General features: G+C 45.5%; 2 protein-coding genes across 3 annotated transcripts; one reads left to right on the top strand and one right to left on the bottom strand.

Annotated features, from left to right (window-relative positions):
* Positions 1 to 52431: 52431 nt before the first annotated feature.
* LOC147904377 (uncharacterized) lies at positions 52432 to 182954 on the bottom strand. Of its 2 annotated transcripts, none has more exons than XM_087394158.1 (9): positions 182508 to 182954; positions 179990 to 180266; positions 179640 to 179726; positions 179426 to 179553; positions 143851 to 143947; positions 105086 to 105163; positions 104575 to 104800; positions 59261 to 59484; positions 52432 to 52530 (listed from the first exon to the last, which is right to left on the bottom strand). In XM_087394158.1, exons 1-9 carry the CDS (start codon positions 182735 to 182737, stop codon positions 52498 to 52500), a joined length of 1380 nt encoding a protein of 459 aa, XP_087250284.1. In that variant the 5' UTR covers positions 182738 to 182954; the 3' UTR covers positions 52432 to 52497. The 2 variants fall into 2 exon arrangements, with proteins under 2 accessions (XP_087250284.1, XP_087250291.1); XM_087394165.1 differs by lacking the exon at positions 182508 to 182954 and adding an exon at positions 181310 to 181392.
* Positions 182955 to 215016: 32062 nt separating this feature from the next.
* Positions 215017 to 215499, top strand: LOC147904376 (GDSL esterase/lipase At5g03980-like). Its single transcript, XM_087391314.1, has one exon. The coding sequence runs from the start codon at positions 215017 to 215019 to the stop codon at positions 215497 to 215499; it is 483 nt and encodes a 160-aa protein (XP_087247440.1).
* Positions 215500 to 235210: the final 19711 nt, after the last annotated feature.

Below are 235210 nucleotides of genomic sequence, written 5' to 3'. Positions count from 1 at the left end.
CCTTGAAAATCTTGGAAACATTGTGCTTGTGGAAGAGCGCTTAATGCTTTGGAAAAAGGGTAGGGGGATCTTGCCACATGTAAAGGAGAATTTTGGATAGGAAATTGTGCCACAAGGAGATGTATTGTCATCTCTATCTTCTTCCTCCTCTATTGCTACTAGACATCCATGATGACATATGTTAATATACACTTGTGATGCCCCATGACTTTGTTGTTGCTGGCTTTGTGTGGGCTTGTTCTGTAGACTATAGTGCAAGCAAGCTCTTGGCTTGGCTTTTCAATAGGCTTTGATTGTCATGCGCTTTGTGATTGCTATATGTAGCCATAGTTAGACCTTAAGTTCTACCAATAAGTACCCAGGGACTTGGTAGTACTTAAGGACTTTGTAGTTTCCTTAGGATGGGAGCTTGGAAATCTATGGTTGCACATTTGAAGCAACCCTTCAGAGCTTTAAATTTCCAATTGCGAGAACCTTGACTAGCTTGGGTACTCCGTGTTGGTGGTGATTGGAACTTGCAACTGCAAGAATGTTGAATAGCTAGGGTACTGCCTGTTGGTGGTGGTTGAAGATCAAGGAGCTTTGACATCTTTGATTATACAAGTACTTGGGAGTTGGAGGCTTTGTGAGAGGTCGTCATTAGCCTATGGGAATTGCACATATTGGAAGGGGTATCTTTGGGCCTCTTGGTTGTTTTATGGCCTTGAGCAAGCATTGGCATGTACTCTATTGAATTTGCGCTATCTTTTTCCCAAAGATACGGTTGCACTTATGTAGTATGTAGTCCTCGAGAGTTGATCTTGCTTGAAGGAGCCTCAAAAGTTTAAATATCATAGTAGTCTACTTGCACAAGTTTTGAATGCAATCTTTGCTAGTAAAAGTTCTCCATGTACAGTTGTATCAAAGTACACACCATTCTTACTCTATCGCCAAAAGTTGCAACCAAATCCTCTTCTGGCCATACACTAGCCTTGGGTGTGAGTGCCCGTTTTTAGTGGCCCCACTCCTTAGTCTCATAGACCCTTTGGTCTTCCGAAGACTTTTAATAAACTTTTTATCTCAGATTGTTCGGTATTTCTTTCTATCTGATAGACTATTCGGTCTTCGAAGATCGTTAATAACCTCTCTCTCTCTCTCTCTCTCTCTCTCTCTCTCTCTCTCAAAACTCACTAAGGCTCTCACACCGCAACTTGAAACTCTTGGATTTCAAATGAAGATAACTTGAGCTCTCGAACTTGGAATCTGGCGTGAATGACAAGTGCATGCCTCACTTCAAAGAGGGCTTGTGCCTTGCATTGCAAGGTCTTTCTTGTGCTTAAACTCATATAGTCTCTCACACCACAACTTGAAACTCTTAGATTTCAAATGATGATAACTTGAGCTCTCTCAAACTTGGAATCCGGAGTGAAATAACAAGTGGATGCCTTGAAGTCTCACTTCAAGGAGGGCTTGTGCCTTGGCATTGCAAGGGCTTTCTTGTGCTTTAGTACCATGTTAGAAGAGAGAGAGAGAGAGAGAGAGAGAGAGAGAGAGAGAGAGAGAATAAACACATGTTGAGTCTATTTGTACGCTACGCAATTGATGAAGAGAAATAGATATTTACATATTGGCATTGCATGGGCTTTTGTGGTCTAGTACCATGCTTCCTACATATCACATAAAAGTGCAGATCTGTGTCTCACGTAGGATGCCCTCTGCCCGCGCCTTGACTGAACTTGTAACTTGTGTGAAGATACCTAGAATTAACCAATCAAGATTCTCATTGTATGCAGGAGATAAATCAGGGTGTATCTTGGTGGTTCTGTAAACCTCTCTAAAATTTGTGAGTGGTGATCTTTATAGTTGAGTTTAATCGAAACTTATTAGGTGCTAACCAAGTCCTATACGTGTGGAGTTGCAAGAGATTCTCTCTAATGATTTGGCTCACCTCCGGACAGGCGAGCAAAATCGGTGGCGCCTCAACTGTATGAACTTGTAACTTGTGTGAATATACCCGGAATTAACCAATCAAGATTCTCATTGCATGCAGGAGATGAATCAGGGTGTATCTCGGTGGTTCGGTAGACCCCTCTAAAATCTGTGAGTGGTGATCTTTGTAGAAGTCGAGTTTAATCGAAAACTTATTAGGTGCTAACCAAGTCCTTTACGTGTGGAGTTGCAAGAGATTCTCTCTAATGATTTGGTTCACCTCCTGACAAGCAAGCAGAATCGGTGGAGCCTCAAGGCTATAGTAAAACGGTGGCAATCTGTCCCTCTTAGTCCTAAGCCTACAAACCACCTGCATGTCTGAGCATACTAGCTCCTCTAATGCCCCTCAGCCAATGCCATAGATGAAGTTAGGGCCATCCATGGTAGTCCTCGTCATTCTGAGGCCATGGTACCAAAGTCGCTTCCCTTATGTAGATAGATGACCACTCCGAAGGCTACATGAAGCTATAGAGGGAAAGCGCCAAACTCTACTAGTATGATCTAATATGGGACCAATGGCTTGCTCTGTGGATCATCCAAGTGAGAAGAAAGGGTCTCCAATTTGACTTCGATAGGTCTATCCCCCAGAAGGGACTATCGCACATCCTGACTAGGCAGACCAAAGAGTCAAAGAGGAAGAGACTTGGAATCCTAAAAAAGTGATTGCAAGCATTGATGGTCAAGTTTGGCTAGTGCAAGAAATCCCTTGCTCAAACGACCTGCATAGTTGGTCGCATTGTAAATATTGGACCTAAAAAGAGAACCCAAGGTATATATAGGATGCAACGATCTCTACCAGAGCCCCATCAAAGATTAACAACTCTTTCTATGTGGCCACTCGGGATGTGTTGACATCATGGCCTCAGTTTACCCAAGTTGACCTTTAAATCATGTGAATCGTAGAAAGACTAGAGCATGTCCAAATGTCAATGGAGACCCTCATACGAGAAGAAGACTACTACCACATCATTTGCATATAGTAGAATCAGGATCAACGAGCAAGCTGAAGGAGAATGTACACCTCCTAGAGTCATGATGGACTTAAGCTCGTTGATGTATAAGCAAAACAAGGTTAGTGATAACCGGAAACCTTGTTTGAATGCAAGGGTGCTCATGACGTCCTCTATTCATCCCATCAAAATCCTAAATTTTCCTTATATCCGCTCCTATAATGTTTGAATTGTGTAGACAATGTGCCGACTTGGGGTTCCCTTTTTACGACAATGTCGGTCGTCCATCACATTCTGAAGATCGCTGCCAATTTTCTAGGGGTGTGAGGACATTTTGTCGTAGGGTCTCTATCTATCTCTACTACTCGTCAATCCCTCTCCCCCTCATGTGGTGCTCCAGTGTGAGAAGTTGCTGTAACTACTGCAAGATGCCGTGATGAACCATGAACTATTGTGTGGGGTAGGCATACAACATAGAGGCAGAGGGCATCGTATGGGCTGGGGAGAAATTAATCGTGTTTTGGTATGGTATGGGTATATAGGGGGTAGGGTGTGGCTTGAGATAAGTGTGTGTGTGTGTGTGTGTGAGAGAGAGAGAGAGAGAGAGAGAGAGAGAGAGAGAGAGAGAGAGTCAATTAGAGTCTACAGGAGGCCAAAAGGTCTATAAGAGTCTTTAATTTTCGATTTGAAGTTCTTGATGAGCGACTTTTCTTCACAATAGATAGCCCACTTACCCTCCATTCTACTTGACCTTACCTTTGCTAACATAGTGCTTTTTGCTTAAGTCGATGTCTAGTAAGCTCCTCTGGGATGTGTCAATTTTACGAGCAAAAAACTATGAGCAGCTTTATCCGAGCGTGTTTTTCAAGAGATTTTAAAAATTGTATTCCTTTAGGAAACATGGTTTTTACACTTTAATTTTCACTAAAACTAGATCCCTTTATCATAAAAATATAAAGAATTGTCACTCATTTAATTTTACATAACATAAATTTTCTTATTGATAGGAATTTTTTGTACCCTTGTTATTACCTAATAAAAGTGTTGAAAATAATTCCTTTAAGAAACATCCCTCATAATCACTCTCAATGTAAAAATATTATACATATATTATTACTTATTAAACACATTTATTTCAATATGACAAGAGCTTTCTAGTGCTTTAATAGCATAGATAACAAGATATTTATGGATATGTTTCTAAAAAAGTTTAAATTACTATAAATATTTATTAACTTGGGCTTATATATCACTCTCATACAATACATGTAATATTTGATACTACATATGCAAGATTTTTCAAAATATAACTGCACAAATGTACTCAAATGGGGTTTTTTGATCAATTTGACTGGCTGAATGACTATATTTGAACATTGGATGTGAAAGTTATGCCACTTTTAAAAGTGCTGTCCATGGTAGTTTCGCTAGCGAAACTATCTTAGAAGACCTACTTCAAAGGGTTTTCATTGGCGAAACTACCTTAATGGCTTGCTTCAATGAGGTTGCTTTGGAGAAACTCTTTCATGAGGCTAGCTTGAGGGAGGGTTTTCAATGTCACCCCCTATTAAGTAAAAGTTGTAAGTAGGATCATAAAGGAATTTTCATAGAGAAGTCTACTCTACATGTGGGTTTCTTCAAAAGCCATCCCATTATGTTACTCACCATTCCCAAAGATTCATGTAAAGATTTATATATAAAATAGGCATTGCTATAATACTTTGCATATTTCTAAGTGAAACTATGTTTTGTTCCGATCTATTTTTGCCATATTTTTACATAGTTAGAAGCTCTTTTCTTTCCTTTGCTCGGATGCTCGGAAGATTTCGCTTGGAAAATGCTCATCCATCCCCAGCCCCTCTGCTATCCAAACTTTCGTAGCTTTCTTTCTTTTTGCAATTTGAGAATCTGTTGGATAATATGAGAATATGAACTCTACTAGCTCTTTTTGCAAGAGTGAATATTGCTCTGGCCACTCAATGTCCCTTTGAGTTGATTTTAATCAATCCTACTTGGTGATGTTGTCTTTATCTGTTCAAATTTTTTTAAGGAAGTCAATTTATGCCAACCCTCAAGTAGTCCACCTATCATGATTTTCAATGCATTAGCTTCTCTTTCTTTGTCCTATGTGATAGCTAAATTGACCTGTTTCATTAGCTTGGGCTTGGTTTCAACCTCATGATAGATTAGAGAGTCAAGCTTCACCATAACATTTGGAGGGGGCTACTTCTGCATTTATGTATCATTTTTTGATGATTGAATGAGAATTGAGCTGCTTGTTGACTTGATTCTCTAGAATGGATGTTTTGTAAAACAGGTGATCATAGCATCCAATACCATTGGGACTATGTACTAGGCTATTGTCACATGTAGGTGTTATGTGACAATTAATTGTAATCACCTCCTTGCATGTGAGACACTTGGAGGGAGAGTGCTTTGTGTAAGACAAGTGGACTCTTTTCCTTGCCTAATTAAAGTCTTGTTCTTCAGTGTATGAAACATCCTAGTGAGTTGTATTCTCTTTGTGATAAATACAAACTTTGTGTTGCTTTTTGACATCTTGTCTCTCATTTTCATTCCATTTTAGCTCGACTCTCTAAATTTTATCATGGTATTAGAGCTATGGTAGCTCTTTTTCTTGTCTTGCCATTTGCATCTCTTGTTGCTCATGATTAGTCGTTTGAAGGTGTAGTGCCCCTTTGAGAGGAGGTAGTTCATATTTGTTGAAATGGGTTCCCAAATTTTAATTTATGCAGCTTAGAGTCACGATTGCTTTTGGAGAAGACTACTATGAAGCTTCTATCAAAGGAGTTTGAAGGTTTCGAGGGAGGTTAATCCTTATTCATGGTTGCCAATAGAAGAGACATTATCAAAGTGGTTGGAAACTTACTTTTTGCTACTGTCATTACATTGGAGTTTGTTTCAATAAAAATAGCAGCAAATATTATTTTGTCACAGCTTAGAGCAAGAAAGCAATGCTACTCGTGACACTTCTTTAAAAGGATTCTATTTACCAAGGTTTCAATTCAGTTTCAAGTGACCAAATACACATCAAAGGCATTCCCAAGATTCATGTGAAGAATAGGTCAAAGAAACTTGATCTATTTGAGAATCTGCTAATCCAAGCACAAGAAAGTAAAGTGCCTTCATGTCCATTGTCACCCAGGTTGCCATATCTTCAAGTCAACGAGTAGAAGGCTTCTTTTCATCAGCTCTGGATACTATCCCCTATATGTCTCTCTTTTTTAATCCCATCTTCATCTTGACAACTAAGTTCCATCAAATCAATCCTTTTTGTCGAAGTATTTTCCTTCGAGATCCATGGACATTGCTCCCAGTTATCACCAAGATGGTGATTGTTGCAAGTAGAGGAAAACACCAAGTGATGATTCCCATAGGAAAAATTTTGCCAATATCATAGGGCCGAAAAAATAGCTAAAATAAGCAACCAACAGCGTGGTTGACCACCAAAGGAGTTCCAAAAACCCAAAACAGTGTGGTTGACCAATAAAGGAGTTCCAAAAACCATATATGAAGAAGCTTTGTGGCTTGCCCAAGGGGGGGTAGGCTATTGTGACCGGTGCCTATTTTTTGAAAGGGAAACTTTAGGCTTTTGTTTTTTACAAAAATATATTTTAATGATTGGGATAAGTTGCGCTTTTTATTTGTATCCCTTGAAATCCTCCATCTTGCTAATTGTATCCCTTGGAATCCTCCATCTTTTTCTCTTCCCCCCCCCTCTCTCTCTCTCTCTCTCTCTCTCTACTTCATCTTCTTCTTCTCTTTCTCTCTCTTAGCTTTCAATTCACCCCCTTTTCTACGCACCATCTGGGGCAAGGCCACACGAACGAAATCCATGTGACCCTTGTTGGTGATAAGGACAAAAAATAAGGTAAGCCATGTGTTAATAAAGTAGAAGAAGCACGGCTCTATTCACATTGCTGTCAGCTTCAGCGATGGTCCTTTAAAGCTTTCTTGAGCTATTGTTATTTCAAGCTAGTCGTGGCTTTCTATAGCCATTATGCACATCTATGGTCAAGCTCTTCTCTTCTTGGAGGCTTCTTCTCTTTGCAGGCTTCTTTGCTTTCAAGCTTCTTCTTCTGTAAATGCTTCCTTTGGGTTGTTTCTTCGAAAGAACATATATCGCATCAAAATGAATGAAGGAGTGAAATTGGCCCAGCATATTGGAAACATCCATGCCTTGGTGGATTAATGTAATAGTGCTGGGGGGACTATAAGTGACAAAGAAGATGTGTTTGTCCTTGTAGATAGCATGGCTATTACTTATGAAGCATGTGTATCTGATCTTGGAAATCAATCTATCTTTACTCTTAGTGATGTTTCTGCCACCCTTATCTTGGAGGAGACATGAATCGTCGCTTCAAGATAGGAGAATGGCAAGCAAAAAGAGAATGATGCAACCTCTTCAAAAGATAAAGAAACTATACGTTTGGGTGATCAAGCTCTCTTTGTCAACAAGCCACGCATCTGCTACTATTGTACATGATCTAGACAACAAGATCTAGACATGTCATTAGGGATTGCCACAAGAAGTAGCGAGATGAGAAGCTTAGTCATAAAGATGCTACATCCCAACCCTAAAGCCAATCTTGAGAGTGCCGAAAGTATAATGTAGACTATGTGGTTTTACACTTCTTTATGATCAAATAGATTGAGCCCTTTGTGGTGGTTCCTAGGTGAAATCATACCCTATTCGGTATGGATGCTAGATCAAGGGAGCGTGTTGAAAAACAGATGATCATAGCATCCAATACTGTTAACCACCACAATGCTTAAGAGTTCATGTACTTCAATAGCAAGTAGAGAGGTAGGAGAGAGCATGAGGATTATCATGTGCCATTTGCCTTGGAGAGCCGTATGGGCTCAAGTGGTTGTAATATGAGAATGAGAGAGGTACATGGGAGTACAAGGGTTAACCCTCCTTTCAAAAGGTGGATTGTATTTAAGGCCAAAATTTTGACTTTGGTCTTCATTGTGTACTTGCAAGTTTTGGGAATAGAAGCTCTCTTTTTCTCTACATTCTCTTGCATTGATTCTTCTTGCTTCCTCTTGCTAAGTTGTCTTGTGATTGCCACTATCTCCCTCCCCCATTCTCTCCTTCCTCTTGCTCTCATTCTCCTCCTTCCCTCTCCCTTCCTCTTCCCCCCTCTCTCCTTTCTCCCTCATGGAATCACTTGCACACAATCTGGTAGAGGCTTGGGTGACACAAGCATGAGGCTTATGCATACGAAGCTCCCACAAGGAGTTTCTCAGGAGTAGAGGATTTGATGACATTCTTCCAAGATTCCCATGACACGTGAGTCACCCGTTGGACTACACATTTTTAGCACCATTGCCGGGGAGTTCGAGGTGTGCAAGCTCTCTATCGTTACCCACCCATTACAAAATGCTAGGATTGGAGGAGAAAAGTGTGAGTTTGTAGTAGGAAAAGTAGAAACTGTCATTTCTTCCCAGAGGGTGTTTTTCAAGCATTTGAGCTTATTTTTTAGTCTTTTTTGCTATCACATTGTAAGCATAGCTAGTTTCAGTGATTTCTAAAGTGTGTGTGGTGTCAAATCTCACTCAAAAACACTTGAAAATGAGTTTGGATCAAATTGAGTTGAGGTATGGGTGAGTTCTCAGCCACCACCCCCTTCAAAAATCTCCTGTTTACTGCTTTCAAGAAGTTGTTTTTTGCAATTTCTTCATTTGAGTAGGTAGAATAGGTAGATACTATCCCATTATGCTCACAAACCCTGCACAAAAACTAAAAAATCCTTAGAGAGCACCAAAAACTAGTTGGTGATATATCCAGACTATGAGTCATTGCTTTAAGGATAATGTAGCAACTTAGCCAATCGTGCTTTATAACGCAGCAATTGACACATGGACAAACAGTTGGCCACTCACTCTACCCACCTCACCTAACACCACGTGGCATTTAATGAACTCACAACTGTCACCTCAAAGGTCAACCCCCTTTAAAGTTAACGCAATGACATACAACTCGATGCGTTAGGAATCATTGTTATATTTGACCTGCTACGTTAACTAGTCCTCGTTCCTTTAATCAATTGCCCACTTTAATCACCCACTGAGTTATCAATCACACTACTATATTCACCCATCCTGTTAAGAGTCATTGCTATATTGCTAACACAACGACTACTGCTATATTGCTAATGCAGCGACTCTATTATATTGCTAATGGAATGACTATTGCTACTATATTGCTAACGTAGCGATAATTGACAATGCAAAGACTCAGTGAGTCACTGCTTTAAGGCTAACATAGTGTGACTATTGTTGCTTTAAGGATCCAGACTATGAGTCATTACTTTAAGGATAATGTAGCGACTTAGCCAATCGTGCTTTATAATGCGACGATTGACACATGGACAAATAGTTGTCCACTCACTCTACCCACCTCACCTAACACCATGTGGCATTTAATGAACTCACAACTGTCACCTCAAAGGTCAACCCGCTTTAAAGTTAATGCAGCGACACACCACTCGATGCATTAGGAATCATTGCTATATTTGACCTGCTACGTTAACCAGTCCTCATTGCTTTAATTAGTTGCCCACTTTAATCACCCATTGAGTTATCAGTCACACTGCTATATTCACCTGTCATAGTAAGAATCATTGCTATATTGCTAACACAATGACTACTGCTATATTGCTAATGCAGTAACTCTGTTATATTGCTAATGCAACGACTATTGCTGCTATATTGCTAACATAGTGGCAACTGACAACGCAAAGACTCAGTGAGTCGCTACTTTAAGGCTAACATAGTGACTACTGCTGCTTTAAGGGACAGAAAGACACAGTGACTGATTCTCACTAGGTAGCCAGGTTGAGTGGGCGACACATGCACCTGAGTTCTGGGATAGGTATTGAACCCAAGCCAGAGGATAGTGCTTCAAAAAATGTCCTAATTGGTCCATCGATTGCCACACTATCAATTCATGCAAGATCTCAACATTAAGTTGACATTCTGTATGCACCCCCACATACATAGAGTCCTCGAGTTCGGATGATGCCATGAGCTTTGACGCTGAAATGGGAGAAAACTTGAACCCAAATCCTAGGACCTCCATGGCTCCCAATTCTAGCTCTATAAGGACACAATCCCCCATCGCTTCCACTATAGCCTCGCATCTGAGGGATTCGTTCTCCAATTTCATGGGACGGTTTGGTTTGTCTGAACTGGACCTAGTCAATCCCTTCATTAAGCAAACTAGAGTGGCTAAAGAGCAGCAAGAACCTCCTTTAACTTTTGTATCAGGTAATGCTCAAAGAAATCCCTTGCTCGTCTTAGGTGAGCATGGCTGTTCACTTCTATGAGGGTGAAGCATCCTTCATGAGGACTTCTGAGCCATGGGTACCTAGGTTCTGGCCACCAAGTCAGGAACGATAGGGGAATGATCAAATAGGATTTGGTAGAACACCTTACCATATTCAATGGCCCCTCATCCTAATTTGTATACAACTTGGGGAGGATCTCTAGAGGGTACTCCCTTCCCCATGGCCACATCTTATAAACTAGGGCCTAACGTAAACGTACCTATGCCAAGGCCCATATTGGTGAGGCTAGTAAACTCGAGCATCACATGTCTTGAATTCCCAATGGGGAACCAACAATAGAAGTGGAAGATGATCTTCCAGATGCCCCATTATTCTTGATTGGTCTAATTTTGGAATGGGTACAGGAGATTGGACATTTCTTAGCTAATTTATATGCCACTGTGTTTGAGAAGATGAATTCATGGAGGTTCTGGATAAATCTCATTCAAGCATTATAGGTGGTCACTTTGTGGGAGAGCTTACGGCTCGTAAGGTATTGCAAGTTGGATTATGGTGGCCAAGACTCTTTGCAGATGCAACCAAATTTGTTAAGCACTATGAACCCTACCAATGAGTCTCTATACCTTATAACCAAGATTATATGCCTTTAACCGGAGTTCTCATGGACCAACCCTTTGAAAAGTGGGAAATAGACTCTGTAGGTCCAATTAATCCAGCTGCAAAAGGAACCTAGGTCCGTTACATTATAGTGGCCACAAACTATTTGACTAGGTGGGCAGAGGCCAAGGCCACAAGGAAGGCGGATGTAAGAATAACCACTAAGTTCCTATATGAGAATGTAATCTCCCACTTTGGCCTTCTGCTTGAAATCGTGATGACGGAGGGACACTTTGTAAATGACACAATTCGTATATTGATGAGTGAGTTCCTCATTGTCCATCAAAAGTACACACCTTATTACCCTTGAGTAAATGGTCAAGCCAAAATCTCAAATAAGATCTTGTGCCACACAATGACATGCATGGTTGAGGCCAGTCGCTATGATGATTGGGAGCATAAACTCACTGCAACAATATGGGCATATCGAATGGCATACAAGTTCGCTACAAAGTGTAAACCCTTTAGCCTAGAGTTTGGGTTGGAGGTAGTTATGCCGATGCATTTTATTGTTCCAAGACTTAGAGTCACAATTAGTGATTGGATATCATATGAGGCAATCCTTAAAAGGTTAGTCAAGCTTGAAAAGCTTCATGAAATGAGATTAAGGGCGGCTTATTGCATAAAAATTGAGAAGCTATGCCGCAAGAAATGGTTCGAATGCAACCTTCAAAACAAGGACCTGAAGGAAGGTGATCTTGCACTGTATATAGCATAAGAAACACCAAGCATAAGCTAAAATATTGAGGGATGGGTCTGTATCAGGTTGTAGAAATCACACCTCAAGGATCATGTAGAATTGCAACCCTTGATGGTATTGAAATGGATGGTTATATTAATGGTAGCAAGCTTAAGTGCTACTACGGCCCATTAACATTTCAAACATAACAAGCCCTCCATTGAGAAAAAGAACTTATAAAATAAGTCACTCAAATGAAGCAGCAAGCAATAGAAGAAGAGAGGGTATGTCACACCAAAGCAAAAAACTTAGGGCTCATAACAATTTGTAAATCATCCATGGAAGCGTTAAACCCCATGGAAGATCTTACCATTGCCCCCGCAAGGGTGTAGATGGATTTTCAGTTGTGCAAGGAGACCATATTCTCAGCCAAATCCTTTGTCGATCTTGGTGCCAGCCACAACTTGATTTCATAGGAGATGTGCACCCAACTCTTGGCATTCAAGCTAACTCTTGAACCTCCGCCTGTCATGATATGTGCAATAAATGGAAAAAATCTCGCTTGCTATAGGTTGTATAAAAAATCCTTTATTAATGAATAACCATTGTGTGGCTACTAGATTCTATGTTATGCCATTAGGTGCTATGGATGAACAAGTTATTCTTGGAAGGACATGGTGTTGGGCATTAAAGACCAAATTGATTGGCGGGAATGCACAACAACTCTAACCAATGATGGTCACACCTCGGTCATAACAATCGATGTTGGAACCTCTAGTCCAACATTCCCTATCATAGAAAAGGCCAACAGACAACCCATGACTCCAACAGTCCCACCAAAAGCTTCCTCATCCACTATAGTCACACTATTCCAAAAGTAACTGCAGTGATAGCTGTAAAGGGCAATGGATCTACTGCAGTTGCACTGAGTACACACAAGGGCAAGAACCCCTTTCGGCTCCCAAATGAAACAACCCCGGCTTAAACTTCTAAGGACATGCAAGGCCATAGTAAGTATGTAGCTTTGCCTACCCACTCTATCCTACCCTCACAAAGGCTCAATCTGCACGAGCGTGGAAAGTCAATTCTCAAAGATGCAAGCCAACAAAAGGTCAATGGAAGCACCATCCAGGTGGGATTCCCAAGAAATTGTGGAGGCTCAAGGATTTTACCAAGGCCACAACCTCCTATGGGTGCCTAAGGCTCGCAAGTCTCCTGTGGGTACCCCTCAATATCGTCTATGGCAAAGGACACAGTAGCACCACAAGAACCTACCTCTAAAAATGGGGTAGACACACAAGAACCTGCTGTTAAATCCTCACAAAAAAATACGGCTAAAATACAGCCACATGAAACTGCCTTGTACCCTCGTCTGATCATGCTACAAGAATTAGCTACATGAGCAACCATGGCAATTACACAAGAACGTATTCCTAAACATGGGATAGCAACACAAGAACCTATTCCTAAATATGGAACAATAACACAAGAACTTGCTACACGCAAAGGGAAAAGGTGAGGCTCGCTGGGTTCCGAAGTACCTCCCATCAAATGTAGCCTCAACTTTGGTCTCAATATCAACAATGAACATGGTAGATCTACAAGAACCTATTCCTAAAAAGGGGACAAACCCACACGAACCTCTCTTCCTTTTTATGCCACAAATAGGGAAAGAGAGCACCAATCCCCTTGCAAGAACCTCAGGGACTTGATGGATTCTGCAAGTTTATGCTAAGCCTAAAGCAATTCTATAGTCAGTTCAGGAAGGTGTTCAATCAAAGCAATTTGATGCCACCAAACTTGCGACACCATTTATGCATGCTTCAAGGATGTAGCTCTTCGCACTCTTTACAGTTCGTTGAGCAAGTACACGACCTGGAGAGATGCCAAGTACTTTGAAAACTTAAAGTTTCTAGTCCATCGTCCATGCATTTGGTTTATGTGAGAATAGGAAAGGTCAAGTCCACTTCATTTTTTGGTGAAAGGGAGTCCACACTATCCTTTGGAAAGTCCTCCACTCCACAAAGGTTTAGTCCATCCCAACTAGGTGGTTAGGGTCCACGTGTCCACTTGTATTCCGTTCACCAAGTCACTCACTCAACACCACCAGACTTACATCATAACACTTTTAATTTTCAATGATGCATCATCCACATCACTCCACATGCACTTACACCCACTTAGGTGAAGTCTAGGGTAGTCACTCAATCAATTAGATTCTAAAAAAGGGCCCACAAAATCAAGTCAATGCTATAAGGATAACGCAATGAGCGGCTGATAGTGCGATGACTGACCCACTCAATGCTATGCGGATAACACAATGACTGACTTAATGCTGGTTGCTACTACTATATTAATGCCACCCATTGCTATAACACTAACACCTCGACTCCTAATGTAGTGACATGCTATCATGCTAACGCCAACCACCGCTCCTATTATAACACGAACCCTGGGCTTTATTTTAATGCCGAGTCGTTGCTTTAATCCACTGCTAATGCTAGTCATTGCTTTAATAATGCTAGTCACTGTGCTAATGCTGAAGCTGACCCACTACTTTACCAGGTCCCCTATATGAATAGCCAACCTCATCTTGGACATTATGGGTAGCAAGAAGGTGAAGTCATTTGATCAAGTAGTGGCTTCCCCCTCATTGACTCATACTAGAATAAACGCACAGGTTCTATGTCTTCAATAGCAGATCAAGGACCTCAAAGAGGAAAACCAACAACTCTAGAAACTCACGATAGAGCTACAAAAACATCTGTCCTGATAAAATTTAGAGAGTCAAGCTAAAATGGAAAGAAGATGAGAGACAATATGTCATAAAGAAACACAAAGTTTGTATTGAGAATACAACTCACTAAGGCGTTTCACACTCTCATTTATAAGACTTTAAATAGGCAAGGGAAAGACTCTACTTTAAATAAGATGTTTCTCACATTCATGTACAAGACTTTAAGTAAGCACCCCACCTGTAGTGTCTTACATGCAAGGAGGTGATCACAATTAACTACCACATAGTACCCACATGTGTGACTACCCTAGCAGGTAACTAAAACCTTTGACAACCCACTCCACTTAGGTACACATAGACCCAATGGTATTTTTGTAGTTTGGCAATGACTCATTTGCCGTGGGGATCTTGGCTATCAAAGCTACTACTCCCAAGAAACTCCTTGTAGGAGCTTCGTATGCACAAGATTCATGCTTGTGTCAGCCACACATCTATCAGATTGTGTGCAAGTGATTCCACGAGGGAGAAAGGAGAGAGGGGAAAAGAGGAAGGGAGAGGAAGAAGAGAATGAGAGCAAGAGGAAGGAGAGAATGGGGGAGGGGGATAGTGGCAATCACAAGACAACTTAGCAAGAGGAATTAAGAAGACTCAATGTAAGAGAATGTAGAGAAAGAGAGAGCTTCTATTCCCAAAAGTTGCAAGTACACAATGAAGACCAAAGTCGACTTTTGGCCTTATTGTTGGGAAGGCCATGGCTTTATGAAGCTTTGGTACTCCATGATTGGGGCACTAATCGGATCACAATCCAAAACAAGGAAACCACTGTCAAGATCAATTCCAGAAAGGGAAAATCAAACCCACTATTCCCAAAAATATTGAGGACATTTCTTCCACTACAGCCACGAGTCATGCATCCCCTTTACCTTCAAATGTACAAAAACCCATAGAAGGGGATATGCAAATTGACATCAACAATTGAATATAGGCATAAATAGATAACTCTAAAACAACACATGCAATGTTGCTAGATGTGGATGCACAAATGATCTAACTAGAAGCACCAATCTGTGATGACAAATTAGATGACGTGGAAGTGCCATTCTTCATGGCAAGTGTTGAGTGGGGCAGTGATCCTGAAGAGGCCATAATAGAAGGTTATGGTGCAGACTTTGATTGGGACCTAGAAATAGAAGCTGATAATGCCACTTTGGAAGGTCAAGTATTTTAAAATGACTTAGCAATCCTATAGGCACTCATGGCCATAAAATACCCGAAGATAGACCCTCTGACACTAGCAAATAGCAATCGGTCAAGGAAAAATAGGGAGGGTGTGCAATGCCAAAAGGCCAAGATAGAGCACTTTAATGAATTTGAAAGGATGCAGACCAAAGTGGGGGAATTGTATTTGACAAAGCCCACAAAAGTTCTTGAGTCTCCAAATTTTGAATGGGATCCTAAACGGCTTGAAGGTGCATGTATGGCTGAAGAACCACTCCTTGGGAGTCAGACTCCTATTGAAAATCCATCACTAGTCTCACAAAGCAAAAAACTTTGCAAGTTTAAACCCAATGTGAGAATGAAGAGTGAAATGGTGAAGACTCACAAAAAAGAAGAGCAAGGAGACACATGTGAATTGGACCAAACATCTCCACAACATCCAATAGTGCTAGCAGCCAAGCAAGCACCTCAAACTTCCATGATGGCCTAAGGTTTCCTGATTACTTCAAAAACTACACCATGGGAGAAGCAACAGTAGCAATGTCCAAGCCAGTCAGGAAATCAGAGCTCATGGAAAAAGAGAATACTGAGGATACCCCAGTGTATGAAGGACCAGCCAAGACAAGAAAATTGAATCTTGCCTTGGATAGAGAAGAAGAAAAGCCTATATACATTGGCAAAGAGTGCACTCTAGAAGATGAAAAAGGATTAAAAGCATTGCTGATGGAATATAGAGACTGCATGGCTTGGTCCTACAAGGAAATGAAAGGGATTTCCCTTAAAGTTGTAGTACATAGCATACGGAAGGATCCAAACCTAAGGTATGTGGACCCTATAGGGACAAATCCCAAGTATGGCACCCATGTCTATGAAGAACTAGAAAAAATCTTGGATATTGGTTTCATTTATGAGATCGAGCATACCAATTGGGTGTCACCAATTGTGATTGTTCCTAAGAAAAACAAGAAGCTCAGAGTATACATGAATCTCAAGAATGTCAATGCAACAACAATCAGAGATCATTACACCCTACCATTGATTGAAACAAATTTAGAAAGGTAGCTAGGTCTAAAGCCAGTGTATAGCTTCTTGGATGGGTTTAGCGGGTACAATCAAGTCCAGATCACTCCTGCAGATCAAGAAAAGACAAAATTTACCATTGAATGGGGAATTTTTGCATATAGAGTTGTGCCATTTGGATTATGCAATGACTCAACAACTTTTCGAGCATTTTTGAACAAATTCCTACAAGTCTCCCTCAATGACTTGTGCATACATTCAAGAAATGAGGATCACTTGAAATGCCTTGAAGATGTACTAAAAAAAATGTAGGGAGTATGGAATCTCTTTGAATCCTCTCAAGTGCCAATTCCCAATCACACATGGAGTAGTCTTGGAACGCATAGTCTCTCGACATGGGATTGCAGCAGCTGACATGGACAAAATAAAGATCATTATGGAGGTTCCCCCCCCACTAAATGCAAATTCGACCGTGGCCACCATATCCCTATCTCGCTGATCAAACTCTATTGACCCATTGCCTTAGCCCTATCCCCATGACTTGACACATGTCAGTACCTAACCCACCCCCCTAATTAATTACTGTCAGTCAACTATCCCGCTGATCAAACATGCATTGACCCGATGCCATAAGGCTATCCCATCGATTGTTGCCTTAGCTCTATCCCCACGGGTCATCACCATAGCTCTATCCCACTGGCCAAATAGGTGTTGACTCGTTGCCATAGTCTTTTCCCCACGGTCATCGCCATAACTCTATCCCATCGGGCAAACATGCATTGACCCGGTGCTATAAGGCTATCCCACTAGTTTTTGCCTTATCTCTATCCCCACGGGTCATCACCATAACTCTATCCCACTGGCCGTTGCTTTAACTCTATCTCGTCGACTTTCTATCCCCACGGGTCATCACCATAGCTCTATCCCCATGGGTCATCGCCATAGCCGTATCCCCACCACGGCCATAGGGATAGCTCTGGGAACACAAAAATCAAGAAAAAGCACATGAAAATTGGGACCTCGAGCATCAAGAAATAATGAAATTTGCATGCAAAATTGCATTGAAATAAACCCCATTTTGCAAAAAAAATCACTAGGGCACTGCTTTCGCACCCCGTCGGGACGTTGTCCCTGGACCCTTCTCTACTGTGGCTAGAGTTGGGGCCTCAAATGTGCCAATGAACACATGATCTTGAGATCAAGAAGAGTCCTACAAGCTCACCCTGAGCCTAAAGACGTTGCCTCAAATAGCATCTTGTCGACCTCCATACCCAGCTTGGCATCCTCAGGGTCAGCACACTCAAAAGTCGATTCTCACCATTGCAAGAACCACCACCATGTGAATAATCCAGCTCGAAAGAGTCCATGAGTCAGGACGAAGACATGGGTGAACCCTCTAATGTTAAAGCCTTAGTGGCTCTAAACTCCATTCCCACCGATCTCCACTCTCCTACCCCATCTGCAGCAGTAGCTACATTAAGGGAAATCTTTTCCAATGTCATGGGAAGATTTGGATTGATAGACTCGGTAGAGTGGCTAGACCCATTTGCTGGACAACTAGGGCAATGTCAGAGGCTCAAATGTCAGCCCAACCACTGATGTCAGAAGCAATACTCAGGGAGCCAAGTCCCATGATACCTAATGGCAATCAACCCCCGTCGTACCAATTCTTTGATGATAGACAATCCTATGGGGATGGATTTGGACCAGATTCTCACAAGGGCCCCAAATGCTAGAGCAAAAGGGGCAGAGGAGTAACCTTGAAGGCGCACAATTAAGACCCCCCATCTCAGAAGCCCCTATGATGCCTCCTTGGCAACAAAACATGGGAGATATTCCCTACCCAATGAGTATCCCTTATAAGCCTATGCCTACAAAGGACATACCACTCCCTAGAGGACATCTAGTCCAACCTGACCCAAGTCACAATGCCAATGCCTAGTGGGCCTAGATCCTCCCATCCCAACCTTGTGCCATCTAATCCTTTGGACCCTTCATTAGGACCACCAATGTGTGGGACATGGCCCACGATTCCACAACCTCCTCCTATATCTCAAACGGTCCTTACAGACAAAGCTATGAGAATCCTAGTGCAAGCACTAGGAAGGGGGGCCACCTCTCCACCACCAATGTTTCTAGGAAGGGATAACAACCCCTCAAGGTGTTAGCCTGCCACAATATCCAAGCTAATCACCAAGTTTGTAGGAGAAGACCTAGTCTCCCATGTTGAGAGATTTGAACAAATCTGTGAGACCTTTGGTGATATCGGGGATCTAGAAAAATTCAATGCTTTTAGCTTGGGTCTTGATGGTAAGGCTGGACAATGGTTTAGAGCCTCGAACCCTGAGGTGAAAATACGTTGGGACACATTGCATAAATCTTTCATTGTGGGGTTTGCCCCCAGTGGTCCCAAGTGGAGCCCGCTTAACCAGCTTTATGAGGTGAAGCAGAAGGACACTAAGTCCTTAAGAGAATATATCACTAGGATTAAGCATCTGAACTCGCGATGTGAAACCCACGAGAGGATGAGTGATGTGCAACTTCTGCCATGCTTCCTCATAGGGCTACGAGATGCTAAGCTGAATGATCATTTGTTTGCTATGAATCCCACATTGTTTGAGCTATGCAGCAAGATGATGATACACCTAGGGGATAACATGAGGTAGAAGCCCCAAGAGGATAAATCCTTAGGTTCTGCTGATATGTCCCAAACGATAAAGGATTCAACCTTAGAAGTAGCTAGGGATGCAAACATGATGCCCAAAGTGCTCAACATGGAAGAGTTGGCCACAGATCTCTATTAAACAAGTTGAGCCAATAATGGAATATAGAAGCACCAAAAGATGCTCCTAGCAACCCTCATCTCTTTCCACAAAGAGAGAACATATGGTGTGGGGTATGCACTAGAAATCATCCCACTAAGGAATGCCCTTGTCTTAGAGCCAGGCCAACACTCTACTGTGCCCATTGTGTTTGTTGGGGAAATCATGACACATCCCAATGTCATTATCCTAGGGTGATTCCTCAACCCATGTATCAAAAAAGGCCGCATCTACCATTGCTTGCACTGCCCAATCCATTGAATCAGGAACAATTGGTAATACAAGGAGCCACATCAGCCAATCAAGGACAATTTAGGGCTCAAAATATTCCACACCCCCACCAATACTGGGACCTCAACCACCACCTCCACGAAATACTCCCCTAAATCAAGTATTGGTGGAAGAGCTACCTAGTGATTGGGGACACCCCAGAACTACCTTCAATGGACACAACTATCCCCAAAATTGTGACAATGCAAATTGGTCTAGCATTATAAGTCACTACATTATACAAGGTGACCAATACATTTCGTTCTACCAGATGGCACCGATTCCTTAAAAAATGGGATATATAACTTGACCAAGACACAATCGATTCAATGCCATATGTGTCAAAGGCCACACCCAACCAATGAGTGTCCATATAAGGGACAGTCTAAGTAGCCAATGACATGTGCACCAGCGTCTAATACACCACTGCCATTGTGTGTGGTGTGGACCATCTTTTTAAGGATTGCTCGATGAGAAGGCCATCTAAGTCCACAAGCCTTAACTTGTTAAACATTGCGAGAGGCCAAGTTTCATCAGTATCCTTAAATGTAATCACGAGGTTACAAGCTAAAGCCCTTAATAAAGAGCTTTGCAAACAAGCCAAAAGGGATAAAGCTAGCACGTCACAGCCTAGAGAGGCAACTGAATCAGCACGAGTAAGCACCAAGGGTGCAACAAAGATTGGGAAGGGAAAAAATAAGGTCATCATCCAAGATGGGTCGGCGGATGAAGATACAGCCTCCCTAGCAACATCATCTTCCTTTGGTGAAACTCTCTCAAAAGGTACTAGCAACAACCACTCACACGAGGCAAATGAGGTAATGTTAATAGCTTCAACCCATGGCCAAGCCACAACACCTAAGGGTCACAGTGAATATCCCAACCCATGGGTGGGGAAACAAAGTCTCACTAAGGTGCATAAATTGGAATGCAAGTGCCAAGAGGAATGTGAGCAAAGGCTCAAGGCAAGCAAGAGTACTAATACAATTCATCCAAGACATGAGATAAACACTCAACCCTCAAAAGCCTTGCAAATACCTAAAAGGGTAGACGAAGAACGTGTGTCATGCCCTTCAACAAAGGGATCCACCCTAATGCAATGGGGATGTTTGAAGAAGAGCCCACCTTGCAACAACTAAAGGAGGAGGACAACATGTCTGTATATGGTTTAGAAGAGTCTAAATCAATAGGCACGGAATCTATCACTAGTCCTTGACACATTGCAGGATTAGCCTCGTTCCTGTCCACTGAGATCAAGATGCCCATCGCGACACTATTATGGGGTAGTCCTGCTCTATGGAGAGACCTCTCGGATTGGATGAATGGGCAAATAGTGACACAAAAAACTCACAAATCTTGATAATGCTGAATCTCCCAATCATGCTCAAGACCTTCCAAGGGTGTCGATCAACAAATTGGGCCAATATTTTGAGAGTGATGACACGAATTTAGTGTTACCCATCTCCTTCTGTGATAAGAAAGCTATGACAATATTAGAAGGAGGAGCAGGTGTTAGCATCATCACAAAAAAATGCTGGGAAAAGTGGGGAAGTCCCGACCGAGAGAGTACTTCCTTGGTAGTGAAATTAGCTAATGGAGGCACGGCTCATCCCATAGGAGTACTCAAGGACATTAAAATCAAAACCTTTGGTCTCACATATCGGGTGCCCTTGTTGTAATGGACTTTCAAAACAACCCTAGGTATGAGGCTATTCTAGAGAGACCTTTCTTGCATATGGAAGGATTGATCCATGATTGGCACTCCAACAACATTTATCTAAGGAAAGATCAGCAAGTCGTGAGGGTTGATCTCCAAACATGGAAGGCTCACACTAAGTTCAAAAATCTATTTGCAGATGAATCGGATACCACCGATAAGTCTGTGTGGTAAAGCTGGTTTAAAAATATGAGAAAGAGGATAGGGAGAAGAGTCTTGACGAACCTTGGTGTGCCCCTTTACCAAAACTAGAAGACTCACTTGATTGGATGTATACACTAGTGGTAATAGATCTAACAACTACTGAGGGCACTCAGATGATGCACCTTGATGATGAACAACTTAAGTCCATTACACCTTTTTACACCGTAAGAGCGGTACTACCAAATCAAATTGAATTAGGAATTGATAATTCCCTTGATCCTAATGAGATAGATATACTTCATCTCAACTTTGGGTAGAGCTGACATCAGTAGGTGCAACATGCTAAATATAGGCCTTGGTAGATGGGCGAGCAGGCCACAACCTCATCTCTTGGGAGACATTAAAGAATCTTGGCCAAGTACGCCTTCAAGTATGTGATTTTGAAATTCAATCCATAGAGGGTACCTCGATTAAGGTTAGTGGTTCTTTAATGTTGAATGCTTCCTTGGACAATTACATTGTGCCTTGCAAGTTTTTTGTAGCTCCTACAAATACCTTAACGGAAGTCGCCATTCTTGGTAAAAGCTGGATCCAAGACACAAAGGGGTTTTTGGTGATGAATCATCCCATCAAGATGCACCTATTTCTAGCCAAGGATCAACATCAGCAACTACTTCCACCTCCCCACCTTGACAAGGACACCACTAAGGAAGAAGACGAAGACAAAAGGCAACCAAGAAAATATGGGTCCAAAAGGATCTATTGAAGGCTCAAGGATACTTTGAGGGTGAATCATATTTTTGGATTCCAAAGAAACCTCAACATATAAAGCCACCCCCTCCTCTAAACATCAAGCCTCACCATCTCTAGCCACCCCCTCATGTAAACAACAAACCTCAACATCAAAGAAGAAGAGGACGCCAACCAACAAGGAAGGTACATTACCAATGGGTTCCCACAAGACTACTCGAGGCCCAGGGATATTACCGTGGCAACTCATATATATGGGTACCCAAGCCTAACTAGAGCAATCAACAGCCCATCCATGCATTCCCTAAGCCTAAATGTACACCATCTCCATCGCAAAAGCAAGAGTGGAGCCCCAAATCTATCAATACAAAAGCATCAATGAGTGTAGATGCACTAGTAGTAGTCACACAAGAACCTACTCCACAAAGATGCCATAAAAAATGAGAACCTGAATTCAAGGATAAGGGAAAAGCACCAATGCAGGAGGATCATATGCAAATGAATTCATCTACCTCCTCTTGAGTAGTTACATAAGAACATGTCTCAAAAAAAGAGATAGTAACACAAGAACCTACTCGATCACAAGTCTATCAAAAGGGATGTCAATTTATTGCATCATCTTCAAGGCAACAGGCAGTAACATAAGAACCTATCTTGAAAAAAAGCCACAGTAACACAAGAACCTGCCAAGACAAAAGCTGAATCCATGTTGGGAGCCTCACAAGAACCTTCCTTACTGAGAAATTTGGCATCTATCATCAGGGTAGCTATGCAAGAATCGGCCACACAAGTAATGCCCATCACAACTGAAGTCCCACAAGAACCTTCCAATGTGAACAACAGAATATCTTCATCCCTGACAACTTTCTCAGCTGAAACTTGGGCTCAACAAAAGCAAAAGATCTCTGAGACATTGCAATCCTACTCACATTTGATACATAGAACATATATAACTTTATTACGATGAGTATCATAGAAGTGGTACATGTGGAAGATCGCAATGCTTAATGATGTAGCACCGACAATAAGAAACATGCCAACAGTAGATCCGCAAGAACCTGCTCCTAAAAATGGAGTATCTCCATAAGAACCTACTTTTGCAATCAAGGATCTTGAAGAACTTCAAGCAACATTGCTGCCAATGGGATGACAACAGTGCGCCAACAAAGATCTCCAGTAATGTCTTAGTGACTCTCCTTCAAAGTGATTATCAGAATTACATGAGGTCCTGAATAGCTATACGATTCATATTCCTCTGGTGGTCTACAAAATGATGTTCCTGCTAGGTCTGGGTCACAATTGGTCAATATGTCACTGCACTCATCTTCCAATGTACTCATAGGTTCTAAGGCCATTTAAGTGAATAGGAACTCAGTTCCAAGTGCTAGGTCTAGGTGTGTCCATAAGAGCAATAAAGTTCTAACTCTCTGCTCACATGTGGAAGTCCTAGGTGAAAGTAGGACTAGGTAAAAATAGGTGGTCAGTCCTCTTCAAATTCTCAGCACAGAACACTGAGCAAATCACAAGTATATTGTATGAAATTATACATTTCTTCTTATCATCAAGTTGAAAGAATACTTTTAAGGACTGGGATTTTGTGTTCTACTCTTTGTAATGGTTGTGTAAAGGCAGTGGGCTTTGTATTCAAATCCATAGCAGTTTAGAATTGAATTCAAGCCAGCGTTGCCTTGAATCTAGTCTTCCAATGTTTAAGGAGATTAAGTTCGAACTATAATTGACAGTCACTATTAATGTCTTTTAAGCATAAATTTAGGTGATTTAGAAATCTTATCCATACTGAACGTGGGTATATTTTGTTTTTTGAGTTGTGAAAATTGGAGGGGAAAAGCATTTCTAATAAAATTTATTTTTTTGGTAGAGGCTGCAAAGTTTGGATGACATAGGTAAATTTTAGAATTTCTTTGTCGGAACCTCTGAACATGGTAACACACGATATAGTTCTCACTTTATACACAATAGTGTTTCCAACAAAGTGAGGGTTATGAACACCTTATCCCATGGAGGAAGGAGGGGTTGGGGGGGAATCCATACTGTGATGGTGAAATCTTTTAAGAGCTTGATGTTGATGATAGTTTTTGTTCACTATTTGATGGAGGGGTTTTCTACCAATTTATCTTTAATACCTTGAAATATGCCGAATTGAAGATTTATTAACATTTTGTGAACGATGAATTATCTCTGTATCACATTAACAATCAATAAGAAACAAGTAGGCAAGAGTTTTAGAATGTTTAGCTATATTCCCATTCAATATAAGTTCAAAAGCTCAAATTTGTTTCTATGTAATAGGAAACAAAATTGGTGAGAGTAAAATTCCAAATTTAGTAGTTTGGTTGCTGTTCAATAGGAGACTTATTCTTAGAGTGGTGGAGTAGGGGTTGTGCACATGCACCCTTTGAAATCATGTTGTGGCTATGAGGTTAACTGGGAAGTATGCAGTGATGATGTGGCACTGTGCTTAGCAAGAGGTGTGCCAGTGAAGCTCTATGCTGAGGTGGCAGGAGTGTGCACATGCAGTGTGTGCACAGTGTGCCTGGCAAGGGACTGTGTCTGCAGAGGGTCAGTGCTGACTGGACTGCTGAGGTGGCAGTGCTGAGGTGGCACTGATGATGTCAGCAGGGTGACGTGGCAATGCTGACGTGGCACAGGTGACGTGGCACTGATGACATGGCACAGGTGATGTGGCACTGATGACGTGGCATTGATGACGTGGCAGTCGGTGATGATGTGGTAGTCGGTGATGACGTGGCACAGATGACGTGGTAGTCGGTGATGACGTGGCTTGCTGACGTGTCCTGCTGACGTGGCAGATAGGATTGCCACGTGTCACTTGGCTGACCACACCTCAAGGTGGTGAGGTTGAGGATAAGATATCCTCCCTCACTGCCACGTGGCACTAGGAGAGCGACCAGAATCTTCTGAGATTCTGACGGAATCTAGGAAGATTCCGTCCACCGCGGATTTCCGTCGATGAGGTCGTTGGAGAGCGCGGCTTGTTGAGGTCTTTGCGCATGTTACTCCCTCTGTGCGCGGAAGAACCCCTGAGGACGCGCACTAACCTCCTTCAGAACAAACCTACCGCCTTTCTTGATTGACAGAGTTGCACAAGAGGCGATAGGAGGCGGGAAACTGCGACTCGCTTTCGATGCGCCGGCCTCATCTGCTACCAGTTTCGGTGCCGTGTCTGCTTGCTGCAGTTTACAAGAATCCGTGGGTACATTTACGACCCTGGTGGCATAAGCCCAAGCATTATTCACAGCGGGGTCAGCAAGGTGATCGGAGAGATTTTCGATGGGTCCTTTACCCGTCACGATAGCTTGGACAAAGAAACCGAACATCGAGAACATGGCGAGCCTTCCGTTCTTCAATTCCTGTTGTAGGTGTCGCTAATCAAGGCATCATCAGCCCGGCAACGCGGAAATTCAAGGCTTGGTGGTATATGCTGGAGCCGTTGCAGCCCGTGGCTGTTGGAGATGAAGAGGAGCGCTAAGGCATCTAAGTGCTTGGAGGAGAGGCTCGTAAGGAGCTACGATGGCGTTGGCGTAGGAGCGGCTGGTGGTTGTGGAGGCTGGCGTGCTCTGTGTGGAGTGTCGCTGGAGGCAGCCGTGGGAGCTATGAGTCGTCGTGGCTTGGAGAGGTAAGCTAGAAGCCGTTGATGGGCTGGAGATACACAGCAGCCAAAGCTGTGTGGACGGAGTTGGTTGCCTCTCTCTCTCAAAGCCTTAGTAAGAAACTGGTCTCTCTTCAACTCAAAGAATTCACCATCTCTTGCTCTAAGAAGAAGAAGAACAAATCCTCACAGATCTATCTCACAAAATGAATTGAAATCCTCACAAGGAAACTCAAGAAATGAACGGAAATCTCTTAAGGAATGACGAAAATTTTCTCTCAAATGGACAGATGAAGATCTCTCATCGAAAGTGGACTCTCACGGAGAACACTCAAGAGAACTCTCAATCTCACAATCTCTCTCACACTCTCAAGAATTACAATGTCTCAGCGGAAGACAAGGAAGCTCTAATACCATGACAAAATATGAAGAGGGGAGAGGAGAAGAGTGGAGATGAGGAGAGAGGGCACAGCTAGAGAGCACACCACAAATGACTAACTGTACACTAGAATTAGTTGAAAAAATAGAATATATACAAACCCTTTTAGGGTTAGGGTTAGGGGATCTAACCCTTTCCTTTATAGCACTCTATAAGGTTAGTGCTATGCACATATGATCACGTGATGGTGCTATGCACACATGATCACATGATGTTGAGCGTGAACTCTCAACAGAATATTTCTCTTTTGGCATGTTTAATCTTTTCATATCTTCAATGGGAAAACATTAAAGAATTATTTTGGAAAGATTTGCTAAGAGTTAGTATGCATATTAACAATGAATATTTTCCTTTGATATCCAACCTATGTGTATAGTTTCGTATAGTTTAATCTAGAATAAAAATAGTAATCTTATCATGGAATAACAAAATGTTTGATGATGATGCATATAAAAACTGAAAAATCTCTTTGTGGAGTCTTAGTTTTTTTATTTTATAGCATAATGGGGTTGCATAATACTCTATTTACAAATACTTTGGGGTAAGTGTAGGGAATCTTCTTCATTGTTCATACTCTTATTATTTAGGAAACATTGAATTGTCTTTTGATTCATCCATTGTCTTTTGATACAACAGATGGCAACAAGAAACATTGGATTCATGTCTGTGCTTTAAAACTCCACTTTTTTTGTGCTTTTCTTTTAAATATACAATATTTCTTCAAATTCCTTGAATACATTCCATCCATCAAATCTTTGATTTAAAAACTAACCCATTTGTTCTTGAAAAAAATCAAAAGTACTCTATTCCTGAATAGAGCTTTATACTTGAATGAGCGTTTGTAGACTTAGGTAAAGGTCGTTAAGATAGCACATCTAACTAAGTTATGCTACTTGGACTAACTATGCTAGGTTTGAAATGGTTAGTCCAAGTAATCTTGTGTGTGTGTGTGTGTGTGTGTGTGTGTGTGTGTGTGTGTGTAGATAGATAGTTAGATAGATAGATAAATAGATATAGATAGAGAGAGAGAGAGAGAGAGAGAGAGAGAGAGAGAGAGGTTATGTTAGCTATGGTTAATTTAACCTTACTTGTGCTGTTGCCATGGCAATATGATGTGACTTGAGTGGAAAGTATCCTCTATCTATTGCACATGTGGTAGATGTTTGAAGCATGATAATGTGGCATAAGAAGTACACACACTATCCCTTTCACCACCATGTGTGGTAGCCTTTGCAAACTAGGATGATGAATTTGATAGGATTTCACATCATAAGACTTCCATGTCGAGGTGAAGTGTGGGAGGTGAAATCAAGAAAGAGGATGGTGGCTATTGCCCACGTCTTTAGTGCAAGTTGTGGAAGCCCAAAGCAAGAATAGGATGCGATAGGAGCATAAGATTACACTTCAACGATCTTTGATGCTCCTCAAGGCTTGGCACAAGTTTAGAGTCTCACAAAGGATTTGTTTATTTAAGCATGTGCTAAGTACTTAGACCGTGTTGTACAGATGATGGGGAGTCTGAGGTGACTTTAGACACCATGGTGCCTGGATTTTGGAGTTTGATGTGACAAGTTCTATCACTAAGGAAATGAGCCTTAGAAACCTGACTTTCCAAAGGGGTATCAACAATCACCCTTCAAAGCTATGCAGGATGGTATGCAATATGCATACATCATCAAATAGTTAAGGAGATTTAGAGCTCTAAAGCCTTAAAAACTAATTTCTTGGTCACATGTGCAAGGAATAACACTATGTCCTTTTATTACCAAAAAAGGCTCACCGATAGCTTCTCGAAGCCAAGGTCTTAAGGTTGCCTAGTTCGATGTAGGCTGTTAATGATGAAATGGAAGGCCATGAGCTCCTCGAATGCAATATAAGGCAATTCAAGAACATGTAAATCTTCAGTACATTGAAAGAGTTGTGTCACATGAGAGCTTATTCGGGGAGTCATCAAACAAATTAGTAGACCAAGTGCCACCCATAGTGTCTTCATCAAATATTGCATCATGATTGATGGTTACCTTTTGGAGAGGAGATCATAAAACATATGACCTTTAACACCATTAGGATATCCAATGAAAATAACTTTCTTACCAAGGAGATCAATTATGTTCCTTGTTTCTTTGGGAACATGAATATAAGCAATACAAAAAGAAATGTGGAGATGAGAAATTGAAGGTGTAGTACCTGTCCAAGCTATGACTAGAAGATTGCCAGTAGGATCACTTGTAGGTAGATAATTTTGAACGTAAATGGTTGCAAGTACCACATCAGCCTAGAACATTTTTAAACGACCATTAAAAAAATGAATAATGTGTATTGGGTTGGAATGGAATAAAAAAAGGAATAATGTGTATTTGGGTTGGAATAGCAAGATTCTTGAGCCAAAAATATTCTTTACCACTTCCTCTACAGCATGGGAATGAGAAGTGCATGTTTGGAGCACTTCCTCATTGGAAGCTAATGTAAAAAAGAGGGTGAAGACATGACTACAAGCACAAGCTCAGCTCAATCTAACATTGTATACAAGCATCGTGCTTGTTGGAACGCTATGATACCATGTTGAACTAGAGAATGAGAGCGAGCAAGAGAGAGAGAGAGAGAGAGAGAGAGAGAGAGAGAGAGAGAGAGAGAGAGAGAGAGAGAGAGAGAGAGAGAGAGAGAGAGAGAGAGAGAGAGAGAGAGAGAGAGAGAGAGAGAGAGAGAAAGAAAGAAAGAAAGAAATTTTATTAAAGGTCCACGGAAGGCCATACATGGCCTATGGGACACAAAATCATCCGAAAGGAAAATACATCATGAACGATGCGCCAACTAGGTGGCCTCATCGTAATACAGCTAAGATGCCAAAAATGGCTACAAAAATCCTAGATACAAAATGAAATGAAATAGAGTACCAAAAATGCCTAGATACAAAAAGTAAAATATGAAATATGAGGAACATCGTCTTCCCTAAGGGGTCTGTGATCCAAAGAAATGATGGAAGTCATGGCCATCGACCATGCCTCCTGCCATGAGTGTGAAGATCTGGGCAAGTGTCAAGTGGGCTGCTGGCGGTGCCAAGTCTCCATGGAGCAATCTCCTCCGAAAATCTGCCATCATCCTCCGTCGTCTAGAAATAAAGCGACGGGTACGGCCTCTGTGTAAGATCATCCTGCAGTGCTACCGGATCATGTCATATGTACATCCTCGGGGTGGAACCATCGGTGCTCTCTGGCAAGATGGGCTATCTCTGTGTTCATGGTCCTGCACCTCGTCCTGCTCCTCATGAATAACCAGGTCTCTGGCAAGGATGCGACGGTGCTCTCTGAGGAATCTCTCTCTGTATCTGGTGATCTCCCTGATGAACAACGAACGCTAAGCAATACTGATCCTCATACTCCATAATCCGAGAGAGAGGTCCAAATCCGTGCCCAAATAAATAGTGAAATCTGCCACGGATCTCATAATATAAAGGGCATCTGCAAACAAAGTGCTCCTCAGTCTCCACCTCCCCCATAGTGCAACAAGGGCATATCCTAGTCTCTCGCCTGGGTCTATGTCCGGTAGCTGTACGACGCATCCTGCCGGCCTCAACATCTAATCTGTGGGAAGATACCCTGAGCTGGCCCAAGGCAATCCTGAGTGAGTGCGACATATGAACGCCGATATATCCTGGGGATATGATGAAGCCATCCTCTGAAATCCTGAGAAAATGGTCACGATATGTGGCCATCTTCGTAGGAAGCTCCGTGGGATGAACCCAAGTGCGAAACGTGTGTAGCTGCAACAAATCTGCCGTGATAACCTGACTGAGCTCATGTCGAGTGAGAGGGAGGCGAGGGGCATCTATGCTATATCGAAATGGTGGCAGCCTATCCAAATCCAAGCCCAACGAGGTGAGCCATGTGGAGAGTGTGTGGTACCAACAAAAAGTATGACCTCTCTCCACTAACATCTGCGAGGATGTCAGTGCTAGCCACAGTAATCGTGCTCTGCCTGCTGCTGAGTCTCCGAGCGCCCTGATCCTATGCAAGTATGTAACTGACTGAAATGCTGCATCTAGCGCTAGGGGTGTAGCTCCGAACTCTACGAGCATAATCTGATGCGGTACCGTGGGCTTCGCTCTGATCAATCTGGAGAACATGATGATCTGTAACCTCTCTACTCATCTCTAATCTGCAACACTGAGATCTACTGCCCAAAAGGGGCTAGCATACATGGCTGCAGGTCTCAGCAGCATATCAAAAAGTAAGGACTTCGTGTCGGGATGCTGAAAATGTGACTGTGCACATTGCCTTTTGAGAAGAGCCAAGGCGGCATATCCTCTACTGATCCTATCTCGTGCTGCATGCGTCATGGTGAAGACTAGACCTCTAAATGTGGCACCCAAATATGTATACTCCCTGACTAGCTCCACCTCCTACCCATCAAATGTGAAAGAGAACTCGCCTCTCCTATAAACCTGGTATGACGTGTTGAAGACCATGACTTTGGTCTTCCCAAGGTTTACAAATAACCCTCTGTCCTGACAAAATCTATGGAGTGCATGGAGATGTGCCTGTAAACCCTGCTGGGAGGAAGAAATAAGAACCACGTCATCTGCATAGAGGAGAATCGGTATCGTGGATCCTGCCAGTAAAGAACCTGTACCACCCATCGTCTGTATGTACATCTCTAACTCATCGATATAGAGACCAAAGGGTGTCGGAGACAAAGGACACCCCTGCTTCACCCCTATCGTACTGCGTACTTCCCCCGACAGCCCCGTCCGTGTCCTGACTCTACCTGTGACTCTCTCATACAAGGCCATGATCACCCATTGAATCTCCCCACTGAATCCCAAGTCACAAAGTCGCTGGAAGAGTCTGAAACGCGGCACAGTGTCAAATGCCTTTCTGAAGTCCACGAAGCAACAATAGAGCCGCTGCTTACGTGACTTCGCCTCCTCAATCAAAGCCCTGAGAGTGAAGATATGATCTAGAGTCGAGTGCTCTGCACGAAATCCTACCTGCCCTCTAGCTCTTATACCTGTCGCCTCGGCATGGTCATTTATATGTCCTTCTAGAATGGTCGCATAAATCTTGGCCATGACATGGCCAATCATAATGGTCCTGTAGTTCGACGCCTCCAAAGGATCCCCCGACTTGTGTATGGGTACTATAGTATTTTCTAGCCAACTAGGTGGAAGACCTGTACAAATGGACTCGTTAAAAAGACGGGAGAGGACTGTAGCTAAGGCATCAATCCCATGGATTACATACTCCGCTTGCAATCCATCATGGTCCTTAGCTCTCCCAGTCTTCAAACGATGAACTGCTGCTCGGACACTACTGGATGAGAATAAGGCAGAGGAGGTGGGTCTAGGCACATGGGATAAGTCAACAATCTGTGGCTGGTCTGGAATACCATATAAAGTGGAAGTATAGGCAAGCCAAACATGTGGGTCTGTAAGAGGAGTTTGAGAGTTCAAGCGAAGGAATTTCTTCGAGAATTCCTTGGAATCACAGCTGAAAAGTAAACTTCTCAGCTCCTCCTCATTCCGGGCTAGAAATTGGTGCTTTTTGCGTCGCACCAAACGCTTGTAACTCTTCTTGGTCTCAATGAGGAGGGAAGACTTCTCCTGTGTCTCAAGGCGAAGCTTCCTACGGAGTTCTTTACACTCCTCATCATACCATCCATTACAAGGCACAAGACCGACTGGTGGAGGACCGGATGTGTGGCAAGTGACGGGGAAGGACTTGTGGGCTGCCGAGATGATGGAGGTATGTACAAGGTCCCACCGATCCTGTGTGGAGGGTAGGGCATCGAGAAGGTGCGGACGGAGAAGACTACTCAGGTGCTGGCTATAAATGTCATCGAACTGGTGGTCAAAATGAACCTCATAGTATGGCTGACGCTCATGATGTCTAGAAGGGGGGGCATGAGGAATCTGGGTAAGAATAAAGTGCAGACGTGCATGATCGGCTGAAGGCATAAGAGGGTCGACTGTGAGGTTATGTACAAAAGGGATTAAAGTCGGGGGACCCAAGACGTAATCAATGACGCTCGTACCACCATTCGCGAAGGGAAAACATGTGGCTGTGGATGAATGCGGCCACTGTCGAAGTCCATTATAAATGACGATGCCATGCAATGAGAGAAGCTCCAATAGGCGATGTCCCTGATCTGTCATCTCTACCCCTCTGTCTGAAGATAAGCGTGGAAAACTCTCATCTGGGGCAGCTGGAACTAAGACTGGATCCTCAGCAAAGTACAAAATCTCTGCCTGTCTGTCTGATGTCCTCGCGTTGAAGTCTCCTAAAAGGATGACCTCTCCGCGGCGTGAGTACTCCAATACATCGGCTGACAAATCCTCAAAAGGTGACTGTCCTGGTCCATCTGAGGCATAACGAGACTGTCTCGGGGGAAAGTAGCATACTGCAATAAACAAGTCTCTCAGGGGGGGTCTCCTGATCCGTACCCAAAGATATCTGGTCCGATGGTCTCTCCTCACGACTGTGAATATCGATCTGAGATGCTCTCTATAAAGAACTGCCACACCGCCAGATCCTCTGACTCCTCCTGATCGTCTAGTCTGCTGTCGAAAGACAGACTCCCAGGCATACCCTGTCACCTGCGGCAAGCCTCTCTCTAGGCTCTCATGGGTCTCTGTAAAGAAGACGATGTCGTGATCAAAAAAGGCCTCTCGTAAGTTGCCAGGCTGAGCTGTGAGGGAACCATTACAGTTCCAAACTGCGAAACTCAAGCTATCTGGCAGGCCTCGTGTCGTCAACTGTGGGCTCCAGCCGGTCTAGATCGCATAGCTCCTATCAAAAGTCTGCCCTCTCTGATCACGGCCCACTTGCCCTCACGACGGGCAACATCCCTCTATGCAATGAGACGTCTATGCTCCTCCCACTAAAAAGCTGTAAGGTCCTCATCCATGTGAATCTGTGGATGGTCCCTCAATCTGGATCTCCTCCATAATACTGCGAGACGGGCCTCAACATCTCTGAATCTGATGATAAGTGGCTAGTGCCGTGCTGGATCCCGGCCCACTCGTGCAATGCCATGATCCTGAACTCCGAGTGTCCCAGATATGAAATCTGTCGCCTGATCCATGGCTGATCTCGTATCTGATCGCTCAACTCCACGGATGCGGATGTTGAGGGCCTTTTGAGCTCGCCGCTGACTCTCGGCAATAGTCTCAGAGACTGTGGTCTGCTGGGCTTGTGGGGCTCTACGCACAACGTCCACCCACTCTAAGGTCTTCTGTACCTCTGTCTGCAGTGTGGCCAGCCTCTCCTCAGCTGCTGCACTAGCTGGAGGAGCTACATGCAGCTGCTGGAGGCGATCATCGCATGCCACAACATGCTCCTGAATGCGTGCCTCCAGCTGCACTATGCGCTCAGCATGTGTTTGTAACTGGATGTCCCGATCAATATCTCTGGTATGAAGCTGGCGAATATGGGGAGAGAGAGAGAGAGAGAGAGAGAGAGAGAGAGAGAGAGAGAGAGAGAGAGAGAGAGAGAGAGAGAGAGAGAGAGAGAAAGAGAAGTGCAATTATAAATGGACTAACTTTACATTATATTCCAAACAAAAGGAAATGGAATTTGTATATAAGTGAGTGGACACGGGTTGCTCCCTTGAGAAAATAGTCCTCTTAGGCTAACTATATAGTCCGACTTACCAAATGCTCTAACAAAGAGTTGGAGAATAACTTCACAATATTTTCCATAAGATTAAAGAGGGCACAAAAGGCTTCTATGACCAATTCATAGTTTATATATTTGCAACTCAAGAAATTTGACTTCAAAAATCAACTCATTCCAAGTTAGCAAACCCAAGTTTAAAAAGTATTTTACAGTTCTTATAGGCATTTCCCTTACCTTTTCTTTGAGAGAGTGTGAGCCTAAGCTTGGTTGAACATACTAATAGCCAAGCATTCACACTTGGCTTCTTTGATTATTGCTTTTGCAATCATGATTACATTTATAATCATAGTACATATCCTACATCTAGGGAGTACTACTAGAGATGCAAGCACCACATTCAAAAGGCAAGCTGTATTAGTCAAAAGTTAAAAAAGAGAGGATGTATCCAAAAAATTCACGTGCAATATGAAACTATGCTACCATCCCAATTAAGACAATAAAATGTCAAATTCCACTAGTCTTCTAAGACTTTTTTATTTTTTGAATGTGTTTCTTAATAGTGGAATATATTGGCATACATCTGAACTACATATTTGAAATAGAAAGAATGCCCTTATATGCTAGAAGAGATCCCCCAACGAATGATATATGAAGGTACAACATGACCATAATAACTTGAGTGATATACAAAGGTACAACATCACTGATTTTGTTCAAATTCATAGGATCACTAAAATAATATAGGATCTGTATACTCAAAGTTTTTAGACTCTTGGGAAGGGTAAACACAACGTGTATTCCATCTCCAATATCTATGAGATGAGTAATCATTGAGTAAATTTGGAATCATAATTGAATTTTTTTAGTGTTCTTTTTGTAATTATTTTATGCTAAAACAATGAAAATAATTATATTTGCAAAACAGTTGCTACTTATTGAAAAAGGGAAAATAAACTTTATGTGAGTTTTTTAAAATAAGAAAGTGATATATTCCATTCAAAACGAATCATACAACAGGTGGGAGAGAAAGTACTCTATCCCTAGCCTCAACAATGTGGCAAAAAAGCCATGGTGGTGGTCTAAAATGCCACGACATCCCAAAAGGGGTCAAATGAAAAAATAATGAGCAGTCCCATGTCCTCATGAAGGATAAAAGTCTCCCACGAGCTGCCAAAGAGGTGCCTGTACACCGCTCCCACTGAATCCTGAGATTGAAGATAATCTCCGCCCAAATGGAAGCAAGAATGTCAGCCTCCGTGCATAAATGATGTGAGTTTTTTTTACACCTATGATATTTTTCAAACTTCACAAGCAAGACAAAAAAGATGGATGTCCACATGCAAAATATACAAGAAAGTAAACCCTTGTACTTGATGGCCATGTACCTATGTTTTTTGGTTTATTTTCTTAGTTCCCTTCTATATAAATGAAAACCTTAATGTGATTCTATTTAGACACAAATGAAATGTTGGGCGCATATGGATTTATTTTTTACCCTTTAGGAAGATGCGGATGCGATCAACCTTGAGCCAAGACTAATGATAACGAGAGATCATAACAGGGAAAATGTTGAGCATATCTGTCTAGAAGATTGAAAGAGATGGGATAAGTCCAACTTTGATGTATTCCCCATATTTGTAATTAGCATGCAACTACATACCATATTTTTGTTATGCTTAATTAAATCCTGAGTCTTTATCCCAAGCCTGGAAGATGGACATACAAGTGTATGGAGTTTGTGCAAGCTATGGTTGGTCTAGCTGCTGCCTAGCCTCATAGACTGATAAATGTGGACACCCCCAATTGTATCATGAGACAGGAGATCTCATCTACTTATGTGACAGATGAGGTGGTGTGTTTAGTAGTACGCATACGTTATGTCTTTGGTGCTGCTCTATAGGATTTGCTCGATAACATTGCTTTGTGCTTGCCCTCTTGATAGACAAAGGTATCGAGCTCTTGTGTGGGGTTTGGTCTTCTAAAGCTACGTGACCTTAATAATGAGGAATTTCATTATAGAACTATGCTTTATCTTTTAACTGACAGGCCTTTCCCATCTTATATCACCCATTTTGCAGACTTTTTGTGCATCTAGAATCTTGATTATAACTGAACATGAAGTGGAGAGCCTTTTACAAAACCAGGCTTAGTTCCCTTAAGCTTCTAGGCTTGCCATACATTCTTGTTTCTTGATTAGCTTAATTTTACTAAGTAAATCTCATTGAGGTTAGAATTCTAGCTAAAGCTGTAGCCCTGCTTGAGTTTCCACATGCTCATACATTCAGTGATGTTAATCCTTGTTTCTTACCTTCTGCCTATCGAATTTATTTATTTTTTTCAAGAAAGAGACTTCTATTAAGTAAGAGAAAAAGCCAGTGAGAGCAAGCTCAAAGCGGAATACATCATGAAACCATGAGGATAAATAAACCCCCTCAAAATGAGGTGGAAAACAACCAAGGCTGAGGCTGAAAGTGCCACCTCAACCCTGTAAGAGTCTCAGACAAAAAAGGAGAATCCTTCCATTCCCTGAAGAAAGAAGCCCTCCTAGCTGCACGGGAGTCTCCCTGCATGCTCGTCCATACGGCCATCAAAGTATATATGGTGTTTGGCCACTGTATGCGAGGGATGAACCTGAGTTCCCTCTAATGCCTCTGTGCATCTAGCTCTCCAGATATGCCAGGCTGCTATGCTCATCACATTATCTCCCAAGAGGTATCCACAGAGGCATGTACAGCTGCAAAAGGAAGGTGTGGTACCATATCCAAAGAACAGAACTCAACCTGATGACGTTGAATTGAAATGGCCCGAGAAGAGTCAGGTCTCTCATAAAAGACCTAAGGCCCAGTAAGAGAAAGCCAAGCCACCGAGCCCTATGTCATAAAGAATGGGGAGTGCACAAAGTGACTGAAAATCCTGGCTACCCCCATCCAAATCATCCTTGCCTATCTACAATCCCATAAGCAATGCTGAATCGTCTCCAAAGTAGAGAGGCAACGACGGCAAGTAGACTCCGAATCTGGATCTCCAAAGGTTCACTGCAATCCCACCATGGATAGAAAGCCAAAGGAAAAGAGTGATCTTTCTATTCCTGTGGGATTTCCAAAGTCTCCTCCAGAAGCACCTCTACAAATCTGCAGTGATATCAAATGCCTCCCAATGAGGAACTCTGGAAGGTCTCCAACCTCTACTATTGAGCTGGAATCTCCTGGCATTATTGACCATGTAGCGAAAGAAGGGGATGCTCTTCTCTGGATGCCTTGCATCAATCCACTCCCACTCTCCAAGGTCCCACTGCAAATACCTAATGGGAACTCCCCCGTAGAGCCAAAGTCTCCAAGATCCAGTGAAGAGAAGCAAGGGTCTGGGTCAAGGAACCACTTTGAATCTAATCCCTGTACCAAAAGACCTACAACCCTAATAGGCTGAAAGGAAGACGACTCAAGCAAGATGTCCTCTGTGGACCTGAACAAACTAGCACCATCATGCACATCAAAAACCAAGGCATCCCCAAGTGCATCTCGAGACCTGAAGAGGAGCACTTCCTCTCGTAAAAGCACCTCCCCAAGTGGAGCAAGTGAGAGGCATATCATCTGTGTCTACCCAATCCACTGGAAGGGCTGCCTCAATCTGCAAGATCCTCCTTGCACTCCCTCATAGATGTCCTGTCAACTGAGATTTAGTCTCCTTTGGAAGCCTCCGGAAAGCTTTCCATGACCCCAGAGATGAGGCAGGTCCCCTCTCCCATGTAGATCACTGCATATAGAGTGAAGCACCAAGTGGTTTGCCAAGATCATCCAATATATTGTCATTCCACATGACCGGTTGCCTATCAATCTCTTCACGAGAGGAAAGGGGAATCCTCCGAAGAGTGCTCCTAAAGCTCGCCCATGCTTTCAGGATGGCAACAATGAGAGGGGACGAAGAACTTGAGGTGTGCTGTGGTGAAGATCCATCTAATACTGCCCATCCAATCTCCTCCTGAAGAAGGTGTGCACGTCTGTATGTTACGAATAAAAAAATCCTTCCACGGCTCCTGCCCTGACATGAGTCACCGCACCACCATCTTGCAGAGTAAAGCTCTACATTGTAAATTTGGATCAATAATATTGAGACCCCCTTCCTGTGTAGAGAGGATGAGGGTCTCCCAAGCCACCCTGGCTAAAACATCTGCTGTGCCATCAAGCCCACTCCAAAGAAAATTTCTGATCGGTCTCCTAAGCTGAATGATGCAATCCCTAGAATGGCACCAGCAAGAACAAACAAACCAGGCCGTCGCCAAGAGGACCTGGTTGACCACCACAACTCTAGAGGCAAGGTCCCGCTTGGCTGAGCCCCAAAAAAGAAGCTTCTTCCTAATGCTCTCCAACACGGGAGCAAACTGTTGCGTGGAGGAAATATCCAAGCCGACCTGGTAGCTCAAATATCTGATTGGCACACCCCTCTAAACCCAAGTGAAACCTATGTCAAGCCCCCAATCTAGAGTGTCCTCATCACTAATCCAAAAGCCATTGGATTTATGCCAATTTATCTGCGCCCCCGCTGCCAAGCAAAATAAATCCAATGCTGTCCTGAAAGAAGTGAGCATCTGTGGTGTGGCATCCAAGTAAACTGCCATGTCATCTACCAACTCACTGTCAAGTAGCTCCTCTTCTCGTCTGATGGGAAGTCTCAACCCAAAGATGTCAGCTTGAGATCTAATATAAATACTCATAGCTTCATCCACGAACAAAAAAAGAAAAGGAGGAAGGGGGCATCTCTGACGGACTGATCTGGAAATCTGAAATCTCTCATCCCTTACCCCACCAATAAGTACCTGGCTGTGGGCTGATCTGTACAAAGAGGAAACACCTCTGATCCAAGCATCTGTAAAGCCAAAGCGTATGAGGGTTTGGCAAATAACCCAGTTTATCATGCTAGAACAAAGCACATTGAGGTGCATTATCATTATGTGCAGGAGAATATTCTAGTAGGTTTTATTGATCTAGTTTATGTCAGCACAGAGGATCAGGTAGCTGACATATTCACGAAGGCATAGGGTGCAGAGAAGCTGCGCAAGTTCAAAGACCTGCTTGGTGTGCAGGAATTGGGATTGAGCTCGAGGGGGAGTGTTGAGATATCGAACTCCACTCGTGATATGCCAGGGTGACCATTGTGCATTTATGTCACCGACTTGTTAGCTGTAGATGCGGTTGGTACACCGCCCATGAATAATAGCTGGATGATAGCTATCTTTATGTACTCTAATTAGTGGCTCAGTTAGTATGCCACCTAGGTTAGCTGAGTTTGGTTTGAGACCCACATATAGGGTTCACCTATTCCTTGGGTTGGTAAGTCAGTTTATGCAGGCTCCAAGGAAACCGCATTTGGATGCGGCTAGACGCAAACTGAGGTATGTGAAGTCCACATTGCAGTATGGACTATTTTATGAGACTCGGGTTTAGATATAGTTGCATGGATACACTGATGCTGATTGGGCTAGTAGTATTTTTGATAGATGATCTACTAGTGGATATGTGTTCTCTTTTGGGAGTGCTGCAATCACTTGGAGCAGCAAGAAACAGCCTACAGTTGCCTTGTCGAGCATAGAGGCTGAGTACAGGGGTGCAGCAATGGCTACATGTGAGGCAGCTTGGTTGCATAAGCTACTTTATGATATGCATCAGATGGGCAAGTTGTCACTTATTGTGACAACATGAGTAGTATACACTACCCCAATCTACTCTGTCATAAGCTTTCTCAAAATCCAAGAGTAAAATGGCTAGATTCAAGCCCCTCTGCATGGCCCACTCTGAAGCTTCCCAAAAGGAGAAAATGTTATCAAAAATTCTTCTGCCATGCACAAATCCCATCTGAGTGTCATGAATAAGATCTGGGAGAAGGGGCTGCAATCGGAGGCTGATTGCCTTGGCCAGAATTTTGTAACATGCCCCCAAAAGTGTGATAGGCCTCCATTGGGACACTAAATTTCTGTGACCCCCTTTCGGGATAAGGTGGATGAGGCCCTCTGTGAGCGACCCAGGCATCTCGCCAAAGTCCCAAATGCCTTGCAGGGCTGATGTGATATAGTCTCCAATCATATCCCAAAATGCAATGAAGAAAGAAAGGGTGAGGCCATCCCAACCTAGGCACTTGCCCTTGTGAAGGGCTGAAAGTGCAGTCCTGAACTCTGTGTTGGTGAAAGGTGCATCAAGCAAAACATGCATACCGTTTCACCAACATAGGGATGCTCTGCCAAATTACCTGTCTACCATCATCTCTATCATGTGTGTCAGGATCTGTAGTAAGAAGGGCGGCATAGAAATCTGAAGCTATGCCCATGACGTCATCTGGATCTCTGTCTGTAAAACCCCGTGTGAGTCAATAAGCTGGGATACACTCTCTCTACTATGTCTAGGGCCAAGAGTAGAGAAAAAGTGTTTATTGACTCTACCACCCATCTGAATCCAGAAGGACTCCCGTGCATGAAAGGCAAACTCTGCTCTCTGATCAAGCAATGTCTACTGATGAGCCCTTGCTGTAGCAAGGCGATACTGAATCCAAGCATCTGAAGGCCGTTTCTGCTCTTCGCTCTGCAAAGCTGCCAACTGTTGGCCAATACCAATCTCACGTCTGAGAATCTGTCAATGCGTACATGAATAGGCATTTGCTGCCTCTTGTTCGACCAAGAGAACAGGAGGGACTGTGGCTGAATAAGAAAGGCATCGTCCAACCAAGTATCTCTACCACAGTATTGAAAAAGGAAGGCATCCCAAGCTGCTCTCTCCAAAGAGTGAAGTCCTCCTTCTCTACCCCCTCTTTTATCTGACGGTAACTCAACCATGTTGAAGTCACCTCCAATCACCCAAGAATCTGCAATGGGAGCCTAGGAGAGAAAATCCTTCCACATAATGACACATTCCCCTCTAATGTAGGAGGCATACAGGTTAAGGAGACCAACCTTATGCCCTCCAATAAAGAGAATAATCCACTGAGCCCTAGAGGGGATAATGACTCCGTGTCCAACAACTAAGGAGAGGACCGACTGTGAAACTGAAATAGAAGTGCCTCCCCTAGTGTCCAAGGCAGGCGACCAAAACGTATGGCCAGAAAGCAACTTGCCTGACTTGGCACAATCCCTAGAATCCAGTTTGTGCTCCTAATAAATAAGACATCAATGGAACCCCCCGTAACACCTGGATGAAGGGGATCCCGAATCAACTGTCTACGGCGGCGATGTGGGACGCCACCTAGGCCCTGTATGTTCCAGCTAACAATCCTCATCAATGGGACAATGTAGAATAGAACACCTTACCCGACCTAGTGGCGGAAACAAACCCCTCAATAGGGGAAGACCTCTTGCTCGAGGAGCGAGGAATGGAACCAAGTGGTGGAAAATCAACACGGGAAAAAACTTTGCCACCTGACAAAGAAGCCCTGTCAACAGGAAACCCAATCACTAGCTCACCAAAAGTAGAGGGCACAAACTCCTCCTCTGGGAAATCTGAAGCATCTGCCAGAGCTGAAAATGAGTTCCTGTGAATCAGGCCAAACACTGGAGTGCGAAGAATCCCTTCTGAGGGAAGAGGATCAATAGTGTAAACCATGCCCTATCCAAGGGAGGAAGTGAGGACTACTCAAGACGACCCTATGTCTAAACGGCTGCGGAGACCTCTCCTGCCTCGAGGAGAGGGTCTGGCACCGAATCAGATAAAGGTGGACTTGTTGGGTCTAGGGGAGAAGCTGCAACCGGGGAGGAGGTCGAAGCTGGAAGCGTCTCGGACTGTGTGAGGTAAGACTAGAGGGACAGCCCGAGCTGAAGCAGAGTCAACTAATGCATCCTCGTGAACTGAAGGTGGAATCTGCACATGAACTGGAACCCAGAACTGGAACCCAATGAGGTGCAGCAGATGCCCCTGAAGGTCGTGAGGCACCGGAGGCAATAGGCAGCGGTACCAAAGGAGCGCTCTGTCGCGATGAGGAGCACTCTGGTGTGTAGGAGCTGTACCACCACCCTGAGGAGGACCACCCTGTCAAGGCCGAGGAGCAGGTGCTAGACCTGTACCACCCCCCTGTCGAGGGCCGGGGGGGGGAGGGGGGTGCTATACTAAAAGACTTCTTGGGCCTTTTCTTCTTCCTGGGGCAATCCCTGGCGAAGTGTCCAATGGTCCTGCATATCCTGCACTGGTCCTGCCTGCTTGCAATCTCTACTCTCTGGCGAAAGAAAGAACCATCCAGGCGCTGAAGCATAACATGGTCCATCATGAGGTTAGGATCCTTACGGAGGACCCTAACTCTAGGTACCCCATCAACCCTGGTTGCCTCTGCTGCAGTCAACGACAACCTAGGGAGGGAGGGGATCTCAGCAACCATGCCAAAATGCTCCCCAATAACAAGAAGAAGTCGATGGTAAACCCGAGGAAGCCCGCGAAATCTGATGAAGAGCAAAAAATTTTCCTTGTCTGCTTCCACTCGGTCGAAACCAACATTGAAGGCGTCAAAGAAAATCTTCGTGTGTCCCAAGTGTAAAATCTCAGCTTTGAGCAAGGTGCTCGCAGCCTCTAGAGTGTCAAAGACAACCTTGAAAAAACCTCATCCTAGAAGATGAACATCTAAAAGTCGTGGAGTAAGGTCTGGGGGAAGAGCCGCAAGCATCCAGTCTCTGGCTTGGGATTTGGAAGGGTGAGACCCGAACATGTTGGATAAATTGATGTTTAGGGGACATACTTATGGACATGGTCATGTGGTGTGTGTGTGCCAGTGTGCTAGTGAGCACCATGGTAGGTGTGTCAGGTGACTCATCAGTTAGGTGTCACCCATCTAGGTGTGATTGAGATAAGTTAGGGACTTGGTGGCCAGTTTAATGGAGGACTTGGGGGTGTTACTGATGGAGACAATCAGGGAGATAATCATGGATCTAGAGCCACCTACTCAGGGGCATTCCACTATATGTAACTCTACTCATGAATGAAATCATACTTGCTATTGCTCATTGCTCCTATTTGCTCACTTGCTCTTGCTCATGCTTCCTTTCTAACATGGTATCCGAGCCTTTAGCCACGCCTACCTAGCCTATGCCACGTGTCCTCTTTCTTCCCCATTGCAAACATGAGCGTCCTCTTTCTTTCCTCCTCCATGGCGACCTTGCAGGATCTAATTCATCAAATCTAACCGATGGATTCCAGAATGCTTTGAGCTCAAGGTTTCTCTCCTTAGGGCGCACCTTCCAAGTAGAGGGATTGACTAAAAACCTTGCGGATCTCCTGTGCCGACACTTTCTGAGCTGAGCGAAAATTTGCAAAATTCTGAAGTTGTGGTTGCAATCGGGTTCCAAGCTCTTATCAGAGGTTTAGCAATGCCTCAAGCTTCCTACTGATGGGGGGGGGGGGGGGGGGGGCTGCTATACTAAAAGACTTCTTGGGCCTTTTCTTCTTCCTGGGGCAATCCCTGGCAAAGTGTCCAATGGTCCTGCATATCCTGCACCGGTCCTGCCTGCTTGCAATCTCTACTCTCTGGCGAAAGAAAGAACCATCCGGGCGCTGAAGCATAACATGGTCCATCATGAGGTTAGGATCCTTACGGAGGACCCTAACTCTAGGTACCCCATCAGCCCTGGTTGCCTCTGCTGCAGTCAACGGCAACCTCTAGGGAGGGAGGGGATCTCAGCAACCATGCCAAAATGCTCCCCAATAACAAGAAGAAGTCGATGGTAAACCCGAGGAAGCCCGCGAAATCTGATGAAGAGCAAAAAATTTTCCTTGTCTGCTTCCACTGGGTCGAAACCAACATTGAAGGCGTCAAAGAAAATCTTCGTGTGTCCCAAGTGTAAAATCTCAGTGCTCGCAGCCTCTAGAGTGTCAAAGACAACCTTGAAAAAACCTCGTCCTAGAAGACGAACATCTAAAAGTCCTGGAGTAAGGTCTGGGGGAAGAGCCGCAAGCATCCAGTCTCTGGCTTGGGATTTGGAAGGGTGAGACCCGAACATGTTGGATAAATTGATGTTTAGGGGACACACTTATGGACATGGTCATGTGGTGTGTGTGTGCCAGTGTGCTAGTGAGCACCATGGTAGGTGTGTCAGGTGACTCATCAGTTAGGTGTCACCCATCTAGGTGTGATTGAGATAAGTTAGGGACTTGGTGGCCAGTTTAATGGAGGACTTGGGGGTGTTACTGATGGAGACAATCAGGGAGATAATCATGGATCTAGAGCCACCTACTCAGGGGCATTCCACTATATGTAACTCTACTCATGAATGAAATCATACTTGCTATTGCTCATTGCTCCTATTTGCTCACTTGCTCTTGCTCATGCTTCCTTTCTAACATGGTATCCGAGCCTTTAGCCATGCCTACCTAGCCTATGCCACGTGTCCTCTTTCTTCCCCATTGCAAACATGAGCGTCCTCTTTCTTTCCTCCTCCATGGCGACCTTGCAGGATCTAATTCATCAAATCTAACCGATGGATTCCAGAATGCTTTGAGCTCAAGGTTTCTCTCCTTAGGGCGCACCTTCCAAGTAGAGGGATTGACTAAAAACCTCGCGGATCTCCTGTGCCGACACTTTCTGAGCTGAGCGAAAATTTGCAAAATTCTGAAGTTGTGGTTGCAATCGGGTTCCAAGCTCTTATCAGAGGTTTAGCAATGCCTCAAGCTTCCTACTGATGGGGGGGGGGGGGGGGGGGGTTGCTATACTAAAAGACTTCTTGGGCCTTTTCTTCTTCCTAGGGCAATCCCTGGCGAAGTGTCCAATGGTCCTGCATATCCTGCACTGGTCCTGCTTGCTTGCAATCTCTACTCTCTGGCGAAAGAAAGAACCATCCGGGCGCTGAAGCATAACATGGTCCATCATGAGGTTAGGATCCTTACGGAGGACCCTAACTCTAGGTACCCCATCAACCCTGGTTGCCTCTGCTGCAGTCAACGACAACCTAGGGAGGGAGGGGATCTCAGCAACCATGCCAAAATGCTCCCCAATAACAAGAAGAAGTCGATGGTAAACCCGAGGAAGCCCGCGAAATCTGATGAAGAGCAAAAAATTTTCCTTGTCTGCTTCCACTCGGTCGAAACCAACATTGAAGGCGTCAAAGAAAATCTTCGTGTGTCCCAAGTGTAAACTCTCAGCTTTGAGCAAGGTGCTCGCAGCCTCTAGAGTGTCAAAGACAACCTTGAAAAAACCTCATCCTAGAAGATGAACATCTAAAAGTCGTGGAGTAAGGTCTGGGGGAAGAGCCGCAAGCATCCAGTCTCTGGCTTGGGATTTGGAAGGGTGAGACCCGAAGATGTTGGATAAATTGATGTTTAGGGGACATACTTATGGACATGGTCATGTGGTGTGTGTGTGCCAGTGTGCTAGTGAGCACCATGGTAGGTGTGTCAGGTGACTCATCAGTTAGGTGTCACCCATCTAGGTGTGATTGAGATAAGTTAGGGACTTGGTGGCCAGTTTAATGGAGGACTTGGGGGTGTTACCGATGGAGACAATCAGGGAGATAATCATGGATCTAGAGCCACCTACTCAGGGGCATTCCACTATATGTAACTCTACTCATGAATGAAATCATACTTGCTATTGCTCATTGCTCCTATTTGCTCACTTGCTCTTGCTCATGCTTCCTTTCTAACATGGTATCCGAGCCTTTAGCCACGCCTACCTAGCCTATGCCACGTGTCCTCTTTCTTCCCCATTGCAAACATGAGCGTCCTCTTTCTTTCCTCCTCCATGGCGACCTTGTAGGATCTAATTCATCAAATCTAACCGATGGATTCCAGAATGCTTTGAGCTCAAGGTTTCTCTCCTTAGGGCGCACCTTCCAAGTAGAGGGATTGACTAAAAACCTTGCGGATCTCCTGTGCTGACACTTTCTGAGCTGAGCGAAAATTTGCAAAATTCTGAAGTTGTGGTTGCAATCGGGTTCCAAGCTCTTATCAGAGGTTTAGCAATGCCTCAAGCTTCCTACTGATGGGGGGGGGGGGGGGGGGGCTGCTATACTAAAAGACTTCTTGGGCCTTTTCTTCTTCCTGGGGCAATCCCTGGCAAAGTGTCCAATGGTCCTGCATATCCTGCACCGGTCCTGCCTGCTTGCAATCTCTACTCTCTGGCGAAAGAAAGAACCATCCGGGCGCTGAAGCATAACATGGTCCATCATGAGGTTAGGATCCTTACGGAGGACCCTAACTCTAGGTACCCCATCAGCCCTGGTTGCCTCTGCTGCAGTCAACGGCAACCTCTAGGGAGGGAGGGGATCTCAGCAACCATGCCAAAATGCTCCCCAATAACAAGAAGAAGTCGATGGTAAACCCGAGGAAGCCCGCGAAATCTGATGAAGAGCAAAAAATTTTCCTTGTCTGCTTCCACTGGGTCGAAACCAACATTGAAGGCGTCAAAGAAAATCTTCGTGTGTCCCAAGTGTAAAATCTCAGTGCTCGCAGCCTCTAGAGTGTCAAAGACAACCTTGAAAAAACCTCGTCCTAGAAGACGAACATCTAAAAGTCCTGGAGTAAGGTCTGGGGGAAGAGCCGCAAGCATCCAGTCTCTGGCTTGGGATTTGGAAGGGTGAGACCCGAACATGTTGGATAAATTGATGTTTAGGGGACACACTTATGGACATGGTCATGTGGTGTGTGTGTGCCAGTGTGCTAGTGAGCACCATGGTAGGTGTGTCAGGTGACTCATCAGTTAGGTGTCACCCATCTAGGTGTGATTGAGATAAGTTAGGGACTTGGTGGCCAGTTTAATGGAGGACTTGGGGGTGTTACTGATGGAGACAATCAGGGAGATAATCATGGATCTAGAGCCACCTACTCAGGGGCATTCCACTATATGTAACTCTACTCATGAATGAAATCATACTTGCTATTGCTCATTGCTCCTATTTGCTCACTTGCTCTTGCTCATGCTTCCTTTCTAACATGGTATCCGAGCCTTTAGCCACGCCTACCTAGCCTATGCCACGTGTCCTCTTTCTTCCCCATTGCAAACATGAGCGTCCTCTTTCTTTCCTCCTCCATGGCGACCTTGCAGGATCTAATTCATCAAATCTAACCGATGGATTCCAGAATGCTTTGAGCTCAAGGTTTCTCTCCTTAGGGCGCACCTTCCAAGTAGAGGGATTGACTAAAAACCTCGCGGATCTCCTGTGCCGACACTTTCTGAGCTGAGCGAAAATTTGCAAAATTCTGAAGTTGTGGTTGCAATCGGGTTCCAAGCTCTTATCAGAGGTTTAGCAATGCCTCAAGCTTCCTACTGATGGGGGGGGGGGGTGCTATACTAAAAGACTTCTTGGGCCTTTTCTTCTTCCTAGGGCAATCCCTGGCGAAGTGTCCAATGGTCCTGCATATCCTGCACTGGTCCTGCCTGCTTGCAATCTCTACTCTCTGGCGAAAGAAAGAACCATCCGGGCGCTGAAGCATAACATGGTCCATCATGAGGTTAGGATCCTTACGGAGGACCCTAACTCTAGGTACCCCATCAGCCCTGGTTGCCTCTGCTGCAGTCAATGGCAACCTAGGGAGGGAGGGGATCTCAGCAACCATGCCAAAATGCTCCCCAATAACAAGAAGAAGTCGATGGTAAACCCGAGGAAGCCCGCGAAATCTGATGAAGAGCAAAAAATTTTCCTTGTCTGCTTCCACTGGGTCGAAAACCAACATTGAAGGCGTCAAAGAAAATCTTCGTGTGTCCCAGATGTAAAATCTCAGCTTTGAGCAAGGTGCTCGTAGCCTCTAGAGTGTCAAAGACAACCTTGAAAAAACCTCGTCCTAGAAGACGAACATCTAAAAGTCGTGGAGTAAGGTCTGGGGGAAGAGCCGCAAGCATCCAGTCTCTGGCTTGGGATTTGGAAGGGTGAGACCCGAACATGTTGGATAAATTGATGTTTAGGGGACACACTTATGGACATGGTCATGTGGTGTGTGTGTGGCAGTGTGCTAGTGAGCACCATGGTAGGTGTGTCAGGTGACTCATCAGTTAGGTGTCACCCATCTAGGTGTGATTGAGATAAGTTAGGGACTTGGCGGCCAGTTTAATGGAGGACTTGGGGGTGTTACTGATGGAGACAATCAGGGAGATAATCATGGATCTAGAGCCACCTACTCAGGGGCATTCCACTATATGTAACTCTACTCATGAATGAAATCATACTTGCTATTGCTCATTGCTCCTATTTGCTCACTTGCTCTTGCTCATGCTTCCTTTCTAACATGGTATCCGAGCCTTTAGCCACGCCTACCTAGCCTATGCCATGTGTCCTCTTTCTTCCCCATTGCAAACATGAGCGTCCTCTTTCTTTCCTCCTCCATGGCGACCTTGCAGGATCTAATTCATCAAATCTAACCGATGGATTCCAGAATGCTTTGAGCTCAAGGTTTCTCTCCTTAGGGCGCACCTTCCAAGTAGAGGGATTGACTAAAAACCTTGCGGATCTCCTGTGCCGACACTTTCTGAGCTGAGCGAAAATTTGCAAAATTCTGAAGTTGTGGTTGCAATCGGGTTCCAAGCTCTTATCAGAGGTTTAGCAATGCCTCAAGCTTCCTACTGATGAATTTTGGTTGACATTGGTCTAGAGATTCAGCCACAATCATCATTTCAAATTTCGATTTTGTCAGTGTAATGCCAAGCGACATGGCGCGATTCTGAGCGAATGCTTTTTGCTGCTGATGGGTGACTACAAGGGCAATCCTTTCCACTCAAAAGCCCTCTGAATAATGCACCATAGCTCTCCAATTTCGGCCTCCACTCTCTGATTTCTCAGTTTGGGGAAATTTGGGGGGTAATGGTCAAAGTTTGACTATTTCCTACAATTGACCATCCAAAAGTTTGCTCATATATGTGTTTTAGTTCCCTGAACTCTGATTTCCAGAAATGCATTGAGTATCTACCTCACATTTGATGTTATGATTATTTTGGTTTGATTCTCCAAACTCCTCAAAAAGATAATCAAATCTTGTAAGAGTTTAGACACTGCTTTCTATTGAAAGGAAGACCTACTCATTATGGATTCCTCAAAGGTGAAGGAGGAAAAGCCCAAGTACAAGGTCATCAAGAAGTCACCACTGAAGCGGCTTTGGGAGAAACCCACTGGTTATTATTATGCTAAGCAATTAGGCTTCTCTGAATTTATGGCAAGCAATCTACACATGTATGGAGAAGGAGATTTCTTTTGCCCTAAAGAAGAGCAAGAAGATGTCATGAAGGACAAGGCCTTAAGGGAAAAGGATCCAAGCAACAAGAAGTATGAAGTCTACTGTGATGATATGATTGTCATCAATAAGGGAAATTTTATCGAGGGGGGCATTGACCCTATCACCTAGTTCTATGTTGTGTGATTGAGTCAATAAGGTGCTCTGCCATGGATAGTCCATTCTAAAATAATATGTTATTTCCATTTTAGTTAGTCATGTTTGCCTGCTTTCAGTCATATGTCCTATGGTGATACCCAAAGACACATATTCCAGGTGGACTCTCTTATTGTAAACCGAGGTAACCTGATTTGGAGTGAGATCATGGTGGAGCTAGGGTGTCCACATGAGTCTACTACCAATGCAACTGGAGTGAGAACAAGGTCGGGAGCATGAAAACCATGTAGTATCCCATTATCTACTGCCAGGGTAGAAGGTCATCAATTTAAGGGGGGTTATGTTGGATAAATTGATGTTTAGGCGACACACTTATGGACATGGTCATGTGGTGTGTGTGTGCCAATGTCCTAGTGAGCACCATGGTGGGTGTGTCAAGTGACTCATCAGTTAGGTGCCACCCATCTAGGTGTGATTGAGATAAGTTAGGGACATGGTGGCCAGTTTGATGGAGGACTTGGGGGTGTTACTGATGGAGACAATTAGGGAGATAATCATGGATCTAGAGCCACCTACTCAAGGGCATTCCACTATATGTAACTCTACTCATGAATGAAATCATACTTGCTATTGCTGCTATTTGCTCACTTGCTCTTGCTCATGCTTCCTTTCTAACAGAAGATGCGTGCGATCAACGTGGTAGAGCATTCAATCTCTACGTTGTTCTTGAGCTGCTGCAACTCGTCTTCAAAAAATGTAATAGTTTTTGCGTCTGGTGGAGGTGGAATAGGATTGGCTGACGGAATATCCATCACCAATCGAGGTGAGGAGGCCGATTCGAACACTTTTGAGGCTCTGTCCGTTCCAAAAAGCGTTGCGGGAGAATGAAAGAGGGGGGAGATAGGAAGCAAAAGAGGGGAGAGATAGGATGGGTAGAGGAGGGGGTAGAAGAGAGGGCTGAGGCGGGGGGATAGGGAGTGGGGGAGAGGAGAGGGGGGTAGATGAGAGGGCTGAGGAGGAGGGTAGGGAGCAGGAGAGAGGAGAGGGGAGAGAGCTGAGGCGGGGGGTAGGGAGAGGGGTAGAGGAGAGGGGGGTAGAGGCAGGGGGTAGGGGCGGGGTAGAGGGAGGGCTGAGGCGGAGGGTAGGGAACGGGGGGAGGAGCAGGCTGAGGCGGGGGATAGGGAGCGGGGGAGAGGAGGGGGAGAGGGCTGAGAGGCAGGGAAGGGGGAGCGGGCTGAGAGGGAGAGGAGGAGGAGGGAGGGAGGGGCTGAGGGAGGGGGCGGGGGACAGGGTGAGGGCGAGGGAGGGGGAGGGGGAGGGAGGGAGGGGCTGAGGGAGAGGGGGCAGCAAGGGTCGGGGAGGAGCAGCAGCTCTGCAGGAATCAAGCCTGGTTTGTCACCATAGAGAGAAAAAATTCCAAAGAAAATCCAAGTGCGTCCTGAGGGATTTCCAAAGTCTCCTCCAAAAGACTCTCTGCAACCTATCCAATTTACAACTCCTCAAACCGTGATATTATTTCAATTGGTTTTCTATCTTCCCCTATTTCAATGATTTGTCTAAATTTTGTTACTTGTCTTTGACTCCTCGAGCAGACTTTCTAGATTGCTTTTCCTATCAAGTAACAAAATGAAATAAATTTCTCTGTGACTCAGACTTAATACACTCCAGTTGTTGGCTGCTTCTCTCCTCGGACTGCACTCCAGGTTGATCTCTCCATAAAATACATCTGTAGACCTTTTAGAATTTGAAGAAGCTGGATGCCACAGAGCCGAGCTCTGATACAGATTGTATGGGCTATAGAGAGCTAGTCTAATCTAATGAATTGCTATCAAGTAGCAATATTCATAGCATGCACTACTAACTACTAGTATATGCACGACTAAGTAAAAAGATGCATGCCTAGCTTGAGATACTCACCAAGGAAATGGAGAGAAAACATAACGATTAATATGGCAATTGAAAGAGACTAGAGTACACAAATTAGAATCTTGCTGTCTCTGAGTAGCTGGTTCAATAGTTGCATCTGCCAAAGGGACATGGAATGGATCCCAGGAATCAGATAGCTGAACTGCTGCTGCTACCATACTTATGGAACCCTTCTGCTTGTGTTTGTCAACTGTCACCATATTAAGACAGAAGTGGCACATCCTCCTTTTTAGTAACCCAAAATTGAGAGGATCAAATCAAGAAGACCCCTCCCAGTAGGCCGAAATCCAGCAGCAATTGGAAAAAAGAACTAGAAGAGGAATTCCTTTTGTTTCTGTCTACTCCTGTTTGTTAACTGATATGCTAAGACAGAAGTAGCATGCCCTCCTTTTTCTAGAAGCCCAACCTTGAGAGGAGAAAATAAAGAAAGCCCCTCCCATAGGCCAAAATCCAGAGAAATACAATAGAAAAAGTGCATTGAGACAAACCTGGTCCATTCATCTTTAATGAATGGTCATGCTTGCTTGAGGTGTTTGCTCATAGACTATCAATAGTTCTATCAAAATGAGCTCTGGAAGCAAAAGTAAAAATCAAATATGGCCATTCATATCTTGCAATTCAAGGGGGTTTCAAGAGCTTCAGGTAGCATGAACGCAGCAGTAGATGACATGATGATGGCAAGCTGAGTATGGTCGGAAACAGTCCTGTGGTCGCCATTCGGACGTGTTGTAGCCTTGCAGACAAGGTTTTATTCCTCCACAAGGGGCAGATAGCATGTGTATCTCTCTATTTCCGGCCCCTACCTTATCTGTCATAGTAGGTGTTTTCACAGCCAGAAAGATGATTTGGGATGGTAAGAGCTTCAACGATGGTAGCTTGTTGGGGGGTGGAGAGAGAGAGAGAGAGAGAGAGAGAGAGAGAGAGAGAGAGAGAGACATATATATATATATATATATATAGAGAGAGAGAGAGAGAGAGAGAAGTTAAATAACTCTATTTATGTCCACTGGAGACCCGACTGGATCGGTGTGACAGCCTAAAAAGACCTGTTAAACCTCAATTAGAACTCCAGCTCTGTGATAGCTGCTCCAGATCACATTGAAATTACGGCGATAATTGCATCTAGGATCTAGACAAAGATGGAAGAGTGGGAGGCCAGGGAGGGGGGCAGGGGGGTCTGAGTGAGGGGAGGGGCAACATCCTAATGCTCTCAAATATGCAGAAAACTCCTAGATCTTTCCTGTACTCATGAAATCTCAAATTCGAGCTCTCTCTCAACCAAGATATGCAATTAATTTTAGCCCTCTATTAAAAGGAAGATTCTTACAATAGCGTTGTCAGTGATGACATCAAATGAAGGAGACTCTGTTAAAATAAAAGATCCGGTCGAAGCACAACATGCTGCAGACACCATATATCAAAATGTCAGTAATGTTGGACACAGAAAGCATACCTTCATAAGCATTTGTCCTGCATTTCACTCTCTTTTACAAGCATGAAGGAGTTATAGTTTTCTTTTTCCATTGGCTATCTTGTTTCCTCTACAATTGTTGCATCCACTCATAGTCTTCATGAGAATGTTAAGAGCTCCCAAACAAGAGTTGGATTCCATGATGTTTACTTTATGTTAGTCCTTAGAAAATGGAGGAGGATGAGTAAAGGAAAGTTTTTCCCAATATACACATCTTGAAGCAATGTAAACCCGATGAAAATAACAAATTAAAAGCATCAAGTAGGATAGCCAAAACACTGGGTCCTGGTATGACAAGCAGAGCCAAGGTGGTGGGGCAAAGTGCCACATCTTTGACTGCCTGAGAGCTACCAAAAAACAATCAAGCCAAATCCTCAACGTGTGCATACTAGCTTGTTAGGGTCTTGCACTCTCATCTCATCAGGTACCATCACGTCCGACCATCTTCCTATTGTCCTCCTCATCATGGACTTGGTAAGGACAACATCTTTAAGATTTAGGTTATTGGACTGCATGTACTTGGATGACAATCTTTCAGAGTAGATTATGGATATCTGGAGCAGCCATGACTTGACTTCCGGAAATAGTTCCTTAGGCTCCGCTAAGTGCTTCAGCTTACTAGCAACTTTATCATCGAGTAGCTGACACAGAGGAGAAAGGCGTTCCTTCTTCTTCAGGAGAAGGCAGTGAACATAGACTGGCTGCATCTTCTTGAACAAAGATTAGACACCAATACCATGCTCGGGGGGCCTTTCCGACCTAGACATAGGGAAGCTGATTGTTAGATGACTCCTAGCATCTTCTCCCCTTCATAGGGAAGCCTTGGAACGATTTGCTCATTTAGCATCTTCTCCCTCTCGGCAATGGCCATCAGAGCCGGGTGACAAATCAGACCAGCCCTTTCACGATTCTTCCTCAGACTTAAGATAAGAGGGATAGGCAGTCCATCATGCAGAGTGAGTTTCTTGTTGATGACAGAGGACGCCCATTGGGCTAGTTGGGAATACATGTAGTGGTCCAGGGACCAGCCTACATTGTGGGCACTTGGACAGTTTTGAGGGAGCTGCCCCCATCGAGTGTCACATAATCACTCAAGACTTGTGAGGCACTTACAGGCACACCTTGCAGGTTGACACAACCATATCCATTGACTGGGTTCGGGAAGCAGACCATTGAGGGTATAAAGAGTCTATGGCTGTATGTCTTCTCAGGCACAAGTGTTCACTTACAAGTTAACTGCATCCTTTGGGATGAGGGAGGAGAGCCAGTTCTCTAAGATGTTGGAGAGGGTTGGAGATTAGTCAGACTGATAGAGCAGGGGATGATTCAGAATGTAATTCTCCACATGATGAGAATAGTTGGCTTCAGCAATAGTCAATGGTACATAGATCCTCACCTTGTCTTGCATTGGGTAGTGTCTTTGGCTTTATGGTGGATGTCCACTCCAGCACCTACCATGGGATCTCGGAAATGGATTGATGGAGCAACCCCCTATAGGACACTTTCACTCTTCAAGAGAATGCCATTTAGAGCCTATAGTGGGTATCCACCCGGAGAGCATAATGGAAGATCTCAGTCATCACTCAACCCGTGCATGGAGATGACTTTGGATATCCTATTTGAAGAGACAAATGTCCATGTTTTTCTAGCATGGTGGACCCTCGATGAGAATCCCCAATGCCCGTGATGCCTTATAGCTTTATTGTTTGTTCAACATTGCACTTGGGATTACAAAGATGCCTAGAGGAACTGGTAGAACATTGCACACTCGTTTGGTAAGATGAGGAGAGGATGAGGAGAGTGGCCTATCTCACACTATCAAGTTCTCAGATTTTTATGAGGAAGCATTCCATCCTCATCATAGGAGTCCTTTGGCTTATCACTCTAGATGCAATGCCTATTTCTTTGCACAGACCTTAGTCTCCTTCTATAGAACCTACTTGGGAGATCATTTCCAGTGTTACTACAAGGTAAATTTGGAGATCTAGATGCACAGAGGCCTTACATAGGACTCAAAACTTGTGCTTCACTATCACTTTCAATGATCTAGTAGGGTATTGTACACATCCTCTCATGGCCACTTGGAATAGCGGCCCTTCATGTGCTGAATGGCCAGGAGATCTTCTTTATGAGAGTGGGACCATGGTTCACATTCGCCACATATACAGCCAGAGGGGCGTCATGGCACTTTCACTCTCTGGATTGGTTATGACAGCCTTGTTTCTTTTCTGCATCATTTTGTGTAAGGCTTTTACAAGATTTTATCATATTTTGAATGGACTCTGCCATACCCTTTGATTGGCTTTAGGGAGCTGATCGGATGTAGGGCCCACAACATTCTTTAGAATCAGAGAGGAGAGACAGTTCTGTGTGAGGCTGCAGAGGGTTGGAGTCTAGTCATAACTATGAGAGCAAGAGCCAATTGAGGATGCTGTTCTTTACACAATCAGAGTGGTTGGAATCAATGATGGTCAATGGTAGACGCACACATGTCGCTTGTTATGGGTCATCTAGCACCTCGAGCTCTCTGGTGTGGAGGCCAACTCCAGCACCTTCCTTGGGACCTCGGAGAGTGGGAGTGGACTGATTCAGAAGCTCCTTATACGACACTCTCCTTTACTACAGAGTCAAGAATTCCAGTCGGTGTGGATAAACCCAGAGCAAACCTGGGATTCCTACCAGGCATCACTTTACCCATGCATACCTCTCTTTCAAGGCAACTATTCCTGCCTAGCCTCCTCCTTCCCTGTACGCCTTTTTCTTGCCGCTTCTACTTACCCGCCCCCTTCTGTCACTATCCTCTCCTTCCCCAGCCAGCTGTAGGTCTGGCTGCAGCTTCTTTGGGCTTGTCACCCCTTCCCCACCAACTAATGGGCTGGTAGCCATCCTGTACTTCCTCGTAAATGATGGCGTACTGCTCATGCTGCTGCAAAATGATAAGGCTGCATGGTGAATCTGTAAACATGCTTGCTTAATTCTGAGTCGGTGACAAGGAGGGCAACCTTTGAGGCATGTCTGGCTATTCATCATTGAGATTGGAGCGTGCTCCTCCTTTAGCCAACATAGCTCCTATATCAGCATCTGCTCACTCTTGCCCCAAAGAAATGAATCATCCAAACTCCTCTGAGCAGCAACCATGATGTGACTTCAACAACATAGCAATGAGAAGGCAAAACAGCTTGGAGCTCCTTCCAAATCAGAAACTGTGATCTGCAAGTTCTAGAGAAGATTGCATACACTCTATTTAGGCTCTGATACCATGTTGAAAGTCAAGGAGGCTCAAGGAGGGTAAAGGAAAACATGGCTTTTGGGGAGGAAGAAATAATGAACAAAATGTTTCATCTAAAATCGTCTCCCATATACCACGAACCAAGTACATGCTTATAGCCCACCATTGGACTCACCTTCTTGACATCATTGCTCAGATCATTGTGACACACGTCACCTACCACATCACTCAATCTCATATATCCTAGTCACTCACAATCTCCCTTACCCAATTACCTCATGCATGCCTCATGCCACTCATAAAGCACTCTACCCTCTCACAAAACTCTCACACACTTGCACACGCATGGTGCACTACAGTAGCACTTGCTTCTATTGGAGCCTATTCCTTCTAGGCCTCATTCCCCTCCCCTTCACTTTGACCCCCATACTGCACTCTCATGTTCCCCCATCGCTCACTCAACCTCCCCCCTCCGTGTCAAAGCCCATTCTAGGCCTCACTGGGATCTCGCCTAGCCTGACATCTTCCTAGATTTGGCTCCTCTCTTTCAGCTTCCAAGACGCAAACCTCGCCAACACCATCCATTGCCACAAGGGTTCTAGTGCCTAGGGCCCTCGAACTACAAAAAGGTACTAGAGGAGTACCCTCTTGCCTTAGAGATCTCGATTCTAATTCTCTAGCCTTTGATGAGGGGAAAAATTGTAGTAGTGGGAAGCTCCACCCATACGTTTTGGGCCTTCACCTTTGTTGCAGCCATACGAGAGGAGCAATGAGACTCCAGTTATCTTCAACCATACTTGAAGGTCCAAATGATGGAGATGATGGAGGAGTGGTGGGGACATATGGGTCAGGAACTGTCGCTAGCACATGGACACACTGCCACCTTTCAGATTGCTGCCCCTAGAGAAAGTGTGGTTGTGGGTGTGCAGTGGTAGTGATTGGTTTAGAGAGGAGCGAGAAGCTCATCCAGGTGATCCATTTGCCTTTGAACCACTATGCAATTAAGCTAGGAGTCTCAACCCTTCACTTTCTTGATGTCTTTGGGCTTGGAGCCAGTGATGCCTCTTTCAGGATGCCGCATGGATTTGGATTGCTTCCACTAGCAAAGTCCAGTTGTTTAGAAGTTCACACATAACAACACCTGATTTAACGATAGGATCTGTAAAGAGACCTTGTTAGGTTCAGAGCACATGTTTTCAGTCTTACATAAGCACAGAAGATACCTTCTTCTAGCATGGGACCTAGATATCTAGTTCCTGATAGTGGGATGGACCAGAAGAGTTTATGTCTCAATGGGGCAAGCCCTGGCCCCATATGTGTTTGGGTAGGGTGGTCTCATAGACGAACGAGCAGTGTGGATCACTTTGTGCATGGTGGATAACATGCCATTTTAGTAGAGAATGCCCTTTTGCACTAGTTTACAAGAAATCTACCAAAGATGCATTTTTCTATTATTAGAGGTGACTTCAGCAATCTGGAGTTCACAAAGGACACATTCGGGAGGGATTCGATACCTTCCTCGGAGTGGGGCACATGGAGTAGTTTATGTTCATCGTCAAGGGCCGGAATCCATAAACATGCCCAAATTCAAATTCATATTTTGAAAGTATAACACAGTGTAGTTTCAATCTCATGACAATCACTCACAAAGTGCAAGACCATAAACTCCATTATCAATAGCAAGAACTAGCTACTATGACATCCCCCCACTGACATCATTAGCAAATGATCGGGGTACACCATAGTATAAACATATGCACTCATACATACATTTCCATGTACTCACACATACTTGAATATTCATCTGTACAAAGGTTTTTGTACAGAGTTTCTATTATCACTCTATAGGTGAAGGGCACACTCGATTGTAACAAAGACTAGCACTAAAGGGGAAGGCTAATAACAAAGTAGTCCACATTCTCTCATTCAAGCTACAACTTCTTGTGAAGATTATATGAGCACTTGATACATATTTTGCAATAGAATGCATAGCACTTGGACCTATTTTGGTTGCGATTTTGTGCCAATTTAGGCTCACATTAAGTAAAAACTCCGCTATTTTGTAACTTTTCTTGGCAAGTTTGCTTCATAGAGCAATTTTGTATTTGAGGATTTCAGCACATTGTATGTGCATTGCAGAGGTATTGTTGAGTTTCAATAGCAAACTACGATGAAGGTGTCTCACAAAGATGCGCTTCTGATTTGGATCCATATAAATCTGGCATGTGCATCACACCGCTCTAGGGAGTCCATCCAAGTGAGAGATGCATGGTACAGAATTACGATGCTGCCTAATCCCCACACCCCTCTTGTATCTCGAGTCTCATCATGATAGGCTGACTCCCACCATTTGTCGCCTTGGGCTCTGATGAATCTTTGTGCATAAGACATTTTCTCATCCTATGTATGGCTTTGAGAAGTTTGCTGGCTTTAACCCTAAGAAGTATTATATTGCATTCAAAACAAGACATTACAACAGAGGTGGGAGAGAAGTATCCATCCCAAGCCTTTTAAAAAACCCAAAACTAGAGGTGGTGAGATAACTTGATCCAAAACCTCTCATAATCATTCTCATGAGGTGGGAGTCAATCCCAAACCTCGACTATAGATCACCGAAAAAAGGAAAAAACCGAAATCCAAAAACCGCTCAAGCCTGTGAAGGGGAACCCATTTTTTCCTAGCAAGATGCACCTACTTTCTCCAGTGAGAAAAAACCACACACCCATCTTTTCCTCATATATTGCTACAAGAAAGGTAAAAGAGGTGGCTGGGGATGATCTCTTGCATCTAGCTATAAGACATGGGGGCAGGATTCGGACCAATTATCTTCACCTTGTTTCTAGCTCACTCAGCTATGGCAAAAACCTCATGGTTAGGCAAGTAGGGATAAAGGAGGTGGTTTATCTCTGCAAAGTGTATTGGTGTGCCACTCTATGCCAAGAAGATCTCTTTTGGAATGCAAAAACAAGACCTCATGCCATGACCTTCTTTTCGAAGAGAGAGGTGTCTTGTCACACACCATGCCCATCATACTTTTCAAGCAAGGCCATAGAATCTCTTTTTGCCGCTAGAAATGCATTTGTGGGGACTTTGGTACATACATATGCAAATTTAAATTTAAAATTGAAATAAGAACACACACACACACATGCATGTGCACATGTTTCTATATGTGCATTGAGAGACACAGAACAGGAAAGAGAGAGAGAATAGAGATTATCTCAATGTACATTCAGCTGTTGGTTGTTTGTACAAACTGTCATGGGTATGAATCAAAGTGGGACACAAATTTTCATTACTCTCTTTGTTAATTCCCACATTATAACGTGTTGGCCTCTAACATAACACATGTGCATAGACTCTATATGTGAGGCACATGCATACTGAGAGAGAGAGAGAGAGAGAGAGAGAGAGAGAGAGAGAGAATACACCTTAATTTGTGTTCGATTGTAAGTGTATGTTGTATGTACAAGCTTGTCACTGGATTGAATCACAGCAGGATATGAATACTCATTATTTTCTTTGTCTTCTAGTGTCAAAACGTCATGCCAAGAGTCTCCATCATCATATGAAATTGCAACCTTGAGAATAGCACGAGAAATTGTGTTGTAAACTAGAAGCAAGCGGCCATCGTCTAGCTTGACTCCATCAATACCTAAGATTCAGACAAAAACAAACAATCCTCCAAAAAAATTAAAATAAGAAGACTGCACCCTAGTTTTTACTTCAAATGTGTCCTATTAGCATCAAATTTCGAAGTTTTTTCCCACAATTCACTAAACATCCTGAAAATAAGACTTATATATGTTATACTCTTTTATTCTAACTACAGGCAGATCACGGAAGTAGCACCAATATTGTTCCACCCAGCCAACCTTGCTGAAGCGTGAGAGCTCACAGAGAGTCCAAAGATCCATATTCACGTAAAAGCCCACTTCTCCTTCTCTCACTAGCTCCAACAAGCCCCATCTCCCTAGAAGGATCTAGATGCCACATGTCATCATTATAGGGCCTTACTAATGCATCTTTTCACCCCTCTCTTGGGCTACTTTAATTTCCTTTGCCCCTAGGCACATTTCTTGCATTAGGCCCTTAGCCTTAGATCCACCTAGTCTGGTGCTATCAACCCTCACCTAGGACCTTGACATTAACTCCCTCTCGATCATTTACATGAAGCGCAAACAAATACATTACAAACATAGATCCTTTAAGGGAAATGTCGACTGATTCTTCCGAGGTCATGCTACCTCGGCTAGAGCGTAACAATCCTTCCCTCTTCAGACATTAGCGTCGTCGATGATAAAGTCTGGGAACACTCTCCACAACTGGTATACGGATTCCCAAGTAGCTTCGGATAGAGGCTGACCATGCCATGCAACCAACACCGTGGGTATCTTCCGATTTCGTATTTGCATTGTTCCTCGGTCCAGGATTCTTGTTGGTTTACGCCTTGCATTATCCTCTATCTCCTGAAACAAAACCACACCTTCGATTAGTGAGTCACCTGTATATAAAAATTTCTTTAAGCGCGAAACATGAAACACTGGGTGCACCTTACACCCCTGTGGCAATTCTAATTTATAGGCTACCTTGCCTATTCTCTTTAGAATTAACCACGGCCCACAGTATCGAGGTGATAACTTAGTACACTCTCCTAAAGTTAACGACTTCGAGTGCGAAGGAACTTTGAGAAAAACTTTTTCTCCTTCCTTAAATACTCTTATAGACCGGTTTTCATCCGCATACACCTTGGCTCTATCCATAGCCTAGCGGAGATTATTTTTGCCGAAAAAACAGTGCTAATTATATTACTTCGAGAACAAGATACAAAAGGTCAGCTTGTAGCTGACGGGCTGCGTTCACAAATCGGACACAGCCCTAAAAGGTACAGAATAAATCATACTCTCACGGAGGGATAAGACGAGTGTGAATGAAAAGCCATCGGGGTGGTGAGTAGTGCCACCGAAGGCCCTGCGAAGTCTGCTCGAAGAAGAGGCCCTGTGTGTCCCAAGCCCGGAGGAAGCGTCTCCGCTTCTCCTGACCGGCCCGGGAATCTCCCTGAATCTGGTCCCACTGGCCTCTGAGGGTATGAATAATCTCGCTCCAAATCTCCGTCATGATCTGGGCAGTCGATAAGGAGGTGCCACCGAGGATCTGCGCGCAGCGCGAGGTCCAGATGTGCCACCCTGCAATGCTGCTAATAATCTCCCAAACTGGCTGTCTCTCCCGAACTCCTGTATCAGCCTCTGCTAGGTGCTGCGGGATACCCTCGAGCGGCCCCCACGTCCCCTGTGTGATAAGGAAAGTGGGGTCCTGTTGGCATGCCTCGAATAAGTGATGAAGACCAGGTGCGGTGCTGCACCAACAGAACGCGCCCCAAGTGATCAATCCTAGCTCTGGTGCTGCGCGAGTAAGAATCCCGAAAGTCCACCTCCACACTTCCTGGGCGCGAGTGCAGCTCCACAGGCAGTGTTTTGGTGACTCCTCATCCTCATGGCAAATCTGGCAGCATCCGTCCTGGCCTATCTGCCGCAACCAGCTCCCCACTAGAAGACCTTTGTGGGCAAGAAGCCACAGGAAGTATGAGATCTTCCGCGGCCGCCAGCTCTCCCACAAGGCCTTCCAGAATGCCTGCAAAAAGAACCTGGAAATACCCTGTGCATACCAGCTGGGCCGCTGGGTGGGGGGGCGGCTCTGCATCCTCCCAAGAACTCGCCTGCCCAGAGTCGTGCTGTAGGCGAAGAAGGAAGTCGGCCCCTGTCCTGTCACAATCTCTGGCCACCACCACTCTCCTGGGTCCCAATCAAGCTCTGACAAGGCCCACCCCTCCCAGAGCCAGAGACGCCAAAGCTGCATCTGGTCCTGCTCGATGCTAGGATCGGTACGCCAGACCTTCCCCAAAAGGCCTACGACCCGAACCCTCTGCCATGGGAGTAGGGGGTCGATGAGTGCATCCTCTCTCCTGAGTCGTCCATCCCCAAAAACCGCGAAGAAGGAGATAGAGGAGTCATCCATACGTCCTACGATCACCAGTGGGATGCCACGGGGGGTGAACTGTCCCAGCCAGCGGGCGTCACCAGGCATGAGGACCTGGGGCTCAGGTGGAACCAACCAATCAGCTGGGATCGCGCCGTCGATCTCCGTGCATCTCGCCTGGGCTCCACGTGCACCTCCAGCTGCGTCTGCAAGATCAGCCGTCTCCAGATGTCTGTACATATCCCTCCAAACTCGAAGGGACCGGGCTGGCCCCCTCATCCAGCCATCCCACCTGATATGTGATCTCTCCCCCAACTGAAGGCCCTCGGCATCTCTGACCTGACCGTTCCAGATAAGCGGCTGGCGATCGATCTCCTCCTGACAGCTAGGAGGGGACTGAATGAAACTGAGGCGGAACCGCCTCCAAACCATGAGGAGGCTACGAACGAGTGGGGAACGGGGCTGAGTGAGCGGAGCGGAAGTGAAGATCCACCTGAGGGACGGTAGCCACTCTCCACCTCGACGCGGGACACAAGAACCGACTCCCTGCTGAAATAACATCTTCCACGTCTGCCCCCCCGGGGTCAAACCGCGGATGACAAGCTTGCCTAACAAGGCCTGACTCTGAAGCTCTGGATCGATGACCCCCAGGCCACCCTCAGCCTGCGGAAGAATGACTGTCTGCCAAGCAACCCTAGCTCTGGTATCTCTGAGACCATCCTCCCCGGACCAAAGGAAGTTCCGAACCAGCCTCCTGAGCTGTGCCACGCTGGATCTCGAGAAACACCAGCGGGAAGCCACATACCAAGCCGTGGCTAGGAGGACCTGGTTAACTACCAAGGCACGACCTGCAAGGGAAAGCTTAGCAGTGCTCCAGAAAGCCAGCTTCCGTCGGCGGATGGAGTCTAGCACCGGGAGAAACTGCTGAGCTGGCGTGATGTCTAGGCCAACCTGAAAACCAAGGTATCTAGCTGTCTGTCCCCGTGGAATCCATCTGAAACCCAAAAACCTCCCCCACTGAGAACACGCCCCGGGTCTGTGAGAAAACCAACTGATTTGTTCCAATTGATTTTCGCACCAGCGGCCGAGCAGAAGACCTCCAGGGCCATCCGCACCCTCTCTAGCATCCTCTCATCGTCCTGGACATACAGGGCTGTATCATCTGCGTACTCCGAGTCCAAAAGCTCCGTGTCCTCTTGGAGTGGAAGGCGAACACCCCTGATCCCTGTAGACCTCGCCCGAAGGTAGTAAGTCATAGCCTCGGCGAAGAAGAGAAACAGGTAAGGAGCAAGGGGGCAGCCCTGACGCACTGATCTCTCCAAGCTAAAGCGCTCACCCATCCTGCCTCCAATGATGACCCTGCTAGAAGCTTCTGTCCTGTACAAAGCTGAGATACCCTGAGTCCAACCTGCTGGGAAACCTAGCCGCTCCAAAGTCCCCTCCAAAAAGGACCAATCCACTCGATCGTAGGCCTTCTCAAAGTCGAGAAGTAGAATGGCAAGGTGTGATCCGCTGTGCTGAGCCCACTCCGTCGCCTCTGAAAAGGTGAAGACATTATCCAGGATACTGCGATCCTGGACAAAGCCTGTCTGAGTGTCATGGATGAGGTCTGGGAGTAGAGGCCGAACTCTGGCGCTGATCATCTTGGCGAGGATTTTGTAGGCAGTGGTAAGGAGAGTGATCGGGCGCCACTGACGGATCTCCTGTCTATCTCCTCCCTTCAGGATGAGGCAAATCAGTCCCGAGGAGAGGCTCTCTGGCATCTGACCGCTGCTGAAAATCCTCTGCAGAGCTGCAAGGAGGGGCTGATGGATCTGGTCCCAGAAGGAGGTGAAGAATGCCCGGGATAGCCCATCCTCACCTGGGCATTTCTGTCCGTCGATGGCCATCAAGGCCTCCAACATCTCGTCCATGGTGAACGGTGCCAACAACGTCGCCTGCATGCTAGGCTGGACTAGGGATGGAATGTGCCTCCACACCTCCTCACGGTCACGTCGAGTATGAGGGGCAAGCGGCTCCTGCTGGAAGAGGGTCCTGTAGAAGTCAATGGCCAACCCCAAGACCTCCCCCGGATCCGTAACGATGTGACCATCCGCTGTCCTGAGACTCCGAAGCTGATCACCTGCAGCTCTCTGGCCATGCGTCCTGAAGAACTCCCTGCACATCCGGTCACCCTTCCGGGCCCAGAAGGAGAGAGAGGCGTGATAGGAAAACTCTGAGCGACGCTGGAGTGTCTCCTCCAGAAGGGCTCTGGCTCGAAGGGCCTTGATCCGAAGCTCCTCCGAGCCCGGGGAAGCCTGCTGGAGTCGCTGAATGGAGGCGAGGTCCTTCCGAAGAGCTCTCTCTCTGCCCCACCAATCCTGTCGAACCTGTAGGGCTGCGAGCTGGCAGATCTGGCTGGACTCCTGCAAAGCCTGCGCCACCGAGCCAACCAGATCCACGCACTCGCCCCAGTCTCTATCCCAAAGACTGCAAATACTGCTGCGCACATCCTCCCTCGAGAAAATGGAGTCAGGAATCCGGCATGAGCGGGGGGGAAGGGACTGAGCTGCCGAATCTAATGATAAGAACACAGGCCCATGGTCGGACAGTGTCGTCCCTGGAACTATACCCGCCTGACCGCCTCTGTCGATGGCCCAATCACTAACATAAAATCTATCCAGCCTCTCCAGGAGTCTGCCTCCTTCCCTGCGGAAGCCCCACGAAAAGTCCAAGCTCCCGTGCCAGCGTCGGAAGGACGGGTCTCGCCAACTGTCCCTTCCTCCTGTCGCAAAGATAAAAGAGTCCCAAGCTGACTGCTCTGCCTGAGACATACCTGTAAACTCCGGTCCTCTGCCCTGCTGGTCCTCCAAGGTCTCCAGATTGTTGAAGTCACCTCCAACAATCCAGGAATCCATGTCTGGGAGAATCCCTGTAAGTGTCCTCTAGAAGGTGGCTCTACAACGGAGATCTGTGGGAGCATAAATGTTGAGGACTCCAACTCTCGATCCCTCCAGTTCCAGGCCTACCCAAAGGGCACGGCCTGGTATCAGCGTGCCATGACCGAAAACTCCCTGGGCTAGCTGCTCGCCCATGGAGGTACAAACACCACCACTCCTCCCCAGTGCGCCGATCGAGGGCTCCCAATAAGTGTGAGAACGTCCAGGGAGAATCTTCCCGCATTTGCGGGAGTGAGCCGCAGAAAGCTTGTGCTCCTGGAGCAGAAGTACATCCAAACGACCTATCACTGCTGGCTGAAGTTCCTGTCTCAAAATGAGCTTCCTAGGACCACGGGTTCCAGAAGAGTGAAACCCGTTCACATTCCAGGAAACGAGGTGTAGGCTCATGGTGAGGGTTGGGAGGCTGCGAACAGCTGTCTGCTCGCGGTCGAAGTCGAAGAAGAAGCTGACATCTCGGAGTGGAGACGCTGACGCTTATGGGAAGGTTTGGAGGGGGAGGCGGGGTCATCCTGCCCGTCCTTCAACACCTTGAGCAAAGGCGAGAGGCCTTTGGTACCATGAACGAAAGCTTTCTCGAGCCAGCTCGAGATCTCTGAGGTGGTCATGCCGTAGAAAGCGCGGAGTTTCTGAGGGGTCCAGACTCTGACATCTTGGGGGAGGGGCCAAGACAGGGGGGGCCTGAGGATCACAATCAGTCTGAAGCGTTTGGCGGCGCAACGCCACCGCAGGCGCACGTCACCCTCGGACCACTGAGTCTCGAGAAGCTGCCCACCGGACGGGCCTATCCAGGAGCAAACCTGAGCATGTGTCTGCTCCCTGAGAGCCTCCCATACCGAGTCGTCTGTCCAGGTCTCGGTGCCGTCGCTAAGGAACGTGAAAGCAAAGCTAGGGCCATCCCTGGGGGCCAAGGCGGCTATCTTCCCATCCGCCCCTTTGCGGAGCAGGAAGATACTGATGTCGAGGCAAGCAGGGAAAGTCCCGAGGTCGGCCACATCCAAGTAGTCCCAGGGGCCAGATCTGTAAAAGTTGCGGGGGAGCTCTCTCTCCTGAAGCTGAGGCCCGTCGGAGTTTGCTACTGAGGGGCTAGCGGACAGAGAAGCCTGCTCCGGTGAAGGTGTAGACTCAGGGTGTCCTGCCAGCGGAGGGGGAGGGGGAGGAGGCTGGGGAATAGGCAACACAGACTCCTCAGGGGCGACTAGTGGAGGAGGAGGAGGAGGGGGATCGGGGGCTGCCCTCGGCTGAGGAACCGTCGGTGCAACTAGCTCTGCGGGAGAGCTGAAAGAGGCGGGGGGGGGAGGGATGGGGATGCATCTGGAACTGGGGCTCAGAAGGAGGGGGAGAAGACTGAGGAGGACGAGGAGGGGGCTGAAGCTGCGGGTCGGGAGAAGTGGGGTGCAGATGGGGGATGGCCTGGGGCTGAATGGGAAGAGGCTGGGGAGAGGAGGAGAGGGGGACCTGAGTCTGTGGAGGGCGGGCTACCGTCGAAGAAGATGCTCTCCCAGGTCCCTGGGGCGGCTGCCTGTCAGGTCTCTGAGGTGCAGCTGCAGGTTGGGTAACCTCAGCCTCTTTGCCTTTATAAGAAATCTTCTTGTTCTTTCCCCTTTTCCTTCTCCAGCCGCCAGCTAACTCTGGTCCGGGCTCCGGCTGCCTCTGCTCCTCCTGGCATGGCTGCCCGGAGGGGGGGGGAGGGGGCGGAGAGGGGGGGGGCGGGGGGGTCGAGAAGAGCTGGCGAAGCGTGGACAAACAGCCGCCAGGTGCCCGAAGCCGTGACACCTCAAACACTGCCCTGGCTGTCCGGTGACTACCATGCTCTGGGTGATGCTGCCGGCATCTGTCATGATCTCGATCACTGTCGGGAGAGTCGCAAGATCCGCCACAGCCACACGGACTCGGGGGGCTCTTGCCGTAGTCACCGCATCGGCGAAAGTATCGTGCATAACCCAGCCAAAGTGGGAGCCCAGGTCCCTGACAATCGGCCGTAGCTCAGCAGCAAGACCTGGAAAAACTAGCGTCACTGGATGACGAGGTATACGGAACCGAGCATCAAAATCCGCTGCGCTAAATCCGCGGTACCACAGGACTATCATGACAATCTTTCCATCCACAGTCGTGGGGGAGCCAGCAATCAGGTTGCTCGCCGCTTTCGCATTGGAGAGTTTGAGCCAGAAGATGCCCCTTCCCATAAGGGCCACCTCCTCAATATGGCCGTCCTCTAGCATGAGGGTGGACTCGAGCCAGTCCCCGATTGGCTGATCCGGAGGGGGAATGCCCAATGACTCTGCCATAAACAGAGGTAAGGGCAAAGTCATTGGCAACCTCCTGAACCCGAGATGATTGTTGCTCTGTCAGGATGACACGGTAGGCATCTGGAGAGGGAGGGTCCGTCTGGGCCTCCGGTTCCGGGCAAGGGGCCGCCATACCGCCAAGACAAACTGCGAGGCTTCCGATGAGGAAAAGGCTGCCACCCAAAAAAGGGAGGGGGGTAGATGCGGGAGGGTGGAGCCTGGGTGTGGCGGGAAGGATGGAGGGCGGGGGGTGGAGGAAGCGGGATGGGGGGGCAGGAAGCGGAGATGGCGCGGGGTGGAGGAGTGGGGGCGGGGATCGGGGGCGGTGGAGAGGAGGCGGGAACGGAAGCGGAGGCGGGGGGGGCGAGAGGCGGACGGGGGGCGGGGGGAAGGGTGAAAAAAAAAAAAAAAAAAGGGGGCGGGGGAGGCGGGGGGCGGAGAGCGGGAAGGGGGTGAAATGGAGGGGGGGGGCGGTGAGGCGAAAGGGGGCGAGGGCGGGGGGTGAGGGGTGGGTGGGCGGAGCGGGAGGCGGGGGGGGTGTGAGTGGAGCGGAAGCGGGGAGGGGTGGAGCGGAGGGGCAAGGGGGAGAGACGGAGCCGGGGGGTGGGGGGTGTGCGTGGCGAGGGGGGGCGGAGCGAGGCGGGGAGGGTGAGGCGGGGTGAGGGGGTGTGAGTGGAGCGGAAGAGGGGAGGGGTGGAGCGGAGGGGCAAGGGGGTGAGACGGAGCGGGGGGGGGGGGGGTGAGCGTGGCGAGGGTGAGCGGAGGTGCGAGGGGGGGTGAGACGGAGGTGAGCGGGGATGGCGAGGGAGGGGGAGGTAGAGGTACGGAGGGGGAGGGGGAAGCTCGCAGGAGCTTACGGGTGCCTGGCAGATATTAGCTCTCGCAAGTGCTAGCATCTCCCGCATCTGAACCACAAAGTTCGCGGCACTAGGCACTTTCTAAGGTACTCCAACTATAGTTGGATTCGCTAGTCTATAACCATAGTTCAGCTCAAACGGACTGAACCCTGCAGAGGAATGTTTTCTATCATTGTAGGCAAACTCTAACAATGGCAACCATTTGTCCCATGTATGTTGCCTCAATGACACATATGCCCTCAGCATATCCTCGAAAGTCTGGTTGACTCTTTCCGTCTGACCATCCGTCTCAGGATGATCCCCACTACTCATTCCCAACTCAGTCCTTAGTGTCTCAAATACCGCTGTCCAAAAATGACCGGTAAATCTGACATCTCTGTCCGACACTATGGATCTAGGCAATCCATGCAGACGAAATATATGTCTAATAAACAAATCCGCTACTTGCGGGGCACCAACAGACTCTCTAGTTGGAATGAAGTGAGCCATCTTGGTTAGACGATCAACTACCACAAGGATAGAATCATACCCTCCTTGTGTCATAGGCAGTCCTACAATAAAGTCCATGGAAATGCTCTCCCACTTACTTAGTGGTATCTCCAAGGGCTGTAAAAGTCCGGGTGGCTTCACCCGCTCGGCCTTGCTTACCTGACACGAAAAACACCGTGTCACATATTCATGAATATGCTTTTTCATCTTTGGCCAAAAGAAATCTCGCTTCACGAGATCATATGTCTTCTCGACTCCTGGATGTCCCGCACATGGGCTATCATGGCACTATCGAATGACTCTCTGCCTGAGATCATTCTGACTAGGTACTACTACCTTGCCATTTCTTTTCAGCATACCATCCCTTATGGTATATCTTGCATATGTTTGGCCTTTTCTGGATGCCAGGTCATCCTTTTCTTCCCCGGGTCTAAACACATGAGCTTTAGGCCATAAGCTCTGGACAAACTCGTCCACCTTTTGAGTTTCTCTAATCTCGGTCATTAGAGCACTCTCTAATACCGTAAAACTCATATTGTGCATAATGCGAGACAACGCATCAGCAACCTTATTATCTTTTCCTCTTCGGTACCGAATCGTTAAATTAAACTCCTGCATGAGCTTTGCCCACCTAGCTTGGCGGCCCCTCAAGTCAGGCTGTTTACAAAAATGTTTCAGAGTATCATGATCTACATCCACATAAAACTCTGAACCATATAAATAATGCCTCCATGTTTTCAAAGCATGGATAACAGCATACAACTCTAATTCATGAGTTGGCCAATTCCTTTGAGAGGGAGAAAGCTTCTTGCTTTCAAAGGCTACTGGCCTTCCCTCTTGAAGGAGAACTGCTCCTAGCGCAATGCCGCTTGCATCGGTTTCCAGGAACAACGGTTTCTGGGGATCAACTATTTTTAACACCGGTCCTATGACCACAGCTTGTTTTATGGTGTTAAAACTTTCTTGTTGATTCTGTCCCCATATAAAAGGTACTTTATCTGAGGTCAGATCAGTCAATGGCAATACTATTTCGGAATATCCTTTGATATGCCTTCGATAAAATTGGACAAATCCCAAGAATGATCGCAAAGCGGTCAGACTTTGAGGGATTGGCCAAGTTAGTATCGCAGCCACTTTCTTTGGATCCATTTCTACCCCCTCTGAAGTAATTATGAATCCTAAATATTTAAGCCTAACCATACACAGTATAGTTTTCTTTTTATTTACATAAAGACTGGCTTTCCTCAAAGTACTGAACACTATTCTTAAGTGTTCCCGATGCTCAGTAATACTTTTACTGAACACTAGAATATCGTCAATAAAATGTACTACAAACTTTCCGATATACGGACGTAGTAAATCATTCATAAGCATGACGAATGTCGCTGGAGCATTGGTAAGGCTAAAGGGCATTACCAAAAACTCATAATGACCAAACTTGCTTCTAAAAGCGGTTTATGCACATCCTCGGCTAATCCGGATCTGATGGTAGCCACACTTAAGATCTATCTTGCTGAAAATCACGGCTCCATCTAATGCATCTAGCAAATCATGAATCCGAGCCATCGGATACCTGTGCTTAACAATGATATTATTCAATGCTCTATAATCTATACAGAGGCGAAATGTATCATCCTTTTTCTTCTTTAATATCACTGGCGAAGCAAAAGGTGAGAAACTTGGTTGAATCTGCCCCAACTTGAAGTATTCTTCCACTTGTCTACGTACCTCCGCCTCTTCAGTAAAACTCATTCTATAGGGAGGTCTATTTACAGATTCTGCCCTCGGGATCAGTTCAATCTTATGCTGAACATTCCGCTCTGGAGGTAACTCATCCCTAGAACATTCAGAGAACTCCTCTGCTATTAGATTAGCCAGCTTGGCCATCTCACCACTTTGCGCAACATCAGTGCTAGCCGAAGAATCATCAACCGGCTCTACCGATGCTGTACAAAGGAATAAAAACTCTTCTTGAGCTTTTCGGATTTCCATCACAGAAACCAACGGTCCCTGAGGTATATCTTTTTCACCTCGTAAGACATAAAGCACATCATTCATCTTGAATTGATATACGTGCTTTTTCCAATCAATGGCTGGATTCTTTCTAGAATGCCACGCCATACCCAGGGCTATATCTGCATGAGCAAGCTTAGTCATTTCAAAATCAAGCTTCTCAGCATAGTCCTGAATACGAAGCTCCAACTGGGTAACCCTTTGGTCCCATACTTCAGTTGAACTTCCATCTGCCATCCTGATTGTGTACGCATAGTCAGATGGGCTAGTCTTTAACTTCAGCCTCTTCACGAGCTTGGAGTTAATTACATTGTGCATTGACGCTGAGTCAAACAACACAATGACATCATGATTGGCCACTTGCCCTTTCATTTTAATTAACTCTGTATCATTAAAGGCTGTATACCCCGTTGCTGCGGGCTTAGATAGGATGTTATCAGGTGCACTCGTTACTAGCTTAGCAACAGACACACATAACAAACAAGGTACTGACCTCTGAGAAGATCCCGCTAGCTGAATCTGCATCTCTTCCGCTCAAAGACTTTCCTCCATTTCCATGTTGCATTCTGAGACTACCATCTCAGCCATCCGACGATCCTTATTCCGTGGACAATCCTTCCACTGATGAGGCTGAAGGCATCCAAAACACAAGCCTTCTCTCCTCGCTTTTTCTCTTTGCTCTGGGTTTAAGGGAGACTTACACCAAGCCCGGGCTGCCATTGGTGTTACTTTCCTCTTCACTCCAATGGTGGTACTTGATCTAGGAGTTTCAGCTGGTTTCGCCTGCTTGGCTTGACCACTCGGCTGAGAACCACTCCCTTTACTAATCCATTTCTTTTTAAACCCAGATTTCTTCTGGTACCCATACTGGGTTCCGACCTGCGCAAACCCACTTGGCCTGCTGCCTTGGCATCTTCATAGTTCAGGGCTATGGCTATTGCATCATCGAACGTGTTCGCATACTTAGCCCGAACTTCCATTTTAATCCGATCATTCAATCCAAATATGAAATCTTTCACTTGGATTGATTGAGGCACGGGTTCATCAACCTTCATTACGCTCTCTCGAAACTTATCAGTGTATTCTGCCACTGACAAATTTCTCTAACAAAGGTTTCTATACTGATCCCAAGCTCGGGATGCTTCGTCAGGAGGTAAGAAGTGTTTCCTGAATTCTCTTTTAAACCCCTCCCAAGTAGTGGATGCTATACCATCTTTCTGTTGTTTAATCCACCGCCGATCCGCTGCCTCACTAAACATGTGGGTGGCCTCGCAGATCTTTTTGATATCACTTTTGATTTCACAAATGGCGAACGCCTCGTCCCATTTGTGTAACCAGGTCTCAATGACATCAGAACTACGGTCATTCATCCGACCAGAATACTTTTCCGGCCTGTAATTGGCAATATTAGGTACTTTAGCCTTTCTAGGCTCGACCGTATGGACACTAGACTCCGGTTCCATTGGAGCCTTTCCTTACTCATCTCGAGAAGGTCTGGCAGACATACTATGTATCACTCTTCTAAGTTCAGACTGCCTTGCATTGGCCTATAACTGTTGCGCTAATAACTGCTGCAAGGCATCCTCAAGTAACGCAATCCTGCCAGATAAGGTGTGAGCTACTGGGCGCGACACCTGTTGGGTCGGCCGGACTCTTGACTCACCAGGGTCCCTTCTGGAAGCCCCTTCTTTTGCTTCCATTCAGGTCAATGGGTGTTTTGTTTTGTTTTTGTTTTTGTTTTTTTTTTTTAAACACCGCTAGAACACTGTATTTACAGACTAACAAAATTCCGGGTACTGGCACTCTGACACAATTCCCTATACTAGGGAATACCTGCAATCCCAGCTTCACACTAACTAGGCATTTGACACAGGCATATATCCAAATCCCGCTTTTCCCTATACTAGGGAAATTTCTGCAAATTAACTCTGACTGAAACACACAGACTGAAACACACAGGTACATACACAGGCATAATAAACTGCAAACTCTGCTGTACGGAATAATAAGCTGTATACTAAAAACTGAAATTTTATAATGAAGGAAAAATTGATGCTCCCTGGTCTTGCTCACTCCTGCCTCTCGATTTGATACCCTTGTGATATCAAATGAAACAGACGGTATACACGCCTCAGCTCCACAAACAAATGATGCGCTCTTCTTTTTTTTTTTTCTGCCAAGGCGTAGCTCTCTGCTTGGAATTTGTCTGAGCCTACACGCTGTCTGCGTGGCCTTAGAAGGCTATGACTGTGAGTCCGTTGGGAAACAGGTTGAATTCTATTACGGGCCAGCTAGTCACGTAGCCAGAGAGCGGGAGATGTGACGAAACATATTTTCACAGGCTCCCAGATCCTCCATAATCCTGCCTGCGCGTCGCCCATCTACGAATCTCATCGAAGACCACCCGTAACACGAGCCCTTGTTAAGCCTTCACTCCGTCGTAGACCACGGGCAACAACACCTCGTAATTCGTCGATCAGCCCGTCGCGTGGAGGTCACGAGCAAATATTACGAACAGTCACCTAACACACCGCAAGCTCCTGCTAGCCAACGCGGGAGGACCACCGAATAGATATGTCGTTCATCGTCACGCCTGCGCTCCAACCTGCTATCCGCTCCAAGATTCGTCGATCACGTATCATCTGATTACCAGATCCCCTCCCTCCTTCGCAGGTCTCTCAATTCAACGCTGTCTGCGTAGGCCAGCGTCGATCAAGCCCCTCCGTCAAACCCACGAACAATTCCGCACCTCCTTCACACGCAACTTCCTAGCCTGGGCTATGATACCAAATGTTATACTCTTCTATTCTAACTACATGCAGATCACGGGAGTAGCACCAATATTGTTCCACCCAGCCAACCTTGCTGAAGCGTGAGAGCTCACAGAGAGTCCAAAGATCCATATTCACGTAAAAGCCCACTTCTCCTTCTCTCACTAGCTTCAACAAGCCCCATCTCCCTGGATGGATCTAGATGCCACATGTCATCATTATAGGGCCTTACTAATGCATCTTTTCACCCCTCTCTTGGGATACTTTAATTTCCTTTGCCCCTAGGCACATTTCTTGCATTAGGCCCTTAGCCTTAGATCCACCTAGTCTGGTGCTATCAACCCTCACCTAGGACCTTGACATTAACGCCCTCTCGATCATTTACATGAAGTGCAAACAAATACATTGCAAACATAGATCCTGTAAGGGAAATGTCGACTGATTCTTCCGAGGTCATGCTACCTCGGCTAGAGCGTAACAATATACACAGTCCTACATCCCACGTACACACTCCTACATCCCCAACTGCATAAATTACGACAAGTAATCTCAGAAATTTTGTAATTGTAGATCACTCTATCGGCCATATACCATCCCTCATCAGGCTGCTCTATTCATAATAAGATGAAGGACAAAAAACATGTTGTGGTGAAACGTATTCTTTGTAGGACATTTATGTCACTGGTATGGACATGTATGCAAGTCTAGATTTATTTCTGTCATTTAGACTTGCTCTTATTATGTGACACTGTGGGTCCATATATATACATAGGGGTCACTAGAAGTACTATCACTTATTTTGTGTTCATTCCTTATCCAGAGTTCACGTTGGGATAGTTTTCAGATTTCCGCAGTTGTGTGGAAAAAATTTTGCGTAGGCTCTGGAAATCCCTCAGGAATAGAAAGATCACTCTTTTCTTTTGGCTTTCTATTCATGCAGGGATTGCAATGAACCTGTGGAGATCTAGGTTCAAGGCTGACCCTACTTGTCCTCATTCTCACATGGCAGTTGAGTCAGTACACCATTGCCTTTGGGAGTGCAGTCAGGCGAGGACGATCTGGAAAGGTGTTGCTAGGATTTTCAGCATCTTTCATACAGCACCTTTCTATATGACCTGGGGTTCAATGGCTTGGTTATCTCTTACTGGCCCACAGGTGTTTTTTGAGGGACATGATCCAGATCCAACTTTCATTGTACGGCGACACTCAGTGTACCGGGAGATCATATCAGCATTGCGTGTGACACAAATGGGTTATGAGCCTATGGTTGCTATGCTCATTGATCATGAAAGATGGTATGCACACACTCTGGACTCCAGTGCACTATACTCCGAGGGCAAAGGAAAATTCAAGCCTTTCAAATGGAATCACTGTGGGAAGCTTGCTCACACCGAGGATCCTTGCTTCAAGAAGCTTGCCAACCAATAAAACAAAAATCATGCCAACTTGGTTGGGGCTGCAACAAGTGAAGACGAAGAAGAAGATAATGCTTCGACACCGACTCATGCTCTCACTGCCAACATCAGAGATCTCTCTCTCCATTCAGAGGTCTATGTACCTGATGATTGGGACTTTTGTTTCTGATCTATTCTATGTGTGCTTGGGTACTTTGCCCTGAGTAGTCCCCCAAAATTTTTTGTAATAATGAGTCTTGTTTCCTTGAGTCAATAAAGGTACTCACCCTTGCATAGTCCTCCTCAAATGAAGTTTTATTTCCTTTATGAGTGGTGTGTGGCTTCCTACCAAGTCCTATTATGAAGCCATGGGGGGATGTATTGTGGGAGTCTTTCTATTGGCTTTGATGGGTCTCTCTATCAAGCCTGGCCGAGTTCCAGGATGTTGGTGCATTCCCTAGACCGATGTGTTGGTCAGGTAGCCATGCTTCATTTGAGCCTCTGAGCTACTTGGGGTGCACAGAGAAGTAGACTTCATCATTGTTATGTTCTATTCTTGGCTTCATTCCAATAGTCCCTCACCTTTCCTTCATGGGGGGATATTGGAATATGAAGTCAAAGTGAGTGTATTTGTGTGTCCTAGGTCCCTAGGACTTATCTTATAGTCTAGTGAGTCCTAGACAGTGCCATGTGTCATATGGGAGATTATCCCATATGCATTGTGACTTTCTAGAGTCTAGAGACTCACACTATATAGTCTTGTACTAGTCTTGAGTCTTTTCATATTAGTCAACATCAAGCTATCTACATGTGAGTATTTTGGTTCATTGCTATTGCCTACTTCATTTGAGTTCATTTCCATTATGCTTGCAATCTTTCCTTTCCTTTCCTAGAGATAGCTTGCCACATGTTCCTTCATGTGATATCAGAGCCATGCTCCTAGCCTTGCTCTCTCTTTTCCTTTCCCTTCCAAGAGGATGAGGTGAGGGAGGCCAATGACGCTACTCTCCCCTTCTCCTCCTTGGAAGACACTCGTTTCTCCTCTTTCCTTTCCAGTTTCCCCTCCCTTAGCCTCACCATTGTTTGGAGCTTTTGGAGGAGGTGATCTACATCGATCACCGCCTCTCTTCACCATGCCATGATCTGCCACCTCTCTTGTCCTTCCTTTAGCTACAAAGACGTCCCAGAGTGGTGCTGTTTCTATTGCTCTTTTTGTGACCTGTGGACGATGTGACGCTTCTATACGGATCTGGAGGCAGAATCATGGCTCTATGTCTTCAGTAAAGTTGTAAAGGACCTTGAGTACTACAAAATTCGTTTTTACATCATTGCAATCCGAGTTTTCTGTGAAAAGTTATAACTCCTGCAAGAAGTGACGAAATTTGTTTCTACGCGCGGATTTTGTTCTTGAGCTCAATGATTTGACAGCCCAAGCATGATGCAGCCAGCTCAACATGGAGCTGTCCATTCTCTTCATCGTTGACCTCTGATCCAGCCTGCCATTTGCTCCTTCTGCTTGCAACATGGTGCCTGTATGCTGCTGCCGGTCATTCTCTTGGAGCTGCTATTAATTTTACAACTTTTGCCCGCCATGTCCTTCTACTCTGCCTAGAAATTTTTGCTCCACTTCTACATCTGTCTGCCAAATGAAGAAGCTCCAGACCTGCTTTAGCTCATGAAGAACTTACCAAGGTGATCTTTCCATAGTTACACTTTCATTTCTACTCTTTTCCAACCATAGAGTCTTCCAAATCAACTATCATTTCGTTCGAGAAGTTTTCTGGTAAGAACTACCCTACGTGGCAAACAAAGATGCGTCTTGTACTTATGAAAGATGGAGTGTGGCATATTGTTAGTGGCAAGGAGAGAAAGCCACTATTAGATGAAAAGAAAATTGCACACTGGGAGAATCTGAATGACAAAGCTCTTTCTCTCATTGGTTTGGGGTTAGGTGATGAAGTTATTTATCATTTTGATTTTGATTCCACTGCTCATGAATTATGGGCTAAGTTTGAAGGATTGTTCGGCAACAAAGTCATCAATTCAAAGGTATTCCTAAGATAGGAATTCTTCAAGCTGCAAATGAAGCATGAAGACTCTCTTCTTGCTCACTTGAATCATATGGAACTCAGCTTGCTAGTCTGAAGGCCCTTGTAGGGAAAGATGATCAAGTTGATGTGCTCCTCTTGAGCATTGAGGAAATTTCTATGTACCGGGAGATCATACTAGCATTGCGTGTGACACAAATGGGTTATGAGCCTATGGTTTCTATGCTCATTGATCATGAAAGATGGTATGCAGACACTCCGGACTCCAGTGCACTCTACTCCAAGGGCAAAGGCAAATTCAAGCCTTTCAAATGCACTCACTGTGGGAAGCTTGCTCACGCCGAGGAACCTTGCTTCAAGAAGCTTGCCAACCAACAAAACAAAGATCATGCCAACTTGGTTGGGGCTGGAACAAGTGAAGACGAAGAAGAAGATAATGCTTCGATACCGACTCATGCTCTCTAAATAATTCTGAAAACACCAACTAGCATTTGTAACCAAACAATTCAACATACACCTGAGCTAACTAATCTAAATAATTGTGAAAACACCAACTAGCAATTGCAACAACTGAGACTTGATAACATATGAGAGAGGAAACCACGCTTTGACACCTAAACTCAAACAAAATTCACCTATGTTGTGGCCTGAAGGATAGGTGAAGCATCTACTGCATTCATTGGGGAAAGCATACCCTTGCTAGGAGCATAGCCAATCAACACATTCCACCCACTTGAGCAATCAGAGACGATATACCTAGCCAAAAGTTGTAAGAATGACTTATAATCGACATTAAAGAGTCAAGACAAAAGTCATAGGACTCGTGTTGAAAAGAGATTGACATCAGAGATCTCTCTCTCCATTCAGAGGTCTATGTACCTAATGATCGGGACTTTTGTTTCTGATCTATTCTATGTGTGCTTGGGTACTCTGCCCTGAGTAGTCCCCCATAAATTCTTGTAATAATGAGTCTTGTGTCCTTGCGTCAATAAAGGAGTCCTCCTTAAATGAAGTTTTATTTCCTTTATGAGTGGTGTGTGGCTTCCTACCAAGTCCTGTTATGAAGCCAAGGGGGGATGTATTGTGGGAGTCTTTCTATTGGCTTTGATGGGTCCCTCTATCAGGCCTGGCCGAGTTCCAGGATGTTGGTGCATTCCCTAGACCGATGTGTTGATCACGTAGCCATGCTTCATTTGAGCCTTTGAGCTACTTGGGGTGCACAGAGAAGTAGACTCCATAATTGTTATGTTCTGTTCTTGGCTTTATTCCAATAGTCCCTCACCTTTCCTTCATGGAGGGATATTGGAGTATGAAGTCAAAGTGAGTGTATTTGTGTGTCCTAGGTCCCTAGCACTTATTTTGGTTCATTGCTATTGCCTATTTCCATTTGAGTTCATTTCCATTATGCTTGCAATATTTCCTTTCCTTTCCTAGAGATAGCTTGCCACATGTTCCTTCAATCAAGTTTAGTGTGTTTTAGTGTGTTCTACTAGGAGTTCTAGTAGACTCTTATGTGTGAGTGCCATGTGGCATATTGGGAGATATCCCATATACACTTTGGTATTCTAGAGTGTGTCTATCCTATATATGATTGTACTTGTGTGTCACATCAACACACATCAAGGAGTCTACATCAAGCTTATCAATGTGAGCCTTTCCATTTTGGTCTATTGCTCCTTTTCATTTCCTTTCACTTTCATTATGTTTCCATTTGAGTATTATCTTCTCTCTCCCTAGCCTACCCTCTCCTCTCCACCATGTTCCTTCACAGGGCTCTAGCAAAACCTCGTCCAAGCTGCACAAAGTAGCATGTCGGAGACGTATGCAATGCCATTGCTGATCAAAGACTACCTTGATTCTGAGTTTGTTTTCTATGATGAGAATGTTGACTTGGTGAAGGTGAAAGTGTGTGATTCCTTCAATTTTAACAAGCTTGGTTACATTTACGAGTTCATCGCTGGATAATCTCTGGTTGAATTCCATGCATTGACTTCAGCAAAAGTGGCGAGGCCACTTTTGGTTGAGATTGGGGCCAGAGGTATGTTGGGGTTGGGTAATGACCAAGCTATCTTCACCAGAAAGATTCAACTCCTTGAGCACGGTGTCAACTTGAAAAAAGCTTGGAAAGTGCGCTGTTGTGACTAGTGTGAAAAAGCTTGAAAAGTGGGTTGTCGTGCCTTGTCAAGGATTTTCGTAAAGAGACCAGACCTGGAAAGCTTTGCAAGGCGTAGTTTAAGAAATAACATTCTTTTTGGAGTACTAATCCAGACAGAAAATCTCAAAATTGATAACATGACCAAGTGATGATAAAAGTTCAAAGATATTCAACCTTAAAAGATAAAATCTTTATTTTCTTCTACCACAAAGTTTGTGACTTCATTTGCTGATGGGGTTCTCTCTTCAACCAGATTTGGCATGCTTTTCTTAACAAACAAGTCTCCCTCACCATACACATGCAAGTTATTGGCTAGGTACTCAGAAAATACTAAATTCTTGGCATGAAAATATCGAGTAGGCTTTTCCCAAAGTCTCTTGGAAGGAGTTTTCTTAACCCTGATCTTTGTCCTTCTTGTTGACTTGGACTTCTTCACATAGTCTAGAAAGTTGCATATTTGGAGGCTTGGTTTCTCACAGCTGGAAGCTCAATTCAAAGGGCTTTCAATGCAAAAAGAAAGCACATATACCGAAGGTTGTCCACCTGAGAGGAATTGCACAATATTGCACCAAGTCTTTTGCTGTAGCTGCGTCTTTCTCGACTGTGGAAAATGCAAATGCTCCTCGTTGCAGAAACTATAGGGCCTCAAACTTGGACACATGATAGCTTGTAGTGTCGCCCACCTGTGGCTAAGAGAAATTGACGAATGGTCGCGGCTATGGACGGAATTACACGAAAGGTCGCCAAACGAAGGGATTGTTGGCACGGGCGGTAGACAGACAATTCCACGTCAAGCTTGGAGCTGGAGGTGCACCCTACTAAGGTTGATCTACATCAGAGAGGGCTCGGTCAATGGTCGCGTATAGCGGACATATTGAGCTCTATAAGCTCTGAATGGAAAAAGGACAAAATGTGGAAGAAGGTGGAGGGTGAAGAAGAAGATGATGAGATAGCGCTTTGGAGCTAGGGTAGGCTAGGGGCACAAGGTGGCTTTGATACCACATGTTGGGGAGTGGGAGAGAAGAGGTGCATCATGGCAAGAGGGAATGAGGACACAAGAATGAACCAAAGAGTAAGTGTTCCATTGATTTAAGAGGGAAGCCTCTCTTTTATAGAATGGGAGAGAGGGTGGCATAGATCATAGGCACCTCTCCTATATCAAAGGAAATCAATCCCTACATCATAGGGACTCCTACATCAAAGGCACCTCCCCAAGTGGGGGCCTTGCATTACATCATCACCTGTGTCATGGTCTAGACATCTCATAGCACTAAGTGTGCTTCACACAATCACACACACACTTTTTTTTTTTTGGTAATATCCAATGCAGTATATTTATATGCTCATAAATTTACATGATGGGAGGTCTCCGAAATGGAGTCTTTGTCTCAATACTCACTATTTCTCTCTTGGGTGCAATATTGGGCTCTTTGGACAATCTGGAGTGAGCATAATTTGGCATACTTGGGTCGGCAGATTCACAAGTCATATGAATCTTTCCGAGCCTCATTGCGGCAATCCTTATATGATGCCTGCCATGAGGGTGATATGGATGCTTCTTGCATAGAGCTTTTCTTTTTATGTTTCTGATCTTTGGGATACAATCACACACACACACACTTTTTTTTTTTTTTTTGTGAAACCAGTGACTATAAAATTAACATAAAATCAATGTACATGACATTAGACTCCAAAAGAGAGCCTAATGGAAGCACTCAAAAGCAGTGAGAAAACACTTTAAGGCTAGTAGCATCCAAATCCCTCACAGCATAACTATCATTATAAAGATTGCTTGAGGGACATTCTGAAGAAAGCATATGCCTGAGGGAACTGTTGTCCCATCCTCAAATGCCATCTCTGTGTCCAAATAGTCCATAGTACCCAAAAACAAGCCCAGTGAAAGAAAAGGAGGAATGGAGACATCTGAGATGAGAATCATCCAAACATCCAGAAGAGTTTCCCAAATTTGATAGAGGGAAACTGAAGCCGCAACAAATGAGAGACATGAGTGATCAATATCCGAGAGTGCGGGCAAGACCATAACAGATGGGGAACTGTCTCACGATGATGAGAGCAACCGGGGCAGGAAGAGGAAGCAATACGACGTGCTTCCAATTTCACCCCAATGGAAAAAGCTCCCACTATACATCTCCAAAAGAAAAGCCTTTGTTTCAATGGCAATTTAGCTTTCCAAATTTTCATGAGTTTTGATTGCCACCAAGATAAAGGCCTATCCAAATTCCAACGAGTGTTGGCATGCTTATCAATCCATGGCAGTGGAAGAAGAAATCTGTAGACCATCGAAGATGTCAAATTATGCATTGAAAGTGAACTGGTAGCAGGAGACAAGGAAGTCAGATTCCAGTCCAGTAATCTGTCCTGTACAAACAATGGAGGAACAGGAACAAAAGGCTGCAACATAGATGTAAGTAGCCTCCAAATGGGCCTATGATGCAGACCCAAGGGGAATGTCCTGCAAGCTTGTGGAAATGAAAGCACATAACCATGTTGATCCACCACATCTCCGACAAATCTTATGCCCAATTTCATAAGATTATATGCTTTAATAGGTGCCTGTAAAGCAAGTGGCAAATCAAACACCTTGCTCCAATGGATACTTTCCAAACGAAGAGAATTACCATGATGGGAGGAAGCACCTGACCATTTAGCATAAGAGAGAATTCTCTTCCAATCATGAATAAAAGCAGTAGAAACAGGACAGCCAGGAATTTTTCCCTAAAATGTAGTCATTACTGCTTCCCAGTGATCTGTAATCCAATGCCCATATGCGTGAGACTTCATGTTTCCACACATAGCTGCTAACATAATAGCCCATGGCTGTTTTTGCTGAAAAAAATCAGCAATCATAGTGCTCTTTCTTGCCAACATATGAAACCGAAGATTGAGAATATTCAGTCCCCCATGAGTCTTAGGAGAACAAACAGACTGCATGGGAAGTAGTCGCAAAGCCTTCTTGTGAGATTTACTTTTCCAAAATATCTCCATAGCCTCGGACATATAGGAAGCCAAGTGCTTAAAAGACCAGTGAAGAAGAGGCAAATAAAATTGCACATATGCCATAATGATAGACTGCACTATCCGAAGTCGAACATGTAAAGGCCAAGTTGACAAGTGCCAATATTCCAGCTTCTTGTTAATCTTTTGAAGCACCCATTTAAGCTGTTGTTGAGGGGTAATATTCCAGCCAATGGGATATCCTAAATGCCTCACAATGGTATGGGAAGAAATAATGTGGCCACACACACACACACACACACACACACACATACACACATACACACATGAGCATATGACTGCTAGAGCAAGCTCTTGATCACACAATTCCCAACACTCAGAGGTCTAGGAGATCAATGCACCAACATCTTGGAACTCACATGCCAAACCTGGTAAATAGACCTATCAAAGCGGTAGAGAATCCATTGCCATGATCATTCTTGATGTTCTTTAGTAGAATACACTATAAGTTACCTCAATCCATACAGTCTGTACATCAGTACGGACTATTCACCATACAGTCCGTACAATAGTACGGACTGATTGCCGTACTTTTTGCTACTCCCAGCCTCGATTCAAGCCGCCGTATAGTCCATACTGTACGGACTTGCTGTCCGTACAGCTCGTCCATTGCCTTGCTAGCTTGCTGGTTGTCTCTCCAGATTGCCACCTGCATCTCCCACTCCGGATTCAAGTTGGTGGTTCAACTTTTGCTCTTGCTCCAGCTCGAGATCCTTGCTTCATATCATTTTCATCCTCTCCCAATTGGTTCTTGTAGATAGCATTGTGCAGATGTCTTGCAGATTGCATTGCATAGGCATGTGGGACACTTTTTGGCTACACATTGACTGCAAATCATTACTCAAGTGTTGTGCATTTTTGAAGCCAAGTGTTGACTGTAAGGTGATGCACTTTTGGATGCCTATTGAGCAAGAGTTTGCTATTGCATTGTGAGCCATTTTTTGGCTAAAATTCAAGCTGATTTTTTGGGACAGAAGTACATTGCATTTGAGCCAGTGTTTGGCTGTGGTTGAGGACAATTTTTTGGGAAAATTTTGTTAGAAATCGACCAACAGAGGGTATGCACAGTGGGAGATTGACAGAATAGTTCAGGAGCTCATACAGTGTGTGTGGGGTGTGGAATCACAAACTTCTTTACTTAATGTGCATCACATAGATGCGCAGAATCATCAATAGACAATGAACCACCCAGATATAGAAACCACCAAAATAATATATTTCCGTCTAAAGCTATGGACACAATACATAAGAGATAGATCCAGAGTCCCACCAATGGTGTGGTCCTCTGATCTTACCACAAGGTACTTCTACTATCTGCCGGATATCTCTAGACTCGAGCCCGCGGGTGCTCCACCTTGAGCGTATGTAGACTCTTTATCCTGATCCAAACACCTTGCTGCCCTAGAAGACAGCCAAGGTCCACAACCTCTCGGGAACTCAATCTGCAGCACACCTTAAACTCTTCTTCACCCTCAGTGTGAGGCCCAAGGGAGTGGCTTTTAGCTGCTCGTGTCTGCTTGTGTCTGCTCCTGCCTTTGCTGAATGGTTGGTAAGTGAGGCCTCAAGGACCTGCTTTTATAGGGCACAAGGCCATCCATATGAACCGACTAGCAGCCCCAAAAATAGCTGACTAGTCTCCCTTCTGACCGACTTCAGTTGACCCCCAAAAATTGACTTGGGGCCCTCATAACTAGGCCAACAGGCTCTCAGTTCCACGCCCGGGACCAGCCCTCCTGGTGTGCCATAACTTGACCTGGTTGGCAGCCCAACCAGTCTCCTCCCTAGCTGACCCCTTCCTAGGCTGCCTCGCCATTTGCAAGCCATAGACCTGCCTAGATACCTGTCCATCCCAGGCGCATCATCCTGCCATGTGTCGCCATTATACAGCCACTCCTCGCCTCTATCTGGAGCTCCAAACTGCCACCGATCTGCTCCTGGACCTACTTCTGCTAGTCGCCTTATCCATCATGCTGATCCATACTCCTAGATGGCTCTAGGTACTTCTCTAGATGTGCTGCCCACATGACAGCCATGATGCTGTCCATGTGGCAGCCCCCTCTCCATGTTCTTTCCTCTAGGCATGCTTTCCATGATAGAAATGGAAGAGAGAACAGGAAGCCAGAGAGAGGGAGCAGAACGTCGAATATGCAATTGAATGAAGTAAAGCAATACAAAGGGGGGATAAGGTTTTGTCTAAGTGACAAACCTTATCCTTCACTAACCGTAGTTAGTGAACTAACTGTGGTTAGGGGAAAAAACCTCTAAATGAGGGAAAAGTGCCCCTAACCCACTTATTGACTTTACATTGGTCACTGCCTAGAATTTATCAATAATTCTAACACCCCCCTGCACTGCCAATGTCATGTACAAGGAAATGATCAATCACCAAAAGGAGATAAGTTCAGGGCACTGCAAAATGCCTCAAACTTCTCACGTGGAAGTGCTTTGGTGAAGATGTCTGCAACATTGTCATGTGTTGACCCATAGATCATACTGATCTCTCCTACATGCAACGTCTCTCTAGCATAGTGATAGTAAACCTCAATGTGCTTCGTGCGAGCATGAAACACACAATTCTCTGCCACTGCTATAGCACTCTGACTATCAATGAGAATCGCAGAAGGACCCTCCAATGAAAGATGAAGATTAGCAAGCAAACGATGCAGCCAAACACATACAATTGTCGCTGTGAAAGCTGCCCTGTACTCAGCTTCACATGAGGAAATAGCCACAGTAGACTGCTTCTTGCTCAGCCAAGAAAGCAAGCTTTGCCCAAAAAGAAACAATTACCACTTGTGGACTGCCTAGTGTCATAGTCTCTAGCCCAATCTGAATCACTGTAAGCATGCATCTGCAAGTCACCCCCCCTAGGAAACATCAAGCCATAAGACTTTGTGCATTGCAAGTAACGGAAGATGAAGGGACATGGTAGCTAGCTAGGAATGGAATGGAAATATGAAAAGCATAATGAAAGGCAAAATGGAAACGAAGGAAAGTACAAGTGCAAGGCAATAACCAAAATACTCACAATGTATTGATAGCTTGATGTTGATTGATAGATTGGATAATAGACAAGTATAGCAATATATAGTGTGCCACTAGACTCTAGAAAGTCACAATGTCTATGGGATATCTCCCAATATGACACGTGGCATGTCTAAGACTCACTAGACTATAAAACCACTAGTACACTCCTTTTTTTTTTTTTTCCCCCAAGAAAGAGACTTCTATTAAGTAAGAGAAAAAACCCGCGAGAGCAAGCTCAAAGCGGAATACATCATGAAATCATGAGGATAAATAAAACCCCCTACAAGTGAGGTGGAAAACAACCAAGGCTGAGGCTGAAAGTGCCACCTCAACCCTGTAGTAGTCTCAGAGAAGAAAGGAGAATCCTTCCATTCCCTCAAGAAAGAAGCCCTCCTAGCTGAGGCTGCACGGGAGTCTCCCTGCATACTCGTCCATACGGCCATCAAAGTATATACGGTGTCTATCCAGATACTAGCCAATGTGTGCGAGGGATGAACGTGAGTACCCTCTAAAGCCTCTGTGCATCTGGCTCTCCAGATATGCCAGGATGCTATGCTCGCTAGAATCTCCCAGGAAGTATCCACAGAGGCATGTACAGTTGCAAAAGGAAGGTGTGGTACCACATCCAACGAACATGACTCAATCTGATGATGTCGAACCGAAATGGCTCGAGAGGAGTCAAATCTCTCATAGAATACCTAAGGCCCTATAAGAGAAAGCCAAGCAACTGTGCCCCATGTCATAAAGAATGGGGAGTGGGCAAAGTGACTAAAAATCCTGGCTACCCCCATCCAAATCATCCTCGCCTGTCTGCAATCCCATAAGCAATGCTGAATAGTCTCTGAAGCAGAGAGGCAACGAGGGCAAGTAGGGTCGCTCCGAACCTGGATCTCCAAAGGTTCACTGCAATCCCACCATGGATAGAGAACCAAAAGACGATAGTGATCTTCCTATTCCTGTGGGATTTCCAGAGTCTCCTCAAGAAGCACCTCTGCAGATCCCCAGTGATATCGAATGTCTCCCAATGAGAAACTCTGGAAGGTCTCCAAGCTCTACTACTTTGCTGAAATCTCCTGGCATTACTGACCATGTAACAAAAGAAGGGGATTCTCTTCTCTCGATGCCCTGCGTCAATCCACTCCCACTCTCCGGGGTCCCACTGCAAATACCTGATGGGAACTCCCCCATAGAGCCAAAGCCTCCAAGACCCGGTGGAGAGTAGCCGGGGGTCTGGGTCTAGGAACCACTCTGAATCTGATCCCTGCACCAAAAGACCTACAACCTTGATAGGCTGAAAAGCAGACTCAAGCAAGATGTCCTCTGTGGATTTGAACAATCTGCCACCATCCTGCACACTAAAAACTAAAGCATCCTCCTGTGCATCTCGAAAGGCCAAAACTTGAAGCGGAACACCGCCTCTCGTAAAAGTACCTACCCAAGTGGAGCAAGTGAGTGGCATATCATCTGTGTCTACCCAAACCTTTGGAAGGGCTGCCTCAATCTGCAAGATCCTCCCTGCACTCCCTCTATGATGTCCTGTCAACCTTGATTTGGTCTCCTCTGGAAGCCTACGGAAAGCTTTCCAAGACCCCATAGATGATACAGGTCCCCTCTCCCACCTGGACCACTGCATGTAGAGTGAGGCAACCAGTGGTCTGCCATGATCATCTAAAATACTATCATTCCACATGATGGGTTGCCTATCAATCTCTTCACAAGAGGAAGGAGGAATCCTCCAAAGAGAGCTCCTGAAACTGGCCCAAGCTTTCAGAATGGCAACCATGAGAGGGGACGAAGGTGATCTGAGGTGTGCTGTGGTGAAGATCCACCTAATACTGCTCATCCAGTCTCCTCCTAAAGAAGGTGTGCACATCTGTATGCTGCTAATAAGAAAGTCCTTCCATGGTTCCTGCCTTGGCATAAGTCCCCGCACCACCATCTTGCATAGTAAAGCTCTGCACTGTAAATCTGGATCAATAATATTGAGACCCCCTTCCTGTGTAGGGAGGATGAGGGTCTCCCAAGCCACCCTGGCTAAGTCATCTGTTGTGCCATCAAGCCCACTCCAAAGAAAGTTTCTGATCGGTCTCGTGAGCTGAATGATGCAGTCCCTAGAATGGCACCAGCATGAACAAACAAACCAGGCCGTGGCCAAGAGGAGCCGGTTGACCACCACAACTCTAGAGGCAAGATCCAGCTTGGCTGAGCTCCAAAAAAGGAGCTTCCTCCTGATGCTCTCCAACACGGGAGCAAACTGCTGCGTGGAAGAAATATCCAAACTGACCTGGCAGCCCAAATACCTGACAGGCACACTCCTCTGAACCCAAGTGAATCCTATGTAAAGCCCCCAAACTGGAGTGTCCTCATCACTTATCCAAAAGCCATTGGATTTATGCCAATTTATCTGCGCCAAAGCAAAATAAATCCAATGCTGTTCTGAAAGAAGTGAGCGTCTGTGGAGTGGCATCCAAGTAAACTGTTGTGTCATCTGCCAACTCACTGTCAAGTAGCTCCTCTTCCCTTCTGATGGGAAGTCTCAGACCAAAGATGTCAGCTTGAGATCTAACATAGATACTCATAGCTTCGGCCATGAACAAAAAAAGGAAAGGAGCAAGGGGGCATCCCTGACGGACTGATCTCGAAATCTGAAATCTCTCACCCCTTACCCCACCAATAAGTACCTGGATCTGTACAAAGAGGAAACACCATTGATCCAAGCATCAGTAAAGCCAAAACGTAGAAGGGTGCCCTCCAAAAACCCCAATCTACTCTGTCATAAGCTTTCTCAAAATCCAAAAGTAGAATGGCTGATTCTGGCCACTCTGCATGGCCCACTCTGAAGCTTCCCAGAAAGAGAAAATGTTATAAAAAATGCTTCTGCCATGCACAAATCCCGTCTGAGTGTCATGAATAAGATAAGGGAGAAGGGGCTGCAATCGGAGGCTGATTGCCTTGGCTAGAATCTTGTAACAAGTCCCCAGAAGTGTGATAGGCCTCCACTGGGACACTAGATTTCTGCAACCTCCTTTCGGGATAAGGTGGATGAGACCCTCTGTAAGCGACCCAGGCATCTCGCCAAAGTCCCAAATGGCCTGCACGGCTGAAGTAATGTAGTCTCCATCTGTTTAGTGCCCAATCATCTACATAGAATCTATCAATGCACGCATGAATAGGCATCTGCTGCCTCCTGTTCAACCAAGAGAACAGGAGGGATTGTGGCTGAATAAGAAAGGCATCGTCCAACCAAGTATCTTTGCCACAGAAGTGAAAAAGCAAGGCATCCCAAGCTGCTCTCTCCAAAGACTGAATTCCTCCTTCTCTGCCCCCTTTTTTGTCTAACGGTAACTCAACCATGTTAAAGTCACCTCCAATCACCCATGAATCCGCAATGGGGGCCCAGGAGAGCAAATCCTTCCACATAAGGACACGTTCCCCTCTAATGTTGAAGGCACACAGGTTAAGGAAACCAACCTTACGCCCTCCAATCAAAAGAATAATCCACTAAGCTCTAGAGGGAATAATGACTCCGTGTCCAACAACTAAGGGGAGAACCGACTGCAAAACTGAAATAGAAGTGCCCCCCCTGGTGCCCCAGGCAGGCGACCAAAAAGTATGGCCAGAAAGCAACTTGCCTGACTTGGCACAATCTCTAGAATCCAGTTTGTGCTCTTGAATAAATAAGATATCAATGGAACCCCCAGTAACACCTGGATGAAGCTGATCCCAGATTAGCTATCTGCAGCGGTGATGTGGGACGCCACCTAGGCCCTGTATGTTCCAACTAATAATCCTCATCGACGGGAGGATGTAGAGTGGAACACCTTACCCGACCTAGTGGCGGAAACAAACCCCTCAACAGGGGAAGACCTCTTGCTCGAGGGGCGAGGAATGAAACGAAGTGGCAGAAAATCAACAAGGGAAAGAACCCTGCCACCTGAAGAAGAAGCCCTGTCAATAGGAAACCCAATCACTGGCTCACCAAAAGTAGAGGGCACAAACTCCTCCTCTGGGAAATCTGAATCATCTGCCAGGGCTGACAATGAGTTTCTGTGAAGCAAGCCAGACACCGGAGTGCGAAGGATCCCTTCTGAGGGAAGAGGATCAATAGTGTAAACCATCCCCTTCCCCCTATCCAAAGGAGGAAGTGAGGACTGATTGCTCTCGGTTCTATGTCTGCCCAGCCGCGGAGACCTCTACTGCCTCAAGGAGAGTGTCTGGCACCACTGATTCCAGGGAAGAAGCTGCAACCGGGGAGCGAGGAAGAAGTATGCTGCTCCTATCTCCGTGCTCGGAGTATCCTCTCGCGGTGTCTAAGTGCCTCATGAATGAAACTTGCCAAACACTGCTGGTCTGGGTAGGAGAGGAAATGGGTTAAAATCCCATAACTATCTTTGAAGAGGCAGTGGAAACATCCTCGGATCTCATAGTACACAGGACACCTAAAGATGAAATGCTCCTCTGTCTCAACCTCCTGTATGTCACATAGTGTGCATATGCGAGTGTGCATATGCGCTGCTCCCTGGGTAGTCGCTCTGCTCTACCGCTCTCGATGCAAAGTCTATGTGAAGAGACCCGGAACTGCCCAAGAGAGATCCTCATCGAGTGGGGTAGGTGAATCTGTGTGTATCCTAGTGGGTCAATGAAACCCTCCGCTGTGATATGTAAGAAGTGACCTCTGTAGAAGCTAAGCTTCACTGGGAGTTCACTCGGCTCCAACCAGGTCCGAAAAGTGTGTAGCTGTAGTAGATCCTCACGGATAACCTGGTTGACCTCGTGTGATAAGAGGGGAGAGAATGTAGCATCCATGCTATACTGGAAGGGAGGTAGTCTATCCATGTGGAGCCCCAGTCGCTCAAACCATCTCTCTGTACGTGCATACCAGCACCTCTAATCTCCTCCTGCTGCAAGTGCCATAGAAGAGGATAGAGCTATCCATGGTAGCCTGCTACGCCCTGAGGTATAATCCCATATTCCCTAACTCGGTACAGATATGTGATGACCTGAAATGCAACATCTAACTGTAAAGGGGGTGACCCAAACTCAGCCTGAATGATCTGGTGAGGAACGGATGACTTACCACGAATCATCCATGATAGCATGAGAACCTGTAGCCGCTCCACACGGGCCCACTCTGTATCCGACAAGTCTGGCCCTCAACAAGGGCTGCCGTACATCCCCGTTGGGCAAGCCAAGGAGTCAAAAAGCAACCCCTTGGTGCGTGGATCCTGAAAGTGTAAGCGGAAGCACTGCCTCTCTAGCCTGGCCAATGAGGCATACCCTCTACTCAAGCGTGCCTGCATCGCGGGTCTCATAGTGAAGCTCGGTTCGGAAAAGATAACCCCAAGATAAGTGTATGATGAAACTATCTCAACAGATGACCCCGCAAATGTGAACTGCTGCTCCTGACGCATGATGGCTCAAGATGTATTGAAGATCATGACCTTGGTTTTACCCAGGTTGACCTTCAAATCATGAGACTCACAAAAGGACTATAGTGCATCTAGGTGTCTCTGAAGCCCCTCTGCTGAGGAAGACAAGAGAGCCACGTCATCTGCATAGAGCAAAATCTGGATCAGCGTGCCCGCAAGAGAGCAACCTACACCCCCCTGTGTCTGCATCACTGTCTCAAGCTCGTCAATGTAGAGGCCAAACAAGGTAGGCGACAAAGGACACCCTTGTTTGACCCTGATGGTACTCATGATCTCATCTGTCCACCCGGATCCTCTGCCCGAACTCTGCCAGAAACTCTCTTGTAAAGTGCCATGATAGCCCAAATGATCTCCTGGTTATAACCCAAGTCCTGTAGGTGCCGTAAGAGGCGGGCTCTCGAGACCGTGTCAAATGCCTTGCGAAAATCCACAAAGCAATAATAAACCCTCTGCTTCCGTGACCTCGCCTCCTCGATGATACATCTGAGCATCAAAATGTGGTCCATGGTTCCATGATCACGCCGGAATCCGGCATGTCCTGCTGCTCTGAGTCCTCGACACTCTGCAAGTCTGCTAACCTCGAAGTCAAGTACTGATGCATAAATCTTGGACATGACATGTCCAATCATCATAACGGTCCTGTAGTTCTCCGGGCTCATGGGATCCCCTGCCTTGTGGATGGGTGAGATAGTGTTAATGGTCCAAGTGTGTGGAAATCCCAAACAAACCGCTTCATTAAAAAGCTTTGCTAAGATCGGGGCTAGGAGGTTAATCCCATATGCTATGAACTCAGTGCATAGTTCCTCATGATCCTTCGCTCGGCCATTATGAAGTTTCATTACAGCATCCTTTTCCCCTCCTCTAGTGAAGAGGGTGCAGGATGTGGGACGAGGCATGTGTGAGAGGCCAGAGACTGTGGCTGATTTGGGATGTCATAAAGTGTGCGTGCATAATCAAACCAGATCTGGGTGTCAGTGAGTGGCGGAGGGGACTGTCCTTCTAGAAATCTCCGCCAGAAGTCCTTAGAGTTGTTACTAAACAAAATGTTCAGTAGCTCCTCCTCGTTTCAATGAACGAAGTCTAGTTTCTTCCTCCGTACCAGTCTACGGTATTCACATAGCGTATCTGGTGCGCTGTTTTTGGTTTCGAATCTGAGTTGACGGCGTAAGGCCTTATACTCATCATCGTACCAACTATTACAGGGTACGGTTCGGGGCTGGTGGGCGGGTGGAGCGGGTGGTGTGGGGAAAAGCGTGAATGGCAGCCTCGAGTAGTGAGCGGGTGACAAGGGCAGCACGATCCTCTAAAAGGGGTATGAAGTCAATATAAGCGAGAAGTATGTACAGACGGCCAAAGTAAGAAGGTGAGTGATCCCGATCAAAGTGTATATCGTGGTAAGTGGAGTAAGCACTGAGTGGGGTGGAAGGTGCTGTGCGAAGGGAGGTGGAGATGTGAAAGAAAAGGTATGTATGATCAGCCCTTGGGGGGAGAGGTGCTACAGTGAAGTCAATAATGCGAGATGTGAAGACATGGGATCCCATGATGTAATCAACAACACTGGAGCCCGCCCCATGTGAAAAGCATGTGAAAGCACCTGAAGCGGGCCATCTATCAAGACCATTATAGATAATGAGATCATGTATCCTGCCTAGGTCTAATAGGGCCTACCCATAGGATGAGAATGGACCTCGCCTGTCAGCCGAAACCCGTAGCATACCTGCCTCCTCAAGGTCAACATCTGCCAGTAGAATGGAATCATCTCTGTAATCAAGAAGTGGTACCTGATGGGCCCTTGTCCTCGCGTTGAAGTCCCCCACTAGAAGGACTTCTCCGCGGCTAGAAAAGTCAACGATGGACTGATACAGGGCAGCAAATGGGGATGTCTCATCATCACCTCGAATATCTCTGGCAAAGTGGGAGGTCTCCGGGGGGAAGTAGCAAACTGCGACAAATAGATCCTGGCTGTCCATGTGTCATATTCGGATCCAAAAAAATCTGGAATGTGTATCTCTCTACTCTACTGAAATGATCCCCCGAAGTGTGGATCTGAAAAGGACTGCAACTCCACCTGAACCTCGAACTCCTCCTGTACCCCTCGTCTCATCTCTGTAGGCAGACTCCCATGTATATCCGCTGACTATTGGAAGAGGGCGTTCTGGAATCTGATGTGTCTCTGTATAGAAGACTATGTCGTGGCCTGTATAGGATTCCGAGAAGTTCCCTAGTTCTAACTATAAGGTACCATTACAGTTCCAAATGGTGCAGGACAGGGTCTCGGATATCTGAGTCTCAGAGACCCCGCTTCCCTATGTAGGGGAGGGGGCAGGTGTCCTACGGGGGCCTATAAGAAGGCGTCCCTCTCGTACCACTGCCCACTTTCCCTCCTTCCGGGCCTGATCCCGCTGCTGCAGCAAAGAGCGCCTCTCCTCAACCTGTAGAGGTGTGAGGTCCTCATCCATAGAGATCGCTGGCTGATCTCGAAGGACTGACCTGCGTCGTAGAGGAGAGGGAGCGGGCTGAAGGGAAGGGGGCGGGCTGAGAGGGAAAGGAGGAGAAGGGAGGGAGGGGCTGAGGGAGGGGGAGGGGGATGGGCTAAGGGCAAGGGAGAGAGGGAGGGAGGGGCTGAGGGAGAGGGGGCAGCAAGGGAGCGGGGAGGAGCAGCAGCTCGCGATGACGACTCTCGTGTACACTCATTTTTTACTCACTTTGGCTTCATATTCCAACACGCCCCCATGAAGGCAAGGTGAGAGACTACTGGAATAGAGCCAAGAATAGAACATGACAATGACGGTCTAAGGTGAGGGACTATTGAAATGGAACCAAGAACAGAACATGACAATGACGGTCATCAAATTGTGCACCCTATGTAACTTAGAGGCTAAAGTTTGAGCGTGTTCAGAGGTTGATCCAAGCACTCTCATGGCTTGAGACTCAACATGCTCAGAGGCTCACGTTATAGCATGGCTACATGACCAGCTCATAGGTCTAGGCATACACCAACATCCTGGAACTCGGCCATGCCTGATAATGAGACCTATCAAAGCCAATACATGGCTCCCACAATACATCCCCCTCTAAACCTATCAAAGCCAATACATGGCCCCCATAGTACATCCCCCCTTGGCTTCATAACAGGACATGTTAGGAAGCCACACACCAAAATAGGAAAACCAATACATCTTTTTAGAAGGACTATCCAAGGCAGAGGACCTTTAGACTCAATGAAAACCAAACACTCAATACGTATCATCTTAGGGGGACTACCCAGGGCAGAGAACCCCAAAATACATCAAGCTGTAGTAATAAAAAAATAGATCTCTTATGATAAGAGATGTCCTCCAAGTAGCCACTGCACACGTGTGCACATCCTTGTGAGACAATGACGATGTCGAAGAAGCGCTAGGCAAGAATGCCCCAAAAGATGTGTTGGTGAAGCTCATGGGGTAGCTAGATGGAGCACTCACATAGTGACTCTCAAAATGGCTAAGGGAGAGTCACCGATGTTGAAGTAGAGGCCGGGGCTGTCACAAGCACTCGGAGAGTCGGTCAAAAGTGGAGCTCAGGCAAGAAGGACAATCGGGGGGTAATCAGAGAAGTCAGGAAGTGTTTGGAGCTCACATCAAGCTCGAAGCAGCTCCAATAGAATGTCGGGCAGAAGGAGCAAATGGCGGGTTGGAGGGGAGGTCAACGATGAAAAGGATGGACAGCTCCACGTTGAGCTGGCTGCATTATGCTTGGGTTGTCAAATCATTGAGCTCCAGATCAAAATTTGCGCGCAGAAATAAATTTCGTCACTTCTTGCAAGGGCTGTAACTTTTCCCAAAACACTCGGACTGCAATGATGTAAAAATGAAATTTGTAGTACTCAAGGTCCTCTACAACTTTCCTAAAGACACAAAGTCATGATTCTGCTTCCAGATCCAGATAGAAGCGCCACATCGTCCACAAGTCACAGAGAGAGCAACAGAAACAACACCACTCCAGGATGTCTTTGTAGCTGAAGGAAGGAGAAGAGCTCACCATGGAAAGGGAAGAGAGGTGGCAGAAGCTCAAGTTGGACAAGACAACGTTGGAGGAGAATCCCAATGTTGATGAAGCCTTTAATGGAGAGTAGTAGGGAAGGGAAGCTCCTCCAAGAGAAGAGAGGGCAGCTTCTCTTTCCGGCCACCCTCTATCTCATGGAGAAGCAAGGAGGAAGGGAAGGGCTCGGAAGGAAGGCTCTGATACCATATGAAGAGACATGGTAGCTAGCTAGGAACGGAATGCAAATATGGAAAGCATAATGAAAGGCAAAATGGAAAGGAAGGAAAGTACAAGTGCAAGGCAATAACCAAAATACTCACAATGTATTGATAGCTTGATGTTGACTGATATATTGGATAATAGACAAGTACAACAATATATAGTGTGCCACTAGACTCTAGAAAGTCACAATGTCTGTGGGATATCTCCCAATATGACACGTGGCATGTCTCAGACTCACTAGACTATAAAACCACTAGTACACTCATTTTTTACTCACTGTGGCTTCATATTCCAACAGAAGATGTGTTTTACAGCCTGCCAATGTGTTGTCTTTGGGCTGTGCATATACATGCTCACCTGAGATACTGCAAACTGAATATCGGGCCATGTATTGCACAGATATATGAGGCATCCAACCGCCTGACTGTAGAGTGTGGCATCTGCAGATTCTCCTGCATCATACATTGTAAGCCTCAGCCCTACTAGCCTCAGCCCTGGCTCCATGGGAGTAGCTATAGGCTTGCAATCTTGCATCCTGAATCTATCCAAGAGTTTTTGAACATACTTGGGTTGAGACATAATGATACCACTTCTCTCTTGAATGAATTGGATCCCCAAATAATAATGTAACATGCCCAAATCTGACATGTCAAAAGTGGCTCTCAATTCAGCCTTGAAATCTGCAATTTTATCACCATTTGGCCCTGTAAGCAGTAGATCATCTACATAAAGAATGATGACCAAGATTTTTCCCTCATCCTTCTTGATGTAGAGGATGCTTTCAGTTGGACTATTGCTGAAACCCTTGCTGGATAGAAAGGCATCTATCTTTGCATACCAAGCACAGGGAGCCTGTTTCAGCCCATATAAAGCTTTATTAAGCTTATATACCTTACGTGCATCATCTGATACCGCAAAGCCTGCACATACACCTCTTCCAACAAGTCTCCATTTAAAAATCATGTTTTTATGTCCAACTGATGGACTTTCCAATCCAAATGTGCAGCCATGCCAATAACAATTCTGATGGTTGTCATCCTGGATGTAGAAGCAAATGTCTCCTCATAATCAATGCCCTTTTTTTTAGCATATCCTTTGGCAACCAGCCCTGGTTTGTACCTGTCAATGGACCCATCGGGCTTCCATTTGACCTTGAAAACCCATTTTGTACCGATGGCATGCTTACCTGGTGGGCAAATCCACAACAGCCCAAGTCTGATTTTTCTCTACGGACTGCAACTGTGCATGGCTTGCATCCAATGCACATTATCCATTGCTTCTTCAAAAGAGTCAGGCTCCTCTTCATCAAGAAGAGTCCCTGCATAAGCTGTCTCAACTGAAAGAGCTCCCCCTGCGTGCCTTACTGCACTACGAGTCCTGCCAGGCACAAGCTTACTCTCCCTGAGAGTCTAAAGCAACCAATTCGGGACTGTTTTGGCTGCATGGATCTCTTGAATCTCTTGCCAGACAACTTCATCCACACCGTGAGGTGGTACTAAATCAGCCGGTGGCTGAATCTGGACATGTGGATCTGGAGGAGGTTGCTGTAAATTCTGAGTTTCAGCAGGGGAACCAAATGCTATAGGAAGCATCCCCTCAAACACATCATCTGAAGAAGCTGGAATCTGAAATTCAGCATGTGTATGTGCTGAATTTTCAGAGAATATAACATCTCTACTAACAAAAATCTTGCGTGTAGTAGGATTGTAGAGACGATAGCCTTTGCTTTGTGAACTATATCCCACAAAAATGCATTTGAGTGCCTTACCTAACAACTTGTGTCTAAACTCCACAGGCACGTGGGCATATGCAACACAACCAAAAACTCTGAAATGGTCCACTGAAGGCTTTCTCCCATGCCATGCCTCATAGGGAGTGATTGTCTTCAAAGCCTTTGTAGGAGCCCGATTCAAAATATAGTTGGCACACATGAGGCCTTCAAGCCAAAACTTGTGAGGCAACTTCTTACTTGTGAGCATGCATCTATCCATCTCCATGGCAGTGCAATTCTTCCGCTCAGCTTTGCCATTCTGTTGAGGTGTAAGCCTCACTGTAAGCTGATGCGTGATGCCTTTCTCCTTCAAAAATGTCTCAAATTCATGAGACATATACTCCCCCCCTCGATCTGTGCGAAGTGTCTGCACCTTGAGTCCTGTCTCATTCTCAACCATAGCCACAAAGTGTTTGAAATGCATAAACACTTCTGATTTTGACTTGAGACCATAGACCCAAGTGTAGTTGGTGAAGTCATCTATGAATGTAACAAAATAGAGATAACACCCAAAAGCAGGTGTTCTCATGGGACCACAGACATCATTGTGAATAAGCTGTAATTTTCGTGTAGCTTTCACTGCACCATCCTTCTTGAAGGGAAGTCTATGCATCTTGCCAAGGATGCAACCTTCACACGCATGAGGAGGAGGCGACTCCAAAGGAGGCAATAAATCAACCATATCATGCCTTTGAAGTGTCATTGAGCTGCCATAGCTCATGTGCCCATACTTAGCATGCCATAACTCCGCATTCTACATCGCAGCAATGGGAGTGCTAACTGATAATGCAAGATCGGATCTTTTTTCATATAGATCAAGCTGAAAAAGACCTTGATACAAAGTGCCAGACAACATCAAAGCATAGTCATTCTCTTTGTCTCTGATTGCACACTTGTCATCATAAAAAACAACCTGAAATCCTCCTCTATTGAGTGAAGACACTGAAAGCAAATTCTTCTTTATCCTTGGCACATAGAGAACATCTGAAATTCTGAAATCTGTGCCATTAGCGGATGTGAGAATAATGTCTCCCACTCCACACACTAAATAAGAAGAATTATTCGCACAAGTCACCTTCTTTTTGGTGGGTGGAGGATGCAGAGATACAAACAGACTCTTCTTGGAAGTGATGCGCTTTGAAGCACCACTGTCAAAATACCAAGTATGAAGCGTCTCATCGACACTAAGAGAGCATGCATCCTTTGAAGGGTCATAACTGCAAGTCAAGAAAGTATATGGGTCATCATCATTAGTGGTTGTAGCATCTGAACTACCTATTGAAAAATCTGAAGTGCAAGATAGAAAGGCATAGTGCTCTTCCACAAAGTTGGCTGCAACATCTCCCCCGTCATGAGAATGTGGAGCTGATGCATCTGACACAGCCATACCGGAATCCCTTTTCTTCTCTTTGGCTATGTGCTTCTTGCATTCTCCAATACAAAGACCTGGCTTCTTGCAATAATGCCAGAAGCCCTTCTTTTTCTGCTTATTTATTTCACCCTTTGCCTTATAAAAGGGCTGTCCTGAATCAGCCTTATGCTGATTTGTGGGCTGATTTGCATGTGGCTTTTGCTGCCCTTTACCCTTGGACTTCAACTTGGAGAGCATAGCATGCTCGCCACCCCGGTTTGCCATATTTCAACGAGTCTACTCCTCCTGCAATAGAAGTCCTACCAACTCGTGAAAAGAGAGAGGATTGCTGCCCCCCCTCAATGACAAATTCAGCGAGGTGTGGAAACCGAGATAGGACTTAGGAAGAGAGTTCAGAGTGGTGGTGATCATCTCTGAATCCGGAATGACTTCATCAATATTCAGCAATTGTTCCCTCAAGTCCTGAAGCTTTGTGAGGTGAGAATTCATGGAGTCTCCCTCCTCCATATGCGTATGGGAAAGTTCTCACTTCAGAAAGGAAACCCTAGCATAATTTCTTGCTACAAACATACTCTCTAGTATCTCCCAAGCTGCCATAGATGTCTTGCATGACCAAATATGAGGTATAATGAACCTCTTGACAGAAAGACAAATTACTGAAAGAAATTACTGAAAGAGCTTGTGCATCTCTAGAGTCCCGTCTTTTCTGCTCTGCTGTGGGAGCTCCTAGAGGTGCTGCTCCAACTACTTGTGCTGCATTTGCACCTCTACCCCTGCCTCCAGCTGTAGGAGTGATAGGTGTAGTCGCTGTATCTGGTCTTGCTTCATCTCCACTGACATAATCCCAAAGATGTTTGCCAACCAAGATATTGCGAACCATGAAACTCCACAAGGAGTAGTCGGTGCCATCCAACTTATCCTCGGGTGTCCTCCGAACACCTCATTGGGGTTGTTTTGAGCCATTTTCACCAGATAATCTCAAAAAAATACAGCAAACTGACCAAGTAAAATCCCTTCCTAGGATGTAAAATGCACAAGTGAAATCTGCCCACAGTGACAAATACTGTCACGGCCTATCAAAGGCTCAAAATGCACTTCAATTATCCTGCAAATACTCTCAATTTGTCAAAAAACACTGCAAAATTTGCCAATGTCTGCAATGTCACTCAAAATGAGTCCAAAACTACCTGCAGCAGTCCCAAATTGCTAGTACACTGCCAAATTGCATGTGAATGCCAAAAGCCCTAATTTCTTCAGGAAAACTGCATCCAAAAGAGGGCAAAGTATCTGAAAGCCCCAATTATGCAAGAAATTGCAGTGTCGAAACAAAAGCCCCAAATGTTTGGGGAGAAATTGAGCTGAAATTGGGGCTAATTCACAAGAAGCCCCAAATTTTTGCTTGACTTGTCCTGCAAAGCAAATATCTGCCCCAAAATTGCTTGATCCTTTAGCTCAAATCCCGAATGCACCTGCACAAAGATATTGTATGGAATGTACGGAGAGGTATGGATGTACGGATGGGTACAGATGTACAGACAAGCAAAGTGCTATTCCGGGTACGAGTTGTATGGCATGTACAGTGTAGGTGTACGGATAATGTACGGAGAGTAGCAAATCTATGGTATGGGCTGTGTACGGCAACGTACCAGTAGATTACCAACACTGTACGGACGGCTCTGACTGATCTGTACGGGCACCATACAGTGTACGACGCAGCTTGGAAGTGTGACTGTACGAACGAAGTACGATATGTACGGGCACTAAGCGTACGTTGTACGGATGGGTAACTCCTACTGTATGGAAGGAATGAGGCGTCTGCTATATGGACAAGTGGCGCAAGACTTTACATTATGTACGGCGGCAAGCAGTACGACTATCCATACAGTTGTATGGATGAGCACATCAAGGCTTTGTACGGATTCACGTGTGGAGCAAAAGTCCAGGGGCCGAGATAGGAGTTTGACGATGGGCTCTAGGTCCGAAAGCGAAGGCAGGCTCTGATACCAAATGATAGAAATGGAAGAGAGAGCAGGAAGCCAGAGAGAGAGAGCAGAATGTTGAATATGCAATTGAATGAAGTAAAGCAATACAAAGGGGGGATAAGGTTTTGTCTAAGTGACAAACCTTATCCTTCACTAACCGTAGTTAGTGAACTAACTGTGGTTAGGGGGAAAAACCTCTAAATGAGGGAAAACTGCCCCTAACCCACTTATTGACTTTACATTGGTCACTGCCTAGAATTTATTAATAATTCTAACAGTCCACATGGCATCCAAACAGATGCCCATGTGGCAGCTCTTGCCCTAGGTCTCCCTCCCCCATGCTCTCCTCATATGGGGGCTTACAGATGGGGAGGTGGCCTTTCCAACAGAAATATAGTGCTTGATTGCATTTTTTATCCCGGAAGGGATTGAGGTTTGAGAAGAATTTTTGGGGCAGATTTACCGCTATTTCAGAGCAGCCATTGTCAGTGAATGCCATTGCAGTGACTGCATAGCAGTCAGTGACCTTTTAGTTGTTCATTTGCTGTCTTTTCCTTTGCAGGTACACTTGCATTTATTGTTGAGCTTACAATCATGTCTCTCAATGAGCATTTTGGTAAAATGGCTGAGGCAGATAAGTTGGATGGACCCAACTATGCTTTGTGGTCATTTACACTCAAGAATATCTTGGTTGGAAAGGCATATAGGACATCGTGAATGGTGATAAGGCTAGACATGTTGGATCTAGCACAAGTGCATCTTCCACTTCTGGCACTACCACTCAGTCTTCTACTACCACTCCACCACAGAGGATCACAAGAGGTTTGATCACAGGGATACCCAAGCTTTTTCTTTGATTGCATTGACTGTGAAGACACATTAAGTCCACTATCAAATCTTGAAAGAGTCCAAAGGCAGCTTGGGATAGATTGAAAAGTATGTGGAATGTGAAGAATGAAGCGAGAAGCATTGCTTTGAATAATAAGCTCAATGACATGTCCATGCAAGAAGGTCAGACTATTTCAACTCATATTGCAAAGGTTACTGACATTTGAGATGAGCTCGCAGCTATTGATGAGGATATATAAGACAAAAAAATTGTCTCTATCACCCTCAATAGTCTGGCTCCCTCTTAGGATACGTTTGTTACTTCCTTGACCATTATGCTCAGGGATGCTCCACTCAATTCAAGGAGTTATTTAGCTTGCTTTTACAGGAAGAAACGAGGACTTCCAATTCAAGCCATTCCTCTAGTCAGAGTGAGCAAGCACTTGCCACTCATGGAAAGGGTAAATTTCAGAAAAAGACCAGACATGCTTATCAGCCTAGGAACGAAGGGAATGCAAACACAAATGCAGGGAATGCAGAACAGTCATGGCTCAGTAAGAAGACCGTGTGTGGAAGATTCTAGTGAAGCAAAAAACAAAGCTGCAAATTCAGCCACTATGATATATATGTGGTTAAGGAAGATTCTGCATGACTTGCATCATGCTCAGGATGGTAACACAACTCCAATCTTCTGTGACAACCAGAGTTGCATTGCTATTGGGAACACTCATGTATTTCCTGCTCGCATGAAACATATTGAAAACCACTATCATTATGTGCAGGATTATATCACAGATGGCTTCATTGATTGTTCCATTGAGGACAATGTGGCAAATATCTTCACTAAAAGCCTATCAGTGCGCCTCTCTTCACACGACATCGACATGGCTTGGGGATATGAGACATTCAAACAATGTAAAGGGGGGTTGTAAAATGATATTGTTTTCTTTTGTACTCCCATAGGTTGTTATATCCCCATGTGGATGAATTTGTGCATCCATGGTACTTTAGGTACTTCAGGTACTTCTGAGATCATTCCAAAGTACTTCACCCATATCATTGAGGGGGGATTTGTATAGATGGTGGTGTAGGATAGACTAGGAGTTAGTCTATTTTGGAGTTTGAGTGTGTTCTAGTACTTGGACTATATATACCAAGTACTTGTACTTCATTTGGTTGAACATTTCAATTGGAGTTCACTTCTTGTTCTCTTGTGTTCACAATCCATCTCCATTATTGTTCCTACATTTGGCACAGGTGATATTCCCGTGTGGTTGCCCAATGGCAAAGCACAATTCATTCGCAATGTGTGGCATGTGCCAGGACTCAAGAGGAATCTTATTTTCGTGCCTACACTTGTTGTTCAACAATATTCCAATGTTTGTGGACCATTCAATGTGGCCACACATACAGGCAAGAGATCTTTTGTGACATTCATTGATGACTTCTCGCGCTTCGCATGTGTATTCTTGATGCAAAGGAAGTCTAAAGTGTTTTATTCCTTTCAAGAATATTAGCAATTGATGGGGGAAAATTTTGGATGCCAAGATCAAAACATTGCTTTCAAATAATGGAGGAAAGTATATGTCAGATGCCTTCAATGACTATTTGAGACAGCATGGCATCAAGCATCAGACAACTCCATACACTCTTGGAGATGACCGCTGCATGTTTTCTTAAATGAATTTGTCCAAATCGTTTGGGAAAAAGTTGTGATTACAGTTGCATATATTCAGAATAGATGTCCCACCAAAGCTTTGGGAAGCATCACACCTTTTCAGGCACTTTATGGTAAACCCTTGGTTGAGGTGGCATTTTCAGCCTCAACCTTGGATATTTTATAGCTCTCTTATAGGAGCTTGAATTTTCCCTATCAGGGTACTTGTTTTCTCATGCCTTGCATGATGTACTTCTCCCTCGAGCTTTCCTCTCTTAGTTTCTTTCATTCTTAAAGAACTCTATTATTTGAACATTGCTACAAAGGAGAAATGCTAATGCCCACCTGACAGCCCAAGCATCTAGCAGATAGACCTCTCTTAACTCACATGAAGTAAAAATTTGAGCCAATTTGAAGAGTCCTCATCTTTAACCCAAATGCCATTGGATTTATACCAATAAATCTAGGCTTCTTCTGCAAGGCAACAATATCCAAGGCTATCTTGGAAGTGGTAAGGGTCTAAGGGGAGGCATCCAAAAGAAACATTGTGTCATCTATAAGCTCACGGTTTAGCAACTCCTCATCTTGTTTGAAGTGGAGTGTCAAGCCAAGGATGTCAAACTAAGATCTAAGATAGAGACACATAGCCTGGCCACAAATAAATACAATAAAGGAGCAATTAGGCATACTTGCCGGACTGATCTGGAAATTTGAGTTTGTGGGCTGATCTATAAAGAGAGAATATCTCTCGGATACAACAGTCAAAAAAACCTAAACACAGAAACATACCCTCCGAGAATCCCCACTCTACTTTGTCATAAGCTTTCTCAAAATGTAAAATGATTATAAAATTTACTACAGCCATGCACAAAGTTAGATTGAGTATTATGGGTCAAATCGGCAAGTAGAGGCTGCAACCATGGCTGACTGCCTTTGGTGAAATTTGATAAGTTGTGCCCAAGAGTGTAATCGGCCTCCATGGCGTGATCAAATTTTTGCACCTCCGCTTAGGTATAAGATGAATGAGACCCTCAGTAAGTGAAGAAGTCACACAAGAAAATCCCATATACTCTGAGGAGCTAAAGCAACACAATCAGTGATGTCCTCCCAATAAATGAAGAAGGAGGAGGTCAATCCATATGAAGCAAGGAATTTACCCGTATGTAGTGTAGATATTGCAGTCCTGAATTATTTGTTAGTGAAAGATGCATGATCCTCATATCTGGAACACTATGTCAAACCCTAAATCTAGCACTATCTCTCTTAGGCATGTCAAAGTCTGTTGTGAAACGACAAACATAGTAATTTGTAGCAATCTACATGATGGTCTGTGGATCTGACTGCAAAGTACCATCAAATTCAATTAACCCAAAGAAATATAGCACTGTTACCAGATAGTGGTTAGATGTGAAAGCCCTAGGGGCAATACAAATAGTACCACTGTTTATCAGAATTTTTGCACAATTTGCATGGAAAACTAACACAGAGTCACCTTCTCGCCCCCTTTTTAATTGTGCTCCTTATGATATGTGTGTATGAGACATTAACATATGAACTTTATAGATTATAAACAAGGAAACTAAGAGGGTCTTTAACCATAGAGTTGAGTGTTCGTACTTTGACAGGTCATACTTAGTTCACTAATGCTTCTTTGCTCCCTTTCATTTCCCCAGTGACTCGTTTTTTTAAAGATTAAAACTCTATTCTTTTTGTCCCACAAGCACAATATGACTATCTTTTTGAACTCCCTTCTTTCATTGCTATCTCAGTTTCATTTTGACAACGAGGATTTTGTTGTTTTATGAAATCTAGGAGACTTTACATCATATTGTAATAGATATAACTTATTCAAACTTTGTAAAAATTTATAGTCCTTAATTAGTAGAATAGGAGAGGGGCTGTGGGGGCATACAGACCTTACAGACGTTTGTACAAGCTGTACGAGAGTCTGTACAGGTGCCATACAGTCTGTAGAGTCGAGGATGGAAGAAGGTCAACACAAAGAGGATAGGCATTGAGCTGGAAAGGTAGGCGTAGGGAACAAGGGGGGCTGGAGAACGAGGTGGAGCAGAGGCGGGCAGAAAGCAGCTGGTAGAGCAAAAGGGAGAAGTGGGCAGGACCTGGTTCCACTCAAGGAGTGAAGGCGGAGGAGAGGTGGAGAGAGAGGTGACCAAGAGGCTGGCCGGAAAGAAGTTTTGAGGAGGGGGAACAGATCACGCAGAGGGGGAGCAGCAGCAGTAACATAAACTCTTTGTTCTTGCGTATGTGCTTTCTTGACTTACAGCCATAATGAATTGTGATAAAGAACCTTTGAACCAGTACTTATTCAAAACATACCAGCTGCCAACACATTCACTTTGCATCATTAAACTACAACCTACAACATGACAACAGACAACGGATGAAGCATAGATTGAAAAAAAGGAGAGAAATGTTTTGTCCAAAGAGAAGGTGCAAAGAGTTATGCATACCACTGTTGGGGTTTTCCAGTTCAGTATAGTGTACGTAGCTCCATGTGAAACCCCCGTCTGATGATTCTGCCATGCAGACTTTCCCAATTTGATTTGTAGATCGTAACAATATTCGGATTGTATTGCTCTTGGTCTTATATGGAACAGGTTGAATTACCCCCATGGGTACATCTTTCACATAAATTGGACCATGCTTAGACCATGTAACACCATAATCATTTGTGATCTGCAGGCATACTATAAAGTTCAACCAATGCTTCATGAAGACATAAGTGATGCCTGGCTCTCCATATATTATCTCTCTTACACCAAGCTGGAATCCAGGCAAGGAAATTTACAGAATGTGGTAATTTATTCCATTCAAGACAAATTATACAAGAGATGGGAGAGTAAGAACTCTATCCCTGGCCTCTACAATATGACAAAAAAGCCATGGGGGTGGCTGCCACAACATCCCAAGTGGCATCAAATGGAAAAATAAAGAGCAACCCTGGAAATGAAATTTGAATACCTCTGCCCATGCACCCCAAGAATTGTAGCTTTCCACAGATGATCCACAAAGAAGTTGTCCATCATCCAATAATAGTGGCTAAAATACAACATGCAACATTACCAAAGTTAACACTGCCTTAAATCCAATATGGCAAGGAGAAAAGAGGTTACTAATAAGGTCTACCTAAGCCTTTAAAAGATATAGAAACTACATGAAAAGAATTAAAATTTCCCTGAGAACATCCTTAAGACCTCCAATATTCTGGAACAAAACCAGACAAATTTTATTTATAAGTAAATGAAATTGCAAACTTATTGATAACCTTGGAATCAGGCTGATCATATGAAAACGAAAAGGCAGCCCAGAATTATAAAGTCTTTCTATCGTTATTTCGACTTCTTCACATTGTACAAGAACAGTATCAATACGGGCTACCAAAGGATATGAAACAGTTCAAATAGTAGCTAGCACCTCGTGATAAAAAATCACTGCAAATTTCCCCTTTGTGCATTCCCCTTTAAGAGACTTTAATATACTAACTATCAAGAGGAACTGTCACAATAAGTGTCTTCTCTGCTTCACAAACTAAATAGATATTTATTAGGTTGATGAAATGTTTTGCAAGTGATAAGGATACACACGAAAAAGTGTTGAGTAGTTGCTTCTGAAGTAGTAACACAAAGTGCAATACTCACTTCCATCTATTACTAGTATAGTCAATAATGCTACTTTTAGTTACACCATTCGGGTCTCCATGCAAAGTCATAATGAATTTATGGCATGTTTATTACTTAGAATTGGAATCTGTTGTGAGGCTAATCTTTTCATTCATGCAAGTTCAGAGACTGCTGCAAAAAAGCAATTTGCACAAGAATTATTCATATTGATATCCTCAAAAGTGGCCTGGTCATCCAATTTTGATCAGATCATATGCAGCAACAAAACTCAGAGTGTTTTCATCAATATTTTTACTAGAAGCATATCAATACTGGTTACCCAAGGACGCGGGTATTCCAAATTGTAGCTCGCTAGCATGCTTCATAATATGGATATCACAGTATCATATGAAGTATCTCGTATTTATAAGGCCATCCCTCCTTTGAAGCACGTAAATTTTGTTCATATAAACACTTTCTGAATTTACCAACATTTGTGCATCCGCTTTAAGACTTCAGCACCATCTATCATTCACAATGACTTCACAGTAATTGCAATTGCTAGATCTTTGTTAGGTATTCTCATGTATCTCCAGCCCAAATTTAAAAAGATCATTATTTATGTCTTCATTGTATTTCAATCAGACAGATGATGCCAGCAATTGAAAGTAAATATGATCACTTCCAACTTTACCTAATAAAGTAGTCGATGCTCCCTTTCCCCCCCCCCCCCCCCAAAGAAAGGAACCTTCTATTAATGATTGAAAGATTTCATACAAGACAGCAGCCCCGAAGGTGCTCAGGGCACTTGCCATTGTGAAGGGCTGAAAGTGCAATCCTGAACTCTGTGTTGGTGAAAGGTGCATCGAGCAAAACATGCATATCCGGATTCACCAACAAAGGGATGCTCTGCCAAATAGCCTGTCTAGCATCCTCTCTATCCTGTGTCTCAGGATCAGCAGTAAGAAGGGTGGCATAAAAATCTGAAGCTATGCGTAAGACATCATCAGGCTCTGTTTGTAAAACCCCATGTGAGTCAATAAGCTGGGATACACTCTCTCTACTATGTCTAGGGTCAAGAGTAGAGAAAAAGTGTTTATTGACTCTACCACCCATCTGAATTCAGAAGGACTCCCGTGCATGAAAGGCATACTCTGCTCTCTGATCAAGCAATATCTGCTGATGAGCCCTTGCTGCAGCAAGGCGCTCCTGAATCCAAGCATCTAAAGGCTGTTTCTGCTCTTCTCTCTGCAAAGTTGCCAGCTGCTGCTGAACACCAATCTCACGTCTGAGAATATCTCGTCTGCTGGTACAAGCAACTGAGAGGTAGAAGTTGCTAATACCACAAAGGGCAGCAACTACATGTGATGGACATGGCTGCCCACCCTGGACATGAGAAACCCATATCTGCAGGGCTGCCTCTGTAAGGTCCTCCTCTGTGTACAAGGCATCTGGAATCCTGATGCTGGCAGACCGGCCTCTCAAGTGAGGCTCTGAGATAGCCAGAACAACAGGGAAATGGTCTGAGGTGGAAACCCCCGCAGCAATGCATACCGATCCACCTCTGTCTAGTGCCCAGTCATCTACATAAAATCTGTCAATGCGTGCATGAATAGGCATCTGTTGCCTCCTGTTCGACCAAGAGAACAGGAGGGACTGTGGCTGAATAAGAAAGGCATCATCACACCAAGTATCTCTGCCACAGAAATGGAAAAGGAAGGCATCCCAAGCTGCTCTCTCCAAAGAGTGAAGTCCGCCTTCTCTACCCCCTTTTTTGTCTGAAGGTAACTCGACCATGTTAAAGTCACCTCCAATCACCCAAGAATCCACAATGGGGGCCCAGGAGAGCAAAGTCTTCCACATAAGGACACGTTCCCCTCTAATGTTGGAGGCATATAGGTTGAGGAAGCCAACCTTACGCCCTCCAATCAAAAGAATAATCCACTGAGCTCTAGAGGGGATAATGACTCCGTGCCCAACAACTAAGGGGAGAACCAACTGCGAAACTGAAATAGAAGTGCCCCCCCTGGTGCCCAAGGTAGGCGACCAAAAAGTACGGCCAGAAAGCAACTTGCCTGACTTGGCACAATCTCTAGAATCCAGTTTGTGCTCTTGAATAAATAAGATATCAATGGAACCCCCAGTAACACCTGGATGAAGCTGCAGCTGTCTGCGGCGGCGATGTGGGATGCCACCTAGGCCCTGTATGTTCCAACTAATAATCCTCATCGATGGGAGGATGTAGAGTGGAACACCTTACCCGACCTAGTGGCGGAAACAAACCCCTCAACAGAGGAAGACCTCTTGCTCGAGGAGCGAGGAATGGAACCAAGTGGCAGAAAATCAAAGGGGAAAGAACCCTGCCACCTGAAGAAGAAGCCCTGTCAATAGGAAACCCAATCACTGGCTCACCAAAAGTAGAGGGCACAAAAGTCTGAAGAAGAGCGAAAAGATTTCCTTATCTGCCTCCACTGGGTCGAAACCAATATCAAAGGCGTCAAAGAAGATCTTCCTGTGTCCTCTACTTTTGGTGTATCTATGTTAGATCTCAAGCTGACATCTTTGGGCTGAGACTTCCCATCAGAAGGGAAGAGGAGCTACTTGACAGTGAGTTGGCAGATGACACAGCAGTTTACGTGGATGCTACTCCACAGACGCTCACTTCTTTCAGGACAGCATTGGATTTATTTGGCTTGGTGGCAGGGGCGCAGATAAATTGGCATAAATCCAATGGCTTTTGGATCAGTGATGAGGACACTCCAGTTTGGGGGCTTGACATAGGATTCAGTTGGGTTCAGAGGGGTGTCCCTGTCAGGTATTTGGGCTGCTAGGTCAGCTTGGATATTTCTTCCACGCAGCAGTTTGCTCCCGTGTTGGAGAGCATCAGGAGGAAGCTCCTTTTTTGGAGCTCAGCCAAGCTGGATCTTGCCTCTAGAGTTGTGGTGGTCAACCAGGTCCTCTTGGCCACGGCCTGATTTGTTTGTTCATGCTGGTGCCATTCTAGGGACTGCATGATTCAGCTCAGGAGACCCATCAGAAACTTTCTTTGGAGTGGGCTTGATGGCACAACAGATGCCTTAGCCAGGGTGGCTTGGGAGACCCTCATCCTCCCAACATAGGAAGGGGGTCTCAATATTATTGATCCAGATTTACAGTGTAGAGCTTCACTATGCAAGATGGTGGTGCGGGGACTTATGCCAGGGCAGGAACCATGGAAGGACTTTCTTATTAGCAGCATACAGAGGTGCACACCTTCTTCAGAAGGAGACTGGATGAGCAGTATTAGGTGGATCTTCACCACATCACACCTCAGATCACCTTCGTCCCCTCTCATGGTTGCCATTCTGAAAGCTTGGGCCAGTTTCAGGAGCTCTCTTCGGAGGATTCCTCCTTCCTCTCTTGAAGAGATTGATAGGCAACCCATCATGTGGAATGACATTATTTTAGATGATCATGGCAGACCACTGGGTGCCTCACTCTACATGCAGTGGTCCAGGTGGGAGAGGGGACCTGCATCATCTATGGGGTCTTGGAAAGCTTTCCGCACGCTTCCAGAGGAGACCAAATCAAGGTTGACAGGACATCATAGAGGGAGTGCAGGGAGGATCTTGCAGATTAAGGCAGCCCTTCTAGAGGTTTGGGTAGACACAGATGATATGCCACTCACTTGCTCCACTTGGGTAGGTACTTTTATGAGAGGCAGTGTTCCGCTTCAGGTTTTGGCCTTTCGAGATGCACAGGAGGATGCTTTAGTTTTTAGTGTGCAGGATGGTGGCAGATTGCTCAGGTCCATAGAGGACATCTTGCTTGAGTCTGCTTTTCAGCCTATCAGGGTTGTAGGTCTTTTGGTGCAGGGATCAGATTCAGAGTGGTTCCTAGACCCAGACCCCCGGCTACTCTCCACCGGGTCTTGGAGGCTTTGGCTCTATGGGGGAGTTCCCATCAGGTATTTGCAGTGGGACCCCGGAGGGTGGGCGTGGATTGACACAGGGCATCGAGAGAAGAGCATCCCCTTCTTTTGTTACACGGTCAGTAATGCCAGGAGATTTCAGCTCAATAGTAGAGGTTGGAGACCTTCCAGAGTTCCTCATTGGGAGACATTTGATATCACTGGGGATCTGCAGAGGTGCTTCTCGAGGAGACTCTAGAAATCCCACAAGAATAGGAAGATCACTATCTTCTTTTGGCTCTCTATCCATGGTGGGATTGCAGTGAACCTTTGGAGATCCAGATTCGGAGCCGACCCTACTTGCCCTCATTGCCCCTCTACTTTGGAGACTATTCAGCATTGCTTATGGGATTGCAGACAGGCGAGGATGATTTTTTTTTTTTTTCAAAAAAGAGACTTCTATTAAGTAAGAAAGAAACCCGCTAGAGCAAGCTCTGTGCGGAAATACACCATGCTAAGCATGTAATAAAAACACCTCAGAGGAATGAGGTAGAAAGAAACCAAGGCTGAGGCTGAAAATGCCATCTCAACCCTGTAGAAGTCTCAGCAAAGAAGGGAGAGTCTCTCCAATCTCTGAGAAAAGTAACTCTCTTGGAGGAGGCTGCTCGAGATGATCCTTGCATGGTCGCCCAAATGGCCATCAGAGTGTGTATCGTATCTGTCCAAGTACTGGCCAAGATCTGAGAAGGGTGGACCTGAGAACCCTCCAAAGCCTCAGCGCACCTGGCTCTCCAAATGTGCCATGTTACAATGCTAGCTAGGATCTCCCATGGAGAGTCGACCGAGGAGTGAGCAGCCCTGAAAAGAGTGGCCGGAACATCCTCTAGAGAGCACGACTCCACAAGGTGTCGTCGGATGTGAAGAGCCCAAGAGGAGTCAAGTCTCTCAAAAAATACCTGGGGCCCTAAAAGAGTAAGCCAAGCCACTGATCCCCAGGTCATATAGAAAGGTAGGCGAACAAAAGTGCTGAAAAGTCTTGCAATCCCCTTCCATATGATTCTCGCCTGTCTGCAATCCCATAGGCAGTGCTGTATTGTCTCCAAAGCAGAAAGGCAGCGAGGGCAAGAAGGGTCAGCTCTGAACTTGGACCTCCAATGGTTCACTGCTATCCCACCATGAATAAAAAGCCAAAAGAAGAGAGTGATTTTTCTATTCCGGTGGGATTTCCAGAGCCTCTGCCAAAAAATTCTCTGCAAGTAGAAATCTGAAAGTTCTCCCAATCAGGAGCTCTGGTAGGCTTCCAACCCCTAGAGCTGAGCTGGAATTTCCTAGCATTACTGACCGTGTATCGAAAGAAGGGGATGCCCTTCTCTTGGTGCACTTTATCTATCCATTCCCATTCCCCAGGGTCCCATTGCAAAAAACTTAATTGGGACACCTCCATAGAGCCACAGCCTCCATGAGCCAAGGGCGAGGAGAACGGGTTAGGATCCAAGTACCACTGTGAAAGAGAGCCATGCTCCATGAAGCCCACTATCCTGACTGGCTGAAACGGTACCTCCAACAAGATATCGTCTGTGGATTTGGACAGCCTGCCCCCCGAAGAAACATCAAATACTAAGGCATCCTCATGTGGGTCAAGAAAAGCAATCACCTGTAAAGGAACTCCCAATCTGGAAAATGCCCCCATCCAGGTGGAGCAAGTAATAGGCATGTCATCTGTGTCCACCCAATCCAAGGGCAAGGCTGCATCAATCTGTTGGACTCTCCCTGCACTCCCTCTGAGATTAAGAACCATGTGGGCCTGTTGGTCTGTAGGAAGCTTCCTGAAGGCTTTCCATGCTCCCACTGTAGATGCAGGGCCCCTCTCCCATCTTGGTCACTGCATGTAAGGAGAAGCTCCAAGTGGTCTGCCAAGCTCATCCAAAATCCTATCATTCCACATGATAGGCTGCCTTTCAATCTCTTCATGGGTGGATGGGGGAATCTTGCGAAGAGTACTCCTGAAGCTGGCCCATGCTTTTAGGATAGCAACCATAAGAGGGGAAGAGGGAGACCTGAGGTGGGCTGTGGTGAAAACCCATCTAGTACTGTGTGTCCAATCCTCTCCTGAAGTGGGCATGCGAGACTGTATGCATCTGATAAAAAAATCCTTCCAAGGCTCTTGTCCTGGCATAAGCCCTCTCACAACGAACTTGCAGAGTAAAGCTCTGCACTGTAGATCTGGGTCGATGATATTCAAACCCCCTTCTCTTGTAGAAAGAATCAAGGTCTCCCAAGCCACCCTGGCTGTAACATCAGTTGTGCCATCTAGACCACTCCATAAAAAGTTTCGTACAGGCCTCTTAAGCTGAGTGATACAATCCCTAGAGTGGCACCAACAAGAGCATACAAACCATGCTGTGGCTAGAAGAACCTGGTTAACCACCACCACCCTGGAGGCCAAGTCAAGTTTGGCTGAGCTCCAGAAAAGGAGCTTTCTTCTGATGCTTTCCAACACCGGAGCAAACTGTTGTGAGGGAGAGATGCCCACCCCAACCTGGCAGCCCAAATATCTGACGGAGAAGCCCCTCTGTACCCAAGTGAAGCCAATATCATTACCCCAATCCAGGGTGTCATCCTCGCAAATCCAAAAACCACTGGATTTATGTCAATTAATGTGTGCACCTGCAGCCGTGCAAAACAAATCCAAGGCTGTCCAGAAGGAAGTGAGTGTCCTGGGGGAGGCATCCAAAAAAACAGCCGTGTCATCTGCCAACTCACTATCCAGGAGCTCTTCTTCCCGGCGGATAGGAAGTCTCAGCCCATAAATATCAGCTTGAGATCTAATGTAGATACTCATAGCTTCCGCCACAAACAGAAAAAGAAACGGGGCCAGAGGACATCCCTGGCGGACGGATCTGGAAATCTGAAACCTGTCCCCTCTTACCCCCCCAATGAGCAACTGGCTATGGGCTGATCTGTAGAGAGAGGATACTCCTCTAATCCATGCATCTGAAAAACCAAAGCGAGATAGAGTACCCTCTAAGAAATCCCAGTCTACTCTGTCGTAAGCTTTCTCAAAGTCCAAGAGTAGAATGGCCAATCTCTGGCGGCTCTGCATGGCCCATTCTGAGGCCTCCCAAAATGAGAAAATATTATCAAAAATACTTCTACCATGCACAAACCCTGTCTGCGTGTCATGAATCAAATCTGGAAGAAAAACTTGTAGCCGCAGACTGATGGCTTTCGCCAGAATCTTGTAAAACGTGCCCAAAAGAGTGATGGGTCTCCATTGAGACACAAGATTCCTATTACCCCCCTTTGGTATGAGATGAATGAGACCATCTGTGAGTGAGTCCAGCATCTCACCAGAGTCCCACATGCCCTGCAGGGCTGATGTAATGTGATCACCAATCTGCTCCCAAAAAGTAATAAAAAAGGAGGGGGTAAGTCCATCTGAACCTGGGCACTTGCCCTTGTGAAGGGCAAGTAATGCAGTCTTGAATTCTGCATTGGTGAAAGGTGCATCTAGAGAAACATACATCTCATCCTTCACCAATACAGGGATACACTGCCAAATAACCTCTCTGGCATCATCAATGGTCTGTGTGCCTGGATCTGCAGTAAGAAGGGATGCAAAAAAATCTGAAGCTACACGCATGACAGCATCAGAATCTGACTGTAACACCCCGTCTGAGTCAACAAGCTGCAAAACACTATCTCTACTATGTCTGGGCCCATGAGTAGAGAAAAAGTGTTTGTTGACCCTGCCACCCATCTGAATCCAAAAGGATTCCTGTGCATGAAAGGCATACTCTGCTCTCTGATCCAACAATGTTTGCAAATGAGCCCTTGCTACAGCAAGGCGCTCCTGAATCCAAGCATCTGTGGGCCTCTTCTGCTCTTCCCTCTAAAGGGACACTAACTGCTGGCGTATACCAATCTCACATCTGAGAATCTCACGTCTCCTAGAATCAGCGACTGAATGATAATAGTCACTAATTCCGGATAAGGCTGCAGCTACCTGAGATGGATGGACAGCTCCACCCTATATGTGAGAAACCCAAATCTGTAAAATATCCTCCGTGAGGCTCTCCTCTGTATAAAAAGCATCCGAAATCCTGACACTGGCAGAGCGTCCTCTCCGATGATTTTGTTGGACCCATCTCTCCTGCAACTCGAAGAGGGAACAAGTATGCTCTGATTGGGATATTCTACTACCAGCTGCTCTTTTTGCTTACAGAACCGCATACAAGGCTAGCACTGGATATTCACCCTTCCAGCTAGTTTACGGCTTGGAGGCGGTTATGCCCTATGAGTTCCACATGAAGACCACTAGGGTCATGGCAGAGATGGATGATAACTTGGAGGCATGCACACTTGAGAGATTATGGGATCTTGAAGCCTTGGATGAACATCGTCGTGAAGCGATCCTTGCTCAGGAAGTCTGGCAAAGAAGGCAGAAGGCATGGCATGACAAAAATCTCAGGAAGAGGGAATTCCAAGTTGGCAGCTTGGTCTTGTTATATTCCTGAAGCATAAACCCAAATTTGTCAGTGGTTGGACAGGGCCCTTCTTTATCACAAGGATTATTCCCAGTGGAGGGGTTTATTTGGCCACCTTGGAGGGCAAGAAGTTACCAGCACCTGTAAATGGCTCACGGGTAAAGAAGTATCATCCACATTGACTCTCTCTCTTTGGATAAGGATTTCCATTCCTATTAGTTGAATTTCTATTTATTCAAACAACAACAATGTATTCCCTTTCCTAACCCTGTCAAGCTTCTACTCTCTACCCCGTTGCACTCTTTGGTGGGAGACCAATAAAAACTGAGTTTTTCCTTCTCTGGCAAGACGGAAACAGCCCTTGCCTTCTCTGACACACACTCCTCCTTAATCCCTCTTCACCTCTCTGTCACTCAGGTTGAACCTCAGGTCACCCCTGTTCACTTTTAGGTCACCCTTGTTCACTCTTATGTCAAACCCCATGTTCACCTCTCTGTCACCTCTATTCACTCCTAGGTCACCCCTGTTCACTCCTATGTCAACTCCCATCTCCTGCTTCCTTTCTAGCCTCCGTGCTTCTCCATCAGCTCCCCTTCTCATCGCCATCAGCTCCCCCTCTTGTCACCACCTGCCCCACTATCTCGTTATCTCTCAGCGGGCTTGCCAACACCTCGACAACAGCTCCCCTACCTCGTCACCAGCTCCCCTTCCCTTCCTGCTTCCTTTCTTGCCTTGTCATCACTCACCTTCCTGCTTCGTCATCAGCTTCCTTTCCTGCTTCGTCATTAGCTTTTACTTCACCTCTTGTTCTTCTTCATGCTCGAGAAGAAGTCCAAGTATAAGCCACGGTTGCCCAGAGATAAGCTCTTCATCCCTTTCTATACCGCCATGACGTCTCAGGCAGCCTCTGCAGTGCACATGACCTCACCCATGCCTACAGCCTCAGCAGGGCCGACTTCATTAGCAGGACCGACTTCATCAGTGATGCATTCCCATCTTGGTCCGGACATCACTATCATCTCGCGGATGGAGAGGCACCGCAATCAAGACAGCAGCGGGGGGTTCTTTTCCACTCTCAGAGCTCCAGTGCCTCTTCTTCCGACCATGGGGGCTCAGATGACACCCCCTCTGCACGGAGACCACATTCAGAAGGGTCGGGTGGGCCAACGGAGATACAGAGCCCTTCGATAACCACCCCTCCCCTCTCCCACGTTCGGGTTATGTTTAAACCTCTTCTTGATCCGAACCTCAAACTATCCTCGGTATTGACATCTTCCGAGATCTAGACCCTCAGTCTAACTGAGTTCGACAAGGTCATCTTCCCTCCTGTGGATGTGGAACTGTGTACAGGATTCATCAGATCTTATGACTCTGTCACAGACACTTTTGAGTTCATGGGCTCCAGGCAGCTTCTCACACCCAATTTGGTCTCACAGTACATGGGGCTCCCTGCTCTCCCTATTCAGCCTCCTTCCGACGATTCACCACATCTCCTTTCATTCCTTTCACAGTGCAAACCCAACAGGAGGGGATATGATTGCAAAAAGGTTTTGGAAGGTGGAAGCAGAGAAGCAGTGATCACACGCTACTTCTTCACTCGCTTCTTCTATTCAGCACCCGGGCATTACTACATCACGAAAGGTATCCGTCCTGCTCTCAATGCTCTCTTCACCATCACTCAGTATGATTTTGCATCCCTCTTTTATTCAACATTCCGGGCCACTGTTCGAAATCGTACACGCCGAAGCACACACACCTGTACTTGTGGACCTCACCTCACCTACCTCTTGCACCAGTGGCGGGCTGCAATGCCTGCACTTTTTCCTCCACCTTCACATACTTCATCTTCTCCTCACCGCCCACCCTCCGCTCCTATGATCCCCCACTTGAGATCAGCTCCACTGGCCCTTCGTGCGGCCCCAGCTTCCTCGGTCTCTACTGCATCAGTCTTTGTCCTCTCTTCCTCTCCAGTCCCCATTCCCACTCTTGCTCCCCCCACATCTGCATCTCCAGTCCCCATTCCCACTCTTGCTCCACCCACATCTGCAGCACAGGTTTCTGATCCATTCCCTCTTGGGCCAGCCTCTGGAGCTTTGCCATCAGTTGCTCGCCTCTCCATCCATCCCCTTCGAAGCAGATTTTGATTTCCCTGATGATGTTCTTCCGGTCACTCCCCTGCCCTCCTCAGGTCTCACCCACCATGGCAGCACATTACCACTTACCTCACCCGCAGTCATGACCATTTCCCCTCCGATCATCTCATCAGGGTCAGTAGGGTGCAAAGATATGCACATTAACCCCCCAACTCAGGGGGATCCCTCGACAGAAGTTACGGCAGCAGGCACCTCTGCCTTGGAATCTCTTGATGGAGAGGCATCAGAGCGACACAGGTTATTGAACTTGAATCTTACTTTGGGAGCCACTGGTGATGCGAAGACACCACCCTGGGTGTCTCAACGATTGACCCCTAAACCAAGTATGGAGGCTGCTGAACAGGACTTACTGGAAACTCGACCTGGCGATGTTATTTTTGCTGGGGGTAAGATACCTTTGCAAGCGGATTGTCCTCCACTTCCTCAAAATGATATGTTGGATACCTACTTCGCAACCTCCTCAGGAGATCTATTCACCCATGAGGCCCAGATAGAGGAACAGAGCCAGGAACACAAATGGCTGCTGTATGCATTAAAGCGGAAGCGGTCTCCTGTTTGCATGGAGGAGGAGGACCTGGACCAAATTTTCACACTTCCCTTGCAAGAGACAATCGCTTCCAACAAGAAGGTATCCCAAGCTCCAAGCTGTTACCTAGACATCGACACACTGGCTCCAGTGGCAGCTCTCGAGGACCCAGAGCAAGAGGGGATGAAAGCAGCCTTCGAGGAATATGGCGAACTTATTGACATGGCTGACCGAATGACCTATCGGGACAGGTATGCATGGGTTAAAAGGTCCCTTCATATGGCTCAGTGCATTATAGATGGCAGCTTCATTCAGATGGGTGCCTCCCTCTTTAATACTACGGGTCAGGTTTGCAAGCTTCTGTCACAGAAGCAACACCTCCGCTTGGAACATGAGAAGCAGGTAGCCAGCATGCATAAAGAATGGGATACAACATTGCAAATGAAAGAAGCGGAGTGGGGAGCATTTCTATAGGCAAGGGAGGCTGCGTGGAAAACTCAGCATGACGAGTTTCATCAATGTCTTGTAGCAAAGGAGGCAGAGTGGACAGCCACCAAGAAAGTTTTGGAGGACCATCATTCAGCCCAACAGGCTCAAATCCAGCGGGAGCTTGCCGCCCTACAGGACAGATACACCTCACTGGCTACGGATAAGCATACTGTGGATCAACAGGTGGAGGTGGTGCGGAGTCAAATGAAGTAGATTCGCGAGGCGGAAGACCATCTCCAAGTTTCACATTCCAAGTTGCAGGACAACTTCCATGGGCTGCAAGATGAAAATGCTGCTCTCAAATCTCGATGTGAACATTACAGGTCTGGCTACCACAGGTATAAATCCAAATATGAGGACATCTGCAACCTCATGGACACAGTCGAGGAAGAGGCAAGGACCAGCCCCGGAACATCAGCACACCCACCACACCCACCCCCTCCCCCTCCCTGACTTTCATCCAGCAAGCAGTAGCTCCTGGATCTTTTAGTTCGGCACTTCTTTTTGCGAACTCTGTACATTTGGATTCTCATGTAAATAAGGAATTTGGAGTTGTATGGCCATGAGCCAGTTTTTTTTTTTTTTTTTCAGTTTTACAGTTGTAAGGCCATGAGCCCTTTCTTTTCAGTTTTGGGATGTCAACCCCAAGGTCACTTTCTTATTTGTAATTTACACTTAACTTTCTCTCACAAGATCCTAGGTCATTCACCGGGACGGTGAATGATAGTGGCGGGGGATCTGTTGTACTCAAAGTTTATGGTGACCCACCAAGAGTCACACCTGGGTCACGTCATGGTCACCTCAGCAACATGCCAAGTTGTTAGACCTCGGTCATACCTAGTCGCAGCGTGTTCACATGTGTTCACATCTTGGACGTGACATGACATGACTTGGACATGACATGACTTGACATGGACATGACTTGGACATGACATGACTTGACATGGACATGACTTGGACATGACATGGACTTGACTTGGACATGACTTGACCTGGACATGACTTGGGTATGACGGAAGCAATACATGACTGAAGACTACCAAACCACCTCAACCTCGACTCACCATGGTCAAAGTCAATCAGAGGGAAGTATTGGTGCAATGGTACACGCGATACACCTGTTGGTGCACATGGGAAGCAGTCCAACAGTTAAGAGGCATAGGTGGTGCACCAACCCTCTCAACCAACTAGTGTCAGGAGCGCAGGAGAACACATGGAGCACGGGATTCACTGACCCAGGATAGGCTGGAGTGTTGCGGAAGCCATCAAGGACAGAGCGGCCCACAAACGGTGGAATGGCTAAGGATGGCTAAGGGTGCAAGAAGACATCCAATAGGAAGAAGGTGTGGAGATTGGTAGCAGGGGGCGGAGCAGAGGAGGAGAAGGTGAAGAGGGGGAAAGGGAAAAGTGGGAGGGGGACTTTTCTGGAGGGGCGAGAGGCAGGAGTGAAGGAGTGAGAGGCTAGAGTCAAGAGCTCGCCTCGTGTGTATCTTCTGGGAGTGTATCAGTCATCTTGATTTCTAATGAGTTATGCTACTTCCCATCTCTGCTCGCTACTCTAAAATCTCTTTTCGTTGTGTTCTCCTTCCCTCCTCTCCCTTCACCTGGTACAACGGACCTGTGTCATGTGGTTGAAGTTCTTTGCTGTTCATGTCGAGGGATGGCTTTCATGATGTTGTTCCGCTTTGGTCTTCTTCTTGCTCACATCACTTCAGCACTTGTACCGCTTGCACATAGTTGACACCATCTACCGCTTGCACATAGTTGACACCATCGACAAGCACTCACCTACGTACCATCAGTGACACTTATGGCACGTCTTACTCGCTTCTCGCACCAGTGGCCCTAGGCCTCCGGTAATACTTCCGGAAGTGTTAGGAAACCCCCCCCTCAGACAGTCCTCCTCGACTGGCGGATCGAAGCCCAAGGTGTAGGGCAAAAGAAAGTGTTGAGATATCAAGCTCTACCCCCGATACATCTCCTGGATGACTATCATTTATGTCACCGCCTATGTTAGTTGTACTCGTGGTGTAGTTAGACTACCACGTATGTTTTTGGTTTGGGTTCACATATGAACCACGTATTCTAGGTTTGACATATAGGGTATTTCCCTCTTCTATTGTATTGTTGTTGTGTGCAAAAGTGAAGAAAGGCTTCACCCTCCAACCTTGTGTCCTCTCTCTTTTGTGTGTTGTGAAGAAAGCTGAACTTGAGTCTCCTATCTCTCTCCCTCATTCTTTAGATGGTATCAGAGCCTTGTTCGAGGTAAGGAGCTCAAGAAAGCAAGCCAAGTTTGTGGTGTCCTGGTAAGAGGACCAGTGTTGCTTTCCTATTTCGAGTTTGGGAGCAAATCTTTGCAGGTAGCACAGCCAGAAGTGCAGGAGTGCACTGTTTCAGATTGAGAGGCCCTTCGCGGTGTGGCGAGAGCGCAGTATATGCTGCAGGATAGGGCGAAGCCCTTGGTGACTTTATTTTTTTGATTTGAGGCCGTTTCGGGGCCCGTTTTGAAGGCGCAAGTTCTTCGCAGGCACTCAGAAAAAGGCCCTGTTTTTGCTGTGCGACCACCGCGCGGCTAGTCGGTGGAAAGGTGCCACAGAAATTGCATCGTATGCCTGTGTGCAGAGATATTGGGAGTTGCAGATTCATGCCTGTTGCCTGTTGATGCAAAATCGTCACTAGGAAGTGACTGTGTGGTGAAATACCACTTTCGTCAGTGTTGCAGATCTGCCCCTGTGAGGCTTTTCGCAGAAGTTTTGCTATTTGCCCTTGTGAGGCATTTGCTGTGTTTACAGGTTGCTGTTGCAATTCGTGATTTGTAAAATGTCTGAGAATCTGTCTACCATTGTCAGTGAGAAGCTTGACAAGAACAACTTCCAAGCATGGAAGTTCAGGATGACAAACTTCCTTATGGGAAAGGGAGTTTGGGATTACATCAGTGGTGAAACTACAGAACCAGTTTTGGGTGCTGCTCCTACTCCTGCTGAATTGAAGGCCTTTAAAGAATGGCATGAAAAAGCCAGAAAATGCCTGTATTGGCTGTCTGTTAGCATTTTAGATTCTATGATTGTGCATATACAGGATGTAGAGACGCCTAAGGAGGCATGGGACACATTGGTGAAGCTGTATAGCACAAATACCAAAGCACGAAAGATGCAGCTAAAGCAGGAGTTGCACAATGTGCAAAGGAAAAATCTGAATATAAATGAGTATTCCTTGAAGGTGAAAGGCCTTGCAGATTCTCTTGCCTCCATTGGAGCACCTGTTGATGATGAGGACTTAGTGTCCGTGACCTTGAATGGTCTTGGGAAAGATTATGCACAATTTCGGACATCCATTGGAGTCCGTGAAACATTTCCTGATTTTCAGGAACTTATTGCTCTCTTGCTGAGTGAAGAGCAAAGGAATGGTGGTTCAGCCACCTCAACTTCTCAAGAGACTGCTTTCTACTCGAATACAGGTAGAGGCAGGGGTAGAGGAAGAGGCCGTTTTGGTGGCCGTGCAGGAAATCAGAACCAACAGCAACAACAGGAAAACCAGTCCTATGGAGGAGGACGTGGTAGTTCTAGAGGCAGGGGGAGCCAAAGAGGCCGTGGTTCATGGCAAAGGAACCAGCAAGTAAATAGCAGCACAGAATGCTATTATTGTGGAAAGCCTGGACACAAGGAGAATACATGCTATAAAAAACAGAATGACATCAAAAGTGGGAAGTTGCAGCAAAGCAACTATGCATCATCAAGTGGGCATGGTGACGACAGAAATGAGCACCTTTTTGTGATGCAGCATATGGTTAACTCCATGTCAGGAGATGCTGCAGCTTGCAATGATGTTTGGTATGTTGATTCAGGTGCCTCTAACCACATGACCAGTCATGGTGAGTGGTTTCATGATGTTAGAAATTTGGATAAGCCAGGTTATGTTGAAACAGGTGATGATACTGCGCACCCAATTACGCAGGTTGGTAAAGTGCCATTGGCTATGCAGGATGGCAAAACGAAGTACTTGGCAGATGTACTTCATGTTCCAAAAATCACTAAGAACCTGGTTTCAGTTGGCCAGATGGTTGAGCAAGGTCTGCAGGTTAGATTTAATCCTGATGGATGTTTTGTTGAGGACTTGAAAAATAAGTGCCGCTTGGTTGCGAAAGGCAATAAAAATGGCAGAATGTTCACCTTGGATGTTGATATGCCTGAGGTAAAAGCTGCTATGTTTGCGCATGGGAGAGGTGTCATTGCAGATATTGAGATATGGCACAAGCGCATTGGGCATGTGAATATACAAAGGCTGAAATCTATGCAAACGAAAAACATTGTTGCAGGTTTGCCTAAATTCAGAGTTGAGGGAATGCAAAAGGTATGTGAAGCATGCCAAATGGGTAAGCAGGCCAGACATGCATTTCCCAAAAATGCCCCAAAAATGCTAAGGTGAGCAGAAGACCTTTGGAAGTGATCCATTCAGATGTTTGGACAACCAAAGCTGCTTCTATTGGTGGATGCCATTATTATGTGACGTTTATTGATGACTACACTAGGAAGGTGTGGATTTATTTTATGAAGCACAAAAGTGAAGTGTTCAGCCATTTCAAGGCTTTTAAGGCCATGGTTGAAAAAGAGAAAGGTGTGCATATTAAAGTGCTAAGATCTGATGGAGGGGGAGAGTACTTTTCAGAAGAATTTTGTGAATATCTGAAAGAACAGGGAATTCAAAGGAAGTACTCATGCAGGTCTACCCCTCAGCAGAATGGGGTTGCAGAAAGGAAGAACAGGCATATTGCAGAAGTAGGACGGGCGATCCTAAATGAGAAAAACATGCCTGATTATTTTTGGGCTGAAGCAGTAGCAACTGCTGTTTATATTATGAACAGAACCCCCACTGCAGCTGTCCATGGCATGACGCCTGAAGAAATGTATACAGGCCAAAAACCAGATATTTCTCACTTGAAGGTATTTGGTTGCATAGCTTATGTGCATGTTCCTGATGAGAAGAGAACAAAAGGCAGAAAAATGCATCTTTATTGGATATGCTCAGCACCAGAAAGGGTATCGCTGTTATAACCCTTCCACCCGCAAAATGCAAGTGAGCAGAGATGTTGTTTTTGATGAAATGAGCAGCTGGTATGCACCAACTGTTATGGTAGGAGATGCAGATGCAGGAAATGGGAATGCTGCAATAAATGCAGAGCAGCAATCTCAAGCCGCCTTGAGTGGACCCAGAGAGTCCTCTACTAGTGGATCTAATGCATGGACAGGGAGATTGAGATCTAGTGAATCGTCACATGGCAGCCCTGATAGTGTTGTGCAGGTATCACATAAGGGAAAAGAAAAAGTAGACCATGCTCCAGTGTTTGATGTGTCTGCTGGTAGCTCTCATGTTGATGGAGAGTCAAGCGGCTCTGAAATGAGCCTTGATGAGGAACTTGGGATTCCTTCTGTTGTTACACCTGGTGCAAGGAAAAGCAGGCATGATTTAAAGACTCCTGCAACTGATCCAGTTGTACGGAGGTCCACTCGTATTAAGTATCCAGTTGACAGGCTGAGATATGATGGGTATACAGCACATCACTATGCTTATATGGTCAAGGTTCTAGAGGAGCCAGAGCCCACATGTTTTGAGGATGCAGCAGGGCATAAAAATTGGGAAGCAGCTATGGATGAAGAGATGGCTGCCTTGGATGCAAACCACACTTGGGATTTGATGCCTTTGCCTCATGATAAGAAGGCTATTGGCTGCAAGTGGGTTTACAAAGTAAAGCACAATGCTGATGGGCCTGTTAGCAGGTACAAGGCAAGATTGGTTGCCAAAGGTTTTGCACAGACATATGGAATTGACTATGAGGAAACTTTCAGCCCAGTTGCAAGGATGGCAACCGTGAGAGCAGTAATTGCTATGGCTGCTGCAAAGGGATGGTCTTTGCATCAGATGGATGTGAAAAATGCCTTCTTGCATGGTGATTTGCAGGAAGAGGTTTATATGATGCAGCCGGAAGGTTATGAGGATAATTCACATCCCGATTTTGTATGCAGGTTGCGCAAAGCCTTGTATGGCTAAAAATAGGCGCCGAGGGCATGGTCAGACAAGATAGGGCAATATCTTGTCACTATTGGATTTCAGATTTCCAATTCAGATTTTTCACTTAATGTGAAAAGGACAAACAGAGGGATTGTGCTTATAGTCATCTATGTTGATGACTTGATTATTACAGGTGATAGTGATGCATACATTAAAGAAGTGAAGCTGCTGTTGAAGCAAAAATTTGAGATGAAGGATTTGGGAGAGCTGCGTTACTTCTTGGGCATTGAGGTTATTAGATCCCCGAGTGGGATATGGCTGTTGCAAAGGCAATACGGTTTGGACATGCTGTCCAAATATGGGATGACAGGCTGTAAGCCTATCTCTGTTCCATTGGAGTAGAATGTGAAGCTCAATGCAGAGACAGGTGAGCTTCTTGAAGATATTACTATGTACAGGCGCATAGTAGGTAGCTTGATTTACATGACTATAACCAGACCAGATTTGAGCTATCCTGTGGGGCTGGTGAGTCAGTTTATGCAGGCACCGAGGAAGCCACATTTGGATGCGGCTAGGCGCATACTGCGGTATGTGAAGTCCACATTGCATTATGGACTGTTTTATGAAGCTGGGTGTGCATTACAGGTACATGGATACACAGATGCTGACTGGGCTGGTAGTGTCTCAGACAGGAGATCTACTAGTGGTTTTATGTTTTCCCTTGGGAGTGGTGCCATCAGTTGGAGCAGCAAGAAGCAGCCAACAGTTGCCTTGTCGAGCACAGAGGCTGAGTACAGGGGTGCAGCAATGGCTGCATGTGAGGTAGCTTGGTTACGGAAGCTACTTGCAGATATGGGACAGTCAATTCATGCAGCAGTTGTCATTCATTGTGACAACATTAGCAGCATCATGCTTGCTAATAACCCAATTTATCATGCTAGAACGAAGCACATTGAGGTGCATTATCACTTTGTGAGAGAGAAGGTTCTAGCTGGTGAGATTGATCTTGTCTATGTCAGCACTGAGGAGCAGGTGGCTGATATTTTTACGAAGGCATTGGGTACCGAGAAGCTTCGCAGATTTAGGAGCTTGCTTGGTGTACGTGAGATGGATTTGAGCTTGAGGGGGAGTGTTGAGATATCAAGCTCTACCCCCGATACATCTCCTGGATGACTATCATTTATGTCACCGCCTATGTTAGTTGTACTCGTGGTGTAGTTAGACTACCACGTATGTTTTTGGTTTGGGTTCACATATGAACCACGTATTCTAGGTTTGACATATAGGGTATTTCCCTCTTCTATTGTATTGTTGTTGTGTGCAAAAGTGAAGAAAGGCTTCACCCTCCTCCAACCTTGTGTCCTCTCTCTTTTGTGTGTTGTGAAGAAAGCTGAACTTGAGTCTCCTATCTCTCTCCCTCATTCTTTACAGAAAGATCCTCCTCGAACCCAGCGCCAGGGGATTAGCTTTGAGAACAAGGGCTGTGGACTCGTGGGAGTCGAAAACCACTTGGAAGAATCCACGTCCCAAAAGTCGAATATCCCTGAGGTGAGGGGCGAGGTCTCCTGGTAACGCCGCCAGCATCCAGTCTCTAGCCTATGATCTGGAAGGGTGTGACCCAAAGATGCGGGCGAAAAGTGATGTGGAGCCCTCTAATTCCACATCTTTCTTGAGCTGCTGCAGCTCGTCTTCTGAAAAAATGACGGTTCTCGCGGCCGGTGGAGGTGGACGGAGATTGGCTGAATGGGGATCCATTCGCCAATCGATGTGAAAAGGCCGATTCCAACACTGAAAAAGCTCCGTCCGTGAAACTACTACCCAGGACGCCCTGAACGCGGGCGCAGGAAGGAGAAAGAGAGGGTAGGAGAGAGGGGAAGGGAAGGGAAAGAGAGGGGTAGGAAGAAGGAGAAAGAGAGGGGAGACGGAGGTAGGTTGAGGGGGAGGCGTGGGGAGCTGAGATAGGGAGGAAGGAGGCGGGGAGGGAGAGGGAGGAGGTTTTTTTTTTTTTTTTTAATACTCCTTTTTTTAAAAAAAAACTCTTTCTTTTTTTTTTTTCCCCCCCCTCCAGGGGGGGGTTCACCTTGGGGGGGAGAGCAGCGGGGGGAGAGCGTGGGGGAGGGAGGGGGGCGGGGGAGGAGAAGGGGGTGGGGGGGCTAGCGGGGGAGAGGGAGGGCAGAGGAGAAGGGGGCAGCGGGGAGGGGGAGAGCAGCAGGGGGGGAGAGGGAGGGCGAGGGAGGGGGGCGGGGGAGGAGAAGGGGGCAGGGGGGCTGGCCGGGGAGAGGGAGGGCGGAGGAGAAGGGGGCAGCAGGGAGGGGGGCAGCGGGGGAGGGGAGAGGAGAAAGGGGCAGCGGGGCAGCGGGGGGGGGGGGGGGGGGCTGGCAAGGGAGAGGGATGACGGGGGAGGGGATGGGGGAGGAGAAGGGGGGCAGGGGGGCTGACGGGTGGGAGAGAGGTTGGGCGGGGAGGGAGAGGTAGGGGGTAGCGGGGGGGGGAGAGGGAGGGCGGAGAGGAGGAAGGGGAGAGGGAGGGTGAGGGAGGAGGGAGAGGGGGTTGGCGAGAGGGGAGGGAGAGGAGGAGTAGTGAGGGGGGGAGAGGGGGGGGCAGCGAGGGAGAGGGAGAGGGAGAGGGGGCTGGCTGAGAGAGGGAGAGGGAGAGGGAGAGGGGCCTCACTGAGAGAGGGAGAGGGGAGGGCAGTAGCTCACGGGGAGGAGCAGCAGCTCAGGATTGCTAATCGTGGAGTTTTCCGATTAGAAGAGGTTTTTGGCGAGGATGATTTGGATGGGGGTAGCTAGGATTTTCAGTCACTTTGCCCACTCCCCATTCTTTATGACATGGGGCGCAGTGGCTTGGCTTTCTCTTACAGGGCCTCAGGTATTCTATGAGAGATTTGACTCCTCTCGAGCCATTTCGGTTCGATGTCACAGATTGAGTCATGTTCGTTGGATGTGGTACCACACCTTCCTTTTACAGCTGTACATGCCTCTGTGGATACTTCTTGGGAGATTCTAGTGAGCATAGCATCCTGGCATATTTGGAGAGCCAGATGCACAGAGGCTTTGGAGGGTACTCAGGTTCATCCCTCACACACATTGGCTAGTATCTGGACAGACACCGTACATACTTTGATGGCCGTATGGACGAGTATGCAGGGAGACTCCCATGTAGCCTCAGCTAGGAGGGCTTCTTTCTTCAAGGAATGGAAGGATTCTCCTTTCTTCTATGAGACTACTACAGGGTTGAGGTGGCACTTTCAGCCTTAGCCTTGGTTGTTTTCCAACTCACTCTGAGGGGGTTTTATTTATCCTCATGATTTCATGATGTATTCCGCTTTGAGCTTGCTCTCGCGGGTTTTTTCTCTTACTTACTAGAAGTCTCTTTCTTGAAAGAAAAAAAGAAAAGAAAAAAAAGAGTGTACTAGTGGTTTTATAGTCTAGTAAGTCTTAGACATGCCATGTGTCATATTGGGAGATATCCCATAGACATTGTGACTTTCTAGAGTCTAGTGGCACACTATATATTGCTATACTTGTCTATTATCCAATATATCAGTCAACATCAAGCTATCAATACATTGTGAGTATTTTGGTTATTGCCTTGCACTTGTACTTTCCTTCCTTTCCATTTTGCCTTTCATTATGCTTTTCATATTTCCATTCCATTCCTAGATAGCTACCATGTCTCTTCATCTTCCGTTACTTGCAAGGCGCAAAGTCTTATGGCTTGATGTTTCCTAGGGGGGGTGACTTGCAGATGCATGCTTACAGTGATTCAGATTGGGCTGGAGACTATGACACTAGGCAGTCCACAAGTGGTAATTGTTTCTTTTTGGGCAAAGCTTGCATTTCTTGGCTGAGCAAGAAGCAGTCTACTGTGGCTACTTCCTCATGTGAAGCTGAGTACAGGGCAGCTTTCACAGCGACAATTGAATGTGTTTGGCTGCATCGTTTGCTCGCTGATCTTCATCTTTCATTGGAGGGTCCTTCTCCGATTCTCATTGATAGTCAGAGTGCTATAGCAGTGGCAGAGAATCGTGTGTTTCATGCTCGCACGAAGCACATTGAGGTTCACTATCACTATGTTAGAGAGAAGTTGCATGTAGCAGAGATCAGTATGATCTATGGGTCAACACATGACAATGTTGCAGACATCTTCACCAAAGCACTTCCACGTGAGAAGTTTGAGGCATTTTGCAGTGCCCTGAACTTATCTCCTTTTGGTGATTGATCATTTCCTTGTACATGACATTGGCACTGCAGGGGGGTGTTAGAATTATTGATAAATTCTAGGCAGTGACCAATGTAAATTCAATAAGTGGGTTAGGGGCACTTTTCCCTCATTTAGAGGTTTTTTCCCCTAACCACAGTTAGTTCACTAACTATGGTTAGTGAAGGATAAGGTTTGTCACTTAGACAAAACCTTATCCCCCTTTTGTATTGCTTTACTTCATTCAATTGCATATTCGACGTTCTGCCCCCTCTCTCTGGCTTCCTGTTCTCTCTTCCATTTCTATCATGGAAAGCATGCCCAGAGGAAAGAACATGGAGAGGGGGCTGCCACATGGACAGTACCCCACAGAAAAAGAGAGAAAGGGACTGGCACATGGGTAGAACCCACAGAAAAAGAGAGAAAGGGGCTGCCACATGGACAGCATCATGGCTGTCATGTGGGCAGCGCATCATTAGGAAAAACGGGAGCTCATTTTGGGGCCCTGTAAGAAATTCACTATTTTCTCTTTTCTATCTCTACAAAAGCAAGAAAATATGGATACTTGCATGAGAAATGTCAGTGTGAAAAGGAATAAATATATTCTTTCACATGCTTTACATTCAATGTTCATATAAGAGCAACACTTTTCTGTGCAGAATTTGGTGATTCTGACACCGCAGACACGTCCGAAACGGCCCAAAACCCCAAGAACGGCACTGGAAACGCTGGAATCGAACATCCGGAGGCCCGGAAACGGCCAAAAAAGGTCGAAAAACGCGATTTGCAGAAAAACGCGAGTTTCCGGGCCTCCGGATGTCCGATTCCAGCGTTTCCAGTGCCGTTCTTGGGGTTTTGGGCCGTTCCGGACGCGTCTGCGGTGTTAGAATCACCAAATTCTGCACAGAAAATAAATTTTTTAAAGATTCAAATTAGATCACCTCATTAATGTGACATGCTTCTACGAACATATAGTACTATTTCTTTTTCTTATTTTCGTCTTCTTTTGTTGAATTTTCAACGTTACGTTGGCCCACTCCTGATTGGTTGAGAGCCTATTTTCTCTCCCTTCTAAAAGGCCCCAAAATGAGCTCCCTTTTTTCCTAATGCTAGAGAAGTACCTAGAGCCATCTAGGAGTATGGATCAGCACGATGGATAAGGCGACTAGCAGAAGTAGGGCCAGGAGCAGATTGGTGGCAGTTTGGAGCTCCAGATAGAGGTGAGGAGTGGCTGTATGATGGCGGCGACACATGGTAGGATGAACCCGGGTCAGATGCGCTTGGGATGGACAGGTATCTAGGCAGGTCTATGGCTTGCAAACAGGCCTAGCAAAGATGGCGGGGCAGCCTAGGAAGGGGTGATTGCAGACATTGCTTATGGGATTGCAGACAGGCGAGGATGATTTGGATGGGGGTAGCTAGGATTTTCAGTCACTTTGCCCACTCCCCATTCTTTATGACATGGGGCTCAATGGCTTGGCTTTCTCTTACAGGGCCTCAGGTATTCTATGAAAGATTTGACTCCTCTCGGGCCATTTCGGTTCGACGTCATCAGATTGAGTCCTGTTCGTTGGATGTGGTACCACACCTTTCTTTTACAGCTGTTCATGCCTCTGTGGATACTTCTTGGGGAGATTCTAGCGAGCATAGCATCTTGGCATATCTGGAGAGCCAGATGCACAGAGGCTTTGGATGGTACTCAGGTTCATCCCTCGCACACATTGGCTATATCTGGATAGACACCGTACATACTTTGATGGCCATATGGACGAGTATGCAGGGAGACTCCCGTGCAGCCTCAGCTAGGAGGGCTTCTTTCTTTAGGGAATGGAAGGATTCTCTTTTTTTCTCTGAGACTACTACAAGGTTGAGGTGGCACTTTCAGCCTCAGCCTTGGTTGTTTTCCACCTCACTCTGAGGGGGTTTTATTTATCCTCATGATTTCATGATGTATTCCGCTTTGAGCTTGCTCTCGAGGGTTTTTTCTCTTACTTAATAGACGTCTCTTTCTTGAAAAAATAAAATAAAATGAAATTCAACGGTCTAAAGTGCACGATGTGCCATGTCCATATCATAGATGGGTGCTAGATCCAAAGGCCCCAGTGTGGGCTTGTGCACGTGTATTGATCTAGGTTGTGGACGAAGGCAATATCAAAATGTATATACTGTAAAGTGTTGCTATCTAAGTTGTGGATAGAGCAATTGTGTGTTCCTGTTGAAACCATCCATGAGGAAAGAGCCCTATTAGAGGTTACATCTCTTGTATCATAGAGTGAGGGCTTTGGTTGTGGGTCTGTCCACCCATGAGAGCTAGACACGCCTTGGGTTGGTTGTCCAGTCGGGTCACCCCCTTCCCCTTCTAGTCGGTTACCTAAGGGAGGGGGGGGGGCTATATATAGGGCTCCTCTCCCCCATTCTCTTCATCTTAGTGTAAAGCAACTGATCCACATCAGAGTTGAGGTTTTCCCCCAGCAGTAGAGGGGTTTCCTCCTGAGATCCTTATGCAAGTCTCTCTTATCTTCTTTGTTTTCCAGTTTAGTTTTGTGAGTAGTTCTCTCTCTCTCTCTCTCTCTCTCTCTCTCTCTCCATTGTTGTTCAGTTCCACTGCACTTATCACAAGTCCAAGCCACTCGGGCAATGCATAACCTCCACCCAACAGAAATTTAAAATGGAGAACTGTAAGCCTGTGGTTACTCCATTGGAAAAGGGACTCAAGCTAAGTAAGCACGATGCTCCTAAAAAGTTTGATGGCACTTTGGACAGGCAGTTGGTTGGCAGTTTGATATATCTATGCTCCACACGGCCTGATATTGCCTATGCCACAGGGCTTTTGAGCCAGTTCATGCATTGTCCCATGATCACACATTGGAATGCAGCAAAGAGGGTTCTCAGATATGTCCATGGCACTCTCTCTCTTGGCTTGCATTATGCTTCAGATTGTGATCTAAAGCTGAGTGGTTTCACCGACTCACATTGGTCAAGGGACATTGACGACAGACGGTCCACTACTGGCTATTGCTTCTCATTGGGTTCAGCCTATATCTCATGGCTCAGTAAGAAGCAAGAGCGAGTCTCTCTTTCCTCCAGTGAAGCAGAGTACAAAGCTGCAAATTCAGCCACTACGGAGTTAATGTGGTTAAGGAAGCTTTTGCATGACTTGCATCATGTACAGGATGGCGAAGCAAACTCTATCTTCTGTGACAGCCAGAGTTGCATTGCCATAGCCAACAATCCTGTCTTTCATGCTCGCATGAAACACATTGAAAATCATTATCATTATGTACGGGATTGTATTTCTGATGGCTTCATTGATCTCATCTATTGTCCATCTGAGGACAATGTGGCGGATATCTTCACCAAAGCCCTGTCAACAGATCTTTTCTTACGACATTGACATGGCTTGGGGATCAGAGACATTCTCACAATGTCAAGGGGGGTTGTGAAGTGATTCACAATGACATTGTTTTCATGTACTCCCATAGGTTGCATATCCATCTGGATGAATTTGTGCAACCATGGTACTTTAGGTACTGTAGGGTACACCTGAGATGTTTCCAGGGTACTTTCAGCCATATCTTTGAGGGGGGATTTGTAAGAGATTACAAAGATATGGTGTTGTAGGCATAAAGTCAACCCTATGGTTGACCAGTAGTACTTGGGTACTATATATACCAAGTACTTGTATTGCTTCATTTGAACATTTCTATTGGAGCTTTCTTGTGTGTGCACTCTTGCTCACTTGTGTTCACAACCTGTCTCGAAAATGGTGCCTTTGAATATCATTCATTATAAATGGATATGCTACATCAGCTCGATCCTTTTTGTTTAATCATTGCAAATTTTTTCTTTAGTGTTAATAGTCACTAAATTAAGTTGAAAACTATTTTTGGCCATCCAAATAAACCACAGTGCAAGGAAGGTCTGCTACTCCCCCTCCCTCAGCCTGTCTCTCTCTCCCCTCAGCCTGTCCCTCGCCCCTCCCTGCTGCTCCCCCCCCTCCCCCCCTGCTGCTCCGCCCCCTCCCCCTGCCTGTCCCTCGTTCCCTCCCCCTGCCCTTCCGCCCCCTCTCCCTGCTTCCGCTCCCTCCCCCCTGCTGTCCCGCCCCCTCTCCCTGCCTCCGCCCCCTCCCCTCTGCTGCTCCGCCCCCTCCCCCCTGCTATCCCGCCCCCTCTCCCTGCCTCCGCCCCCTCCCCCCTGCTGCTCCGCCCCCTCTCCCTGCCTCCGCCCCCTCCCCCCTGCTGCTCCGCCCCCTCCCCCCTGTCTCCGCCCCCTCCCCCCTACTGCTCCGCCCCCTCTCCCTGCCTCCGCCCCCTCCCCCTTGCTGTTCCGCCCCTTCCCCCTGTCCCGCCCCCTCCCTTGCTTGCCCCTCGCCTCCCCTCTGCTGTCCCACCCCCTCTCTGCTTGCTCTCCCGCCCCCTCTCTTCCTCTCACTCCTCTCTTTCTTCTCCTCTCCTTTCCCCCTCCCTCCCTCTCAGCTTGCCCCTCTCCCCTCTCAGCCCCAGCCCCTCTCCTCCCCTCCCCTTCCCCCCTGCTTCCTCCTTGCCTCCTTTCCCCTCCCTTGCCCCCCGCAGCTTTTTTGGAACGGAAAGAGCTTTTATTCTGTTTGAGTCGGCCTCCTCACCTTGATTGGCGATGGATACCCCGTCAGCCAATCCTACTCCATCTCCACCGGCCGCGAAAACTATCACTTTCTCTAAAGACGAGTTGCAGCAGCTCAAGAAGGATGTAGAGATTGAGTGCTCTACCACATTGCTAGCACGCATCTTCGGGTCTCACCCTTCCAGATCCCAAGCCAGAGACTGGATGCTTGCGGCTCTCCCCCCAGACCTCACTCCTCGATTGTTAGATGTTCGCCTTCTGGGACGAGGTTTTTTCCAGGTTGTTTTTGACACTCCAGAGGCTGCGAGCACTGTGCTCAAGGCCGAGTTTTTACACCTGGGACACAGGAAGATCTTCTTTGAAGCCTTTCACCTTGGTTTCGACCCAGTAGAGGCAGATAAGAAAATCTTCTCGCTCTTCATCAGGTTCCCCGAGCTTCCCCAGGTTTACCATCGACTTCTTTCTGTTATTGGGGAGCATTTTGGCGCAGTTGCTGAGATCCCACCCCTCCCTGGGTTGCCATTGACTGCAGCAGAGGCAACCAAGGCTGATGGGGTTCCTAGAGTTAGGGTCCTTTGCAAGGATCCTAACCTCAAGATGGACCACGTCATGATCCAGCGCCCGGATGGTTCCTTTTTTCGCCAGAGAGTGGAGATTTCAGGCAGGCAGGACCAGTGCAGGATTTGCAGGACCGCGGGACACTTTGCCAGGGATTGCCCCAAGAAGAAGAAAAGGCCTAAGAAGCCCTCTGGTACAGCTACCACCTCAGGGCTTGCTTCGACAGGGGGGACAAGGGGGGGGATTAGACCCGGCACTTGCCCCTCGACCTCGCCAGAGGGGTGGTACAGGTCCAGCTCCTGCTCCTCGTTCTTCACGTGGCGGTCCTGCTCAGTCAGGTGGTGGTACAGGTCCAGTACCTATTCCTCGGCCTCGACAGGGGGGTGGTACAGGTCCTTCACCTGCTCCTCAACCCCCACCTCCCTCAGGCACACGCGACGCTTTACAGTGGGTTCCAGTACGTGTGCAGGTCCCTCCTTCAGTTCACGAGGGTACCTTAGTAGACTCTGCTTCACCTCGAGCTGTCCTTCCTGTCTCACCTTGCACAGTCCGAGACGCTGAAGCTTCGACCTCCTCCCCAGTTGCAGCTTCTTCCTTAGATCCAGCAGTGCCAGATGTTCCTCTTGAGGACGGAGAGATCTCTGCGGCTGGGCAGACACAGGGTAAAGAGCATTCCTCACTCCCTCCCTTGGATAGGGGGAAGGGGATAGCTTACACTGTTGATCCTCTTCCCTCACAAGGGATCCTTCGTACTCCGGTGTCTGGATTGCTCCACAGGAACTCGTTTTCAGCCTTGGCAGAGAGTTCAGATTTCCCAGAGGAGGAGTTTGTGCCCGCTACTTTTGGGGAGCCAGTGGTTGGGTTTCCTATTGACAGGGCTTCTTCTTCAGGTGCCAGGATTCTTTCCCCTATTGACTTTCCACCACTGGGTTCCTTCCCTCCTTCCTCGAGCAGGAGGTCTTCCCCTGTTGAGGGGTTTGTTTCCGCCACTAGGTCGGGTAAGGTGTTTCACTCTACATCCTCCCGTCGATGAGGATTATCAGTTGGAACATACAGGGCCTAGGTGGCATCCCACATCGCCGCCGTAGACAGCTGATCCGGGATCAGCTTCATCCAGGTGTTACTGGGGGTCCCATTGATATATTATTTATTCAAGAGCACAAGCTGGATTATAGAGATTGTGCCAAGTCAGGCAAGTTGCTTTCAGGCCATACTTTTTGGTCACCTGCATTGGGCACTAGGGGAGGCACTTCTATTTCAGTTTCGCAGTCGGTTCTCCCCTTAGTTGTTGGGCACGGAGTCATTATCCCCTCTAGAGCTCAGTGGATTATTCTTTTGATTGGAGGGCGTAAGGTTGGCTTCCTCAACCTATATGCCTCCAACATTAGAGGGGAACGTGTCCTTATGTGGAAGACTTTGCTCTCCTGGGCCCCCATTGTGGATTCTTGGGTGATTGGAGGTGACTTTAACATGGTCGAGTTACCTTCAGACAAAAAAGGGGGTAGAGAAGGCGGACTTCACTCTTTGGAGAGAGCAGCTTGGGATGCCTTCCTTTTCCATTTCTGTGGCAGAGATACTTGGTGTGATGATGCCTTTCTTATTCAGCCACAGTCCCTCCTGTTCTCTTGGTCGAACAGGAGACAACAGATGCCTATTCATGCACGCATTGACAGATTTTATGTAGATGACTGGGCACTAGACAGAGGTGGATCGGTATGCATTGCTGCGGGGGTTTCCACCTCAGACCATTTCCCTGTTGTTCTGGCTATCTCAGAGCCTCACTTGAGAGGCCGATCTGCCAGCATCAGGATTCCAGATGCCTTTTACACAGAGGAGGACCTTACGGAGGCAGCCCTACGGATATGGTTTGCTCATGTCCAGGGTGGGCAGCCACATCCATCACATTTAGCCGCAGCCCTCTCTGGTATTAGCGACTTTTACTGCTCAGTTGCTTCTACCAGGAGGCGAGATATTCTCAGACGTGAGATTGGTGTTCGCCAGCAGTTATCAGCCTTGCAGAGGGAAGAGCAGAAACGGCCTTCAGATGCTTGGATTCAGGAGCGCCTTGCTGCAGCGAGGGCTCGCAGTTATTGCTTGATCAGAGAGCAGAGTATGCCTTTCATGCACGGGAGTCCTTTTGGATTCAGATGGGTGGTAGAGTCAATAAACACTTTTTCTCTACTCTTGGCCCTAGACATAGTAGAGAGAGTGTATCTCAGCTTATTGACTCACATGGAGTTTTACAGACAGAGCCAGATGACGTCTTACGCATAGCTTCAGATTTCTATGCCACCCTCCTTACTGCTGATCCTGAGACACACGATATAGAGGATGCTAGACAGGCTATTTGGCAGAGTATCCCAGTGTTGGTGAATCATGATATGCATGTTCTACTTGACGCACCTTTCACCAACACAGAGTTCAGGACTGCACTTTCAGCCCTTCACAAGGGCAAGCTGTCTAGGTTTAGATGGCCTCACCCCGTCTTTTTTCATTGCATTTTGGGATATGATTGGAGACTATATTACTTCAGCCATGCAGGCCATTTGGGACTCTGGCGAGATGCCTGAGTCGCTTACAGAGGGCCTCATCCACCTTATCCCAGAAATTTATTGTCCCAGTGGAGGCCTATCACACTTCTAGGGACTTGTTACAACATTCTGGCCAAGGCTATCAGCCTCCGATTGCAGCCACTTCTCCCTGATCTTATTCATGACACTCAGACGGGATTTGTGCATGGCAGAAGTATTTTTGATAACATTTTTTCTTTCTGGGAAGCTTCAGAGTGGGCCATGCAGAGTGGCCAGAATCTTGCCATTCTACTGTTGGATTTTGAAAAAGCTTATGACAGAGTAGATTGGAGTTTTTTGGAGGGCACCCTTCTACGCTTTGGATTCACTGATGTTTGGATCAGAGGTGTTTCCTCTTTGTACAGATCAGCCCATAGCCAGGTACTTATTGGTGGGGTAAGGGGTGAGAGATTTCAGATTTCGAGATCAGTCCGTCAGGGATGCCCCCTTGCTCCTTTCCTTTTTTTATTCGTGGCCGAAACTATGAGCATCTATGTAAGATCTCAAGCTGACATCTTTGGGCTGAGACTTCCCATCAGAAGAGAAGAGGAGCTGCTTGACAGTGAGTTGGCTGATGACACAGCGATTTATTTGGATGCCTCTCCACAGACATTGACTTCTTTCAGGACAGCATTGGATTTATTTTGCTTGGCGGCAGGGGCGCAGATAAATTGGCATAAATCCAATGGCTTTTGGATCAGTGATGAGGACACTCCAGTTTGGGGGCTTGACATAGGGTTCACTTGGGTTCAGAGGGGTGTGCCTATCAGGTATTTGGGCTGCCAGGTCGGCTTGGGTATTTCTACCACGCAGCAGTTTGCTCCCGTGTTGGAGAGCATCAGAAGGAAGCTTCTCTTTTGGAGCTCAGCCAAGCTGGATCTTGCCTCTAGAGTTGTGGTGGTCAACCAGGTCCTTCTGGCCATTGCCTGGTTTATTTGTTCATGTTGGTGCTGTTCTAGGGACTGCATCATTCAGCTCAGAAGACCGATCAGGAACTTTCTCTGGAGTGGGCTTGATGGCACAGCAGATGCCTTAGCCAGAGTGGCTTGGGAGACCCTCATCCTCCCTACACAGGATGGGGGTCTCAATATTATTGATCCAGATTTACAGTGCAGAGCTTTACTTTGCAAGATAGTGGTGCGAGGACTTATGCCAGGACAGGAACCGTGGAAGGACTTTCTTATCAGCAGCATACAGAGGTGCATACCTTCCTCAGGAGGAGACTGGATGAGCAGTGTTAGATGGATCTTCACCTCAGCACACCTCAGATCACCTTCATCCCCTCTCATGGTTGCCATTCTGAAAGCTTGGGCTAGTTTCAGAAGCTCTCTTCGGAGGATTCCTCCTTCCTCCCGGGAAGAGATTGATAGGCAGCCCATCATGTGGAACGACATTATTTTAGATGATCGTGGCAGACCACTGGGTGCCTCACTCTACATGCAGTGGGCTAGGTGGGAGAGGGGACCTGCTTCTTCTTTGGGATCTTGGAAAGCTTTCCGTAGGCTTCCAGAGGAAACCAAGTCAAGGTTGACAGGACATCTCAGAGGGAGTGCAGGGAGGATCTTGCAGATTGAGACAGCCCTTCCAGAGGCTTGGATAGACACAGATGATATGCCTCTCACTTCCTCCACTTGGGCAGGTACTTTCTCGAGAGGCGGGGTTCCACTTCAGGTCTTAGCCTTCCGAGATGCACAGGAGGATGCTTTGGTTTTCAGTGTCCAGGATGGTGGCAGATTGCTCAGATCTACAGATGATATCTTGCTTGAGTCTGCTTTTCAGCCTATCAGGGTCGTAGGCCTCTTGATGCAGGGATCAGATTCAGAGTGGTTCTTAGACCCTGACCCCCAGTTACTCTCCACCGGGTCTTGGAGACTTTGGCTCTATGGAGGAGTTCCCATCAGGTATTTACAGTGGGACCCCGGAGAGTGGGAGTGGATTGACGCGGGGCATCGAGAGAAGACCATCCCCTTCTTTCGTTACACGGTCAGTAATGCTAGGAGATTTCAGCTCAGTAGTAGAGGCTGGAGACCCTCCAGAGTTCCTCATTGGGAGACTTTTGGTATTACTGCGGATCAGCAGAGGTATTTCTGGAGGAGGCTCTGGAAATCCCACAGGAATAGAAAGATCACTATCTTCTTTTGGCTTTCTATTCATGGAGGGATTGCAGTGAACCTTTGGAGGTCCAGATTCGGAGCCGACCCTAGTTGCCCTCGTTGCCTTTCTGCTTCGGAGTCTATTCAGCATTGCTTATGGGATTGCAGACAGGCGAGATTGATTTGGATGGGGATAGCCAAGATCTTCAGTCACTTTGCCCATTCCCCACTTTTTATGACTTGGGGCTCGATGGCTTGGCTTTCTCTTACAGGACCTCAGGTTTTCTATGAGGGACTTGACTCCTCTCGGGCCATTTCGGTTCGACGTCATCGGGTTGAGTTCTGCTCGTTGGATGTGGTTCCACACTGTCCTTTTACAGCTGTACATGCCTCTGTGGATACTTCTTGGGAGATTATAGCGAGCATAGCAGCCTGACATATCTGGAGAGCCAGATGCACAGAGGCTATGGAGGGTACTCAGGTTCATCCCTCGCACACATTGGCTAGTATCTAGACAGACATCGTACACACTCTGATGGCCGTATGGACGGGTATGCAAGGGGACTCCCGTGCAGCTTCTGCTAGGAGGGCTTCTTTCTTCAGGGAATGGAAGGATTCTCCTTTCTTCTTTGAATCTACTACACGGTTGAGATGGCACTTTCAGCCTCAGCCTTGGTTTCTTTCCACCTCACTCTGAGGGGTTTTTTATTATTATCCTCATGATTTCATGATGTATTCCGCTTTGAGCTTGCTCTCGCGGGTTTTTGTTCTTACTTAATAGAAGTCTTTTTCATGAAAAAAAAAAATGAGTGTACTAGGTGTCTAGGGGGTGTTTTATAGTCTAGTGAGTCCTAGACATGCCACGTGTCATATTGGGAGTTATCCCATATACACTATGGCTTTCTAGAGTCTAGTGTCACACTATATATTGTTGTACTTGTCTTGAGTCTTTTGATATCAGTCAACATCAAGCTATCTACATGTGAGTATTTTGGTTATCATCGTCTAGCACTAGTTCTTTGATTTTCCTTTCCATTTTGCTTTTCATTATGCTTTCCACATTTCCATTCCATTCCTAGCTAGCTACTAGATCTCTTCATATGGTATCAGAGCCATGTTCCTAGCCTTGCTCTCTCTTTCCCTTTCCCTTCCAAGAGGTTGAGGTGAGGGAGGCCAATGAAGCTACTCTAACTCCTCCTCCTTGGAAGGCTGCCCTCTTCTCTCCTTCCTTGAGCTCTCTTCTCCACGCCATGATCTGCCACCTCTCTTCTCCTTCCTTCAGCTACATCTTTCTGTGACCTACGGATGATGTGATACTTCTATCTGGAGCTAGAGGCAGAATCATGGCTTTGTGTCTTCAGCAAAGTTGTAGAGGACCTTGAGTACTAGAAATTTAGTTTTTAAATCATTGCAATCCGAGTTTTCAATCCGAGTTTTCTGTGAAAAGTTACAGCCCTTGCAAGAAGTGACGAAATTTGTTTCTGCGCGCGAATTTTATTCTGGAGCTCAATAATTTGACAGCCCAAGCATGATACAACCAGCTCAACGTGTCCATCCTCTTCATTGTTGACCTCTGCTCCAGCCCGTCATTTGCTCCTTCTGCCTGACATTCTCTTGGAGTTGTTGCCCGCAAGTTCGTGCCCGCATTCTGTTCGTCATTCTCTTGGAGCTATTGTCCACGCTGCCTCTATCTTCTCTACCCGCCACTTGATGTGAGCTCTTGACATTACATTGCGGTGACTCCTTCACGTGATTACTCCAAACTTTGGTGAAGACTTTTCAAGCTAAATGTGAGTTCTCTCATACTACTCCGACACACTCCACTACAGTGATCTCTCTGATTAGTGTATTACACCGAGCTTGATGTAGACCACTCTACATCAACAAGTGACTTCTTCAACATTGCTTATTCGATCGGTGCCTGAGGTACTTCGCATTGATTGACTTTCCGATTGGTCGTGGTACCTGAGGCTTCTACTTCGACATTGGTGACTCTTCTTCCTGCATTTTGAGAGTCATCATGTAATTGCTCCATGTAGCTACCCATGGACTTCACCGACACATATTTTGGGGCATTCCTACCTAGCACTTCATTGACATCATCATCAACTCGCAGGGATGTGCACACATGTGCATTAGCTACTTGGAGGACATCTCTTTCACAAAGAGATATTTTTATTTATTACTACATGCTTGATGTATTTTGGGGTCCTCTGCCTTGGGTAGTCCCCCTAAAATGATATGTATTTAGTGTTTGGTTTTCATTGAGTCTAAAGGTCCTCTGCCTTGGATAGTCCTCCTAAAAAGATGTATTGGTTTTCCTATTTTTTTGGTGTGTGGCATCCTAACATGTCCTGTTATGAAGCCAAGGGAGGATGTACTGTGGGAGCCATGTGTATTGGCTTTGATAGGTCTATTTGTTTATTAGGCCTGGCTTGAGAGTTCCAGGATGTTGGTGCATTAGTCTCCTAGAGCTCTAAGTTGGTCATGCATCCATGCATGATGAGCCTCTGAGCCATGCTAGATGAGATTTATATGTTATGCTCACTAGTCTTTGAGCCATGCTCACTTGCCTTTGAGATTGTGTAGGAACCATGTCTAGTTCTAGACCGGCATGCACAGTTCTGATGACCGTCATTGTCATGTTCTGTTCTTGGTTCCATTCCAGTAGTCTCTCACCTTGCCTTCATGGGGGGTGTTGGAATATGAAGCCAAAGTGAGTCAAAAATGAGTGTACTAGGTGTCTAGGGGGTGTTTTATAGTCTAGTGAGTCCTAGACATGCCACATGTCATATTGGAAGTTATCCCATATACACTATGGCTTTCTAGAGTCTAGTGTCACACTATATAGTGTTGTACTTGTCTTGAGTCTTTTGATATCAATCAACATCAAGCTATCTACATGTGAGTATTTTGGTTATCATTGCCTAGCACTAGTTTTTCATTTTCCTTTCCATTTTGCTTTTCATTATGCTTTCCACATTTCCATTCCGTTCCTAGCTAGCTACTAGATCTCTTTAGGGGCCACATACATCACTGTGCACTATCTACAACACTCTGATTGCCTTGACCCAATTCTTGCCTTGTTTACAGAATGGCAAGCGATGCAATTTGCCAAGTGCACACCCCTCACACACTTCATTTGCTGGTTGCTGTAATTTTGGCATTCCCTGAGTCATATTATTGTTGTACAAGTAGGACAATGCCCTGTGATGGGCATGTCCAAACGTGGCATGCCATAAATCAGCCTGGGAAGTGTTTGCTACAGCCAATACCTTCTGATCATAAGACTGAGCATCAAGCTTGTATAAGCCTCTGTCATATGTGCCTGTTGCTACAACCTCATACCCTTTCTTTGGATCCTTGATCCTGCATTGGTTATCCTGAAATTCGACTAACATATGTTGATCATGGGCAATGTTTGAAACTGAAATCCGATTTTGCCTTAAATCTAGAACATACCAAACATCTCGGATATACTTAGCTTTCCCATTATCAAGCTGAATAGGAATGAGAGCTAAAAACACTTCTAGCTGGGCCACTGAAAGATCTCCCATGCAACGTGCATCCTGCAGAGAACAAAGCAAGGAGGAACGGAAGAAATGATAAACATCCACAGCAAAGTGTCCATAGAGCCAAGAAGTATAGGCATTATATAATGACCATAGAGCCCAATAACAACACTGACTAAAAAATTGAATGTAGTCGGGGGTGGTGGTATATCTCCCAAACAACCAATACTTCCTACCAAAAGTAATACGAGGAAAACGGGCACAAAGATATGTCTCCAATCTGAGACGAAAGTCACGGGTAGCCAGACAAGTCCAGAATAGATGAAGGACTGTCTCCCGTAGATGCAAACAAGATGGGCAATGCAAAGAAGTAATGTGCCTAGCAGCCAAGAAAGAACCCACTAGCAAAGCACCAACCAAACACTACCATTAAAAAAGCCATTGTCAAAGCGGGACCTTAGTGTTCCAAATACGGCCAAGACAAACCCTTCACCAAGCAAGTGGTTTGTCAAGATGCCAAATAGAAAGACCCCACTTATGAATCCATGGCTTGGCTGTAGTAGAAGAAGATGATAAGCTTTCTTGGCAATGAGATCCGCAAAGGAGAAAGTAGAATAAGCCGGGATGCCTCGATCAACCTAGAAGAGGAAGATCAGTAAACAAATGGGGAACTGGATGGAAAGAAAGCAGCATGGTACACAAACACACACACACATACACACACACCTTTTAGTGAAAACTTTGAATACTTTATATTACAACGTAGCTATCCAAAAACTCGGAAGCTAAAAAAGTACATTAAGAGAAATTCTCCATATAGGACAAGTATACATCATAGTCTATGTAGTGAGTTTGCCGACAATCAAAGAGCAATTGTTGCAAAGAACGATGAAAGAAAACAAAACCAGAAAAAATAGATCACCAAAGACTCTCTGATTTCTATCTTTCCAACACACACACACACTCCGAAACTCCAACCCATCGAGATTCCAATGGACACCACATCTTGCAGGGAAATGTGAGTTTGATCCTCACTTCTCTAAAATATGGAAAGCAATTAGAAATAGGGATCCAACTAATCGAGGGGCTTTCACGAAGGAGTCGCATGGAAATGGCGACACACCAGAGGTTGGTGATAAAGGACTCAAGTGGGAAAAATATACTATTGAAGATGGCTACCTGCTCTACAAGGGTAGAGTATGTGTCCTGGATAATAATGACATTAGGCGCCAAATTCTTTTTGAATGTCATGATAGTCCGAGTGTTGGAAACCCGGGAATTCAGAAGACATGCGCACTTCTGAAAAGACAATTCTTTTGGTCTGGAATAGGACGTCCAAGACTATGTATTGAAGTGCCAAAACTGCCAGGTCAATAAGGCTGAACGCCTTAAGGTAGGAGGTCTCCTACATCCATTGGAGATTCCATCTCGCAAATGGGAAAGCATCTCCATGTATTTTATTGTGGGATTACCTGTGAGTAATTGTGGATCGGTTGACCAAGATGGCTCATTTTATTCCTATCAATGAAGATGTTAAAACTCCAAAATTAGCTAGGCTATTTGTGGAGAATGTCTATAGATTGTATGGGCTACCAGCCGGTATTGTTAGTGATCGGGATAGCAAATTTAACAGCCATTTTTGGAGGGCTGCATTTATGAGGTTGGAAACTTCATTGAATATGAGTACCACGGATCATCCATAGAGTGATGGTCAAACTGAAAGAGTCAATCACATCATTGAGGATATGCTTCAAGGATATGTAAGTAAATGGCAAACTAATTGGAAATAGTATTTACCCATATTAGAATTTGCATATAACAGTGCCAAACATTCAACTACATATTTTAGTCCATTCATGATATTGTATGGATTTTAACCAAGAGTCCCAATGGCAGTGGGACTAAAAAAAGAGAAGGTTCAAGCAGCCAAAGACTTTCCTGAAGATATGAATCAAACGCTTAAGTTAGCTAAAGATAGCATAAGAAGAGCTCAACATAGAGCACAAAGTTATGCAAACCCCCACCGTAGAAGGTTAGAGTTTGAAGTAAATGAGAAAGTCTACCTCAAGGTACTTGAATCTTCAGAATCTTTAAAAACAAGTAAATGTCCAAAGTTGTCTCCTAGGTATTGTGAACCATTCACAATACTTAAGAGGATTGAAGAGCTTGCTTACAAATTAGCCTTACCTGAGGGGTGTAGAGTACATTGAACTCATTGAACCTGCATCTTTACCACATGAACCAAAAAGAACACTCACTAGGACTCACTAGACTATGAAAACACACCTAGAACACTCACTTTGACTTCATGTTCTAACAAGAATGAACAAGAAAACATAAATAATGCTAGCAGCTATTCAAAGTACAACACATTGTGTGAAGATAACAAAAGAGGGCTAGAGCAGGTGCACTTGAAGTTGAAGGGAGCCATATGAACTCTTAGTGAAGGGATCATAGCAAAGGGAGGGGGAATAACCAGGGGGGAAAAGCAGGTGGGTGCAGAAAAGGGGAACAGGAGGGGGAACAAGAGAACACATGTATATAAGTTAAAAGTCAATAAATTAGAATAAGACAACAATCAGTATATATTGTCAGCTCTCGTGAACAAAGATTCAGGTCATCTTTCACTATATGATTTTAATAATGCAAAATTCATCAAGATATTCATCTTTTTGACTAATCAATCATGTTCATATAACGTAGGTCTTTCGTTGAAAGAGGCTTCTAGTTTCACTTGGAGTGTACTTTTTAAGTCTCCTTAGAAAGAAATGGATAGGACTTAGAACTTTCCTTCTGAGATACACAGTCCAATAGTTCAAGTAAGAAAAGGCATCCTTGGAAGTCTAAACTTCAATTGAAATGATTCATATCATGCAATCCCAATTACGAAGTATCATAACCAACATGTAAGTGCAGAAAATTAAATATATAATGCTTCAAGATTCTATTATCGAAAAGAGGAGTGCATATGTCATCATTGATCAAGGAAATTTTACATTATATCATCCACTCAAAACTCTAGAAAATCATGAAATCAAGTACCTTATTCTTACTGGGGCCTAAGACGCCTGGGGGCAATTGATCTCTTCTTGACCAAGTCCGTCCATTGTCATTTGATCTTTTCATGAAGCCACTCCACCTAACGCAAGTAAAAGCAACTAAAACTTCCAAGATTCCATCTCAGGTGTTGCTTGTGAGACACTCACAAACACTTTCTTTCAACGTAGCTAATGTCAAGCTTATGCGAAGAACACACATACATTTATGTGAGATGTTATTTAAATTCGACACAATCTCTCTATGTGTGTGTGTGTGTGTGAAACTCAGCTTCTACAAAGATATTGCTTATGGATCTCAGAAGAAATCCGCCGGGCTACACCCAGATCCATCTCCGACATGCATGGAGGATTTCAATGGATCAACTTCGAGTATGTTCAGATAGGCTACAGTTTGAGTCCAAGACGAGTAGAGGGCATAGGGCATCCCACACTAGAGATGGATATGCAGGAGACCAACACAAAGGATGACTAGCTTTCAAATGCCCTATAACTATGAAATACGAGGATGCCACCACACTCTTTTTAGTACCGGTTTCAGCCCACTAAGAGAGTTCCTAGCACATCTAGATTAGCCACATGTGGCTTTTTTTCATCTTGAGGCCTAGAGAGACAGAGATTAGCTCATACGAGCACAGAGGAGAGCACGTGAGGGACCGGAAAGCACGGTCATGGATTTTGTCTTTGATGACCTAAGCCAAGATCAACGTGGGATCAGACGTAGGAAAGAGCCAGAGGACATGACTTGCCAGATCTTGAGTGGACACTCACGTGAGGGCCGCTAACATATCCTCTCTCTCTTCAACATGGGGAGAGAGACCATTGGAGTAACGATAGCCGCAAGTATGAATGAAAGCCGCAAGAGCAAGCTCAAATGCGGGAGTACATCATGACATGCATGAAAGAAAAAACAGCTCAAAAAGAGCTAACAAAAGTCCAAGGTGGAGGCTGAAAATGCCACCTCAACCCCTGAAGAAGACTCAAAGAAGAATGGAGATCCTCTCCAAACTCTGAAAAAAGTATCTCTCTTGGCTGTAGCTGCTCTGGAGGATCCCTGCATGCTCGCCCAGATGGCCATCACTATGTGTATAGTATAAGTCCATATACTGGCCATAGACTAGGATAGGTGAACTTGTGAACCCTCCATCGCCTTCGTACATCTGGCCCTCCAAATATGCCAAGCTGCAATGCTAGCCAGAATCTCCCAAGATGTGTCTACCGAGGCATGAGCAGCTCTGAAAGGAGTGAAAGGAACATCTTGGAGAGAGTATGACGTGTCGTCGTATGATGAAGGATAAGTTTGAGTCCTGTCCCTCGAAAAACACCTGAGGTCCAGTAAGAGATAACCATGCCACTGATCCCCAAGTCATCAAGAAGGGTGCTCTATGATATATGCAAAGAATCTTGACAACACCCTTATAGAACGTCCTCACCTATCTGCACTCCAAAAGGCAATGCTGAGCTGACTCAACTGTTGCATGGCATCGAGGACAAGTAGGTACAGGCCCCAATCCTGGATCTCCACAGGTTTATTGCAATCCCTCCATGAATAGAAAGCCAAAAGAAGAGAGTGATCTTTCTATTTCTGAGGGATTTTGAGAGCCTCCTCCAAAAGTTTTTATGCACCTCTACAGAAATATGAAAACTATCCCCATGAGGAGCTCTGGAGGACCTCCAACCTCTACTGCTAAGCTGAAATCTCCTGGCATTTCTAACTGTGTAGCAAAAGAAGGGGATGCTCTTCTCTCGATGCCCTTCATCAATCCATTCCCACTCCCCTCGGTCCCACTACAAGAACCGGATGGGAGAACCACCATATAGCCAGAGTCTCCAAGACCCAAGTGCCAGGAGAACGGGGTCAGGATCCAGATACCTCTGTGAGTCCATGCCCCACTCCATTTAACCTGCAATCCTAACAGGCTGGAAGGCAACCTCCAAAAGAATATCATCTAAAGATTTGAGAAGTCTGCCTCCCGAGACTGAACATCAAAGACAAGGGTCTCCTCATGTGCATACCGCAAGGAAATGATCTGTAAGGGCTCGAGCACCCGTCCCCATAAAGGATCCCAACCAAGTGGACTCTGTGATCAGTAAGTCATATATATCTATCCACTCTGCTTGTATGGCTGCCTTTGTCTATTGCATCCTGACTGCACTCCCTCTATGGTGGCCAACTGATAAGAGTCTCTAATCTTTTGGAAGCTGTCTTAAAGCCTTCCAAGCACCTACAGTGGAAGTAGGTCCCCTCTCCCATCTAGACTACTGCATATAATGTGACACTCCAAGTGATCTGCCATGCTCATCCACCAATATGGATTCATTCCACATATCTGGTTGCTTCTCTATTTCTTCGTGAGAGGAGGGTGTAACTTTCTGAAGAGTGTCACTAAAGCTGCCCCAAGCTTTCAGATTGGAAGGCTGAAGTAAAAATTGTTAGAATATGAAGTCAAGTTGAGTCAGTTTGGTGTGTTCTAGTGTGTTCTAGTGTGAGTTCTAGTCTAGTATGTCCTATGGAGGCCACGCGTCACATTGGGAGTTATCCCATATGCATAGCTGTTCATATGTGTGTGTGTGCTTTACATAAGAGTTGTACTTGTCTAGTGTAAATTAATCAAGTATTAAGCTACAAGCTCTTTGGTCTACATGTAAGTACTTTCATTTTGGTTCATTGCTCTAGTCAATTCATTTCCATTTCATTAAGTCTCTCTTTGAGTATCACTTCCTCTCCCCCTAGCCTACCCTCTCTCTCTCTCCCTCTCCACCATGTGCCTTCATGTGGTATCAGAGCCTCCCTTCCTACCTTCTTCTTGCTCTATCTAGAGGATGAGAGAAGCCCGCAAATGGAAGCTCCCCTCTCCTCTAAGGTAGATCCTCCCTTCGCTTAGCCTCGCCATCAAGTACTCCGGTGTCCTAGTGATGATTGCTCCTGGTCCTCATTTGTGAGTTCAGCTCACTCCTGCATCAGTTCGTGGTTCTCCCTCAGCATTGGCAGACATTCCTCGTCAGTTGGTCGCCATAAACTTGTTTTGGAGCAGTCCAACGGCTGTTTTTTGACCTTTTGAGGTCCGATTTTGACATTTTGGCATTGCCCAAACATAAACAACCCTGTCCCGCACCATTTCGAGAAACACAAAATTCAACTTTTTTTTTTCGTACACCCATATAGACCTCTGCAGGAGGATGCGCGGTAGTGCCAGGAGTCCATACAACTTGTCAAAAGGCGATTCCGAGCAGTTTTAGGCTATTTTTTGGCATTTTTTGCTTAGATTTGGACCCCCGTGACTTCCAGTAGTGATTTGAGCTTCCCGAGCTTACCCACAAGTCATTTCAATTGACTTGAGGCTTTCGACAGCAGCAGGGAATACCCTTTCACACCTTCGACATTGCGATATTGTGGTGTTTTTGTAAGAAATCCTAGATTTACTATATTTAGAAATGTGCTAAGGAACAGAAAGGAGACTGAGATAGCAGAGAACAAGGAATAATTGTATTGCTTGAATGTCTGTAGTGTAGATGTCGTGTGTCATCCATACAATTGGGCCTCTCTTATATAGAGAGTGAAGAGTCACACATGAAAAGGTGTGTACTCCAAAGGGTATGTGCATGAAGAGGTGTGACCCTTGTGAAGGGTGTGACCCTTGATGAGAGGGTACATTACAATAGAAATGTCTCTTCAATAGGATGTCTCTTATGAAGGGTTGTGCCTCATAGGAAGTGTCCCGTCGAAAGGGCAAGGGTTGTGCCTCATAGGAAGTGTCCCGTCGAAAGGGCATACCCTTCCACAAGTGTCCATTCATCAAACCATCCATAAGTCTAGAAATAAAGAAAGGAATACGTCACAGATCGTGACATCCCCTCCCACTCAAAAGAAGACCCTGGTGGAGATAATGAACTGATGTAGAAAATATCACTGTAAATTTTGAAAATACTGCTGTAAAATGTCAGGGTACTGCTGTAAGTCTTCATCAGATTGCCAAGTAGCGTCGGAGTCGTCCAGATCTCACCAAAGAACAAGGAATTCTATGATAAGTCGATGTCAAGTCTCTCGCTGTCGATGGTCCAGAATACGCTCAGGAATAAGGAGAACATAATCATCTTCGATTTCTGGGACATAATCACCTGCAGGAGGAACTGCTTCATCGCCTGGAATGTACGTCTTTAGCCAAGAAATATGAAATGTCGGATGGATTTTACCCCATGATGGTGGTAATTCCAATTTGTAACTTGAAGGTGAATTTTTCTTAACGATCCGGAAAGGTCCATAGTATCTTGGTCGCAACTTAGGAAACACAGACTTAACCATCTTATAGCGATGTGGGGCTACAAATAATAGCACCATGTCACCAGTGTCAAATTCCAGGTGACGTCTATGTTTGTTGGCACACCGTTGATACCGCTCTTTCGCTTTTCGCATATGATCCCTGACTTGGAGTAGAATGTCTTGCATTTCTTGAACCGGTTGATTAGCTAGGGCCACTCGATGTTGAAGTACAAAATTCGTTGGTACGATCGGAGTGTGTCCATAAGCTGCTTGGAATGGAGTCATGCTAATGGCACTATGGAAAGAGTTATTATAAGCAAACTCAAGGAGTGGTAGATACTCTTCCCAAGCTGCTAGGCGTGACTGAATATAATGTCGAAGCATTTCTTCCAGAACTTGGTTGACTCTTTCAGTCTGGCCATCTGATTCTGGGTGGTAAGCTGAACTGAACAGTAGAGTTGTACCCAAAGATTCGAACAGTGAAATCCAAAAGTGACTGGTAAACTTAGGATCCCTGTCGGATATGATATTTTTGGGCAATCCATGGTGTCGGAAGATGTGTTGTATAAAGAGTTTGGCTATGTCCGGAGCCTGTGCACTGCTTTTGCAAGCAACAAAGTGTGCCATTTTGGACAATCGATCAACAATTACCATAATCTGAGTGTTACCTCTGGAGGATCGTGGTAGTGTTGTAATGAAATCCATGGAAATACTTTCCCACCTTTTAGTTGGAACTGGAAGAGGCTGAAGAAGTCCTGTTGGAAGTCGTCGGCTTGCTTTCATTTGTTGACAAGATAAGCAAGATGTAACCATTTTGATGACGTTGCTTTTCATCTGAGGCCAGTAGTATGTTGCACTGAGTAACCGATAAGTCTTATTGATGCCTGGATGGGCAGCATAAGGAACTACATGATGCTCTTTTAACAAAAGACGTCGAACATCCTTGTCATGTGGTACACAGACGCGATCTTGATAATACAGAAGGTCGTCCGTATAAGAATAGGATGAGAAAATCTTCTGTTCGGAAGTCGAAGGTTGTTCTTTTGAAAGAACTTGTACTACTGTGCCAAAGTCTTTATCATTGAAATACTTCCCTTTGAATGAATTTGGAACATCCATAGATAATGTAGAGATTACCATAGCTGATGCTAGAGGTAACCTGCTGAGAGCATCTGCAACTACATTGCGTAGTCCTGGAATGTACTCAATGGTCATGTGAAAGTTGGCCAGAAACTCAACCTAGCATGCTTGTCAAGCGTTCATGACTGGCTGAGTAAAGATATACTTTAAAGAGTGATGGTTTGTCTTGACCACAGAGTCCGGCTCCCATGAGATAATGTTTCCAAGAGCGAGAAGCATGTACAACGGCAAGAAACTCCTTATCATAAACCGGGTATCGGGTTTGGATATCAGAATGTTTATGGCTGTCAAAAGCAATAACTCTGTCTTCTTGCATCAAGACTGCTCCTGTAGCGATGTTGGAAGCGTTGGTCATGACCTCAAATGGAAGGTTTGGGTCAGCAATAGCCATAACTGGTGTGGTAGTGAGTGCTTGCTTGAGTTGTTGGAAACTATACTCTGTTTCGGGAAGCCACTGAAAAATTGTTGTGCTTTTCAATAGTTCGGACATAGGAGCTGTAATTTTGGAAAATTGATAGACCTTTGTATGGTAGAAGTTTGCCAATCCGAGAAAAGAGCGGACATCATGAACATTCTTAGGAGTAGGCCAGTTTCGGATTACCTCGACCTTCTTGGGATCCACAGAGATGCCTTGAGCTGAAATAACATGTCCCAAATATTTTTTTTCCATGAAAAAGACTTCTATTAAGTAAGAACAAAAACCCGCGAGAGCAAGCTCAAAGCGGAATACATCATGAAATCATGAGGATAATAAAAAACCCCCTCAGAGTGAGGTGGAAAGAAACCAAGGCTGAGGCTGAAAGTGCCATCTCAACCCTGTAGTAGATTCAGAGAAGAAAGGAGAATCCTTCCATTCCCTGAAGAAAGAAACCCTCCTAGCTGAGGCTGCACGGGAGTCCCCCTGCATACCCGTCCATACGGCCATCAGAGTGTGTACGATGTCTGTCCAGATACTAGCCAATGTGTGCGAGGGATGAACCTGAGTACCCTCCATAGCCTCTGTGCATCTGGATCTCCATATATGCCAGGCTGCTATGCTCGCTATAATCTCCCAAGAAGTATCCACAGAGGCATGTACAGCTGTAAAAGGACGGTGTGGAACCACATCCAACGAGCAGAGCTCAACCCGATGACGTCGAACCAAAATGGCCCGGGAGGAGTCAAGTCCCTCATAGAAAACCTGAGGTCCTGTAAGAGAAAGCCAAGCCACCGAGCCCCAAGTCATAAAGAGTGGGGAATGGGCAAAGTGACTGAAGATCCTGGCTATCCCCATCCAAATCAATCTCGCCTGTCTGCAATCCCATAAGCAATGCTGAATAGACTCCGAAGCAGAAAGGCAACGAGGGCAAGTAGGGTCGGCTCCGAATCTGGACCTCCAAAGGTTCACTGCAATCCCTCCATGAATAGAAAGCCAAAAGAAGATAGTGATCTTTCTATTCCTGTGGGATTTCCAGAGCCTCCTCCAAAAGTACCTCTGCTGATCCGCAGTAATACCAAAAGTCTCCCAATGAGGAACTCTGGAGGGTCTCCAGCCTCTACTACTGAGCTGAAATCTCCTGGCATTACTGACCGTGTAACGAAAGAAGGGGATGGTCTTCTCTCGATGCCCCGCGTCAATCCACTCCCACTCTCCGGGGTCCCACTGTAAATACCTGATGGGAACTCCTCCATAGAGCCAAAGTCTCCAAGACCCGGTGGAGAGTAACTGGGGGTCAGGGTCTAAGAACCACTCTGAATCTGATCCCTGCATCAAAAGGCCTACGACCCTGATAGGCTGAAAAGCAGACTCAAGCAATATATCATCTGTAGATCTGAGCAATCTGCCACCATCCTGGACACTGAAAACCAAAGCATCCTCCTGTGCATCTCGGAAGGCTAAGACCTGAAGTGGAACCCCGCCTCTCGAGAAAGTACCTGCCCAAGTGGAGGTAGTGAGAGGCAAATCATCTGTGTCTATCCAAGCCTCTGGAAGGGCTGTCTCAATCTGCAAGATCCTCCCTGCACTCCCTCTGAGATGTCCTGTCAACCTTGACTTGGTTTCCTCTGGAAGCCTACGGAAGGCTTTCCAAGATCCTAAAGAAGAAGCAGGTCCCCTCTCCCACCTGGCCCACTGCATGTAGGGTGAGGCACCCAGTGGTCTGCCACGATCATCTAAAATACTGTCGTTCCACATGATGGGCTGCCTATCAATCTCTTCCCGGGAGGAAGGAGGAATCCTCCGAAGAGAGCTTCTGAAACTAGCCCAAGCTTTCAGAATGGCAACCATGAGAGGGGATGAAGGTGATCTGAGGTGTGCCGAGGTGAAGATCCATCTAACACTGCTCATCCAGTCTCCTCCTGAGGAAGGTGTGCACCTCTGTATGCTGCTGATAAGAAAGTCCTTCCACGGTTCCTGTCCTGGCATAAGTCCTCGCACCACTATCTTGCAAAGTAAGGCTCTGCACTGTAAATCTGGATCAATAATATTGAGACCCCCATCCTGTGTAGGGAGGATGAGGGTCTCCCAAGCCACTCTGGCTAAGGCATCTGCTGTGCCATCAAGCCCACTCCAGAGAAAGTTCCTGATCGGTCTTCTGAGCTGAATGATGCAGTCCCTAGAACGGCACCAACATGAACAAATAAACCAGGCCGTGGCCAAGAGGACCTGGTTGACCACCACAACTCTAGAGGCAAGATCCAGCTTGGCTGAGCTCCAAAAGAGAAGCTTCCTTCTGATGCTCTCCAACACGGGAGCAAACTGCTGCGTGGTAGAAATACCCAAGCCGACCTGGCAGCCCAAATACCTGATAGGCACACCCCTCTGAACCCAAGTGAACCCTATGTCAAGTCCCCAAACTGGAGTGTCCTCATCACTGATCCAAAAGCCATTGGATTTATGCCAATTTATCTGCGCCCCTGCCGCCAAGCAAAATAAATCCAATGCTGTCCTGAAAGAAGTCAATGTCTGTGGAGAGGCATCCAAATAAATCGCTGTGTCATCAGCCAACTCACTGTCAAGCAGCTCCTCTTCTCTTCTGATAGGAAGTCTCAGCCCAAAGATGTCAGCTTGAGATCTAACATAGATGCTCATAGCTTCGGCCATGAATAAAAAAAGGAAAGGAGCAAGGGGGCATCCCTGATGGACTGATCTCGAAATCTGAAATCTCTCACCCCTTACCCCACCAATAAGTACCTGGCTATGGGCTGATCTATACAAAGAGAAAACACCTCTGATCCAAACATCAGTGAATCCAAAGCGTAGAAGGGTGCCCTCCAAAAAACTCCAATCTACTCTGTCATAAGCTTTTTCAAAATCCAACAGTAGAATGGCAAGATTCTGGCCACTCTGCATGGCCCACTCTGAAGCTTCCCAGAAAGAAAAAATGTTATCAAAAATACTTCTGCCATGCACAAATCCCGTCTGAGTGTCGTGGATAAGATCAGGGAGAAGTGGCTGCAATCGGAGGCTGATAGCCTTGGCCAGAATCTTGTAACAAGTCCCCAGAAGTGTGATAGGCCTCCACTGGGACAATAAATTTCTGCTACCTCCTTTTGGGATAAGGTGGATGAGGCCCTCTGTAAGCGATTCAGGCATCTCGCCAGAGTCCCAAATGGCCTGCATGGCTGAAGTAATATAGTCTCCAATCATATCCCAAAATGCAATGAAAAAAGACGGGGTGAGGCCATCTAAACCTGGGCACTTGCCCTTGTGAAGGGCTGAAAGTGCAGTCCTGAACTCTGTGTTGGTGAAAGGTGCGTCAAGTAGAACCTGCATATCCGGATTCACCAACACTGGGATACTCTGCCAAATAGCCTGTCTAGCATCCTCTATATTGTGTGTCTCAGGATCAGTAGTAAGGAGGGTGGCATAGAAATCTGAAGCTATGCGTAAGACGTCATCTGGCTCTGTCTGTAAAACCCCATGTGAGTCAATAAGCTGAGATACACTCTCTCTACTATGTCTAGGGCCAAGAGTAGAGAAAAAGTGTTTATTGACTCTACCACCCATCTGAATCCAGAAGGACTCCCGTGCATGAAAGGCATACTCTGCTCTCTGATCAAGCAATAACTGCAGATGAGCCCTCGCTGCAGCAAGGCGCTCCTGAATCCAAGCATCTGAAGGCCGTTTCTGCTCTTCCCTCTGCAAAGCTGTTAACTACTGGCGAACACCAATCTCACGTCTGAGAATATCTCGTCTTCTGGTAGAAGCAAATGAGCAGTAAAAGTCGCTAATACCAGAGAGGGCAGCGGCTAAATGTGAAGGATGTGGCTGCCCTCCCTGGACATGAGCAAACCATATCCGTAGGGCTGCCTCTGTAAGGTCCTCCTCTGTGTAAAAGGCATCTGGAATCCTGATGCTGGCAGATCGGCCTCTCAAGTGAGGCTCTGAGATAGCCAGAACAACAGGGAAATGGTCTGAGGTGGAAACCCCCGCAGCAATGCATACCGATCCACCTCTGTCTAGTGCCCAGTCATCTACATAAAATCTGTCAATGCGTGCATGAATAGGCATCTGTTGCCTCCTGTTCGACCAAGAGAACAGGAGGGACTGTGGCTGAATAAGAAAGGCATCATCACACCAAGTATCTCTGCCACAGAAATGGAAAAGGAAGGCATCCCAAGCTGCTCTCTCCAAAGAGTGAAGTCCGCCTTCTCTACCCCCTTTTTTGTCTGAAGGTAACTCGACCATGTTAAAGTCACCTCCAATCACCCAAGAATCCACAATGGGGGCCCAGGAGAGCAAAGTCTTCCACATAAGGACACGTTCCCCTCTAATGTTGGAGGCATATAGGTTGAGGAAGCCAACCTTACGCCCTCCAATCAAAAGAATAATCCACTGAGCTCTAGAGGGGATAATGACTCCGTGCCCAACAACTAAGGGGAGAACCGACTGCGAAACTGAAATAGAAGTGCCACCCCTAGTGCCCAATGCAGGCGACCAAAAAGTATGTCCTGAAAGCAACTTGCCTGACTTGGCACAATCTCTATAATCCAGCTTGTGCTCTTGAATAAATAATATATCAATGGGACCCCCAGTAACACTTGGATGTAGCTGATCCCGGATCAGCTGTCTACGGCGGCGATGTGGGACGCCACCTAGGCCCTGTATGTTCCAACTGATAATCCTCATCGACGGGAGGATGTAGAGTGGAACACCTTACCCGACCTAGTGGCGGAAACAAACCCCTCAACAGGGGAAGACCTCCTGCTCGAGGAAGGAGGGAAGGAACCCAGTGGAGGAAAGTCAATAGGGGAAAGAATCCTGGCACCTGAAGAAGAAGCCCTGTCAATAGGAAATCCAACCACTGGTTCCCCAAAAGTAGCGGGCACAAACTCCTCCTCTGGGAAATCTGAACTCTCTGCCAAGGCTGAAAACGAGTTCCTGTGGAGCAATCCAGACACCGGAGTACGAAGGATCCCTTGTGAGGGAAGAGGATCAACAGTGTAAGCTATCCCCTTCCCCCTGTCCAAGGGAGGGAGTGAGGAAGGCTCTCTACCCGGTGTCTGCCCAGTCGCGGAAATCTCTCCGTCCTCAAGAGGAACATCTGGCAGTGCTGGATCTAAGGAAGAAGCTGCAACTGGGGAGGAGGTCGAAGCTTCAGCGTCTCGGACTGTGCAAGGTGAGACAGGAAGGACAGCTCGAGGTGAAGCAGAGTCTACTAAGGTACCCTCGTGAATTGAAGGAGGGACCTGCACACGTACTGGAACCCACTGTAAAGCGTCGCGTGTGCCTGCGGGAGGTGGGGGTCGAGGAGCAGGTGAAGGACCTGTACCACCCCCCTGACGAGGCCGAGGAATAGGTACTGGACCTGTACCACCACCTGACTGAGCAGGACCGCCACGTGAAGAATGAGGAGCAGGAGCTGGACCTGTACCACCCCTCTGTCGAGGTCGAGGGGCAAGTGCCGGGTCTAATCCCCCCCCCTGTCCCCCCTGTCGATGTCCTGAGGCGGTAGCTGTACCAGAGGGCTTCTTAGGCCTTTTCTTCTTCCTGGGACAATCCCTGGCAAAGTGTCCCGAGGTCCTGCAAATCCTGCACTGGTCCTGCCTGCCTGAAATCTCCACTCTCTGGCGAAAAAAGGAACCATCCGGGCGCTGTATCATGACGTGGTCCATCTCGAGGTTAGGATCCTTGCAAAGGACCCTAACTCTAGGAACCCCATCAGCCTTGGTTGCCTCTGCTGCAGTCAATGGCAACCCAGGGAGGGGTGGGATCTCAGCAACTGCGCCAAAATGCTCCCCAATAACAGAAAGAAGTCGATGGTAAACCTGGGGAAGCCTGGGGAACCTGATGAAGAGAGAGAAGAACTTCTTATCTGCCTCTACTGGGTCGAAACCAAGGTGAAAGGCTTCAAAGAAGATCTTTCTGTGTCCCAGGTGTAAAAACTCGGCCTTGAGCACAGTGCTCGCAGCCTCTGGAGTGTCAAAAACAACCTGGAAAAAACCTCGTCCCAGAAGGCGAACATCTACCAATCGAGGAGCGAGGTCTGGGGGGAGAGCCGCAAGCATCCAGTCTCTGGCTTGGGATCTGGAAGGGTGAGACCCGAAGATGCGTGCTAGCAAAGTGGTAGAGCACTCAATCTCTACATCCTTCTTGAGCTGCTGCAACTCGTCTTTCGAGAAAGTGATAGTTTTCGCGGCCGGTGGAGATGGAGTAGGATTGGCTGACGGGGAATCCATCGCCAATCAAGGTGAGGAGGCCGACTCGAACAGAAAAAAAAAGCTCCTTCCGTTCCAAAAAAGCTGCGAGGGGCAAGGGAGCGGAAAGGAGGCTAAGAGGAAGCAGGGGGGAAGGGGAGGGAAGGAGGAGAGGGGCTGGGGCTGAGAGGGGAGAGGGGCAAGCTGAGAGGGAGGGAGGGGAAAGGAGAGGAGAAGAAAGGGAGGAGTGAGAGGAAGAGAGGGGGCGGGAGAGCAAGCAGGGGGGGGCGGGACAGCAGGGGAGGGGGCGGGACAGCAAGGGGGAGGGGGCGGAGGCAGGGAGAGGGAGCGGAGCAGCAGGGGGGAAGGGGCGGAGGCAGGGGGGAGAGGGGGAGCAGCAGGGGGGAGGGGGCGGAGGCAGGGAGAGGGAGCGGAGCAGCAAGGGGGAAGGGGCGGAGGCAGGGGGGAGAGGGGGAGCAGCAGGGGGGAGGGGGCGGAGGCAGGGAGAGGGGGCGGAGCAGCAGGGGGGAGGGGGCGGAGGCAGGGAGAGGGGGCGGGACAGCAGGGGGCAGGGGGGAGCAGCAGGGGGGAGGGGGCGGAGGCAGGGAGAGGGGGCAGAGCAGCAGGGGGGAGGGGACGGAGGCAGGGAGAGGGGGCGGGACAGCAGGGAGAGGGGGCGGGACAGCAGAGGGAGGGAGCGAGGGACAGGCAGGGGGGGGGGGCGGAGCAGCAGGGGGGGAGGGGGGGAAGCACCAGGGAGGGGCTAGGGACAGGCTGAGGGGGGAGAGAGACGGGCTGAGGGAGGGGGAGCAGCAGGGGAACGGGGAGGAGCAGCAGCTCGAAGGGCCCGGCGAGGATGATTTTCATGTCCCAAATATTCGAGTTGGGTTTTGAAGAACTCACTCTTCTCAATGTTGATGTAGAGAGAATTTGCACGGAGAACTTCAAAAACTTGGTGAAGATGTTGTTTGTGCTCATGTAGGGATCTGCTGAAAACGAGGATGTCATCGAGGTAAACGATGACGAACTTATCGAGGAAAGGCTTGAAGATGTCGTTCATTAGTGTCATGAATGTGGCCGGGGCATTGTTTAACCCAAAAGGCATGACCAAACATTCATAGTATCCATACTTTGTTCGAAAAGCTGTCTTGTACTCATCGCCTTCTCGTATGCGAATTTGATGATAACCTGAACGAAGATCAATCTTTGAGAATTGTGTTGCATGTAGAAGTTGATCGAAGAGGTCATCGATGCGAGGCAATGGATACTTGTTTTTGATAGTGAGCTTGTTGAGGGCTCGGTAGTCAATGCAGAGGCGCATTGACTTATTCTTTTTTTCCACAAGTAGTACAGGAGATCCGAAAGTGGGCCGAATGTGACCTTTGTCAAGTAGTTCGGTGACCTGTCTTTGGATTTCTTCATTTTGAGTGTAAGAAACCTGATAAGGAGGTTTCGACGGTGGATTACTGCCGGGAATAAGTTCGATTGGGTGATCCACTGGTCATCGAGGTGGTAATTGCTTTGGCAATTCCTGTGGAAAAATATCCAGGTAGGGCTGGAAAAAAGGTTGGTTGAGGTATTCAGGAGGATCCTTTGTTGGTGTCTCCTCTACTGCCATAACCAACAGAAGTGAAGTCTTTAGTTGACGTTTACGAACCCACTTCTTTACTTGTAGGGCAGAGGCAACTGGGGTTGAAGGAGAGTCCCTAGAACCAGTTAGCTCAATAAGTTTTCACTGGTGGACAAACTGGATAGTATGGCTGCGAAAACTGATTGATGGATCATAGTCGTAGAGCCACTGTTGTCCAAGTATGACATCGTACCGAGAAAGAGGCATGATGTCGAAGTTCAACTTGTCCATATAATGTTGGATGCGAAAGGACAAGTTTTTGATACTGGTGTTGCACAAGAAAGTAGTTCCATTTGCGAGTTCAATCTGATAGTCCATGAGACTAGGACTGGTGGTCAACCGAAGTTTGTCGACCATAGAACTAGCTAGGAAGTTATGAGAGCAGCCACTGTCGATGAGGATAGTGACCGTTGTTCCACAAATCGATTTTTGAACACAAAGTACTTGAGTGGCCAGGGAAGGTTCGGGGTTGCTGGCAAGGCTCAGGTGGATGGTATTCGCCATTAGAACAGCTTTGCCTTTCTTGTCTTGTGCTGGGGTAGCATCTTCTCTTTGGGAAGTGCTAGGTTCCATATTGGAATTTTGCTTTGGTCACTTGGGACAATCGAACCATCTATGGTCGCCTGTACAGATGGTACAAAGTCCTTTTGTGCTGGAGTTGTTCTTCTTGTCAGTGGCCGCACCTTTATGTTGGGGATGTCGGTAATGACTTTGTGAAGAAGAAGAGGCGCGATCCTTGGAGGAGTGCTTCTGTTGGAATCCAGCATATGATTTCTAAGGCTTCTGGGGATCTTGAGACTGTCGCTGACCTTGATTACCGAAGTTTTTTCGAAACCTGGTGTTATCTTGAGGGCGAGCACCTTTGGCCATAGGAGAGTTCTGTGTGCGATTAGCACTCTGCTTCCCTGTGTTTTGGAAATCTATAATGCGCTCTGCGTAAGCAATAGCGCCAGTTGTGGTGGTGATGTTTGCTTTAAGGACATCAATGCGTAACGAGGGATTTAGGCCTGAGATGAAAGCATGAAGGCGATTATCCTCAGTTAAACCATCAATCTCCAGCACCAATGTGGTGAACTGAGAGATGTAGGAAGACAGGGAGCCCGTTTGCTCCAACTGTCGGAGTTTTGAACGTGCTTGGAAGTCCGCATTGGCAGGTATGAACTGCTTACGGAGCACGTGTTCAAAACGTTCCCATGTTAACACACTTTTGCCGTCCTTTAAGCGTCTTTGCCACCATAGAAAAGCTGTATCCTTGAGGAGGGAGGCTGCCAAGGCGATCTTTTTGCCTTCAGTGAGGTCAACAGTATGCGCATTTTTGCGAGGCATTGGTCAACTGTTCGGCGATTGCGTTGACCAGTGTAGGCTTCCGGAAGTTTGATGTCAAGTCTTTTAGTTTTGAAAGCTTGAAGTAAACGGTAGAGGGCACGTAGTTCAGTGTTTTCTACCTCTGGTGGGAATGAATCCGCATAGTCATCTGGTTGCATCACGTCATCCTCTGTATGTGTGGTACTTCGAGAATCTTGAAGTTGTCGAACTTTCTGGACCAAGTCAGAGATGCTGTCCTGAAGCTGGGATATTTGAAGTTGCAGTAGTGATTCGCCTTGTACGTTGACTTCAGGGGTCTTTTTTGGACTTGAGTCTTTGATCTCTGGAGAGGCTTCACGTGAGCGTTGCGACATATCGGAGATCCCTGTGAGAAAAGCGCGAACTTGCGCTCTAGTTTGTACCATTCCTGGAAGAAGATTCGGGCTGCTCCCTGAGGTTGCTCATGTTGGAGGGGGCAGGCGAGGCAGGATGGAACCACCCGTGGAAGTCTGGTAAAGGAGGTCCTGTCTGAGGTAACACTGGTGATGCCGAAAGTGGTGTTACTGCTCGTGAGAGGACAGGAGTAGGTTGCAGAGTCCACGGATCTGAGAAGGGATAAGGAGCTGCTGTCGGAAGTGGAGGATATCCAAGAGAAGGAGTGCCTTCGGAGTGTAAATACTGTCTTGGAGAAGGTACAACCTGTAGAGGAGGATATCTGGGAGCTGAAGGAGGTGGAGAGTACCCTGGAGATGCCGAAGGTGAGGGGTAAAATTCTCTCCAAAGATGGACAGCAAACTCTTGAGGAATATCGGGTTCGGGGTATCTTCGTGTCTTGTGGAACACAACCTGTACTGTGCTGAGGAAGTAATGTAACTGAGGTGCCTCACGCAGAAGATATAGGATGTGGTCCAAATCACTAGGAGGGCACGTGACACAGAAGACCCACGATGCAAAAGCTCCGAAATAGGCTGGTTGTGCAATCTGAACACGATATTGTGTGGTAGATGATGCCTGAGGTGTCCTTGAAATGCCGGGTGAATTACCAGGGGTTTCCATGCTTTAAAGGAGATTCTTTCATTTGCTGTAATTGATAATGACAAGAGAATCCTTAAAATCAGAATGGAAAGACTCCACCTGGCAAGGAGAGCAGGCGATCAATGGCGCAACAGGCTGCAGGTACCCGATTTTGGATCGCAATAGGGGCTGGAGCACCAGGCTGCTGCTGTCATGGGAGACTGGCGAAACAGAAAAGGGCTGGCGAGGCTGGTGTTGCACACACGTTGCAGGCTGGAAAGGAGCAGGGCTGCAAAGGGCAAAGAACCTGGCAGCGAAAAAGGCGAGGGCTGGCAGCAGAAATGGCGCGTGAAGGCTGCAGCAGGTGGCGTGGGCTGGCAGCGAGTTGGCGAGGCCAAGGCGGGCAGCGATACCAGGCTGCTGGCAGCGAGGCCAAGGCGGCAGCAAATCGGAGCAGGCTGGCAGCGATATGGCGTGGGCTGGGAGCAGCAGCCAACCTGCGCGGCTAGCAGCGTGATGGCGAGGGCTGAGGCGGGCAGACCCTGCGTGGGCTGCCAGTGAAATGGCGGTGGCTGAAGCGGCTGCTGCTGCGTGGAGATCCGTACAGTGCAGATCCGTACGGAACATCAAAGAGGTTCGCCTCTTTTCGTTGGGGGCTACCTAAGGTTGGGTAGTTGCCCAAAAATTAATTGGGGGGGTTTAATTAACCCTAGGGTAGTTAGGGTAACCTAAGGGTAGGGGCTGGGTTTATTTTTTTCCCATTTTACCCCTCTAGGTACCCTTTTATAGGTGCTTGGTGCCTAAAAAGTGTGCCTATTCGAAGGGGTATGACCCTTGGAATAGGTGCACCTTTTCATGAAGGGGTGTGTCCCTGTTTTTAAAAGGGGTGTCCTTACATGAATAGGTATGTCCTTTTGTCCACGATGGGGTGTGTCCCTTGAGTGAGGAGTCGAGACTCTTCATCAAAAGGTGTGTCCGATGGTGGAAAAGGTGCGTCCCTTGGTTTTGGGACAGCCCAAGCACCTGAAAAGACACGATTTTTGTCGTGTCCATTCACATCAACTTGTGATGTGTGGGAGATGGAGAGGCCCTAGGTGACTTTAGGCAGGGTTGGCGCGAAAAATTTTTACACTCATCCTCTCCATCTCTTCCATGCACGATGTGCACGGGTATCCTTCTAGCGGAAAAGATGTATCAGATCGGCGCTAGAAGGTGGGGGGCATATCCTACAGGCAGGAGCAAATTTTGCTTTGATACCACTGTAAGAAATCCTAGATTTACTATATTTAGAAATGTGCTAAGGAACAGAAAGGAGACTGAGATAGCAGAGAACAAGGAATAATTGTATTGCTTGAATGTCTGTAGTGTAGATGTCGTGTGTCATCCATACAATTGGGCCTCTCTTATATAGAGAGTGAAGAGTCACACATGAAAAGGTGTGTACTCCAAAGGGTATGTGCATGAAGAGGTGTGACCCTTGTGAAGGGTGTGACCCTTGATGAGAGGGTACATTACAATAGAAATGTCTCTTCAATAGGATGTCTCTTGTGAAGGGTTGTGCCTCATAGGAAGTGTCCCATCGAAAGGGCAAGGGTTGTGCCTCATAGGAAGTGTCCCGTCGAAAGGGCATACCCTTCCACAAGTGTCCATTCATCAAACCATCCATAAGTCTAGAAATAAAGAAAGGAATACGTCACAGATCGTGACAGTTTTTGCAAGAAAAGTACTTCATTACGTATGAATAAAGACCGCAGAGCAAGCTCAAGTGCAGATCATGACATTGTGGTGTTTGATTGTCCCGAACAGTCAAATATAATTTCTTTGATCTTGGTATACTTCTATTAGGAAAAAAGGGAGCTCATTTTGGGGCCCTGTAAGAAATTCATTATTTTCTCTTTTCTCTCTCTACAAAAGCAAGAAAATATGGATACTTGCGTGAGAAATGTCAGTGTGAAAAGGAATAAATATATTCTTTCACATGCTTTACATTCAATGTTCATATAAGAGCAACACTTTTCTGTGCAGAATTTGGTGATTCTGACATCGCATACGCGTCTGAAACGGCCCAAAACCCCAAAAACGGCACTGGAAACGCTGGAATCGGACATTCGGAGGCCCGGAAACGGCCAAAAAAGGCCGAAAAGTGGGATTTGCAGCAAAACGCGATCTGGCACCTTTTGAAAACAAGGAACCATGAAGAAAAGATTTCGCAGACAAAGCAGTGGCTAGGAAGAGAGTTTGAAATGATAGACCTCAGACTGATGCATTTCTATTTGGGGATTGAAGTTTGGCAAGAGCCAAAATAGATCTCAAAAGGTGCCAGATCGCGTTTTGCTGCAAATCCCACTTTTCGGCCTTTTTTGGCCGTTTCCGGGCCTCCGGATGTCCGATTCCAGCGTTTCCAGTGCCATTTTTGGGGTTTTGGGCCGTTCCGGACGCGTATGCGCTGTCAGAATCACCAAATTCTGCACAGAAAATAAATTTTTAAAAGATTCAAATTAGATCACCTCATTAATGTGACATGCTTCTACGAACATATAGTACTATTTCTTTTTCTTATTTTCACCTTCTTTTGTTGAATTTTCAACGTTACGTTGGCCCACTCCTGATTGGTTGAGAGCCTATTTTCTCTCTCTTCTAAAAGGCCCCAAAATGAGCTCCCTTTTTTCCTAATGGGTGACCACCTCGATTGCTGTGCCATTTGATGCATCTACTGCTGTTGCTCCTGCCCTTGAAATCCATGCCAAAACTTGCTCGTGATTCCACCATAGATTGCCTCTCTTACCGCCTTCATTTGAGCTTTCCCATTGGTGCTCACGGATCTGATTTGAGTGGCCCATGATTTGCGTCTTCGCTACCTTGAGCATTTGGTGACTCTCCGATTGGCACATTGACAATCATGACGTGATCTCCCTTGGTAGCTGCTCCTATGGCCTTCATTGACACATCATTCGAGAGCATCCTCGCCTGGCTCTTCTCTCTTTGCATCAGAATGTGCACACTCTTGTGCGGTAGCTACTTCGGGCTCATGGACATAAAATGAATGAAATCTTTTATATTTTTTTATATATTAGAGTTAAAGGTTCTCTGCCTTGAGTAGTCCCTCTAAAAAGAAGAGTTAATAAAGGTCCTCTGTCTTGTATAGTCCTCCTAAAATGATGTATTTTATCTTATATGTTTGGTGTGTGACTCCATGTTCCTAGTTAGTCCTTGAAGTCAAAAGGGGGATGTATTAGGTGCCATCTAACCCACTCCAAAGAAAGTTCCTGACAAGTCTCATGAGCTGAGATATACAACCTCTAGATCTGCACCAACAAGAGCAAACGAACTAGGCAGTAGCTAATAATACCTGGTTTACAAAAACTACTTTGGATGCAAGGTCAAGTCTGGCAGAACTCCAAAAAATAAGTTTCCTCCTGATGCTCTCCAACACGGGAGCAAACTGTTGTGTTGGAGAGATGCCCATCCCAACCTAGCATCCTAAGTACCTGATGGAAACACCCCTCTGAATCCAAGTGAATCCTATGTCAATCCCCTAGTTTGGAGTGTCCTCATCACTAATCCAAAAGCCATTGGATTTGTTCCAATTAATATGGGGCCCTACTGTAGTGCAAAACAAATCCAAGGCTGTTCTGAAAGAGGTGAGTATGTGTGGTGTGGCATCCAAAAAAACAGCCGTATCATCTGCCAACTCACTATCCAAAAGCTCATCCTCCTGCCTCAATGGAAGACTCAGCCCTATAATATTAGCTTGAGCTCTAAGGTAGTAGCTCATAGCTTGAGCCACAAATAAAAATAGAAAGGGGGCTAAAGGGCATCCCTGACAGACCGATCTGGTAATCTAAAATCTGTCTCCTCTGACTCCACCAATGAGAACCTGGCTACGGGCTGATCTCTAGAGAGCTGGCACCCCTCCAATCCAAGCATCTGTGAATCCAAAGCGAGAGAGGGTACCCTCTAGAAACCCCAGTCTACTTTATCATAAGCTTTCTCAAAGTCCAGGAGTAGAATGGCAAGCCTATGGCCATTATATATGGCCCATTCAAAAGCCTCCCAAAATGAGAAAATATTATCGAAGATGCTCTTGCCATGCACAAAACCTGTCTGCGTTTCATGTATAAGATCTGGAAGAAAGGGCTGCAGACGTAGGCTGATTGCTTTTGCTAGGATTTTGTACAAAGTGATCAGTCTCCATTGTGACACTAAATTCCTGCAACCCCCTTTAGGGATAAGATGAATGAGACCCTCAGTAAGTGAGTCCGGCATCTCACCCGAGTCCCAAATGCCCTACAGGGCTGAGGTAATGTGATTCCCAATCTGACCCCAAAATGAAATAAAGAAAGAGGGTGTAAGGCCATCTAAACCAGGGTACTTGCCCTTGTGAAGGGCAGAGAGAGCAATCCTGAAATCTATGTTGGTGAATGGTGCATCAAGTGAGACTATCATATCTCCAGTCACCAACATAGGTAAGTGCTGCCAAATAATAACTCGAGCATCATCTCTGGCCTAAGTGTCAAGATCTGTTGTAAGAAGGGAGGCATAGAAATATGTAGCTACCTGCTGCAAGAAGGTATCTAGATGTGTCTATAAAACTTCGTATGAGTCAACAAGTTGTGAAACACTCTCCCTACTATGTCTGTGGCCAAGAGTAGAGAAAAATTGCTTGTTGACCCTACGTGCCGTCTGGGTCCAAAATGACTCCCTGGCATGAAAGGCATACTCTGCTCTTTGATCCAACAATGATTGCTGCTAAGCCCTTGTTGGAGCAAGGCGCTCTTGAACCCAAGCATCTGTAGGCCTCTTCTACTCTTCCTTATGAAGAGCAGCCAATTGCTAGCGGATACCTATCTCTTGCATGAGGATCTCACCTGACCTAAACCGAGCAACTGAGTGATAAAAGTCGCTAATATCTGAGAGGTTTGCTGCTATATCTGACGGGAAAGAAGTCCATCATGCATGTGAGATACCCAAGTCTGCAACACTGCCTCTGTGAGGCCCTCCTTTGCGTAAAATGCATTAGAATTCTAATATTGGCAGAGTAGAGGATCTGAAACATACAGAACAACTGGAAAGTGATCTGAAGTGGACACCCTAGGTGTGATGCATACTATCCCACCTCTATCCAGAGCCCAATCATCCACATAAAACTTGTTAATCCATGCATGGATAGGCAATTGCAACGTCCTATTCGACTAAGAAAACACGAGTGATAGTGGCTGAGTGTGAAAAGCATCATGATGCCAGGCATCTCTACCACTGTACTGAAAAAGGAAGGCATCCACGGCTGCTTTCTCTAGGAAATGTAAGCCACCTTCCCTACCACCTCTTTTGTCTGTGGGCATTTCAACCATGTTGAAATCACCCCCAATGATCCAAGACTCTGCAATGCAAGACCAAGAAAGCAGCTCCTTCCAGAAAAGGACATGGTTCCCTCTTGAATTGGGGGCATAAAGGTTTAAGAAACCAATCTTACACCCACCAATCAAAAGAATGACCCATTGAGCTTTAGAGGGAACTATGATCCCATGCCCAATCACCAAGGGTAGCATAGAAGAAGAAACAGAAATACAAGTACCTCCCTTGGAGCCCAAGGTGGGTGACCAAAAAGTATGCCGTGAAAGAAGCTTACCCGAATTGGCACAATCCCTGACATCCAGTTTGTGTGAATCATGAGGACATAAAGGGGCCCCCAGTAACACTAGGATGACGTTGGTTACGAATGAGCTGCCTATGGCGGCGGTGAGGTACACCTCCAAGGCCCTGAACCTTCCAACTGACAATCCTCATCGAGACGAGAGGAAGAGGCCGGATGAAAAACTCTACCCGACCTGGTAGCACAGATATCTCTCTCCTGGGAAAAATTTCTCCTATCAAGAGGAGGGAAGTCAACTGAGGAAAGTACTCCCACACCTGCAGAGGGGGAAGCTCTATCCATGGTGCTTTGAACGAGGTGCTCCCCAAGGGTAGAGGGTAGAAACTCCTCTAAATCAAACTCTACCATGTCTGCCAGAACTACAAAAGAATTCTTGAATGATGCTCCTGGTGTAGGTGTGTGGAGGATCCTTGCTAATGAAGGAGTAGAAGCAATAATCCCCTTACCTCTATCAAGAGGTGAAGAAGTAGGAACAAGAGTGAAAGGGGGCTGCTCTTGCTGATTGATCTCAGCCAAAATGGCAGCATTAGCCTGGAGTACGGCATGAGCTTCAGCAAAGGTTTGCTCCCTAGGAGAAAGCCCCTTCACGTGAACATCTGAAGAGATGGGAGCAACCTCATCAGCACAAGGAACTAAAACAAGTATATCTCCTACCTGTAAGGGAGGGTCCGTGGCGCCATCAGTAGCCTCCTGATGTGGAGCTGGGCTCAACAACTCTCCAGTGCACCCAACAGGGGGATGACTAGAACAGGACATGCTGAGGTCCCGTGCGCTCTGTAAACGAAGGTCCAAGATGAGAGGCTGTACCCAACGGTCCTAGGTGGGAGGTGAAACGTCCCAGCAGCACGAGAAGTGGTAGGATGTGTGGTAGAACATGAAGTAGGTCCAGCCGAGGTGGTGCTAGGAGCCACAACACCCGTGGACCTTTTAGGCCTTTTCTTTTTTTTCCTCCTTGGGCAATCTCTGGCAAAGTGCCTAGGGGTCCTACAAATCCTACATTGATCTTGTCTCCCAGCGATCTCGACTCTCTGCCTGAAGAAGGAACCACCTAGACACTGAAGCATGGTGTGGTCATCCGTAAGGTTAGGGTCACAGACAATGACCCTAACACGTGGTACCTCGTCTGATCTGACTGCCTCTGCTACCGAAGAAGGCATCCTAGGAAGGGGGGTATTTCGATGCCATCCCGAAAGCGGCTCCAATGGAAGATAAGAGTCGATGGTACACCTGAGGGAGGCCGGGGAATCTGACGAAGAGTGAAAATGTCCGGCCATCCTCCTCCACAGGGTCAAAGCCCAACGAGAAAGGTGTCAAGAAGATCCTCCTGGAGCTCAGTGCCAATGGATTGGCCTGAAGCACGAGAGAGGGAGGAGAGGGTAGGAGGGAGATGGGGGTAGCAGTCGGGAGGAGGGAGGGAGGAGAGGGCGGGAGGGAGAGCAGGTAGCAGCCGGGAGGAGAGGGAGAGGCTGAGGGGCTGAGAGGGAGGAGAGGGAGAGGCTGAGAGGGAGGGGGAGGGGGGCTGAGAGGAGAGGCTAGACTGAGAGGAGGGAGGGGCAGCTCGTGTGGGGAGGAGCAGCAGCAGCAATTGTCAAATAGCGGGCCACATCATGGAGACTACGGAGGACGAGGAATGGACAAACAGGCCAAGTGACAACAACATTCTATCACTAATTTTCTCTCTTGAGGCCAACCCTTGCCAGATCCTAAGCTACTATTCCTCAATCGTCTAGTTGTGTTGGTCCCACAGACCACATACACAGGTCCATCCACTCAAGGCCAGGTGACCAATTGATAGACACCCAAGGGGTTCTCCTTGGTATTGCTTCCCCCATTGTGGGTTTCTCTTGCAGCAATATAGCAATGTACTACTTTTATTTCTTGTCACAGGCATCAGCCTTGGGTAGGCATGCCCACTTTAGTGGCCCCACCATTAGGTTTCATTATGTCTGGTTTCTTTTTAGTCTCATAGACCCATTGGTCTTTTGTAGACATTAATAAACTTTCTCTTTCTTTTCTTTATCTCTCCCCACACACACATGCACATATACACACCCCTCCCCCCCTATGTCCCTCTTGATGGACTATTAATTGGAGCCTCTTATGCTTAAATATTGAGCTTGGAATTCTTCCTCTTGGTTTTTCATGAGCTCATCTTTGTAGTCATACTCAATGTAGTTGATATTGAAGGCTCTCACAGATTGCCAAGGCGATGCCAAGATGGATAAATTATGTCAAAATATTCTAATTTGGACATTTATGGAGTGTATTAGTGTATTACAGGGATAATCGACTACCCCCTTCTACACCATCCTACATGGTGATTCTGTTAACCTCGCTTCAAATTGTTCAACAATTATATCCAAGGCCAAACTCTGGTGTGGTGTATCAAAGGTTTTTATGATCATTACTTGCCATAAACAAGAGACGATCTAACAAGGTCCGCAATGTCACTCATCCAAGATTTGCTTAGAGTAGCATCCATTTGGCAAGAATCAAGAGTGTGCCGCTTCTTGAGCCAACTCATCTCCTAGCATGCTATTACTTGACAACACATCATGCCATCAAAGAGGGAGATTGTCCATGCCTATGTTCTAATGCCATGAAAGCAAAGTTAATCAAGGACCCCCAACCACACCCTTCTATTCTTCCTTACCCGGCTTGAGAATGAAAACATTGATCTCAAGTGAGCAAGGGTCGGAAACTCAATATAGATCCAATGGCTAAGGCACTAGAATTCTTGTGGGACTAGTTGTCTAAGTTGAGGGGAGAACCGCCGCCACCTTACAATGGAGCTGCTGAAGACTCCGACATTGGCTAAACCAAGTATTGATGATCACGTGGTCACAAGTTGGACACGGACCGTGAGCTGCTCCTGCTCCTGCGAGCTCCCCTTCCTCCCCCGCCGTACCTCTACCTCCCCCTCCGCCGTTACTCCCTCCGCTCACCCCCGCCCCCGCTATCCCATTCGCTCACCCCTGCCCCGCTATCCCCTCCTTTCACCCTCGCTATCCCGCCCGCTACCCCCCGCTATTCTGTCGCTATCCCGCCCCGCTACCCCGCTTCACTATCCCCTCGCTCACCCCCGCCCCGCTACCCCCTTCCGCCCCAGCCCGCTACCCCCCCGCCCCACTACGTCCGCCACGCTACCCCCCGTCCCGCTACCGTCCACCGCCCGCTACGCTACCGTCCTACCGCCCTACCCGCTACCGCCCCATCCCGCCCCGCTACCCCCGCCCCGCTACCGCCCCACCCCAGCCCGCCACCCCCTCGCTCCTCTCCGCTCACCCCCGCCGCCAGCCCGTCCACTTTTTTTTTTTTTTTTTTTCCCCCCCCCCCCACTCGCCCCACTCGCCCCCTCCGCCTCTCCATTCCTCCCCACCCCCCGTCCGCCACCTCGTGCGCCACCTCCGTTCCCGTCACACCCAGGCTCCACCCTCCCGCTTCTACCCCCCCGTTTTTAGGGTGACAGCCTCTTCCTCATCGGAAGCCTCGCAGTTTGTCTTGGCGGTATGGCGGCTCCCTGCCCGGAACCGGAGGCCCAGACGGTCCCTCCCTCTCCAGATGCCTACCGCGTCATCCTGACCGAGCAGCAGTCATCTCGGGTTCAGGAGGTGGCCAATGACTTTGCTCTTACATCAGTCTACGGCAGAGTCATTGGACACTCCCCCTCCAGATCAGCCATCACGGACTGGCTCCAGTCCACTCTCATGTTAGAGGACGGCCATATTGTGGAGGTGGCCCTTATGGGAAGGGGCATCTTCTGGCTCAAACTCTCCAGTGCGAAAGCTGCGAGCAACCTGATTGCTGGGTCCCCCACGTCAGTGAACGGGAAGATTATCATGATAGTCCCGTGGTACCGTGGGTTCAGCGCAGCAGATTTTGATGCCCGATTCCGTATACCTCGCCATCCAGTGACGCTGGTTTTTCCTGGTCTTGCTGCTGAGCTGCGGCCGATTGTTAGGGACCTTGGTTCCCACTTCGGCTGGGTTATGCACGATACCTTCGCCGATGCGGTGACTATGGCAGGAGCCCCCCGAGTTCGTGTGGCTGTGGCGGATCCTGCGACTCTCCCGGCAGTGATCGAGATAGTAACAGGTGCCGGCAGCATCACCCAGAGCATGGTAGTCACCGGACAGCCAGGACAGTGTCTGAGGTGTCACGGCTTTGGACACCTGGCGGCTGCCTGCCCACGTTTCGCCAGCTCTTCTCGGCCCTCCCCGCCTCCCCTCGCTCCGCCCCCTCCTCCCCCCTCCGGCGGACAGCCACGCCAGGAGGAGCAGAGGCAGCCGGAGCCCGGACCAGAGCTTGCTGGCGGCTGGACTGAGGTTAGAAGAAAAAAGGGAAAGAACAAGAAGATTTCTAACAAAGGCAAGGAGGCAGAGGTTACCCCACTTGTAGCTGCACCCCAGAGACCCGATAGGCAGCCGCCCCAGGGACTTGGGAGAGCATCTTCCTCGACGGTAGCCCGCCCTCCACAGCCTCAGGTCCCCCTTTCTCCCTCTCCCCAGCCTCCCCCCCTCCAGCCCCAGCCCGTCCCCCAACGGCACCCCTTGCCTCCCGACCCGCAGCTTCAGCCCCCGCGTCCTCCTCAGTCTTCTTCCCCTCCTTTTCAGCCCCAGTTTCAGTTGCAGCCCCATCCCTCCCCCCCCCCCCGCCTCTTTCAGTTCTCCCGCAGAGCAAGCTGCTCCGTCGGTTCCCCAGCCGAGGGCAGTTCCCGCTCCCCCTCCTCCTTCTCCACCGCCAGCCGCCCCTGAGGAGTCTGAGCTGCTTTTTCCCCAGCCTCCTCCCCCTCCCCCTCCCCCTCCGCTGATAGGACACCCGGAGTCTCCACCACCTCCGGTGCAGGCTTCTCCGTCCGCTAGCCCCTCAGTGGCAGACTCTGATGGGCCTCAGCCTCAGGAGAGAGAGCTCCCCCGCGACTTTTACAGATCTGGCCCCTGGGACTACTTGGATGTGGCCGACCTCGGGACCTTCCCTGCTTGCCTCGACATCAGTATATTCCTGCTCCGCAAAGGGGCGGATGGGAAGATAGCCGCCTTGGCCCCTAGGGATGGCCCTAGTTTTGCTTTCATGTTCCTCAGTGACGGCTCCGAGACTTGGACAGACGACTCGGTTTGGGAGGCTCTCAGGGAGCAGACGCATGCTCAGATTTGTTCCTGGATAGGCCCGTCCGGTGGGCAGCTTCTCGAGACTCAGTGGTCCGAGGGTGACGTGCGCCTGCGGTGGCGTTGCGCCGCCAAACGATTCAGACTGATTGTGATCCTCAGGCCCCCCCTGTCTTGGCCCCTTCCCCAAGATGTCAGAGCCTGGACGCCTCAGAAACTCCGTGCTTTCTACGGGATGTCCACCTCAGAGATCTCGAGCTGGCTCGAGAAAGCCTTTGTTCATGGTACCAAAGGCCTCTCGCCTTTGCTGAAGGTGTTGAAGGACGGGCAGGACGACCCCGCCTCCCCCTCCAAACCTTCCCATAAGCGCCAGCGCCTCTCCTCCGAAGTGTCAGCTTCTTCTTCGACCTCGACCGCGAGCAGACAGTTGTTCGCTGCCTCCCAGTCCTCACCATGAGCCTACACCTCGTATCCTGGAATGTGAATGGGTTTCACTCTTCTGGCACCCGTGGTCCCAGGAAGCTCATTCTGAGGTAGGAACTTCAGCCAGCAGTGATAGGACGTGTGGATGTACTTCTGCTACAGGAACACAAGCTTTCGGCGGCTCACTCCCGTAGATGTGGGAAGATCCTCACTGGTCGCTCTCACACTTATTGGGAGCCCTTGATCGGCGCACTGGGGAGGAGTGGTGGTGTCTGTACTTCCGTGGGAGAGCAGCTAGCCCAGGGAGTTTTCGATCATGGCACGTTGATTCCAGGTCGTGCCCTTTGGGTAGGCCTGGAATTAGAGGGCTCCAGAGTTGGAATCCTCAACATTTATGCCCCCACAGATCTCCGTTGTAGAGCCACCTTCTGGAGGACACTTACAGGGATTCTCCCAGACATGGATTCCTGGATTGTTGGAGGTGACTTCAACAATTTGGAGACCTTGGAGGACCAGCAGGGCAGAGGACCGGAGTTTACAGGTATGGCTCAGGCAGAGCAGTCCGCTTGGGACTCTTTTATCTTTGCGACAGGAGGAAGGGACTGTTGGCGAGACCCGTCCTTCCGGCGTTGGCACGGGAGCTTGGACTTCTCGTGGGGTTTTCGCAGGGAAGGAGGCAAACTCCTGGAGAGGCTGGACAGATTCTATGTTAGTGATTGGGCCATCAGCAGAGGCGGTCAGGCCGGTATAGTTCCAGGGACGACACTCTCCGACCATGCGCCGGTGCTCTTATCACTAGATTTGGCAGCTCAGACCCTTCCCCCCCGCTCATGCCGGATTCCCGATTCCATTTTCTCGAGGGAGGACGTGCGCAGCAGTATTTGCGATCTTTGGGACAGAGACTGGTGCGAGTGCGAGGACTTGGTTGATTCGGTGGCGCAGGCGTTGCAGGAGTCCAGCCAGATCTGCCAGCTCGCAGCCCTACAGGTTCGACAGGAGTGGTGGGGTAGAGAGAGAGCCCTTCGGAGAGACCTCGCCTCCATTCAGCGGCTCCAGCAGGCATCCCCGGGCTCGGAGGAGCTTCGGATCCAGGCCCTTCGAGCCAGAGCCCTTCTTGAGGAGACACTCCAGCGTCGCTCAGAGTTTTCCTATCATGCCTCTCTCTCCTTCTGGGCTCGGAAGGGTGACCGGATGTGCAGGGAGTTCTTCAGGACACATGGCCAGAGAGCTGCAGGTGATCAGCTTCAGAGTCTCAGGACAGCGTCGGGACACATTGTCATGGATCCGGGAGAGGTCTTGGGACTGGCCACCGACTTTTATAGGACCCTTTTTCAGCAGGAGCCACTTGCTCCTCGCACTCGTCGTGCCCGCGAGGAGGTGTGGAGACACACTCCTTCCTTGGTCCAGCCTAGCATGCAGGCGATGCTATTGGCACCGTTTACCACGGATGAGATGCTGGAGGCCTTGATGGCCATCGATGGACAGAGATGCCCAGGTGAGGATGGGCTATCCCGGGCATTCTTCACCTCCTTCTCGGACCAGATACATCAGCCCCTCTTAGCAGCTTTTCAGAGGATTTTCAGCAGCGGTTATATGCCAGAGAGCCTCTCCTCGGGACTAATTTGCCTCATCCCGAAGGGAGGAGATAGACAGGAGATCCGTCAGTGGCGCCCGATCACTCTCCTTACCACTGCCTACAAAATCCTAGCCAAGATGATCAGCGCCAGAGTCCGACCTCTACTTCCAGACATCATTCACGACACTCAGACAGGCTTTGTTCAGGATCGCAGTATTCTAGACAATGTCTTCACCTTTTCAGAGGCGGCAGAGTGGGCTCAGCATAGCGGATCACATCTAGCCATCCTACTTCTCGACTTTGAGAAGGCCTACGATCGGGTGGACTGGTCCTTTCTGGAGGGGACTCTGGAGCGGCTAGGTTTCCCAGCAGGTTGGATTCAGGGCATTTCAGCTTTGTACAGGACAGCCTCTAGCAGAGTCATCATTGGAGGCAGGTTGGGAGAGCGTTTTGGCTTGGAGAGATCAGTGCGTCAGGGCTGCCCCCTTGCCCCTTACCTGTTTCTCTTCTTCGCCGAGGCTATGACTTACTATCTCCGGGCGAGGTCTACAGGGATCAGGGGTGTTCGCCTCCCCCTCCGGGAGGACACGGAGCTCTTGGACTCGGAGTACGCGGATGACACAGCCCTGTATGTCCAGGACGACGAGTTGATGCTGGAGAGGGTGAGGTTGGCCCTGGAGGTCTTCTGTTCAGCTGCTGGTGCGAAAATCAACTGGAACAAATCAGTTGGTTTCCTCACAAACCCCGGGGCGCGTTCTCAGTGGGGGAGGTTTTTGGGTTTCAGGTGGATCCCGCGGGGACAGACAGCTAGATACTTGGGTTTTCAGGTCGGCCTGGACATCACGCCAGCTCAGCAGTTTCTCCCGGTGCTAGATTCCATCTGACGGAAGCTGGCTTTCTGGAGTACTGCTAAGCTTTCCCTTGCAGGTCGTGCCTTGGTAGTCAACCAAGTCCTCCTTGCCACGGCTTGGTATGTGGCTTCCTGTTGGTGTTTCTCGAGATCCAGTGTGGCACAGCTTAGGAGGCTGGTTCGAAACTTCCTTTGGTCCGGGGAGGATGGCCTCAGAGATACCAGAGCCAGGGTTGCTTGGCAGACAGTTATTCTTCCGCAGGCTGAGGGAGGCCTGGGAGTCATCGATCCAGAGCTGCAGAGTCAGGCCTTGCTAGGCAAGTTAGTCATCCGCGGTTTGACCCCGGGGGGGCAGACGTGGAAGATGCTACTTCAGCAGGGGGTCGGTTCTTGTGTCCCACGACGAGGTGGAGAGTGGCTCCCGTCCCTCAGGTGGATCTTCACTTCCGCCCCACTTACTCAGCCCCGTTCCCCACTCGTTCGTAGCCTCCTCATGGTTTGGAGGCGGCTCCGCCTCAGTCTCATTCAGTCCCCTCCCCGCTGTCAGGAGGAGATTGATCGCCAGCCGCTCATCTGGAACGATCAGGTCAGAGATGCCGAGGGCCTTCAGTTGGGGGAGAGATCACACATCAGGTGGGATGGTTGGATGAGGGGGCCAGCCCGGTCCCTTCGAGTTTGGAGGGACACGTACAGATATTTGGAGACGGCTGATCTAGCAGACGCCGCTGGAGGTGTTCGTGGAGCCCAGGCGAGACGCACAGAGATCGACGGCGCGATCCCAGCTGATTGGTTGGTTCCACCGGAGCCTCAGATCCTCACGCCTGGTGACGACCGTTGGCTTGGACAGTTCACCCCCCGCGGCATCCCACTGGTGGTCGCAGGACGTATGGTCGACTCCTCTATTTCTTTCTTCGCGGTTATGGGGGATGGACGACTCAGGAGAGAGGATGCACTCATCGACCCCCTACTCCCATGGCAGAGGGTTTGGATCGTAGGCCTTTTGGGGAAGGTCTGGCGTACCGACCCTAGCATTGAGCAAGATCAGCTGCAGCTTTGGCAACTTTGGCTCTGGGAGGGGCGGGCCTTGTCAGAGCTTGAGTGGGACCCAGGAGAGTGGAGCTGGCCAGAGGTTGTGACAGGACAGGGACCGACCTCCTTCTTCGCCTACAGCACGACTTTGGGCAGGCGAGTCCTTGGGAGGATGCAGAGTCGCCCCCCCACCCAGCGGCCTAGCTGGTATGCACAGGGTATCTCCAGATTCTTTTTGCAGGCCTTCTGGAAGACCTTGTGGGAGAGTTGGCGGCCGCGGAAGATCTCCTACTTCCTGTGGCTTCTCGCCCACAAAGGTCTTCCGGTGGGGAGCTGGTTGAGACAGATAGGCCAGGACGGACGATGTCAGATCTGCCGTGTGGTTGAGGAGTCACCAAAGCACTACCTGTGGAGCTGTACTCGCGCCCAGGAAGTGTGGAGGTGGACTCTCGGGATTCTCACTCGCGCAGCACCAGAGCTAGGCTTGATCACGTGGGGCGCATTCTGTTGGTGCAGCACCGCACCTGGTCTACATCACTTCTTCGAGGCATGCCAGCAGGACCCCACTTTCCTTATCACGCAGGGTACTTGGGGGCTGCTCGAGGGTATCCCGCAGCACCTAGCAGAGGCGGATATAGGAGTTCAGGAGAGGCAGCCAGTCTGGGAGATTATCAGCAGCATAGCAGGGTGGCACATTTGGACCTCGCATTGCGCGCAGATCCTCGGTGGCACCTCCTTATCGACTGCCCAGGTCATGACTGATATTTGGTGCGAGATTATTCATACCCTCAGAGGCCAGTGGGACCAGATTCAGGGAGATTCCCGGTCCGGTCAAGAGAAACGGAGACGCTTCCTTCGGGCTTGGAACACTCAGGGCCTCTTCTTCGAGCAGACCTCGCAGGGCCTTCGGTGGTGCTACTCACCACCCCGATGGCTGTTCATTCACACCCGCTTTATCCCGACGTGAGAGAGTGATTTATTGTGTTACCTTTTAGGGCTGTGTCCGATTTGTGTATGCAGCCCATCAGCTACAAGCTGACTTTTTGTATCTTGTTCTCGAAGTAATATAATTAGCACTGTTTTTTCGGCAAAGTATTGATGATCACTGTCTGCATACTTCAAGATGGAGGGCCATTCTCTTTTGGAAGTATTACTCGAACTACATCAAAGTCTTACTCTTCAAGATCTCAATTAGACTGTTGTAGCTGCAATTTGCACAATAAGCCATGAAAAGAATTGTCCATATCATGAAAGAACTCCTGAGGTGAGGGATTCAAACCTGAGGCTTTTTTGACATACCAGGACATCATCTCATTTTCATGAATGAGTGAATTAAGATTCCTTGCTAGGAAGCTTCACAGGTCGACATCCAAAGATTCAAAACAACTTGGAAATAGAGAAGGAGCAATGGAAGAACAAGGAATCAAAAGCCAAAGAAGCCATTGCCCAAGCAGCCCAAAGAGAGGCAGAAGCGAGCCGAGAAATCGATTCCCTCAAAGAGAAGCTGCAAAGATGAAACAGGTCAGCAAAAGAAGCAAGCACAAGGTGATTCCTACCACCAATCACAAGGACCATATCAACAAGGAAAACATCACCCTAAAAGCTGGGCTGCAAATTCTTGAAGCCTAAGTGGATCCAGCCATGAACAAAGTGCCTGTCTCCCGGACCAAAACTAAAAGAATTGCAAACGAAGTTCAACGACAAGGCATCCACCATCTGTAAAAACATTCAGCAAAAAAGGGATGAACTCTAGGCTGGCTGTATGAGCTACTACAGCTTTTAATTAGACCTTCCGAGCCCTCCCGCACTGATGTTCATCAACAAACGGATGATCAAGATCTATATTCGGGGCAACAACCACAACTGCACCTCTATAGCAAAAGCCACCCCCAGCAACACCGGCTGACTCAAGGGGTGAAAGCCAAGAACCACTCCCATCAGGCGACAAACCAGTGAGCTCAACAACCTGTATCTTGATGGAGTAACAACATATTGCTGAGCCATGGGCACAAGAGGCCAATCGGCCAATCGATCTCACCAAAGACGAGCCTAAGATAGAACCCAATGAAGCCAAGCTGAACATTCAACATGCTTCACCTTGCACAAGGCAGCAAACTTTGCTGGCAGCCTGCAAACCACGAATTCGAGGTGGAATGAGAATACATGGAGACATCTCACTAGAGACATTGAAGTTACAACGACAGTTGGGGGGAATGTTACAAGTCATCTGGACTGATCCGTAGTGAGGGATTAAATGGAAGACACCTGCAGCAGTTGTGCCACAAATTTTAGTGGAAGGCCAGCCCAAGTCTTGGCAGAATTTGTTAGCAGTGGAAAAGCAACATCAGAGGCAAAACACCCTGCGTGAACTGCACACCAAGAATCAAAAGTCAGGAGTAGATGCATAGGAGTCGTCCTTTGTAGAGGGTTCTAGTAGTCCAGGAGTTCGGTAGCTTGGCTGATAGACCTGAGGTTTTCTATGAAAGCCCGGATTCTTCATGGGCTTTCAGAGTGCATGCCACATGCACCAGGGTCAAGCCCAAGTGGCAGTGACAACTGGCTGCCTTGTCAACCGATTGCAGCCCCCTATGCATCAGATTCAGGAGGTTTTGGGGCCTCCAAAGGGCAGCAGCACGCATGGAAAGTTGGCTGGGAGAGGCGCATTTTATAGGCAGCCTCAACCCAGGTGGGCCCCTAGGACTGAGCAAACAGCCCGACCAGCCCAGCCAACCAGCCGACTGGCTGGTCGGCCAGTTCAGGCTGGTTGGGTCGGCCAAAATGGGCATTTGCAGCTACTATATAAAGGGGAGGCTTGTCCCTCATTTCAGCATCCAGCTCCCAGCCTCAGCAACCCCTTTTAGCCATCCGATGGGCGAGGTTTGGGTGTCCTATTTCCGCAGCATAGCTCCCTCTCCTTCATGTCATAGTTAGAGGGGAGTGTTCTCCGTGCAGTTTTTATGCCAATTGGCAATCATGTATAAATAATCTTGGTGTCTTTCATGCTTAGAGTTCTTCCCTGTATGTTCATCTAATTTCCGGACAGTTAGTCCCCGCATGTTATAGTGCAGTCTCTTTCAGTTCAGGTCCGCTGCTTGGATATTGTTCCTTTACTCACTGCACATGCATCATTGGGCACAAGAAGAGGATCATCGCTAGTATCACTGCCTGGCACATTTGGAGTGCTAGATGTACAGGGGTGATTGACGGGAGATAGATTCACCCAGCTAAGACCGAGTGTAGCATATGGACAGACATTGCATACACACTTTCATGGCCATATGGTTTGGCATGCAGCAGATTTCCAGATCAGTTTCTACTAGGATGTCTTTCGACCTTGGGTTTTATACTCTTGGTGGTCTTCTTTATACTTCATAGAAGTCTATTTCTTTTGGGGAGAAGGCTCCCAGCCTTAACTGGCGGTTGTAACAATCTTTAAATATGCTACAACAGGAGAGGAGGAAACTCTCTGTCCCATCATCAGCCACATACATGCTACACGTGATTCAGTCTCGTACAGAGGAATTCATGCTTCTGCTTACAGAGATAGTCATACAGGCTAGCAAGAGTAGTTTAGCTCATGTGCCATTACACTCCAAGATGGACAGCATGAAAATGGTACATGTGAGCCATGAGCATAGGTGTACATGAGGAGGACAGCCTGCAAAACAGCTGCACAGTAGGAAGGCTGCCACAAGGCACAGCAGCAGAAACAGTAAGGCAAAGGACTGCTGAGCCCAATACACCAGTCGGCCAAGTCTGTGGCAAAGGTTATAAATAAGCAACAGATGAAGGAAACTGACCATGATAGTTTGTTGAAGTGGTGTGCATCCCCTGTGGCGGCTTCTCTTGAGGAACACCTCACAAACTTGCTGATGCAACAGCTTGGTCTTTCCCACACAAAAATGGCTCACATACCAATGTTTACCAGAGTTGCACACACAAGAATTGCACTGCTGATTTCAAGCACGTCCATGCTAATTGCTAATCAGCCTAGGTCTCAACTTGAGAGTGAGAAAGGAGGTATGCATTTAAAACACCAGGGTCTGTAATGACCTAAGGTCCCTATCCTAAGCAATATGCTTGGTCCAAAATTTTAAAGAAACATTTGCACTTGCGGCAAAGGGAAAGAATTAAATCCCGATGACTCCCTTTCATGGTGATGGAAGTCCACCTTCGCCCAGGCAGCAAGTTGCAACACAAACTTGTTCAGGGTTAACGTTGTCACACAAATCCCCTGAAGCTTACAAAAACGTAACAAATACAATCATTGGTAGGAGATAGATAAGACAATCTGCCCATCAGAAAGCCTGTGTTAAATGATATGAGTGCGGTGATGGGGAGTGGGGGTGGGCATGCGCGTAAGAGTTAGGGGGGGTAGGTAGGCGGGCTTGTAGGTGTTATTGCACCAAAATACAAAGATGATCCACTAGGACCCTGAATCCCATTCTCAAATATAGAAGATTTATAGCATAGGAAAAAGAATAACACAGTTGAGTGTAGATTAGAACGTTTCATTTTGGTTTCCGAACTGTCTTATTCCAGCTTAACACGATGTCACGACCATTGTTTTTTTCTGATCGTGCTGTAAATAAAAGAAGCTAAGGGAGTCTTTTAAGAGCGTTTTTATCTGATATCTCTCACCTTCAACATTAACAATTGCCTCTTCATACATGTTTGTCCCGACACCAACGTTTTAACCTTTCATACGACGTGGTGGCAAAAATGCCGTTCTCTGCATGTGGGTGCAATCCCTATCACAAGGATCTTTGAGGCCTCTTGTCGATGTTAAAATCTCTCTCTCTCTCTCTCTCTCTCTCTCTCTCTCTCAATCAATCAATCAATCAATCGTTCAGTTTTTCTATTGTACAGAATAATGAACGACCTTGCAATTGGCCTCTTGTTCAGGATAGGTGATCTTTAATATGGTGGAAAAGCATAGTGAAAGGCCAGAACTTACTGTTGGACTACAGGGCCAATCTTGTAGAAGATCAAAATTTGGTTATCAGGCATCCTGAAAAGAACAGGATTCCACAGCGGCACTTCTGGTTCTTGGTCCACGACTTCAGGAGGAGACCAGACGCCATCCTAGAGCAACAATTCATACTAAAGCAACTAAAACATATGTCGCCACAAAAATGAACACGAAAAAGGAAGATGAAGCCGAGTCGTACCTCGTATCTTTGCATCCATATCTTCACGTCTGGTGCACCTTCATGGCTTCCACCAAAGTAAGCCGCAAGAAATACACCTGATTGTGCCTGAAAAACTAGAATCTCGTTATCCAGGACCAGATGGAGAGTATCATGGAAAAGTCGAAAGTTTCCATGTGCGTCACTAGAACTATCATGAAAATGTCGGAAAGCTTCCATGTGCGTCATTTGAATAAGAATGGCAGCAGATGATGCAATAAGATATTGGATAGAGCGTGTGCTCTAGGGCCCAGGTTTTCAATTTGCAAAAAAAGTGGAAATCCAATTAGTTCAAACAGGACTACAGGAGACGCATTTTTTGAAATTCGTACCTCGACGATTGTGGAAGCATGGCAGCTATTGAATGGAGCGCCCCCCAATGGAAAGAGGTACTCCTGGAGCACAACAGCCGGACTGGCAGGGGTTGTATTAACTGGAAGGGGACTTGGAGCAGGAGGGTATATAATATTGGAGGACGGAGGAGGTGCCAGAGCGGTGGTTGGAGTGAGCTTAGCAGATTTTGCATGTCTCCCGTTGTGTGCTGGAGAGTGATGGGAAGAAGTGGGTGCATGTGAGTGTGCCAGCTGCCGTCTGGTATCCAAATCGTTCCTGCAAAGCAAACAAAGCATACGTTTAAGCAGGAGGAATTAACAACTGAATTGGATGTAGAAGAGGACAAGAGAGCAAAATCTGATCACACGTCTTCTGGTAGATTTGTGTCGGATAGAAAGAAAGATTGTCAACTATCGTGCTCACAAAATGTATTAACAAGTGGAAGCGGCTAAATCTGATCACATGTCTCCTGGTAGATTTATGTCGGATAGGAAGAAAGATTGGCAACTGTCGCACTCATGTAATGTATTAGTTAGTGTGTTGGGCATAGATTCTTGATAGATTTTGTTGGAGCGTGTCTGAGAAAACGACCAAAATTACACCCTTCCGAGAAAACGACCAAAATTACAAAAAAAGGGCATCTTCAGCACTCTTCCCAGAAAACGACCAAAATTACAAGCTGAGAAGGGTGCTCGGGTTCTGGGAAGTGTGCAGTGTGTTACAAATACTTGGTTATGAGAAAGGAGAGGTGCCTGCAAGCGTGAACAGAACCGTATGGAGACTCGTGAAGAAGACGAGTAAAAGCAGAGCGTGATCTACAACAGACGAATACGAAAGTATTTACCGGGATACCTCCACACATGAAAGTCCAAATTTACCTCGCTCATGTACAATATATCTATGATCTCGATACCGATCAGTACCAACACAAGCAAGGAATTCTTTGCGATTCCTTGCTCCAAAACCACTCCGACAGCAGTGATTACACAGCCCGAAATCCTTCGACAAGTAAATGATTTTGGTCGCTCTTTCGGATTGATTCGATGCGCTGGTGAGCCATATGATATGCGTGCTTTCTACGTACGTAAAGGCTAAAGCTGAAGACCGGATCGCAACTGTTCACCCACGTCGTTGCGCGCATAAAAGTTCAAATTATTCATCATCGCGCCACTCCAGTACAGTTGCTTGCTACAATTTTCCGTTGCATTTAACTAGTGCACTCGCTACCGATCTTTAGCTAGTTTATCTTTAGCATATCACGGTTTTCATGTAAGACCTGTCACCTTCCTCTAGCTCAACGGAAAGACAGTCGTACTTACGTAAACATTACTCAGCCCATTCTCGCCCCACATCGATATCGTCGCTCCGGCTGGAACTCTTTCTGTCTTCTCGCACGGCGCGCCTAGTCGTGATCAAGGACCCCGCAGCCCCAACAATCGATTCCCCATTCCAGCTCGCTGCCTGTACGCAGGACGACGGCAGTGCGAGTGGAATTCCTACCTCCTAGAGCAAGCCCAGAAACATTAGTGCCATGGCTGCTAATTCTAGAGTAGCCATAGGTGGGAGGAATACCGCAAGGAGCAGCATTGGCCAGGACAGGAGCTATCGGAGGGCTATGACGTAGTTATCCGGCACTCAAGCTGGGAGAGGACGCAGCTCGCCGTAGTAATAAAGCAATATACGCAGGAATTGGTGCACGACGAATTAGGCAACAGCAGCTGCTGAGTCTCTGCTAAGATTTGATCCACCTCCTTCTTCCTGTCCATAATGATCGCCATATTAAACAACCGGCCAAATATCAAAGTCCGTCCAGTTCAGACGTTGAACATGATTTCGACCGAAGGTTTATGTTACGTGCTTCATCGTGCTATCGATTTTCTTGTTCTTATAAACAAATTTGAGCATTTTTCCTCAAAACTGGTTAGATTTCTACGTTGCGGATGGAATACTTCAATTGTGGTTCATCGTCGGGTACATTTCAAATATGTATAAGCAACCCCAACCAGAATTAGTCCAGCTCGTTGAGCATGCCTCTTGATACGTTAATACGTTCGGTCGTTCCAAATTAAAAGATTAAAATACATTGGACTCTTGAGCAACCCAAATCATAAATTAGTCTTGCTCGACTCTCTTCCATATTGCAAATATCTCCTTAGTTCCCACATTCGTGATCAATGCGGACGTTGCTCTTGACGATTCCCGAACTGAATTGCTAAAAATACACTAGGTAGCATTTCCGAACGCATTGCGGGCATAATATAAGGAACATCGATTTCAAAACGGTCTGTGCATCTCTCAAAAGTTGTAAATCTCTCTAGTACTAAGTGCGGGTACAAAGATGCAATCGTCCGTTGCAAATCTACCACCCATCGTTTGCTACTCTAGCAAATCCCAAATTTGACATATCGTTCCTCGGTTATCATCATATATTCTCTGTAAAGAAAATTGACGATTTCTGACGTTTACCGACTCTTCTGCAAGCGGCGGTTCGTGGATATGGATTGATGTCACAATTACCGGCGTAATTGCTGCACGTCGTCGCTGTCTCCTCCTTCGACGGTGGCCGCTCGCAATGCACGACCCATCGTGCTGCTTCCCTTGCCTCGAACTTCCGTTTCATCTCCTTTCCTTGCCAAATGGCTGCCCAAGATCAATGGCGTTTGATAAAGTGCAGGGAGAGTTCCTAACTCCGACAACAAGGTCAGAAACATCAGCGCACTCGCTGCTTTGATCCATGGCGTGAACATCGCGGAGGCACTGGAACCAGCCGCCTAGCAACAACGAGCAGGAGTACAGGCTAGAGGAGAGGCCTGCAGGGAGCTAATAAGAGGTCACAGGTGCTTTTACAGGTAACCAAAAAGGCAGCACTGATCTGGGGGAGGACAAAGCTGACGGTCGCAAATTGCAAAGTAGAGTAGGCTGCGATCACAGGAGCAGCTGCAGACGCGGACGAACTTGCATGAGCAGGGACGTATGGCTCACATGAGCAAGCGTGTGAGGGCAGTGGGCAGAGTGCGGTGCTTGTTTCTGCAGAAGTGCCTGTGACTCGTGGGAGCCAGCCAAATGGGAAAGCAAGCGTGATTGTTTAAGATCGGTGCCAACCATGGAATTGTAAGAAAAGATGGAAGAGAGCTCAGCGAAAGTTCAAAGATGTGTTAAACAGTAAAGCGAAGATGATGTGGTCTATGGGAAAGATGATGCCGACGACGATAAACTGATGGGCACAACAGCCGACCGAGAGAATCATCGCCATCTTTTTGGGCATGACCATCTTTTTGGAAAAGGTAGGAGCCGATGTCGGTTTATTCAAAAAGTTGACGATGGTCGATAGGTCAACGTTGGAGTGTGTGAGTACTGCACGGCCAGTGCCCTATTATGGTAGAATTGATTGACAAATTTGAGGTGGAGTGTGCATGTTTCAATTATCAATCTGTACAATTGATTGGCTAATTGAGGTGGACTGTTGATGCGTTTCGATGTGTACAATTGATTGCCAAATTCCGGTGGACTGCTGAAGTTTCAATCTGTACAGCAAAATCGTTTTGGTCATTGATGATCGCAACCTCAATAATTCTCTTGACGAGAAAAGAGGCTGCCATGCCAAATCAAACAGTGGACATTAAATTTTTTCTCTTAAAGTGGACATAAAATTTCTTCTCTTTGAAAGACAAACCATTTCGGAGAGGCCACAAAATATAAAATTTGGAACTACGTTGCACTAGACAGCCTTTCCTTCATGGCCTCAATCCTCACTATTATCTAATTCAGGTTTGAGTAGCAAGGTAGTTAGCTCTGTCCAACAATTACTCAATCAAGTTATGGCAAGAAAGAAAACATGCAATTATCTCCCTCCTTATATAATAGATTTGCGGGAAGAATGAATAAAAAAGTATGCTTTTGGGTCAAATTTGGAAGGAGAGTTTCTAAAATCAAGGGCCTAAAATTGTACACATGGCTTAAGAAGAGCTCACAAAAGTTTGCTTTTCTAGAAAGCACGTTTCAAACCCTTTGATCTTCATAAAGATCAACACCTATAATCACGACAAATGGCTAAACGAGGGCTTAGAAAAGGAAAACTTCCTTCTAGGCAGCCGCCTACCGTAAAAAAAGGCTTTTGTATAGGTTTGCTAAAAATATTTTTGGTGAACAATAATACGAGCAATTTTGTTGCAACCATAGGGCTAGGCCTTAGTGATGGGGATTTGTGTAAGAAGCTAAAAGCCTATTTCAAGTAACTTTTAAATCTTTTGCGACTTGGCATTCGACTTGTAATTGAGGCTCCAATTTTTCATCCCCCTTTTTCTCTTGTTACGGCAAACAGCCTAGGGAGATGTTTGGGTTTTCTCACACGCCCTTGAGCCACTTGTCATGAATCTAAGCCCTTGATCTGGTTTCATCTTATGCCCTTGATTTCGTTTGATGTAAAAGCTGAGCTTTTGACTAAAACACTAAAAGCATACGGGTGCTTTTCACAATAAAAAGACTATATAAACGTTTCAAACCTTATTCGATTTGCAAGTTTGGGCTTCATGGCATGTGAAGCTTTAGAGAGCCTCGCAATGACCTTATGCTATACTCTCACAAGCTCGACTTACTACAGTGATCAAACCCCCATTTTGCCGAGGTTGGAGAGGCACATAACGTTGGCTAAGTGGAGAGTGAGAATGCTACATGCTCTACTTTGGACTTCCTCTAATGATAGTTGTCTTTTTGTGCTCTGCTGTCCACAGTCTATTGAACGATTTGAGAATGTTGGAATCATCCCGCTCAACGACACACTCAGATCCTCTTAGGGTCACATTGGTAAGTTTTTTGGATATTGTCTCTCGGCGTTCGACTACGATTACGACTATTAACATTCACGTAATATGCCAGTTTCTTATCCATTCGCGAGACTCATCCTCGGCGCTTATATTCTCGACATTATCTCGGCACCCAGGGAAGGGCCCGTTCCCTCAGATTATAACTCTTTGGGGAAGGAAGCGCACCGCCTCCCCACCCACACTATGTGTGATTATAATAATTATATATCATATATTATAATATGAATATTTTCAATTAGTGGTCCGTTCAAAATTTCTTATTTTTAATCTGAATTCTTATAGCATTCCTCTCGTTTAATGCATGTTATCAATGCGAGGGAGCAAGGAAATCCAAGATGGATGCAAGATTGAAGGATGACTACACCTTTATTCATATGGTTATAGTCCATGTGACAATATTGTAAAAACTGCAACAAGGATCTGTTATTATATCGCCTTGTTCATGTATTTGTTGGACTAGTCTTCAGCTTCCAAAATATGGACATCACAAAATCAATAATAAATCACTGCCCCTGACATTTGCAAGGAGGATCGAGTCCTAATGGACCCTGTGTCACGTCTCATGTCCACTATTTTAGTCATTCTCTTTTTTCCTTAATAAAGAATTGATAAAATAGAAGGATTCAGCTTCAATTTTGAGTTAGTAGTTACTTGCTCCACAATGGAAAGACTGCCTGCTGCAAATCTAGTTGCTATTTTGGTCCCATCATTTCTCCCCCCCTCTCTCTCTCTTGAATCCCTCCCTCCCTCTCTCTCTCTCTCTCTCTCTCTCTCTCTCTCTCTCTCTCTCAGCTCGCAATTCACCCTCTTTTCCATGCACCATCTCGAGCAGGCCACCTGAATGAAATTCATCTTGTTTTCTATTTTTAAGTTTTTTGCAAGTTTTTTCACTATAATATAACTTATTTTTAAAATTTGAACTTCCAATCCCAAAAAAGGTGAATCGCATTCACTCATATGCCCGGAATAGAAAGAAGAGAAAAACAATGAGAAAATGGTGATCATATGATCCCAACCAATCACAAAAAACCAATGAAATAGGGAAAATGATTTTTCCCTTTTGCAAGGGGGGGTGCCTTTACTTAGGCCTTCCCTAGAGGGCAGGTCAAAAAAGAGTTTACATTATATTACACCCGGGTTTTCTGTGAACAGTCCTTCAAATACAAGCTCTTTTCAAGATTTTGGAGGTTTTCCACTAAAATCTCACTAAAATGGCCTCTTCTTTTTCTAGATTTAACACCTTGGCATTAAACCTCGGTTTTTGGTGAACACTCCTTGGGAAGCCAGCAGCTTTTGCAGCCCCTTCCCCACTACAAAAGTCAACCGAAGCACTTTTCCCACTTTTGACCACAAGCCACTTTTTTGGCAACCTCCCCACTAGGATGGGAGCACTTTCTTGGCTATCAAGGGCTCAAGGGAGTTTGGCAGCACAAGCATGTCGACATGGTGATGGCGGATGACACAGCCACCACAACAAGTATGGCACGAGTGCGACACATGTTTAACAAGATAGTATTGAATAGTCAATGACAACACACAATCATGCGTTTGTCATGTTCGAATTTGTTGAATGCGTATGTGTAATTTTAATGCTATTTTAAGCCTTTTGGTTGTCTTTTCAAGGTTAGTTTATTTTAGAATCCATTTTCATTAGGTAGTGGAGAATGATCTTCCACCAACCGACGAACTTGACAGGTTTATAAATCATAAGTTCCAAAAAAAGAGGTTGGAAATTAATCTTGGAAAATAGAAGGTTTTGAAACCTAGCATTTTAGTTATTTTTTTGCTTAAAAACTACAAAATTTTGATAAAATACCTTTAAAGTTTTTAACTTCAAGGTTTTTGTATCTCTTAAGAAAAATGTTTTCTATGAACAGTGATTAACCTTATGTTTTTGTATCTATTAAGCAATTTTTTTTAAATTTTCATGGAAAGAAGAGGTTGGAAATTAACCTTTAAATTTGAAAATAGATGATTTTGAAACTTGCAAATTGCAAGGCATTTAAGTTATATTTTTCTTATAACTATCAAATTTTAAATAGACCTTGAATTTTCAACTTGAAGGTTTTTGGATCTCTTAGTTTTTTTTAAACCTAAAGCCTTCAAAATTTGAATAAAACCTTTAAAATTTTCTACTTGAAGAGTTTTGTATTTGTTATGGAAAATGTTTTCTGTGAACCTCAATTATATATAGCGCACAACAGAGCAACGAGCACCACTTGGCCCAATTGGTTTTAGAGCACATTTCCATGGCTCCAAATTCTAATACTGAGATTCATCGCATGAAAATGCCCAATATCATTAAACATCTTTGCCCATGTGTTGGTGTATGTCCCCATCTCCGTGGTATGCATGTGTCTGCTTATATGTCTGCTTATAGAGTGGTAATAAGATCCATGGAGCTTTTTGGTGCATCTTATTTCAATCACATTGACATCGGCCATTTCTGCGATGTCACGAAGTTCATTCTTTCCACCTTCATTGCAAGCAATAGATGTGGAACAAAGCATGGGAATAGTACTAAAGACTGATTCTCTTGAGCATAGAAATGCACTCTTAGGATGCATGGCCCAGTCAGAAGCCTCCCAGAATGAGAAGATGTTATCAAAGATGCTCTTCCCATGTACAAAGCCTGTCTGCCTATCATGTATAAGATCTAGAAGAAAGGGTTGCAACTGTAGACTAATTGCTTTTGCTAAGATGTTGTACAAAGTACCCAATAGAGTGATCGGTCTCCACCACACTGAGACACTAAATTCTTGCAACCCCCTTTTGAGACCCTTCGTAAGTGACTCTAGCATCTCACCCGAGTCCCAAATGCCTTGCAGGGCTGAGGTAATGTGATCCCCAATTTGAACCCAAAATGACACAAAGAAGAGGGAGTAGGTCCATCTGAGCCAAGGCACTTGCCCTTGTAAAAGGTAGAGAGAGCAGTCCTGAACTCTATGTTGGTGAAGGGTGCATCAAGTGAGACTACCATATCTCTAGTCGCCAACATAGGTAAGTGCTACCAAATAACAACTCGAGCATCATGTCTAGCTTGTGTGTCATGATCTGCTGTAAGAAGGGAGGCAAAGAAATCTGTGGCTACCTACAAGACGGAATCTAGATGTGTCTATAAAACTCCGTCCGAGTCAACAAGCTGTGAAACACTCTCCTTACTATGTCTGGGGACAAGAGTGGAGAAGAACTACTTGTTGACCATACCTGTCGTCTGTCCAAAATGACTCTTTGGCATGAAAGGCATACTCTGCTCTTTGATCTAACAGTGACTGCTGCTGAGCCCTTGCTGCAGCAAGACGCTTTTGAATCCAAGCATCTATAGGCCTCTTCTTCTCTTCCCTCTGAAGAGCAACCAACTGCTACTGGATACCTATCTCTCGCCTAAATTCCGACCTCTCCTAATACGAGCAACTGAAAGATATATGTTGCTAATATTTGAGAGGGCTATAGCTACATCTGATAGGAAAAGCTACCCATCATGCATGTGAGATACCCAAGTCTGCAACACTGCCTCTATGAGGCCCTCCTCTACATAGAAGGAATCTAGAATCCTGATACTTGCAGAACGGCTCCTCATCTGAGGATCTGAAACAAACAAAACAACTGGAAAATGATCTAAAGTGGACACCCCAGGTGTAATGCATACTATCCAAAGCCCAATCATCCACGTAAAATCTATCAATCTGTGCATGGATAGGCATCTGCAATCTTGTGTTCGACTAAGAAAATAGGAGTGACTTTGGCTGAGTGTGGAAAGCATCATCATGCCAAGCATCTCTGCCACCACTGTACTGAAAAAGGAAGACATCCCAGACTTCTCTCTCTAGGGAATGGATACCACCTTCCCTACCTCCTCTTTTGTTTATGGGCATTTCAACATGTTGAAATCAGCCCCCATTATCCAAGACTCTACAATGCATGACCAAGAAAGCAACTCCTTCCATAGAAGGACATGGTACCCTCTTGAATTGGGGGCATAGAGTGAGAGTGCTCTCAACGGAAGCAAGAACGGAAGAGGGAGAGAGAGAAATAGAGAGCCACACAAGTTTTGGTGGGTGCAAAACCACCCTAATCTTCTTTTTCATTCATTTATATATGTGTTTGAGTATTGTACATAACCGGGGTAAAGGCACAGTGACCTTTAACCCCCACAACCTCCCACTTAAAGGACAATGTGCCTTTAAGGGAGAACAACCAGTGAGCATACTATCCAATGCCCATCAATACACGAAAATACTCAAACCACTGACTAGGTAGACTCTTCGTCAGCATATCTGCAGGGTTATCATCTGTATGAACCTTGACAAGCTCTATGCGCTTGTCCTCAAGTACTCCTCCTCAAGTACTCCCTGATGAAATGGCACCTGAACTCAATGTGTTTGGTCTTTGCATGAAAGACCGGGTTTCGTGCTAGTTGAATAGCACTTATGGAATCACTATGCAATGTCGGTACACCTGTATGAATCCCCAAATCTCCCACTAGCCGATCAAGCCATATAGCCTCCTTGCAACCCTCTGTGGCTATAACATACTCAGCCTCTGTGGTAGATAAAGCAACGCACTTATGTGCGCGAGACATCCACGACACTGCACCACCTGCAAAGGTGAACACATAACCAGAAGTGGATCTCCTACTATCCACATGCCCTGCATAGTCTGAATCTGTGTACCCAAGTACATGCATGTCTCCTCTACCAAAGCAGATGCACATCTCCTTGGCACCCTTCATGTACCTCATGATGCACTTAACTGCCTCCCAATGCCTCTTTCCTGGATTAGCCATATACCGACTAACAACTCCCACTGCAAATGCAATGTCTGGTCTAGTAGCTATCATAGCATACATAAGACTCCCAACTGCTGATGCATAAGGAACCTTGGCCATCATGGCCCTTTCCTCATCTGATTTGGGACTATCTGTATGACTCAGTTTCACATATGGAGGCAATGGAGTACTCACTGCCTTCCCCCCCTCCATATTGAAATGTTGCAATACTTTTGTAACATACTCTTTTTGTGAAAGCCAAAAGAGTTTCCTACTCCGATCATGCATGATGCGCATACCAAGAATATGACCTGCAAGTCCCATATCCTTCATATCAAAGGCCTCATGCAACTTGGCCTTTAATGCATCTAGATCATAAGTATTCTTGCTAGCCAATAGCATATCATCCACATATAGTGCCAGGATTATCAGGCTATTATCCTTAGCCCTTTTAGTGTAGAGGCAGTGATCAATTTCACTCCTTCTAAAACCCTGGGACCGAATGAAAGCATCAAACTTCTAATACCATTCTCTAGGTGCTTGCTTAAGACCATAGAGACTCTTCTTCAGCTTGCAAACTAAATGCTCTTTGCCCTTTTCTTCAAAGCCTTCCGGTTGCACCATGTAAATTTCCTCATGCAAATCCCCATGCAAGAAAGCTGTCTTGACATCCATCTGCATAAGCTCCATATCCTTTGATGCCACTAGTCCAAGCATGCATCTAAGTGTGGTCATCTTCACAACCGGAGAGAATATCTCATCAAAGTCCACACCCCTCTCTTGCTTGAACCCTTTAGCGACCAAATGGGCCTTGTACCTAGGCACATCATCACCTGTGACCTTCATTTTGTAGACCCATTTACATGGCAATGCTTTCTTTCCATGTGGCAAAGAAACCTTTCTTTCCATGTGGCAAAGAAACCAAGTCCCAAGTCTTATTCTTCATAAGTGAACTCATCTCTAATTGCATAGTATACTCCCACTTGCGTTGATCCTCGCGCATCATAGCCTCTCTGTAGCAAGAAGGCTCCCCACAATCAGTAAGCATCACATAGTCTACCCCTGGAACAAACCTATCAGGCGATCTTGACACTCTAGATGATCTTCTCAAGGGCATTTCAGCTTGCTGTCCCACCTGCATATCAGCCACATTTGGCTCATCATTTCCACCGATAGATGATCCATCATCTACCCTTGATTGTATACCTGTGGGAGTACTTGGTGGTACCATTTCTTGCACATTTGGTGCATGGACAGCTTGCTGTCTATCAACATATGTAGGTGGATTCACATCCTGGAAAGTGATTCTCCTCATTTCCACATCCCTCATGGGTGCCTTATGCATCTTCTTCTCATTGAAGACTACATCATGGCTGCGTATGATCTTGTTTGCTTCTGGATCCTAGAGACGATAGCCCATCTCTCCACTTTCACCATAACCCAAAAAGATGCATTTCCTAGACTTAGGATCTAGCTTCTTTCGAAGCTCTTTTGGCACATGTGCATATGCCTCACACCCAAATATATGCAAATGAGAGTAAGAGGGCTTCTTGCCACTCCATGCCTCTTCAGGAATACCACCATCCAAACTCTTACTAGGTGATCTATTAACCACATGCACCGTAGTCTTCATTGCCTCAGCCCAAAAACCACCAGAAAGACTTGCATTGGAAAGCATGCATTGCAACCTTTCTTGAATGGTACGGTTCATCTTTTCTGCAACTGGATTTTGCTCTGGAGTATGAGGGGATGTGAGCTCCCTCTTAATCCCACGTGTATCACAGAAATGCTAAAAGTCATGAGAGAGATACTCTCCACCATTGTCAAGTCCATAGACATTTAAGCGTTCTACCTGACTGATTCTCAACCAAGGCCAGCCATTTTTGAAATACCTAGAACACATCACTCTTCTGAGCTATAGCATAAGCCCACACTTTCCTAGTTGCATCATCAATGAATGTCACATAGCATTCAGCCCTGCCTAATGACCGTGTAGGCATGGGACCACATATGTCTGAATGCACCAAATCAAGCTTTTCAAACTCTTTCTTTCCCCTTCTTTTATGGGCTGATTTAGTCTACTTCCCATAGAGACAGTGCTCACAAAATTCAAAATCAGAGAAACTCAAATGCGGTACATAACCCAAATGGCATAAGAGTTTCATTCCATTCTGGCTCATGTGCCCCAACCTGCAATGCCACAAAGAAGTGCTTGGTTGCTCGGTTATTACAACAACATGATCAAATACCCCTAATACATGTAAGGGATACAAAGTCCCACACTTTGCACCCCTGGTCAAAAGCATAGAGCCCTTTTGAATTTTCCAACTCTGAAAGCCAAAAGTGGTGTAAAAACCAGCATTATCTAGCTGACCCACTGAAATAAGACTCTTGGTCAACTTAGGCACATGTTTCAAAATAAATGCAGACCCATTTGCAAAAGAAAACTTTGTCACCTGCTCCGACTATGTCACATGCATAGTCATTTCCAAGATGCACACAACCTGTCTTTCCACTGTCATAAGTGGAGAACCATTCCCTATGGGGAGTAACATGGAATGAAGCACCAGAATCCAAAATCCAATCCTCGGAATATGCATCATCTGAAGTGGTAAGCAACTCTATAGATAAATAGACATGAAGAGAATGTCATTGTCACTATCATGCGTGAGTGCATTGATCTCCTCGATCTTCACTTTTCCTTTGTCCTCCCTTGGACTCTCTTCCTTTTGATTTGCACCCCAATTTGCATTCTTTTTCTTATCCTTTTACTCTCTTGTAGCAATCCTTTTTCATATGGCCCTTCTTGCCACAGTGGTAACACTCAATGTTCCGTGCTCTGGATTTGCTACGAGACTTCCCTCTTTCTTGGGACTTCCCCCTGAACTGTGATCTGCCCCTTTGTACATTTAAGGCTGCATCCTGCTTGTTGCCATCCATAGACTTCCGTCTAATCTCCTCGGCCAACAAGCTACCCACAACATCATCAAATTTCCGTACTTCACCAAGTGCAGAGTTACTGACAGCTGTACGGAAGGTATCCCATGAGGATGGCAATGAACATAAGAGAAATATTGCCTTAGTCTCCGCATCAAAATTCATCTTCTGAGCCTGAAGCTGGCTGAAAATAATATTGAATTCATTCAAGTGAGAAGCAATGGAGACCCCTTCCTTCATCTGCAGCTCAAACAACCTCTTCATGAGGTAAACTTTATTAGAGGCAGTTTCCTTTTCATAAGTGGCACACAGTTTCTTCCACAAATCTTTAGTAGTCTGCTCATTTACTACTGTGAAATAAACTGACTCTGCAAGATGAAGTCTAATAGTAGATTTTGCTAATGCATCCAACTCATTCCAATCATCCTCAGACATATTTGCAGGCTTAGCTTCAATCCCTGCCAAGGGTTTAATCTGCTTCTTTTGAATAAGCACATCCCTTATTTGTTCTTTCCACAAAGAAAAGTTTGTCCCATTAAAATTTTTAATGTTGAAAAACTCCTTTTCAGACATGGAAGAGGATGCCATGATGCAAATAAAGCAAAATCCCAAATGCTAGTGCCTGTAAGAGAGAATCACACCAAATACCAGGTGCACCCAAATGTGTATGCCACAATAGAGTGAAATATCACCAAAACTCAAAGCTCAAAGCATCAAAAGATGCATCTGACTCATGTGCATATACTATGCATCCATATGAGCAAATCTGGCCCAAAAGAAAATGCCAACTGCAATGGCAATCCAAAATGCCAATAAGTGCCAAATGACTCAAGCATAAACACCGTCCACTGGCATATGCATTAACAATATCTCATCCAAGAGAGCATAGCACTATCAGTGCATCATCTGCAATGTGTCAAAGCTATCCCTCAGCATAAAATAGCATCCATGTGCAAAGCGTCCATAAAAAAAGCATCCCACAAGGCAATTTGGGCCTATCAGTGCATCCAATAAGGACTGCAATGCATCCAAATGGCCTGTAAATCATCCACTGCATCCCAATGCATACCATGAATGAGCGCACACTGCTCAAACTGCAACCAAAGTGATCTGCATAAGGTATGCTCAAGAGATCATAGTCCCACGGTAATGACCGCTACTAAAAATAGAACCTGAGATGCCTCAAAACATGGGCGCCATTGCATAATCGGACTCAACAAGAAAATCTGCAAATATCTCTCTTCTGTCGGAACTCCAAAATCCCAACCGATGAGTGAGAAATGGGAGTCAACACTTATCCACTGCCATGTGGCATAAATCTAAGGTTTCAAAACCTTAGAATGAAAAATGCATAATAGAGAGACGAAATCGAATACACAGAGATCTATAACTCTGAAAATCCTCCACCGAATCGCGTAAGAACTGACAAGTAGGGGTTTTTGGGCGTCTGGAATGCAATGGGACAGACGGTTTTGGAAACCGTGGTCTCAATCACTGGGTCCAACACACGGACTAAAAAACGTTTTTGGAAACAGAGCTGTTTGTAAACTCCACCGGAGTGCGAATGATGAGCAACATAAAAGTTTTAGGACCTCCTGAGTCCACCAGAACTGACAGATCTGCAAATCGTTACTCCAAACTTGAGTTCCAACACCCAGGTAGAAAAACGCAAAAACTGACACAGTGAGTCAGAAATCCAATGAAATGATCCCAGATTCAAGAATGAAGGTGTTTCCAAGCTCTTGAAGTGAAGCGGACACCAAAAGCAAGCAATAGTTGCCTCTACAAGTCAATACAGAGTCTCTGTCATCGAACGGAATAGGGAAAAGCTCAAAAAACGACTTTTTCTTTGAAAACACTTAAGAGGCTCTCAAAACCACTTCACAAAACCAAAGTTACTTTTCCAAAGGTTCCTCCAAGTCTCTACACACTCGGATGCAAGTAAAGTCACCCACAAAGCTTCCCACAGAGCTTCTCCTTCCTCCCACAGAGCTGCTAAGCTTCAAGCATTCATGCACGCTCAGCTAGATCACCTGGGCTCTGATACCAGTTGAGAGTGATCTCAACGAAAGCAAGAACGGAAGAGGGAGAGAGAGAAATAGAGAGCCACACAAGTTTTGGTGGGTGTAGAACCACCTAATCTTCTTTTTCATTCATTTATATATGTGTTTGAGTATTGTACATAACTGAGGTAAAGACACAGTGACCTTTAACCCCCACATAGAGGTTTAAGAAACCAATCTTACGCCCACCAATCAAAAGAATGATCCACTGAGCTCTAGAGGAAACTATGATCCCATGTCCAATCACTAAGGGGAGCATCGAAAAAGAAACAACAATGCAAGTACCTCCCTTGGTGCCCAAGGCGGGTGACCAAAAATTATGGCCTAAGAGAAGCTTACCTGGCTTGGCGCAATCCTAGACATCCAGTTTGTGTTCCTGAATCATAAGGATATTAATGGGGCTCCCAGTAACACTTGGATGAAGTTGGTTACAAATCAGCAACCTATGGTGGTGGTGAGGTACACCTCTGAGGCCCTGAACGTTCCAACTGACAATCCTCATCGGCGAGAGGAAGAGGCTAGATGAAAAACATTACCCGACCTGGTAGCGGAGACAACCCTCTCCTAGGAAAAATTCCTCCTATCATCAAGAGGAGGGAAGTCAACTTGGGAAAGCACTCCCACACCTGCAGAAGGGAAAGATCTTTCCACGGTGATATGAACAATCTACTCCCCAAAGGTAGAGGGTACAAACTTCTCCTCAAACTCAAACTCAGCCATGTCTGCTAGAATTGCAAAAGAATTCCTGAGTGATGCTTTTGGTGCAAGTGTGCGGAGTATCCATGTGGATGGTGGAGTGGAAGCACTAACCCCTTTGCCTCTATCAAGAGGTGAAGAAAAAGGAGCAGAAGAGGAAGGGGGATACTAAAAATGGGGGAGAGAAGCCATAAATGTAGCATTAACATTGAGTAAGGCACGTGTTTTAGCAATGTATTGTTGCATAGATGTAAGCTTCTCCCCAATGAGCATCTAAGGGGAAAGGAGCAACCTCATCAGCACAAGGAACTAGGATAGGGATATCTCCTGCCTGTAAGGAAGGGTCCAACCAAGGTGCCATTAGTAGTCTCCTGAGGTGGAACTGGTTCACCAACTCTGACTGGCACCCGACGTGGGATGATTGGAACAGGATGTGCTGACGGTCCTAGTCACGTTGTAGAAGAAGGTCTAGGACAAGAGGCTATAGCCAATGGTCCTAGGTGAGAGGTGGGAGGTCCAATAGCCTGAAAAGTGGTAGGATTTGTAGTAGATCATGAAGTAGGTTGAGCCGAGATGGTGCTATGAAGTGCTACACCCGTGGACCTTATAACCTTTTCTTTTTTTTGTTCCTTGGGAAATCTCTGGTAAAGTGCCCAGGGGTCCTACAAATCCTACCTTGATCCTATCTCCTAGCGATCTCGACTCTCTGCCTAAAGAATGAGCCATCTGGACCCTGGAGCATGATGTGGTCATCCACGATGTTAGGGTCATAGACATTGACCCTGGCACGTGGTACCCCATCCAACCTGACTACCTTTGCTACCGAAGAAGGCATCGAAAGGGGGGGGGTCTCGGTGACCATCTCGGAAGTGGCTCTAATGGAAGATAAGGGTCAATGGTACACTTGAGGGAGGCTAGGGAATCTTATGAAGAGTGAAGTCGTCTGGCTATCCTCCTCCACAGGGTCAAAAGCTAACGACGAGAAGGGTGTCAAGAGAATTCTCCCGGAGCATAATGCTAAGGGACTAGCTTGAAGCATTGTACCTGCTGCATCTGGCGAGTCAAAAACAACATGGAAGAAATCTCAACCAAGAAGATGAATATTTGTGAGGTGCCCTTAGAGGTCATCCAGCTGAAAACTAGAAGGGTGGGACCCGTGGATGCGAGCAAAAAGTGATATCAAACTCTCATGCTCTGTATCCTTTTTTGAGTTGCTGCATCTCGTCTTTTGAGAACGTAATGGTTTTCACAGCTGGTGGAAGCAGATGAGGATTGGCTAAAGATGGTCCATCGCTGATCGCGGCGGTGAGAAGGATGACTCGAAACACAATAAAAATGTGTCTTCTCTAGAAAATTCTACTAGAGGATGAAGCCCAAGGGGAACAAGAGGGTGGAAGGAAAGGGAAGGAGGGGAGGAAGACAGAGGCAGGGGGAGGTTTGAAGGGGGCGGGGGACATGGAGGGAGGTCAAGAGAGGAGAAGGAAGAGGAAGGGGGGGCAGAGGGTAGCCAAGAGAGGAGGGTGAAGGGGCAGGGGGGAGGGAGCTAGGAGAGGAGTGTGAAGGGGTAGGGGAGAGGGGGCCGGGAGAGGAGACTCAAGGGGGCAAGGGGGCACAGGTGGGGAGAGGGAGTAGAGGGGGATGGAGGAGGGGGCGGGGGAGAGAGAGAGGGAGAGGGGTGAGGGGGGTGAGGAGGGGGCGGGGGAAAGGGTTGAGAGGGGTAGGGGGAAATGGGGAGGAGACCCGAGAGGGGAGAGAAAGATGGCGGGGGAGGAGACCCAGGAGGGGAGAGAAAGATGGTGGGGGAGGAGAGCTAGAGGGGAGTGGGAGGCTAAAGGAAGCTAGCTAGAGCGGGGAGGAGCAACAATAACACTATATCATCTCAATTCTCTTTGAGGCCCCCATCTTGCAAAATTGTTCTTCATGGAGCCCATTCTTAAATGAAGCTGTGGAGCTACTCATGGAGCGTATGGGTATCAATCACTGCACTTCTAGCATCTCTCTATCCAGCATCAATGGGTCAAGTGGAATAGACCAATGTCCCCTTGTGCAAATCCATGGGCAAGATGGCTGCCAAACATTGGAGCCAGTGGGAATAGAAGGTTACTGAAGTAGTTTGGGCATACAAGATCACTCACAAGACATCCATTGGACATACCCCTTTTGAATTAGTATATGGTACCGAAGCAATTCTGCCACTAGAGATAGAGGTACTTGCTCTGAGGTTGGCATGGGAGCAAAATATGTCAGAAGATGAATAGGTAGAAGCCAGATTGATTCAGCTAGAGAACTTAGATGAGACCCAAAGTCTTGTATTGCACCATGCCGAGATCCAAAAGAACCGACAAAAGGCCCGCTTGGATGTTAAGATCCACAAAGGATGGGAGTGACTTTTTGTGGAAGGTGATATGGTATTGTGCTTTGATAGTAGATTAGACCACTAAATGGACATAAAATTTCTTTCAAAGTGGTCAGGACCATACCAGGTCATTAAGGAACGTAGCAATGGATCGGTGGAGGTTCATGGGTTGTAGGAGCCACATGGAAGGAAGGTCTTCAACAAGTGACATTTCAAACCCTTCTTTGTGCGTGATGGTCCAAGGCATTAGGATGCTACACACCCTATTCTTGGCAGGGAAAAACTATTATAGGCAAAAAAAATACCAATGTGAATAGTTTAAATAAATGTGAGTGTGAATGTGTGTGGCATTAGAAGCATAAAATTTAGTGTGCAAGGGCCCAAGGTTAAGGTGGCAAGGCAAGTCCATGTGCCACCCTTCCATGTAAGAGGACCTGAAGGTGTGTTGTACATAGTCCATGGAATAAATAATATTGTGGTGAGATGGAAAGAAATCCCATGTGCCACCCCTCCACCTAGGCATTCCCATGCAAACATTTACTGAGATATGGCCAAGGTCAATGGGATATATAGTATTAAATTGGTGGATATGTTAGGGGATCTTGGACTTTCTCATTCATGTGGGCTAGTCTGATGTGGGGTAGTGATGTATAGTCCAAGAAATAATATTTCTATAAGGGAAAAGTAGGATGAAGTGGCAAGCATCTTTGTGCCAACCCTCCACTTGTCCTCCTCAGAATTATAATGTAGAGATGGAGCCATGGGGCCTCTTAAACTTGGGATAAGAAGGTTTGATTTTTCAGGAAAGGAAATGGCCGCATACTATTGAGGATGGGCACTAGCAAGTCCACATGGGAGAAGGCCTCCACCGACACCATGCATGTGGGAGGATGCATTTAGGAGGAAAGCCCCTTCCTTTGGTTATAAAAAGGAGGGACTTATGTTTGATTCGACATGCTCATTCTTATATAGCCACTATTCTAGCATTTTGATTTCCCATCCTCCCTTTCAATAAAGTATGCCCCTCTTTCCTTGATGTCTCTTTCTCCTCATTCCCCCTTACCATGTACATGCATCTCATCCCCCCCCCCTTCCTTCTTGTGCCATAGCCTCGCTTCATCTCCACCCCTCTTCTTCCCTTTTTCCACCCATGCTATCGCTTTCTCCTGCTCTCTCCCTCTTCCCTATGGCTCTAGAGCATTGCCATGGTTTGCGCCTGACAGCGTGTGTTGGTTTATTTTCTGCATAACAGCACACACACACATTTTTAGTGAAATATATGTCTAAAAAGGTTGTCTCCAAAATGGAGAATAGAAATTACAAGATCAGAAAATTTCATTGTAGGATAAGTAGACGGTCTAACCTCACGATGATGAAAGATAAGCAATCATAAAAGGATCACTTGAGCGACATTCAAAAAAAGCAGAACATAGAAGAAGGATACTGTCAAAAGATTGCATGGTTCTTATCCTTCTATATAGTCCAGAGGGCCCACTAACGAACGCACACGAAAAAAAATCATACTCTAGGCACCGAGGGTGAAGAAAAAAAATCTAGAAGCACTAGGGGAAGTTTGAAGTAGACAAATATGTATCATGTAGGGGCTCTGCAAGGGGGGATTATTTAAATTCACAAACATGAAATGATATAGCCATTAAGCTTTATGTTTCTCTCATCATCAAGTTAAAAGAATCGATACTATTTTTACCTTTTGAGTCATGAAAACTTCAGGGAAAAGAGAAATTCTGATCAATTTGTTTATTTATTTGGTAGATGAATTCGAAAATATAGTTAAAATTCAAAACTTCTCTGATGGAATCTTTGAATAAGTTAACACACAATAGCTGTTTCTTAATACACAATAGTGTTTCTAACAAAGTGGGGCATTATGGACATCTTAACCCCACGAAGTTTGAAGGAGGGACTAGGGATTAAATCCATATTGTGATGGCTAAATCATTAATAAGACCTCCATGTTGATGAGAGCTTCTCGAGGGGCAACTAAGAAATATGTAAGATAGCACATACGATCAGTGGAAGGGGTTTTCTATTTTTTATTTAGTTACAAAAAATATACATACATAAGGGATTCTTTTATTCAAAAAGTGAAAAATTTCATACATAAGTGATACTTTAATCATCTCAAAATTTAGATAAGGGGTGTATATAGCTTATAAAAATCCGTAGGTAGGGGTTTTTTAAAATACCCCTTGATCACATGTGCTATATGGGGTTTTTACATAGTGGCCCCCTTGGGGAGAGCTCTTGTTCATTATTTGATGGAGGGTTTTTTTTTGCTAGTTTATCTTGAAATATGTGGACTTCAAGGTTTTTGAACCATTTCATTTATAGTGAATTATCTTCATATCATCGTACAAGCAATAAGAAACAAGTAGGCTAGAATTTTAGCCTTTTTAGTAAGATTTCCATTCAATATTAAGTTCGAAGTTCAAATTTGTTGGTTTGACTTCCATTCAATAGAAAACAAATCGATTTGAGGAGAATTCCAGATTTATTATTTGATTGCCATGGAATTGGTTAGACTAGTCACAACAAATGGAGTAGGTATTGTGTGCACCCTTTAATATCCTAGTAGGATCCTAGTATGGTGAGGATAAGTCAGAAGTACATAAGAGTGCATTCCCGTGATAAGAAAGTCTTTAGCACTATTCCCATGCTTTGTTCCACATTTGATACCTAAATGAAGGTGGAAGGAATGAGCCAACAGACAACATAGAAATGGCTAATGCCTACATGCATACCATGGAGATGGGGAGGCCTCACATGGGGGAAGAGGTTGGGTGATCTTTGGGTATTTTCATTCATGGGGATGTGCTATAAATCAATGTATTGGGAATTCTTGGCTTGATCGGTTGTGGGCTATAATCAAAATGCTCACATAACAACATTTTTTTTAACATATACAAAAACATTTTCTTTACTAGATACAAATTTAAAGGTTTTAATCAAAATTTGGATGTAATATGACCAAAATGCCTTAAAACTTTATATTTTCAAGTTTAAAGGTTAATTTTCAATGAGCCTAATCTTTTTGTGGACGCTGTCTATAATTTATGAACACTGAGGAGGAATCATAACATGTATGTAGTAGCAAACATAGGCTCCAATATGGATGAGGATGCATTGATGATTTCTTTTTTTGCAACCCCTTCCCGTGTTTGAGGTTTTTGTTTGTCTTTTACAGTCCACTTGAGTTTGGAGGATTGATTAGCATTTTGTTGAGGATGTTTTTAAGGTGTCTTGGGGAGGACAGAGTCACATTTCCTTTGGCTACTAACAATGCCTATGAAGCATTGAAATTTGATAGAGTAGGAAACTGAGCAATGGATCCAAGAAGCCAAAATGGAAGAGGATGAGGTTAAGCCTGATTGGTCAAAGGAATTTGAAGAGGATGTCGACCAGTAGAATTTGAAGAGGATGTCAACTAATAAGATGCAAGTATGAGTGACTTTGAGTTAGGTGACTCAAAGGAGGAACTTCCTTTGGTTCAAAAGCAGGAAAAGAATATTGTGGTGCCAGTGAAGCCTCAAGCCACTGTTTAGAATCAGAGAAGAATTTCTCAAGTCAAAGGCTAGAGTGCCCCTCCCAAAAGCCCTACCCCCAAGGCAAAAAAGGGGAAGAACAAGAATGGTAAGTATCCATTTTTCATTCCTCATATTAAATGTGTGTGGATTGATTGACCCTTTGAGGAGTCAGGAATGAGCCAATTGGCTGAGAGGAAACTCTCTCTTCCAACTTTTTTGCATTGCAAGAAGTCAAAGTTATTAATGATGTCTTGCTAAATAGACTCAAAAGTATTGATAGCAAAAGAGTCTAGTTTTTTACTTCTCACATGAAGAGGGTAGACGGGGGGACTACAATAGGTGCCTTATCTCACTATAAAGATTATGTGTCCACTTTTCAGCAAGATGCAAATCACAGATGGATTTCCCTCAAGTGCAAGCTAAAAATGATAACCTTTACTGTGGCTTATGTCTATGCTCTAACTGGAACTATGGCTAGAAGAGCCACTTGGGATACACTGATGGACATGGGTAGTGATTGTGTGATATTAGGAGACTTCAATATGGTTGAGGGTCCACAGGATAGGTGGCTACAAAAGGTTCTGTGCTTAGAGGCCCCGAGTTGCAAATATGGAAAGACCTTAAGGAAAACCTACAAGTTGTGGACATTGGTACATTTGGCATATTTACTTGGTTCAACAGACAGATAGGAGAGCTCAAAAGAGAGGGCGAGTGGACAAAGTTTATGTTTCACAATTTGTTCTTGCAAATATGGAAAGACCTTAAGGAAAACCTACAAGTTGTGGACATTGGTACATTTGGCATATTTACTTGGTTCAACAGACAGATAGGAGAGCTCAAAAGAGAGGGCGAGTGGACAAAGTTTATGTTTCACAATTTGTTCTAGATCAATCTTTGGGCATCAAATAAAGAACCTTCTCCTCCCTCACATAGACCTATCTTTGCCTGACTAGAGGTTGGGAATGGTAGGAAATCCAACTCTTGCTTTAAAGCTGACCCTTCCTTATTCAAACTTTAAACTGTACAGAAATAGGTCATTGAAAGCTAGAACATGGCTTTTTTCTTTGCAAATTCTTGCTCTTAGGGATAGAAAAATGATGTGCTAAGTGTGCAAACAATTGTAAAAGAAGCCAGAAAAAGTAGAGTTGCCATCAGGGCTAGGAGAATGGATAAGTTGAAGGTTGAATTGGAACAACTAGACCATAAAGCAAGGTTACAGGATGGTAATGCCCAGCAACAAGTGCTAGACAAAGGAAACAAAATCGAAATCCAAGAACATATCAAAATACTACTTTAGAGATCGATGTGGTAAAAAAGTGGACAGGCCAACTAAAGAAAATTTTATGAGGACTAGAAAAAAGAGAAACTAGAAGGAAATCCCCCTTTTATAGAAGAATGATGGCTCTCTTATCAAAATAGATAAAGAAAACATGGAGATCATTGTTGGTCATTTCAAGGAACTACTCAGTACAGTAGACCCAAATGATGAATAGGTTACAGATGCTAGGTTGAGATGCCAGCAAGTCAGACAGTGTATGGTGTCCAATTTGGACAAGGTGGTGCAGTTGGAAAGTAGTTTTTCCATTCAAGAACTTAAAGAGGCTACTTTCTCTATGGCTGATGGCAAAACCCCAAGGGAGGATGGCCTTCGAATAGAGTTTTATAAGACTTTCTGGGATACAGTTGGCCCTACTCTAATGACAGTGTGGAAGAGAGCTCTTATTAGGGCTTCTTGGGCCATCATTTAAATAGAGGGGTTATCAAAATTATTCCAAAGGATGGGGATAGGACAATGTTAAAGAATTGGAGACCTCTAGCTATGTTAAATCATTCCTACAAGATTTTTACCAAAGCCCTATCTTTAAGGTTGAGGAACAAGATGGATAATTGGATTCTTCGAGAACAGAAAGGGTTTGTCAAAGGGAGACATCTGTTAGAGGCAATTATATATCTTTGGCAGGGGTGCACACATGTAGAAGAAACCAAGCAAGATGTATGCCTATAAAAATTGACTTTGATAAGGCTTATGACAGGCTATATTGGGATTTTCTAATGCAATCCCTTAGGAATCTGGGGCTAGGGGAAAAGTTCACTTCATATGTTGCTTTACTGCTTTCCTATGACTCGGCAAATTTTTGTGTAAATGGAGAGATGAGTCAAAATTTCTCCTTGAAGAGATCAATCAGACAAGGGTGCCCTTTGGCCCCTTTGTTATTTGCTATTGCAATAGATGCTTTGGGGTGGTTGATAAAATACCAAGTGTCCATGGACTCCGTTAGAGGAATTGAGCTTCCCTCAGGAAAACATTTAGTTAATCAACAATATGCAGATGATACAACATTAACTATTAGAAACACAGATGTAGACATTCAAGGAGCGATGGAGTATATGGATGTATTTTGCTTAGCATTAGGATCAAATATAAATCACACCAAAATAGGTTATGCCCTTCTCTCAGGTGGCTCTTAAATACTTTTGGACCAGATGGGATGCAAAAAAATCAAACATGGAAATTTTTTTAGATTGCTGGGCATTTCTATGGGATTCAAAGTTAAAATGAAGGACAGATGGGAGGAGTTTTTAGACAGATTTAAAAAGATAATAGATAGACATAGAGGGCTCCAAGCCAACTTAGCAGGGAGAAGAGTTGTCGTAAATCATTGTGTATATACACAATTTCCATTTTCTACCTCTCTTGTTGGTGCCCTTCTAAAATAGGTTTTCATCAGAATTCACAGATCTTTCCTTTGGGGGGGAAGTGATATAAAAAGAAGAATTTCAAAGGTTAGATGGTCCTTTGCACCAGAACTAGAAAGGAAGGGGGTTTGGGGGTAGTCAATATTCGACTGGCTACTTACAAACTTGCTGCCACTTGGATTATAAAAGCTATCACCTCTCTAGATGGGCCAAGCTTTTGCTTAGAAATTTTAAATTTGTTAAACCCTACAGCGCCCCCAGGTGGAAGAATTTCCCTCCTCTCTGCTAGAGCCACATAGTTCTTTTAGGCAAAGGGAGCTTCATGGCTTTGTACTCAATCTGGGTGTCTATTTTTTTTATCAAGCATCAGTTATGTGATGAGGATTTCCTAAGAACCTAGCAATTATTAAAGAAAGGATTAAAAAATTGGGGGGATTTATGGGACAAGACCAATTTTAAATAGAAGTCATGGTAGGATATTGGAAGGGAATTCAGGCTAAATAATGTTGATCAAGAGCTGGTTATGAATAGAATTCAACTGTGGGAGGGTGACACTACTTGAAAAGGGGGCACTGTTTTAATCTACACTAGAGAATCTAGTTGGGTTGGTAGCTCTTCTTACCCATACCCACTCCATCTAATGGCATAGAAGGGGTGGTATCCATCCTCAACTCTAGATGTAAACTCTCTGATAATGAGAGGAAATAGGATGTAAGTTCTCTTTGATTTGGGAAAGAAAGATTCCCAAAAAAATGTCCACTCTCTTGTGGTTAAACCTCCATAAAGCTGTCTGGACCAACTACAGGAGGTTGAGCATTGGTAAGGGAGATGGAACTTGCAAAGCTTGTTTGGGGATCAAAGAAGACATTTTTTACTTATTTATTTCCTACCCCAAGGCTAGGAATGTCTAGAAGGTGATCCAGTTAGAACTAGGGGAACTAATCAATTGGAAATCATTTTTACTGGGAGATGCACTCAAGCTACCTTATGCCACATGGATCAGCATCAGAGCACATGCACTTTGGTTCATTTCGATTTCCAGAAATGCCTTTCATTTTAATGATGAGTACATATGTTTAGATTGCCAAAAATGCCTTTGAGTTTAATGATGATTACATATGTGCTGATGAATAGTTATTCATAAATTGGTATAAAAAGAATGTAATTGTTGACAAAGTGAGGATCCTACTCTCCTAGTCACTAAGACAACATCCTAATACAACACTAATCTAAGGAGGATGCAACCTAAGTGCAAGCATGATGAAGAGAGTGCTCATGACATGTATCTCAAGTCAATTAGGTTCCAAGATAGATTAACTTGGACTCATAAAGAGAATCTTGAGATAGTGCAAAGTGCTTGATTGATATTCCTTCAAATGAACCTCCCTTTTATAGGTGAGGGTACTTACATCCATTTGCTTGCTCACATGTGGGATATCTCCTCCATGCCATGTGGCAGCTTGTCCTTTGCTCATACCTTTGCTCTACATGTGCTCATGGCACCACAACTCTCAACAATTGTACTTCTTAACTGATTCACATCTTCTGTGGTCTAGGCTAAATACTTGTTGGATCAAGACATCCATAATTTTAATGACCAGATTTCTCAGTTTATAGGTTGAACTAGAAGAGCACATTAGAGTTGTTGGGATCTGTACCAGACGAGACCTGTAAACCTAGATCATACCTTCTCTTTTTCTAGTATACACCAAGCCTTTCTCTATCTATCCAAGGGATGCGACAAACCTTTTCTGTCAACAAATGGAGTAGAGGCTGTTATTAAAGAACTATTGAACATATCAGTGAATTTGATTTTTTGTTTCTCTCGATTGAGCAGTGGAATTCTTTTTTTCATACTGGATATTCCTCTTTAGAGGATAAAATTTTGTTCAATTGGGACCTCATTGTACAAATCATATGATTTTAATATAATCATTAAATATTTCTTTGCCCCCAAAAAAATATGGATGAGGATCAATGAGCATTCCACAAATTTGTTGTAGAGACTATATATTGTCCCTCCAATTAAAGGCATCAGAGCATCATGATCATTCCACTTGAAATTTTCAACCAATTTTAGATATAGCACTTCAACACTAACAGGATCCAATCGACGATGATCACAACTTGAACAAAACCACAGTTGCTCCATCGACATCTTTTACTTGATGACTTTGATTGGCTTGTGAATTGATTTTCATCGTCGATCATTCAAAAACACCACTTGATCTTTTGTTAATTTGACATCCAATATGGCCCACTTTATACATCAAGTTTGAACTAGGTCCTAACACCACTTGATCTTTGCGTTAATATGGCATCTAGTATTGCCCACTTTATACATCTTTGAACTATGAAGGTCCTCAGTCAGTGGAAATTAGATCTCCATCATCTGAGTAAGGCCCTTCTAGATCGGACCCATGGTAAAATAGATGATTAAAAAAAGTTAAAACTGACCACAAAATGCATTAAAGGCTTACACATACACATTTCATAGACTAGGAAATAACCTAAGACTACTAAATCATAAGCCAAAAAATGTCGCATACACGAGCAACCTACTTAGCCTGCCTATGCTATGGCCTACACAGTTTATGTGGTGTTGCCCTGCCATATCATCGATAGCAATTTATTTGGCGTGTCTTCTCACATCGACACTCTGCTCATCTCACCAACTTGTGTGCGCTGCTCAAGATATGTGAAAGAATGGGCCACAATTGAGATGATGGCTATTAGATAGCCTAGAGGATTGCTATGACACCATCCAAGATACCTGCCCTCAAAATTACCCCTCCCTTGAAATTGCCATGCCGGCTACATGCCAAAACTACCATGCCACCACATTGCCCCTTCCCACATAATGACAGCCAAGAAATCACTTTAAAGAACTGTATGGCATTGCAGAATGAGCCTAGACCTAATAGGAAAGAGCTACAGCAAATAGATCCACATCCACATGCAAGGAAGAAGTCGACAAAGTGACACTTATCACAAAACACCACCTTCAAAGCAAACAATACAAGGTTGGTTCAATTGCAGAAGGCAAGATGTGTTAGCTTATGTTAAGGAGCATGAACACTTCAATAGGGATTTAAAAAGTACATTTTTTAAAATAAAATATGTACCTTTTTATTTGCCATAAGGCCGTGATTTCTTGGATATACCTTATGCAGATCACTTTGGTTGTAGTCTGAGCCATGTGTGCTCATTTGTGTTTGCATTGGGTTGTAGTGGATGCTTTGCAAGCCATTTGGATGCATTGTGATCCTTGTTAGATGTGCTGATAGGCCCAGATTGCATTGTGGGATGCTTTATTGATGGACGTTTAGCACACAGATGCTATTTAATGCTGAGGGATATATTTGACGATGCACAGGTTGTGCTATGATCTTTTGGATGAGACATTATTGATGCTTATGCCCATGGATAGTGTTTATGCTTGAGGCATTTGGCTCTTATTGGCATCATATTTGCCATTGTTTTGTCATTATGGGTTGACATTTTCTTTTGAGCCAGATTTGGTCATATGGATGCATAGTATATGCACATGAGTCAGATGCATTTTGATGCTTTGAGCCTTGAGTTTTGGTGACACTATCCTTCATTAAAGCAGACATATTTGGTGCACCTGGTATTTGGTGTGATTTCTCTTTTGTAGGTACTAGCATTTGGGATTTTGTTTCATTTGCATCATGGCATCGTCTTCCATGTCTAAAAAGGAGTTTTTCAGCATTAAAAAGTTTGATGGGACAAACTTTTCTTTGTGGGAAGAACATATAAGGGATGTGCTTATTCAAAAGAAGCAGATTAAACCCTTGGGAGGGATTGAAGCTAAGCCTGCAGATATGTCTGAGAATGATTGGAATGAGTTGGGTGCATTAGCAAAGTCTACTATTAGACTTCATCTTGCAGATTTAGTTTATTTCACAGTAGTAAATGAGTAGACTACAGAAGATTTGTGGAAGAAATTGTGTGCCACTTATGAGAAGGAAACTGCCTCTAATAAAGTTTACCTCATGAAGAGGTTGTTTGAGCTGCAGATGAAGGAAGGAGTCTCCATTTCTTCTCACTTGAAGAATTTAATATTATTTTCAGCCAGCTTTAGGCTCAGAAGATGAATTTTGATGTGGAGACTAAGGCAATATTTCTCTTATGTTCATTGCCATCCTCATCAGATACCTTCCGTACAGCTGTCAATAACTCTACACCTGGTGGAGTACTAAAGTTTGATGATGTTGTGGGTAGCTTGTTGGCTGAGGAGATTAGACGGAAGTCTATGGATGGCAACAATCAGGATGTAGCCTTAAATGTGCAAAGGGGCATATCACAGTTCAGGGGGAAGTCCCAAGAAAGAGGGAAGTCTCATAGCAAATCTAGGCACAGAACATTGAGTGTTACCACCATGGCAAGAAGGGCCATATGAAAAAGGATTGCTACTGTAAGCTAAAAAGAGAGCAAAAGGATAAGAAAAAGAATGCAAATTGGGGTGCAAATAAGAAGGAAGAGAGTCCAAGGGAGGACAAAGGAAAAATGTTGATCGAGGAGATTAATGCAGTCATTGATGATAGTGACAATGACATTCTCTTCATGTCTAGTCTACCTACAGACTTGCTCACCACTTCAGATTATGCATATTCCCAAGATTGGATTTTGGATTCTGGTGCTTCATTCCATGTTACTCCCCATAGGGAATGGTTCTCCACTTATGACAATGGAAAGACAGGTTGTGTGCATCTTGGACTATGCATGTGACATAGTGGGAGCAGGTGACATAAACTTTTCTTTTGCAAATGGGTCTGCATTTGTTTTGAAAAATGTGAGACATGTACCTAAGTTGACCAAGAGTCTTATTTCAGTGGGTTAGCTAGATGATGATGGCTTTTAGACCACTTTTGTCTTTTAAAGTTGGAAAATTCAGAAGGGCTCTATGGTTTTGACCAGGGGTGCCAAGTGTGGGACTTCGTATCCCTTACATGTATCAAGGGTGTCTGATAATGTTGTTGCAATAACCGAGCAGCCAAGTACTTCTTTGTGGCATTGCAGGTTGGTGCACATGAGCCAGAATGGAATGAAACTCTTATGCCATTTGGGTTATGTACCACATTTGAGTTTTTTTTATTTTGAATTTTGTGAGCACTGTCTCTATGGGAAGCAGACTAAATCAGCCCATAAAAGAAGGGGAAAGAAAGAGCTTGAAAGGCTTGATTTGTTGCATTTAGAAATATGTGGTCCCATGCCTACACGATCATTAGGCGGGGCTGAATACTATGTGACATTCATTCATGATGCAGCTAGGAAAGTGTGGGCTTATGCTATAGCTCGAAAGAGCGATGTATTCCATATATTTCAAAAATGGTTAGCTTTGGCTGAAAATCAGTTAGGGAGGTTGTGGGGGTTAAAGGACACTATACCTTAACCCCGGTTATTTAAATACTCAAACCCTTATATATATGGATGAAATAGAAGATTAGGGTGTTCTGCACCCACCAAAACTTGTGTGTCTCAAGCTCCCTTTCACCCTCTCAGCTTCCGTTGTTTCCTCACAGACATGGTACATGAAGTATTAGTCTAGGTGTTCCTCCTATAACGTTGCATTTAGGCCTTTACAATTAGGTCATCCTAAAAATTTCACGAGTAAGATAGACTCACAATATACATGCAATATTGAGGAGTGAAAAAAGAATCTATCACTCTATTCACATGACATGAAAACATTCCATTTTCATTGTTAGGATAGAAATGCTCATTTTTAAGCAACTTGCCACCTTTAAAGACATCTATTAGAGATAATGGGATTGGTAGTTTATTTGTGTTTGGCAAGGCAACCTTGGCCTTGCACACCTTCCTACCTACACAATGCGCTTGCAATCACCATAAATGGTTTACTCTTTAACGCCAATCGGCATCGGTGGTCCTTCGTAAATGTCTCTGGGCAAAGACCCCGTCTATGAGGAATTGTAACATCTGGTCATACCAATCTGTTGCCCTCATCACCTGTATCGAAAACAATGTAGCATCTAATAAAATCATCCGGGACACCCCCACTCAGGGGCTTTCTCTTGTTTCTAATCTGCTCAGGAAGTCTACCACTAAGTGCTACCTTCCTAGTGTATGCATCACTTGGTATTGTAATTCTTGTAACAATATCCATCGAGCCAACCTTCCTGGTGGCTGAGGCTTGTGTTCATTAGGTACAACAATGCTTGATGGTCTACATGGAACACCACCTAATTACCCAGAAGGTAATGTCAAAACTTCTGTAATGAGTAAATCATACCCAATCCCTCTCTTTCAGTGACAGAATAATTTTGTTCTGCCGGTTACAAAGTTTGGCTTGCATAGTATATTAGTTAGAACCATCTGGAGCTGTGTGTAGGCATCAATACTGATCCAATAGCAATGTCTGATGCATCTACAAACACATGAAATTCCAGGTTCCAATCTGGCAAAATCAAAGTTAGTGCTACCACTAGAATTTTCTTCACTAACTGGAACGCTTTCTCTTGATCCTCTTTCCAAATGTATTGTTCATTTTTCTTTGTCAACTTTGTTAGGGGTTGACACACATGGTAAAGGTACCACAAAAATTGATTGTGCCACTTGATTTGGCCAATGAATTGTATGACTTCCTTTGCGTTTTGTGGTGCCTTTTCTTCCTGAATGGTTTCCACTTTTCTTGGGTCAATTGGCATCCCTTCTTTGGAAATGATATGCCCCAGTAGAACACCTCTTCAGACTGCAAAGGCACATTTCGTTGGATTCAAATTGAGTCAATATTCCTGGCATGTAACAAAACATAATATGAGGTTTTAAGGTGATTCTCCTTTTTCACAAACATGCTGAAATCATCCAAGAATACCTGCTTCAATGTTGTGAGATATAGGGCAAACACCTTTTGTATCCACCCTTGAAATGTGGGCAGTGTGTTCTTCAAGACAAAATTGTTCACGTTGCTAGTGTGAGCACCCCCCCTTTTGTGACAAATTCTATTTTATCTTTATCTTCCTTGGACATTAGAATTTGGTTATACCCACTGAACCCATCTAGAAAACTATACACCTCGTGCCCAGCACGACTGCACCAACATCGTGTCGTAAAAGGGTAGAGGAAATGGATTAGTTATAATAGTGGCATTCAGTTTTCTGTAGTCCACACAAACCCACAGCTTGTCATTCTTTTTCAAAACAATCATGATGGATGACAACCATGTGACCTTATCCATCGGCGGATAGATAAAACCAACTCTGAGTGGCTTATCAATTTCTTCTCTTACCAACTTCACATAGTTTGGATTCATTTGGTATATCGGTTGCACAATTGGCATTGCATCTTGCTTGAGGTTAATGCAATGTACACATAGGTTTGGGTCCACTCCTTTCATGTTCATATAGTCCCAAGTGAACACATCTCTGAATTCTATCAACAGCTGCACCAGATCCTCCTAAAACTTTCTTGTCATATGCACGCTGATTTTCACCGATTGCAGTTTTTCCATCATCTCGAGATTCAATTCCTCCAAATAATCTTCCTTTACTCTTGATGTTCTTTTCATTTGATCCTCATATGATTCCAAGGCTTCTTTTATCACATGTTCATTCCATTTTATTGTGCGGAACTATCCTCCACCTCTTTTTCAAATTTCGAGCCCGCGATCATTTTGTTTGATTTTTTGAGACCCTCTTAGGTTTTTTGGATGAAATCTGACATACCTGTGCTGGTTCTGCCAGATACTGGTGCGCAATGTTGTTCACATCCACCTCAAACAGAGGTACAATTGATGGGTTCACGTCCAGGAATTCCTATTCCTCATTGTCATCCATTTCTGTAAGCATGTTGACACACTATGCAATCAGTGGGTCTGTTCTCCTTCTGCAGAACCACCTTCGGAGTCATTTCCAACCGTAGTTTTTTTTCCCACTTTTGGTTGTGATTTTAGATGCTCCTGAATCTTGCTTGATCAGTGCTATCTTGAACCAAGGCTAGCCCAGTAGCATTGGTAAGACTACTCTCCTTGTTCCATTTTTAGGACCACAAAATTTACTATGAATGTCATTCCCTCAATGCTGATTTGCTACTTTCAAACAATGCCCATTGGTTGAACACGCCGCTAATCCGCCATCCTTATCTAGAATCCTCTTCCATGTCACTCAATCCCATCTTTTTATACATGCTATGTGGGAGAATGTTCACACTTGATCCTCCATCCAGTACTGTGCCTTGTATTTTTTGACCATTGCAATGTACCTTTATCATTGGGACCTTTCATTCCACGTAATCTGGTTCGACTTGCATGACTGGTGGATCTTTTGCACCATCTTGGTACTCTTCTTCTTGCGGGATTTCCTCCATCTGTTTCGATTTTCCATCGTCTTGAAATTTCTTAATAAAATTTTCCCGAAAGATAGGAACTAGACTCAATAACTAATCCACTGTAATCTTTATTGATGCCTGCTTTAGGGCTGAAAACAGCTCTACTGAGAGACCATCCTCACATGATTTTATGTATTCCATTTCCAAATTCTGATCTGCATCGGACTTTTTGTCGGATCGCCTGTCAGATTCACCGTCCCACTCAATTTCTCCTTTGGCTACTAGATCAGATTTTTTGCCTCTTTAGCCTGTATATTCTATATTTCTTCTAACGCCAATGTTTGGATTGCTTCTTAGTCTTGCTAGCACAATTTATTAGGCTTTCCTTCTTTGTCTTCCAATGGATTTTCCCTCATTGGTCCCTTGGATCATGTCACAGCTAGCACGTCAACCTTTTTTGAACTCTCCCATAGTCCTCAATGAGCATACATTCGGAGCAGTCACATAACTCGTATTGCTCATATTGGTGATTCTTTGCCAAGAACATCCCTCCATGTGGCAGATCTTTTGGCAATTCTTGAATTATCACCGTGTTTGCTTGTGGTGGTGGTGGTTGAGGTTTTTGTTGATATTGTTGTTGGTTCCAAGGTGGGTATCTTGTGATTGTCAACCCCCTCTCCAACTGATGCTTCACCCATAATGGGAAATTTGGTCCAGGTCTGTGATCTTCCAATACCTGACGGTATCCACATTCTTTGGAATTTAGTCCCCCAGTTTTTTGTTGGTTCCAATTTCTTTGTTGATTCCAATTGCCTTGTTGTGGTGATTGCTGCATTTGTTGTGCCGCTTCTGTGGCACTCAGCCCAATAGAGATTGAATTAGCTCCCATGGCTAGGATCCATACTTGTTGTTGGCCTTGATTTGTTCGTGCATTGGGATTATACTAGCACACCTCTGTCGTGGATGATTCTTAATACAAATGCCACACTGAAACTGTGGTCAGTTGCTTGTCATTCCCAAGTTCTGGAGCTTTTGCTCCACCAGTTTCACTATTTCTTTCGATTTGGAGACTTTTCTTTCTTCTCTTTTACATTCTCCTTTTTTGTTTTCTTTGCCACTCTCTTCTTCTTCATCTCTCCGCATGTTTGGTTGCCTCTATGAGAGTGTTAAATCCATTCTGCCTGGCCAGAACAACCATGCCACCAACTGCACTTTTGATTTTCGGCTAAGCACTCCCTTGCAGAAATATTCCGCCATTGTTTTTGGTGTTGGTCTTTCAGTTGGTCAAGTCTTGCATTCAAATTGAGAAATTGCTTAGCATAATCCTCCACTAATAGCTTTTTCTATTTTAATTCCCTCAACCTTTTCCAAACATCACTTAGAGTCTTCTCCTTTTTGAATCTTTCCAGAAATGATGTCCTGAGTTCATCGTATGTTGTAAAATCTGCCACTCCATATGGGGTGAACCATCTCATTCCTTTACCCGCAAGTGTTCTAGCAAACTATTGGAGCTTTTCTTGGTCTCCGAACAAAGTGTTGAAGCCGCTTGCCTACCATTGTGTCTCAAATTGGGCCACATGATTGTCTAGATCTTCCTTCTCTTTAAGCTAGAATTCCCAAAACTTACATTTCAAAAAGGCCACATTTGGGTGTGCCATTGGTGTTACTGATGGTTGTGGAAGTCCCAGTGGACTCTTTGGCGCTCCTTTGTTTGGTTCTTCAACCTCCTCTCGTGGGCTATTTGGCACTATGTAATACCATGGTTGTTGATTTCTAAATCCAGCTCTGTGTCTGTGTCTTGTTCCTCATCACTATGCACAACTATTGGATTTTGTCCATCTTGCTATCCGTGTCTCTTTCTTCATCTGGGTTTTGATCAAATTATTGATTATTTTCTTCTGCACTTCATCCTCACTCGTTGCTCCTTGGAGGTTTTCCAGAGCAATGGAATCGGGATCCTCGAGTTCCAGGAGGGCAGCTGGTGTACCCTCAATGTTCATTCCGCTTTGTTTGAACAAATTGATGGGAATACGATGGTTAGCCCTTCTCGAATCTAACTTGTCCAGTCCGAGAGGCACTTGCATGACACAAGTGTTAGGATGCTTGCTTTGCAAATCTCTCATGATGAGGAGTTTTTTGGGAGAGGATTCTATGACGGCATCCCTTCAAGATCCCCATGACATGTGCAGTCACTGGTAGACCACATCTTTGGCACAGTTGTCAAGGAAGTAGAGGTATGCTTTTGCATAGCATTTTCCTCCTTTCATAAACTACCCTTATACAATTCTTTCTAGCATAGGAGTGGTTTGAGTGGAAAAGTAGTGTGTTTTGAGTAGAAAAGCAAAAACTATCATTTTCCTCCAGCGAGCATGATTGATGCATTGTAGCTTGGTGAGGATTGCTTTTTGTTGTTAGATCATAGGAGAAGCTAGTTTGAATGATTGCTAAGGTGTGTGCATTGTCAAATCTCGTGAAAAACAACAAATAATGAAGATCCAAGCTAAACTCAAAATGGTTTTTAAGTGTTGATAGTCCTCTCTTGAAGAAATCTCACATTTGCATTATAAAATTCGTTTTTTCCAGTTTAGGTAGTGTATACCACCCTAAAACACTCAAAATTGGAACAGAAACTCAAAAATTTCCAGAAATCCCCATTCAGACTTCAACAAAACTGTGAAATAGTGACAGACTACTATCCTACTGACCTGCCGGCTGTGCTCAGGGAATTAGCCAATGCAACGACTTTGACGCAATATTCACTCGACGATGAGCTCAAATGGTTTCAGGACGACATAGCGCAACCCGGCGTTCGTTGGGTATACTTTGGCGAAATGGGTGGCAATGACTACAACTACGCCTTTCTGTCTGGAAAATCTCCCGCCGTCGTAGCCGCTCTCGTCCCACAGGTGGTCCAAAAACTGAACGACTCCTTAGAAGCGATCCCGAGCAGCGGATTAAAGAGAGTAGTGGTGCAGGGGGAGTTTCCTATGGGTTGCATGAGCATCTACATCCACCTGATGAATATGTCTGCATCTAGTGCCCCAGAGTCGGGCATATTTGATGCCCACGGTCGTGTAGCAGGGGTGAGTGCAGTGAGTGATGAGCACAACCAATTGTTGCAGAAGGTGGTGCCGGAAGCAGCGGCAAACCATCCAGATGTGGAGCTCGTCTTTTTGGATACGACGGGAGCATACTTGCATGTGTTAGAGCATGCCTCTGATTACGGGTTCACTAACGTAAAGGATGCTTGCTCTCTTACGGAACAGCCACGCTGCCCCCGCCTCCGCCACTCCTTCCATCACGCCTTGTTCTGATCCCCAGCACTACGTGAGCTGGGACAGGATACACATGACGGACCTCTTCCTCAATGCGGGTTTCTAATTTCCTCACCACCGCACGCTGCAGGCAGCAGCTCCAGGAGGATCGTCGGCAGATGGATCTATTATTCTGTTTTGATTTGAAGTATGATATCTATATGATATTATTCTGGCAGATGGATCTATTATTCTGTTTTGATTTCAAGTATTACGGAATCCCCACTGACTAGTCACTCTCTTCTCAGAATTGGTTCTTTGGTCTAAACAGCTGCATCTCCTTGCTCTAATAGCCTAGGTCGTGGGTGTCCCCATTTTTGTAATTGGTCCCTTTTTGAGTCCTGACCAGCCCGGCATTTACTTTATTTTTATTTTTTTTAAAAGTTGGGGGAAGCTTGTTTTTGCAATAATACTAGAGACCCATTTTGTTAAAAGTTTTGATTGTGGATATGATATTTTTGTGGTTAATGGATATGATAGGGTCTTGACTCTTGCATTCTAGTTTCATTAAGGTAAAGTTCTGAGTCTTGGTCCATATTTCTAGAGATAGTATATAAAATCCCAAGAATAGTTTGATGTTCATTGCTACGTACTCTTGAAGATGCTGGATATCTGATTCCATGTCACGAACAACCAAGATAGTCTTTTTTGTGTTATTCCTTGTGCACCATGGATTGTTCTTGCTTCTGTTCATTGTACTAATCCTTGGTGACCACTAAATCAATGCATGCCATAAAGGGAAGGGAAGGAGCCCAAGTACTTGAAGGACCACATTTTACAAAATATTAGAACTCAATTTATAGAAATAAATACAGTTTCAATTGGGCCAATTGAATTATTTAAGCAAGACTAAGGCATCTTTTAAACCAACAAAGAGTAACTATCTAGGAGGATTTAAGTGCATCATCTAGGGAGGGGCATTGAAGAGATTGTGCTAGAGCTAGCCTGCACGTTCACAAATGAGCATGACGTAGAGCTTCAAAGACTATTTTATAGCAACTTATGATCTTGGTTAAATGGCACCCAACCTAGTTGTTTCTAGTACATTTAATAACTAACTAGCTCAGGTGTTGATGCTCTTGATACACCCATGATATGCTCCTGCATGTCTATTTCAATTTTGAAGAGCCTTTGACCCTTCTTTTTTGAGCACAAACTTGCATTTCAAATTAATAGGTCTAACTAGATGAGAGTAAGAGTCTGTATATGTGGCCTTCTTAGATGTGTTCTTATACCAAATACCTCCAACCACTACTTCTTACTTCTCATTAGTCGGGCCCCAATGATCCATAAATGCTTCCATCACCTTATGTTTGGCTTGCATCTAACCTATCCATAGGGCCAGAGTTGACATACAATAAATAGAGCCTCAACAATAGCTTAGTGCATAGAGTGATCCATGAGGTGAAGATCGATTAAGTAAAGAGGACATAGAATATGACTGTAGCACCATTAAAGGGACACAAAATCTACATAGCATATGAGGCTTTTCAGACAACCACCTTTATCTGCAAAACACGATAGCTTTCCTTCTTTTTCAGTGTGTGCATCATGGGAGATTCTGACGAGTGTGAGGCCATTGCAATTGTGAAACAAGGAAGCTATGCCAAGCTTATCCTGGTTCCTGTACATGATGGCTATGTCAAAGAGATAGATAGTGGATTGTAGGTTGGGGAAGAATTCGATGACCTCACTAATGCCCTAGTAGACAGTGGAAACTTTGCAATTAAAGTTACATCTGAGGAGAACAAGAAAGATGACCCTTACTTTGTGTTGCAGTATGCATACAATTTTGTTGCATCATGGGCGTCTTGCAACTTATCTTGAGGGCATGCTAACTGATGTCAATAAAGAGCTTTCTTAATAATGGTGCCACATCCATCATGTTCCGCCTTGCCATGGCTAGATCCAAAGAAATAACTTTAAATTCCACATCATGTTTCGACCATTGAGGGATCCACCAACCTTGCAACAAAGTAGAACCATGGTAGGATGCATGATTTGACCACAACCAATGTCTTTTTACTTTTTTTTACATAGATCATCTTTGGTAAACCATCCCACTGCAATAGAAAAGTATGCTAGATAAACAATGTGTCATGTTCTCTAAAAGAAGAAATAGAATGTATGCTATACTTTCCCAAACTCCATAGAGTTTATTGGAGGGATAGCACCTTATCCCATCGACCCAAAGGGATAGGCCCCTATCCCCTCAATCGACATGTGTCAGACACCTAACCCACCTAACCAATTAATTATTTGTTAGATTGTTGATTGTGTTGGTTAGATAGCTATCCCCCTGACTTCTATCCAATTGGCTTGGCAGCTTAAGGCTGCATCCTACCAACCTCATGGCTGGGTGAGCTATCCTGCCAACCCCTTCCATAAGTTGTTATCCCACTGAGACGCCTATCTCGCTGACTCCTATTGCACCAACCCGGAGGGATACTCAGCTATCCTATCAACCATGCATCAAATCATCCTATATCCCACTGACCCAGAGGGATAGGGGTCTAACCCCTCGACTCAAAGGGATAGCTCTAGGAACACAAAATTTAGAAAGCAAATTCCAAAACCTAAAAATAGGTAGGGTGTGTCCTCAGTAGGAACCACATACATGCACTTGAGGCTCGGTAGAATTATGCCCAAAGAGCCCAATCCTAAGGATAGTTCTTCTAATTACACTCTATCCACCCTACAGCCAGCTTCAAATTAGCAAGAACAAGCAATTCCATCCCTAGTTCCTATTCCCTAGTTCTTATTCCGTCACTCTAGTGTGTGCATTGTGCTAGATGGCATAACCATTTTCTTATCTACATAGATATCTGTGAATGGTACCTCAAGTCATGTATCAAGCTTGATTATGCTCCCAAACCCTCCAATGGTGCCATCCTTGAATTCCACAACCACTTTGTGTATTGGGCATGGAGTTGAACATTTGTTCAAGGAGGATTTCCCACTCAAAAGGCCAGCCACACCGGCTACCCACCCAAAAGTACTAAAGTGATAACTAGGACGAAGGCCAAGGCCTTAGGCAATGAGTTGAAGAAATAAGAAAAGAAAGAAAGGCCTTGACATCTCAACCACATGAGACAGTCCGATCCATGTGTGCAACTTCCACAGAAGGGCCACCAAGATAGGAGAAGAGGCTGATCAAGTACTCATCCAGGATGGATTGGATGAGGATATGGCCATTTTGGCTACCTTTCTTTCCTTTGAAAGAACCCCCTCCAATGTGGCAGCCCTAGATCACCAATGTATTCTTAGGTGAAGAGGCCGATGAAGGCCCAAGGACTTGCCCCTCAAACTTCTCATAAAGGAACTTATGTAGATCCAATCATAGAAAAATAGCACCTATTGGAGACCCAAAATTGCTAAGCAAGCACCAAGAAAAGTTCAAGCGATGAAAGCTCTAGACTAGCAAGGGGAGAGATAGCATACACCCCAACCATCTAACCAATTTCAAGGGATTAGGGGCACTATAAGTGCCTGATAAGGTAGAAGAAGAGAAACCGCCTAGTCCCGCTACTATAGAGGGTCTAATTTAATGCAACCAATGTTTGACAAGGACCCAGTTCTGTGAAGTCCTAAGGGAGGAGGATGATGTATCCTTCTATATCTTTGAAGAGTCATTGTTGGTTGGTTAGTAGCCTTCCAATTAACTGTGTGACATTGCAAGGTTAGCAGCTTTCCTCTCCACAAAAGTCAAAATACCCATAGTGACATTGCTATGGGGGAAACCCACCCTTTGACATGACCTCACTGATTGGGTATTGACCTCAAACAATATTTACCTATGAGCAAGTTCTGTGGGTAGACCTTCAAACCTATAAGGCCCACCCACTATTGAAATGCCTATTCGCACTGCAAAATCTAACACTATGGAGAGGATAGCATCCTTGAAAATGGTCCAAGCATGCAAAGTGGAGAGTGATGGAAAGGAAGAGGATGAGCATTGGTATGCCCCCTCCATGAGCCAGAGTTTTCCCTAAATTGGATGCATATCCTAGTGACCATGGATGTCTCAGAGACAACAATCTTTCAATTGAAGGCTTTCAACTAATGACCCCTAATTAGAAGAACAAGGAGTGGCAACACCCCTATAAATGTTCGGCGTGCTCAAACCCCATGAGGTGAGCAAAGGGGAAGTTAGAGTAAAGTTAGACCTTCGCTCAATTATGTATTTTTTGATGGGTGACTCACATGTTGTGGGGATCTAGTTGATACATTGATAAGGTAATCTCTCCAAGTGAGTCTAGGCGAAGAGCAATGCATGCAAATGTCATCCGCTAGTGTCACTCTAGTGACTCCCAGCTTGTTGCAATCATGAATCCGTAAGATAAGAAGAGGGAGAGGAGAGGGGAATGGAGAAGGGAGAGGGAGATACAAGGAGAAGGAAAAGGGGAAAAGAGAACATGGCATTCATGAAAGGCATGAAGAAGAAACAAGAGCAAACTTCAAGAAAAGAAGAGAGGTTGTATTCCAAAACAATAAGTGAAGACCAAAGTCAACTACTTGGCCTTTTATACATGCCACCCTTTAAAGAGAGTTCCAAACCTATCCTTTCTACCACTCTCTTTCCTCATTCTTTTACAAATCATCTTGAGCCCATCTAGCTCCAAGGCACAATCCTAGCTCTACAGACTTGCCATCATCCATCAAATGACATTACAAACCAATGTGGTTATAACACCCATCCACAATGCCCAAGGATTTTTTGTGTGAATTATTTGCAAGGAGAACATTAAATGGAGCCTTATTCATTGGTGGGAGACCCCATTCATCATAAAGGTATTTTGATAAGACATTAACATCTTCTACACCATCCACAATGGCTCGAATTTTGTTATGTGCTTTATGGGTCAAAGACACATTGATATTACATATGTCATCTGTTTCACCCAATCAAACAAGGACACTTTTTTTTCCTCCATAGGTGGAGGAAGACTTGATAATTCAAGCCATCCTTTGAAGCTCTTTTAGAGGTTGGGACAATTGTATAAGAGGATTCCAATGGGAACGGTCATGGGGCAGCTTAAAAGTGCCTCCAATTGGCATTGTGGAACATTGTGGTGTAATTCTTGTTGATGGAACTAAGATTCAATTATGGTGTCTTGTTGGGGCAAGGTTAGGGATAGGATCTTGTGCTTGCTTTTCAGTATCAAATTGAAAAGTTCCTTTTCTACCCATTGTTAGAGTGCTTGATATCAAACCATCTTCAATTTAGTATTAGGATATGGGACTTCTTTTGTATGAGAGTCGGGACTAGAAGTTGATGTACTTTTCTCCTCTTTACTTCGTGTAGGAATGGGAACTTGCATTTTCTTTTCAGAGACCTCCTTGGCTGAACAAGAATAGAATGATGCTTTGTGATGACATTCATAGATTGTGTGACTTTGTACTTGTGGACTCTACACTGTGTTGGTCATCCCAATAATGCCTAATGAAACATCAATCTTAGCATCATTTGGTTGTGTGGGTTTGATTTGAGGGGAAAATCCATACAAGCATGACTAATTCCATAGTCCCAATAGATTGCTTGGAAAGTAGTAAGGCTAACATAATGAGGACATTCTACAATTTAATGATTCTCTCCACATTTGTAACACTTGATTGGTGCTCAATATGTGTTTGGAGAAACTTGATTTTCACAAATAGAGATCAAGCCTTCTACTCCTTCTAGATAATGCACTGGATACTGTGATGCCAAAAGTTAATATCTTTTATTTGGCATTGGTATTGATTTTCTCTATGTTTGATAAGAGTGTGAGTATCAAGTGATGGCCTAGTGTCTCTCACTTATTTCTACTTTCTAAGATATTGTATGGGATTGAGAGGATGAGTGGAATGGATCATTCTAAATGCCATGTGTATGAATGATAAATACCTTGGTATGGGATGAGAATTATTTGTGTATGGGATACTATGGGGATTTTAGAAAATAGGAAGAGTGAGTCATATCAAGAGTGGGTCTCATGTTTATGTGTTCCAATAATGGAAGAGAGATCACATGCCAAGTGTGTGGAAGGCATGTGGGGGAGTGTGGAGCCAAGAGGAATCCTTCTAGAATTCCTATGTGGAATAAGAAGGACGTGGACATTTGGAAAAGAGAGGCTCCCTATGGGCTCCATATAGGGAGACTCTTGAATTTCTCAATATTTTAAGAGTCTTGAGCATCTTTTGATGGGACACATGTGAAGAGTAGCCAAAAAGGACATGGATGGTGACATATGGGCTTATGTGATTGATGGGAAAAGGAATCTACAAGCAGAAATTGTAAATGGGTGAAGGAGTCTTGAGCATCTTTTGATGGGACACATGTCAAGAGTAGCCAAAAAGGACATGGATGGTGACATATGGGCTTATGTGACTGATGGGAAAAGGAATCTACAAGCAGAAATTGTAAATGGGTGAAAGAGGGTGACAAAATCTCTATAAAAGGAGCCCTACTCTCCCTTTTCAACATCTCTTCCATCATTGATCCTCATGCTATTGTAGCTCTAGTCCCCTCAAGCCTCTTCTATGAGCCTTCTCTCTCCCTCTTGTAGATTTCCTCTTATGTAGACTCTTGAATCCATATCTCTCTAGTTCATTCTCTTTCTATGAGTAGTCTTGGAGCTCCTGCTCCCTTGTATGTATGAAACCTCTTCTTCTCCCTTGTTTTTGTAATATTTTGAGTTGCATTTGAGTAGATTTTCACTCTTCGTAATGAAAGTCACTTCAGGTTCTCTCTCTTGAGTGTCTCTCCCCTTTTTCCATTGCTCTTTCTTTCAAAGTGTTCAAAAGTGTTGTCTATTCGGCTGCTCATTGTGCATACATGGTTTATCCATTTCTCAATCCATGAAGGGAGCTCTTACCTACCTCCTAGGAGACCTCTATGGGACTTGTATGGTTGATGAAGTCTGAGCATGGAGGGAGTATTCTCCCAAGTCGGCATCAATAGAAGGAGTAGGTGTCTTTTATGACTGTTTGATCCCCTGTCAGTATTTTGTTCATAACTTTCTACTCGATGCTCCAATTTTGACAAAACTTATATGAGCACGAAGCTCTCCTCAAGGCACATCACATTATATTTTCAATATTTACATTAGATGTGAAATCCAAAAGCTATGAGTCTCTATGTATGATTGTTTATTTTTCAAATAGTTTTTGCTCCCTTCCTGTAAAATGTCCATAAGTTTCCAACCGCTTCTCTGTTTCTTAAAAAACTTATATAAAAGTGAAGGCCATTCAAGCCACATATGTAAATGTGTTTTAATTTTTTATATCATGTCTCTGCTACTAGAAGTTATATAGGCCTCTATGTCTATTGATAGTTTGCAAAGTGTTTTGAGCTACTTGTAGAGGTATCTATGAAGGAAGTGCTATGTTTCCCGGAACCTACCCATCCGACCCAATCAACCCCTTTAAACCCCTAGATATATATTAGTTCATGTCATATTAAGCCTCAAGATCTTCTTTCAACAACTTATCGGTCTTCTCTTTCAAACCTATAAATCTTGAGTGGTGGTCTATGGATCTTTCTCCTAATAACCAATGATCCACCAAGATCCCAGTTTGGGTAGTTTTGATAGAATTAGAGCTTGCCCTCTAGCACTATACAACCAGCTACCAATCCTTTGCAATAGTTTGGGTAAGGTACTAGGTATTGAAACATAAAATTTCATTAACCCCAGAGGTAACCCCCAAGTCTGTGTTATGATGGACATGGCTAAAGATCTGCCCAACACCCTTGTGATAGGGAACATGAATGGCTCTATTTTTAGAGAGCAAGAATTAGTGTACAAGAATTTAGCTAACTCTTGTTTTCTATGTGGTCTATAAAGCCACAATGTCAAGAACCTTCCTCAAAAGAAATCCAAACCAAAAGCACCTGTTGTAACTCCACAAGCCCCGTATATCCCCACAAAGATTCCCAACTCCCTCTAAGGAGAAATGGGTTCCCAAGGAAAAACCAAAGGAGCACCTCCTTCTGCACCTCGTAGTGGATCTAAGGACCGTGTAGGTAACTTACAAGCAATTATAATCCAAGGCAAGGACAAAGACACTCCCATCTCTAGAAAAAATGCCTTGATTGAACAAGAAACTAAGAAGTGGATCAGAGAGAATGAGAATTAAGTTGTTGACATGGAACGAGAATAGGGATTGAAAAGAATTTGAAGATGAGGGTAATAGAGGGAGCAACATGGTCGCATAGCTTTCATAGAGGAAGAATAATTTGAAGAAGAGAGCCCCCACCCTCTCCCTATAGAGAAGGAATTTACTCTCCAAGGGAAAGTTTTTACCATTGTTCAAAACAAAAGGAGACAAGCACAAATTAAAGGAGTAGTTTCTCAAGGGGAAAGCCCCAATCCTAGGGCTAAGAAGGGTCAAAAAAATAATGGTAAGTAAACCCATCTCTTTTATGACTCTTAATGTCAGAGGTCTTACTGACCCTGGTAGAGTAGATGAACTCTCTCATTGGTTGGTAGCTAACTCCCACACCTAGGGGTAGTCTTGGCAAGGCCACAATGACTCAAGAAACCAGGGCATGAATCACATGAGGGGATGATGCTCTGGCTTGGTTAGAGTGACAATGCTTTCAGGCACACTTTTAGGACCTTCCATTGTAGGGACGGCTTGATACACTTGTGAGGTCAACAACCATGTATGCAACACCTTGGGAGTGACCTATCGGTGATTCAGTGATGGAGATTTGAGAGGCTACATGTGATTATGGGAGATGATTTAGAGTATCCCTTAGTTCCTCATTGTATCATACAGGTTGAGTTTGCTATGACACCACTCTAGATTGATGCCATCTCCTAAACAGTGACATGTCTCCATAGGGTTTGGGTCTTGCCTAGATGGAGACTACCAAGGGTGGCACTAGAGTCCTCAAGACAACTAGCCGAGTGGAGTTTGCATGGCCTAGTATGCATGCATATCCATATGGTTTGATAGTCTAGGTATATAGATGGACCGCCTACCCCCCTTCTAGTATAGCTTGGGTGCCTCATCTTTGGAGATCTCACGAGATGAGATCAAACGTGTCATATGTTTCAATCTACCACACACACACACACATAGAGGATTGCCACCGGAGAGATGCGAGTCTTATAACATTAGCTAAGGATCAAGGCAAGAAGTACCACAAGCATGACTAGGGACAAGAGGATATGTAGGCTACACACACTGGCAGAGGTAGACATAGATGAGCACTTCCTATGCATTTGACTAGTCTACTATGAGATTTGAGGGCTGTACCATTGTCTCTTTCAGTAGGGTCATGGTTTTGGGACACTCTCTCCTTTACGGCTAGATTTTTGTTTGCCTCTATTTGATGGAGATGCAATGATGCAGAGAGACTTTATTGTAGCAAATTAGGGTGTAGGAGGTGACAATTCCATATAAGGCTAACCATGCGCAATGACATATCATAGACTTCTATGATTTTGGGTTATCCCTAGGATATAGTGGAGTAGAAGAGGAGGAGATGGCTAACATGAGGACAACATGGGTCAATAGGAAGAGATGGCACAGAGAAGTGAGCCAAGGACACAAGACCATACATGATGCAGAGGTTGACCAGAGCTCACACAATGAAGGTTTAGCATATCCTAGTTCTACTTAGAGGGACCATTTGAGCTCAAGGTGTTGCTCTACAGTTTCTATCGCGAAGTTATTGTGAGATATTGCAAAAATATTTCCTCAAAGTAGCAATTTCTGTTCCTGTTATTTATAAAATTTAAAATCTATCTTGGTGATTAACTGCTGTGAATCGATCTAGGCTTCGTTTCTACTAGTAGTGATTCATTTTTAGGGTTTCAAAGCTAAATACAGATTCATTTTAGGGTCTTTGGTCTGGTTTCACTAGCCCCGCAATCAAAGCACAATTGACAAGTATTTTGCTAATCTAGGATACATGAAGTCTAATGCAAATCATAGTCTCTACTACAAAGTTCAAGGGGAAGACATTACTATTGCACTTTTGTACATAAATGATCTGATTATGACCAGAAGCAATGACAGCTTCATCAAGAAATTGAAACAAGACTTACCTATAGAGTTCGACATGAAAGATCTTGGACTTATGCACTATTGTCTTGGAATTGAGTTCTGGAGAGATTCAAAAAGCACCTTCATGAGTCAACTAAAATATGTTGACAGTCTCTTGAGGAAGTTCCATATGGCAGATTGCAAGTTGTCTCTGATAGTGCATTCATCTCCATCAAAGATGACTCGTAGTTGTGTTCCATCATTTGACCTACTGACAAGAGGTTCTTGCTGAGCTTCGAAACATAGAGTACATCTTTCACCTATCCTTTTGTACCAATGAAATTGTTCACAGAGACAATGCCTTCCCTTTGAATTGGATTAGGTGTATTATCTGCCATATGGATGACAATCTTCTGACCTTTTAATGGTTTCATCTCTGTGAACCATTCCTAATGCTTTGTCATATGAGATGATGCACCACTATCGATGTACCAAGGATCCTGCTTTGGTTGATCGACTTGATAACTACAGTCCCCTTTTGAATTGAAATTAGTGTAAAGATAAATTGTTTCAGTCTTTTGCATATCCTCACTTGCAAAGAATATATTCTTAGGTTCATTTGCATAATTACTGTGACTAGAATGTCCACCACGATGATTTTCTCTTCCTCGAAAATTCCCTCGATTGCTGTTGGATTGATCGCCTTGGTCGTATTACTTCTTGCAACAATATCTTTCATAGTGTCCAAACTTATGACAGTAGTTACATTAAATGTTTGACACATCGGTGGATGTATTCAGTCATGCTTGGAATCTTCCTCAGTTGGAATGATTTCCTCTTTGATTCTAATGCTGATGATGCTGATGCTGATTCTGATTGTGATGCTGATTTTGTTGCTAATGATGATCACTTCGCTGGAATGATCTATTGCCTCTACCTCTACTTCTATTTGAAGCTATAAATGCTTGATCATTGCAATAACCTTTCCGTGCATGAATGGCTTGAGTCCTGATTTCTTCACCAAGACTAATTGGAGCTCTTTCAGTGTTAAAATTTACTGTTGTATGGCAATACTCTGGACTAGTTTCTCATATCCCTCTCCTAGTCCATTCAGGATGACTTGAACCATTTCTACTCGATTCATATTCTCTCCTACTGCTGCGAGTTGATTGTTATAATATTTGATCTTGAGTACATAAGCATGACTAGTTTCATTGCTATTGCAGAAACTTTGGTTGATTTGGTTTCTCAATGTGAGAATCGTGGAAGTGTTCTTGGACTCATAAAGAGCTGCAAACATATCCCATGCTTCTTTTGATATCTTGACTGTGTTGAGCTATCCTACCATGACATCTTGCACATTCTGCTTGATCAGATGATATGCTACTTGTCTTTCTTATCCCATTCGTCTTGTTCTCAGGCAATGGTAGGATCTGCTATAGGTGCGAACACTGTTGGTGTAGCTAGAGATCCCACTGGAGATCCTACTAATGGTGCTACGAGAACAGATGGAGTAGAGCTATTGTTGCCTGGATCGTCCAATGGTCTAGGTGTAGATCCATCGACATACTCCCATTTGTCTTGAAGTACAAGAATGGTCTCCATTTGGTATTTCCATGCACCGTAATTGGAATTGTCTAGCTTAGTAGATGCCTCCAAATTGAGGTTTCTAGTGGTAGTCATGATGCAAGAAATGTACTCAAAGTGTCTGTGAAACCACTGTCTCAATCACACTAGGGAAATAATAAAAGTAGCAAAGGAAAAACAAAGCAAAAATCAGGACCAAGAGAATGGATGCCATCCAACAGCCCAATAGTTTGTCTTGAAGAGAAGGCCAGACAAGGTGACTAGATAGCCCAAAATAACTACTTAATGCCAAAAGAGATCTAAGAATGTGGAATGTAGAGATGGAGACATAAGGGAAGAGAGTCGTGCTTTATTTGAAAGGAAGGATGGGGGGAAATCAAAGTACTAGCTAGGTGGCTTTACAAGAATGAGCGTGTCCCATCAAGGAATAGCCCCCTCCTTTTATAGCCAAGAGAGGGGGTCTCTCCCAATAAATGCATCCTCCCACATGCATGGTTGTGTGGGGGAATCTCCCATGTGGGCTAGGTGGGTACACACTCTCAATTGTGTGCGACAACCTTTTGCCTCATTTTTCCACATAAATCAAACCCCATATCCTAAGTCTAAGATACTCCCTTGGTCTCTTCCCAATTTGATAATACGTTCAAACATCTAGGAGGACAAGTGGAGGGTTGGCACAAGGAGTCTTGACACCTCATCCTACTTTCCCCATTATTTAACTTGCATTCTTGGACTATCTACACCCCCCCCCTGCATAGGCCTATCCTACATGGAGGGAATAATCCAATATAATATCCATCTCCACCTATTTTATATTACTTCTCCCATGGTCCTTGGGCCATGTCTCACTAAATTCACGCATGGGACCGCCTAGGTGGAGGGGTGGCACATGAAGGAACCATGCCACCTTAACATTTTATGATATTACTACCATGGATTATGTACAACACACCTTACGGGTCCTCTTATGTGGAAGGGTGGCACATGGTCATGCCCTGTCACCTCAACCCTGGGCCCTGTGCACATCATATTTTATTATAGTATTGCCACACATACAAGCACACACACATATTTATGCCTTTTACCTTGGTCAATTTTATCCATAACAGTTCCCCCCCCCAGGCAGGGAATGCACAGCATTTCCATGCCTGGGACCATCATGCCCAAAGAAGGGCTTGAGATAACGCTTGTTGATCACCTTCTTGCCATATGGCTCATGCAGCTCCTGAACTTGTACAGACTTATTGCTACGTTCCTTTATGACTTTGTATGGACCGGTCCATAGTGGAAGGAACTTTTTATCCATTTGGTAGTCCAATCTGTTATCAAAGCATAGCACAACATCTCCCTCATCAAAGTGTCTTTCCCATCCCTTGCGAATCTTAGCATCCAAGCGGGCCTTTTGTCGGTTCTTTTGGATCTCTCTTTGATGTAGTGCAAGGCATCAGATTTCATTTAACTTCTCAAGTTGTACCAACCTGGCCTCTACATGTTCATCTTCTATCATCCTCTGTTCTTGTGCCAATCTCAAGGCCATCTCCTTGAATCTCTATCTCTAGTGGTAAAACTACCTCAGTACGATACACCAACTCAAAAGGAGTGTGACCTGTAGACATTTTATAGGTGATGTTGTAAGCCCACACGGCTTCAGTGACCTTCTAATCCCACTGGCTCCTGTTCCCTTTGGCCATTTTCCCCATGGATTTACAAAGGAGCCATTGGTCTACTCCATTTGTCCCATGGATGCTGGATAATAGATGCTAGAAGTGCAATGATCAATACCCATGCAATCCATGAGCAACTCCACTGCTTCATTTAAGAATGGACTCCCATGGTCAGATACTATTTCCATGGGTATCCCAAACCTTGTGCAGATACATTCAAATATGAAATTCAAAACTGCCTTGCCATTTGCAGCGAGGAGGGCGATAGCTTCAACCCACTTAGTGACATACTGAGTGGCTACCAAAAGATACTTCATTTTGCGGGCAGTCATGGGCAGGGGTCCGACAAAATCTATTTCCCACTTCTGAAACGGATGGATGGACATCACTGGATGATGTTGCCCAAGATGCAAATCCTTCCTACCAAAGAATTGGAATGGTTCACAAGTTTTGTAATACATAGTGACATTCTTGAATAAGGTCAGCCAATAGTACCCAGCATGTAAAATCTTCTTAGCTGTATAGCCACTAGCATAGTGGCCTCCACAAAATCCATCATGATAATGCTTCAATACCTTAGGTACTTCATCTGCATCAATAGCCCATCTTAGTACCCCAGCCATGCCTTGATGGTACAACACCCCATCAAAGAGAGTGTAGTGCCTACTATCTCTTCGGATCTTCTTTCTCTCATAGCTAGTACTTTCGGGAGGAAAGGAGAAAGCAGTCAAAAACCTGTAGATACCACCATACCATGGATCCCCAACTTCTATGGCCACTACAAGGGTTACATCGAGGCACCCCTCTAAATCAATCAAAGCACTCTTCAAGTTGGAACAACCCCCTTTTACAATTTTGAAATAAAATTCATATTCTTGTAAAACTGCCAACCATTTGGCCAACCAGCCCATGGGATTTGGTGATTGAAGAACTTGCTTTGCAAGACCATTGCTAGAGATTATAGTGAAGGACTTTCTAGCCACATAATGCTTAAATTTCTCAATGCAGAACACCAAAGACAAGGCATGCTTGTTAGCCTCAAATTAGCATTGTTTAGTTTCGAGCAATTGTCGAGAAGCAAATCGAATGGGATACATGAACTGATCCTCCCCTTGTTGGAGAAGAATACCTGCCAGAGTGTGCTCACCAAACCCAAGATTGATATAGAAAGTCTTTGACCAATCAGGATTGCGTAGAATTGGTTCTAAAGCCAGAGCACTCTTGATTTGTTCAAACCCATGATCACAATCCTCATCCCAAGAGAAATCAACCCCATCTTTTAATAGCATAGTCAAGGGTCGCATCAAAGCAGCATATTGATCAATGAAGCGATGATAGTATCCTGCTAGATTGACAAATGAGCATACCTAACATTTGGTTGTTGATGGGGAGAGCTTGAGGATAGCTTCTACCTTCTCAGGGTCAGGCTTGATGCCCTCGAATGAGACAATATGTCCCAGTAACCTCCCTTGAGTGGCTCCAATGGTGCATTTATCAGGGTTGAGGCTGCCATTTGCATCATTGACCCTTTGGAAGGCCAACCTAACCTTCATGACATGCTCCTTCTGTGCCAAGAATATACAAAAATCATCTAAAAACACCTCCAAGAAATCCCCCAAATAAGGAGCAAACACCATCTGCATAAATCTATGAGGCCAAATGGCATTACTTTGAATGCAAACGTCCTACAGGGTGTGGCAAATGTGGTTTTAAGCACATCCTCCTCAACAATTCTAATTTGATAAAACCTAGAGTAACCATCACAAAAAGTATACATCTCATGACCACTTACCTTCTCAAGAATGAGGTCTTGAAAGGGCAGAGGATGATGGTCCCTCTTGGTGGCGGCATTGAGCTTCTTATGATTGATGCAAACCTGCCACTTCTTGTTTTTCTTTGGGGTGACTACTACCACTGGTGAAACCCATTCAGTATTGTGGACCAGAACAATAAACCCAGCTTCTACAAGCTTTTGTAATTCTGAGTGCAAAGCGTCAATTTGTAGGGGCCCTAATCTCCGATACTTCTGAGCCACTGGCTTAGCATCAGAGGCTTTAGCTCTATCTTGTATTCTATGGCAGTCACATGGCGAAGATGGTGGTAGCTAGTTGCGAAGAGGTCAAGGAAACATTTGAACATTTCAAGGAACTCATCTTTCTCACTTGGAGTGAGATCTGGGGAAAGCATAGATTCAATTTGTTACCTTTTCTGTGGGTGGTGGGGTCGAAGACACCCCCATCATGTATTGAGATATCGAGCTCCACTCGTGATATGCCAGGGTGACCGTTGTGCATTTATGTCACTGACTTGTTAGCTGCAGATGCGGTTGGTACACCGCCCATGAATAATAGCTGGATGACAGCTATCCTTATCTACTCTAGTTTGTGGCTCAGTTAGTATGCCACCTTAGTTAGTTGAGTTTGGTTTGAGACCCACATATAGGGTTCTTCTATTTCTTTGTACTAGAGTTCTTTTTGGCTTTCACAACTAAGAAGAGGAAAACTGTTTTCAGCCTCCACCTTTGTGTGTATTCCCCCATTGTGTATGTGAGAAAGCCGCAAGTGAGACTCCTTCCCTCTCTCCCACTATCTTCACATGGTATCAGAGCCTGGTTCATGGTAAGGAGCTCAAGAAAGCAAACCAAGTTCGTGGTGTCCTGGTAAGAGGACCAGTGTTGCTTTCCTTTTTTGAGTTTGGGAGCAAATCTCTGCAGGTAGCACAGCCGGAAGTGCAAGAGTGCACTGTCTTAGATTGAGATGCCCTTCACGGTGTGACTTTATTTTTTTGATTCGAGGCTCGTTTTAAAGGCGGAATTTCTTCGCAGGCACTCAAAAAAAGGCCCTGTTTTTGCTATGCGACCACTGCTCTGCTGGTCGATGAAAAGTTGCCACAGAAATTGCATCGTATGCCTGTGCGCAAAGATATTGGGAGTTGCAGAATCATCCTTGTTGCCTGTTGATGCAAAATCGTCACTAGGAAGTGACTGTGTGGTCAAATACCACTTTCATCAGTTTTGCAGATCTGCTCGTGTGAGGCAAAAGCTATGTTTTTCGCAGTGACAGAATATTTTGCAGTGTTCTGTAATGGCGTCTGATTCTCTTTCATAGATTGTCACTGAAAAGCTTGAGAAGAACAACTTCCAGGCATGGAAGTTTAGAATGACGAATTTCCTTATGGGAAAAGGCTATTGGGAGTTCATTACAGGAAATGAAGAGGAACCAGTTCTTCCTAATGTTCCCAATCAACAGGAAATGCAGGCATCTAAAGGATGGCATGAGACAGCCAGAAAAGTTATGTACTAGCTTTCTATCAGTATTTCGGATTCTATGATTGTGCATATTCAGGATGCAAGTACGCCAAAGGAGGCATGGGATACTTTGGCAAAAATGTACAGCACAAATACGCAAGCCAGGAAAATGCAGCTCAAGCAAGAGTTGCACAATGTGCAGAGAGAAAATATGAGCATTAATGACTACCACATGAAGGTGAAGAAAATTGCAAATGCACTTGCTTCCATTGGGTCGCCAGTGGAAGATGATGATCTAGTTTCTGTGACCTTGAATGGTCTAGGAAAGGATTATGCACAGTTCCGAACATCCATTGCCATCCATGTAAAATTTCTTGATTTTGAGGAGTTGTTTGCTCTTCTAATTTCTGAAGAGTAGAGAAATGGTGGTGCATCTTCTTTAGGAGTAACTTAAAAAGAAACTGTCTTCTACTCAAATGCTGGAAGAGGTAGAGGCAGAGGTAGAGGAGGCCAAGATCTGGAGGCCATGGTAGAAATCAGAATATGCAGCAAACTCAAGAAAACAAGTCCTATGGAGGAGGTGGTGGTAACTCTAGAGGCAAGGGGAGCCAAAGAGGCCGTGGTGGATGGCAGAGAGGCCAAAATGCAAACAGCAATGTTGAATGCTACTACTGTGGTAAAATGGGTCATATGGCTAAAGAATGCTACAAAAAGCAGAATGACATTATGAATGGAAAATTGCAGCAAAGCAATTATGCATCTTTTAGTAGACAGGGTGATGACAGAAATGAGCATCTGTTTATGGTGCAGCACATGACCAATTCTGTGACAAGTGCATATGAAAGAAATGATGTGTGGTATGTTGACTCAGGTGCGTCAAACCACATGACAGGTCATGCACAATGGATGTAGGTTGCAAGGAAAATGGAAAGACCAAGATTTGTGGAGACTGGCGATGATACTACACATCCTATTATGCAAATTGGTAAAATTCCTTTGTCTATGCAGGATAGGAAAAAGAAATACCTGTCCGATGTATTTCATAACCCGAACATCACCAAGAACCTGGTTTCTATTGGTCAAATGGTTGAGTAGGGCTTGCAGGTTAGATTTAATCCTCATGGATGCTTTGTTAAGGATATGAAAAATAACGGTCGCTTGATAGCAAAAGGAAAGAAGAAGGGCAGGATGTTTACATTGGATGCGGACATGCCTGAATTGAGTGCAGCAATGTTTGCACATGGGACCGGTATAGTTGTAGATATTGATATCTGACATAAACGCATTGGTCACGATAATATACATCGACTTAAATCAATGCAAGCCCAAAATATTATTGCAGGATTGCCTAAATTCAAGGTTGCAGAAATGCATAAGGTTTGTGAAGCCTGTCAATTTGGAAAATAGGCAAGGAAACCATTTCCTGGGCATGTTCAAGAGAGTAAAAAGCCATTAGAATTAATCCACTATGATGTGTGGACTACTAAAGCTGCATCTATTGGAGGCTGTCACTATTTTGTCACTTTTATTGATGACTACAATAGAAAAGTTTGGGTGTATTTTGTGAAAAAGAAAAGTGAAGTGTTTGGGCACTTCAAAGCTTTTAAAGCTATGGTTGAAAAAGAAACAGGCCTGCAAATAAAATGCCTAAGGTCAGATGGAGGGGGAGAGTACCTCTCAAATGAGTTTGCAAGGTTCCTACAGGAGCATGGCATAAAGCAGCAGGCATACCCCACAGCAAAATGGACTTGCAGAAAGGAAAAACAGGCATATTGGAGAGGTATCTCGGGCCATGCTAAATGAAAAAGACCTTCACTAACTGTACACTAGATTTAGTTGAAAAAATAGAATATATACAAACCCTTTTAGGGTTAGGGTTAGGGGATCTAACCCTTTCCTTTATAGCACTCTATAAGGTTAGTGCTATGCACATATGATCACGTGATGGTGCTATGCACACATGATCACATGATGTTGAGCATGAACTCTCAACACCTTCCCTCAAGATCAACATCATGAAGTAGGCCTTCCCTCAAGATGATGATTCTAGGGAATCGAAGAAGGAGTACTTCACTTCATGTGCTCTATTCATATCTCATACTAGATCACAGATCTTAAACTTTTTCATGTTCACTCCTTGGACACATGCCACATGAGGAGGGTGGATCTTTATGTCACTTCTCGACAAGTTCAAGGATTTGTTGCTTGGTCCTCCGCTCATTACGGCTACCAATTGGCAAGATCTCTTTCTTGATCTTCATGTCGATCTTCAATAACTGATTGTACAATGCATTGCTCGAGGAGACAATGGGTGGGATGATACACCTTGGATGGTTCAAGATAAAAAACTAGTGATACACTGGGAGGCCTTTGATTCCAACTCTACTCATTGTGCGGTGATCGAGCTACTTGCTGCATCAGAGGTAATTAAAAGGGTGACATTTTTCCAAGGGTGAGATGATCCACAAGCTTGGGGTGAGATTTGGCACATCTACTTATTAATTCCTATGGATATGCTCTCTTGAATGATTTCTTCTTGACCTCACTACAAAGGTTTCTAGGGCTCGGCTATGGTTGGTAATGTTTCGACCAAGAAATCCCTTTATACCTAATCAACCCTTTGCGCCACATTTTGAGCTTCATGTTGTAATTCTTTTTGGTCAAAAGATAAACTATCAACAAAGGATAGTGAGTTTGTTTAGTGCTGAATGTCTTGCTCAAGTATTGAATTCTCCCCACCCTCTCCTTCTACCTATCTCGGACTACTAAGAAACCTGGGATGTTCGGATTTTAGTCTTGGTGTAATGACATCTTGGATCCTTCAATTTGACGGAGCATACAAACCTTCGACCAAGGCTACTAGTGTGGGTGTGAAGCTCACTTCACTGGGGGGTGAGGTGTATTGTTATAGCAAGTCTGCACCTGCAAGTACTTGCAACCAAGCTGAGTACTCGGCACTCATTTTTGGGCTACCAAAGGCACAATAACATCACATCAAGCAACTTGAGGTGCAAGGAGATTCTCAACTCATGTGTGAACAATTTAGTGGAAGGTGGAAGGTGCGGAGCGAGAAGGATTGGTTCCACGACATCAACAAGCATTGGAACTTTGCAAACAATTTGAAGAGGTAAAAATTCAGCATACCCCTCGAGCTCAAAATTTAGTTGCTGATTTCTTGGCACGTGAAGCTTGTACTTCAATCATGCATGAAACGAGTGGAAGCTGAGGGTGATCA

The sequence above is a fragment of the Dipteris shenzhenensis genome, chromosome 2, assembly GCF_047967505.1.
Source record: "Dipteris shenzhenensis isolate YYH24624 ecotype China chromosome 2, Dip_SZ_1.0, whole genome shotgun sequence".
Classification (NCBI taxonomy): Eukaryota; Viridiplantae; Streptophyta; class Polypodiopsida; order Gleicheniales; family Dipteridaceae; genus Dipteris; species Dipteris shenzhenensis.
The sequence above is the reverse complement of the archived record's forward strand: the minus strand, read 5'-3'. Positions and strand labels throughout refer to the sequence as shown.

Coding starts and splice junctions, on each gene's coding strand:
- LOC147904377 (XM_087394158.1), bottom strand. CDS start 182,737: ATGTTCACGCCATGGATCAAAGCAGCGAGTGCGCTGATGTTTCTGACC. Junction 180,267..182,507: donor GACGTGCAGCAATTACGCCG/GTAATTGTGACA, acceptor TTTGCTTTGCAG/GAACGATTTGGATACCAGAC. Junction 52,531..59,260: donor ACAATCGAACACAAATTAAG/GTGTATTCTCTC, acceptor TGGTGTCTGCAG/CATGTTGTGCTTCGACCGGA.
- LOC147904376 (XM_087391314.1), top strand. CDS start 215,017: ATGGGTGGCAATGACTACAACTACGCCTTTCTGTCTGGAAAATCTCCC.